This window comes from Delphinapterus leucas, chromosome X (assembly GCF_059928025.1).
Source record: "Delphinapterus leucas isolate spDelLeu-1000000601 "Yukka" chromosome X, BTC_Dleu_Yukka2, whole genome shotgun sequence".
NCBI lineage: Eukaryota > Metazoa > Chordata > Mammalia > Artiodactyla > Monodontidae > Delphinapterus > Delphinapterus leucas.
In genome coordinates, this window is record NC_143150.1 from 60659739 (window position 1) to 60948096 (window position 288358).

Here is a 288358-nt window from a genome sequence, read left to right on the forward strand (position 1 = left end):
CCAGTATTATATCTTACTTGAAATGACTTGAATATTCAATGAATTCCCAACATTTAACTTAACTTAGAAAAACTCTAAAGTTTCAAGTTACCAAAAATATGGAGAATCCATTTTAGATAGACATACCCAAAACATAATTATTCCTAAAAATTTCATCTGAAAACTCTTATCTCATTTACATTTATTTTATAACTTATGAAAATATCATTATACTGCCCTCCCCCATCCCACATGCATGTGTGTGATCAGCACAGGCAAGGGGACATGGGGAGCAGTCCAAGGTCAGCATGTGGCAGAGCTGCGGCTGCTCCTGTTGCTGAGTGGAGCAGTGAAGTGGCTGCCTTGCACTTCCCCAGACTTCCCAGGTAGGACCAGAGCAGCCACTCATGGAGCCACCAGTTAGAAGGCACAGGGAAAGAGGGACCTCCAAACTCCTCCTCAGCATCTCCTTTCTACCCCCTTTGGGCCCCTGACCTTGGAGAAAGTGGAGTGTGGTGCTCGGTTATCATTAGTTCTTCAGACAGCTTCTTGTTGCATGGATTTGGCTGCTGCCCAGTGGGGCTCTTCATTGTTGGCATCCCTCTGTGTTTGGTTTCCCACAGCACACCTCTGGCAATGATGAGGAAAAGTGTGTGGGAGACAGTGGCCCGCTGCAGACTGAGATTGGGTTATGTGCTGCAAATGCTAGTGCTACCTACCCTGGCCCTGCTCAGTGACAGTGGCACTAGCTCGGCTGCTCAAGAGACTGTGAAGGAAGGCTTTGGAGAGGAGGTTATTTGACCACTGGAAGAGTGCTAAGAGTTAACCCAGCATAAAGAGAAATCCATAGATTGGCTGGCAAGATGGTGGAGTAGGACATTACCTCAATCCTTCTTTAAAAAACATCAAAATCATAACTAACTGCTGAACAACCACAGACAAAAAAAAATGCTGAAACCTATCAAAAAGTTACCTTATGTCCAAAAACAAAGAAGCCACAACAAGACAGTAGGAAGGGCACAATCAAGATAAAATCAAATCCTATACCCACTGGGTGAGCAATCCACAAACTGGAAAATAATTATACCACAGAAGTTCTCACACTGGAGTGAAAGTCCTGAGTCCCACGTCAGGATTCCCAGCCTGGTGGTTTGGCAACAGGAGAATGAACCCCATAGAATCTGGTTTTGAAGGTCAGATGGGTTTGATCACAGGAATTCCGCAGGACTGGTGGAAACAGAAATTCCACTCTTAGAAGGCGCACACACACCAGGTCCTGTGTGCACCAGGACTCAGGGATAAAAGCAGAGGCCTCATAAGAGACTGGGCCAGATTTACCTGCTAGTATTAGAAGGTCTCCTGCTGAGGCAGGAGTGGCTGTGGCTCACTGTGGGGACAAAGACACTGGTTGTGGGAGTTCTGGTGTGTGCTCATTGGTATGAGCCCTCCTGGAGGCTGCCATTTTCTCCCCAAGACCTAGACCAACCCAACTGCCTGTAGGCTCCAGTGCTGGGACACCTCAGAACAAACAACCAACAGGGTGGGAACACAGCCCCACCCATCAGCAGACAGGCAGCTTCAAGTCTTTCTGAACACAGCTCTGCCCACCAGAGGGACAAGACCCAGCTCCACCCACCAGTGGACAGGAATCAGTCCCTCCCACCAGGAAACCTACACAATCCTCTTAGACAGCCTCATTCACCAGAGGGCAGAGAGCAGAAGCAAGAAGAACTACAATCCTTCAGCCTGAAGAACGGAAAATGCAATCACAGAAAGTTAAACAAAATGAGACAGCAGAGGAATATGTCTCAGATGAAGAAACAAGATAAAACCTAAGAAGATAAACTAAGTGAAGTGGAGATAGGAAATCTACCAGAAAAAGAACTCAGAGTAATCATAGTAAAGATGATCCAAGATTTTGGAAACAGAATGGAAGCACAGATAGAGAAGATGCAAGAAATATTTAACAAAGACCTAGAAGAATTAAGAACAAACAAACAGAGATGAACAATACAATAACTGACATGAAAAGAACACTAGAAGGAATCTATAGCAGAGTAACTGAGGCAGAACAGATAAGTGATCTGGAAGACAGAATCATGGAAATCACTGCTGTGGAACAGAATAAAGGAAAAGGAATGAAAAGAAATGAAGACAGTCTAATGGACCTCTGGGACAACATTAGACAAACCAACATTCGCATTTTAGCGATCCCAGGAGAAGAGAGAGAGAACAGACGTGAGAAAATATTTGAAGAGTTAATAGCTGAAAATTTCCCTAACATAGGAAAGGAAACAGTTACCCAGATCAGGAAGTAGAGAGTCCCCAGCAGGATAAACCCAAGGAGGAACATGCTGAGGCACATAGTAATTAAATTGACCAAAATTAAAGAAAAAGAAAAAATATTAAAAGCAACAATGGTAAAGCAACAAATAACATACAAGGGAACTCCTATAGGATTATCAGTTGATTTCTCAGCAGAAACTCTGCAGGCCAGAAGGGAGTGGCATGATATATTTAGAGTGATGAAAGGGAAAATCCTGCAACCAAGATTACACTACACAGCAAAGATCTCATTCAGATTGGCAAAAGATTTATAGATAAGCAAGAGTTAAGAGAATTCACCACTAGACCATCTTGGCAACAAGAGCTAAAGGAACTTCTCTAAGTGGAAAAGAAAAGGCCACTACTAGAAACAAACAAAAAAATTATGAATGGAAAATCTAACCAGTAAAGTAAAGATAGGAAATCATCTGCACACAAATATGATATCAAAACCAGCAGTTGTGAGAAGAGGAGAACATAAATGCAGGATATTGGAAATGAATTTGAAATGAAAAGACCAGCAACTTAAAACAATCTCATTTATATAGAGACTGCTATATCAAAACCTCATGATAACCACAACCTAAAAATCTACAATAGATACACACACAGAAAAGAAAAAGTAATCCAAGCTCAACACTACAGTTTGTCACCAAACCACAAGGGAAGACAACAAAAGAGAAAGGGAAGAATAAAGACCTACAAAAACAAATCCAAAGCAATTTAAAATATGGCAATAAGAACATACATAACAATAATTATTCTAAATGTAAATGGAGTAAATGCTTCAACCAAAGACATAGACAGGCTGACTGGATACAAAAATAAGACACATATATGTACTATCTAAAGAGACCCACATCAGATCTAGGGACACATACAGAATGAAAGTTAGGGGAGGGAAAAAGGTATTCCTTGCAAATGGAAATAAAAAGAAAGCAGATGTATCAACATTCATATCAGATAAAATAGACTTTAAAATAAATACTGTTACAAGAGATAAAGAAGGAGACTACATAATGACCAAGAGATCAATCCAAGAAGAAAATATAACAATTGTAAATATATATGCACCAAACATAGGAGCATCCCAATATATACGGCAAAACTAACAGCCATAAAAGGATAAATCAACAGTAACACAGCAATAGTGGGGGACTTTAACACCCCACTTTCATCAATGGACAGATCATCCAGACAGGAGATCAATAAGGAAACACAGGCTATAAATGACACATTAGATCAAATGGGCTTAATTGATATACATAGAGCATTCCATCCAAAAGCAGCAGAATATACGTTTTTCTCTGAGGGGAATTGGGAAGATGGTGGAAGAGTAAGACACAAAGATCACCTTCCTCCCCACAGATACACCAGAAATATATCTACACGTGGAACAACTCCTACAGAACACCTACTGAATGCTGGCAGAAGACCTCAGACCTCAGGCCTCCCAAAAGGCAAGAAACTCTCCACATACCTGGGTAGGGAAAAAGAAAAAAGAATAAACAGAGACAAAAGAATAGGGATGGGACTGCACCAGTGGGAGGGAGCTGTGAAGGAGGAAAAGTTTCCACACACTAGGAAACCCCTTCGCAGGCGGAGACTGTGGGGGGCGGGGTGAAGAAACTTTGGAGCCGTGGAGGAGAGCACAGCAACAGGGGTGCAGAGGGTAAAGTGGAGAGATTCCCGCACAGAGGATCAGTGCCAACTGGCACTCACCAGCCCAAGAGACTTGTCTGCTCACATGCTGGGACGGGTAGGGTCTGGGAGCTGAGGCTCAGGCTTCTGAGCTTAGATCCCAGGGAGAGGACAGGGGTTGGCGGTGTGAACACAGCCTGAAGGGGTTAGTGCACGATGGATAGCTGGGAGGGATCCCGGAAAAAGTCTGGAGCTGCCAAAGAGACAACAGAATATTTCTTGCCACTGTTTCCTGGTGCATGAGGAGAGGGGATTAAGAGCCCTGCTTAAAGGAGGTCCAGAGATGGGCGTGAGCCATGGCTAACAGCATGGACCCCAGAGATGGGCATGAGACACTAAGGCTGCTGCTGCTGCCACCAAGAAGCCTGTGTGTGAACACAGGTCACTATCCACACCTACCTTCCGGGGAGCCTGCGCAGCCTGCCACTGCCAGGGTCCCAGGATACAAGGACAACTTCCCCGGGAGAACTCATGGTGCTCCTCAGGCTGGTGCAACATCCCGCTGGCTTCTGCTGCTGCAGGCCCACCCTGCATCCACACCCCTCCCTCCACCCGGTCTGAGTGTGCCAGAGCCCCCGAAGCAGTTGCTCCTTTAACCCCATTTATCTGAGTGAAGAACAGATGCCCTCTGGAGACCTACATGCAGAGGCAGGGCCAAATCCAAAACTGAGCCCCTGGAGCTGTGCGAACAAAGAAGACAAAGGGAAATCTCTCCCAGGAGCCTCAGAAGCAGTGGATTAAAGCTCCAAAATCAACTTGATGTACCCTGCATCTGTGGAATACATGAATAGACAACAAATCTTCCCAAATTAAGGAGGTGGACTTAGAGAGCAAGATTTATTATTTTTCCCATTTTCTGCTTTCTGTGAGCATGTATGTGCATGCTTCTGTGTGAGAACTTGTCTGTATAGCTTTGCTTTCACCACTTGTCCTAGGGTTCTATAAGTCCGTTTTTCTTTTTTTCTTAAAAAATATTTTTCTTACTAATTATTTTTTATTTTAATAACTTTATTTTATTTTATCTTACTTTATTTTATCCTCCTTCCTCTTTCTTTCCTTTCTTTCTTTCTTTAATCCTTGCTTCCTTCCTTCCTTCTGTCCTTTCTTTCTTTCCTTCCTTCTTTCTTTCTTTCCTTCTTTCTTTCTTTCTTTCTTTCTTTCTTTCTTTCTTTCTTTCTTTCTTTCTTTCTTTCTTTCTGCTTTTTCTCCCTTTTATTCAGAGCCGTGTGGATGAAAGGCTCTTGGTGCTGCAGCCAGTAGGCAGTGCTGTGCCTCTGAGGTGGGTGAGCAAACTTCAGGACACTGGTCCACAAGAGAACTCCCAGCTCCACATAATATCAAATGGCAAAATCTCCCAGATATCTCCATCTCAACACCAGCACCCAGCTTCACTCAACGACCAGCGAGCTACAGTGCTGGACACCCTATGCCAAACAACTAGGAAGACAGGAACACAAGGCCACCCATTAGCAGAAAGGCTACCTAAAATCTTAAGTCCACAGACATCCCAAAACACACCACCAGACGTGGACCTTCCCACCAGAAAGACAAGATCCAGCCTCACCCACCAGAATACAGGCACTAGTCCCTTCAACAAGGAAGGCTACACAACACACTGATCCAATTTTAGCCACTGGGGAGAGACACCAAAAACAACAGGAACTACAAACCTGCAGCCTGCAAAAAGGAGACCCCAAACACAGAAAGATAAGCAAAATGAGAAGAGACAAAAACACACAGCAGATGAAACAGCAAGATAAAAACCCACCAGACCTAACAAATGAAGAGGAAATAGACAGTCTACCTGAAAAAGAAATCAGAATAATGATAGTAAAGATGATCCAAAATCTTGCAAATAGAATAGAGAAAATGCAGGAAACATTTAACAAGGACCTAGAAGAACTAAGGATGAAACAAGCAACGATGAACAACACAACAAATGAAATTAAAAATACTCCAGATGGGGTAAATAGCAAAAAAAACCTGAGGCATAAGAAAGGATAAGTGGGGGACCTTGAAGATGGCGGAAGAGTAAGACGCGGAGATCGCCTTCCTCCCCACGGATACACCAGAAATACATCTACACGTGGAACAACTCCTACAGAACACCTACTGAAGGCTGGCAGAAGACCTCAGACCTCCCAAAAGGCAAGAAACTCCCCACGTACCTGGGTAGGGCAAAAGAAAAAAGAGAGACAAAAGAATAAGGACGGAACCTGCACCAGTGGGAGGGAGCTGTGAAGGAGGAAAAGTTTCCACACACTAGGAAGCCCCTCCGTGGGTGGAGACTGCGGGAGGCGGAGGGGGGAGCTTCGGGACCGCGGAGTAGTGCACAGCGACGGGTGCGGAGGGCAAAGCGGGGAGATTCCCGCACAGATGATCGGTGCCGACTGGCACCCACCAGCCCGAGAGGCTTGTCTGCTCACCCGCCGGGGCGGGTGGGGCTGCGAGCTGAGGCTCGGGTTTCGGTTTAGGACGGAGCGCAGGGAGAGGACTGGGGTTGGCGGCTTGAACATAGCCTGAAGGGGTTAGTGCACCACGACTAGCCGGGAGGGAGTTCGGGGAAAAGCCTGCACCTGCCGAAGAGGCAAGAGACTTTTTCTTCCCTCTTTGTTTCCTGGTGCGCGAGGAGAGGGGTTTAAGAGCGCTGCTTAAAGGAACTCCAGAGACGGGCGCGAGCCGCGGCTAAAAGCGCGGACCCCAGAGACGGGCGCGAGCCGCGGCTAAAAGCGCGGACCACAGAGACGGGCGGGAGGAGCTAAGGCTACTGCTGCCGCCACCAAGGGGCCTATGTGCGAGCACAGGTCACTCTCCACACCCCTCTTCCGCGGAGCCTGTGCAGCCCGCCACTGCCAGGTTCCCGGGAACCAGGGACAACTTCCCCGGGAGAACGCACGGTGGGCCTCAGGCTGGTGCAACGTCACGCCGGCCTCTGCCGCAACGTCACGCCGCCTCTGACGCCGCAGGCCCACCCCGCATGCAGTGCCCCTCCTTCCCCCCCCCACCCCCGGCCTGAGTGAGCCAGAGCCCCCGAATCAGTGGCTCCTTTAACCCTGTCCTGTCTGAGCAAAAAACAGACGCCCTCCAGCGACCTACACGCAGAGGCAGGGCCAAATCCAAAGCTGAGCTCCTGTGAGCTGTGAGAACAAAGAAGAGAAAGGGAAATCTCTCCCAGCAGCCTCAGAAGCAGCGGATTAAAGCTCCACAATCAACTTGATGTACCCTGCATCTGTGGAATACCTGAATAGACAAGGAATGATCCCAAATTGAAGAGGTGGAATTTAGGAGCGAGATCTATGATTTTTTTCCCTTTTCCTCTTTTTGTGAATGTGTACGTGTATGCTTCTGTGTGAGATCTTGTCTGTATACTCTTGCTTCCACCATTTGTCCTAGGGCTCTATCGGTCCATGGTTTTTAAAAAAAATTTTTTTCTCAATAATTAATTTTAATTGTAATAACTTTATTATACTTTACCTTCGTTCCTTCTTTCTTTCCTTCCTTCCTTCCCTCCTTTAGACAAAGAATCACCCCAAACTCAGGAGGTGGTCTCTGAGAGCAAGATTTATGATTTTTCCCCCTTTACCTCTTTTTGTGAAGGTGTATGTGTATGCTTTTGTGTAAGATTTTCTCTGTATAGCTTTGCTCCCAACATTTGACCTAAGGTTCTATCCGTCCCTTTTTTTTAAAAAAATATTTTTTAATTCAATAACTATATTATACTTTATTTTATTTTTACTGTATCTTCTTTCTTTCTGTCTTTTTTCCTTCTTTCCCTCCTTCCTTCCTTCTTTCCTCCCTCCCTCCTTTCTTTCTTCTTTTCTTCTTTCTTCCTTCCTTCCTTTCCTCCTTTCCTTCTTTCTTTCCTCATACTTCTACTAATTCTCTCTACTTTTTCTCCCTTTTATTCTGAGCCGTGTGGATGAAAGGCTCTTGGTGCTCCAGCCAGGAGTCAGGGCTCTGCTTCTGAGGTAGGAGAGCCAACTTCAGGACACTGGTCAACAAGAGACCTCCCAGCTCCACATACTATTAAACGGCGGAAATCTCCCAGTGACCTCCATCTTAACACCAGCACCCAGCTTCACTCAACGACCAGCAAGCCACAATGCTAGACAACATATGCCAAACAACTAGCAAAACAGGAACACAACACCACCCATTAGCAGAGAGGCTGCCTAAAATCATAGTAAGGCCACAGACACCCCAAAACACACCACCAGACGTGAACCTGCCCACTAAAGAGACAAGATCCAGCCTCATCCACCACAACACAGGCACTAGTCCCCTCCACCAGGAAGCCTACACAACCCACTGAAACAACCTTAGCCACTGGAGACAGACATCAAAAACAACGGGAACTACAAACGTGCAGCCTGCAAAAAGGAGACCCCAAACACAGTAAGATAAGCAAAATGAGAAGACAGAAAAACACACAGCAGATGAAGGAGCAAGATAAAAATGCACCAGACCTAACAAATGAAGAGGAAATAGGCAGCCTACCAGAAAAAGAATTCAGGATAATGATAGTACGGATGATCCGAAATCTTGGAAGTAGAATGGACAAAATGCAAGAAACAGTTAACAAGGACCTAGAAGAAGTAAAGATGAAACAAGCAATGATGAACAACACAATAAATGAAATTAAAAGTACTCTAGATGGGATCAATAACAGAATAACTGAGGCAGAAGAACGAATAAGTGACCTGGAAGATAAAATAGTGGGAATAACTACTGCAGAGCAGAATACAGAAAAAAGAATGAAAAGAACTGAGGACAGTCTCAGAGACCTCTGGGACAACATTAAACGCACCAACATTCGAATTATAGGGGTTCCAGAAGAAGAAGAGAAAAAGAAAGGGACTGAGAAAATATTTGAAGAGATTATAGTTGAAAACTTCCCTAATATGGGAAAGGAAATAGTTAATCAAGTCCAGGAAGCACAGAGAGTCCCATACAGGATAAATACAAGGAGAAATACGCCAAGACACATATTAATCAAACTGTCAAAAATTAAATACAAAGAAAGCATATTAAAAGCAGCAAGGAAAAACAACAAATAACACACAAGGGAATCCCCATAAGGTTAACAGCTGATCTCTCAGCAGAAAGCCTACAAGCCAGAAGGGAGTGGCAGGACATACTGAAAGTGATGAAGGAGAAAAACCTGCAACCAAGACTACTCTACCCAGCAAGGATCTCATTCAGATTTGATGGAGAAATTAAAACCTTTACAGACAAGGAAAAGCTGAGAGAGTTCACAACCACCAAACCAGCTTTACAACAAATGCTAAAGGAACTTCTCTAGACAAGGAACACAAGAGAAGGAAAAGACCTATACTAACGAACCCAAAACAATATAGAAAATGGGAATAGGAACATACATATCGATAATTACCTTAAATGTAAATGGAATAAATGCTCCCACCAAAAGAAACAGATTGGCTGAATGGATACAAAAACAAGACCCTTATATATGCTGTCTACAAGAGACCCTCTTCAGACCTAGAGACACATACAGACTGAAAATAAGGGGATGGAAAAAGATATTCCATGCAAATGGAAACCAAAAGAAAGCTGGAGTAGCAATTCTCATATCAGACAAAATAGACTTTAAAATAAGGACTATTACAAGAGACAAAGAAGGACACTACATAATGATCAAGGGATCGATCCAAGAAGAAGATATAACAATTGTAAATATTTATGCACCCAACATAGGAGCACCTCAATACATAAGGCAAATCCTAACAGCCATAAAAGGGGAGATCGACAGTAACACATTCATAGTAGGGGACTTTAACACCCCACTTTCACCCATGGACAGATCATCCAAAATGAAAATAAATAAGGAAACACAAGCTTTAAATGATACATTAAACAAGATGGACTTAATAGATATTTATAGGACACTCCATCCAAAAACAACAGAATACACATTTTTCTCAAGTGCTCATGGAACATTCTCCAGGATAGATCATATCTTGGGTCACAAATCAAGCCTTGGTAAATTTAAGAAAATTGAAATTGTATCAAGTATGTTTTCTGACCACAACGCCATGAGACTAGATATCAATTACAGGAAAAGATCTGTAAAAAATACAAACACATGGAGGCTAAACAATACACTACTTAATAATGAAGTGATCACTGAAGAAATCAAAGAGGAAATAAAAAAATACCTAGAAACAAATGACAATGGAGACACAACGACCCAAAACCTATGGGATGCAGCAAAAGCAGTTCTAAGGGGGAAGTTTATAGCAATACAAGCCCACCTTAAGAAGCAGGAAACATCTCGAATAAACAACCTAACCTTGCACCTAAAGCAATTAGAGAAAGAAGAACAAAAAAACCCCAAAGCTAGCAGAAGGAAAGAAATCATAAAAATCAGATCAGAAATAAATGAAAAAGAAATGAAGGAAACGATAGCAAAGATCAATAAAGCTAAAATCTGGTTCTTTGAGAAGATAAACAAAATAGATAAACCACTAGCCAGACTCATCAAGAAAAAAGGGAGAAGACTCAAATCAATAGAATTAGAAATGAAAAAGGAGAAGTAACAACTGACACTGCAGAAATAAAAAAAATCATGAGAGATTGCTACAAGCAAATCTATGCCAATAAAATGGACAATCTGGAAGAAATGGACAAATTCTTAGAAATACACAACCTGCCAAGACTGAATCAGGAAGAAATAGAAAATATGAACAGACCAATCACAAGCACTGAAATTGAAACTGTGATTAAAAATCTTCCAACAAACAAAAGCCCAGGACCAGATGGCTTCACAGGTGAATTCTATCAAACATTTAGAGAAGAGCTAACACATATCCTTCTCAAACTCTTCCAAAATACAGCAGAGGGAGGAACACTCCCAAATTCCTTCTACGAGGCCACCATCACCTTGCTACCAAAACCAGACAAGGATGTCACAAAGAAAGAAAACTACAGGCCAATATCACAAATAAACATAGATGCAAAAATCCTCAACAAAATACTAGCAAACAGAATCCAACAGCACATTAAAAGGATCATACACCATGATCAAGTGGGGTTTATTCCAGGAATGCAAGGATTCTTCAATATACGCAAATCTATCAATGTGATAAACCATATTAACAAATTGAAGGAGAAAAACCATATGATCATCTCAATAGATGCAGAGAAAGCTTTCGACAAAATTCAACACCCATTTATGATAAAAACCCTGCAGAAAGTAGGCATAGAGGGACCTTTCCTCAACATAATAAAGGCCATATATGACAAGCCCACAGCAAACATCATCCTCAATGGTGAAAAACTGAAAGCATTTCCACTAAGATCAGGAACAAGACAAGGTTGCCCACTCTCACCACTCTTATTCAACATAAATTTGGCTAATTTTTAGCCACAGCAATCAGAGAAGAAAAGGAAATAAAAGGAATCCAAATTGGAAAAGAAGAAGTAAAGCTGTCACTGTTTGCAGATGACATGATACTATACATAGAGAATCCTAAAGATACTACCAGAAAACTATTAGAGCTAATCAATGAATTTGGTAAAGTAGCAGGATACAAAGTTAATGCACAGAAATCTCTGGCATTCCTATATACTAATGATGAAAAATCTGAAAGTGAAATCAAGAAAACACTCCCATTTACCATTGCAACACAAAGAATAAAATATCTAGGAATAAACCTACCTAAGGAGACGAAAGACCTGTATGCAGAAAATTATAAGACACTGATGAAAGAAATTAAAGATGATACAAATAGAGGGAGAGATATACCATGTTCTTGGATGGGAAGAATCAACATTGTGAAAATGACTCTACTACCCAAAGCAATCTACAGATTCAATGCAATCCCTATCAAACTACCACTGGCATTTTTCACAGAACTAGAACAAAAAATTTCGCAATTTGTATGGAAACACAAAAGACCCCGAATAGCCAAAGCAATCTTGAGAACGAAAAAAGGAGCTGGAGGAATCAGGCTCCCTGACTTCAGACTATACTACAAAGCTACAGTAATCAAGACAGTATGGTACTGGCACAAAAACAGAAAGATAGAGCACTGGAACAGGATAGAAAGCCCAGAGATAAACCCACGCACCTATGGACACCTTATCTTTGATAAAGGTGGCAGGAATGTACAGTGGAGAAAGGACAGCCTCTTCAATAAATGGTGCTGGGAAAACTGGACAGGTACATGTAAAAGTATGAGATTAGATCACTCCCTAACACCATACACAAAAATAAGCTCAAAATGGATTAAAGACCTAAATGTAAGGCCAGAAACTATCAAACTCTTAGAGGAAAACATAGGCAGAACACTCTATGACATAAATCACAGCAACATCCTTTCTGACCCACCTCCTAGAGTAATGGAAATAAAAACAACAATAAACAAATGGGACCTAATGAAACTTCAAAGCTTTTGCACAGCAAAGGAAACCATAATCAAGACCAAAAGACAACCCTCAGAATGGGAGAAAATATTTGCAAATGAAGCAAATGACAAAGGGTTAATCTCCAAAATTTACAAGCAGCTCATGCAGCTCAATAACAAAAAAAACAAACAACCCAATCCAAAAATGGGCAGAAGACCTAAATAGACATTTCTCCAAAGAAGATATACAGAATGCCAACAAACACATGAAAGAATGCTCAACATCATTAATCATTAGAGAAATGCAAATCAAAACTACAATGAGATATCATCTCACACCAGTCAGAATGGCCATCATCAAAAAATCTAGAAACAGTAAATGCTGGAGAGGGTGTGGAGTAAAGGGAACACTCTTGCACTGCTGGTGGGAATGTGAATTGGTTCAGCCACTATGGAGAACAGTATGGAGGTTCCTTAAAAAACTACAAATAGAATTACCATATGACCCAGCAATCCCACTACTGGGCATATACCCTGAGAAAGCCAAAATTCAAAAAGAGTCATGTACCAAAATGTTCATTGCAGCTCTATTTACAATAGCCTGGAGATGGAAACAACCTAAGCGCCCATCATTGGATGAATGGATAAAGAAGATGTGGCACATATATACAATGGAATATTACTCAGCCTTAAAAAGAAATGAAATTGAGCTATTTGTAATGAGATGGATAGACCTAGAGTCTGTCATACAGAGTGAAGTAAGTCAGAAAGAAAAAGACAAATACCGTATGCTAACACATATATATGGAATTTAAGGGGAAAAAAATGTCATGAAGAACCTAGGGGTAAGACAGGAATAAAGACGCAGACGTACTGGAGAACGGACTTGAGGATATGGGGAGGGGGAAGGGTGAGCTTTGACAGGGCAAGAGAGAGTCATGGACATATACACACTAACAAACGTAGTAAGGTATATAGCTAAGGGGAAGCAGCCGCAAGGCACAGGGATACTAGCTCGGTGCTTTGTGACAGCCTGGAGGGGTGGGATAGGGAGAGTGGGAGGGAGGGAGACGCAAGAGGGAAGACATATGGGAACATATGTATATGTATAACTGATTCACTTTGTTATAAAGCAGAAACTAACACACCATTGTAAAGCAATTATACCCCAATAAAGATGTTTAAAAAAAAAAAAAAAGAAAGGATAAGTGACCTGGAAGATAAAATTGTGGAAATAAATACTGCAGAGCAGAATAAAGAAAAAAGAATGAAAAGAATGGAGGACAGTCTCAGAGACCTCTGGGACAACATTAAATGCACCAACATTCGAATTATAGGGGTTCCAGAAGAAGAAGAGAAAAAGAAAGGGACTGAGAAAATATTTGAAGAGATTATAGTTGAAAACTTCCCTAATGTGGGAAAGGAAATAGTTAATAAAATCCAGGAAGCCATACAGGATAAATCCAAGGAGAAACACTCTAAGACACATATTAATTAAACTGTCAAAAATTAAATACAAAGAAAACATATTATAAGCAGCAAGGGAAAAAGAGCAAATAACACACAAGGGAATCCCCATAAGGTTAACAGGTGATCATTCAGCAGAAACTCTGCAAGCCAGAAGGGACTGGCAGGATATATTTAAAGTGATGAAGGAGAAAAATCTGCAACCAAGACTACTCTATCCAGCAAGGATCTAATTCAGATTTAATGAATAAATTAAAACTTTACAGACAAGCAAAAGCTGAGAGAGTTCAGCATCACCAAACCAGCTTTACAACAAATGCTAAAGGACTTTCTCTAGGCAAGAAACACAAGAGAAGGAAAACACCTATAATAATGAACCCAAAACAATTTAGAAAATGGGAATAGGAACATACATATCAATAATTACCTTAAATGTAAATGGAATAAATGCTCCCACCAAAAGACACAGATTGGCTGAATGGATACAAAAACAAGACCCATATATATGCTGTATACAAGAGACCCACTTCAGACCTAGAGATACATACAGACTGAAGGTGAGCAGATGGCAAAAGATATTCCATGCAAATGGAAACCAAAAGAAAGCTGGAGTAGCAGTTCTCATATCAGACAAAATAGACTTTAAAATAAAGACTATTAGAAGAGACAAAGAAGGACACTACAGAATGATCAAGGGATCGATCCAAGAAGATATAACACTTGTAAATATTTGTGCACCCAACATAGAAGCACCTCAAAACATAAGGCAAATACTAACAGCCATAAAATGGGTAATCGAGAGAAACACATTAATAGTAGGGGATTTAAACACCCCACTCCCACCAAAGGACACATCATCGAAAATGAAAATAAATAAGGAAACACAAGCTTTAAATGATACATTAAACAAGATGTACTTAATTGATATTTATAGGACATTCCATCCTAAAACAACTGAATACACACTTTTCTCAAGTGCTTATGGAACATTCTCCAGGATAGATCATATCTTCGGTCAGAAATCAAGCCTTGGTAAATTTAAGAAAATTGAAATTGTATCAAGTACCTTTTCCAACCACAACGCTATGAGACTAGATATCAATTACAGGAAAAGATATGAAAAAATACAAACACATGGAGGCTAAACAATACATTATTTAATAACGAAGTGATCACTGAAAAATCAAGGAGGAAATAAAAAAACACCTAGAAAAAAATGACAATGGAGACACGATGACCCAAAACCTATGGGATGCAGCAAAAGCAGTTCTAAGAGGGAAGTTTATAGCAATACAATCCTACCTTAAGAAACAGGAAACACCTCAAATAAACAACCTAACATTGCACCTAAAGCAATTAGAGAAAGAAGAACAAAAAGACAAACAAATTTAGCAGAAGGAAAGAAATCATAAACATCAGATCAGAAATAAATGAAAAAGAAATGAAGGAAACAATAGGAAATATCAATAAAAATAAAAGCTGGTTCTTTGAGAAGATAAACAAAATTGATAAACGATTAACCAGACTCATCAAGAAAAAAAGGGAGAAGGCTCAAATCAATACAATTAGAAATGAAAAAGGAGAAGCATCAACTGACACTGCAAAAATACAAAGATCATGAGAGATTACTACAGGCAACTCTATGCCAAAAAAATGGACAACCTGGAAGAAATGGACAAATTCTTAGAAATGCACAACCTGCCAAGACTGAATCAGGAAGAAATACAAAATATGAACAGACCAATCACAAGCACTGAAATTGAAACTGTGTTCCAACAAACAAAGTCCAGGACCAGATGGCTTCACAGGCGAATTCTATTAAACATTTAGAGAAGAGCTAACACCTATCCTTCTCAAACTCTTCCAAAACATATCAGAGGGAGGAGCACTCCCAAACTCATTCTACGTGGCCATCATCACCCTGATACCAAAACCAGACAAGGATGTCAAAAAGAAAGAAAACTACAGGCCAATATCACTGATTAACACAGATGCAAAAATCCTCAACAAAATACTAGCAAACAGAATCCAACAGCATATTAAAAGGATCATACACCATGATCAAGTGGGGTTTATTCCAGGAATGCAAGGATTCTTCAATATTTGCAACTCAATCAACGTAATACACTATATTAACAAAATGAAGGAGAAAAACCATATGATCAACTCAATAGATGCAGAGAAAGCTTTTGAGAATATTCCACACACATTTATGATAAAAACTGTGAAGATAGTAGGCATAGAGGGAACTTTCCTCAACATAATAAGGCCATATATGACAAGCCAACATCGTCCTCAAGGGTGAGAAACTGAAAGCATTTCCCCGAAGATCAGGAACAAGACAAGACTGCCCACTCTCACCACTCTTATTCAACATAATTTTGGAAGTTTTAGCCACAGCAATCAGAGAAGAAAAGGAAATAAAAGTAATCCAAATCGGAAAAGAAGAAGTAAAGCTGTCACTGTTTGCAGATGACATGATACTATACATAGAGAATCCTAAAGATGCTACCAGATAACTACTAGAGCTAATCAATGAATTTGGTAAAGTAACAGGATACAAAATTAATGCACAGAAATCTCTGGCATTTCTATACATTAATGATGAAAAATCTGAAAGTGAAATCAAGAAAACACTCCCATTTACCATTGCAAGAAAAAGAATAAAATATCTAGGAATAAACCTACCTAAGGAGACAAAAGACCTGTATGCAGAAAATTATAAGATGCTAATGAAGGAAATGAAAGATGATACAAATCGATTGAGCGATATACCATGTTCTTGGATTGGAAGAATCAACATTGTGAAAGTGACTGTACTACACAAAGTAATCTACAGATTAAATGGAATCCCTATCAAACTACCACTGGCATTTTTCACAGAACTAGAACAAAAAATTTCACCATTTGTATGGAAACAGAAAAGACCCCGAATAGCCAAAGCAATTTTGAGAATGAAAAACGGAGCTGGAAGAATCAGCCTCCCTGTCTTCAGACTATACTACAAAGCTACAGTAATCAAGAGAGTATGGTACTGGCACAAAAACTTAAATATAGATCAATGGAACAGGACAGAAAGCCCAGTGACAAACCCACACACATATGGTCACCTTATCTTTGATAAAAGAGGCAGAAATATACAGCGGAGAAAGGACAGCCTCTTCAATATTTGGTGCTGGGAAAACTGGAGATGTACATCTAAAAGTATGAGATCAGATCACTCCCTAACACCATACACAAAAATAAGCTCAAAATGGATTAAAGACCTAAATGTAAGGCCAGAAACTATCAAACTCTTAGAGGAAAACATAGGCAGAATACTCTATGACATAAATCACAGCCAGATCCTTTTTGACCCATTTGCCAGAGAAATGGAAATAAAAACAAAAATAAACGAATGGGACCTAATGAAACTTAAATGCTTTTGCACAGCAAAGGAAACCATAAAGAAGACCAAACGACAACCCTCAGAATGGAAGAAAATATTTGCTAATGAAGGAACTGACAAAGGATTAATCTACAAAATTTACAAGGAGCTCATGCAGCTCAATAACAAAAAAACAAACAACCCAATCCAAAAATGGGCAGAAGACCTAAATAGACATTTCCCCAAAGAAGATATACAGATTGCCAACAAACACATGAAAGTATTCTCAACATTATTAATCATTAGAGAAATTCAAATCAAAACTACAATGAGATATCATCTCACACCAGTCAGAATGGCCATCATTACAAAATCTAGAAACAATAAATGCTGGAGAGGGTGTGGAGAAAAGGGAACACTCTTGCAGTGCTGGTGGGAATGTGAATTGGTACAGTCACTATGGAGAACAGTATGGAGGTTCCTTGAAAAACTGCAAGTAGAACTACCATATGACCCAGCAATCCCCATCCTTGGTATATACCCTGAGAATACCATAATTCAAAATGAGTCATGTACCAAAATGTTCATTGCAGCTCTATTTACAATAGCCCAGAGATGGAAACAACCTAAGTGTCCATCATCGGATGAATGGATAAAGAGGATGTGGCACATATATTCAATTGGAATATTACTCAGCTGTAAAAAGAAACGAAATGGAGCTATTTGTAATGAGGTGGGTGGACCTAGAATCTGTCATACAGAGTGAAGTACGTCAGAAAGAGAAAGACAAATACCATATGCTAACACATATATATGGAATTTAAGAGAAAAAAAGTCATGAAGAACCTAGGGGTAAGACAGGAATAAAGACACAGACCTACTAGAGAATGGACTTGAGGATATGGGGAGGGGGCAGGGACAATGCAAGAGAGTGGCATGGACATATATACACTACCAAACTTAAAATAGATAGCTAGTGGGAAGCAGCTGCATAGCACAGGGTGATCAGCTCGGTGCTTCATGGCCACATAGAGGGGTGGGATAGGGAGTGTGGGAGGGAGTGAGATGCAAGAGGGAAGAGATATGGGAACATATGTATATGTATAACTGATTCACTTTGTTATAAAGCGGAAACTAACACACCATTGTAAAACAATTATACACCAAAAAGGATGTAAAAAAATAAAAGAGGGAGGAGATATATGGATATATGTATCTGTATAGCTGATTCACTTTTTTATGAAGCATAAAGTAACACACCATTGTAAAGCAATTATACTCCAATAAAGATGGTTAAAAAATATATATACATTCTTCTCAACTGCACATGGAACATTCTCCAGGATTGATCATATGCTGGGACACAAAGCAAGCCTCAGTAAATTTAAGTCAACTGAAATCATATCCAGCATCTTTTTTGATCTCAATGGTATGAGATTAGAAGTCAACTACAAAAAAATTGTAAAAAACACAATCATGTGGAGGCTAAACAATATTCTTCTAAAAAGCCAAAAGTCATTGAAAAAATCAAAGAGGAAATCAAAACATATCTAGAGACATATGAAAATGAATGCACGACAATCCAAAACCTATGGGACATAGCAAAAGCAGTTCTAAGAGGGAAGTGTATAGCAGTACAATCTTACTTCAGGAATCAAGAAAAATCACAAATAAACAATCTCACTTTACACCTAAACAACTAGAGGAAGAAGAACAAACAAAACACAATGTTAGTAGAAGGAAAGAAATCATAAAGATCAGAGCAGAAAAAATGAAATAGACATGAAGTAAACAATAGAAAAGATTAATGAAACTAAAAGCTGGTTCTTTGAAAAGATAAACAATATTGATAAACATTTAGCCAGCCTCCTCAAGAAAAAAGAGAGAACATTGAAATCAATAAAATTAGAAATGAAAAAGGAAATGTTAAAACTGACACAATAGAATTGCAAAACATCATATGAGACTACTACTAGGAACCATATTGCCAATAAAATGGAAAACGTGGAAGAAATGGAAAAATTCTTAGAAAGTTACAATCTCACAATACTGAACCAAGAAGATATAGAAAACATTAACAGAACAATCACAAGTACTGAAATTGAAACTGTGATTATAAAACTCCCAACAAACAAAAATCCAGGAGCAGATGGCTTCGTAGGTGAATGCTATCAAACATTTAGTGAAGAGTTAAAATGTATTCTTCTCAAACTATTCCAAAAATTGCAGAAGAAAGAACAATCCCAAGCTCATTCTACCAGGCCACTATCCCCCTGATACCAAAACCACACAACGATGTCACAAAAACAGAAAATTACAGGTCAATATCACTGATGAATATAGATACAAAAATCCTCAACAAAATACTAGCAATCTGAACCTAACAATACATTAAAGGATCATACACCATGATTAAGTGGGATTTATCCCAGGGATGCAAGGATTTTTCAATATCCACAAATCAATCAGTGTGATATACCACAGCAACAAATTGAAAAATTAAAACCATGTGATCATCTCAATAGATGTAGAAAAAGCTTTTGACAAACATCAGCATCCATTTATGATAAAATCTCTCCAGAAAGTGGGCATCGTGTGAATATACCTCAACATAATAAAGGCCATATACGACAAAACTACAGCTAACCTCATACCTAATGGTGAAAAGCTGAAAGCATTTCCCCTAAGATCCGGAACAAGACAAGGAGGTGCAGTCTCACTAGTTTTATTAAACATAGTTTTGGAGTCCTAATCATGACAATCAGAGAAGAAGAAGAAACAAAATGAATCCAAATTGGAAAAGAAGAAGTAAAATTGTTTCTGTTTAAAGATGACATGATACTATACATAGAAAATTCTAAAGATGTTATCAGAAACTTACTAGAACTCATCAATGAATTTTTTAAAGTTTCAGGATAAAAAATTAATACACAGAAATCTGTTGCATTTCTATACACTAACAACAAAAGATCAGACAGAGAAATTAAGGAAACAATCCCATTTAGCATCAAATTAAAAAGAATAAAATACCTAGGAATAAATCTACTTAAGGAGACAAAAGAACTGTATTCAGAAAACTATCAGATGCTGATGAAAGAAATTAAAGATGATACAAACAGATGGAGAGATATACCATGTACTTGGATTGGAAGAATAAACATTGGGAAAAAGGCTATACTACCCAAAGCAATCTACAGATTCAATGCAGTGCCTATCAAATTACCAATGGCATTTTTCAGAGAACTAGAAAAATAAACTTCACAATTTGTATGGAAACACAAAAAACCATGAATAGCCAAAGAAATTTTGAGAAAGAAAAGTGGAGCTGGAGCAATCAGGATCCCTGACTTCAGAGTATACAACAAAGTTACAGTCATCAAAATAGTATGTCACCGCCTGCAAAGCAGAAATATAGATCAATGGAACAGGAGAGAAAGCCCAGAAATAAACCCACACACCTATGGACAATCTACAACAAAGGAGGCAACACTATATACAATGGAGGATAGACCATGTCTTCACTAAATGCTGCTGGGAAAAGAGGACAGCTAAAGATTAAAAAAACTGAAATTAGAACACTTTTTAACACCATACACAAAAGTAAACTCAAAATGGATTAAAGGCCTAAATGTAAGACCGGATAATATAAAAATCTTAGAAGAAAATATAAGCAGAGCACTCTTTGACAAAAATCACAGCAATATCTTTTCTGAGTTATCTCCTAGAGTAAGGGAAATAAAAGCAAAAATAAACAAATGGGGCCTAATTAAAATAAAAACTTTTACACAGCATAGGAAACTATAAAAAAATGAAAAGAAAACCCACAGAATGGGAGAAAATATTTGCAAATGATGTGAGCAACTAGGGATTAGTCTCCAAAATTTACAGACAGCACATGTGGCTCAATATCAATAAAACATACAACCTGATCAATAAATGGGCAGAAGACCTAAATAGACATTTCTCCAAAGAAGACATACAGATGGCCAACAGGCACATGAAAAGATGCTCAACATCACAAATTTTTTTTTAACATCTTTATTAGGGTATAATTGCTTTACAATGGTGTGTTAGTTTCTGCCCCATAACAAAGTGAATCAGTTATACATATACATATGTTCCCATATGTCTTCCCTCTTGCGTCTCCCTCCCTCCCACCCTCCCTATCCCACCCCTCCAGGCTGCCACAAAGCACCGAGCCAATATCCCTGTGCCATGCGGCTGCTGCCCACTAGCTATCTACTTTATTACGTTTGTTAGTGTGTATATGTCCATGACTCTCTCTCGCCCTGTCACAGCTCCCCCTCCCCCCTCCCCATATCCTCAAGTCCGTTCTCCAGTAGGTCTGAGTCTTTATCCTTGTCTTACCCCTAGGTTCTTCATGACATTTTTTTTTCTTAAATTCCATATATATGTGTTAGCATACGGTATTTGTCTTTTTCTTTCTGACTTACTTCACTCTGTATGACAGACTCTAGGTCTATCCATCTCATTACAAATAGCTCGATTTCATTTCTTTTTAAGGCTGAGTAATATTCCATTGTATATATGTGCCACATCTTCTTTATCCATTCATCCGATGATGGGCACTTAGGTTGTTTCCATCTCCGGGCTATTGTAAATAGAGCTGCAATGAACATTTTGGTACATGACTCTTTGAATTATGGTTTTCTCAGGGTATATGCCCAGTAGTGGGATTGTTGGGTCATATGGTAATTCTATTTGTAGATTTTTAAGGAACCTCCATACTGTTCTCCATAGTGGCTGAACCAATTCACATTCCCACCAGCAGTACAAGAGTGTTCCCTTTTCTCCACACCCTCTCCAGCATTTATTGTTTCTAGATTTTTTTTTTAAATACCTTTATTGGGGTATAATTGCTTTACAATGGTGTGTTAGTTTCTGCTTTATAACAAAGTGAATCAGCTATACATATACATATGTTCCCATATGTCTTCCCTCTTGCGTCTCCCTCCCTCCCACTCTCCCTATCCCACCCCTCCAGGCTGTCACAAAGCACCGAGCTAATATCCCTGTGCCTTGCGGCTGCTTCCCCCTAGCTATCTACCTTACTACGTTTGTTAGTGTGTATATGTCCATGACTCTCTCTCGCCCTGTCAAAGCTCACCCCTCCCCCTCCCCATATCCTCAAGTCCATTCTCCAGTAGGTCTGCGTCTTTATTCCTGTCTTACCCCTAGGTTCTTCATGACATTTTTTTCCCCTTAAATTCCATATATATGTGTTAGCATACGGTATTTGTCTTTTTCTTTCTGACTTACTTCACTCTGTATGACAGACTCTAGGTCTATCCATCTCATTACAAATAGCTCAATTTCATTTCTTTTTAAGGCTGAGAAATATTCCATTGTATATATGTGCCACATCTTCTTTATCCATTCATCCAATGATGGGCGCTTAGGTTGTTTCCATCTCCAGGCTATTGTAAATAGAGCTGCAATGAACATTTTGGTACATGACTCTTTTTGAATTTTGGTTTACTCAGGGTATATGCCCAGTAGTGGGATTGCTGGGTCATATGGTAATTCTATTTGTAGTTTTTTAAGGAACCTCCATACTGTTCTCCATAGTGGCTGAACCAATTCACATTCCCACCAGCAGTGCAAGAGTGTTCCCTTTTCTCCACACCCTCTCCAGCATTTATTGTTTCTAGATTTTTTGATGATGGCCATTCTGACTGGTGTGAGATGATATCTCATTGTAGTTTTGATTTGCATTTCTCTAATGATTAATGATGTTGAGCATTCTTTCATGTGTTTGTTGGCATTCTGTATATCTTCTTTGGAGAAATGTCTATTTAGGTCTTCTGCCCATTTTTGGATTGGGTTGTTTGTTTTTTTGTTATTGAGCTGCATGAGCTGCTTGTAAATTTTGGAGATTAACCCTTTGTCATTTGCTTCATTTGCAAATATTTTCTCCCATTCTGAGGGTTGTCTTTTGGTCTTGATTATGGTTTCCTTTGCTGTGCAAAAGCTTTGAAGTTTCATTAGGTCCCATTTGTTTATTTTTGTTTTTATTTCCATTACTCTAGGAGGTGGGTCAGAAAGGATCTTGCTGTGATTTATGTCATAGAGTGTTCTGCCTATGTTTTCCTCTAAGAGTTTGATAGTTTCTGGCCTTACATTTAGGTCTTTAATCCATTTTGAGCTTATTTTTGTGTATGGTGTTAGGGAGTGATCTAATCTCATACTTTTACATGTACCTGTCCAGTTTTCCCAGCACCATTTATTGAAGAGGCTGTCCTTTCTCCACTGTACATTCCTGCCACCTTTATCAAAGATAAGGTGTCCATAGGTGCGTGGGTTTATCTCTGGGCTTTCTATCCTGTTCCAGTGATCTATCTTTCTGTTTTTGTGCCAGTACCATACTGTCTTGATTACTGTAGCTTTGTAGTATAGTCTGAAGTCAGGGAGCCTGATTCCTCCAGCTCCTTTTTTCGTTCTCAAGATTGCTTTGGCTATTCAGGGTCTTTTGTGTTTCCATACAAATTGCGAAATTTTTTGTTCTAGTTCTGTGAAAAATGCCAGTGGTAGTTTGATAGGGATTGCATTGAATCTGTAGATTGCTTTGGGTAGTAGAGTCATTTTCACAATGTTGATTCTTCCCATCCAAGAACATGGTATATCTCTCCCTCTATTTGTATCATCTTTAATTTCTTTCATCAGTGTCTTATAATTTTCTGCATACAGGTCTTTCGTCTCCTTAGGTAGGTTTATTCCTAGATATTTTATTCTTTGTGTTGCAATGGTAAATGGGAGTGTTTTCTTGATTTCACTTTCAGATTTTTCATCATTAGTATATAGGAATGCCAGAGATTTCTGTGCATTAACTTTGTATCCTGCTACTTTACCAAATTCATTGATTAGCTCTAATAGTTTTCTGGTAGTATCTTTAGGATTCTCTATGTATAGTATCATGTCATCTGCAAACAGTGACAGCTTTACTTCTTCTTTTCCAATTTGGATTCCTTTTATTTCCTTTTCTTCTCTGATTGCTGTGGCTAAAAATTAGCCAAATTTATGTTGAATAAGAGTGGTGAGAGTGGGCAACCTTGTCTTGTTCCTGATCTTAGTGGAAATGCTTTCAGTTTTTCACCATTGAGGATGATGTTTGCTGTGGGCTTGTCATATATGGCCTTTATTATGTTGAGGAAAGGTCCCTCTATGCCTACTTTCTGCAGGGTTTTTATCATAAATGGGTGTTGAATTTTGTCGAAAGCTTTCTCTGCATCTATTGAGATGATCATATGGTTTTTCTCCTTCAATTTGTTAATATGGTTTATCACATTGATAGATTTGCGTATATTGAAGAATCCTTGCATTCCTGGAATAAACCCCACTTGATCATGGCGTATGATCCTTTTAATGTGCTGTTGGATTCTGTTTGCTAGTATTTTGTTGAGGATTTTTGCATCTATGTTTATTTGTGATATTGGCCTGTAGTTTTCTTTCTTTGTGACATCCTTGTCTGGTTTTGGTAGCAAGGTGATGGTGGCCTCGTAGAAGGAATTTGGGAGTGTTCCTCCCTCTGCTGTATTTTGGAAGAGTTTGAGAAGGATATGTGTTAGCTCTTCTCTAAATGTTTGATAGAATTCACCTGTGAAGCCATCTGGTCCTGGGCTTTTGTTTGTTGGAAGATTTTTAATCACAGTTTCAATTTCAGTGCTTGTGATTGGCCTGTTCATATTTTCTATTTCTTCCTGATTCAGTCTTGGCAGGTTGTGTATTTCTAAGAATTTGTCCATTTCTTCCAGATTGTCCATTTTATTGGCATAGATTTGCTTGTAGCAATCTCTCATGATTTTTTTTATTTCTGCAGTGTCAGTTGTTACTTCTCCTTTTTCATTTCTAATTCTATTGATTTGAGTCTTCTCCCTTTTTTCTTGATGAGTCTGGCTAGTGGTTTATCTATTTTGTTTATCTTCTCAAAGAACCAGCTTTTAGCTTTATTGATCTTTGCTATCGTTTCCTTCATTTCTTTTTCATTTATTTCTGATCTGATTTTTATGATTTCTTTCCTTCTGCTAGCTTTGGGGTTTTTTGTTCTTCTTTCTCTAATTGCTTTAGGTGCAAGGTTAGGTTGTTTATTCGAGATGTTTCCTGCTTCTTAAGGTGGGCTTGTATTGCTATAAATTTCCCCCTTAGAACTGCTTTTGCTGCATCCCATAGGTTTTGGGTCGTTGTGTCTCCATTGTCATTTGTTTCCAGGTATTTTTTTATTTCCTTTTTGATTTCTTCAGAGATCACTTCATTATTAAGTAGTGTATTGTTTAGCCTCCATGTGTTTGTATTTTTTACAGATCTTTTCCTGTAATTGATATCTAGTGTCATGGCGTTGTGGTCAGAAAAGATACTTGATACAATTTCAATTTTCTTAAATTTACCAAGACTTGATTTGTGACCCAAGATATGATCTATCCTGGAGAATGTTCCATGAGCACTTGAGAAAAATGTGTATTCTGTTGTTTTTGGATGGAGTGTCCTATAAATATCAATTAAGTCCATCTTGTTTAATGTATCATTTAAAGCTTGTGTTTCCTTATTTATTTTCATTTTGGATGATCTGTCCATTGGTGAAAGTGGGGTGTTAAAGTCCCCTACTATGAATGTGTTACTGTCGATCTCCCCTTTTATGGCTGTTAGGATTTGCCTTATGTATTGAGGTGCTCCTATGTTGGGTGCATAAATATTTACAATTGTTATATCTTCTTCTTGGATCGATCCCTTGATCATTATGTAGTGTCCTTCTTTGTCTCTTGTAATAGTCCTTATTTTAAAGTCTATTTTGTCTGATATGAGAATTGCTACTCCAGCTTTCTTTTGGTTTCCATTTGCATGGAATATCTTTTTCCATCCCCTTATTTTCAGTCTGTATGTGTCTCTAGGTCTGAAGTGGGTCTCTTGTAGACAGCATATATAAGGGTCTTGTTTTTGTATCCATTCAGCCAATCTGTGTCTTTTGGTGGGAGCATTTAGTCCATTTACATTTAAGGTAATTATCAATATGTATGTTCCTATTCCCATTTTCTATATTGTTTTGGGTTCGTTAGTATAGGTCTTTTCCTTCTCTTGTGTTCCTTGTCTAGAGAAGTTCCTTTAGCATTTGTTGTAAAGCTGGTTTGGTGGTGCTGAACTCTCTCAGCTTTTGCTTGTCTGTAAAGGTTTTAATTTCTCCGTCAAATCTGAATGAGATCCTTGCTGGGTAGAGTAGTCTTGGTTGCAGGTTTTTCTCCTTCATCACTTTCAGTATGTCCTGCCACTCCCTTCTGGCTTGTAGGCTTTCTGCTGAGAGATCAGCTGTTAACCTTATGGGGATTCCCTTGTGTGTTATTTGTTGTTTTTCCCTTGCTGCTTTTAATATGCTTTCTTTGTATTTAATTTTTGACAGTTTGATTAATATGTGTCTTGGCGTATTTCTCCTTGTATTTATCCTGTATGGGACTCTCTGTGCTTCCTGGACTTGATTAACTATTTCCTTTCCCATATTAGGGAAGTTTTCAACTATAATCTCTTCAAATATTTTCTCAGTCCCTTTCTTTTTCTCTTCTTCTTCTGGAACCCCTATAATTCGAATGTTGGTGTGTTTAATGTTGTCCCAGAGGTCTCTGAGACTGTCCTCAGTTCTTTTCATTCTTTTTTCTTTATTCTGCTCTGCAGTAGTTATTCCCACTATTTTATCTTCCAGGTCACTTATCCGTTCTTCTGCCTCAGTTATTCTGTTATTGATCCCATCTAGAGTACTTTTAATTTCATTTATTGTGTTGTTCATCATTGCTTGTTTCATCTTTATTTCTTCTAGTTCCTTGTTAACTGTTTCTTGCATTTTGTCCATTCTACTTCCAAGATTTCGGATCATCCGTACTATCATTATTCTGAATTCTTTTTCAGGTAGATAGCCTATTTCCTCTTCATTTGTTAGGTCTGGTGCATTTTTATCTTGCTTCTTCATCTGCTGTGTGTTTTTCTGTCTTCTCATTTTGCTTATCTTACTGTGTTTGGGGTCTCCTTTTTGCAGGCTGCACGTTCGTAGTTCCCGTTGTTTTTGATGTCTGTCTCCAGTGGCTAAGGTTGTTTCAGTGGGTTGTGTAGGCTTCCTGGTGAAGGGGACTAGTGCCTGTGTTGTGGTGGATGAGGCTGGATCTTGTCTCTTTAGTGGGCAGGTTCACGTCTGGTGGTGTGTTTTGGGGTGTCTGTGGCCTTATTATGATTTTAGGCAGCCTCTCTGCTAATGGGTGGGGTTGTGTTCATGTTTTGCTAGTTGTTTGGCATAGGTTGTCTAGCACTGTGGCTTGCTGGTCGTTGAGTGAAGCTGGTTGCTGGTGTTATGATGGAGGTCTCTGGGAGATTTCCGCCATTTAATATTATGTGGAGCTGGGAGGTCTCTTGTTGACCAGTGTCCTGAAGTTGGCTCTCCTACCTCAGAGGCAGAGCCCTGACTCCTGGCTGGAGCACCAAGAGCCTTTTATCCACACGGCTCAGAATAAAAGGGAGAAAAAGTAGAGAGAATTAGTAGAAGTATGAGGAAAGAAAGAAGGAAAGGAGGAAAGGAAGGAAGGAAGAAAGAAGCAAAGAAGGAAAGAAAGGAGGGAGGGAGGGAGGGAGGGAGGAAGGAAGGAAGGAGGGAAAGAAGGAAAAAAGACAGAAAGAAAGAAGATACAGTAAAAATAAAATAAAGTATAATATAGTTATTGAATTAAAAAATATTTAGAAAAAAAAAAAGGGATGGATAGAACCTTAGGACAAATGTTGGAAGCAAAGCTATACAGAGAAAATCTTACACAGAAGCATACACATACACCTTCACAAAAAGAGGTAAAGGGGGAAAAATCATAAACCTTGCTCTCAGAGACCACCTCCTCAATTTGGGGTGATTCGTTGTCTAAATGAGGGAAGGAAGAAGGAAAGAAAGAAAGAAAGAACGAAGGTAAAGTATAATAAAGTTATTACAATTAAAATTAATTATTGAGAAAAAAAATTTTTTTAAAAACCATGGACAGATAGAGCCCTAGGACAAATGGTGGAAGCAAGAGTATACAGGCAAGATCTCACACAGAAGCATACACGTACCCATTCACAAAAAGAGGAAAAGGGAAAAAAATCATAGATCTCGCTCCTAAATTCCACCTCTTCAATTTGGGATCATTCCTTGTCTATTCAGGTATTCCACAGATGCAGGGTATATCAAGTTGATTGTGGAGCTTTAATCCGCTGCTTCTGAGGCTACTGGGAGAGATATCCCTTTCTCTTCTTTGTTCTCACAGCTCACAGGAGCTCAGCTTTGGATTTGGCCCTGCCTCTGCGTGTAGGTCGCTGGAGGGCGTCTGTTTTTTGCTCAGACAGGACAGGGTTAAAGGAGCCGCTGATTCGGGGGCTCTGGCTCACTCAGGCCGGGGGTGGGGGGGGAAGGAGGGGCACTGCGTGCGGGGCGGGCCCGCGGCGTCAGAGGCGGCGTGACGTTGCGGCAGATGTCGGCGTGACGTCGCACCAGCCCGAGGCCCGCCGTGCGTTCTCCCGGGGAAGCTGTCCCCGGTTCCCGGGAACCTGGCAGTGGCGGGCTGCACAGGCTCCGCGGAAGAGGGGTGTGGAGAGTGACCTGTGCTCGCACACAGGCCCCCTGGTGGCGGCAGCAGCAGCCTTAGCGTCTCCCGCCCGTCTCTGGGGTCCGCGCTTTTAGCCGCGGCTCGCGCCCGTCTCTGGAGTTCCTCCAAGCAGCGCTCTTAAACCGCTCTCCTCCTCTAGATTTTTTGATGATGGCCATTCTGACTGGTGTGAGATGATATCTCATTGTAATTTTGATTTGAATTTCTCTAATGATTAATGATGTTGAGCATTCTTTCATGCGTTTGTTGGCATTCTGTATATCTTCTTTGGCGAAATGTCTATTTAGGTCTTCTGCCCATTTTTGGATTGGGTTGTTTGTTTTTTTGTTATTCAGCTGCATGAGCTCCTTGTAAATTTTGGAGATTAATCCTTTGTCAGTTGCTTCATTTGCAAATATTTTCTCCCATTCTGAGGGTTGTCTTTTGGTCTTGTTTATGGTTTCCTTTGCTGTGCAAAAGCTTTGAAGTTTCATTAGGTCCCATTTGTTTATTGTTGTTTTTATTTCCATTACTCTAGGAGGTGGGTCAGAAAGGATGTTGCTGTGATTTATGTCATAGAGTGTTCTGCCTATGTTTTCCTCTAAGAGTTTGATAGTTTCTGGCCTTACATTTAGGTCTTTAATCCATTTTGTGCTTATTTTTGTGCATGGTGTTAGGGAGTGATCTAATCTCATACTTTTACATGCACCTGTCCAGTTTTCCCAGTACCATTTATTGAAGAGGCTGTCCTTTCTCCACTGTACATTCCTGCCACCTTTATCAAAGATAAGGTGTCCATATGTGCGTGGTTTTATCTATGGGCTTTCTATCCTGTTCCATTGATCTATCTTTCTGTTTTTGTGCCAGTACCATACTGTCTTGTTTACTGTAGCTTTGTAGTATAGTCTGAAGTCAGGGAGCCTGATTCCTCCAGCTCCTTTTTTCGTTCTCAAGATTGCTTTGGCTATTCGGGGTCTTTTGTGTTTCCACACAAATTGTGAAATTTTTTGTTCTAGTTCTGTGAAAAATGCCAGTGGTTGTTTGGTAGGGATTGCATTGAATCTGTTGATTGCTTTGGGTAGTAGAGTCATTTTCACAATGTTGATTCTTCCCATCCAAGAACATGGTATATCTCTCCATCTATTTGTATCATGTTTCATTTATTTCATCAGTGTCTTATAATTTTCTGCATACAGGTCTTTTGTCTCCTTAGGTAGGTTTATTCCTAGATATTTTATTCTTTTTGTTGCAATGGTAAATGGGAGTGTTTTCTTGATTTCACTTTCAGATTTTCATCATTAGTATATAGGAATGCCAAAGATTTCTGTGCATTGATTTTGTATCCTACTACTTTACCAAATTCATTGATTAGCTCTAGTAGTTTTCTGGTAGCATCTTTAGGATTCTCTATGTATAGTATCATGTCATCTGCAAACAGTGACAGCTTTACTTCTTCTTTTCCAATTTGGATTCCTTTTATTTCCTTTTCTTCTCTGATTGCTGTGGCTAAAAATTAGCCAAATTTATGTTGAATAAGAGTGGTGAGAGTGGGCAACCTTGTCTTGTTCCTGATCTTAGTGGAAATGCTTTCAGTTTTTCACCATTGAGGATGATATTTCCTGTGGGCTTGTCATATATGGCCTTTATTATGTTGAGGAAAGTTCCCTCTATGCCTACTTTCTGCAGAGTTTTTATCTTAAATGGGTGTTGAATTTTGTCGAAAGCTTTCTCTGCATCTATTGAGATGATCATATGGTTTTTTCCTTCAATTTGTTAATATGGTGTATCACATTGATAGATTTGTGTATATTGGAGAATCCTTGCATTCCTGGCATAAACCCCACTTGATCATGGTGTATGATCCTTTTAATGTGCTGTTGGATTCTGTTTGCTAGTATTTTGTTGAGGATGTTTGCATCTATGTTCATCACTGATATTGGCCTGTTGTTTTCTTTCTTTGTCACATCCTTGTCTGGTTTTGGTATCAAGGTGATGGTGGCCTTGTAGAAGGAATTTGGGAGTGTTCCTCCCTCTGCTATATTTTGGACGAGTTTGAGAAGGATAGGTGTTAGCTCTTCTGTAAATTTTTCATAGAATTCGCCTGTGAAGCCATCTGGTCCTGGGGTTTTGTTTGTTGGAAGATTTTTAATCACAGTTTCAATTTCAGTGCTTGTGATTGGTCTGTTCATATTTTCTATTTCTTCCTGATTCAGTCTTGGCAGGTTGTGCATTTCTAAGAATTTGTCCATTTCTTCCAGATTGTCCATTTTATTGGCATAGAGTTGCTTGTAGTAATCTCTCATGATCTTTTTTATTTCTGCAGTGTCAGTTGTTACTTCTCCTTTTTTATTTCTAATTCTTTTGATTTGAGTCTTCTCCCTTTTTTTCTTGATGAGTCTGGTTAATCGTTTATCAATTTTGTTTAACTTCTCAAAGAGCCAGCTTTTGGTTTTATTGATCTTTCCTATTGTTTCCTTCATTTCTTTTTCATTTATTTCTGATCTGATTTTTATGATTTCTTTCCTTCTGCTAGCTTTGGGGTTTTTTGTTCTTCTTTCTCTAATTGCTGTAGGTGCAAGGTTAGGTTGTTTATTCGAGATGTTTCCTGCTTCTTAAGGTGGGCTTGTATTGCTATAAACTTCCCCCTTAGAACTGCTTTTGCTGCATCCCATAGGTTTTGGGTTGTTGTGTCTCCATTGTCATTTGTTTCCAGGTATTTTTTGATTTCCTATTTGATTTCTTCAGTGATCACTTCAGTATTAAGTAGTGTATTGTTTAGCCTCCATGTGTTTGTATTTTTTACAGATCTTTTCCTGTAATTGATATCTAGTCTCATGGCGTTGTGGTCAGAAAAGATACTTGATACAATTTCAATTTTCTTAAATTTACCAAGGCTTGATTTGTGACCCAAGATATGATCTATCCTGGAGAATGTTCCATGGGCACTTGAGAAAAATGTGTATTCTGTTGTTTTTGGATGGAGTGTCCTATAAATATCAATTAAGTCCATCTTGTTTAATGTATCATTTAAAGCTTGTGTTTCCTTATTTATTTTCATTTTGGATGATCTGTCCATTGGTGAAAGTGGGGTGTTAAAGTCCCCTACTATGAATGTGTTACTGTCGATCTCCCCTTTTATGGCTGTTAGGATTTGCCTTATGTATTGAGGAGCTCCTATGTTGGGTACATAAATATTTACAATTGTTATATCTTCTTCTTGGATCGATCTCTTGATCATTATGTAGTGTCCTTCTTTGTCTCTTTTAATAGTCCTTATTTTAAAGTCTATTTTGTCTGATATGAGAATTGTTACCCCAGCTTTCTTTTGGTTTCCCTTTGCATGGAATATCTTTTTCCATCCCCTTACTTTCCGTCTGTATGTGTCTCTAGGTCTGAAGTGGGTCTCTTGTAGACAGCCTATATAAGGGTCTTGTTTTTGTATCCATTCAGCCAATCTGTTTCTTTTGGTGGGAGCATTTATTCCATTTACATTTAAGGTAATTATCGATATGTATGTTCCTATTCCCATTTTCTAAATTGTTTTGGGTTCATTATTATAGGTATTTTCCTTCTTTTGTGTTTCTTGTCTAGAGAAGTTCCCATAGCATTTGTTGTAAAGCTGGTTTGGTGGTGGTGAACTCTCTAAACTTTTGCTTGTCTGTAAAGTTTTTAATTTCTCCATCAAATCTGAATGAGATCCTTGCTGGGTAGTCTTGGTTGCAGGTTTTTCTCCTTCATCACTTTCAGTATGTCCTGCCACTCCCTTCTGGCATGTAGAGTTTCTGCTGATAGATTAGCTGTTAACCTTATGGGGATTCCCTTGTGTGTTATTTGTTGTTTTTCCTTGCTGCTTTTAGTATGCTTTCTTTGTATTTAATTTTTGACAGTTTGATTAAAATGTGTTTTGGCGTATTTCTCCTTGTATTTATCCTGTATGGGACTCTCTGTGCTTCCTGGACTTGATTAACTATTTCCTTTCCCATATTAGGGAAGTTTTCAACTATAATCTCTTCAAATATTTTCTCAGTCCCTTTTTTTTCTCTTCTTCTTCTGGAACCCCTATAATTCGAATGTTGGTGCGTTTAATGTTGTCCCAGAGGTCTCTGAGACTGTCCTCAGTTCTTTTCATTCTTTTTTCTTTATTCTGCTCTGCAGTAATTATTTCTACTATTTTATCTTCCAGGTCACTTATCCGTTCTTCTGCCTCAGTTATTCTGTTATTGATCCCATCTAGAGTACTTTTAATTTCATTTATTGCGTTGTTCATCATTGCTTGTTTCATCTTTATTTCTTCTAGGTCCTTGTTAACTGTTTCTTGCATTTTGTCCATTCTACTTCCAAGATTTCGGATCATCCTTACTATCATTATTCTGAATTCTTTTTCAGGTAGAATGCCTATTTCCTCTTCATTTGTTAGGTCTGGTGCATTTTTATCTTGCTCCTTCATCTGCTGTGTGTTTTTCTGTCTTCTCATTTTGCTTATCTTACTGTGTTTGGGGTCTCCTTTTTGCCGGCTGCAGGTTCGTTGTACCCGCTGTTTTTGATGTCTGTCTCCAGTGGCTAAGGTTGGTTCAGGGGGTTGTGTAGGCTTCCTGGTGGAGGGGAGTAGTGCCTGTGTTGTGGTGGATGAGGCTGGATCTTGTCTCTTTAGTGGGCATGTTCACGTCTGGTGGTGTGTTTTGGGGTGTCTGTGGCCTTATTATGATTTTAGGCAGCCTCTCTGCTAATGGGTGGGGTTGTGTTCATGTTTTGCTAGTTGTTTGGCATAGGTTGTCCAGCACTGTGGCTTGCTGGTCGTTGAGTGAAGCTGGGTGCTGGTGTTAAGATGGAGGTCTCTGGGAGATTTTCGCCATTTAATATTATGTGGAGCTGGGAGGTCTCTTGTTGACCAGTGTCCTGAAGTTGGCTCTCCTACCTCAGAGGCAGAGCCCTGACTCCTGGCTGGAGCACCAAGAGCCTTTTATCCACACGGCTCAGAATAAAAGGGAGAAAAAGCAGAGAGAATTAGTAGAAGTATGAGGAAAGAAAGAAGGAAAGGAGGGAAGGAAGAGAGAAGCAAAGAAGGAAAGACGGAAAGAAAGGAGGGAGGGAGGGAGGGAGGAAGGAAGGAAGGAACGAGGGAAAGAAGGAAAAAAGAAAGAAAGAAGATACAGTAAAAATAAAATAAAGTATAATAAAGTTATTGAATTAAAAATTATTTAGAAAAAATTAAGGACGGATAGGACCTTAGGACAAATGTTGGAAGCAAAGCTATACAGAGAAAATCTTACACAGAAGCGTACACATACACCCTCACAAAAAGAGGTAAAGGGGGAAAAATCATAAATATTGCTCTCAGAGACCACCTCCTCAATTTGGGGTGATTTGTTGTCTAAAGGAGGGAAGGAAGGAAAGAAAGAAAGAAAGAAAGAAAGAAAGGAGGTAAAGTATAATAAAGTAATTAAAAAACATCACTAATTAATAGAGAAATGCAAGTCAAAACTACAATGAGATATCACTTCATACCTGTCAAAACGGCTATCATCAAAAAACCTACAAACAGTAAATGCTGGAAAGGGTATGGAGAAAAGGGAACCCTTCTACACTGTTGGTGGGAATATAGATTTATGCAGCCACTATGGAGAGCAGTATGGAGGGTCCTTAAGAAACTAAAAATAGAGCTACTATATGATATAGGATTTACACTCCTGGGCTTATATCTGGAGAAAAACCTGGTTCAAACAGATACGTATACCCCAATGATCATTGCAACACAGTTTACAATAGCGAAGACATGGAGGCAACCTAAATGTTCATCAACAGAGGAATATGTAAAGAAGACATGGTACATATATTCAATGGAGTATTACTCAGTCATTAAAAAGAATAAAATAATGCCATTTGCAGCAATATGGATGGACCTGGAGATTATCATACTGAGTGAAGTAAGTCACATAGAGAAAGACAAATATTATGTATATCGCTTCTATGTGGAAGCTATAAAAAATGTTACATATGAACTTATTTACAAAGCAGAAACAGACTCACAGACTTAGAGAAGGATCTTATGGTTACCAGGGGGTAAGAGTGTGGGGGAGGATAGTTAGGGAATTTAGGATTGACATGTACACACTGTTATATTTAAAACTGATAACCAACAAGGGCCTACTGTATAGCACACGGAATGCTGCTCAATATTCTGTAATAACCTAAATGAGAAAATAATTTGAAAAGGAATAGATTCATATATATATATAATGGAATCACTTTGCTGTGCACCTGAAACAAACACAATATTGTTAAACAACTGTGCTCAAATATAAAATTAAAATATTTTAAAAATGTAAAAATAAATAAAGACAATTCCAATACACTGCAAGGAGCAATAAAACTACTATAAATGTCACACAATTTTTTTAAAGTCTAGATTTATTTTATGTTTATATTTAATTCAGATAATTTTTCTGTTTTTCTTAATTTAGATATGGAAAGTGCATATAGCTATTTAAATATAAATGCATATTTTGTTAGTTGTTACTCCTTATCTAATTAAGGTAATCTATAACATATTTGATCTTGAGTTATTATATGCTATCTATAGTTTTTGAATAATTTTCTTGTATAAATAACTTCTGGTGAAAGAGACTGGAAAAATAAGAATAGTGGTGCTGGGACTGGCAAAACTGGTTAATCTCTTAAAGCTGTTTGGAGAAACGGAGAAACAAGTTAAGAGGTTTGAGGTCTGAATTTTCTAACTCCCAGAGTATTCAAAAGTGATTTGTCAAGCTGTTCTACAGTTATTGCCTTATTTTGCCTCCCACATTGCCTGTTTCTCTTCTAAATTTGGTGTGTGTCATCTATCTAATATATTCAGCTATAGAAATAAAATAATTGAATAATAAATAAAAGATAATATCATCACACCAAGTTAATTTTTCTTGCTGACAAGCTCTGCAAGATAAATAATATGAACTTATTGACCTTCAGTAAACTTAGGTACACCAAGAGTAAGACCTGATTAGCCCAGCAAGCTTAAGTTAGCTTTAATACCAGATATTAATTTAATATTAAATATTTCCTATAGCATGTGAAACTGAAATTCATTCTGGCCCATTTCCTTTTCAGAATTATTTAATTTGTAAGTGTTTACTTTTAAGTCAATTAAATAGGGCTCTTTTACAAATTTAATTTGGATAATATTATCTGGATGTAGAGACATATCATTTGTATAATGTTGATAAATGGAATATTTATAATGGAATATTTCCTGCCACATCAGGAAACAAAGAATGTCACAGTCATCGAAAATTGCAGCCTTCCAACGTAAGCCAGTGAGCCCTGAGGTAACTCAGGGCTGAAAAGAATACCTGCCATCTAGCAGGCATCAGGCTGCAGCCACTCCGGACCCTGAGGAAACCCAGGATGTGAAAATACAGGATAGCTCCAGATAGCTGAGGTGCATATCAAAGGAATGATTTCAGTGAGCCCAGACTCTTACATCTTCCCATACATAGAAAAGTGCTAAATTCCTTAACTTGAGATATCTGGTTTTCTTTAATTAATAATAATCTTTTGACGTCCTGACTACAGGTCCTTTGTTGCAAAATTCCTATATATCCTGGCTCCTCCCCTCACGTCCTCAGAGAAGTTTCTCAGAGCTATTGGAAATGCTGTCTCCTGGGCTGCAGTCCTTATTTTGCCCCAAATAAAACTTAACTCGCAACTCTCACGTTGTGCACTTTTTTTTTTTTTTGTGGTACACGGGCCTCTCACTGTTGTGGCCTCTCCCGTTGCGGAGCACAGGCTCTGGACGTGCAGGCTCAGCAGCCATGGCTCACGGGCCCAGCTGTTCCACGGCATGTGGGATCTTCCCGTACCAGGGCACGAACCCATGTCCCCTGCATTGGCAGGCAGACTCTCAACCACTGTGCCAACAGGGAAGCCCACGTTGTGCATTTTTTTAAGTCAACAATGTACATACAGACATATAAACAGACAAAACTAGAGATCTCATAGTTTCACTTTAGCACTTAGTTATGAATCAGGTATTACAATAAAAACCTACTAGTTTATAAATAACACTTGGAATAAGTCCAATTTATTTGCACAGATGACTAAGGCTTTACTATTTGTGGAATAGATTTTTAGGATTCGTATTTGTCCTTAATAAATCCTTAAAGAAGCCATGAACTCTGTTTTGGGTTAGGGGGCCTTTCCAACAGTTTGTGTTGTAAAAGGCCCTTCTTCCAGCTTTTATCCCCTTTGGTTTCAGGTTTTACCTGATTGAGTTAATTAGGCTCAGTCGCAGGTCATTGTGGGCTGTATTTACATTTCTGATTTATAGAGATTTGCAAGATAAAGACAGATTTTTTTAAAAAAAAGATTTATTTATTATTTATTTATTATTTTTGGCTGCATCGGGTCTTAGTTGCAGCACGTGGGATCTTTGCTGAGGCATGTGGGATCTTTCATTCCAGTGTGCGGGCTTCTCTCTAGTTGTGGGGCCCAGGTTCCAGGGTGCAGGGGCTCTGTAGTTGTAGTGCATGGGTTCCAGAGTGCATGGGCTCTGTAGTTTGTGGCACACAGGCTCTCTTATTGAGGTGCGTGAGCTCAGTAGTTGTGGCATGCAGGCTTGGTTGTCCTGCAGTGTGTGGTATCTTAGTTCCCTGAACAGGGATTGAACCTGCATCCCCTGCATTGTAAGGTAAATTCTTTACCACTGGACCACCAGGGAAGTCCCAAGACAGTTTTTTTTTGTTTGTTTGTTTTTGTGGGGGGTTTTTTTGTTTGTTTTTTTGCAGTATGTGGGCCTCTCACTGCTGTGGCCTCTCCCGTTGCGGAGCACAGGCTCCAGACGCGCAGGTTCAGTGGCCATGGCTCACAGGCCCAGCCGCTCCGCAGCATGCAGGACCTTCCCAGAACAGGGCACGAACCCGCATCCCCTGCATCGGCAGGCGGGCTCTCAACCTCTGCACCACCAGGGCAGCCCAGACAGTTGTTTCTAATTCTCCAAATAGTTGTCTGTTGTCTAAATGACATTAAAAGCCCGATTTGCCCAAATATATTTTTGTTAATTTTCTTTTCTGTTTTTTGTATCAGTGAGAAGGTTTCTAACTAAACTAAAAATCAAGAGTTCTGTGTTCTAGAACTTTAGGGTTCAGTTTATCATGACTTCAAAAGTTTGCACAAGGATTTCAACAAAGACCCTCTTTCTGAGTGACAGGTTAAACCCAGAGCAAAAATCTCTATCATTATTTTTTAAGCTCTTGAATATTAGCTCCCAGTTTTTACTTTATATTGTGTAGGCTCAGGTAACTGTATTCATTTTCTTTAGTATGTTTAATTAATGTTGTCTGTGGATCTGATTCATATACCCTGTCTTATAATACCAGGTAAGCCAATTTAAATATACCAATTATTATAAACTTTTAACTCACTTCTATCAACTTTTATACTTTAAATTTTGTTTCCATTAGCACCCCATCAACAAGCCTTGGTTTTACAAAGAGTCCAGAAACGTTCTTTTTTTTTCAATTCCCTGACTATTTAATCTATTTTTGTATAAAAGGCTCTGGCGTCCCCAATGAGGGGGTTGAGCCAAGGGACTCAGACCCATTTGCCAATATTTCAACTTTTTTTTTTTTTGTGGTACGCGGGCCTCTCACTGTTGTGGCCTCTCCTGTTGAGGAGCACAGGCTCCGGACATGCAGGCTCAGCGGCCACAGCTCACGGGCCCAGCTGCTCCACAGCATGTGGGATCTTCCCGGACCAGGGCACGAACCCGTGTCCCCTGCATCGGCAGGCGTACTCTCAACCACTGCGCCACCAGGGAAGCCCTCAACTTTTAAAATATATACATTATACACACACACACACACACACAAACACACACACACATATCACATATATATATATATTAAACTAGGGTAAATAGAGCAGACGTTTTTGGGGCCCTTTAATATTGGGGCCAATAGGAGTCCCTTTGGCCCACCTAAGGTAGTGTTGTATTAAAACCTTTTCTTAAAATTCCATTAATGTCCATTTTATTTATTCCAATGCTTAATAACCATCTAAAGATTTCTTTATCCTTTTGTGATGAGTCCCTTTAAAATTTTCACCTTGTTGGGAAGAAGTCTGTAGACTCTCCCTTCAGTTTTTTCTTATTTCCCTGTTAATTGACTACTTAACATTAATTATCCTAATGTTTTTATTAGTATCTGTAAGACCCATTGAGGGGAAGCAGAAACCACAAATAAAGCTTCCCAAACCCATTTTTTTTGTTTGTTTGTTTGAAACTAAGGGAGTTTTTAAGTTAAACAATATATACATATATAGATAGATAGATAGATAGACAGATATAGATATAGATATAGATATTTTTCCATAGGTACCAATAAAACATATTTTTCCAAACATTCTAATTTGTTTTTCCAAAGGTACCAATAAAACACCTGCTTATAATGAGAGCTATCTAAAAATTTACCAATTTAGAAGCTGGCTCTGGATCTGGAGGGGTCCAGGGCCAGTGCTAGCCCACTGGTGGGTAGGCTGTGTCCTGGGGCAGGTGGCTGTGAGGCCAGGGGACCTGGGCCTGGTGCTGGCCCACTGTAGGACCAGCTCAGGTTCCCTCACAGCTAGCTGCTCAGCCTTGGTAGTTCCTGGACTAGTGCTAGCCTGCTGGTGTGTGGGTAAGCCCCTGGTACTAATAGGCTAGAAGGAGGATTCCAAAATGTTGCTTGCCAACATCAGTATCCTTGTGGTAGAATGAGCTTCCCAAAATGGCTGCTGCCATCATCCATTTCCCCAAGGGTTGTCCCAGTTGCCTCCTGCCTCCCTGGGAAGCTCTCCAAGATCAGCAAGTGGCTCAGATCCAGGCTCCTTTTAATTTATTGTCTCTCTACTGGGACTTGGAACAGGTGAGATTTTGCATGCACCCTTTAAGAGCATAGTCTCTGTTTCCTGTAGCCCTCTGGCTCTCACATATGCAAGCTCTGCTGGCCTTCAAAGCCAGACATTCTGTTGGCTTGTCTTCCTCGTGCAAGAGCTCTGGTCTAGGGAGTCCAATGTGGGGTTCAGACTCCTTACTCTTTTGGGGTAACCTCTGCAATTCCTCCCTTTTTTGTGCCACCTACCCAGGGGTGTGGGTCTTGATTATATCACATTTCTACCCCTCCTATCTGTCTTGTTATGGTTCCTTCTTTATATCTTTTCTTGTGGAAAATCTTTTATGCTAGCCTCCAGGTTATTCTCATAGATAGTTGCTCTGTAAATAGTTGTAATTTTCATGTGCCTGTGGGAAGAGGTGAGCTCAGGGTGTTTCTACTCTGCCATCTTGGCCATACCTTTGACATGACCATATATAGAGAAAACCCATAAGTATCCACCAAAAAAACTGTTAGAATGAATTCAGTAAAGTTGCAGACAATAAATCAGTTCCATTTCTATACACTAACAATGAACTATGTGACTGAGAAACTAATAAAACAGCCCCATTTACAATAACATCAATCAATAAATAAAATACTTAGTAATAAATTTAATCATGGAGATGAAAATCCTGAACAGTGAAAACTATAGGGAACTGATGAAAAAAATTGAAGAAGACATAACTAAATGGTTAGATATCCCTTGTTATTTGATTGAAAGTATTAATATTGCTAAAATGTCCATACTACCCAAAGCTATCTACAGATTCAATGCAATCCGTACTAAAATTCCAATGGCATTTTTCACAGAAATAGTGAAAATTCTAAAATTTGTGTAGAACCACAAAAGGCTATTAAATAGCTAAATGTATGTTGAGCAAGAAAAAACAAAGCTGGAGGCATCACACTTCTTGATTTTACACTATATTATAAAGCTATAGTAATCAAAACAATATGAGACTGGCATAACAAGAGACATATAGACCAGTGGAACAGACTAGAGAGTCCAGAAATAAGCCCATTCATACGCTGTCAACTAATCTTTGAAAAGAGTGCCAACAATACACAAAGGAGTAGGATAGTCCCTTTGATATATGGTGTTCGGAAAACTGCATATTCATATGCAAAAGAAGGAATTTGGACTTTTATCTTACGTCACTTACAAAAATTAATTCAAAGTGAATTAAAGACTTAAATGTAAGACTTGAAATAATAAAATTCTTAGAATTAAACATATGGATAAAGTTACTTGACATTGATTATGGCTATGGTGTTTCGGATATGACACCATAAGCCCAGGAAAGAAAAGTAAAAATAAACAATGGAACTATGTCAAAATAAAAAGCTTCTGCATAGCAAAGGCAAAAATCGACAAATGAAAAGGCAACATAAGAAATAGGAGGAAATATTTGCAAACCATAATTCTGATATGGGGTTAATTTCCAAAATATATAAAGAACACATACAACTCAATAGGAAAAAAGTAATAATAATCCAATTAAAAAGTGGACAATGGTCCTGATAAACATTTTTCAAAGATACACATATGACCAACAGGTATATGAAAAGATGTTCAACATCACTAATCATCAAGGAATACAGACCAAAACCACAATGAGATATAACCCCACACCTGTCAGAAAAGCTACTATAAAAATACAAGAGATAATAGGTGCTGGTGAGGCTGTGGAGAAAAGTGAACCCTTGTACACTGTTGACGGGAATGTCATTTGGTACAGACATTATGGGATACAATATAGAGTTTCTTTAAAAAATTAAAAATAGAGCTACCATATGATCCAACAATCCCACTTCTGGTTATATATATGAAGGAAATAAAACACTATATTGAAGAGTTACATGTACTCCTATTTTGTTTGAAGCATTATTTACAATAGCCAAGATATGGAATCAACCTGTGTCCATTGATGGATGAATGAATAAAGAAAATATATGTACATAGGGAATATTATTTAGCTATAAAAAGAAGGAAATACTGCTATTCATAACAATCTAGATGAACCTATAGGGTACTATGCTAAGTGATATTAGGCCAAGAGAGGAGGACAAATACTGTATCATCTCACTGATAAATGGAACAAAAAACAACTCAAAATTGTAGAATCAGAAAGTTCCATGGTGGTTGCCAGTGGCTGGTGGGTGTGGGAAATGGGGTGATGTTGGTCAAAGGTTACAAATTTTAGTTATAAGATAAACAAGTTCCGATGATCTAATGTACAACGTGGTGACTATAGTTAGTAATACTGTATTGTATCCTTTAAATTTGCTAAGGGAGTAGATCTTAAGCATTTTCACTAAAAATATGTATGTGAGGTGATGGTGATGGATGTGTTACTTAACTTGATTGTGGTAATCATTTCACAATGTATATACATGTCAAACTCATTACTTTGTATGCTTTAAATATATATATAGTTTTGTCAATTATACCTCAACAAAGTTGGGGGAAAACGATGCTGAAAGGGGCTTCTCTGGTGGCGCAGTGGTTGAGAGTCCACTTGCCGATGTAGGGGACTCGGGTTCGTGCCCCGGTCCAGGAAGATCGCACATGCTGCAGAGCGGCTGGGCCCGTGAGCCATGGCCGCTGAGCCTGCGCGTCCGGAGCCTGTGCTCCACAACGGGAGAGGCCACAACAGTGAGAGGCCCACGTACCACACACAAAAAAAAAAGATGCTGAAAGAAGGGGACATGCTGGAAGAGTTATATTATGTGAGGTCAGAAGATACAGCAAAGGATAATGTGCCACAGGAGGGCCCAGAGGACATCTCATTCACTAGGGCCATGAGGAATGCACTCATGAGAGAGGCACTTTGCATCATTAAAGAGTTCAGTAGTGGCTCTTTCTGCAGGCCAGTGTGGGTAAGAGAGGCCATCAAAAAATTGGATTTTATAGTATCCAAGTCAATGGTGGGGCCTCAAATAATAGAAGTCAGTTTGGGGCACTTAACTGCCAGAAGCCATGAAGTTGTAACTACTGTAATGATTAACAAAGTTGGTTAGGCACCAACGGCAGCTTAACCTTGAGTGAGCTGAGGATATGGTTAACAAAACATGGCATCCCTAGGGGCAAAATATGTACGTAGGTGATGAAAGTAAAACTTAACAGCTAAAATCAGAAGACAAGAATCTGAGGACTGTTGCTTCCATTAAAGTCATGATTCCTTGCACAATACTTGGATCTGAGCCAGTATTCAAATCCAGAACCTATTGAAGATATGGTCAAGTCCCTATGAGATAGAACCCTGCAACATTGTAAGTAATATATATATATATATATATATAATATTATATATATTATATGGAATTTTAGATACGTATGTATACATATCTATACAGTAGATATACAGTAGAGCTCCCTTCAGTTCTTTCTTAATGGGACATAGAGCCCTTTACTTGTACTGTGCTGTACACTGTGGAAATGGGAATATTCAGATACTTTGAGGACTATTGAACACAGGATCTGACTTGCCATTAATATCCAGAGGACTGAAGCGTCATCACAATATCTTTCTTAGTAAGGACTTGGAAGTGCGTAATGGGTTGAATTGTGTCCCCCTCCAAATTTAAATGTTGAAATCTTAACCCCTAGTACCTCAGAACAATACCTCATTTGGAGATAACATCTTTACAGAGGTAGTCAAGTTAAAATGAGTTGACTGGGATATATCCTAATTCACTATGACTTGTATCCTTATAAAAATAGTTAATTTGGACACAGAGACATGCATAGAGGAAGCGTAAGACAGCCGTCTATAAGCCAAGGAGAGAGTCATTCCCTCTTAGCCCTCAGAAAAAGTCAACTCTGTCAGCACCTTGATTTTGGACTTCTAGCCTCCAGAATGGTGAGAGAATGAATTTCTGTTGTTTAAGTCACACAGTTTGTGGTGGCTTAGGCATTTGTCACTTTGCTAGGCAGTCCTAGCAAACAAATACATGTGGAGGGGTAATAAACAGAGTCCTGGTTATAGTTCAGCTTACAGTGGGTCTAATGGATCTTGAAAACCTACCAGTCGAGTCATTTCCTTGACTCCTAAATGTATAGTTGCCAATTACATACTTGGCAGTTGGAGTAATGCTCTGTATGGTTCATGAATGTGGGGTAAGAGCTATTATAGTGGGGAAATCCAAGTGTAAATCTTTGAAACTTCTCCTCCCTCTAGGAAAGAAATAAGAAAAAAATCAATAAATCACCTCTGGGTCCAGTTGGCAATGATTTATACCTCTTTTAAAGATCTAAAGGATGCAGAGGTGACAGTCACACTCATATCTCTGTTTAATTTGTCAGTCTGGCCACTGAGGAAACTGGATGGATCATGGAGAGTAACTATAGACTAGCACAATGTGATCTGCTCTGCTGGACATTATATCATTGCTAGATTGGCTTAGTAAGACCTCAGGTGTACTGATTTGGGCAATGGATTATTTTCTATCCAAACAGAAAATAGAAACAGAAAGAGTTCAAATTTACATGGGACAGACAACAATATACATTTACAGTTTTGCTCAGGATTATGTTAAATCTTCCATTCTTTCTCATACTATAGTCCAAAAATTCTGGAACACCTGGACACCCCATAGAATATCACACTGATCCATCACATCAGTGACATCATGCTGATCAGGCAGGATAATCAAAAGGTAAATAGTATGCTGGAATGCTTTTTAAGACACATGTATTCCAGAGAATGGAAGATAAATCTTAAAAATATTCAGGAACATGAAACTTCAGTAAAAATTTCAGGAATCCAGTGGTTGAGGGCATGCTGAGACATTGTTCCCTTTATAGAAAAGAAAAATTGCTATGTTTTACATTTTCCACTACACAGAAGCAAACACGATGCCTGGTGGGATTCTTTGGATTCTGGAGCCACATTCCAAAATGAATCCATTCCATTTACTAGGTGACACTAAAGGCTGCCAGATTTCAATGGGGCCTGGAAACAGAAAAGAGTTTGCCAGCAAGTCCAGGTTGTGGTGTCAGTAGCCCTGCTGTTTGTGCCACATAATCAAGAAGATGCTATGGTTTTGGAGGTGTCTGTGATGGAAAAAAATGCAAGGTGAAACTTATGACAGGTGCCAGTGTGAGAATCTCAGCGCAGGCCCTTGGGATTCTAGACCAAAGCCATACCATCTATAGCAGAGAATTATATGCCCTTTGAGAGCCAGCTTCTGGCATGGTACTGGGCTATAATAGAGACAAAATGCTGTATCATAGGAAACCAAATGACCATGCATCCAGAACTTCCAGTTATACGTGAGGTTCTGGTGGATCTACAAAAAAGTCAAAAAGTCAGACAGGCCCAGCAGCTGTCCATCATAAAATGGACATGGTTATTCTGGGATCAAGCTTGAGTATGACCAGAGTGTATAAGTAAGCTGCGTGAACAGGTAACACATGTCTCTATGTCATCCATCATACTTGCACCTGTACCCTCCCTCAGCTTGCATCTATAGATATATAAAAAGGAGAGAAAGCGTGAGATTGGTTTGTAAATAGGTTGGCTCAGTATGCAGCTTCAAGCTTAAAATGAATGGCATTACAGTCACACTCAGTGGTTGCCTTGAAGGAGTATAGCATCCGACCAGGGGATTCACTTCACAGTAAAGGAGGCTCCTGACCATGAAATCCACTGGTCATATTCCCTATTGCACTATCCAGAAGCAGCTGGTTTCAGAGATAGCTTGAATGACCTACTGAAGGCATAATGAAGTGTTAGCTTAGATGCAATACTCTGCAAGATCAGGTGACATCCCTTAAGATGCAGTATATGCATTAAATCAGAGGCTTCTATATGTTGCTTTGTTTTCAATAGGAAAAACACCTATACCCAGAAACCAAGGGATATACTCAGGAGTGGCCTCACTTACCATCACTTCCAATGACTCACTGGGGGCCTATATTCTTGTTGCATCAGCTCTGTCCACTGCAGAATTATAGGTCCTGATCCCAAAAGAGGGACATTTTCTTGCCAGGGGATAAAACAACAGTAGTTATTGAAGTACAAGTTATGGCTACTGCCAGGGAACTTTTGACTCATTATGCCTAGAGGCCAGTTATTGTGAAGAAGAGTCACCATCTGGACAAGGGTAATTTTACCTGATGAGCAGGAGGAGGTAAAACTACTTTTCACAATATGAGAAGGAAGGAATATCTATAGAAGACACATGATCCACTTGGGCATCTCTGGATACTCCCTTGCCAGTTTTAACTGTGAAAGGGGTTTGAGGAGGGTATGATTACTAGGGGTTCAAATCCTTCAGGAATTAATTTAGTACCACTAGGTAAGGCATCAGAACGTATAGAAGCAGTACCTGAGGATGAGGGGAGTTTAGAATGAATAGTGTAGGAAGCCTACCCATTGTGGCCCTAAGATCAACCACAGTGATGGAGGCTATAGTTTTCCCACTATTCCTTCTCTTTTATTTATTTTGTTTTTTTATAACCATTTAAAAAGTTGAAGTATAGTTAATTTACAATGTTGTGTTAGCTTCATGTGTACAGCCAAGTGATTCAGTTATACATATATATATATTTTTCAGATTATTTTCCATTATAGGTTATTACAAGATATTAAATATAGTTCCCTGTGCTATACAGTAGGACCTCCTTATTTATTTTATATATAGTAGTGTGTATATGTTAACCCCAAATTCCTAATCTATCTCTCTCCCAACCCTTCTATCCCTTTTGATAACCATAAGTGTGTTTTCTATATCTGTGAGTACATTCCTGTTTTGTAAGTTTATTTGTATCATTTTTTTTCTTTTAGATTCCACATATAAGTGATGTCCTATGATATTTGTCTTTCTCTGTCTGACTTTTCACTTAGTATGATAATCTCTAGGTCCATCCATGTTGCTGCAAGTGTCATCATTTCAATCATTTTTTATGGCTAATATTCCACTGTGTGTGTGTGTATATATATATATATATATATATATATATACACACACATCTTTTTTATCTTTTCATCTGTCGATGAACATTTAGGTTGTTTCCATGTCTAGGCTATTGTAAATAGTGCGGCTATGAACATTGGGGTGCATGTATCTTTTTGAAATAGGGTTTTCTCCAGATATATGCCCAGGAGTGCATCTGCTGGATCATATGACAACTCTATTTTTAGTCTCTTAAGGAACCTCCATACTGTTATCCATAGTGGTTGTACGAATATACATTCCCACCAACTGTATAGGAGGGTTCCCTTTTATCCACACCCTTCCCAGAATTTATTATTTGTAGACATTTTTTTTCTTTTTGGCCATGGCTAGTGGGATCTTATTTCCCGACCAGGGATTGAACCAGTACCCTCGGTAGTGAAAGCGTGGAGTCCTAACCACTGAACTACCAGAGAATTCCCATTTGTAGACTTTTTGATGATAGCCATTATGACTGTTGTGAAGTGATACTTCATTATAGTTTTGATTTGCATTTCTCTTATAATTAGTGATATTTAGCATATTTTCACGTGTCTGTTGGCCATCTGTATGTCTTTTTTGGAGAAGAAATATTTATCCGTTCTCTTTTAAATTTCCCCTAAGGAGGAGAAGCCAGGGAAACTTTGGAGGAGTTAATATGGAAGTAGAAGTGGATCTGTGTAGTGATAGTCCTGATGTGAGGAGTGTAGTCACCTGACAGCTTCTAACTGCTGCAAATTTGAGATCCACCCGTGCGTAAACTGCAGCCACACTCTCACTAGACTGTTCTCAGCCAGTAATTGAGCACCATGGGGACACTAAGACCAGGATATTTCAACCCAACACAGACTCCCTCACTCCTCATTGGCCTGGTTGAGACTTTCTCTGAGTTACAGCAGTGTCAGGTTCTTCCTACTCACCTCTCCTTTCTTTCCTTTCTGCTTTCATAGAGGTTAGAATTTCATGATAGTCTGAAGCCACTCCCCACCTACTCCTGCTCCCTTTCTCCTTTACTCCTCATCAGTGTTTCTCTCAATAAGTCTTTTATACTTCTCATTATATTTTGGCTTTGGATTCCTGGAGAACCGCTGGGGCTTCAGGGGAGAAGGTCAGAGTGACATTTAAGGTGGAGGGTGAACAGTGTAGGTGCCACTTACCAACTGTTTTGGAAGTATTTTATCAAACCGTATGGCTCTATTCATGCATACTAGCTGAATATCAGTATAGGAACTAAACTTCATCCTTGTCCCTTATCTATTCATTTCTCCAAGCACCATTCCTCCTTTATATGTAATTACTTTTATTATTTTATTTTGTATCCTTCCAAGGTTTCTTTATGTGAAATATATATATATTCCCTCTCCCCCTTTTGGAAAAATACTATAGCTCATAGAGCACATACTCTCTTCTGCACCTTGATTTTTTTCACTTAACTTTATACTGGGTATCTTTCCATCTCTCACTACATAGGGAGCTTCCTTATTCTTTTTCACATTCACATGACATTCCACTGTGATGAAGCATTTTTATATATTCAACCAATCACTTATTGACAGATGATTGGATTGTTTCTAAACTTTTTGTATTTACAATGTTTCAATGAAAAACCTTTTATATGTCATTTAGGGCACGTGTAAATTTATCAAAAAGGCTATAAAAGTGATACCTATTTAAGAATTGGATCTGAAATCTAGTAATTTCTGAGAATAAATGGAAATCAATATTATAATAAAAAAAACCAGAAAGCAGACTAGGTGAAGCGAAGGAGATTGCCAAATTCATATCTATTTGTAATTCTATCTGTAGACCTATCATTTTTATAGATTTAATGTTTGTGTACTCTTCAAAATTCATTATGTTAAAATCCTAATGCCCAATATGATGGTATTAGTGCAGGGCCTAATCCAACAAGAGTAGGAATTTTGGGAAGTGCTTTGGGATGGTGGAGCCCTCATGAATGGGATTAACACTTTTATAAAAGAGACCCTACAGAACTCCTTAGTCCACTTCCACTATGTGAGGACACAGTGAGAGGATCCATCTATGAAGCAGAAAGTGGGCTCTCACCAGACACTGAATATTCAGTGCTTTGTCTTGGACTCCCCAGCCTCCAGAGCTTTGAGAAATAAATTTTTGTTGTTTATAAGCTACCAAGTTTATGGTATTTTTGTTATAGCAGCCTGAACAGACTATCTGTCTCTATGTATGTATCTATTTATCTATCTTTCTTTCCACATCACTTTCCTCTCTTCGGAAAGAATGTGACAAGCATATTCATGGAAATATGTAAAAGGGTTGATAAATGTGTCTTATTCTTCGAGGGTCACTTGCAGTTTATCATTAAATAAAGTAAAAAATTGAAGAAAAATATCTAAATGTAAATGATTGCATTTGGAATTATGTATATGTATGTGGCAGGTGGGGATTACTGTCTACATATAGCTCTCTATTTCTTTTAAGTGTGTGAAATATCTGGTACCTTCCATTTTCTTTATTTTTTCTAAATATAAAATAAAAGAGAAATTTAACAAAACATGGTAAGAGCATCCCAAAGAAGATTGCTAAGTTTCAACCTAAAGTCAAAAACAGCTTCCAAAGTGAAAGGGTGTAAAATGCTGCAGCATTTTGGTTTGAGTACTTCAGGCTTTTAGTAAATAAAGCACACACCTCTATAAATAACCTTTATAAATTACATGTAAAAAATTCAGCTCCTGGTACTCACAGAAGACTTGTTTTTATTTAATACAGTTTCACAGAAGTAGAAATGCTCACCTGAGAGTAGCTAGTGTTAACTGTGGTAAGGACAGTCTGTGAAATGAAGTGCTCAGTTGTTCTTTAAAGCAGCTTGTGAGTCCATTTTGCTTCAGACTGAGGAATAAAGTAGAAAAAATTAAAATAAAAAGTAAAACTTTTCAATCTACTAATTATAGAGAGTTCCCAGTGTGTTAAGGACCACAATGAAACACAAAATGTGATAGGTGGAAGGGAACTTGGATATTAGTTTTATTATTTCTTATTAAAAATGCAGGTCCCTGGACCCAACTCCAGACCTACCAAGTAAAAGTCTGAAGTGGAGTCAGCAATGTACCTGTTCAACAATTTCTACGCATGATCCTAATGTCCATTGAAAGATGTGACATACTGAATGCTAGTCCAACCACCAGCATTTGTGTAGGAACCAGGTCCTAGGCAATGTTACATTATGAATCTAAGATCTCACAACTATTTTAATGGACTAGAATTTCAAAAATTGATAACATAAAAACATAAAAATACAATTATAATACTGATAGTCTCTCCAAATTCTACCACATTAATACAAGTATTTTCACATTTGCATATTACTGTCTATCCTTTGTCCTCAAACATGCAGATTGTTCTTAGTTGCTAACCCAGTGTATTTTCCCCTATTTTTTTCTTAACATTATAGTATAAACATTTCCCTCTAATTCTCAAGGTTTCACAATTAGTATTTCAATGAATGCATACTATATTTTATATTTTAGTAAACTACAGTCCTAATTTCATACATTTAGTTTAATTCCAAAGTTTTCCTCTTACAGAGTACTGCAATCATCATCTTCATGCCCAAAGTTTTTTTTTTTTTTCCTTCTGATATTTTTACTACAATACATTTCTATTAATGAGATTACTGAGTCAAATAGTATTTTCCCATTTGTGACATTTCCTATATGGTACCATCTATGTCCAGAGGATGGTTAAACAAGTTTATGCTGTCCTTCTTTTGCCATCTTCAGGGAATTAACGTACCACTGTCCCTGAAGCATCAACAGCTCCAAAAAGATTATATATATATATATATATATATATATATATATATATATATCTCACATAAATAATACATATAAAATTTATATGTTATGTATTTATAAAATTTAGGTATATATGTGTATATATATATATGTATATATGATTGCAATATTAGATAAGAAATGATCTTGGCATTTTTCACAGAACGAGAAAAAAAATTTCACAATTTTTATGGAAACAAAAATGGCCCCAAATAACCAAAGCAATCTTGAGAAAGCAAAACGGAGCTGGAGGAATCAGGCTCCCTGACTTCAGACTATACTACAAAGCTACATTAATCAAGACAGTATGGTACTGGCACAAAAACAGAAATATAGCTCAACGAAACAGGATAGAAAACTCAGAGATAAACCCACGCATATATGGTCACCTTATTTGTGATAAAGGAGGCAAGAATATAAAATGGAGAAAAGACTGCCTCTTCAATAAGTGGTGCTGGGAAAACTCGACAGTTACATGTAAAGGAATGATATTAGAACACTTCCTACACCATACACAAAAATAAATTCAGAATGGATTAAAGACCTAAATGTAAGCCCAGGCACTATAAAACTCTTAGAGGAAAACAGACAGAACACTCTGACGACATAAATCACAGAAAGATCCTATTTGACCCACCTCCTAGAGAAATGGAAATAAAAAAAAATAAACAAATGGGACCCAATGAAACTTAAAAGCTTTTGCACAGCAAAGGAAAACATAAACAAGATGAAAAGACAACCCTCAGTATGGGAGAAAATATTTGCAAAGGAAGCAACAGACAAAGGGTTAATCTCTAAAATTTACAAGCAGTTCATGCAGCTCAATATCAAATAAACAAGAACCCAATCCAAAAATGAGCAGAAGACCTAAATAGACATTTCTCCAAAGAAGATATACAGATTGACAAAAACACATGAAAGAACGCTCAACATCACTAATCATTAGAGAAATGCAAATAAAAACTACAAAGATATATAACCTCACACCAGTCAGAATGCCCATAATAAAAAAAAAAAATCTGAAAACAGTAAATGCTGGAGAGGGTGTGGAGAAAAGGGAACCCTCTTGCACTGTTGGTGGGAATGTAAATTGATACAGCCACTATGGAGAACAGTATGGAGGTTCCTTAAAAAACTACAAGTAGAACTACCATATGACCCAGCAATCCCATTACTGGGCATACACCCTGAGAAAACCATAACTTAAAAAGAGTCATGTACCACATTATTCATTGCAGCTCTATTTACAATAACCAGGAGATGGAAGCAACATAAGTGTCCATCGACAGATGAATGGATAAGGAAGATGTGGCACATACATACAATGGATTATTACCCAGCCATAAGAAGAAACGAAATTGAGTTATTTGTAGTGAGGTGGATGGACCTAGAGTCTGTCATACAGAGTGAAGTAAGTCAGAGAGAGAAAAACAAATACCATATTCTAACACATTTTTATGGAATTAAAGAAAAAAGATTACGAAGAACCTAGGGTCAGGATGGGAATAAAGATACAGACCTACTAGAAAATGGACTTGACATGGGGAGGGGGAAGTGTAAGCTGTGACAAAGTGAGAGAGAGGCATGGACATAAATACACTACCAAATGTAACATCGATAGCTAGTGGGATGCAGCTGCATAGCACAGGGAGATCAGCTCAGTGCTTTGTGACCATTTAGATGGGTGGGATAGGGAGGGTGGGAGGGAGACACAACAGGGAGGAGATATGGGGCTATATATATATATATATATATATATATATATATAGCTGATTCACTTTGTTTTAAAGGAGAAATTAACACACAATTTTAAAGCAATTATACTCCAATAAAGATGTTAAAAAAATAAAAGAAATGATCTCCAATAGTTGCTTTGATTACTAATCATGGTTAATATTTTTACATGATTTTGTTTCTTATGCTTATTTCCTCCTGTACAAATTCTGTTCCTGTTTATTATAAGTATCTTAATTTTATTCTCAGAAATGTGTGTTAAAAATAACACTCTTGATTCAACGTTCAGTATTCTTTCCTGCATCATGATGCTGCCCAAATAATTGGGATGAAGTGTTGACTGGATCTAGTCATAAATATAGGTGGAATAACATATATATATATATATATATATATATATATATATATATATATATATATTGATTTGGGAGAGGTACTAGAAATGCCACTTTCTAAAGCATTTCACATTACTCCAAATCCAAACTTTTGAAATTCATTCAGTTTTATTTTGGCTTTAAGATCTTTAAAGACCTCAAACTATAGTTAACTGCTATGGATGGATCACTTCTATGGATTGAATGTTTGCGTCCCCATAAAAATCCATATTTTGAAGCACTAATCCCAAATGTGATGATATTCAGAGGTATGGCTTTAAGGAGATTTTTAGGTTTTGAGGAGGTCATGAGGGTGGAGCTCCCCGTGATGGGATTTGTACCATTATAAGGAAATGAAGATAACAGAGCTCTCTCTGTCATGTGAGGATACAGCAAGAAGGTAGCATTTACAAGCCAGGAAGAGGTCCTTCGTAAGTACCCAGTCATGATTGCATCCTGATCTTGGACTAACCTCCAAACCTGTGAGAATAAGTGTTGTTTAAGCCATCTAGTTTATGGTATTTGTTATAGTAGCCTGAGCTAAAACAGTAATCAAAATTAAAGTTGTAACACCTTAATGAGGAATTAGCTTGACAATTCAGGGAATAGTAGTAGAATATTTTCCTATACATAAAAGAGATTAGGAAATGTTCAGGAAATGGAACATCATCGAAGGAAGGCAGATCATGGAATTAGAGTTTATTCTTGACAGTCACAGGTCAGCAAGAATACATCAAAACTAATGGTGAGTGAGGGGAAAGGGGTAGATTACTTGCACACTTAGAGCACAGCAAAGCAGCAGTATACAAACACATTTATATAACAGGCAAAAAGAAATCTTTTTAAACTATATGATTTTTTAAAAAATCAAAGAAGTCATCATGGACTAAATCAGTACTTTGTTCATCTTCCTTCCATTTATTTTATAGTTTAGTATTTCTTAAAACGAAAACAAAACTGCTGTAGAGTTATCACAATTTTCTACTGCTGCTTTTATGTCCCTTAGAATTTCACTAGGCTTAATATGCCAGTTGCCAAGCCTGTGTCCCGCCCACCATTGAATTTGTCTGGCTTCTGGTCTGGAAATTTTGTTTGTTCCCTCAGTTAATATCATCTTTCAACGTCATACTCATATTCCATCTCATGATGCAATTTCATAGCCTGGCTATGGTATTAACGAGTTGGATATTCTTTCATAAAAACTTGCCCCGTTGTCTCTGTTTTTCAAAAACATTTCTTATATTTCATGACCCAGCTTAAATGTCTCCTTTTCATTTTTAAAATCTTTATTGGAGTATAATTGCTTTACAATTGTGTGTTAGTTTCTGCTTTATAACAAAGTGAATCAGTTATACATATACATATGTTCCCATATCTCTCCCTTGTTGCGTCTCCCTCCCTCCCACCCTAAATATCCCACACCTCTAGGTGGTCACAAAGCACCGAGCTGATCTCCTTGTGCTATGCGGCTGCTTCCCACTAGCAATCTATTTTACGTTTGGTAGTGTATATATGTCCATGCCACTCTCTCACTTTGTCACAGCTTACCATTCCCCCTCCCCATGTCCTCAAGTCCATTCTCTAGTAAGTCTATGTCTTTATTACTGTCTTAACCCCAGGTTCTTCAGGACATTTTCTTTTCTTAAATTCCATATGTATGTGTTAGCATACGGTATTTGTCTTTCTCTTTCTGACTTACTTCACTCTGTATGACAGACTCTAGGTCCATCCACCTCATTACAAATAGCTCAATTTCGTTTCCTTTTATGGCTGAGTAATATTCCATTTTATATATGTGGCACACCTTCTTTATCCATTCACCTGATGATGGAAACTTAGATTGTTTCCATCTCCTGGCTATTGTAAATAGAGCTGGAATGAACATTTTGGTACATAACTCATTTTGAATTATGGTTTTCTCAGGGTATATGGCCAGTAGTGGGATTGCTGGGTCATATGGTAGTTCTATATGTAGTTTTCTAAGGAACCTCCATACTGTTCTCCATAGTGGCTGTACCAATTCACATTCCCACCAGCAGTGCAAGAGTGTTCCCTTTTCTCCACATCCTCTCCAACATTTATTGTTTATAGATATTTTGATGATGGCCATTCTAACTGGTGTGAGATGATATCTCATTGTAGTTTTGATATGCATTTCCCTAATGATTAATGATGTTGAGCATTCTTTCATGTGTTTGCTGGCAGTCTGGATATCTTCTTTGGAGAAATGTCTATTTAGGTCTTCAGCCCATTTTTGGACTGGGTTGTTTATTTTTTTGTTATTGAGCTGCATGAGCTGCTTGTAAATTTTGGAGATTAATCCTTTGTCAGTTGCTTCATTTGCAAATATTTTCTCCCATTTTGAGGGATGTCTTTTGGTCTTGTTTATGGTTTCCTTTGCTGTGCAAAAGCTTTGCAGTTCCATTAGGTCCCATTTGTTTATTTCTGTTTTTATTTCCATTTCTCTAGGAGGTGGGTCAAAAACGATCTTGCTGTAATTTATGTCATAGAGTGTTCTGCCTATCTATTCTTCTAAGAATTTGATATTTTCTGGCCTTACATTTAGGTCTTTAATCCGTTTTGAGCTTTTTTTTGTGTATGGTATTAGGGAGTGATCTAGTATCATACTTTTACATGTACCTGTCCAGTTTTCACAGCACCACTTATTGAAGAGGCTGTCGTTCTCCACTGTACATTCCTGCCTCCTTTATCAAAGATAAGGAGAACATATGTGCGTGGGTTTATCTCTGGGCTTTCTATCCTGTTCCATTGATCTATATTTCAGTTTTTGTGCCAGTAACGTACTCTCTTGATTACTGTAGCTTTGCAGTATAGTCTGAAGTAAGGGAGCCTGATTCCTCCAGCTCCGTTATTCTTTCTCAAGATTGCATTGACTTTTCGGGATCTTTGGTGTTTCCATACAAACTGTGAAATTTTTTGTTCTACTTCTGTGAAAAATGCCCATAGTAGTTTGATAGGGATTTCATTGAATCTGTAGATTGCTTTGGGTAGTAGAGTCTTTTTCACAATGTGGATTCTTCCCATCCAAGAACATGGTATATCTCTCCATCTATTTGTATCATCTTTAATTTCTTTCCTCAGAGTCTTTTAATTTTCTGCATATAGGTCTTTTGTCTCCTTAGGTACGTTTATTCCTAGATATTTTATTCTTTTTGTTGCAATGGTAAATGGGAATGTTTTCTTGATTTCACTTTCAGATTTTTCATCATTAGTGTATAGGAATGCCAGAGATTTCTGTGCATTAGTTTTGTATCCTGCTACTTTACCAAATTCAATGATTAACTCTAGTGGTTTTCCTGTAGCATATTTAGGATTCTCTAGGTATAGTATCATGTCATCTGCAAACAGTGACAACTTTGCTTCTTCTTTTCTGATTTGGATTCCTTTTATTTACTTTTCTTCTCGGATTGCTGTGGCTAAAACTTCCAAAACTATGTTGAATAAAAGTGGTGAGAGTGGGCAACCTTGTCTTGTTCCTAATCTTAGAGGAAATGCTTTCAGTTTTTCACAACTGAGGATGATGTTGGCTGTGGGTTTGTCATATATGGCCTTTATTATGTTGAGGAAAGATCCCTCTATGCCTACTTTCTGCAGGGTTTTTATCATAAATGGCTGTTGAATTTTGTCAAAAGCTTTCTCTGCATCTATTGAGATCACCATATGGATTTTCTATTTCAATTTGTTAATATGATGTATCACATTGATTGATTTGCATATATTGAAGAATCCTTACATACCTTAAATAAACCCCACTTGATCATGGTGTATGATCCTTTTAATGTGCTGTTGGATTCTGTTTGCTAGTGTTTTGTTGAGGATTTTTGCATCTATGATCATCAGTGTTATTGGCCTGTAATTTTCTTTCTTTCTTTGTGACATCCTTGTCTGGTTTTGGTAGCAGGGTGATGGTGGCCTCGTAGAATGAGTTTGGGAGTTTTCCTCTCTCTGCTATATTTTGGAAGAGTTTGAGAAGGGTAGGTGTTAGCTCTTCTCTAAATGTTTGATAGAATTTGCCTGTGAAGCCATCTGGTCATGGGCTTTTGTTTGTTGGAAGATTTTTAAACAGAGTTTCAATTTCAGTACTTGTGATTGGTCTCTTCATATTATCTATTTCTTCCTGATTCAGTCTTGGTAGGTTGTGCATTTCTAAGAATTTGTCCATTTCTTCCAGGTTGTCCATTTTATTGGCATAGAGTTGCTTCTAGTAATCTCTCATGATCTTTTGTATTTCTGCAGTGTCAGTTGTTACTTCTCCTTTTTCATTTCTAATTCTATTGCTTTGAGTTCTCTCCCTTTTTTTCTTCATGAGTGTGGCTAATCATTTATCAATTTTGTTTATCTTCTCAAAGAAAGGCTTTTAGTTTTACTGATCTTTGCTATCGTTTCCTTCATTTCTTTTTCATTTATTTCTGATCTGATCTTTTTGATTCCTTTATTTCTGCTAACATTGTTTTTTTTGTTGTTGTTGTTCTTTCTCTAATTGCTTTAGGTGCAAGGTTAGGTTGTTTATTCGATATGTTTCCTGTTTCTTAAGGTAGGATTGTATTGGTTTAAACTTCCCTCTTAGAACTGCTTTTGCTGCATCCCATAGGATTTGGGTCGTCGTGTCTCCATTGTCATTTGTTTCCAGGTATTTTTTGATTTCCTATTTGATTTCTTCAGTGATCACTTCATTATTAAGTAGTGTATTGTTTAGCCCCCATCTGTTTTTATTTTTTACAGATCTTTTTCTGTAGTTGATATCTAGTTTCATAGCCTTGTGGGCAGAAAAGATACTTGATACAATTTCAATTTTCTTTAGCTTACCCAGGCTTAATTTGTGACCCAAGATATGATCTATCCTGGAGAATGTTCCATGAGCACTTGAGAAAAATGTGTATTCTGTTGTTTTTGGATGCAATGTCCTATAAATATCAATTAAATCCATCTTGTTTAATGTATCATTTAAAGCCTGTGTTTCCTTATTTATTTTCATTTTGGATGATATGTCTATTGGTGAAAGTGGAGTGTTAAAGTCCACTACTATGAATGTGTTACTGTCGATTTCCCCTTTTATGGCTGTTAGTATTTGCCTTATGTATTGAGGAGCTCCTATGTTGGGTACATAAATATTTACAATTGTTATATCTTCTTCTTGGATCGATCCCTTGATCATTATGTATTGTCCTTCTTTCTCTCTTCTAATAGTCTTTATTTTAAAATCTATTTTGTCTGATATGAGAATTGCTACTCCAGCTTTCTTTTGGTTTCCATTTGCATGGAATATCATTTTCCATCTCCTCACTTTCAGTCTCTATGTGTCTCTAGGTCTGAAGTGGGTCTCTTGTAGACAGCAGATATATGGGCCTTGTTTTTGTATCCATGCAGCCAGTCTGTGTATTTTGGTGGGAGCATTGAATCCATTTACATTTAAGGTAATTATCAATATGTATGTTCGTATTCCTATTTTCTTAATTGTTTTGTGTTTGTTATTGTAGGTCTTTTCCTTCTCTTGTGTTTCTTGCATAGAGAACATCCTTTCACATTTGTTGTAAAGCTGGTTTGGTGGTGCTGATCTCTCTGAGCTTTTGCCCTTCTGTAAAGGTTTTAATTTCTCCAACAAATCTGAATGAAATCCTTGCTTGGTAGCATAATATTGGAGGTAGGTTTTTCTCCTTCATCACTTTAAATTTGTCCTGCCAGTCCCTTCTGGTTTGCAGAGTTTCTGCTGAAAGATCACCTGTTAACCTTATGGGCATTCACTTGTGTGTTATTTGTTGCTTTTCCCTTGCTGCTTATAATATGTTTTCTTTGTATTTAATTTTTGACAGTTTGATTAATATGTGTCTTGGCATGTTTCTCCTTGTATTTATCCTGTATGGGACTCTCTGTGCTGCCTGGACTTTATTAACTCTTTCCTTTCCCATATTAGGGAAGTTTTCAACTATAATCTCTTCAAATATTTTCTCAAGCCCTTTCTTTTTCTCTTCTTCTTCTGGAACCCCTATAATTCAAATGTTGGTGCGTTTAATATTGTGCCAGAGGTCTCTGACACTGTCCTCAATTCTGTTCATTCTTTTTTTCTTTTTTCTGCTCTGCAGAAGTTTTTTCCAATATTCTATCTTCCAGGTCACCTATCTGTTTTTCTGCCCCAGTTATTCTCCTATTGATCCCTTCTAGAATATTTTTTGTTTCATTTATCGTTTCATTTCTTTTATTGTTCATCGTTGCTTGTTTCATCTTTAGTTCTTCTAGGTCCTTGTTAAATGTTTCTTGCATTTTCACTATTCTATTTTCAAGATTTTCGATCATCTTTTCTATCATTTGTTCTGAATTTTTTTCAGGTAGACTGTCTATTTCCTCTTCATTTACTAGGTCTGGTGGGTTTTTATCTTGCTCCTTCATCTGCTGTGTGCTTTTCTGTATTCTCATTTTGCTTATCTTACTGTGTTTGCGGTCTCCTTTTCGCAGGCTGAAGGTTTATATTTCCCTTTGTTTCTGGTGTCTGTCCCCAGTGTCTAAATTTGGTTCAGTTGGTTGTGTAGGTTTCCTGGTGGATGGGACTAGTGCCTGTGTTCTGGTGAATGAGGCTGGATCTTGTATTTCTGGTGGGAAGGTCCATGTCTGGTGGTGTGTTTTGGGGTGTCTGTGGACTTATTATGATTTTAGGCAGCCTCTCTGCTAATGGTTGTGATTGTGTTCCTGACTTGCTAGTTGTTTGGCATAGGGTGCCCAGCACTGTAGCTTGTTGGTCATTGAGTTAAGCTGGGTGTTGCTGTTGAGATGGAGATCTCTGGGAGGTTTTTGCCATTTGATATTATGCAGAGCTTGGAAGTCTCTTGTGGACCAGTGTCCTCAAGTTGGCTCTCCCACCTCAGTGGCACAACCCTGAATCCTGGCTTCATCGACACGGCTCAGAATAAAATGGAGAAAAAATTAGAATGAATGAAAAAAAGAAAGAGGATAAAATAAAATAAAGTAAGGTAAAATAAAATAATGTTATTTAAATAAAAAGATAAATATTAAGAAAAAAATTTTTAAGTAAAAGAAAAAAAAATGGACAGATAGAACCCTAGGACAAATGGTGAAAGCAAAGCTATACAGACAAACTCTCACACAGAAGCATACACATACACACTCACAAAAAGAGGAAAAGGGAAAAAAATACTAAATCTTGCTCTCAAAGTTCACCTCCTCAATTTGGGATGATTCGTTGTCTATTCAGGTATTCCACAGATGCAGGGTACATCAAGTTGATTGTGGAGATTTAATCTGCTGCTCTTGAAGCTGCTGGGAGAGATTTCCCTTTCTCTTCTTTGTTCGCACAGCTCCTGGTTTTCAGCTTTGGATTTGGCCCCGCCTCTGCATGTAGGTCGCCGGAGGGCGTCTCTTCTTCACTCAGACCGGACGGGGTTAAAGGAGCCGCTGATTCAGGGGCTCTGGCTCACTCAGGCCAGGGGGAGGGAGCGGTATGGTGTGCAGGTGAGCCTGCATCCGCAGAGACCGGTGTGACGTTGCACCAGCCTGAGGTGCACCATGCATTCTCCTGGGTAAGTTGTCCCTGGATCTCGGGACCCTGGCAGTGGCAGACTGCACAGGATCCCCAGAAGGGAGGTGTGGAGAGTGACCTGTGCTCACACACAGGCTTCTTGGTGGCGGCAGCAGCAGCCTTAGTGTCTCGTGCCCGTCTCTAGTGTCCGTGCTGTTAGCCGCGGCTGGCGCCCATCTCTGGAGCTCCTTTAAGCAGTGCTCTTAATCCCCTCTCCTCGAACACCAGGAAACAAAGAGGAGAAAATGTCTCTTGCCTCTTTGGCAGGTCCAGTCTTTTTCCCGGACTCCCTCCCTGCTAGCCATGTTGCACTAACCCCTTCAAGCTGTGTTCATGCCACCAGTCCTCTCCCTGTGCACCGACTGAAGCCCGAGTCTCAGCTCCCAGACCCCACCCACTCCGGCAGGTGAGCAGACAAGCCTCTCGGGCTGGTGAGTGCTGGTTGGCACTGATCCTCTGTGCTGGTTTCTCTCTGCCTGCCCTCCGCACGCCTGTGGCTGCACTCTCCTCCGTGGCTCCATATCTCTCCCCCTCCGCCACCCGCAGTCTTCACCCACGAGGGGGCTTCTAGTGTGTGGAAATCTTTCCTCCTTCATGGCACCCTCCCACTGGTGCAGGTCCCATCCCTATTCTTTTGTGTCTGTTTATTCTTTTTTTATTTTGCCCTATCCAGATACGTGGCGAGTTTCTTGCCTTTTGGGAGGTCTGAGGTCTTCTGCCAGCGTTCAGTAGGTGTTCTGTAGGAGTTGTTCCACGTGTAGATGTATTTCTGATGTATCTGTGGGGAGGCAGGTGATCTCCGCGTCTTACTCTTCTGCCATCTTCCCCCTCTCCTCAATATCTCTTTTTTTACCCTTGTTGAATGAATGAACGAATAAGTTAATTCATGAACTGGGCACACTAAAAATTATACTATCTAGTATCATCTGCATTCTTAAAAGTGCCCAGCTACTCTTTCATTCATTTCTTGCTAATTTCTAATAAATTACAAATTATTGACTTATTAAATAAATCTTGAGTGTCAGCCACTCTCTTGGGAATATTCGTAAAGAAACAAAGTGTCTTATCCTCGCAGAGATTACTTTTTACCACAGGATACACAAAATAAACAACAAATAAGTAAATTACACTGTGGAAAGCAGGAAATTTCATACGAAAAAAGTACATGCAGGGGTGGGGACTGTTGCTATTTTAAATAGTGTGGTTAGATTAACTTCATTGAAAAATTGATATTTGAGCAAATATTCGAAAGAGAAAATTAGCCACATGGAAATCTGAGGAAATAACATTCTAGATAGAGGAATGGACCAGTGAAAAAAGCCCTAAATAATATTCCTGGGATGTGCGGAAGGATGACAATATGGCTTCATCAGATTGATGAAGAGGAAAACATGAGATCAGAGAGAACAGCAGTTCAGATTATCTAGGAACTTGTTGGCAATAGTAAGCAGTTTGACATTAATTCTGAGTGAAATGAAGTATTAGAGTTTATTATTGTTGTTTTTTTCATGTTAGTTTCTCTTAGATTTAACTTAACTTTGTTAATTCTAAATATATTTTCAAACAACTTTATTGATTAAATGTATGTTCAATAAAATTTATCTATTTAATTTAATCCATTTTAACAACTTGCTGAGATTTGTCAGACACATACATTTGTCAAAGCACTGCCACAACCAAGATTCAGAACATTTCACTCACTCCTGAAAGGTGCTCTACAAATTTTTAAGCAGAGGAATGACATGATCTGATGTACGTTTTCTAAAGGAACACTCTATTTACAATGTTGTGGATATAGAGGAAAGGTTAAAAGCTGGAAGATCTCTTAGGAGGCTACTGTAGTACTACAAGAGAGAAAATAGTGGCTGAGAGCAGGATGGCAGCAGTGTGGTTGACAAGTGGTCAGATTTGGACATACCTTGAGTCAACAGGATCCAACAAGGATTGTGAAAGAAAAATAATTAAGATGTCTCTAACGTAACCTACTTTTATTCTTAATGAAAATGAGCCTTGATTTTAGTGTTTTCTGTAATCTTTTGATAGATAACTATTATCGAGACAAGGGAATCCTCTATTCCTTTTTTAAAAAAAATATTTAATGGAGTATAATTGCTTTACAATGGTGTGTTATTTTCTGCTTTATAACAAAGTGAATCAGTTATACATATACATATGTTCCCATATCTCTTCCCTCTTGCATCTCACTCCCTCACACCCTCCCTATCCCATCCATCTAGGTGGTCAAAAAGCACCAAGCTGATCTCCCTGTGTGATGCGGCTGCTTCCCACTAGCTATCTATTTTATGTTTGGTATTGTATATATGTCCATGCCACTCTCTCACTTTGTCACAGCTTACCCTTCCCTATCTCCATATCCTCAAGTCCATTCTCTAATAGGTCTGTGTCTTTATTCCTATTGAACCCATAGGTTCTTCATGACATATTTTTTCTTAGATTCCATATATATGTGTTAGTATACGGTATTTGTCTTTCTCTTTCTGACTTACTTCACTGTGTATGACAGACTCTAGGTCCATCCACCTCACGACAATAACTCAATTTCGTTTCTTTTAATGGCTGAGTACTATTCCATTGTATATATGTACCACATCTTCTTTATCCATTCACCCGATGATGGACACTAAGGTTGATTCCATATCCTGGCAATTGTAAATAGAGCTGCAATGAATATTTCGGTACATGACACTTTTTGAATTACGGTTTTCTAAGGGTATATGTGCATAGTGGGATTGCTGGGTCATATGGTAGTTCTTTAGCTAGTTTTTTAAGGAATCTCCATACTGTTCTCTATAGTGGCTGTACCAATTCACATTCCCACCAACACTGCAAGAGTGTTCCATTTACTCCAAACGCTCTCCAGCATTTATTGTTGCTAGATTTTTTGATGATGGCCATTCTGACTGGTGTGAGATGATATCTCATTGTAGCTTTGATTTGAATTTCTCTAATGATTAATGATGTTGAGAATTCTTTCATGTGTTTGTTGGCAGTCTGTATATCTTCTTTGGAGAAATATCTATTTAGGTCTTCTGCCCAATTTTGGATTGGGTTGTTTGTTTTTTTGTTATTCAGCTGCATGAGTTGCTTATAAATTTTGGAGATTAATCCTTTGTCAGTTACTTCACTTGCACATACTTTCTCCAATTCTGAGGGTGGTCTTTTGGTCTTGTTTATGGTTTCCTTTGCTGTGCAAAAGCTTTGAAGTTTCATTAGGTCCCATTTGTTTATTTTTGTTTTTATTTCCATTTCTCTAGGAGGTGTGTCAAAAAGGATCTTGCTGTGATTTATGTCATAGAGAGTTCTGCCTATATTTTTCTCTAAGAGTTTGATAGTTTCTCACTTTATATTTAGGTCTTTAATCCATTTTGAGTTTATTTTTGTTTATGGTGTTAGGGAATGTTCTAATCTCATACTTTTACATGTACGTGTCCAGATCTCCCAGCACCACTTATTGAAGAGGCTGTCCTTTCTCCACTGTACATTCCTGCCTCCTTTATCAAAGATAAGGGGACCATATGTGTGTGGGTTTATCTCTGGGCTTTCTATCCTGTTCCATTGATCTATATTTCTGTTTCTGTGGCAGTACCATACTGTTTTGATTACTGTAGCTTTGTAGTATAGTCTGAAATAAGGGCACCTGATTCCTCCAGCTCCATTTTTTGTTCTGAAGATTGCTTTGGCTATTCGGGGTCTTTTGTGTTTCCATAAATATTGTGAAACTTTTTATTCTAGTTCTGTGAAAGATGTCAGTGGTAATTTTGTATGGATTGCATTGAATCTGTAGACTGCTTTGGGTAGTAGAGTTATTTTTACAATGTTGATTCTTCCAATCCAAGAACATGGTATATCCCTCCAACTATTTCTATCATTTTTAATTTCTTACATCAGTGTCCTATAATTTTCTGCATAGAGGTCTTTTCTCTCCTTAGGTAGGTTTATTCTAAGATATTTTATTCTTTTTGTTACAGTGATAAATGGGAGTGTTTTCTTGATTTCAATTTCAGAATTTTCATCATTAGTGTCTACGAATGCCAGAGATTTCTGTGTATTAATTTTGTATCCTGCCACTTTACCAAATTCATTAATTAGCTCTAGTAGTTTTCTGGTAGCATCTTTAGGATTCCCTATGTAAAGTATCATGTCATCTGAAAACAGTGACAGTTTTACTTCTTCCTTTCTGATTTGGATTCCTTTTTTTTTTTTTTCTGCAGTACACGGGCCTCTCACCATTGTGGCCTCTCCCATTGTGGAGCACAGGCTCTGGACGTGCAGATCCAGTGGCCAGGGCTCCCGGGCCCAGCCGCTCCGCGGCATGTGGGATCCTCCCATACCAGGGCATGAACCCGAGTCCCCTGCATCGGTAGGCAGACTCTCAACCACTGCACCACCAGGGAAGACCTGGATTCCTTTTATTTCCTTTTCTTCTCTGATTGCTGTGACTAAAACTTCCAAAACTATGTTGAATACTAGTGGTGAAAGTGGGCAACCTTTTCTTGTTCCTGATTTTAGTGGAAATGGTTTCAGTTTTTCATCATTGAGGATGATGTTGGCTGTGGGTTTGACATATATGTCCTTTATTATATTGAGGAAAGTTCCCTCTATGCCATCTTTCTGCAGGAATTTTATCATAATGGGTGTTGAATTTTGTCGAAAGCTTTCTCTGCATCTATTGAGATGATCATATGGTTTTTCTTCAGTTTTTTTAATTTGGTGTATCACATTGATTGATTTGCATATATTGAAGAATCCTTGCCTCCTGGAATAAAACCCACTTGATCATGGTGTATAATCTTTTTAATGTGCTGTTGGAAACCGTGTGCTAGTGTTTTGTTGAGGGTTTTTGCCTCTATGTTCATCAGTGATACTGGTCTGTAGTTTTCTTTCCTTGTGACACCTTTGTCTGGTTTTGGTATCAGGGTGATGGTGGCCTCGTAGAATGAGCTTGGAAGTGTTCCTCCCTCTGCTATATTTTGGAAGAGTTTGAGAAGAGTAGGTGTTAGCTCTTCTCTAAATGTTTGATAGAATTCGCCTGTGAAGCCATCTGGTCCTGGGCTTTTGTTTGTTGGAAAATTTTTAATCACAGTTTCAATTTCAGTGCTTGTGATTGGTCTGTTCATATTTTCTGTTTCTTCCTGATTCAGTCTTGGCAGATTGTGCATTTCTAAGAATTTTTCCATTTCTTTCAGGTTGTCCATTTTATTGTCATAGAGTTGCTTTTAGTAATCTCTCATGATCTTTTGTATTTCTGCAGTGTCATTTGTTACTTCTCCTTTTTCAATTGTAATTCTATTGATTTGAGTCTTCTCCCTTTTTTGCTTGATGATTCTGTCTAATGGTTTATCAATTCTGTTTATCTTCTCAAAGAACCAGCTTTTAGTTTTATTGATCTTTGCTATTGTTTCCTTCATTTCTTTTTCATTTATTTCTGATCTGATCTTTATGATTTATTTATTTTGCTAACTTTGGGGGTTTTTCATTCTTCTTTCTCTAATTGCATTAGGTGCAAGATTATGTTGTTTATTCGAGATGTTTCCTGTTCCTTAAGGTATGATTGTATTGCTATAAACTTCCCTCTTAGAACTGCTTTTGCTGCATCCCATAGGTTTTGGGTGTCGTGTGTCCATTGCCATTTGTTTCTAGGTATTTGTTCAATTCCTCTTTGAATTCTTCAGTGATCACTTCGTTATGAAGTAGTGTATTGTTTAGCCTCCATGTATTTGTATTTTTTACAGATCTTTTCCTGTAATAGGTATCTAGTCACATAGCATTGTGGTTGGATAAGACTTCATACAATTTCAATTTTCTTAAATTTACTAAGGCTTGAGTTGTAACTGAAGATATGATCTATCCTGGAGAATATTCCATGAGCACTTGAGAAAAGTGTGTATCCTGTTGTTTTTGGATGGAATGTCTTATAAATATCAATTAAGTCCACCTTGTTTAATGTATCATTTAAAGCTTTTGATTCCTTAATTATTTTCATTTTGGTTGATCTCTCCATTGGTGAAAGTGGGGTGTAAAAGTCCCCTAGTATGAATGTGTTACTGTCTATTTCCCCTTTTATGGCTGTTAGTGTTTTCCTTATGTATTGATATGTTCCTATGTTGGGTGTATATATATTACAATTGCTATGTTTTCTTCTTGGAACGATCCCTTGATCATTATGTAGTGTCCTTCTTTGTCTCTTGTAATAGTCTTTATTTTAATGTCTATTTTGTCTGCTATGAGAATTGGTACTCCAGCTTTCTTCTGATTTCCATTTGCATGGATTATCTTTTTCCATCCCCTCACTTTCAGTCTGTATGTGTCCCTAGGTCTGTAGTGGGTCTCTTGTAGACAGCATATATATGGGTCGTGTTTCTGTATCCATTCAGCCAGTCTGTTTCTTTTGGTGGGAGCATTTAATCCATTTACATTTAAGGTAATTATCAATATGTATGTTCCTATTCCCATTTTCTTAATTGTTTTGGGTTTGTTATTGTAGGTCATTTCCCTCTCTTGTGTTTCTTGCCTAGAGAAGGTCCTTTAGCATTTGTTGTAAAGCTGGTTTGGTGGTGCTCAACTCTCTGAGCTTTTGGTTGTCTGTAATGTTTTTAATTTGTCCATCAAATCTGAATGAGATGCTTACTGGGTAGAGTAATCTTGGTTGTAGGTTTTTCTCCTTCATCACTTTAAATTTGTCCTGCCAGTCCCTTCTGGCTTGCAGAGTTTCTGCTGAACGATCACCTGTTAACGTTACAGGGATTCCCTTGTGGGTTATTTGGTTTTTTTCTCTTACTTCTTTTAATATGTTTTCTTTGTATTTAATTTTAACCGTTTTATTTATATATGTCTTGGCATGTTCTCCTTGGATTTATACTGTATGGGACTCTCTGTGCTTCCTGGACTTGATTAACTCTTTCCTTTCCGATATTAGGGAAATTTTCAACTATAATCTCTTCAAATATTTCTCAGTCCCTTTCTTTTCCTCTTCTTCTTCTGGGACCCATATAATTCGAATATTGGTGCATTTAATGTTGTCCCAGAGGTCTCTGAGACTGTCCTCAGTTCTTTACATTCATTTATCTTTATTCTGCTCTGCAGTAATTTTTTCCACTATTTTATCTTCCAGATCACTTATCCGGTCTTCTGCCTCAGTTATTCTGCTATTGATCCCTTCTAGAGTATTTTTAATTTCATTTATTGTGTTGTTCATCATTGCCTATTTCATCTTTAATTCTTCTACGTCCTTGTTAAATGTTTCTTGCATTTTCTCTATTCTATTTCCAAGATTTTGGATCATCTTTACTATCATTATTCTGAATTCTTTTTCAGGTAGACTTCCTATTTTCCCTTCATTTGTTAGGTCTGGTGTGTTTGTATGTTGCTCCTTCATCTGCTGTGTGTTTTTCTGTCTTCTCATTTTGCTTCTTACTGTGTTTGTGGTCTCCTTTTTGCAGGCTGCAAGTTCATAGTTCCCCTTGTTTTGGTGTCTGTCCCCAGTGGCTAAAGTTGGTTCAGTGGGTTGTGTAGGCTTTCTGGTGGAGGAGACTAGTGCCTGTGTTCTGGTGGATGAGGCTGGATCTTGTCTTTCTGGTGGGCAGGTCCACGTCTGGTGGTGTGTTTTGTGGTGTCTGTGGCCTTATTCTGATTTTAAGCACACTTTCTGCTAATCAGTGGTGTTTTCTTCCTGTCTTGCTAATTGTTTGGCATAGGTTGTCCAGCAGTGTATCTTGCTGGTCGTTGAGTGAAGCTGGGTGTTCGTGTTGAGATGGAGATCTCTGGGAGATATTCGCCATGTGATATTACATGGGGATGGGAGGTCTCTTGTGCTCCAGTGTCCTCAAGCTGGCTTTCCCACCTCAGAGGCACAGCACTGACTCCTTGCTGCAGCACCAAGATCCTTTCATCCACATGGCTCAGAATAAAAGAGAGAAAATGTAGAAAGAAATAAAGAGGATAAAATAACATAAAACAAGTAAAGTTATTAAAATAAAAAAATAAATAATTATTAAGAAAAAATTCTTTTTAAAAACTAAAAAAAAAGAAAAATAAATAAGGATGGGCAGAACTCTAGGACAAATGTTGAAAGCAAAGCTATATAGACAAACTCTCACACAGAAGCATACACATACACACTCACAAAAATAGCAAAAGGGGAATAAATAATAAATCTTGCTCTCAAAGTCTACTTCCTCAATTTGTGGTGATTAATTGTCCATTCAGGTATTCCACAGATGCAGGGTACATGAAGTTGATTGTTGATATTTAATCCACTGCTCCTGAGGCTGCTGCGTTTAATTTCCTTTTCTCTTCTTCTTTCATACAGCTCTGGGGCTCAGCTTTGGATATGGCCCCACCTCTGCGTGTAGGTCACCGGAGGGTGTCTGTTCTTCGCTCAGAGAAGACGGGGTTAAAGGAGCCGCTGATTCAGAGGCTCTGGCTCACTCAGGCTGGGCAGAGGGAGGGGTACGGAGTGTGGGTCGAGCCTATGGTGGCAGAGGCCAGTGAGACGTTGTACCAGTGTGAGGTGCACCGTGCGTTCTTCCAGGGAAGTTGTCCCTGAATCCCAGGACCCTGGCGGTGGCGGGCTGAACAGGCTTCCCAGAAGGGAGGTGTGGATAGTGACCTGTGCTCGCACACAGGTCTCTCGTTGGTGGCAGCAGCAGCCTTAGCGTCTCATGCCTGTCTCTGTGGTCCATGCTGTTAGATTTGTCTCTGTCCCGTCTGTGGAGCTCCTTTAAGCATCTCTCTTAATCCCCTCTCCTCGAGCACCAGGAAACAAACAGGGAAGAAAATGTCTCTTGCCTCTTTGTCAGGTCCAGAGTTTTCCCCGGATTCCTCCCAGCTAGCCGTGGTGCACAATCCCCTTCAGGCTGTGTTCATGCCACCAGTCCTCTCCCTGCGATCCAACCGAAACCCGCACCTCAGCTCCCAGCCCCCTCCCACCCCGTTGGGTGAGCAGACAAGCCTCTCGGGCTGGTGAGTGCTGGTCAGAACTGATCCTCTGTGCGGGAATCTCTCTGCATTGCCCTCCACACCACTGTTGCTGTGCTCTCCTCCACAGCTCCAAAACTTTCCCCCTCCACCACCCGCGGTCTCTGCCCACGAAGGGGCTTCCTAGTGTGTGGAAACCTTTCCGCCTTCACAGCTCCCTCCCTGAGGTGCAGGTCCCATCCCTATTCTTTTGTCTCTGTTTTTTCTTTTTTCTTTTGCTCTCCCCAGGTACGTGGGGAGTTTCTTGCCTTTTGGGAAGTCTGAGTTCTTCTGCCAGCGTTCAGTAGGTGTTCTGTAGGAGTTGTTCCACATGTAGATGTATTTCCGATGTATGTTTCGGGAGGAAGGTGATCTCCACATCTTACTCTTCCACCTTCTTCCCCCTCTCCCCCTCTATTCTTTTTTAAATTAGTGTTTTCATCTTAAATAAATGCTGAAATTTATAAAATACTTTTCTGAAGACCTACAATTCTTGTTTTCAGAATAAAGTAGATAAGGAAAGAATATACAGTTGGAATGTTTATATGATATTTTGAGTATTTCTATTCTCAGGCAAGACTAGCTTCAAGCGAGAAGACAGTGAAAGATGAGCTGCAGGCGTTTTCATTTCCTGGGGGAAGAGCTTAAGTTTTATGACAGAAAAAGGCATGTATCTGTGTATGTGCTCTGTTCAGCTCAGTGTTTGGCACAGAATATTTGCTCAAGAAATATTTGTTGACAGAGGAAACAAAGAAGTGAGAATGGATGATTCTACTGAATACCACAAATTATTCTAAATATAAACTTTCAACTTGTAAGATAACAAAACCGGAGGTTGCTCTGGCAACATCTCAAAGTTGATCAGTCATATATATGTATTAATTTTCTTCTACAAGCCAAACAGTGTTCTGGGTGCCATGGTTAATAAAAAAAAAGATTTGATTACTGCCCGTGAAGGGCTTTCAGTCTGGTTGGAAGACAATATTAGGATCAACCTGACAAATAAATAACAATGTAAGTGTCATAGTGTTTTTAGGGGAAGTTGAGCTTTGAAAAAGATACCTACAGAAAGGGAAACCAATTGTAGAAAAAAACGAGAGTAATATTAATAAAATAATAAAGGCAATAATATCACTAATAAAGTCTTACACTTGTGTAGTGATTTAACATTTACACAACCCTTTCACATCTTCTTTGTCATTGAAACTGAACAACAATTTGTTTTAATGGTAGGTTATGTACTGGTATTCTTTTTGTCAGATGACTTAGCCCAAATCACAAAATAACTGCTACTTAATTGTGGAGTTAAGTCTCAAATCCATTTTTTGTGTCTCCTCCAAGTTAGAAATTGATTGAAAAGAGGAGATAGCCTACAAGAGTATGGATGAGAAATAGTCTAGGTATATAGATTTGGAAATACCCACAGAAAAGTGGAAATTGAAGTCATAATAACAAATGAATGCTTCCAAGTACAGTGTGTAAAGTGGAAGTCCAAAAACTGAACCCCTGGAAGAAACTTTGAGTTGCATATGGGAGGAAGAAGAAGTGACAGAAATGAATATAAATAGTGGTTAGGAAGGATGAAAGAAAACAATAATAGTAGAAATTCCAAAAAGTTACAGTGGGAGACACATTTCCAATGGAAGCGAGAAGTCACTAGGTAATGAGGATGGAAACAAGGACACAGTATTTTGTAAAAGGTTATTACAGGGGACCATTAAAAGAGTGCCTTTAAGAGAAGAACTAGAGAAAGGGGACAAGAAAGGAGAATTGAAGAGAAAAGTAAGAGCACTAAGAAAAAAGTTACAAATACAATGGTTAAAGCTATAAAGGTAATTAATAAATGAACTAAAAATAGCTACAATCATACTAGAAAAAGAGAAAATGAATAACAGCTTCATCCATTTTGGAAGAAAACCAACAAAAAATGTATAAAATTGAGAAGAAACCATATAAATATGTCATTTAGAGATATGGAAGTAATCAGCAAACAAAAACAGAAACACATTAATATGTGCCTATGTCTTTCTGTATGTATGGGGGATTAAATTATACTGATACATCTATATCCCGTCATCAAATAGAGTGAGATGACCTCAAATTAATGGTAGCTTTGGATAAAAAGATCAGATTAGATAATTATAGTGAGATTGGAATTGACATAGATACACTAATATGTATAAAATAGATAACTAATAAGAAAATGATATACAAAAAAATAAAATAAAATTCAAAAAATGATAATTATAGTGTCAGAAAAAAATGACTTCCTAAGTCATGACTGTATATTGTACATACATTTTTTTAACATCTTTATTGCTGTATAATTTATAAATAATTGATTTTCTGCTTTATAACAAAGTTAATCAGCTTTACATATACATATATCCCCATATCTCTCCCCTCTTGCATCCTCCTCCATCCCACCCTCCCTATCCCACCCCTCTAGGTGGTCACAAAGCACAAAGCTGATTTCCCTATGCTATGGGGCTGCTTCCCACTAGCTACTGATTTTATATTTGGTGTATATATGTCCATGTCACTGTCTCACTTTGTTCCAGCTTACCATTCCTCCCCCCCTTGCCCTCAAGTCTATTCTCTAGAAGGTCTGCATCTATATTCCCATCCTGACCCTAGGTTCTTCATAATCTTTTTTTTTAGATTCCATAAAAATGCGTTAGAATATGATATTTGTTTTTCTCTCTCTCACTTACTTCACTCTGTATGACAGACTCTATATCCATCCACTTCAGTACAAATAATTCAATTTCACTGCTTTTTATAACTGAGTAATATTCCATTGTATATATGTGCCACAACTTCTTTATCCATTCATCTGTTGATGGACACTTAGGTTGCTTCCATGTCCTGGTATTGTAAATGGAGCTGCAATACACATTGTGGTACATGACTCTTCTTGAATTATGGTTTTCTAAGGGTATATGTCCAGTAGTGGGATTGCTGGGTCGTATGGTAGTTTTATTTTTAGTTTTATAAGGAGCCTCCATATTGTTCTCCATAGTGGCTGTATCAATTTACATTCCTACCAACAGTGCAGAAGGCTTCTGTTTTCTCCACACCCTTTCAGCATTTATTGTTTGTAGATTTTTTTGATGATGGACATTCTGACTAGTGTGAGGTGATACATCATTGTAGTGTGTTTTTTTGTTTTTTGTTTTTTTGTTTTTTTTTGTGGTATGCAGACCTCTTACTGTTGTGGCCTCTCCCGTTGCAGAGCACAGGCTCCAGATGTGCAGGCTCAGCAGCCATGGCTCTCAGGCCCAGCCACTCCATGGCAAGTGGGATCTTCCCAGACTGGGGCAAGAACCCGTGACCCCTGCATTGGCAGATGGACTCTCAACCACTGTGCCACCAGGGAACCCCCATCATTATAGTTTTTATTTGCATTTCTCTAATGATTAGTGATGTTGAGCATTCTTTCATGTGTTATTGGCAATCTGTATATCTTCTTTGAAGAAATGTCTATTTAGGTCTTCTGCCCATTTTTGGATTGGGTTGTTTGTTTCTTTGATATTGAGCTGCATGAGCTGCTTATAAATTTTGGAGATTAATCCTTTGTCAGTTGCTTCCTTTGCAAATATTTTCTCCCATTCTGAGGGTTGTCTTTTCATCTTGTTTATGGCTTCCTTTGCTGTGCGAAAGCTTTTAAGTTTCATTAAGTCTCATCTGTTTATTTTTGTTTTTATTTCAATTTCTCTAGAAGGTGGGTCAAAAAGGATCTTAGTGTGATTTATGTCATAGAGTGTTCTGCCTCTGTTTTCCTCTAAGAGTTTAATAGTGTCTGGTCTTACATTTAGGTCTTTAATCCATTTAGAATTTATGTTTGTGTATGGTGTTAGGGAGTGTTCTAATTTCATACTTTTACATTTACCTGTCCAGTTTTCCCAGCACCATTTATTAAAGAGGTTCTCCTTTCTCCACTGTATATTCTTGCCTCCTTTATCAAAGATAAGGTGTTCATAAGTGCGTGGGTTTATCTATGGGCTTTCTGTACTGTTCCATTGATCTATATTTCTATTTTTGTGCCAGTACCATAGTGTCTTCATTACTGTAGCTTTGCGGTATAATCTGAGTTCAGGGAGCCTAACACCTCCAGCTCCATTTTTGTTTCTCAAGATTGCTTTGGGTATTCAGGGCCTTTTATGTTTCCATACAAATTGAGAAAAATTTTGTCCTAGTTCTGTGAAAAATACCTTTGATATTTTGATAGGCATTGCATTGAATCTGTAGATTCCTTTCGATACTATAGTCTTTTTTACAATATTGATTCTTTCAATCCAAGAACATGGTATATCTCTCCATCTGTTTGTATCAATATTAATTTCTTTCATCAGTGTATTAGAGCTTTCTGCATACAGGTCTTTTGTCTCCTGCATACAGGTCTTTTGTATTCCTAGGTATTTTATTCTTTTTGTTGCCATGGTAAATGGGAGTGTTTCCTTAATTTCTCTTTCAGATTTTTCATCATTAGTCTATAGGAATGCAAGAGATTTCTGTGCATTAATTTTGTATACTGCTACTTTACAAAATTCATTGATTAGTGCTATTAGTTTTCTGGTAGCATGTTTAGGATTCTCTATTTGTAGTATCATGTCATTGGCAAACAGTGACAATTTTACTTCTTATTTCCTGATTTGGATTCATTTTCTTTATTTTTTCTTCTCTGATTGCTATGGCTAAAACTTCCAAAACTATGTTGAATAATAGCAGTCAGAGTGGGCAACCTTATCTTGTTCCTGATCTTAGTGGAAATGGTTTCACTTTTTCACCATTGAGGTTGAGGTTGGCTGTGGGTTTGTCATATATGGCCTTTATTATGTTGAGGAAAGTTCACTCTATGCCTTCTTTCTGCAGGGTTTTTATCATAAATGGGTGTTGAAATTTGTCAAAAGCTTTCTGTGCATCCATTGAGATGATCATATGGTTTTTCTCCTTCAATTTCTTAATATGGTGTATCACGTTGATTGATTTGCTTATGTTGAAGAATCTTTGCATTCCTGGAATAAACCACACTTGATCATGGTGTATGATCCTTTTAATGTGCAGTTGGATTCTGTTTGCTAGTATTTTGGTGAGGATTTTTGCATCTATGTTCATCAGTGATATTGGCCTGTAGTTTTCTTTCTTTTTGACATCTTTGTCTGGTTTTGGTATCAGGATGATGGTGGCCTCGTAAAATGAGTTTGGGAGTGTTCCTCCCTCTGCTATATTTTGGAAGAATTTGAGAAGGATAGGTGTTAGCTCTTCTCTAAGTTTTTGATAGAATTTGCCTGTGAAGCCTTCTGGTCCTGGTCTTTTTCTGTTGCAAGATTTTTAATCACAGTTTCAATTTCAGTGTTTGTGATTGGTCTGTTCATATTTTCTATTTCTTCCTGGTCCAGTCTTGGCATGTTTTGCATTTCTAAGAATTTGTCCATTTTTTCCAGGCTGTCCATTTCATTGGCATAGAGTTGCCTGTAGAATATTGGTGTGTTTAACTTTTTCCAGAGGTCTCTGAGACTGTCCTCAATTCTTTTCATTCTCTTTTCTTTATTCTGCTCTGCAGTAGTTATTTCCACTATTTTATCTTCCAGGTTACTTATCCACTCTTCTGACTCAGTTATTCCGCCACTGGTTCCTTCTAGCAAATTTTGCATTTCACTTATTGTGTAGTTCATCATTGATTGTTTGCTCTTTAATTCTTCTAGGTCCTTCTTAAACTTTTTTGGTATTTTCTCCATTCTATTTCCAAGATTTTGGATAATTTTTACTATCATTATTCTGAATTCTTTTTCAAGTAGACTGCATATTTCCTCTTCATTTGTTTTGTCTGCTGGGTTTTTACCTTGCTCCTTCATCTGCTGTGTGTTTCTATGTCTCCTCATTTTGCTTAACTTACTCTGTTTGTGGTCGCGTTTTTGCAGGCTGCAGGTTCGTAGTTCTCTTTGTTTTGGGGGTCTTCCCTCAGTGACTAAGGTTGATTCACTGAATCGTGTAGGCTTCCTGCTGGAGGGGACTGGTGCTTGTGTTATGTTGGATGAGACTGAATCTTGTCTTTCTGGTGGTCAGGTCCACATCCAGTGATGAGTTTTGGGGTGTCTGTGACCTTATTATGATTTTAGGCAGCCACTCTGCTAATGGATGGTGCTGCATTCCTGTCTTGCTAGCTGTTTGTCATAGAGTTCCCAAACTGTAGCTTGCTGGTTGTTGAGTGGAACTGGTTTTGGCATTGTGATGGAGATCTATGGGAGGTTTACGCTGTTTAATACTACATGGAGCTGGGAGGTCTCTGGTGGACCAATGTCCTGAACACGGCTCTCCCACCTCAGAGGCACAGACCTGACACCTGGCCAGAGCACCCAGACACTGTCATCTACATGGCTGAATATAAAGGGGGGGGATAAAGAAAGAAAAAAGTGTAAACAAATAAAATAAAATAATTAAAGTAAAAATAATAATTAAAAATAAAAAAATAAAATGTAATTACAAAAAGAAGGAAAGAAGAGAGCTACTAAACCAAAAAAAAAGTCCACCAATGATAACAAGTGGTAGAACGTATACTAAACAAACAAGCAAACAAACAAAAACGGACAGGCAGAACCCTAGGACAAATTGTAAAAGCAAAGCTATACAGACAAAATCACACAGAAGCATACACATACACACTCACAGAGAGACAAAAAGGAAAAAAATAATATCATTGTTCCCAAAATCCAATGCCTCAATCTGGGATGATTCGTTGTCTATTAGGATATTCCACTGGTGCAGGGTACATCAAGTTGATTGTGGAGGTTTAATCCGCTGCTCCTGAGGTTGCTGGGAGAGATTTCCCTTTCTCTTCTTTGTTTGCACAGCTCTTGGATTTCAGCTTTGGTTTTGGCCCTTCCTTTCTTTCTAAGTCATCTGAGGGCGTCTCTTCTTCACTCAGAAAGGACAAGGTTAAAGTGGCAGATGAGGGCTTCCCTGGTGGCACAGTGGTCAAGAATCTGTCTGCCAAAGCAAGGGACATGGGTTTGAGCCCTGGCCCGGGAAGATCCCACATGTCGAGGAGCAACTAAACCCATGTGCCACAACTACACTGCCTGAGCTCTAGAGACTACGAGCCACAACTACTGAGTCCATGTGCCACAGCTGCTGAAGCCTGTGTACCTAGAGCCTGTGTTCTGCAACAAGAGAAGCCATGACAATGAGAAGCCCGCACACTGCAACGAAGAGTAGCCCCGGCTCACTGCAACTAGAGAAAGCTGAACCAAAACAACGGACATCCAACACAGCCAAAAATTAAAAAATAAAATAAGAAATTAAAAATAATAAATAAAGTAGAAGCTGATTAGGGGGCTCTGGCTCACTCAGGTCAGGGGGAGGTAGGGGTGTGGAATGTGGGGCAAGCCTGTGGTGGCAGAGGCCAGTGTCACATTGCAACAGGCTGAGGTGTTCTGTGTGTTCTCTCAGGGAAGTTGTCCCTGGATCACAGGACCGTGGCAGTGACCGGCTGCACAGGATCCAGGAAGGGAGGTGTGGATAATGACCTGTGTTCACACACAGGCTTCTTGGTGGCTGCAGTAGCAGCATTAGCATCTCATGCTCATCTCTGTGGTCTGCACTGATAGCCACGGCTCAAACCCATCTCTGGAGCTCATTTAGGCAGTGCACTTGATCCCCTCTCCTCGTGCACTGTGAAACAAAGAGGTAAGAAAAACTGTCTTGCCTCATTGGCAGTTCCAGACTTTTCCCCAGACACCATCCTGGCTAGCTGTGGTACACTAACTCCCTTCAGGCTGTGTTCACACAACCAACCCCAGTCTTCTCCCTGGGATCAGACCTCTGAAGCCTGAGCATCAGCTCCCTGGCCCACCTCCCCCAGCGAGTGAGCAGAAAACCTCTCGGGATGGTTAGTGCTGGTTGGCACCGATCCTCTTTGAGGGAATCTCTCTGCTTTGCCCTCTGTGCCCCTGTTGCTTGCTTTCCTCCATGGTTCCGAAGATTCTCCTGCACCACCTGCCATCTGCACCAGTGAAGGGGCTTCTTAGTGTGTGGAAACTTCTCCTCCTTCACAGCTCCCTCCCACTGGTTCAGGTCCCATACCTATTCTTTGTCTCTGGTTTTTCTTTTCTCTTTTGCACTACCCAGGTACGTGGGGAGTCTCTTGTATTTTGGGAGGTCTGAGGTCTTCTGCCAGCGTTCAGTAGGTGTTCTGTAGGAATTGTTCCACATGTAGACGTATTTCTCTTATATTTGTAGGGAGGAAGGCGATCTCCACATTTCACTCTTCCCCCATCTTGAAGGTCTCCTCCTGTACATACATCTTTGAAATTTTCCCAAGACTCAGAATGGTCCTTAAGAATTCTTCTATCTTTTCTTAAGAAGGATTCTATGGAAGAGTCTGAGAAGTATAGGTGTTAGCTCATCTCTAAATGTTTGATAGAATTCGCCTGTGAACCCAACTGGTCCTGGGCTTTTGTTTGTTGAAAGATTTTTAATCACAGTTTCAATTTCAGTGCTTGTGATTGGTCTGTTCATATTTTCTATTTCTTCCTGATTCAGTCATGGCAGGTTGTGCATTTCTAAGAATTTGTCAATTTCTTCCAGGTTGTCCACTTTATTGTCATAGAGTTGCTTGTAGTAATCTCTCATGATCTTTTGTATTTCTGCAGTGTCAGTTGTTATTTCTCTTTTTCATTTCTACTTCTATTTATTTGAGTCTTCTCCCTTTTTTCTTGATGAGTCTGGCTAATTGTTTACCAATTTTGTTTATCTTCCCAAAGAACCAGCTTTTAGTTTTATTGATCTTTGCTATCATTTCCTTCATTTCTTTTTCATTTATTTCTGATCTGATGTTTATAATTTCTTACCTTCTGCTAATTTTGGGTTTTTTTTGTTCTTCTTTCTCTAATTGCTTTAGGTGGAAGGTTAGGTTGTTTATTCTAGATGTTTCCTCTTTCTTAAGTTAGGACTGTATTGCTATAAACTTCCCTCTTAGAACTGTTTTTGCTGAATACCATAGGTTTTGGGTCATCATCTCTCCATTGTCATTTATTTCTAGGTATTTTTTGATTTCCTATTTGATTTCTTCAGTGATCACTTGGTTATTAAGTAGTGTATTGTTTAGCCTCCAAGTGTTTGTATTTTTTACAGATCTTTTCCTGTAATTCATATCAAGTCTCATAGAATTGTGGTTTGAAAAGATACTTGATACAATTTCAATATTCTTAAATTTACAAAGGTTTGATTTGTGACCCAAGATATGATCTATCCTGGAGAATGTTCCATGAGCACTTGAGAAAAGTGTGTATTCTTTTGCTTTTGGATGGAATGTCCTATAAATATCAATTAAGTCCATCTTGTTTAATGTATCATTTGAAGTTTGTGTCTCCTTATTTATTTTCATTTTGGATGATCTGTTCAATGGTGAAAGTGGGGAGTTAAAGTTCCCTACTCTGAATGTGTTACTGTCTATTTCCCCTTTTATGTCTCTTAGTATTTGTCTTATGTATTGAGGTGTTCCTATATTGGGGGCATAAATATTTACAATTGTTAAATCTTCTTCGTGGATCAATCCCTTGATCATTCTGTAGTGTCCTTTTTGTCTCTTCTAATAGTCTTTATTTTAAAGTCTATTTTGTCTGATATGAGAATTGCTACTCCAGCTTTCGTTTGGTTTCTATTTGCATGGAATATCTTTTTCCATATCTGCACTTTCAGTCTTTATGTGTCCTTTGGTCTGAAGTGGGTCTCTTGTAGACAGCACATATATGAGTCTTGTTTTTGTATCAATTCAGCCAGTCTAGGTCTTTTGGTGGGAGCTTTTAATCCGTTTACAGTTAAGGTACTTATAGATATGTATGTTTCTATTCCCATTTTCTTAATTGTTTTGGGTTTGTTATTGTAGGTCTTTTCCTTCTCTTGTGGTTTTTGCCTAGAGAAGTTCCTTTAGCATTTGTTGGAAAGCCTGTTTGGTGATGCTGAACAGTCTCAGCTTTTTCTTATCTGTAAAGATTTTAATTTGTTCATCAAATCTGAATGAGATCCTTCCTGGATATAGTAGGAACACTCACAATCTCATTCTACGAGGCCACCCTCACCCTGATACCAAAATCAGACAAGGACATCACAAAGAAAGAAAACTAGAGGCCAATACCACTGATGAATATAGATGCTAGAATCCTCAACCAAATGCTAGCAAAAAGAATCTGACAGCACATTAAGAGGCTCATCTCACATGATCAAGTGGGGTTTATTCCAGGAATGCAAGCATTCTTCAATATACGCAAATCAATCAACGTGATACACCATATTAACAAACTGATGGAAAGAAACCATATGATCATCTCAGTAGACCCAGAGAAGGCTTTTGGCAAAATTCAACACCCATTTATAATAAAAACACTGCAGAAAGTAGGCATAGAGAGAACTTTCCTCAACATAATAAAGGCCATATATGACAAAGTCACAGCCAACATTGTCCTCAATGGTGAAAAACTGAAACCATTTCCACTAAGATCAGGAACAATGCAAGGTTGCGCACAATCACCAGTCTTATTCAATATAGTTTTGGAAGTTTTAGCCACAGCAATCAGAGAAGAAAAGGAAATATACCACATCGAAATCAGAAAAGAAAAAGTAAATCTGTCACTGTTTGCAAAACACATGATACTATACATAGGAAATCCTAAAGATGCTACCAGAAATCTACTAGAGCTAATCAATGAATCTGGTAAAGTACCAGGATACAACATTAATGAACAGAAATATCTGGCATTCCTATACAGTAATGATGATAAATCTGAATGTGAAATTAAGAAAACATTCCCATTTACCACTGCAACAAAAAGAATAAAATATATAGGAATAAGCCTCCCAAAGGATACAAAAGACCTGTATGCAGAAAATTATAAGACACTGATGAAAGAAATGAAATATGATACAAATAGATGGAGAGATATACCATGTTCTTGGATTCGAAGAATCAACATTGTGAAAATGACTCTACTACCCAAAGCAATCTACAGATTCAATGCAATCCCTATCAAACTACCCCTGGCATTTTTCACAGAACTAGAACAAAAATTTCACAATTTGCATGGAAATACAAAAGACCCAGAATAGCCAAATCAATCTTGAGAACGAAAAACAGAGTTGGAGGAATCAGGCTCCCTTACTTCAGACTATACTACAAAGCTACAGTAATCAAGACAGTATGGTACTGGAACAGAAACAGAAATATAGATCAATGGAACAGGATAGAAAGCCCAGAGATAAACCCATGCACATATGGTCACCTTACCTTTGATAAAAGAGGCAGGAATGCACAGTGCAGATAGGACAGCCTCTTCAATAAGTGGTGCTGGAAAAACTGGCAGGTACATGTAAATGTGTGAGGTTAGATCACTCCCTAACACCATAAACAAAAATAAGCTCAAAATGGATTAAAGACCTAAGTGTAAGGCTGGAAACTATCAAACTCTTAGAGGAAAATATAGGCAGAACAATGTATGACATAAATTACAGCAAGATCCTTTTGGACCCACCACCTAGAGAAATGGAACTAAAAACAAAAATAAACAAATGTGACCTAATGAAACTTCAAAGCTTTTGCACAGCAAAGGAAACCATAAACAAGACCAAAAGACAACCCTCAGAATGGGAGAAAATATTTGCAAATGAAGCAACTGACCAAGGATTAATCTCCAAAATTTACAAGCAGCTCATGCAGCTCAATAACAACAAAACAAACAACCCATTCCAAAAATGGGCAGAAGAGCTAAGTAGACTTTTCTCCAAAGAAGATATACAGATTGCCAACAAACACTTAAAAGAATGTTCAACATCATTAATCATTAGAGAAATGCAAATCAAAACTACAGTGAGATATCATCTCTCAGCAGTCAGGATGGCCATCATCAAAAAAGCTAGAAACAAAAATGCTGGAGAAGGTGTGGAGAAAAGGGAACACTCTTACAGTGCTGGTGGGAATGTGAATTGGTACAGCCACTATGGAGAACAGTTTGGAGATTCCTTAGAAAAGTACAAATAGAACTATCATACAACCCAGCAATCCCACTACTGGACATATACCCTGAGAAAGCCATAATTTAAAAAGAGTCATGTACCAAAATGTTCACTGCAGCTCTATTTACAATTGCCAGGATATGGAAGCAACCTAAGTGTACATCATTGCATGAATGGATAAAGAATATTTGGCATATATACACAATGGAATATTACTCAGTCATAAAAAGAAACGAAATTGAGTTATTTGAATTGAGGTGGATGGACCTAGAATCTGTCATACAGAGTGAAGTAAGTCAGAAAAAGAAAGACAAATACTGTATAGTAACACATATATATGAAATCTAAGAAAAAAAATTTCATGAAGAACCTATGGGTAAGACGGGAATGAAGACACAGGCCTACTAGAGAATGGACTTGAGGATATTGGGAGTGGGAATGGTAAGCTCTGTCAAAATGAGAGAGTGGCATGGACATATATACACTAACAAACTTAAAATAGATAGCTAGTGGGAAGCAGCCACATAGCACAGGGAGATCAGCTCAGTGCTTTGTGACCACCTAGACGTGTAGGATAGGGAGGGTTAGAGGGAGAGAGACACAAGGTGGAAGAGATTTGGGAATATATGCATATGTATAACTGATTCACTTTGTTATAAAGCAGAAACTAACACACCATTGTCAAGCAATTATACTCCAATAAAGATGTAAAAAGAAAAATAAGGATTATATGAGGTAATTATGTTCATTCAATGTCACCATCATTTCTTGAGTTCTAGTAGTTCAGTTACCTCTGCTACCTCATTAGGGTTATTCCATTCCTATTCTAACCCAATTATGGGCAGATATATTGCTTTTTTCCGCCACCATTAGAGAACACTAAACACTTCCTTCTGTGCTGTCTACACCAGTGTCAATTTATAGTTCATGTAGTTTGATTCCTCATTTTGCAGATGAGACAACAGGCCCAGAATAGGGAAGAGGTTCACTTGCCTTATTTTATCATGTTGCAACATGTGTTTTAGGAAAAAATATATATATGTAACCTAGCCCCACAGTTACTATCTGTTTAACTTCAATTTTTTTTTGGCTGATTTCACGTAGAATAAATACTTTGAAGTGCATTCCAGCTTTATACAAATAATACCTACTTTCCTTGAATAACAACAATGAATCATCTTGTAACCTCCTTTTTTGGGGTGTTTTCTGATTATTTGGTTGACCTTCTTTGGCCCTTAATTAATTCTAGAATTTGACAAGATGAGCTATTTAATCAAATGCTTAGTATTGAGTATAATGGCATGTTAACCTCTGTGTGCTCAGTAAATGAAAATACCTGTTGGAAAATGAAATAAGCTATCAATTATCTGATTTTATTAAGCAGAGGGTGACAGCTAAAATATTGATTGGTTTGTTTATTAACTTAAACATTTTGTACTAAATGTGTTTGGTTTTTCTTTTTTTTTTTTACCTTGTGTTCATATAGCCTGGATGAAATTAAAATCTACATGTGTCATTATTTGAGGAATCTTGATAAGACTGGGACTCCTTCAATATGCATAATACAATATCAGATACTATACTAGGTATTTTATATGGTTCTTTTCCCTGTAGAATGTCCTGTTAATGTCCCATTTTGCATTGAGGAAAATGATGCTCCAAATGATTAAGAAAGTTCCTCAAAAGTATCCTGCTACTAAGTGGTAGAGTAAGGATTCAAATCAAATCTGTCTTACTCCAAAGCTGTAGTAGCAGCCATTATATTATACAACATGTATGACACTTCCTATTTTCAAACTGCTTTAGTTCTTTGGGGAGAGATTAGGAAATCTCCTTTGTTTACACATTTCAGTATAGTAAAACTTCATTTATTGCAATGCTCAGAGTTTTGGAGTTGTTGACAGTTTATTATTTACTGAGGACTAGTTTTTAATTTTTTAACCCCTGTTGAAAACTACCTTATGGATAAGATAATTTCCACCAATATAGAAATCCAAGAATAAATAAAAGAAATTACAGATACATTTGATTATATAAAAATTAAAAAAAATTGCACAGCAAAATAAACCATAAAAATATTAATAGACATGTGAGAATTGTGGACAATCCAACAAAGAAGACAGATAAAGAATTAACTTCCAAGTATACAAAGGGTCTTTCATAAATTGACAAAAAAATTATAAATAACTGATGAGAAAAATGAACAAAGAATACAAAGAAATGATTCTTAAATGATTAAACCCAAGGTGACACAACACATTCAAAGGATGTTCAAACTCAATTGTTGTCAGGGAAATGCAAATAAAAGTATCAATGATATAATTCTGTATCCATTGGAGTGTCAAAAGGAAGAACTATTGCTGACTGGGATGCAGAAAAGTATATAATATTATTTATTGCCTTTAAATAAAACAATAACAAAACATCACTCTCTCTCATGTTTTCTACACCACTCCTCCCATCCTCCAATCCCCTTCACCCCATGTGTGTGTGTTTGTGTGTGTGTGTGTGTGTTTGAAGGTTTGATACAGTACAGTGACTCTTAGAGAAATGTATGGAATGATACATAGTAGACTGTTGATAAATGTCATTTAGGGAGGAGATAAAAAGTAATGGATGGGAGTAGAAATGGGGAGTGGGGAGAAAGCAAAATTAAAGGACTGAAGTAAAACAAATCTGGAATGTATAATATCCCATCATGTAAAATTATGTGTGTGTTGGAAATAAAAACAAGAGTGTTAGATATATGCCTACTGACTTTTAAGGATGACCAGGGTATCATCAAGTGATAAAGTAACTTATAAAGTACTGCATATGCGTGATTTTATTTCAGTCAAAACAATTTATCTATCTGCTTACTTATGCTCGTAAGTAGAAGATGATGTAAATGAAAAAAGGACACGAGGTTGCTAACACTGGTTACCACAAGAGGATAGAAATATAGGGACGTTTGGAGTGGAGGAGTGGGCATGAGGATATAAATGATTTTCTTTATATATTTTGTATTACTCTGGTTGTTATAATAAATATGTATTAATTTTGTTACTAAAAATACCTATAAAGGAAAGTTAACCATACAGAAAGAAAATCAGTAAGAAAACATTGGCTTTAAATGACACATTAGACAAGATGAACTTTATACTGAGCATTTCATGCAAAAGTAATGAAATACACATCATTCTCAAGCGCACATGGAACGTTCTCAAGTATAGATCATGTTAGGCCACAAAGCAAGCCTTAATAAGTCTAAGAAGAAGGAATTTATATAAAACATATTTACCCACCACAGTGGCATGAAAATAGAAATAAATTACAAGAAGAAAACTAGAAAAAATGACAGATATGTGGAGCTTAAACAACATGCTACTGAAAAATGAATGTTTCAAAGAAGAAATAAAAATATGCCTTAAGGCAAATGAAAATGGAATTACAAGTTATCAAGTCATATGGAATGCAGCTAAAGAAGTCTTAAGGAGGAAGTTCATAATGATAAATGCTTGCCTCAAGAAACAAGAAAAAATTTAAATAAGCAAACTAACTTTACACCTCAAGGAACTAGAAAAAGAAAAACAAACTAAGCCCAAAGTTAGAAGAGAGAAGGTAGTAAGAAAGATTAGAGCAGAAATAATAAATGAAATAAAGCCTAAAAGGCCAATAGAAGAGATCAGTGAAACTAAGAGTTGGTTCTCTAAAAAATTAAAAAGATAAACAAATCTTTAGTAAAATCACCAAGAAGAAAAGGGAGACGATTCATACAAATAAAATTAGACAAGTAAGAGGAGACATTACAACAGATAGAACAGAAATACAAATGATCATGAGACTACTATAAACAATTATACACCAACAAATTGTACAACTTAGAAGAAATAGATAAACCCAAAACCATATGACATACCAAGACTGAATCATGAAGAAATAGAAAATCTGAACAGACAGATTACTAGTAAGCAGATTGAACCAGTAATTTAAAATTTCCCAAAAAACGAAAGCCCAAGACCAGATGGCTTCACTGGTGACTTCAACCAAATATTTAAAGGATAATTAATACAAATCCTTCTCAAACTCTTCCAAAAATTAGAAGAGGAATTAACACTGCCAAACTCATTTATGAGGCCAGCATTACTCTGATACTGAAACCACACAAAAACACTGCAAGAAAAAAAAAAAAAGGATCAATATCCCTGAGGAACATAGATGCAAAAATCTTCCATAAAATATTAGCAAACTGAATTCAACAATACATTTAAAGGATCATACACAATGATTAAGTGACATTTATTCCAGGGATGGATGGATGGTTCAATATCTGCAAATCAATATGTTATATCACATTCATAAAATGAAGCATAAAAACATATGACCATCTCAATAGATGTAGAAAAATCATTTGCAAGATTCAACATTTATTTATAACAAAAACTCTCAAAATGTTACATAAGGAATGTACATCAGCATAATAAAGGTCATATATGAAAAACCCACAGCTAACATCATATTCAATGATATAAAACTGAAAGCTATTTCTATGAGATCAGGAACAAGAAAAGGATGCCCACTCCACCACTTATATTCAATGTAGCATTGGATATCCTAACCAGAGAAGTTAGGCAAGAAGAGGAAATAAAAAACATCCAAGTCAGAAAAGAAAAGAAACTGTAACTATTTGGAGATGACTTGATACTACATATGGAAAAACTTAAAGACTCCACCCAAAATGGTGAGAACTAACAAATACATTCAGTAAAGCTGCAGGATATAAAATCAATAAACAAAAATCTGATGTGTTTTTCTACACTAACAATGAACTAACAGAAAGAGAAATTAAGAAAACAATTCCATTTATACTTGCATCAAAAAGAATGAAGTACCTAGAAACAAACTTAACCAGGAGATGAAAGGCCTGTTCACTGAAAACCACAAGTCATTGATAAAAGAAATTGAAAAAGACACAAATAAATGGAGAGCTATTCCATGTTTATGTATTGAAAGAATTAATATTGTTGAAATGTCTGCACTCCCCAAAGCAATCTACAGATACAAATCAATATCAAATTTCCAATGGCATTTTTAACAGAATAAAACTAAAAATCCTAAAATTTGTATGGAACCATAAAAGACACCAAGTAGCCAAAGTAGTCTTGAGGAAGAACAAAGCTGGAGGCACCATATTCCTTGATTTAAAATGATATTACAAAACTATAGCAATCAAAACAGTATAGTTTTGGCATAAAAGCAGACACTTAGATCAATGGAACAGAATAGAGAACCCAGAAATAAACCCACCCAGATACAGTCCATTTATTTACAACAAATGAGCCAAGAATATACAATGAGGAAATGACAGCCTTCAATAAATTGTGTTGAGAAAAGGGAAGAGCCAAATGCAAAATAATGAAAGTGTACTATATTTTATACCATACACAAAAATTTACTCAAGACAAATCAATGATTTGAACGTAAGACCTGAAATCATAAGATTCCTAGAAGTGAATACAGGCAGTAAGATTCTTGATATAAGTCAGTGATAATTTTTTGGATTTGACACGAACAGCAAAGGCAACAAAAACAAAACTAAGCATGTGGGACTAGATCAAACTAAAAAGCTTTTGCATAGAAAAAAAAAACTATTAACAAAATGAAAAGACAAACCTACAGAATGGGAGAAAATATTTGTAAATTGTATATCTAATAAGTGGTTAATATTCAAAATATGTAAATAACACATAAAACTCAAAAGGAAAATAAACAATTCAATTAAAACATGGGCAGAGGATCTGAATAGTCGTTTTCCCAAAGAAGGCATATTGATGACCAACAGGTACATGAAAATGTGCTCAATATCACTAATCATCAGGGAATTGCAAATCAAAACCATAATGAAATATTGCCTCACATCTATTAGAATGGTTATTATCAACAAGACAAGAAAAAATTGTTGATGAGAACTGGAGAAAAGGGAAACCTTGTGCACTATCGGTAGGAATGTAAATTAGTGTAGTCACTAGGGAAAACTGAGGTTTTTCAAAAAGTTAAAAATAGAACTACCATATAATCCAGCGATCCCACTTCTGTTTAATCAGAAGAAAATGAAAACACTAACTCAAAAACATATTTGCACCCTCATGTTTATTGCAGTATTATTTACAATAGGAAAGATATGAAAACAACATGAGTATCTATCAATGGATGAATAAAGAAGTTGCAGAATATATATTCATACCTATATATGTATGTGTGTGTGTGTGTGTGTGTGTGTATACAATGTAAAAGTATTCAGCCATAAAAAAGAAGGAATTTGGGAGACATTCAAGATGGCAGAGGAGTAAGATGTGGAGATCAACTTCCTCCCCACAAATACATCAAAAATACATCTACATGTGGAGCAAATCCTACAGAACACATACTCAATGTTAGCAAAACACCTCAGACTTCCCAAAAGGCAAGAAAATCCCTATGTACCTGGGTAGGGCAAAAGAAAAAATAGAGACAAAAGGATAGGGATGGGACCTGCAACTCTGGGAGGAAGTTATAAAAGAAGAAAAGTTTCCACACACTAGGAAAACCCTTCACTCGCTGAAATGGGGGCTGGGTGGGAGGGAAGCTTCAGAGCCACGGAGGAGTGCTCAGCAACAGTGGTGCAGAGAGCAAGGAGGAGAGATTCCCACACAGAGGATTGGTGCTGACCAGCACTCACCAGCCTGAGAGGCTTGTCTTCTCACCCACGGGTGTGGGTGGGGACTTGGAGCTGAGGCTCGAGCTTTGGAGGTCAGATCCCAGGGAGAGGACTAGGGTTGGCTATGTGAACACAGCCTGGAGGAGGCTAATGCACAACAGGTAGCTGGGCGGGAGTCCGGGAAAAACTCTGGACCTGGCTAAGAGGCAAGAGACCATTGTTTCGGGGTGCACGAGGAGAGGAGACTCCTTCCCTGTCTGCCCACAGAAGGCAGAGCACCGCCTAAATGAGCTCCAGAGATGGGAGCAAGCTGCGGCTATCTGATCAGACCACAGAGACAGGCATAAAAAGCTAACACTGCAGCTGCAGCCACCAAGAATCCTGTGTACAAGCACAGGTCACTATCCATAACATCCCCTGAGAGTCTGTGCAGCACACAACTGCGAGGGCAGTGTGATCCAGGGACACTTTTCCAGGAGAAAAAATAGAGTGACTCAGACTGTTGAAATGTCTTGCGGGCCTCTACCATAACTACAGTACCTTTCCCTCCCCCTGGCCTGAGTGAGCCAGAGTCCTAATCAGTTGCTGCTTTAACCACTTCCTGTCTGGGCAGGAACAGATACCTGAGGGTGACCTACACACAGGGGTGTGGCCAAAACCAAAGCTGAACTCCAGAAGCTGTGAGAACAAAGAAGAGAAATAGAAATTTCTCCATGCAGCCTCAGGAGCAGCAGATTAAATCCCCACAATCAGCTTGATGTACACTGAATCTGGGGAATACATGAATAGACAAAGAATCACCCCAAAATTGAGGAGGTGGACTTTGGGAGCAACTGTAGACTTGGGGTTGCTGTCTGCAAATGATGTGTTTCTGATTTTTACATTTATCTTAGTATAGTTTTGAGCGCTTGTTACCATTGGTGTATTTGTTTATTGGTTTGGTTGCTCTGGTTTTTAAATTATTATTTTCTTAAATTTGAATTATTATTTTTATTATTATTTATTTTCTTTGCCTTTTTTCTCCCTTGTCTTCTGAGCTGTCTGGCTGACAGGGTCCTTGTGTTCTGCCCTGGTGTCAGGCCTAACCTTCTGAAGTGTGAGAGGCAAGTTCAGGACATTGGAACACCAGAGACCTTCCAGAGCACATACTATCAATCAGTGAGAACTCTCCCAGAGATATCCATCTCAACGTTAAGACCCAGCTAAACCAAATGGCCAGGAGAGTCCAGTGCTGGATGTCCAATGCCAAACAACCTGCAAGGCAGGAACACAACCCCACCCATTACCAGAGAGACAGCCTAAAATCACACTAAGTTCACAGACAGCCCAAAACACACCACTGGACGTGGTACTGCCCACTAGAAAGAAAAGATCCAGTCCCACCCAACAGAACACAGGCACAAGTCCCCTCCATCAGGAAACTGACAAAAGCCATTGAATCAACCTCACCCACTGGGGGGAAAACACCAAAAATAATGGGAACTACAAACCTGAAGCCTGCTAAAAGGAGACCATAAACACAGTAAATTAAGCAAAATGAGAATAGAGAGAAACACACAGCAGATGAAGGAGCAAGGTAAAAACCCAGAAGACCAAACAAATGAAGAGAAAATAGGCAGTCTACCTGAAAAAGAATTCAGAGTGATGATCGTAAAGACGATCCATGATCTTGGAAATAGAATGGAGAATATACAAGAAACATGTAACAAGAACACAGAAGAACAAAAGAGCAAACAAACAATGAAGAACAACACGATAAATGAAATTAAAAATTCTCTAGAAGGAATCAATAGCAGAATAACTGTGGTAAAAAACATATAAGTAACATGGAAGATAAAATAAGGGAAATAACTGCTGCAGAGCAGATTAAAGAAAAAAGAATGAAAAGAATTAGGAACTGTCTCAGTGACCACAGGGACAACATTAAAGGCTCAAACATTTGAATTATAGGGGTCCCAGGAGAAGAAGAGGAAAAGAAAGTGTTCAGAAAATATTTGAAGAGATTATAGTTGAAAACTTCTCTAACATGGGAAAGGAAATAATCAATCAAGTCCAGGAAGTGCAGAAAGTCCCATACCGGATAAATCCAAGGAGAAACATGCCAAGACATATCATTCAAACTATCAAAAATTAAATAAAAAGAAAAAATATTAAAAGCAACAGGGGAAAAGCAACAAATAACATACAAGGAATCCCCATAAGGTTAACAGCTGAAGCTTCAGCAGAAACTCTGCAAGCCAGAAGGGAGTGGCAAGACACATTTAAAGTGATGAAAGGGAAAAACTTACAACCAAGATTACCCTAGCCAGCAAGGATATAATTCAGATTCATTGGAGAAATTAAAACGTTAACAGAGAAGCAAATTTAAGAGAATTCAGCACTAACAAATCAGCTCTACAACAAATACAAAAGGAACTTCTCTAGGCAGGAAACACAAGAGAAGGAAGAGACCTACAAAAACAAACCCAAAACAATTAAGAAAATGGTAATAGAAACATACATATTGATAATTACCTTAAATTTAAATGGATTAAATGTTACAACCGAAAGACACAGGCTTGCTGAATGTTTACAAAAACAAGACCCATACACGCTGTCTACAAGAGACACACTTCAGACCTTGGGACACATACAGACTGAAACTGAGGAGATGGAAAAAGTTATTCCATGCAAATGGAAACCAAAAGAAAGCTGAAGTGGCAATTCTCATATTAGACACAATAGACTTTAAAATAAAGCCTATTAGAAGAGTCAAGGTATGACACTACAAAATTATCAGGGGATCAATCCAAGAAGAAGACAATGATTGTAAATATTTATGCACCCAAAATAGGAACACATCAATACATAAGGCAAATGCAAACAGCCATAAAAGGGGAAATCAACATTAACACAGAAATAGTAGGGGACTTTGAACCCCACTTTTAACACTGAACAGATCATCCACACTGAAAATAAATAAGGAAACACAAGCTTTAAATGACACATTAAACAAGATGGACTTAATTGACATTTATAGAACATTCCATCCAAAAATAACAGAATACACTTTCGTCTCACGTGCTCATGGAACATACTCCAGAATAGATCATATCTTGGGTGACAAATCAAGCCTTGGTAAATTTAAGAAAATTGAAATCATATCAAGTATCTTTTCCAACTACAATGCTATGAGACTAGATATCAATTACAGGAAAAAATCTGTAAAAAATATAAACACATGGAGGCTAAACAATACACTACTTAATAACCAAGAGAACACTGAAGAAATCAAAGAAGAAATAAAAAATACATAGAAAAAAAGACAAAGAAAACATGACAACCCAAAACCTATGAGATGCAGCAAAGCTGTTCTAAGAGGGAAGATTATAGCAATACCATCCTACTTCAAGAAACAAAAAACATCTCAAATAAACAACCTAACCTTACACCTAAAACAATTAGGGAAAGAAGAGCAAAAATCCCCAAAGTTAGCAGAAGGAAAGAAATCATAAACATCAGATGAGGAATAAATGAAAAAGAAATGAAACAATAGCAAACATCAATAAAACTAAAAGCTGGATTTTAGAGAAGGTAAACAAAATAGATAAACCATTAGCCAGACTCATCAAGAAAAAAAGGGAGAACACTCAAATAAATAGAAATGAAAAAGAAGAAGTAACAACTGACACTTCAGAAATACAAAGGATCAGGAGAGATTACTACAAGCAACTATATGCCAATAAAATGGACAACTTGGAAGAAATGGACAAATTCTTAGTAAAGCACAAACTTCTGAGACTGAACCAGGAAGAAATAGGACATATAAACAGACAAAACCCAAGCACTGAAATTGAAACTGTGCTTAAAAATCTTCCAACAAACAAAAGCCCAGGAAAAGGTGGCTTCACATGCGAATTCTATCAAACATTTAGAGAAGAGCTAACACCTATACTTCTCAAACTCTTGCACAATATAACAGAGAGGGGAACACTCCCAAACACATTCTACAATGCGACTATCACCCTGATGAGAAAACCAGAAAATGATGTCACAGAGAAAGAAAATTCCAGTCCAATATCACTAATGAACTTAGATGCAAAAATCCTCAACAAAATTCTAGCAAAAAAATCCAACAGCACATTAAAAGGATCATACACCATGATCAAGTAGGGTTTATCCCAGGAATGCAATGATTCTTCTGTATATGCAAATCAATTAATATGAAACACTATATTAACAAACTGAAGAATAAAAACCATATGATCATCTCAATAGATGCAGAAAAAGCTTTGACAAAATTCAACACCCATATATGATTAAAAAAACCTCTCCAGAAAGTAGGCAGAAAGGGAACTAATCTCAGCGTAATAAAGGCCATACATGACAAACACACAGCCAACATCGTCCTCAATGGTGCAAAACTGAAACCACTTTCACTAAGATCAGGAACAAGACAAGGTTGCCCATCCTCACCACTATTATTCAAAATTGTTTTGGAAGTATTAGCCACAGCAATCAGAGAGAAAAAGAAATAAAGGTAATCCAAATCAGAAAAGAAGTAAAGCTGTCACTGTTTTCAGATGCCATGATATTTTACATGCAGAATCCTAAGGATGCTACCAGAAAACTCCTGTAGCTAATCAATAAATTTGGTAAAGTAGCAGGATACAAAATTAATGCACAGAAATCTCTGACATTCCTATACACTAATGATGAAAAATCTGAAAAGAATTTAAGGAAATGCTCACATTTACTATTGCAACAAAAAGAATAAAATACCTAGGAATAAACATATCTAAGGAGACAAAAGACCTGTAGGCAGAAAAGTATAAGACAGTGATGAAAGAAATTAAAGATGATACAAACAGATGGAGAGATATACCATGTTTTTGGGTTGGAAGAATCAACATTGTGAAAATGACTCTACTACACAAAGCAATCTACAGATTCAATGCAATCCCTATGAAACTACCACTGGCATTTTTCACAGACCTAGAAAAAATCTTTCACTATTTGTATGGAAACACAAAAGACCCTGATTAGCCAAAGCAATCTTGAGAAAAATGGAGCTGGAGGAATCAGGCTCCCTGACTTCAGACTATACTACAAAGTTACTGTAATCACGTCAGTATGGTACTGGCAGAAGAAACTGAAATATAGATCAATGGATCAGGATAGAAAGCCCAAAGATAAACTCACACACATATGGTCACCTTATTTTTGATAAAGGAGTCAAGAATTTACAGTGTAAAAATGAAAGCCTCTCCAGTAATTGGTGCTGGGTAAACTGGACATCTATATATAAAAGAATGAAATTAGAACACTCCCTAACACCATACACAAAAATAAACTCAAAATGGATTAAAGACCTAAATGTAAGGCCAGACACCATCAAACTCTTAGAGGAAAACATAGGCAGAACACTTTATGACATAAATCTCAGCAAGATCCTTTTTGACCCACCTCCTAGAGAAATGGAAATAAAAACAAAAATAAACAGATGGGATCTAATGAAACTTAAAGGGTTTGCACAGCAAAGGAAACCATGAAGAAGACCAAAAGACAACCCTCAGAATGGGAGAAAATATTTGCAAATGAAGCAACTGAAAAAGGATTAATCTCCAGAATTTACAAGTAGCTCATGCAGCTCAGTATCAAAAAACCCCAAAAACCCAATCCAGAAATGTACAGAAGACCTAAATAGACATTTCTCCAAAGAAGATACACAGATTGCCAACAAACACATGAAAGGATGCTCAACATCACTAATCATTAGAGAAATGCAAATCAAAGCTACAATGAGGTATCACCTCACACCAGTCAGAATGGTCATCATCAAAAATCTACTAACAGGAAATGCTGGAGAGTGTGTGGAAGAAACAGAACCCTCCTACACTGTTGGTGGAATGTAAATTCATACAAACATTATGGAGAACACTATGGAAGTTCCTTAAGAAACTAAATATAGAACTATCATATGATCCAGCAATCGTACTCCTAGGCATATACCTAAGGAAAACCCTAATTCGAAAAGATACATGCACTCCAATGTTCATTGCAGCACTATTTACAATAGCCAAGACATGGAAGCAACTGAAATATCCATCAATAGAGGAATGTATTAAGAATATGTGGTACATATATACTATGGATATATCTCAGCAATTAAAAAGAACAAAATAATGCAATTTGCAGCAAGATGGATGGACCTAGAGGTTTTCATACTGAGTGAAGTCAGAAAGAGGACAAGTATATGATATCATTTATCTGTGGAATCTACAAAAATGGTACAAATGAATTCATTTACCAAACAGAAATAGAGTTACAGATGTAAAAAAGAAACTTTTGGTTACCAGGGGGGAAAGTGGGGAGAGGGATAAATTGGGAAATTGCGATTGACATATACACACTACTATATATAAAATAGATAGCTAATAAGGACCTACTGTATAGCACAGGGCACTCTACTCAATACTCTGTAATGACCTATATGGGAAAAGAATCTAAAAGAGTGGATATTTGTATATGTATAACTGATTCACTTTGCTGTACACCTGAAACTTACACAACATTGTAAATAAACTATACTCTAAGAAAAATTATTAAAAAAGGAAAAAGACAAATACTGTATGATCTCAGTTATATGCAGGAATTTTTTTTAAAAAAATGAAAAAAAAAACTGAATTACAGAAAATGGATTGGTTTTTGTCAGATGTGGAAAGGCTAGGGAGTGGACAAAATGGGTCAAAATGGTTAAAAAGTACAAACTTCCAGTTATGAAATGAATAAGTCATGGAGATACAATGTACAGCAGGGTCACTGTAGTCAATAATACTGTATGTATATTTGACAATGCTAAGAGAGTACATTTTAAAAGTTTTCATCACACAAAAATATATTTTGTAACTATTCATGGTGATGGAGGTTAAATAGACTTGTTGTGGTAAATTTCTACAACTATACAAATATCGAATCATTATGTTGTATATCTGAAACTAATATAGTGGTGCATGTCAATTATATCTAAATAAAATTAGAAAGAAAAAAAGTAGAATGGAAAACAAAACACTCTAAATTAAGACTAGTTTTCTACTCCAGTAAGTGTAATATAAAGAATTCTTCATTCATAGTTGAGGAGCATGTCAAGTTTTACAAACATAATTCAAATATGAATTATTTTAATCCAGAAATATAAACAGAGCTGGCCCTGAAACAAAGCACTAGCCTTACTTTTGTGTTGCTGTGAAAATCAGTAGGACTCCAGTCAGAGGAATAAGGGCATGGTTTTTCAAACTTATACTAAAAAAGACCTAAGATGCATTAACACAGTATGGTCATAAATATCTCACTCAAAAGTGAGAAGGATACATATATTTTCTTTTCAGACATCAATTAGAATGTAACTTGCACTATTGTGATTTCTCCCCTTCCAAAATGCCTGTTGTTTATTCATTTTAGTCTAATATTGCTAGAGTAGGAATGCCTGGAAAAATGGATGTCAGAAAGTCCACTAGTGTGATAGGATCTGCAGCTCTTTTAGAGAGATCAAATTCTTAACCAATCGAATGCAGTCCAGGTGCTGCTTTTGAACTGTGGATACAGAAATGAAAATACAGATCAGGCTCACTGTTGCATGGAGCCTAAATTCTAATGGTGAATATAACTAATAAACACATGAATAAATATAGAATTTTATATAAAGATACATTCTATGAAGAAATATAAGGTAGGATTCAGGTTAGAAGAGTGACTAGACAGTTGTTGTGGGAGGGGATAACATAGGATATAGTAATCAGGAAAGCCTTCTCTAAAGAGATAATATTTATGCTGAAAAACTAAATGATGAGAAGGAGTAGTTATACAAAGATCTGGGGAGAAGCATTCCAAGCAGAGGGAACAGCATATGCAAAATCTTGGCAAGGAAACAATCTTGGTGTGTATGAGAAACAAAAAGAATGTGGTTTGGCTAGATCATAAAATAAAATGGAAAATTGGTTCAAGATGAGGGTGGAAAATAGGCAGGAGCTGGATAATATATGCAGTGAAAGGCAGGGTAAGTAGCCTTGGTTTATTCTGAATATAATGGGAAACCACGAGAGTGTTTTAAGCAGTGGAGAGTAGAAGTAGCAAGGCTAGCTAGGAACTCTTGCAGTATTCCAGCAAAGATTATGATGATGATTGGGACCATTTAGGTGGTAGTGATTGAGAAGGTAGGAGTGGACTGATTCAGGATACATTTTGGAGATAAGGTAGACAAGTCTTACTGATTGATTACATGTGGGGGATGAGGAAAAGAGCAGAATCATACATGATATCCAGATTTTATAAGATTAAATGGGTGGATCACAGTGACATTTATTAAGATGGAGAATACTGGGGAGGAATAGGTTTTGGGATGGGTTAAGAGTATTATTGAGATATATTAAGTCTGAGATGTCTAGTAGGCTCTACACTGAAATTTTCAAGTAGGCAATTAGATATAAGGATTTGGAACTGTTTGGAAAGACCAAAGTTGGATATATTAATTTTGGAGTTATCAATACATAGATGATATTTAAAACTGTTGAATGAGATGAACTCATGAAAGGAGAATTTTAGATAGAGAAGTTCCAGGACCAAGTCTTAGATCATTCCGACGTTAAAGGCGAGGAAGAGTAGGATACAATAAAAGTGGCGAAAAGCTACCAGTAAGTAGAAAGAAGAACAGGAGAGCATAGAGTCAAGTAAAGTGTTTTTAGAAAGAAGAAGTAGTGGGTTTAAATGCTGCTGGACTATAGAATAACATGAGGAGAGAAGAGAGACCAGTATATGTGAATACAAGAAGGTATTTGGTAATTCTGAAAAGAGCAGTTTTAGTGAAATGGTAGGTATGGAAAAGCATAAATAGATGGTAGCTATGCACATGGAAGTTTATTAAAGAGACTTGGTGTGAATATATACAAGGCCGGAACATACCCTGAAAGTTCTTTTTTACAGTTAAAATTAATCATCGGTCCAAAGAATTTTGTTGTATTGTTTTCTTGTATTTTACTTATTTTTCATAAAAACTGCTTTTGGAAAAGAATTCAGCTTTTTGAGTGTCACTTTTTCTCATTTATCTTAAAAATTATCCACCAACATATTTTCATTCCTTATAAATCTTGCTCTTGTGACTATCCACCCATTGACTTAACCTCTAAGACTGAACTCTAAATAATGGAGTCATTACTCAGCTTTGAGTGTCAAAGCTGACATTTTGAGTCCACCAGGAGAAAAATGGACTTAAAAGCCAGGCTTTCTGAGAGAGATAAAAGGAATTTATAAATCCCTCCCACAAATGGAAAATATATGAAGAGCAAATGGAGGTCAATATATAAGGTTTTATTATAAACAAAGGATAGAAAAAACTTGGAATACAAGGTAAAGGGAGATTCTCACTAATCTAGAAGAGAAAATAGAAGCTCTCTGAGAGGGAAAAACAAAAATAGGGGGACAGGGAGGAAGAGGAAAAAGGGCGGGAAAAAATTAATTAAGTATAAAGTTCAAGGTCGAGACCCAGCCATATCTACAGATGTTCTGAATTTAGCAGCACAGAGAACATCAGACCTACCATGCTGAGAACAGACAATTAACACTGTGCAAAAGTAGAGGAAACACAGACTTATTCCCAGAAACCATGCAAATGAATTACACTTCAACCAAAGATCAGAGACCCAAAAAGGGAGGACAACAATGGGAAGAGCAGCCCTTCCATCCAAAATGAGATGTCTAACTAAGCTTCCCCTTACAGCCAGGTTTTGAAGGAAGGGGGTTTGAAAGCGAGATCTTCTAAAGGAGAGAAATAGAAATTTTAAATTTACAGAGTATTTACCTCCAAAGTGATTGGATTAACCTTGAAGAGACTGCTATAAACCAGAGAAAATCTAGTTACTTCCAGCAAGTTAACTTTTCCCCCCTAATTATCAGTAAGAAAGACCGCTCATAAAGATATGGATTAAATAATTAAATATTGTTTTTGCATATCTGAATCCTAGTATACTATATTTCTATCTTGCTGTGTCTGAATTTGGTTGAGTTTTTACTATATGCGGCAACTGCCTAGGAAATGTCTTTATTTCTCATTAAAATCTGTCCTTTAGAATTTTTAGTCATTTTCCTTTTGGTTCTTTCATAAGTATAGAACAGTTAATCACTTTTGTAGTATGACTCTTTTTAAAAATAATTATAAATATTTTCTTAAATCACAAGCCAGTTCTCTCTGCTCCAGTCTAAATATTATTTTTAACTTTTTGACATTTGTTTTGCAAATCTATTGAGTCCTTTTGAAGTACTTTTCATCTTTCTCATCTGTGAGCCCCAAACTTGTCAGTATTCCAGGAAAATGGAACTATTCTTCAGAGAACATATAAACTCAAAAATTAAAACTATCTTTCATTTTTAATCCAATTTTCTCTAAAAATAAAACAGGAGTAATCATACCTAAGGAGCATATCTTGGCTTTGGAGGTGGAGGAGGATTCTGGCACCCACAGAGACGTTTGGCCCTAGGTGATGGCAGTAAAGTCTCACAAGGAAGTAGTGGTGGTCTTTCTCTTGATGGAGGATCTCTACCTGTACCTACTTTTTTCCCTTTTTCTTTGAATGTAGTCCTTTTGGATGGCATTTTGAAATTTCTCTTTGGTTCCAGTGCTTCCTTCTTTGAATCTGTAGATGTGGCATCTGATTCATCAACTATCCTTTTAGGCCTAAGTTTATATAGTGACTCTTCAGATTCAGCATCTGAACTTTTCAATGTTTCAGGCTTCTTTAGGTTTTTCTTGGAAGACACATCAGATTCAGCATCACTAGACTCTAGGTCCTTCTTTGCATCCTTCTTGCTTGCATCTTTTTTGAATCTTTCTTAACCTTCTTTTAATCCTCTTGTCCTTCTTTGATTCCCAATCAGACTTGGTTTCAATAGACTCTTCAGACTTCATTGTAGACTTCCTTTTGTCATCTTTCTTTGAATCTTTTTACCCATTTTTGTATCCCCTTCAGATTCAGAATCAGCATCAGTAGACACAACATCCTTCTTGGCATCCTTTTCCTTGTCATCTTTCTTTGAATTTTTCTTTGCATCTTTTGAATCTACAGATTCTTCTGCATCCTTCTGGCCATCTTTTTTGTCATCTTTCTTTGAATCTTTCTTACCTTTCTTTGAATCTTTCTTTGCATCCTTTGAGTTTCCAGATTCTGCATCAGTAGACTCTGCGTCCTTCTTTGTACCCTTCTTGCTGTCTTTCGTTGTACTTTTCTTATCTTTCTTCTCATCTTTCTTTGCATCTTTTGAATCTCCAGATTCAGCATCAGAGCCCTTCCCCTTTGTATCCTTTTTTGCATCCTTCTTTGGAAGCTTTTTAAAATTATTCTGTGAGTAGTTATTTAACCACATATCAAATTCCATGGGTTCAGCACCAGACTCCTCTAAATACATCATTAAATCCATATTTGAATTACTTTTTGAGCAAATCTCTGATTTGGCATCACGATTGTTCTTTGAGCTCCTATAATACTTCTTTGTACATATGGATTCAAAATCCATCTCCCTGGAATCCTTTGAATATCTCTTATCTTTTTTTTTATCCTTTATTGAGACTGACTTAGAACCTTTGGATTCTGGGTTTGTTTCTGAATTGGACTTTGACTTCTTAGATAGTTGACTTTCATGTGATGATTTTGATGGAGTTTTATCTGCTTTATTTCCTCTTTTAGGTTTCTCATTATTTACTGTTTTCTTGGATTCTAAAGTTGTTTTGTGTGGGCCTATAGCTTTCTTGGAAACTTTCTTCAAAGTTGTTCCTTTTTTGTCATCTTTGGACTTTTTAGATTCTGCCTTTTTAGAATGAGTGATAAGAGTATAAGAATGTCTGAATGAAGCCTGTCTCCTGATAGTTAAATTAATAGACGACCTTTGAAATGTTTTTCTTAACGAATGTGTTATCCATATATGAGCTGGCTTCTGAGCTTCATCTAAATTTCTTTTGTCATGTCTATGAAAAAAATTTGGTTAGAATAATGATGTGTTTTTTGAATTAGTTATATCTTGTTATATTGAAACATAAAAATAGTCTAGCTTTTAAATAACCATCTATTTAAATAGTTTTTTTTTCCTTTTCAACATTCTGTGTGTGTTTGTGTGTGTATGTGAGACAACTCCACTTTGGAAATAAAATAAATTTAGGAGGAACCTTCGAATTTCCTCAGTGATTAATATTAGGATCAGAGCAGGCCCACATGATCCATGACATTTCAGGTCCTGTCCTCATAACTGATAATATGTTCCATTTGGACTCCTACAGGGGAGAGATCTTTTGGAACATTTAATGTACCCCTCAGCCACAAGTCAGATCAGAAATAAGCTGATGCCCTTGAAGGTTTTTATGATAATTCTTATGATAGGCTACAATTTTATAGGCTTCAGGCCTAGCTTGATTTCTACACCTACTTTCAAGGTCTCTGAACAGATTGAAAGCCTAAGATCCCTGCTGTGAAATACTGCCAAAAACAAAGACATAAAATAAAACAAATATTATATACACATTTCTTAGTGTAACAATAGTGTATATTTTTTACTCCAACCCAAACATTTCTCAAATCTGGTTGTCATAGTGGCCACATAGACTAATTTACATTTACTTCTTATACTCCTTCAGCTATCCATTAGGGATATCACCAGTCAGTTAAATTGTTATATGGAATTAAAAGAGGACAATGAAGAGAAGCATGAAACTTTGATCTCTACAGATGTAAAAATGACCATTGAATAAATGCATTGACTGTGACCCTGCTTTGGGAGATACTTTTAAAATATATTTTGATATCTGGGTGACCTCGGTAGGTTACCTTTTCTTTTTGTTAGTTGATAGAATAACTTCACTTTATAAAAGCAGTAGAAAACGTGAATCTCCAAGTATCTAGTATTTGAATGCCAGATTAAAGAAAATGGAAAGGCCCTGAAACCTCATCAAGATGTGCTCCTCAAGTAGTGAAATTGAGACTGTGATTAAGAATCTTCCAACAAACAAAAGCCCAGGAACAGATGGCTTCAGAGGCGAATTCTATCAAACATTTAGAGAAGAGCAAACATCTATCCTTCTCAAAATCTTCCATAATATAGCAGAGGGAGGAACACTCCTAAACTCATTATACAAGGCCACAATAACCCTGATATGAAAACCAGACAAAGATGTCACAAAGAAAGAAAACTACAGGCCAATATCACTGATGAACATTGACGGAAATATGCTCAACAAAATACTAGCAAAGAGAATCCAACATCACGTTAAAAGGATCATACACCATGATCAAGTGAGGTTTATTCCAGGAATGCAAGGATTTTTCAATATATGCAAATCAATCAATGTAATACACCATATTAACAAATTGAAAGAGAAAAAACATATGATCATCTCAATAGATGCAAAAAAGCACTTGACAAAATTCAAAAAACATTTATGATAAAAAACTTCCAGAAAGTAGGCATAAAAGGAACTTACCTCAACATAATAAAGGTCATATATGAAAAATCCACAGCCAACATAATTCTCAATGGTGAAAAACTGAAAACATTTTCACTAAGATCTGGAACAAGGCAAGATTTTCCTCTCTCAACACTATTATTCAACATAGTTTTGGAAGGTTTAGCCACAGTGATCAGACAAGAAAAAGAAATAAAAGGAATCCAAACTGGAAAAGAAGAAGTAAAGCTGTCACTGTTTGCAGATGACATGATACTAAACATAGAGAATCCTATAGATGCAACCAGGAAACTACTAGAGCTAATCAATGAATTTGGTAAAACAGCAGGATATAAAATTATGCACAGAACTCTCTTGCATTCCTATACACTAATATTGAAAAATCTGAAAGAGAAATTAAGGAAACACTCATATTTATCATTGTAACAAAAAGAAGAAAAAACCTAGGAATAAACCTACCTAGGGAGAGAAAAGACCTGTATGCAGAAAACTATAAGACATTGATGAAAGAAATTAAAGGTAATACAAACAGATGAAGACATACACCATGATCTTGGATTGGAAGTATCAACATGTGAAAGTGACTATACTATCGAAAGTAATCTACAGATTCAACACAACCATTATCAAACTACCAATGGCAGTTTTCACAGAACCAAAACAAAATATTTCACAATTTTATGGAAACACAAAAGACCCTGAATAGCCAAAGCAATCTTGAGAGAGAAAAATGGAGTTGGAAGAATCAGGCTCCCTGACTTCAGATTATACTGCAAAGCTACAATAATCAACACAGTATGGTACTGGCACAGAAACAGAAATATAGATCAATGGAACAGGAGAGAAAAGCAAGAGTTAAACCCATGCACATATGGTCACCTTATTTTTGATAAAGGAGGCAAGAATATGCAGTGGAGAAAAGACAGCATCTTCAATAAGTGGTGCTGGGAATACAGGACAGCTGCATGTAAAGAATGAAATTAGAATACTCCCTAACACCATACACAAAAATAAACTCAAAATGGATTAAAGACCTAAATTTAAGGCCAGACACTAATCAAACTCTTAGACAAAAACATAGGCAGAACACTCTATGGCATAAATCACAGCAAGATCCTTTTTGACCCACGTCCTAGAAAAGTGGAAATAAAAACAAAAATTAACAAATGGGACCTAATGAAATTTAAAAGCTTTTGCATATCAAAGGAAAACATAAACAAGACAGAAAGACAACCCTCAGAATGGGAGAAAATATTTGCAAGGAAGCAAGTGAGAAAGGATTAAGCTCCAAAATTTACAAGCAGCTCATGTAGCTGAATATAAAAAAAACAAACAACTCAATGCCAAATGGGCAGAAGACCTAAATAGACATTTCTCCAAAGAAGATATACAGATTGCCAACAAACACATGAAAGAATGCTCAACATCATAATCATTAGAGAAATGAAAATCAACACTACAATGAGATATCACCTCACAGTGTTCAGAATGGCCATCATCAAAAAATCTACAAACAATAAATGCTGCTGAGGTTGTGGAGAAAAGGGAACCCTCTTGCACTGTTGTTGGGAACGAAAATTGATATAGCCACTATGTAGAACAGTGTGGAAGTTCCTTAAAAAGTTAAAAATAGAGCTACCATACAACCCAGCAATCCCACTACTGGACATATACTCTGAAAAAAACATAATTCAAGAAGCATCATGTACCACAATGTTCACTGCAGCACTATTTACAATAGGACATGGAGCAACCTACATGTCCATCGACAGATGAATCAATAAAGAAGATGTGGAACATATATATAATGGAATATTACTCAGACATAAAAAGAAACGAAATTGAGTTATTTGTAGTGATGTGGATGCACCTAGAGTCTGTCATACAGAGTGAAGTAAGCCAGAAAGAGAAAAACAAATACCATATGCTAACATATATACATGGAATCTAAAAAAAAAGAAAAATGGCTCTGCAAAACCTAGGTGCAGGACAGGAATAAAGGCACAGACCTGGATAATGGACTTGAGGATACAGGGAGGGGGAAGAGTAAGCTGGGGTAAAGTGAGAGAGTGGCATTGACATATATACACTACCAATTGTAAAAATAGATAGCTAGTGGGAAGCAGCTGCATATCACAGGGAGATCAGCTCGGTGCTTTGTGACCACCTAGAGGGGTGGGTTATGGAGGGTGGGAGGGAGATGCAAGAGGGAGGAAGTATAAGGATATATGTATATGTATAGCCGATTCACTTTGTTATAAAGCAGAAACTAACACAGCATTGTAAAGCAATTATGCTCCAATAAAGATGTTTAGAAAAAATTGTCTCCTCTTCTAAGACTCAAATTTTATATGTTGTTTTGTGGCCGGTTAAATTTTCCTGATAGATCCCTCCAGTTGCAACATTAGATTCTCCAGCTTACCTAGCCTATGAGGTATATAATGCCTTTGAAATTGAGAACCACGTATAAATAAAGTTTAATCTGAAGTAGTTGGAGGCAATCTACTATACAGGGAGTTATAAATTTAGAAATATCTGCTTCCAATTGGTAGTAAAATTCAAATTATATATATATATAATTTATATTTATATATTGTCTCATCTTAAATTTCGTAATAAATGACCTTAATATTTACAAGAACTGCAGTTTGTGTTTCTGAAGTTCTTAATCTCTTTTTACTACCTGGCTGTGGTGGTTTGGGAAATGTAAAGTGAAGTATTGTTGATTCCATAATTTTCTGCTTGATTCCCTGACTGAAATAAGAGGGAATAATAAACAATTTGCAGTTAATAGCCAGACTTTCATCAGCCCTGAACTATTCTTGAGCAATAAATATATTAAGTTGTCACTCAAAATATAGCTTTCCCCCCTGGAGTTTGTAGCTTATTTGCATATTAGTTAGGAAAGATAAAAACTGATTTCTCCATTTAGCACCAAAGTAACTTTAAAATGACATTTGTAATTTTATTTTCTAGATGAAATCAATTTTCAGTTACTTAAATCATAATAATTACAATAATACAATCAAACTGTAAGAAGGGAAAATAGAGAAAAATTCACTGTTTCCATCAAAACATCTCCATCAACTCAACTGTGTTGTTTTTTTTCTTTATGTCATTTTGGTTGGATTGCAACAAATATAACGTCTTTTTTTATAATCCCAATAATAGCTAGCACAATCCCGAGAATAGTCAGTAAAACTCTCGATTCCTTAAACCTAAGTGCATCTTTTAGTTCTCCTCTGACCCCAATGACCTCCCAAGTCACAGAAATTACGGCCATAAACCCAAATGCTACATGAAGGTCTGAAACCCTTATTTAAAGAAAGGGCGTGAAGCTTGTCTTTTTGCCTTGTTTATGGTTTCCTTTACTGTGCAGAAGCTTTTACGTTTCATTAGGTCCCATTTGTTTATTTTTGTTTTTATTTCCATTTCTCTAGAAGGTGGCTCAAAAAGGACCTTGCTGTGATTTATGTCATACAGTGTTCTGCTTATGTTTTCCTCTAAGAGTTTGATAGTGTCTGGCCTTACGTTGAGGTCTTTAATCCATTTTGAGTTTATTTTTGTGTATGGTGTTAGGGAGTGTTCGAATTTCATTCTTTTACATGTAGCTGTCCAGTTTTCCCAGCACCACTTATTGAAGAGGCTGCCTTTTCTCCACTGTATATTCTTGCCACCTTTATCAAAGATAAGGTGACCATATGTTTGTGGGTTTATCTCTGGGCTTTCTATCCTGTTCCATTGATCTATATTTCTGCTTTTGTGCCAGTACCATACTGTCTTGATTACTGTAGCTTTGTAGTATAGTCTGAAGTCAGGGAGCCTGATTCCCCCAGCTCCATTTTTCTTTCTCAAGATTGTTTTGGCTATTCGGGGTCATTTGTGTTTCCATACAAATTGTGAAAATTTTTTTCTAGTTCTGTGTAAAAAGCCAGTGATACTTTGATAGGGATTGCATTGAATCTGTAGATTGACTTGGAGAAAATATTTACAAATGAAGCAACTGACAAAGGATTAATCTGCAAAATTTACAAGCAGCTCATGAAGCTCAATATCAAAAAAACAAAGAACCCAATCCAAAAATGGGCAGAAGACCTAAATAGACATTTCTTCAAAGAAGATATACAGATTGCCAACAAACATATGAAAGAATGCTCAACATCGTTAATCATTAGAGAAATGTAAATCAAAACTACAATGAGATATCATCTCACACTGGTCAGTATGGCCATCATCAAAAAATCTAGAAACAATAAATGCTGGTGAGGGTGTGGAGAAAAGGGAACCCTTTGTTGGTGGGAATGTAAATTGATACAGCCACTATGGAGAACAATATGGAGTTTCCTTATAAAACTAAAAAGAGAACTACCATCTGACCCAGAAATCCCACTACTGGGCATATATCCTGAGAAAACCATAATTGCAAAAGAGTCATGTACCACAATGTTCTTTGCAGCTCTATTTACAGTAACCAGGGCATGGAAACAACCTAAGTGTCCATCGACAGATGAATGGATAAAGAAGATGTGGCACATATATACAATGGAATATTACTCAGCCATAGAAAGGAACAAAACTCAGTTATTTGTAGTGAGGTGGATGGACCTAAAGTCTGTCATGCAGAGTGAAGTAAGTCAGAAGGAGAAAATCTAATACCGTATGGTAACATATATATGGAATCAAACAAAAAGTTTATGAAGAACCTAGGGGCAAGATGAGAATAAAGGCACAGACCTATTAGAGAATTGACTTGAGGACATGGGGAGGGGGAAGAGTAAGCTGGGACAAAGTGAGAGAGTGGTAATGTATATATGGACATATATACACTACCAAATATAAAATTGATAACTAGTGGGAAGCAATTGCATAGCACAGGGAGATCAGCTCGGTGCTTTGTGACCAGCCAGAAGTGTTGGATAGGGAGGGTGGGCAGCAGGGAGACGCAAGAGGGAAGAGATATGGGGATATATACATATGTATAACTGATTCACCTTGTTATAAAGCAGAAACAAACACACCATTGTAAAGCAATTATACTCAGAAAGGGCATGTACACATTTGAGGGCACCCAGAATAGAGTGATTAGGGGATCAAACTATCTGGGAACTATCAAAAGAGGAGGTATTGAGATAATTCAGATACTTCTCCTGGAGATGAGGAGGTTAATGAGAGATGCGATCATTATACTCAAACATTTAAAGAGCTGGTATATACAAGAATGGTAGCAAAAGTAATAATAGGATAGCTGCAACTGCTAACACTTATACAGTGTTTACTATATGCTAGACTATGTTTTAAGCACTTTACATATATCAACTTATTAATCATCACAACCCTTTGAATTAGGTAATATAATTTATAATTGCCTCCATTTTACAGATATAGAAAAATAGAGCACTGAGAGAGGTTAAATTACTTGCCCCCAAATCATAAAGTAAGTAGAAGAGTTAAGATTCAAACACAGATAGTTTGGCTCCAGAATACATGCTCTTAATTACAATGTTAGAGATTTCACCTACATGTTTCATGAGGGAATAACTAGACCAATGGTTAAAAGTTGTAGCAGTGCAGGTGGATTTCAGCTCAATATATTAAGGAGAACTCTTCTATAGTTGTAGCTTTTCAACACCTGGAATATCCACTTTCATCTTTCTGACTATATTTTCCTTCTCTACTTTGAGTTTTGTAATGGTGAATTTTAAAAACAAGAAAACCTTTTGCAAATAAGTTTGATTTTTATAATTAGGAAGAACTAAATATTTCCTTTTAAAATAGCTAGTAGAAACCCACATCAAGGCCAGAAATACTTTAAACGCACACACACACACACACACACCAATATACATGATTCTCTTAAACTTTAGCAAAAATTCAGGGCATTTAAGCTTTATCACATTGAATGGAAGAGACTAGTCATTTTCCCTAAAATTATTTTCAAATATAATCTAAATAATATTGAGCTCCAAAGACTAAATCCTTACTTGGTAAGGAATTATCATATGTTCTGATGTTTACTTCTCGTCTGTTAAAAAAAAGAAAATGTTTAATTGAATTTGTATTATGGCTAATAATAATAATGACTATTATTACTAAGATGCCTTTAATAGTAATGCTTTGAGAAATCTTGGAAAGTACTCATTTATTCTGGTAATAATTGTACTGCCCATCGAGGATACACACGGTATAATTTATTTTTATTGTTTAATTTTTATGGGCTATTTTTAAATTTTTTACGTTTTTAAAAAAATTATTTTATTTATTTTTAAATATTACTTCCTTATTAGTTAAGAGGAACAGTAGATTGTGACCACTGTTAATTCTGAGATTGTACTTATATACACAAATACTTTAGAGCATGATTTTTTGACTGACCTAAGCCATCAAGTTTGTAAAAACAAACAAAAATAGGTCAAAATCAAATATATTTATATATGAGTCAAATTTATTTTCATTTCCTAAGTACAGCTTTGGTACCAGCACAAAGCCTGGTCCATATTCATCATTAAATAACTACTGACTTACTTAGAAAGATTTTGGAGACACTGAGTAATAAAAATATCTAGTCCAGTGGTTCTCAACTAGAGGTAAATATGATAATTAACTTGGACATTTTTAAAATGTAAACATGTCTGAGAACTGCTCCTGGACCCATGAAGCAGAACATCTGTGTGTGGCTTTATCAAGCCTGTATTGAAAAACTCTCCAAGTTATTTGGAAACTCAGTTGAAGTTAAGAATCACTGCTTTCAATTGTCTTGAAACAGGAAACTTCATAGATTTCTGAAATAGCCAAAGCTTGTTGTTTTGCTTTTACAAAATATAGATCAATTGTCTATTAGTTTGTGTTGAAACCATATTCATTCTATAGAGTAGCTAGAAGATTATATGGCCTGGGAGTTTGGAAATTTAACAGTTTGGAAGTCTGACATGCTGGCTGGATCACTGCTTTCATATCCTGGGAAAAATACTTTGCACCTGCATTGATTTTGACTTATTTCCTACAGTCTAAAGTAATTTTTTTCAAACTTTCTTTTGAGCACAGCTCAATAATTGTGATGTGTGTATAATTCATATTCTACTGTAATAATATACCTTATAAATTATATATTAAGATAGAAAAATTTGATATGAAATAAAATATGTAAATTAAAATTCTCATATCCTGCCCCTACAATCCAATGGATTGTCCTGCACATGCACCTCACTTTGGAAAACACTAGAAAGGGCAATCAAGGAACAGTGAGAAATGGGAAAATTCTGTCAACATGCCTGCCTGATATAGATGTGGGCTTAGTCTCAAATTATTGGAAATTCAAATATAGTTAAACCTCTGAAAAGTTTTATTCATTTCAAAATATACTTTTTTAGTGCTATAAATGATTATGTGTATATTACTTTGGTACATAGGTGATCCGATTCTGTATCCTGACATAAAGGGAAAAATTAGTAATAGAAGCCAGAAGAGAATGGAAGGGTATATTTAAAATTCTAAAAAAAAAAAAACCCTGCAAATTTAAGATTCTTAACCCAGCAACATTATTCTTCAAAAATGAACATAAGTTCTTTATCCATTCAACCGATGATAGACATTTAGGTTGCTTCCATCTCCTGGCTATTGGGAATAGAGCTGCAATGAACATTTTGGTACATGACTCGTTTTGAATTATGGTTTTCTCAGGGTATATGCCCAATAGTGGGATTGCTGGGTTGTATGGTAGTTCTATTTGTAGTATTTTAAGGAACCTCCATATTGTTCTCCATAGTGGCTGTATCAATTTACATTCCCACCAGCAGTGCAAGAGTGTTCCCTTTTCTCCACACCCTCTCCATCATTTATTGTTTCTAGATTTTTTGATGATGGCCATTCTGACTGGTGTGAGATGAAATCTCATTGTAGCTTTGATTTGCATTTCTCTAATGATTAATGATGTTGAGCATTCTTTCATGTGTTTGTTGGCAATCTGTATATCTTCTTTGGAGAAATGTCTATTTACGTCTTCTGCCCATTTTTGGATTGGGTTGTTTGTTTTTTTGTTATTGAGCTGCATGAGCTGCTTGTAAATTTTGCAGATTAATCCTTTGTCAGTTGCTTCATTTGAAAATATTTTCTCCCATTCTGAGGGTTGTCTTTCTGTCTTGTTTATGGTTTCCTTTGCTGTGCAAAAGCTTTGCAGTTCCATTAGGTCCCATTTGTTTATTTCTGTTTTTATTTCCATTTCTCTAGGAGATGGGTCAAAAAGGATCTTGCTGTGATTTATGTCATACAGTGTTCTGCCTATGATTTCCTCTAAGAGTTTGATAGTGTCTGGCCTTACATTTAGGACTTTAATCCATTTGGAGCTTATTTTTGTGTATGGTGTTAGGGAGTGTTCTAATCTTATAGATTAGAATCTCATTTTAAATCTCGTTAAAAAAATCTCATTTTACATGTACTTGTCCAGTTTTCCCAGCACCACTTTTCTCCACTGTATATTCTTGCCTCCTTTATCAAAGATAAGGTGACCATATATGCATGGATTTATCCCTGGGCTTTCTATCTTGTTCCATTGTTGTACATTTCTGTTTTTGTGCCAGTATCATACTGTCTTGATTACTGTAGCTTTGTAGTATAGTCTGATGTCAGGGAGCCTGGTTCCTCCAGCTCCATTTTTAGTTCTCAAGATTGCTCTGGCTATTCGGGATCTTTTGTGTTTCCATACAAATTGTGAATTTTTTTGTTCTAGTTCTGTGAAAAATGTCAGTGGTAGTTTGATAGGCATTGCATTGAATGTGTAGATTGCTTTGGGTAGTACAGTCATTTTCACAATGTTGATTCTTCCAATCTAAGAACATGGTATATCTCTCCATCTATTTATATCATCTTTAATTTCTTTCATCAGTGTCTTATAATTTTCTGCATACAGGTAAAATAGAATATTGCTCAGCTGTTAAAGGAAACGAAATTGAGTTATTTGTAGTGAGGTGGATGGACCTAGAGTTTGTCCTACAGAGTGAAGTAAGTCAGAAAGAGAAAAACAAATACCATATGCTAACACATATATATGGAATCTAAGAAAAAAAATAAGGTCATGAAGAACCTAGGGGTAAGAAGGGAATAAAGACACAGACCTACTACAGAGTGGACTTGAGGATATGGGGAGGGGGAACAGTAAGCTCTGACAAAGTGAGAGATTGGCATGGACATATATACACTACCAAATGTAAAATAGATACCTAGTGGGAAGCAGCCGCACAGCACAGGGAGATCAGCTATGTGGTTTGTGACCACCTAGAAGAGTGGGGTAGGGAGGGTGGGAGGGGGGGAGATGAAGAGGGAAGAGATATGGGAACATATGTATATGCATAACTGATTCACTTTGTTATAAAGCAGAAGCTAACACATTCTTGTAAAGCAGATATACTCCAATAAAGATGTTAAGAAAAAAAAGAAGAAGCTTGCATTTTCTGGGGAATGGTAAAAATACTAATTTGTGGTAAACATCAATAAATCAAAGGATTATGCTTTCATTTTTAAGCTAACTGCAAAAGAATAATGAAAGGCATTTGCATAAAATAATAGAGAAGTAAATGTAAATAAAATGTTTTATTAGCACAAAGGAAAGCAATAAAGGAGAATTAAAGAACAAAAAATATGGGACAAATAATAAACAAAAAATTAAATATTATATTTAAATCCAAACATAAAGTAACTACATTAAAAGCAAATGGAGTAAGATTAATAAGTTATAGAAATATTCTGTATAACATTGTGCCTATAGTTAACAATACAGTGTTTTACACACAAAAATTTGTAAGAGGATTGTTCTCATGTTAAGAAAAGTATATGGACTAAGTACACCACTTAAAACATGAAAATGTCACAGGGGATTATAGGAGATACACCAAGAATATAAGGACACATAATGGTTAATTTTTTTTTTAATGGAGAAGGGATACACTGTGCACACCAATGGATAATAACCTCCAAATGTAAAATAGATAGCTAGTGGGAAACAGTCACATGGCACAGGGAGATCAGCTTGGTGCTTTGTGACCAGCTAGAAGGGTGGGATAGGGAGGGTGAGAGGGAGGGAGACACAAGAGGGAAGAGATATGGGGATATATGTATATGTATAACTGATTCTCTTTGTTATAAAGCAGAAACTAACACACCATTGTAAAGCAATTATACTCCAATAAAAATGTTAAGAAAAAGAGCTCATGGAGCTAAACTAATTTAACTAAGTTAACTTTAAGATAAATAAAAATAAATGGAGACATTTTGTAATGGTACAAAGCTCAATCCAATAGAAAGATGTAGTAATTCAAGATTTGTATGTACCCACTGACATAGTTTTAAAAAATATAAAGCCAAAATTTTAAAAGGAAAAGTCATAATGTGCAAACTGACAATTATAGTTGGAGACTTTGGCATACTCATTTTAATAACTAATAGACCAAGAAGACAAAAATGTATCAGTAGAGATATAGAAAAGTTGAATAATATAATTAATACAACTTGACATAGTATAAAGACTTTACAGCAAACAACTGCACAATATACATTTTCTTCAAGTTCACATGGAACAGTTAACAAAAGTGACAATAGACTAGGCAATAAGCAAGTCTCAATAAATATCAAAGTACTGAAATCATATGGTATATGTTTTCTGATCACAGTTGAATAAATCTAGAAATCAGTGACAAAAAAAATACTAAAAAATACCTAACAATTGGAAATTAATAATACAAACTATGAATTAAAGAATAACAAGGGAAACTAAAAAATATTTTGAACATTATTTTGAATAGCATAAAGAAAATATATAATAGTTAAATACCTGTGGCATATAAAAACCTATTTAAATCTTTATAACTTTAAATTTGTATATTAAAAAAGAAGATAGGCTGAAAAATCAATGACTTAAATATCCATTTCATGAAACTAGACACAAAACATCAGATTGAAGCCAATATATTTAAGAGGAAAAAAAATAATAAAGACACCAACAGAAAAAAATGAAAGAAAGCAAAAACTTTATGCCAATATAGTTGAAAATTTAGACAAAATAAACAAGTTCCTTAAGAAAGAACACATGTGAAATCTGAAATAAGGGGTAATGGAAAATATGAATTATTGTATGTATATTAAAGACATTGCCTTTATAATTAAAAATGTACTGACATAGAGAATTCCAGGTGTGGATGTCTTCATTGATTAATTTTCCCAAACACCTAAGGAAGAGGTAGTAACAACTATTCAAAAACTCTTCCAAATAATAGAATAGTGGACTCACTTATCAATTTGTTCTATGAGAAGAGCATAACCTTGATATCAAAATCTGACGGGGTCATTAATAGGAAAAATATTTACAGACCTATATCTCTCATAAACATGCCTGAATAGATGCCTGAATCCTTAAACATTTAAACGAATTAAATACATAGAAAGGATATTCTATCACAATCAAATGCGATTTATTTCAGGTTAGTTTAACATTTGAAATTCACCACATGAACACATTAAAACAAAGACGGGAAATTTATATAAACATTTCAATATGCAGATAAAATCTAAGACATTCATGGTAAATTTTTTAGCAAACAAGGAATAGAAGAAAACTTCCTTAGCCTGATAAACAAGATGTACAGAAAACTAGAAAAAAATGTTAATACCCAATGGTGAAGTATTAGAAACATTCCCCTTAAGCTCAGGAACAAGAAAAGGATATCTGTTAGTACAACTTCAATGTAACATTTTACTGGGGGGTCCCAGCTAGTGTAATAAGGCAAGAAAAATATAAATAACAATTCTAAGAATAGAAAAAAAAGAAATAAAAAAGTTAGTATTTACTGGCAGCATGTTTACATAGAAAATCAATAATATCTACAGACACACAATTATAATTACTAAAAGAATTTAACTAAATTGCTAGATATGAAGATTAAATGTAAAAATCAATTATATTTTTATATACAACAAAACAATTAAAATCATTGTATTAATAACATTTATATATAACGTAAATACCAAATACTTAGATATAAATCTAAAAATAAGTTATAATTATAATGCCTCTACACTGAAGGGTACAAATCAATATTAAGATAAATTAAAGAGAACATAAGTAAATGGAGGTATATACCATGTTCAGGGTATGGAAGATTCAATATTGTTCGTTTAGCAATTCTTACCAAATTGATACATTGATTCAATGCAATCCCAGTAAAATTTGTTTTGACTTTTTTTGATAACTGACTAGATAATTCTAAATTTTATATGGAAATAAAAGAGGCAAGAATATATAAGACAATTTGAAAGAAAAGCAATAAATGTGAAAGATATATATTACCAAACATCAATATATATACTTATTATAAAGTGACAGCAATTAAGATAATCTAGTATTGGCATGAAAACAAATAACCAACAGAACAGACTAAGGAGTTCAAAAAAAAGTGACCTATATAGATATGGTCATATGAATTATCCCAAAGTTGTTATGCATCACAGAAAAATGTTATTTTCAATAAACAGTACTAGTCATTTGGATATCTTCAAGGGAAAAAATATGATTCTTAACCTGATCTCACATTATACACCCAAGTCAATCCTAGCTATATTGTAGACCTAAAGTTGAAAGGTAAAATAATAAAGTTTCCAGGAGGTAACATAGGAGACTATCTTAATGATAGTGGAATAAACGTTTCTTTAACAGGACACATAATTCCATAACCATAAGGGAATAGAATGACATATTTGGCTTCTGTTATCCGATTGTTATAAACTGTACTACTCTTCCCTTTTGCAGTAATGGAAATGTAAAAAAAAAAAGATGAATAGAAGAAAAGACACAGTTCTTTCAATATTTTTTGTGAGAAATGGCATAGTCATGACAATAGTAATAACAATAAATAATATGCTTTTTATGTTTTCATAGTGTTTTGCTGTTTAAAACGTACTTTCAAATATACTATATCATTTAATATAATTGTATAATTTTTATTTGCTTGAATTTTTCTGAAGTGAAATCTTGCTCTCAAAATTCTTTATTTCTTCTCAGTTTATGTATCTCTTACTTTAAATCTACCTTTTATAAAATGCTTTCCTTCTTGTCCTATTGTTTTTGCTCCACTTTTATTTCACTCATTACTTTTCTTGAAATTGTATTCCCTGGTAATTGACTGAGTTAATCCTTCAAATTTGAATAAGAAATTATTATGTGGTTTTCATTAATTTATTCACTCAGCTAATAAATATTGAGCACTGTGAAAAGCTGATAAATGACCCTCAAAATATTCATATCCAAATCATTGGAACCTGTGAATGTTGCCTTATATGGAAAAAAGGGACTTTGCATATCTGATTAATTTAAAACCTTGAGATCAGGAAATTATTCTAGATTATCGAGGAAGGCACTCGATGTAATCACCAGAGTTCTTTTACAGAGGGTAACAACAGGGTTAGAGGAGAAGAAGGCAGTCTGGTGATAAAATCAGAGATTGGAATGATGCACTTCAAAGAAAGAGGGAGGAGACACAAGCCAAAGAATTCAGGTAGTCTTTAGAAGCTAAAAACAGACAAGGAAATGGGTTATCTCCTAAGAGCCTCTAGAAGAAACCAGTCCTGTTAACACCTTGATTTTAGGGTAGTAAAACTGATTTCAGATTTCTGACCTCTAGAACTGTAGGAAAATAAATTTGCAGTTTAATCTACTGATTTTGTGGTAATTTTTCACAGTAATAATAGAAAATTAATACAAATCTTGGTGTCAGTAGTGAGTGCTGCTGTAACAAATACCTAAAAATGTGGATGTGACTTTGTTTTTATTTAAATTTTATTTATTTAATTTTTGGCTGAGCTGCTTAGCATGTGGGATCTTGGTTCCCCAACCAGGGATCAAACCCATGTCCCCCTGCATTGGAAGCACAGACTGTTGACCACTGGACCACCAGGGAAGTCCTCTGGATGTGATTTTGGAACTGGGCAGTAGGCAGAGGCTGGAAGGGTTTAGAGAATCTAGGTTTTTTTCAAGCCTAGATTTGCCTTGAAAAAACTGTTTGTAGATATATGAATGTTAAAGACTCTGCTGATGAGGACTATAGAAAAAGTAAGGAGCATGATAGAAAAAGCCTATATCACCTTAGAGAATATATAAATTGTTAAATACAGAGTATTGGTTAAACATGGATGTTAAAGGTATTGATGATGAAGGTTCTGAAGGAAGTAAGGAGCACAGTAAAGAAAGCTTATATCATCTTAGAGAATACTTATATTGTCATAAACAGAATTTTGGTTGAAATGTGAACATTAAAAGTATGGCAGGTGAATATTCAGCAGGAAGTGAAAAACATGTTATTGGAGACTGAAGGAAAGGAGGTACTTTATATAATTGTTAGAACTTAGGTGAATTGTGTTCTATGGTTATGTGGAAAGCCAGAATTGTAAGTGACAAGCTTGAATTTTTAGCTGGGAAGATTTTCAAGTAAAGTATTGAAGGTACAACGTGGTTTCTTCTTGCTGTTTATAGTAATATGTGAAAGGCGAGATATAAGATTGAGGGAATAATTATTAAGAAAAAAGAACCAGGACTTGATAATTGGGAAATTCTCAGCTTATCCAGATTTAAATAGATGCTGAAATTAAGAGGTTCACTGGCAGGAAAGTGTGCTCTGGAGAGAAAACTAAGAGTGTGGCTGGACAAATTTTCCTAGTAAAGAAGAGATTAGGCACCTGACTCATGTGTCTACTTAGCCATCTTAGCAAAATACAGAAATAGAGATGAGATTGTACATGAAAGATATGTGGAGAAGCCTCTTGTCTAATGGCATAAATCCTCATGATATACACAAGAGACCTACAAGTTTTTTGAGAATGTTATAAAAGCAGAAACACTTCCATCTTGACCCAAAAGGGACAGAAATACAAAAAAATAAATAAAAGGCCATTAAACTGCCAAAATTCTATAGGCAGGAAACAGGCTGACAAAACTATTTAGTTGCAAACATGTACTATCCTTCAAGAAAAAAGCAGAGCTGAAGGCCCAGAGGATGTAGCCTGAAGCCACAGTGGATTATTCCCAGGTATTAAACCTAATGCAATTTGCCCAATTAGATTTAGAAACTTCTTAAGGCTGGTGACTCCTTTCTTCCATTCATCTTCGCCCTTTTGGAATGGGAGTGTCTATGACTGTTATCCTATCTTGTCCAACCATTGTATTTTGGGACCAGAAAATGTGTTTCTAATTTTTCAGCTCAATAGATGGAAAGAAATTTTGCTCCAGGATAGATCATACATAGTATTTCACTTACAGCTGATTGTGATGATTTAGAATATGGGATCTTGGAGTTTTCAGCTGGTAAAATTTAGATAAGTTTATGGACTTAAATTAATACTGGAATGGGCTGATACTTTTGGGGATGTTGTGTTGAGAGCAATGTATTTTGCTTATGGGAAGGACATGCATCTTTGGGGTCCAGGGAAGACTGTGGTAAGTTGAATAATAAACCCCAAAGATATCCATTTCCTAATCTCTAGAATTTGTGATTGCTACTTTATATAGCAAAAGGGAAGTTGTAGGTATGATAGTTAAGTATCTTGAGTTGGAGAGATCATCATGGATTATCCAGGTGGATCCTAAGTGTAATCACAATAGTTTTTTTAAAGAGAGACTCTGAGGGAGATTTGACTGAAGAAATAGAGGAGACAATATGACAACAGTCACACATTCAAGAAATGCTGGTAGCCACCAAAACTGGAGGAGACACCAAATGGGTTATCCCCTAAAGATTCCAGGAGGACTCAGCCCTGCCAACACCTTGATTTTAGCTCAAAACAACTCATTGTGAACTTCTGCTCTCCAGAGCTATAAGATAATGAACTTATGTCATTTTAATACATTTAGCTTATGGTAATTTGCACATTGGCCATTGGAGACTAATACACAAGGTAAGAGGATTTTACAACAATCTAGATATGAGATCAAGATGATTTAGATTTTGGTGGCACAATTGGTGATGATAAATGACTGAATTCTAGGTACATTTTTTAAATGGTCTCTATAGGATTTGCTGATATACTGGATTTTAGCTGCTAGATAAAGAGAACAGTCAAGGATGACACCAAAAATGTGTTGGTGTGTGTGTGTGTGTGTGTGTCTGTGTGTATTTGAACAACCAAATGAATAGTGGTGCCAGTTTTTGAGATGAATAATATTTGTTGATGACCGTGTTTAGAATGAAGCAATAATTTTGTTTTCATATTGAGTTTGAGATATTAGATATTCCTGTGGAGATGTCAATAAGGCAGTTATATATATATATATATATATATATATATATATATATATATGGCAGTTATATATATATATATATATAAATTATAGAAGAGATCTGGCTGGAATAGAGAACTAGAATTCATGAACATATAGATGATATATAAAACCATGGGACTGGTGATATTGTATATTAAACAGTTATAGATAAGAAGTCCAAGGCCTGAGTTTTTGGGTTTCCCAACATTTAAAGATTGGAGAGAAGAAAGAACAGCAATAGAGTCTGAAAAGGAATAACTAGTATGATGGAAGTGATAACAAAAGAGGATAGTAATACAATAACCAAGAGAAAAATAATATTAAAAGGAGGATCAACTGTATCAAATGTTGCTAGTGGATTTTAAAATGTAAAGGTCATTGTTTCCATGGAGTCTAGGGTAGTTTGAGAGAAAGTCTAGGGTAAGTTTGAGTGAAAAGGGAAACTAGTAATAGTGAGTGGACTGGGGATTCGGGTATGAGGGTTGGAGACCTAGTATGGGAAAGTAAATTTTTATGACTTGTCTTTTTTTTCTTTTAAAATTTTCTACCATATATATGTATTAACCATTTTCATTAAAATCTAGTTAAAATAAAGATTGTTTATGGGAGAAAAAGAAGTGGAGATAACTAATACGGATCATTACTTCAAAAATTTTGCTATATAAAGGTGATAGAAAATGGGGTGGTAACTGAAAGAGGCTGTGTGGTCAAGGGAATATTTTTTAATGCTAGGAACTCATTCTGCTTTTTTTTTTTTTGATAAGCTGATGGGAATAATCCTATTGAGAATTAAGAAAAATATGATAGAGTCATGTCAGCAACATGGCTGAATAAGACATCCCTCACTCATACCACATGCTCACCCCCCCACAACAATAACAATTTATCCATCCACAGACAAAAGTGCCTTTGTAGGAGCTGTGGGATCCAGTACAACATGCCAAGGGACCAAGGAATAATCTTGCTCACCTGTGTGTTAGATAACAGTCCTTGGTCCCAGCTGTGGACTCTGCAGTGACCCAAAAACTATCCTTGGCCACTCTCAACTATGGTCCAGGATTCCCTGGAGAACGTTGTCTTAGACAATCACCCACAGGTGAGAAAGCACTTGTGGAAGTCCAGGTTTCCAGGGGAGAGGTTCCAGGCCACATGAGAGCAAAAAAAATACAAATTTGGGTGTTTGGAAAGGGTAAGATCAATAGTTGACTTTACAAGCATCACCCCTCGCCTAGAGCAGCACAGTTCAGGGCCAAAAGAAACCTCCTTGTCCTGTGATTTCTCCCATGGGGAACAGTGAGGTTGTGTGAGTGAGCACCCAGCTTCCTCAGCTGTGTAGAATGCTGCCAAAGAGGATCATTTCTCTCTCACCATATACAGAGTACTGATTTATGAGCAGCATGGGTGGAAAGAGGCTGAGAGAAGAGCAGATATGACCCTCAGAGGGAATTAAAGGGAAGTAAATCCTACTGTGTTGCAAATTACATCAAGAAGCCTACGCACAAGCTGCTGGGATGACTTGCTCATGGATCCCCCCAACTGGCCCACAGGCACCCCAAAATTCCATGTGCCTCACCCATATATACTCCCACCCTGTGGCTGGCCCCCTGTGCATGCCTTTAATGGTGGTGAGAGTGAGCTTTGAAAGATGAATAGTGAGCATGCACAGAAAACTGGCATGAATCTGTGAGCCAAGGAGAGACCACGAACATAAGCTTCGGTTCTACCCCAGGAAAGTAAAAGGGAGACTGTCAGCAGTTGGCCTGATGTACTACAAGATTGAGAGATGGTACACAAGCTTAAGAATTCTGCAACAAAATGGATCAAGAAGTGTGGAGCAGGAATAGCCATAGAGGGTCTGAGAAAGCCTCAGAATCACTAGCAGCGCAGATGGAAGGTATTTATCTCCCAAAGAATGGAGAAAGTCACTGCAACTTCAAATGTGAAGACAGCAACGCAAAACTTCATGAAAAATGAAAAATCAAGGAAACATGATACCACAAAAGGATCACAATTATCTTCCAGTAACTAATCACAAAGATATAGAGACTTTTAATTTACCTAATAAAGAATTCAAAATAGCTGTTTTGAGGAAGTACAAGAAAACAGAAAGACAATTCATTGAAGTCAGGAAAACAATACACAAACAAATTGATCAGTTTAACAAAGAGGTAGAAATCATAAAGAAATAAACAGAAATTCTCAAGCTGAAGAACATGGTGAATTAAAAAAATGCAATAGAGAGCACCAACCAGAATAGATCAAACAGAAGAAAATAATCTACGAATTAGAAGACAAGACCTTTGAAATTATTGAGTAAGAATAGAACAAAGGAAAGAAATGAAAAAGACTTAAGAAAGCCTGTGCAATCTATGAGATACCATCAAAAGAACAATTTGTTTCTGACTTCAATAGTCAGAAATCTCACAAGCCAGGAGAGAGTGAGATGGTATATTCAAAGTGATGAAAGCAAAAAACAAAAAAAAAACCCAAAAAAACTGCCAACCAAGAATGCTTTACCCAGCAAAATTTTCCTTCAGAAATAGAGGAGAGAAAAAATTCCCCAGACCAACAAAATCTGACAGAGTCATTACCACTAGAACTTTCTTACAAGAAATATTGAAAGGAGTTCTTCAAGATGAAATTAAAGGACAATAATTAGTAACATGAAAACATATGCATATATTTAACACATTTGGAAAAGTAGTATATAGTCAAATTCAGAATACTCTAATATTGTAATATGATGATATATTAACCACTACTTAATTGAAGTTGAGTATTTATCAGTGTAAAATAGAATATTACATCAATGACATTTTTTGTAAGACTGATGGTAACCACAAAACAAAAAACTATAATAGATACACAAAAGATAGAGGAAGTAGAGAATCAAAATATATTACTATGGATAATAATCAGTTCACAAAGGAAGGCAGCAAGAGAGGAAGAAAGAAACAAGGGAACTATGAAACAGCCAGAAGGCAATTAATAAGATGATATTAGTAAGTCCTTATTTATCAATAATTACTTTAAATGTAAATGGATTAAGTTCTCCAAACAAAAGACATAGAGTGGTTGAACGAATACAAAAACAAGACATAACTATATGACACTTACAAGAGACTCACTTCAGCTTTAAGAACACACATGGCTCAAAATGAAGTGATGGAAAAATATATTCCATACAAGTAGAAATCAAAGGAAAGCAGAGGGAGCTATGCTTACATCCGACAAAATAGACTTTAAGTCAAAAACTGTAATAAGAGAAAAAGAAGAGAAGTAGAATTATAAAGGGATCAATTCATCAAGAGAACGTAACAATGGAAAATATATATTCAGCAAAGATTAGAGTACCTAAATATATTAAGCAGATACTAACATGTTTGAAGGCAGAAATAGACACAAATACAATAATAGTAGGGGACTTCGGTAGCCACTTGCACCAATAGATAGATTCTCCAGACATAAAATCTATAAGGAACCATTAGATTCGAAATATATTTTATACCAAATGGGCCTAACTGATACATATATAATATTCCATCCAATAGCAGCAGGATACATATTCCTCTCAAGAGCACACAAGAGCAGTCTCCAGGAAAGATAATATAATATGCCACAGAATAAGTCTTAGACACTTTAAGAAGATTGAAACCATACCAAATATCTTTTCCAGCCACAATGGTATTAACATGATTATACACTGTGATAAAAAAATCAGTAAATGTGATACTCCATATTAATAGAATAAAAGATAAAAATCTTATAATTATCTCAGTAGATACAGAAAAAGCACTGACAAAATGCAGCATTCTTCCATATAGAAACAAACTCTCAATAAATTGGCTATAGAAGAAATGTACCTCAATGTAATAAAGGCCATCAATGACAAACCCTCATCTTAAATTACTCTGAATGGTGAAATGCTGAAATCTTTTCCTCTCTGATCAGGAACAAGTGTGACCACTCTTGCCACGCTTATTCAACATAGACAGGAAATCCTGGCCAGATCAATTAGGCAAGAAAATAAATACAAGGCATCCAAATCAGGAAGAAGTCAAATTATTTCTGTTTGCAGATATATGATCTTGAATATAGAAAATCCTAAAGAGTATACCAAAAACTGTTAGAACTAATCAGCAAATTCAGTAAAGTTGTAGGATACAAAACATAGAAATTTCTTTTACTTCAATACACTAAAACTAAAATATCTGAAAAATACAGAAAACTATTTTATTTACAATAGTTAAAAATAACAAAATACTTATAAATATATTTAACCAAGGAAGTTAAATATCTGCACACTAAAAACTATGACTTTGATGAAAGAAAATATAGAAGACATGAATAAATGGAAAGACATCCCAAGTTCATGAATCAGAAGAATAATATTGTTAAAATGTCCATACTACCAATCAAAAGCCATATATATATTAAATAGATTAAATGCTATCCTTATGAAAATTTCAATCGCATTTTCCACAAAAATAGAAAACACAATTCTAAAATTTGTACAAAACAACAAAAGACTATGGATAGGCAAAGCATTCTTGAGAGAGAAGAATAATGTTGAAGACATCAGAGTTACTGATTGAAAACTATACTACAAACCTATAGTAATCAAAACAATATGGTACTGGCATAGGAAACAGAATCATAGACCAATGGAACAGAATCAAGAACTCAGAAATAAACCCCTGCATATATGGTCACAAAATTATTTATGAGAGCACCAAGATAACAAAATGGGGAAAAGAGAGCCTCTTAAATGCTTCTGGGAAAACAGGATATCCACATGCAAATGAATAAAAGTGGACCCCTATCTTACACAACTCAAAAAAAAATTGAAATGGATTAATGACTTAAACATAAAAATTGAAAATGTTCAGCTCCTAGAAGAAAACAGGGGAAAATCTCTTTGATATTCTCTTGCAATTGATTTTTTGGATATGACACCAAAAGTAGACAACAAAAGCAAAAATAAACAAGTGGGACTACATCAAGCTTAACAGCTTCTGTACAGCAAAATAACAACCAATAAAATTTAAAAAGCAACACATATAATGGGAGAAAATATTTGCAAACCAATTATCTGATAAGGGGTTAACATCCAAATTATTTAAGGAACCCATACAACTCAGTAGTAAAATAGTAAACAGATTAAGAAATGGACAAAGGAAGTGAATATTTTTCAAAAAAGACATACAAAAGGTCAACAGGTATATGAAAATATGTACCAAATGTACAAACAACAAAAGAGAAATAAACAAGTGGAACGACATCAAGCTGAAAACTCCTGCACAGCAGAAGAAACAATATAAAAATGAAAAAGCAGACTACAAAATGAGACAAAATATTTTCAAACCATCTATCCATTAAAGGGTTAATATCTAAAATATATGAGACACTCATACAACTCAACAGCAAAAATAATCCAAACAATCTGAAGTTTTTTTAAAATGTGCAAAGGAACTGAAGAGACACTTTCCCAAAGTATGTATACAAATGGCCAACAGGTTTATGAAAATATGCTCAACATACTTAATAATCAGAGTAATCCATATCAAAACCAGAGTGTGATATCGCTTCATACCTGTTAGAATGGTTCTTACCAAAAAGAGAAGAGACAAGTATTGCTGAGGCTGTGGAGAAAAGGGAACTTTGGCACTCTTGGTGCAGATGTTAATTGGTACAGCCACTGTGGGCAACAAGAGGGAGGTTCTTTAACAATTAAAAACAGAACTACTATATGATACAGCAACCACACTTCTGGGCATATATCTAAAGAAAATGAAATCATTCTATTGAAGAGATGTGAGGTGTGTCTATCATCCATCTATCTATCATCTATCTATCTATCTATCTATCATTTATTTAATTTAGCCATGATAAAGAAGGAAATCCTGCCATTTATGACAACATGAATGGACCTTGAGGGTATTATGATAAGTGAAGTAAGTCAGAGAAAGACATACTGTACAATCTCACTTAAAATTAAGTTAAAATGAGGTCATTCTGGATTAAGGTGGGGTCTAATACAATGACTGGTGTCATTATGAGAAGAGGGAAATTTGGAACACACACAGGTAGAGTGAACCTTGTGATAATGGAAGCAGAGATTGAAGTGATGCAGCTATAAGCCAAAGAATGTCAATGATTGCCAGCAACTGCTATAAGCTAGGACAGAGGCATAGGAGCTCCGTCAGAGCCTCCAGAAGGAGCCAAATCTGCTGACATCTTGATTTTGGACTTTCAGCTTCCGGAAGTGTGAGACAACTAAGCCACCTGATTTGTGGAGATTTGTTTTGGTTTCCCTAGGAAATTAACCCACCTCAAGTTATACTCAGGTATGAGCAAGAAGAGGGCATCTGCTCTAACAGGAGGGAAGGCAGAAAATAGGGTTGTAAAGATACATGTAGATTAGTATATTCAGTTGTGATAATGGTAAATTTTTCCCCTAGTTGTCTCTATTAGCTGAGAGTAGGATAGAGTGAAGGTATTGTAGATTTTAGAAGAGAAGAAAAGGTGAGAAACATTCATCTTCAAGAGTAGGAGAGCTGTGAACAGATGATAGAAGTTTAATATTATTGCCAGGTAACATTAACTGTGTACTTGCAGTTTGTCATCATAAATCTAAATTTAAGCCAGTTTTCATGGTTACATGTCTTTCCTCAACCACATTCAGTTGCAAAGCTACTATCATGGAGTAATAGGAGAGTTGGATTTATCTAAAATTTGGGGTTTTGTCAGCAGAGGTGTCAAAAGGAGAGTGGGGAAATGGAATTGAGGATGTATGCAGGGAATTATTTGTGCTGATTCACCATGAGCCTATAAGAATTTAAGATAGGTAAGAATCTATAATGGGTAAGAACATAAGTAAAGCCACAGGGAGGGGATTGATGAGTGATATTTCAAAGGTGGTAAATCAATGTTAGGTTTTAGAGGGGCAGAATAATCATTGGAGTGGGGCTATTAAAGTTACCTGAGGCAATCTTTGGAGAGTGAAATCTTTGAAAATGAGATTTTGGAGTGATATGTATGGACTTGAGCCACTGAAATAAGATGAAAGACAAGCTAGTTGGAGAAGATAAAGTCAAAGAATTGAGATGTTAGGGTATGAGAACGTCTACATAGAAAAATCACTAGGAATTAAGACAAGAGTACAGATAGTGGAATGGCAGTAGGCCAGACAAAAAAAAAGTCATGGGAAAATGAAGGGGAGTAACCTGGAAGTCAGTAGATGAATATAGAAAGGAAAGGTAGCAGGTGATATAATCTGATGACATAAGATTCAAAGCTGACTCTTTTTAGGGAGTAGAGAAGGAGAATGACTTGGAAATACCACTGAGGAAACAAGCAGACACCTACTGCACCTCTGAGCCCTGTAGTATGAGGGAATATGGGGAGGGAAATATGTCTCACTAGAGAGGGTTTTGCTTATAACATTGTGTTTCAAAGAGATAATGCCCTTTAGTGACATAATTCTAAGCCCTTTGTGAGGTAAGAGGTAAGATCAGATGTAGGCAACATCAAAGTAGAAGTACATTTATGAAAGCACTAGGGAACTCAATTTTAATTTCTAGATCAAATCATTCATTTTCTTTCAAACTGTATTGACTTTTCTGATTCTAAAAGTAATACATACTCATTGAAAAAATCCAAAGATTACAGAAATGTATCATTTAAAAAGGAACAAATCCCTATAATTTTTTAGAATTTGAATTTCTGAGTCAAAGATTTTCTAAACATTCATTTCATTATTGAGGTTGTGTAGCTTTTCATATTTTTACTGGTCTTTGAGGTTCCCTTTTCTATAAATTACTTCTTCATATCCTCCAACTATGTCTATGCCACCTTAACTGTATCTTTTTTTTTTACTTCTTTATTGGAGTATAATTGCTTTAAAAGTTGTGTTGGTTTCTGCTGTATAACAAAGTGAATCAGCTATATGTATACATATATCCCCATATCTCCTCTCTCTTGCATCTCCCTCCCATCCTCCCTATCCCACTTCTCTAGGTGGTCACAAAGGACCGAGCTGATCTCCCTGTGCTATATGGCTGCTTTCCACTAGCTATCTATTTTACATTTGGTAGTGTATGTATGTCCATGTCACTCTCTCACTTTGTCCCAGCTTACCCTTCCCACTCCCGTGTCCTCAAGTCCATTCCCGACATCTTCATCTTTATTCCTGTCCTGTCCCTAGGTTCTTCAGAACAATTTATTTTATTCCATATATATGTGTTAGCATACGGTATTTGTTTTTCTCTTTCTGACTTACTTCACTCTGTATGACAGACTCTATGTCCATCCACCTCACTACAAATAACTCAATTTCGTTTCTTTTCATGGCTGAATAATATTCCATTGTATATACGTTCCACATCTTCTTTATCCATTCATCTGTCTATGGACACTTAGGTTGCTTCCATGTTCTGGCTATTGTAAATAGAGCTGCAATGAACTTTGTGGTACATGACTCTTCTTGAACTATGGTTTTCTCTGGTTATATGCCCAGTAGTGAGATTGCTGGGTCATATGGTAATTCTATTTTTAGTTTTTTGAGGAACCTCAGTACTGTTCTCCATAGTGACTATTAATTTGCAATCCCACTAGCTTTTAAAATTAGATTGTATCATAAGAAATTTCCATTTTTGTAGGTCAAAAAGTGGTTGAATATTGATCATCTCATATGGTTAAACTTAATACACATGGATATTAGCTGTTAGCGCTAAGTCAATGTGGCCTACATTATCATAATTTTTGTATTACTCTCATCAATATTCTTTTAAAGGAGATTGACCTTTAAAATAAAGACAAACACTGAAAGATGTAGCCACTAAATCCTGAAGAAATACATTTAATTCCTATGAATAATATTTTATCATCCACTTAATGATGACTTTAAAAAAATCAACTCACTATAATTTTCTCAATTGGAAATAATACAAAGTCTTCATTTTTATCAGAAAAACAGAATGGCCTAATTTTCTTAATATATAAAATTAAGTATACCAATGTACTATAATAAAGTCTTACTATGTTGTAATCTGCTTTACTTTTTAAAGTGCCTTCACATACATTGTTTCCCTTCTCTCTAAAATAAGATGTGGTTAAAAGTACACATACACACACACTCAGAGAGATAAAATCATCAAGGCCATGCAGCTATTTGGTGAAAGAGCCTGAAATAGCTAAATCCCAAAGTAAAACACCCAAGATATTAATGGAAATTTTATACCTCTCTTTATAATACAACTTTTAATCTATACATAAAGTTACCATGAGAGAAACATTATTTACATTAAAATATAAATATGCAACTTAATTGAGCATATTAACCATTAAAAACAATAAAAAATATTGGAAAGTTGACTTACAGTCTTGGAAGAGGCATTTCTCCTGCCCATCTGTTGCCAAGACTTTAGCACTGTAAGTTCAAACTGGTAATGTTGAGTGATGACATTATAAAAAGACTGAAAAACAAGAAGTTAAAGGGAAAAGACAGAGTAATTACGTTTCACAGTGCATAGGTGCTTTTGAAGTCTATTCAATAATCATAGCTATGTTCACACACAGTGCTTCACAGCTTGAAATGAGAGAATCAGTTTTTCACTGATTGAATCTGATTGTTCAATAACCATCTAATTGTTTGATATCTGCCTATTTTAACACAAGTTTTGGACATGCATGTGTCCACACAGTTGTATACATATGTGTATGAGTGTGTGTGTGAAAGAGCTATATAAGCTGAAAGGAAAATACAAGAATATAATCATTCCTATATAAAGAGCAACTGTAATTGGGTACATTTTCTTCACATTCAGGCTTTGTTTTAGCCAAGACTATGTATATGTTCACAGTGATTTTTTCTTCAGAATAACTTGAATATAGTTTATTCTTAGGAATGTATTTTAAGCAAAGATAAAATGTCTATTAAAATAGTAACAAGAAGTCTGAAATGTGGTTTTTTTCTCCCCAAACTTGAACACAAATATTCGTTATGTATAGAGTTATGTTAGAAAAAGTTATCAAATTCTACTTGGTAGGAAATTTGCGAATGTGAACTTTTCATTATATGAAATGGAAACTTGTTCAGTAGGTTAGGATGTGTACAGAGATGAATGTCTTTTATGTGTCCTAGATAACGGAAAGTGAGCATCGTTTTGGTCCTGGGAGGAAGAGTTATTCATTAGTTATTCTCAGTTTGTTTAAACCACTTTCTTTGACATTGGATTAATTTTATTTATGTAAATTTATATTTCTTATATAAAACTGACCCATTTTAGTTTAGAAAATGGAAGGAAGTGTGATTCAAGACATCAAGTTAGTTTCTATTTGAGCAGTGCTATGCAGTATATCGCAGAACCATTTTATTGGCCAAGCTAAGTTCAAAAATCTGTCAAATAGTATTGCCTTCTAAAGGAAAGTAATGCAGTCCATTCAATTTTTAAGTAAAAAATGGACCACAATCATATAAAGGAATAAAAGGAATACCAACTATGTGTGAAGAGCCTTGAAAAATGTTCCTGCCCTGAGGTCCAGTAATTCCACTCCTAGGGATGCATCCTAAGTAACATTATTTCCACACAAAGCCTTTCATTTTAGTTTTACATACAATTTTAAAATTTGGAAACACGCTAAAAGTCCCAGATTAGGGAGTGGTTTCAGTAAATCACTAGATTAAAATTCCACGAGGACAGGAATCTTGTCGGTTTTGCTCATCACCGTAGCCCTAGCATTCACATGAAAAAAACAGGAACGTAAAACTGTAAGTATAGTTTGATATTTCTTACAGGAAACAAACATATTTATGGTGAAAAGAAAGGAAGAAAATACATCAAAATGCTAATAGCAGGATTATGGGTAATTTTATTTTCTGCATACAATGTTTTGCATTTAAAAATTCCTACAAAGTATGTCCATATTAAGAAGTAAAAAATGTAGTGATAGAAATATATGTAAAGAATTGCAAATGAAAATAGAAATGATATTTGGAACATTTATATTCTTGGATTATTGTTGCTGATAAGAAAATAAGCGTTACTTTCAAAAAACTGTTGAGGTAAAGCCAATTAAAAAATAATCGTGATGAATGACTACTTTGTTTTTTAGACATACTTGTTAAATCAATGAAAATAGTCAAATATATAAAAATAAGGCTTTAATGGGCAAAAAATAGTGTCAAAATTTCCAAGGCTTAGTTAAGAAATATTAACTAACTAATACCTATGAAAATATAAAGCTGTAAATGGCTTATTCTAACTCTTGTTAAGAGTATGCTCAAACTTTTGAATTTCCATTTGTACTTATACTTATTAATTTGGAGTTTGAAGCAGTGGGAAGAATGAGTGAAGCGATGAACCAGAGAAGAGCCTTGTAGTAAATGCTAGAAAAGATCTGGGGCTCAAGCACATGCCCTATAAACCCCATCAACAAGGCAGTATTGAGGCATAACTGAAGCTGACTGTGTCTTCTTCTCTTTCTCTTTTGTGACAGCTGTTTCCCTTTATTTCCCACCTCAAGTCTTTCCCAGACTCATTTAAATGAGATTTTACTTGGATATAAAGCAGGAAAGAGTAAAAGGATATACACATACTGTATACAATGAGTTTTGGCCTGGGCCCTGGGCTTCTCCAAAGATGACATCGAGCCATTTTTTTTTAAACATCTTTATTGGAGTATAATTGCTTTACATTGTTCTGTCAGTTTCTGCTGTATAACAAAGTGATCAACTATACGTATACATATATATCCCCATATTCCCCTCACTCTTGTGTCTCCCTCACACCATACCTATCCCACACCTCTAGGTGGTCACACAGCACCACGTTGATCTCCCTGTGCTATGGAGCTTTTCCCCACTAGCTATCTATTTTACATTTGGTAGTGTGAATACGTCAATGCCACTTTCTCACTTCGTCCCAGCCTACGCTTGCCCCTCCCCGTGTGCTCAAGTCCATTCTCTATGTCTGCGTCTTTACACCTATCCTGCCCCTAGGTTCTTCAGAACCAATGCTTTTTGTTTTTTTTGCGTTTTTAAATTCCATGTATATGTGTTATCATATGGTATTTGTTTTTCTCTTTATGACTTACTTCACTCTGTATAACAGACACTAAGTCCATCCACCTCAGTACAAATAACTCAATTTCGTTTCTTTTTACTCAGAACATTTTATTTTATTTTACATTTTTACATCTATATTGGAGTATAATTGCTTTACAATGGTGTGTTAGTTTCTGCTTTATAACAAAGTGAATCAGTTATACATATACATATGTTCCCATATCTCTTCCCTCTTGCGTCTCCCTCCCTCCCACCCTCCCTATCCCACCTCTCCAGGCAGTCACAAAGCACCGAGCTGATCTCCCTGTGCTATGCGGCTGCTTCCCACTAGCTATCTACCTTACGTTTGGTAGTGTATATATGTCCATGACTCTCTCTCGCCCTGTCACAGCTCACACTTCTCCCTCGCAGTATCCTCAAGACCATTCTCTAGTAGGTCTGTGTCTTTATTCCTTTCTTACCACTATGTCCTTCATGACATTTTTTTCCCTTAAATTCCATATATGTGTTAGCATACGGTATTTGGCTTTCTCCTTCTGACTTACTTCACTTTGTATGACAGACACTAGGTCCATCCACCTCATTACAAATGGCTCAATTTCGTTTCCTTTTATGGCTGAGTAATATTCCATTGTATATATGTGCCACATCTTCTTTATCCATTCATCCGATGATGGACATTTAGGTTGTTTCCATGTCCTGGCTATTGTAAATAGAGCTGCAATGAACATTTTGGTACATGACTCTTTTTGAATTTTGGTTTTCACAGGGGATATGCCCAGTAGTGGGATTGCTGGGTCATATGGTAATTCTATTTTTAGTTTTTTGAGGAACCTCCATACTGTTCTCCATAGTGGCTGTACAAATGCACATTCCAACTACCAGTGCAAGAGTTTTCCCTTTTCTCCAGACGTGCTCCACGATTTATTGTTTCTAGATTTTCTGATGATAGCCATTCTGACTGGTGTGAGATGATATCTCATTGTAGTTCTGATTTGCATTTCTCTAATGATTAATGATGTTGAGCATTCTTTCATGTGTTTGCTGGCAGTCTGTTTATCTTTTAGATAAATGTCTATTTAGGTTTTCTGCCCATTTTTGGATTGGGTTGTTTATTTTTCTCTTATTCAGGTGCATGAACTGCTTATAAATTTTGGTGACTAATCCTTTGTCAGTTGCTTCATTTGCAAATATTTTATCCCATTCTGAGGGTTGTCTTTTGGTCTTGATTATGGTTTCCTTTGCTGTGCAAAAGCTTTCAAGTTTCATTAGATCCCATTTGTTTATTTTTGTTTTAATTTCCATGTCTCTGGGAGGTGGGTCAAAAAGGATCTTGCTGTGTTTATATCATAGAGTGTTCTGCCTATGATTACCTCTAAGAGTTTGATAGTTTCTGGCCTTACATTTAGGTCTTTAATCCATTTTGAGCTTATTTTTGTGTATGGTATTAGGGAGTTATCTAATCTCATATTTTTACATGTAGCTGTCCAGTTTTCCCAGCACCACTTATTGAAGAGGCTGTCCTTTCTCCACTGTACATTCCTGCCTCCTTTATCAAAGATAAGGTGACCATATGTGTGTGGGTGTTCTCTGGGCTTTCTATCCTGTTCCATTGATCTATCTTTCTGTTTTTGTGCCAGTACTATACTGCCTTGATTACTGTAGCTTTGTAGTATAGTGTGAAGTCAGGGAGCCTGATTCCTCCAGCTCCGTTTTTCATTCTCAAGATTGCTTTGGCTATTCGGGGTCTGCTGTGTTTCCATACAAATTGTGAAATTTTTTGTTCTATTTCTGGGAAAAATGCCAGTGGTAGTTTGATAGGGATTGCATTGAATCGGTGGATTGCTTTGGGTAGTAGACTAATTTTCACAATGTTGATACTCCAATCCAAGAACATGGTATATCTCTCCCTTTATTTGTATCATCTTTAATTTCTTTCATCAGTGTCTTATAATTTTATGCATAGAGGTCTTTTGTCTCCTTAAGTAGGTTTATTCCTAGATATTTTAGTCTTTTTTTTGCAATGGTAAATGAGAGTGTTTTCTTGATTTCACTTTCAGATTTTTCATCATTAGTGTATAGGAATGCCAGAGATTTCTGTGCATTAATTTTGTATCCTGCTACTTCAACAAATTCATTGATTAGCTCTAGTAGTTTTCCGGTAGCATCGTTAGAATTCTCTATGTATAATATCATGTAATCTGCAAACAGTGACAGCATTACATCTTCTTTTCCAATTTGGAATCCTTTTATTTCCTTTTCTTCTCTGATTGCTGTGGCTAAAACTTCCAAATCTATGTTGAATAAGAGTGGTGAGAGCGGGCAGACTTGTCTTTATCCTGATCTTAGCGGAAATGCTTTCAGTTTTTCACCATTGACAACGATGCTGGCTGTGGGTTTATCATATATGGCCTTTATTATGTTGAGGAAAGTTCCCTCTATGCCTACTTTCCGGAGGGTTTTTATCAAAAATGGGTGTTGAATTGTGTCGAAAGCTTTCTCTGCATCTATTGGGATGATCATTTGTTTTTTCTCCTTCAATTTGTTAATATAGAGTGTCACGTTGATTGATTGGCATATATTGAAGAATCCTTGCCTCCTGGAATAAAACCCACTTGATCATGGTGTATGATCCTTTGAATGTGCCCTTGGATTCTGTTAGCTAGTATTTTGTTGAGGATTTTTGCCTCTATGTTCATCAGTGATATTGGCCTGTCTTTTTCTTTCTTCCTGACATCCTTGTCTGATTTTGGTATCAGGGTGATGGTAGCCTTGTAGAATGAGTTTGGGACTGTTCCTCCGCTGCTATATTTTGGAAGAGTTTGAGAAGTATAGGTGTTAGCTCTTCTCTAAATGTTTGATAGAATTCGCCTGTGAAGCCATCTGGTCCTGGGCTTTGGTTTTTTGGAAGATTTTTAATCACAGTTTCAAATTCAGTGCTTGTGATTGGTCTGTTCATATTTTCTATTTCTTCCTGGTTCAGTCTTGGAAGGTTGTGCATTTCTAAGGATTTGTCCATTTCTTCCAGGTTGTCCATTTTATTGGCATAGTGTTCATTGTAGTAATCTCTCATGATCTTTTGTATTTCTGCAGTGTCCGTTGTTACTTCTTCTTTTTAATTTCTAACTCTACTGATTTGAGTCTTCTCCCTTTTTTTCTTGATGAGTCTGGCTAATGGTTGATCAATTTTGTTTATCTTCTCAAAGAACCAGCTTTTAGTTTTATTGTTCTTTGCCATCCTTTCCTTCATTTCTTTTTCATTTATTTCTGATCTGATTTTTATGATATCTTTCCTCTTGCTAACTTTGGGGCTTTTTTGTTCTTCTTTCTCTAATTGCTTTAGTTCCAAGGTTAGGTTGTTTATTCGAGATGCTTCCTTTTCCTTAAGGTAGGACTGCATTGCTATAAACTTCCCTCTTAGAACTGCTTTTGCTGCATCCCATATGCTTTGTGTTGTCATGTCTCCATTTTCATTTGTTTCTAGGTATTTTTTGATTTCCTCTATGATTTCTTAAGTGATCACTTCGTTATTAAGTAGTGTATTGTTTAGCGTCCATGTGTTTGTATTTTTTACAGATCTTTTCCTGTAATTGATATCTAGTCTCATAGCATTGTGGTCCAAAAAGATACTTGATAAAATTTCAATATTCATAAATGTACCAAGGTTTGATTTGTGACCCAAGGTATGATCTATCCTGGAAAATGTTCCATGAGCACTTGAGAAAAATGTGTATTCTGTTGTTTTTGGATAGAATGTTGTATAAATATCAATTAAGTCCATCTTGTTTAATGTATCATTTAAAGCTTGTGTTTCCTTATTTATTTTATTTTTGAATGATCTGTCCATTGGTGAAACTGGGGTGTTAAAGTCCCCTACTATGAATGTGTTACTGTTGATTTCCCCTTTTATGGCTGTTAGTATTTGCCTTATGTATTGAGGTGCTCCTATGTTGGGTGCATAAATATTTACAATTGTTATATCTTCTTCGTGGATCAATCCCTTGATCATTATGTGTTGTCCTTTTTGTCTCTTCTAATAGTCTTTATTTTAAAGTCTATTTTGTCTGATATGAGAATTGCTACTCCAGCTTTCTTTTGGTTTCCATTTGCATGGAATATCTTCTTTCATCTGCTTACTTTCAGTCTGTATGTGTCTCTAGGTCTGAAGTGGGTCTCTTATAGACAGCATATATATGGGTCTTGTTTTTGTGTCCATTCAGCCAGGCTGTGTCTTTTGGTGGGAGCATTTATTCCATTTACATTTAAGGTAATTATCGATATATATGTTCCTATTCCCATTTTCTTAATTGTTTTGGGTTCGTTATTGTAGATCTTTTCCTTCTCTTGTGTTTCTTGCCTAGAGAAGTTCCTTTAGCATTTGTTGTAAAGCTAGTTTGGTGGTGCTGAACTCTCTCAGCATTTGCTTGTGTGTAATGGTTTTAATTTCTCCATTGAATCTGAATGAGATCCTTGCTGGTTAGAGTAATGTTGGTTGCAGGTTTTTCTCCTTCATCATTTTAAACATGTCCTGCCAGTCCTTTCTGCCTTGCAGAGTTTCTGCTGAAAGATCAGCTGTTAATCTTATGGCGATACACTTGTGTGTTATTTTTCCTTTGCTTCTTTTAATATGTTTTCTTTGTATTTAAGTTTTGATAATTTGATTAATATATGCCTTGGAATATTTATCCTTGGATTTATCCTGTATGGGACTCTCTCTGTTTCCTGGACTTGATTAACTCTTTTCTTTCCCATATTAAGGAAGTTTCCAACAATAATCTCTTCAAATATTTTCTCAGTCCCTTTCTTTTTCTCTTCTTCTTCTGGAAACCCTATAATTCGAATGTTGGTGCATTTAATGTTGTCCCAGATGTCTCTGCGACTGTCTTCAGTTGTTTTCATTCTTTTCTCTTTATTCTTCTCTGCAGTAGTTATTTTCACTATTTTATCTACCAGGTCACATATCTGTTTTTCTGCCTCAGTTTTTCTGCTATTGATCCTATCTAGAGTATTTTTAATTTCATTTATTGTGCTGTTCATTGTTGCTTGTTTCAGATTTAGTGTTTCTAGGTCTTTGTTAAATGTTTCTTGCATTTTGTATAGTCTATTTCCAAGATTTTGGATCATCTATACTATCATTATTCTGAATTATTTTTCAGGTAGGCTGCCTATTTCCTCTCCATTTGTTAGGTCTGGTGGGTTTTTATCTTGCTTCTTCACCTGCTGTGTGTTTTTCTGTCTTCTCATTTTGCTTATCTTACTGTGTTTGTGGTCTCCTTTTTGCAGGCTGCTGGTTCGTAGATCCTCTTGTTTTTGGTGTCTGTCCCCAGTGGCTAATGTTGGTGCACTAGGCTGTGTAGGCTTCCTAGTGGAGGGGACAAGTGCCTGTGTTCTGGAGGATGAGGCTGAATCTTGTGTTTCTGGTGGGCAGGTCCATATCTGGTGGTGTGATTTTGGGTGTCTGTGGAATTATTATGATTTTAGGCAGCCTCTCTGCTAATGGGTGGTGTTGTGTTCCTGTCTTGCTAGTTGTTTGGCATAGGGTGACCAGCACTGTTGCTTGCTGGTGGTTTAGTGAAGCTGGGTGCTGGAGTTGAGATGGAGGTCTCTGGGAGATTTTCACCATTTGATATTATGTGGAGCTGGGACGTCTCTTGTGGACCAGTGTCCTGAAGTTTGCTCTCCCAACTCAGAGGCGCAACACTGCCTCCTGGTTGCAGCACCAAGAGCCTTTCATCCACACGGCTCAGAATAAAAGGGAGAAAATTGAGAAAGAAGGAGAGAAAGAAAGAAGGAAAGAAATAAAGAAAGAAAGGCAGGAAGAAAGAAAGAAGGAAGGAAAGAAAGAAACAAAGAAACAAAGAAAAAAGAAAGAAAGGAGTGAGGGAGGGAGGGAGGAGTGAATGAAGGAAGGAAGGAAGGAGGGAAGGAAGGAAAGAAAGAAAGAACGAAATAAGATAAAATAAGATAAAATAAAATAAAGTTATTAAAATAAAAAATAATTATTAAGAAAAAAATTTTTTAAGGAAAAAACAAAAACGGACGGATAGAACCACAGGACAAATGGTGGAAGCAAAGCTATTCAGATGAAATCTCACACAGAAGCATACACATACACACTCAAAAAAAAAGGAAAAGGGGAAAAAAATCATAAATCTTGCTCTCAAAGTCCACCTCCTCAATTTGGGATGATTCGTTGTCTATTCATGTGTTCCACAGATGCAGGGTACATCAAATTGATTGTGGAGATTTAATCCGCTGCTTCTGAGGCTGCTGGGAGAATTTTCCCTTTCTCTTCTTTATTCTCACAGCTCCGAGGGCTCAGCTTTGGATTTGGCCCTGCCTCTGTGTGTAGGTCTCGGGAGGGCATCTGTTCTTTGCTCAGACAGGACTGGGTCAAATGAGCAGCTGCTTCGGGGAGTCTGGCTCACTCAGTCTGTGGGTATGGATGGGTACCTTGGGCGGGGTGAGCCTGCGGCAGCAGAGGCCAGCATGACGTTGCACCAACCTGAGACACTCCGTGTGTTCTCCTGGGGAAGCTGTCCCTGGATCCCGGGACCCTGGCAGTGGCGGGCTCCACAGGCTCCCTAGAAGAGGGTGAGGATAGTGACCTGTGTTCGCACACAGACTTCTTGGTGGTGGCAGCAGCAACCTTAGCGTCTCACGCCCATTTCTGGGGTCCACGCTGTTAGCTGCAGCTCATGCCCATCTCTGGAGCTCCTTTAAGCAGGGCTCTTTAACCCCTCTCCTCACGCACCAGGAAACAAAGAGGGAAGAAAAAGTATCTTGCCTCTTCGGCAGGTCCAGACGTTTCCCCGGACTCCCTCCTGGCTAGCCATGTTGCACTAACCCCTGCAGGCTGTATTCATGCCGCCAACCTCAGTCCTCTCCCTGCGCTCTGACTGAAACCTGAGCCTCAGCTCCCAGCTCCCGCTACCCCAGCAGGTGAACAGACAAGCCTCTCTGGCTGGTGAGTGCTGGTTGGCACCAATCCTCTGTGCGGGAATCTCTCCTATTTGCCCTCTGCACCCCTGTGGCTGTGCTCTACTATGTGGCTCTGTAGCTCCCCACTCCACCACCCATCGTCTCTGCCTGCGAAGGGGCTTCCTAGTGTGTGGAAACCTTTCCCCCTTCACAGCTCCCTCCCACTGTTGCAGGTCCCGTCCCTATCCTTTTGTCTCTGTTTATTCTTTTTTCATTTGCCCTACCCAGGTACGTGGGGAGTTTCTTGCCTTTTGGGAGGTCTGAGGCCTTCTGCCAGCGTTCAGTAGGTGTTCTGTAGGAGTTGTTCCATGTGTCCATGTATTTCTGGTGTATCGGTGGGGAGGAAGGTGATCTCCATGTCTTACTCTTCCCCTCGTCCAATTTCGTTTCTTTTTATGGCTGAGTAATATTCCATTGTATATATGTGCCACATCTTCTTTAGCCATTCATCTGTCAATGGACACTTAGATTGCTTCCATGTCGTGGCTATTGTAAATATTGCTGCAATGAACATTGTGGTACATGACTCTTTCTGAATTATGGTTTTCTCAGGGGATATGCCAGGTAGTGGGATTGCTGAGTTGTATGGTAGCTCTGTTTCTAGTTTAGTTTTTTTTTTTAACATCTTTATTGGGGTATAATGGCTTTACAATGGTGTGTTAGTTTCTGCTTTATAACAAAGTGAATCAGTTATACATATACATATGTTTCCATATCTCTTCCCTCTTGAATCTCCTTCCCTCCCACCCTCCTTATCCCACCCCTCCAGGCAGTCACAAAGCACCGAGCTGATCTCCCTGTGCTCTGCAGCTGCTTCCCACTAGCTATCTACTTTACGTTTGGTAGTGTATATCTGTCCATGCCTCTCTCTCGCTTTGTCACAGCTTACCCTTCTCCCTCCCCATATCCTCAAGTCCATTCTCTAGTAGGTCTGTGTCTTTATTCCTGTCTTACCCCTAGGTTCTTCATGACATTTTTTTTTTAATTTCATTTATATATTTTAGCATACGGTATTTGTCTTTCTCTTTCTGACTTACTTCTCTCTGTATGACAGACTCTAGGTCTATCCACCTCATTACAAATAGCTCACTTTCGTTTCTTTTTATGGCTGAGTAATATTCCATTGTATATATGTGCCACATCTTCTTTATCCATTCATCCAATGATGGGCACTTAGGTTGTTTCCATCTCTGGGCTATTGTAAATAGAGCTACAATGAACATTGCGGTACATGACTCTCTGAATTATGGTTTTCTCAGGGTATATGCCCAGTAGTGGGATTGCTGGGTTGTATGGTAGCTCTGGTTTTAGTTTTTAAAGGAACCTCTATACCGTTCTCCATTGTGGCTGTACCAATTTACATTCCCACTAGCAGTGTAGTAGGTTTCCCTTTACTCCACACCCTCTCAACCATTTATTGTTTGCAGGTTTTTTGATGATGGCCATTTTGACAGGTGTGAGGTGATACCTCATTGTAGTTATGATTTGAATTTCTCTAACAATTAGTGATGTTGAGCATCTTTTCATGTGTTTGCTGTCTATCCATATGTCTTCTTTGGAGAAATGTCTATTTAGATCTTCTGCCCATTTTTTGATAGGGTTTTTTTTGTCATTGTTATTGAGCTGCATGAGCTATTTGTATATTTTGGAGATTAACCCCTTGTCAGTTGCTTCATTTGCAAATACTTTCCCCCATTCTGAGGGTTGTCTTGATGTCTTGTTTATGGTTTCCTTTTCTGTGCAAAGCTCTAAAGTTTAATTATGTCCCATTTATTTATTTTTGTTTTTATTTTCATTTCTCTAGGAGGTGGATCACAAAAGATCTTGCTGCAATTTATGTCAGAGAGTGTTCTGCCTATGTCTTCCTCTAGGAGGTTTATTGCATCCAGCCTTACACTTAGGTCTTTCATCCATTTTGAGTTAATTTTTCTGTGTGGTGTTAAGGAGTGTTTTAATTTCATTCTTTTATATGTAGCTCTCCAGTTTTCCCAGGACCACTTTTTTTTTTTTTTTTTTTGCATTACGCAGGCCTCTCACTGTTGTGGCCTCTTCCGTTGCGGAGCACAGGCTCCGGATGTGCAGGCTCAGCAGCCATGGCTCACGGGCCTAGCCGCTCTATGGCATGTGGGATCTTCCCAGACCATGGCACAAACCCATGTCCCCTGCAGCGGCAGGCGGACTCTCAACCACTGTGCCACCAGCAAAGTCCCCCAGCACCACTTTTTGAAGAGACTGTCTTTTCTCAATTGTATATTCTTGCCTCCTTTGTCATAGACTAGTTGACCATAGGTGCATGGGTTTACCTCTGGGCTTTCTATCCTGTTCCATTGATCTATATTTCTGTTTTTGTGCCAGTATTATACTCTTTTGATGACTGTAGTCTTGTAGTATATTCTTAAGTCAGGAAGCCTGATTTCTCAAGCTTTGTTTTAGTTTCTCAAGATTGTTTTGACTATTTGGTGTCTTTTGGTCCTGGATTCCATACACATTGTAAGATTTTTCTTCTTATTCTGTTGAAAATGTCATTGGTAATTTGATAGAGATTGCATTGAATCTCTAGATTGTTTTGGGTAGTATAGTAATTTTGATAATATTAATTCTTCCGATCCAAGGACATGGTATATCTCTCCATCTTTTTGTGTTGTCTTTGAGTTTTTTCATTAGTAGCTTATAATTTTCTGAGTATGGGTTTTCTGCCTTTTTATGTAGTTTTATTCCTAGGTATTTCATTCATTTTAATGAGATGGTAATGAAATTGCTTCTTTAATTTTTGTTTCTGATTTTTTGTTTTTAGTGTACAGGAATGTAAGAAATTTCTGCATATTAATTTTGTATCCTGCAATTTTCCTAATTCCTTGATAAGTTCTAATAGTTTTCTGGTAGCATCTTTAGAATTTTCTATGTATAATATCATGTCATCTGCAAACAGTTACAGTTTTACTTCTTCTTTTCCAATTAAGGTTCCTTTTCTTATCTGATTGCCATAGCTAGGACTTCCAGAACTATGTTGAAAAAAAGTGGTGAGAATAGACATCCTTGTCTTGTTCCTAATCTTAGAGGAAATGTGTTTAGATTTTCACTATTGAGAATTATGTTTGCTGTGTTTTTGTCATATATAGCTTCTTTTGTTGAGGTATGTTCAGTCTATGCCCACTTTCTGGAGAGTTTTTATCATAAACCAGTTTTGAATTTTGTCAAAAGGTTTTTGTGTATCTCTTGAGATTTTTATATAGCTTTTATTCTTCAATTTGTTAAAGTGGGTTATCACACTGACTGGCTTAGGTATTTTGAAGAATCCTTGCATCCCTGGGATAAATCCCATTTGATTGGGTATGATCATTTTAATGTGTTGCTTGATTCTGTTTGCTAGTATTATGTTGAGGATTTTTGTGTGTATGTTCATCAGTGATATTGGCCTGTAGTTTTACTTTCTTGTGATATCTTTGTATGGTTTTTGTATCAAGGTGATGGTGGCCTTGTAGAATATTCTTTCCTCCACAATTTTTTTTGGAATAGTTTGAGTAGGATAGCTGTTAACTCTTCTCTAAATGTTTGATAGACCATGCCTGCAATTGGTCCTGGTTTCTCTCAGGTGCTGTTTTCACTAGACCACCAGCACAGATTCACTGAAGTCAGGTCCCAGGATTGCAGTAATTATGGATCTGTACTCACTGTGGGTGCTATGGGAGCAGCTCAGACTGTAGACCCACCCCCATTTGTACATTCCCACAAAATCTACAGCTGCTAAAGCTAGACCCATCTTGGCTGCCGAAGCAGTCATTGTCCTTTCAGAAGTTCTGCAGATGCTGAGTTTGCAAAGCCATTTGCAGGGATGTCAATCCATGGTTTGTGCAGCTGTGAGGAGAGATTTCAGCTTTTCTTCCTTAGGTGCACGGCCCCTGGGGCTCAGCTGTTGTTTTAGCCCCACCTCTGCCTGTGGCCCACCCACAGGGTTCTGTTCCCGATGCTGCCCTGGAGCACACGAATCTGCCTCAGTGAGGAGGAGACATGGAGCTGGTGGAGGCTGGGGTCACGGGAGCGCCTGCCATGGTGGGGACAGGACACGGAGGAGGGGACAGCAAATGCCAGTGTTGTGGGAGTGCCGATTCTGGCAGGAGACCTCCCAAGTGCCCACTGAGGCAGGGGCCAGTGCCCAGGGAGAGAGGCTGCAATGGCGGCCCTGCCCCCTATGCATCACTCCACAATGGCACTTGGCTTCTATGGTGTTCCGGGTTTCCTCCATAAGCATTCTTAGTTGCCGATTTCCTAACTCCCATCCCCTCAGGCTGTCTCCCTGCAGCCAACAGCAGTCCTCTCCCTGAGTCTATTCTCCAAACCCCATGTTCCAACATCCAGCCCCCATCTGCAACAGTGGACACACCTCTCAGGGTGGGGTGTGCAGGGCTGTGGTAAGTACCATCTGTGTAGGCCTCATTCTGTCCTGCCTGCCGCAGACTGGATGTTGTGCTGTCCTCCAATAGCCCCCTGAAGCTCCCCTCCTGTTCCAACAGATCTCCTTGCTGGTGAGGGGAAGCTCTCTTTTCCTTCAGCTCCCCCCTAGGGGTACAGGTCCTGTCCCACTTCCTCTCCTCTTCCTTTTCCCTTCCTTTTTCTTTCATCCTACCCAGTTATGTAGGGATCTTTCTTGTCCTTTTAGATGTCTGAAGTCCTCTGCTAGCATTCAGCAGGTTCTCTATGCAAATTGTTCCATTTGTAGATGTATCCTTGATGCCTTTGTGGGGAGAGATAAAGTCCACATCCTGCTATTCCTTCACTGTCTTGACTCTCTCCATTTAGATTTATTAATTAAAAACTGTCAATCTCAGAATAACTAGGTTGCCACTTAATAACACATAAATAGACCACAAACATTTTTTTGCTGATTATTTTTAGAGCAAAGATTTTACTACTGACCCATTTTCTTTAGGGCATGTACTTTTTTCAGTAACAGTGGCAAGTTTTGATCTCGGGTGGCCTCGGCCTGCAGTGGCTTGAAGCAGGGTTTCGGTTCCCAGCCAGAGATTGAGGTCAGGTCACAGCAGTGAGAACGCCAAATACTAGCCACTACACAATTGGTCAGTGACAAGGCCCTGGCCCTTTGGCTTTGCCGAAAAGTATTCCCACAAAGATGGAAAGTAGTGAAACAAGTGAAGTGTTTATTAGGAGGAAAAGAGTACAGTACATATGGATAGACACACGGGCGGACTCAGAGAGAGAGTCTCGCCCTCGTGGTAGTTTAAATCACTTATATGGGGTATTTCTTCTGGGTTTCCTTTGGCCAATCATTTTGATTTGCCTGGTTCTGAGTCTGTATTTGGTTTATCTCAGGGTCCTCCCATGTGTGCGTGCACATCTCTCAGCCAAGATGGATTCCAGTGAAGAGGCCTATGGGTAGCCTTGCATCACTCCCCTTTTGACCTCCAAGTAATTTCTAGTCAGAAAGGTCTCCTTGACTTCAGTAATGAGAAATATGGAGTCTCTTATCCTTTTATCTGGGCAGGGCCCAGCCTCCTCTCTTGATTGTCCTGCTATTGACATTTTGGGATTTCTGTCTACAAGGAACGAACTCCAGTTGCTCACCCTGGTGGAGCCCATCTACTTCCTGCCTCAGTTTGATTTAATATCATCCCAGTTCCTTTGTAACTGTCTGAAAGATAGCTGGCCAGTATTAAAGATATTGTCTGTGATCATGATATATAAGATGACTAATGTGGAAAGAGAGCCTTGGACTTTGGCTTTATGTGTGTTGAGTTCTAATCACTAAGCTAACTTGCTACTAATTTTGTATTCCATTTACTATTCTGAGAATAGTAAATGTATGTTACAAAACTAATATTTTTTTACATTCATGGCTTTTTCATCTTCATTTTATCTCTATGCCTTTTTAGCTCTTCTAACCCATGACAAGTGTCATTAACTTTATGCAAAAAATTGTCATTTTCAAAAATCCTTGCAATGCCAGTTTGATATTTTCACATAAAAATTAGGCTACACATGCAAAACACCAGTTTTAATTTAGAGGGTTATATCCACCCAGACATAATAATAGTGTACCACTTTTTCTGACAGATGAATTTAAGTTTGGGGTTTTCATTTCTTGTGTTAATTCCAAGGTCAAGACCACTGTCTATAAATTAACTTAATCTACTTGGTAATGAGTACTATTTGAGATTTCTAGTACCTTTAATACTCATAAGCCAAGAATTTAAAGGTCATATGGATATTTCCAAATTCATAAAGCTTACACTTGCATTCGGGAACTTGGATAAAGGAAACATCTGAAAGAAAGGAAAATATCCAACATACCAGAACAGAGTAGGTCAAGGCAGTAACTAACAAATAGCCTATATAGAAAAGAAAATATAGGGAATAACTTTTTGATATTGTTGTCAAATCCAACTTTGTGTGCCAGACTCACAATGAAGCCAAACAAACTGAAATGTCAGAGCTTGGAGAAGAAAAATGTTTATTGCAGGGCAAAGAAAGGAGTACAGGTGGCTCAGCTCTAATGATGCAAATTTTCAGGGAATTGTTTTTAAAGGAGACATTTGAGGTAACATTGTCTCTCTCCACATGACTGTCTTCTGATGGGTTGGTGCTGAGGTAACAGAATGGTGTTTCAGGATTCTCAATCATCAACCTTCTGGTTCCAACCAGTTGGGGGTCTCAGCATGTAGTTACCCTTCCCCACCTGGGTAGGGGCCTTAGTTCTTGGAAAACAACTCAAATATATTGTCACCTACAAATTGGCACTTGTCATCTACCTCTACAAGCATTAAATTATGAGCTGCTGCAGCTGCTGACCTTCAACACCTCCTGAAAGGAGTTCAGGGTGGAGATTAGAAATCAGGCACTCTGTTCCCTGGAAAAAAACTAGCAGGACAGGTCGTCAGATAGTTAGATATTTTCAGGAGATGATTTTATGAGCCCAATTCTTGCATCTCCTCATATCTAGAAAAGCACTAAAATCCTTCATTGTGATGTCTGCACCTCGTGACTAGCAATAACCTTCAAGAGACTAGCAGAAACCTTCTGAAAAAATGTGTGCTTGAGGGACTTCCCTGGTGGCACACTGGTAAAGAATCCTCCTGCCAATGCAAGGGACATGGGTTTGATCCATGGCCCAGGAAGATCCCACATGCTGTGGAGCAACTAAGCCCGTGCACCTCAACTACTGAGTCTGTGCTCTAGAGCCTGTGCACTGCAACTACTGAAGTCCACGCACCTAGAGTCCATGCTCCGCAACAAGAGAAACCACTGCAATGAGAAGCCTGTGCACCGCAATGAAGAGTGGCCCACGCTCACCGCAACTAGAGAAAGCTCACGTGCAACAACAAAGACCCAACATAGCCAAAAAAAAAAAAGTTTGATTGTGTGTACTCCCCCTTCACCAAAATCACATATATACTGACCTTCCCCCCCTACCTCTTTGGAGCAGTTTCTCAGAGCTATCTGAAATGCTGTCTCCAAGGCTATAGTCCTCATTTTGCCCCAAATAAAACTTAACTCACAACTCTCACATTGTGCATTATTTTTAGGCAGCAATATGCATCAGATTGTTATGTATATCCCTGAGGAGGAACAGGAACTCTGTTTTATCATTGAACTACAGTTTCTTGACTGCTTTTCATTTCTGCATTCTTTCACTTTCCTACATAGTAACTGAATTTTCTCTTTGGAACCAAAGGAAGGCCTAGGACACTAAAGCCCTTTTTGTTTTTGTTTTTTTTTTTTTACAATTGAGAAACAGGAGACACAGAGGGGCTTTTATCCCCTGGAGGGTCCTGAGGGGTCCTGCTCAGTTTCAACAATGGTCTTGACAATAAATTTTTTGATATGTCACTGTCAGGGAGGAAGAAATTTTCCTCTATCCTTCTAGGTTCTTCCAGTTGGTCTAAGAATTAAATTGACATGAGACAGATTAACAGGAGAAAAATCAAACAAAAGTTTAATAACATATATGCATGAAACCTGACTAACTCACCAAATTCCATCCTCTGCTAAAGACAAAAGAAGATGTTGGGGGTGAGGAGAGTTAGTTATGGAAGGTTACCAGGAAAAACACAGTAAACAGGTGACTGTGGTACAGATTTAAATCATTGCCTTCTCCATTGGGAAGAGTTTCTAGAGATTTGGTCATCCTCCTCTTCCAGCTACAGGGAGGGAGAAACCCTTACAAATGGAGATTTCCCTTACAAATGTAAATGTTTCTTACGAAAGGGCAACTTCTTGGTTTTCAGAGCCCTTCCTATGTCTTCTGTTTCTCAGAAAAAAAAACAAAAACGAAAACTTAAAACAATATGTCAAAGAGACATACAGTAAGTTCCCTACATATGAACAAGTTCCATTCCAAGAATGTATTCATAAGTCCAATATAGTTAGCTTGGGTACCCAACTAACACAATTGTCTATATAGTACTGTACTGTAATAGGTTTATAATTCTTTTCACACATATAATAAATACATAAAAAACAAACACAAAAAATAAAGAAAATGTTTTTAATCTTACAGTGGTACAGTACAGCTGACATACAGGGGCTGGCATCGAATGAACAGGCAAGAAGAGTTACTGACTGGAGGAGGGAGAGGAGGTGGGAGATGGTAGAGCTGAAGGATCATTAGTAATAGGAGACAGAGTGCAAGCTGCAATTTCGCTCATGCCTAACATTGATGGCACAGGTTCTGGTTCCTTTCTGGATTCAATTCTATATACCCTCTTGAAAATATGATCCAGTGATGTCTGCATAGTAGCTCTTTTTTTCTCATCATAGATGACATTGTAGCACTGGTTTGCATTCTGAATGGCTGTTACAACCTTCCTGTACTGTTGAACATTCAGGTCCTGTGCCTCAAAAACTAACAGTGCCTCTTCAAATAAAGAAAATGTCCTTGCCACTTCCTGCATTGTGAATCTCTTCAGGCCTTCAGTTACTTCTTCCTCTTGTCTCTCTTCGTCCTTTCTCTGGGCCTCTAATTCTATCAGGTCTTCATTAGTAAGCTCCTCATGTTGCAGAGCAAGGAGTTCAATGAAGCTGTCTTCTTGCAGATCTAGCTCCAGCTTCTCGCTGAGGGTCACTGAGTTGCTGAAGACCTCTTTGGACTCTTCATCCACCTTCTCAAATCCTTGGAAATCATGAGCAAACTGCGGGGAAATATTCTTTCAAACACCAATCACAGTGATGGACTTAACCTCACACCAAGCAAAGTCAATGATTTTACAGCCTTGTATACGTTATAGTCCTTCCAAAATTGTCCCAAGGTTGTTCTCCTTTACTGCCTGATGAAAAGTGTAATGTAAATAATGTCTCTTGGAAGTTGCTGTAACTTCCTGGTCCATGGATTTGATGGGCAATGTAATATTCTGTGGCAGATGCACTACTATGATGTTGGGATGAAAGTCGTCCATGAATGGGAGGTGGTCCAGAGCATTGTCGAGCAGCAAAAGAATGTTGAATGGGATGTCCTTCTCCAAGCACTATTTCTCTACCTCTGGGATAAAGTGGTGGAATGGTGGAATGTTAAATGGCCTGTGTAACCCAGGTTTTGGGGTTACTCTTCCACACAACAGGAAGAGAGGCCTTGGCTGTTTTTAAGGGCTCTTGGGTTCTCTGAATGATAAACTAAGAGAGGCTTCAACTTCATATCACAGGAAGAATTGCCCCAAACAACAGAGTTAGCCTATCCTTTGTTGCTTTATAGCCTGTCATCAACTTTTCCTCCATACTGAGGTAACTTCAGTCAGGCATCCTCTTCCAGTACAGTCCTGTCTCATCCACATTAAAAACCTGTTCAGGTAAATACACACCTTCATCAATAATTTCTCAAAGTGTTTCAGGAAATTCCTGGGCAGCTACTGTATCTGCATTCGCTGCCTCACCATTTACTTTTACGTTGTGAAGGATGGCTCTAGTCTTGAACTGATGAAACCAGCGATGGCTGGCATTAAAAGATGTGACATATGATTCCTTGCCATGTTTCTTCTTCAAGTCTTCATAAAGGTGGTTAGCTTTCTCTTGAATCAGCATTAAGCAGAGCAGGACTTGACACTGATGCAGATCCTGCATCCACACACTGAGAAGTTCTCCACCTCCTCCATCACTTTTCCACACTTCTTCAATATTATTGTCAACATCATAGGCACAGCAGACTTCACATGTTCCATGATCTTGCTCTTGTCCTTTAGAATTGTGCCAATGGTTGAACGATTCATGTTATAAGAATGAGTGATGTCTACCATATTTTTGCCTCACTCCACTCTCTCAATTATTTTCACTTTTGTTTCCATCATTATAGCTTGATGCTCCTTAGAAGTACCAGCTACATCACTGCTGCTTTTATGATTGCTTCTGGACATCCTGGGCTTGAAATAAAGATACTGTACTACTGTACTCTACAATACTGTACAGTAAATTACACAGAAGCACAACCACTTGTAGAGGATGCATGGACGTGACAATGTACACTAGACATGTGAACTAACTTACATGACTGGACATGCAAATGTACGTTTACATCTTTGAAAGTTCACAACTTGAAAGTTTGTATGTAGGGGACTTACTGTTATCTTGAAGTGCTGTTAACTTGGGTTCATATATATTTACAATTGTTACATCTTCTTGGATTGATACCTTGATCATTATGTAGTGTCCTTCTTTGTCTCTTGTAACAGTCTTTATCTTAAACTGTATTTTTTGTAATATGAGTATTGATACTCTAGCTTTCTTTTGATTTCCATTTTCATGAAAATCCTTTTTCCATCCTCTCACTTTCAGTCTATATGTGTCCCTCAATCTGAAGTGGGTCTCTTGTAGACAGCATATATATGGGTCTTGTTTTAGTATCCTTTCAGCCAGTCTATATCTTTTGGTTGGAGAATTTAATCTGTTTACATTTAAGGTAGTTATCCATATGTATTTTCTTATTGTCATTTTGTTAATTGTTTTGGGCTGTTTTTTTGTAGGTCATTTTTCTCCCCTTCCTCTTTTGTTCTCTTCTCTTGTGATTTGATTACTAACTTCAGTGTTGTGTTTGGATTCCTTTTTCTTTTTTTGTGTGTGTATCTATTGTAGATTTTTGTTTTGTGGTTACCATGAGGTTTTGATATAACAGTCTCTATATAAACAAGATTGTTTTAAGTTGCTGGCCTTTTCATTTCAAATGCATTTCCAATATCCTGCGTTTGTGCTCTCCTCTTCTCACAGTCACTGGTTTTGATATCATATTTGTGTGCAGGTGATTTCCTATATTTACTGTATTTTGACCTTTACTGGTGAGCTTTCCCATTCATAATTTTCTTGTTTCTAGTTGTGGCCTTTTTTGTTTTTTTTTCTGCCTAGGGAAGATCCTTTAGCATTTGTTTCAAAGTTGGTCTGTTGGTCCTGAATTGTCTTAGGTTTTTCTTGTCTGTTAAGCTTTTGATTTCTCCATTGAATCTGAATGAGAACCTTGCTGGGTATAGTATTCTTGGTTGTAGGTTATCCCCTTTCATCACTTTCAATATATTGTGCCACTCCCTTCTGGCCTGCAGTTTCTGCTGACAAATCAGCTGATAACCTTATGGGAGTTCCCTTATATGTTATTTGTTGCTTTTCCCTTGTCACTTTTAATATATTTCCTTTGTCTTTAATTTTTGTCAGTTTGATTACTATGTGTTTCAGCATGTTTCTCCATGGGTTTATCCTGCCTGGGACTCTCTGTGCTTCCTGGACTTGGGTGAATGTTTTCTTGTCCATGTTAGGGAAGTTTCCAGCTATTATTTATTCAAATATTTTCTCATGTGCTTTCTCTTTCTCTTCTCCTTCTTGGAACCCTATAATGCACATGTTGGTGCATTTAATGTTGTCCCAGAGGTCTCTTATACTGTCCTTATTTCTTTTCATCCTTTTTTCTTTATTCTTTTCTGTGGCAGTGATTTCCACCATTCTGTCTTCCAGGTCACTTATCAATTCTTCTGCTTCATTTATTCTGCTATTGATTCCATCTAGTGTATTTTTCATTTCAGTTATTTTATTGTTCATCTCTGTTTGCTTTCTCTTTAGTTCTTCTATGTCTTTGTTAAATATTTCTTGTATCTTCTTGATCTGTGCTTCCATTCTTTTTCCTAGATCTTGTATCATCTTTACTATTATTACTCTGAAAGCTTTTTCAGGTAGATTGCCTATCTCCACTTCTTTTAGTTGTTATTCTGGGGTTTTATCTTGTTCTTTCCTCTGGGACATATTCCTCAGCTGTCTCATTTGTCTAACTTTCTGTTATTGCAGTTTCCATTCCACAGGCTGCAGGCTTGTAGTTCTTTCTTGTGCTGTCTGTGCACTGGTGGATGAGGCTATCTAAGAGGCTTGTACAGGCTTCCTGGTGGGAGGGAGTGGTACATGTCCAATGGTGGGTGGTGCTTGTTCTTGTCCCTCTGGTGGGCAGGGCTGTGCCATGGATATGTTTATTGGGCACCTCTTTATTCAGTAAGACTTGAAGCAGCCTGTCTGCTGATGGGTGTATCTGTGTTCCTGTCCTGTTGGTTGCTTTGCCTGAGGCATCCCAGCTCTGGAGCCTACAGGCTTTTGGGTGGGGCCAGGTCTTGGTGAGAAAATGGCAGCCTCCAAGAGGGCTCACACCAATGAGTATTCACCAGAACTGCCACCTCCAGTGTCCTTGTCCCTGTAGTGAGACAAATTTGCCCCTCTCCTCCACAGGCAACCCTCCAATACTAGCAGGTAAGTCTGACACTGTCTCTTATGAGGTTGCTACTTTTTTCCCTGTGTCCTTGTGTGCATGAGAGCCTGTGTGCACCCTCCAAAGGTGGAGTTTCTGTTTCCCCCAGACCTGTGGAATTACTAAATCAAACCTCACTGGCCATCAAAGCCAGTTTCTGTGGGGGTTTCTCCTCCCCTTGCCACACCCCCAGGGTGGGGAGCCTGATGTGGGGCTCAGAATTTTCACTCCTGTGGGAGAACTTCTTTGGTATAATTGTTTTCCAGTCTATGGGTTACCCATCCAGGGTGTATGGAATGTGATTTTATCACATTAGCGCCCTTCTTACCATCTTGTTGTGGTTTCTTCTTTGTCTTTGGATGTAGGGTATCTGTTTTGATAGGTTCCAGCATTAGTTTATTAGTTGTTTTTCAATAGTTAGTTGTGATGTTGGTGTTTCCATAAGAAGGTGTGAACTCATATCCTTCTAATCTGCCATCTTGCCTCACTCCTCTGGAATCAATTTTCTTGATGAGAAACCCTATCATAGAAGCTGAGGAGTTAAACAAGTAAGTCAGAATTTATTCTCTATCCATCAGTACTCCTTTATATCTCTTTTCTGTCTTGTCAGTGTTCTAAGCCTTGATCACACAGAGTATGTACAGTTCATAAAGCTTCAGGAGGATTCCTACTATGAATTTATGATAGTTAACTCTTTTGGATCACAAAACATATATTTAGGTTGTCTCTGATTATGTCTCTAATTATAAGTCAGCCTTCTGTAGTAGCTATTTGGTTGGCCAAACTGTTCTTTCATTTATTTATTTTATTTTATTTTATTGTTTTCTGTAAGATGCCTCTAGTATCACTTAGTTGTCTTTAACTTCATTCAAAACAATTTTGTTATATTGTATGTGACTTCTGTCATATCAGTGTGCATTTAAAAAAAGGACTTCAAAATTGGTAAATTTTTGTGTAGCCATTTTAATATTGAAGATGGAAGAAAAAAAGCAACATTTTTGGCATATCATGCTTTATTATTTCAAGAAAGGTAAAAATGCAACTGAAATACAAAAACAGACTTGTGCAGTGTATGGAGAAGATGCTGTGACTGATTGAATGGGTCAAAAGTGGTTTGTGAAGTTTCATGCTAGAGATTTCTCGCTTCATGGTTGGGTAGACCAGTTGAAGTAGATAGCGATCAAATTGAGACATTAATTGAGAATGATCAATGTTATACCACAAGGGAGATAACCGACATACTCAAAATATCCAAATCAAGTGTTGAAAATCATTTGCACCATCTTGGTTATGTTCATCGCTTTGATCTTTGGGTTCCACACAAATTAAGCAAAAAAAACCTTTCTTAACCATATTTCTGCATGCAATTCTCTACTTAAACGTAATGAAAATGTTCTGTTTTTAAAACAGATTGTGATGGGCGATGAAAAGTGGATACTGTAAAATAATGTGGAATGGAAGAGATCATGGGGCAAGTGAAATGAACCACCACTAACCACACCAAAGACTGGTCTTCATCCAAAGAACGTGATGTTGTGTATATGGTGGGATTGGAAGGGAGTCCTCTATTATAAGCTCCTTCCAGAAAGCCAAACAATTAATTCCAAGTACTGCTGCCAATTAGACCAACTGAAAGCAGCATTTGATGAAAAACATCCAGAATTAGTCAACAGAAAACACATAATCTTCCATTAAGAAATGCAAGACTGCATGTTTCTTTGATGACCTGGCTAAAACTGTTACAGCTTGCCTGGGAAGTTATGATTCATCTTCTGTATTCACCAGATATTGCACCTTTGGATTTCCATTTATTTAGGTCTTTACAAAATTCTCTTAATGAAACCAATTTCAATTCCCTGGAAGAATGTAAAAGACACAGTTCTTTGCTCAAACAGATAAAAAAGTTTTGGGAAGATTGAATTATGAAGTTGTCTGAAAAATGGCAAAGGTAGTGGAACAAAAAAGTGAATATGGAGGGTAGTGGTGTGATGAACTGGGAGATTGGGATTGACATATATACACTAATATGTATAAAATGGATAACTAATAAGAACCTACTGTATAAAACATAAATAAAATAAAATTCAAAAAAAAAGTGAATGTGTTGTTCAATAAAGTTCTTGGTGAAAATAAAAATGTGTCTTTGATTTTTACTTAAAAACCGAAGGCACTTTTTGGCCAACACAATACATTAATTCTGCTGGCTGGGCATGAAAAAATCCTATGGTGATAGAAAGCTAGTGTGACTTCTAAGATGTTGTCTGCATGTTAGAGGAATCTGACTCCCTTAGAATTGAATGAAGGAAGCAATGGCTGGGTAGTTCCAAAATTATGAACCAGATACTTTTCTGAAGTACATTTGTGATCCACGAGTACATGAGATTGTGTACATTTGCAATGAAAAATAGAATAAAAAAGACAATGTAGTTCCAATGCTAATAATAAAACAGAAAAATATAAGAAATGTAAAGTATTTTATTAGTACTTTATTTATATATAAATGCTGGTTGTTTCAAAAGGAAAAGTTGGTTATTACAGGAGAATAAAGGAATCTAGGAATATATATATTTTTCAGATTCTGAAGCATCTTCTGGGTACTTATGTTTCTGGAATTTAATGTTGCTGGTTTTTTATTGTTAATTTCAGTTCAAAACTCAATGCTTTCTTTTTCCTAGAGATGGGAGTGTAATTTTAACCATCCTTGTCATTTGTAATCACAATTAGGGTCCTTTTTGAATCATAAATAGTAATAGTTGCATTTATCAAATATATAACATTTGTCAAAACACTGTGCTAAGCACTTTTATATTAATTGTCTCCTTTAATCCTGACGATGATCCAATAAGTGGAGTGTTAGTTTACTAATTTTGCATATGAGGAAACTGAAGCTCAGAAAAAGAATAAACAACTTGTCCAAGGGTACTGAATCTTAAAAAGTAGAGCTAGGAGTTGGAGTTATAACCTAAATCATCTGACTCCAAATCCCGTGTTCCAACCTCTGCATTAAACTGTCTCACAAATAGAATGAAAATAAGAAAAAGGACAACTTTAGACAGAAAAGAATTTTTAAAATCTATCTACTTATGTGATAGTTAGAACTTGCCTGAGATAGAATAACTGACTGAGCAAAAGCCTGATGTCTGTGTGTGTGTGTGTGTGTGTGTGTGTGTGTTTGTGTGTGTGTGTGTGTTTGTGTGTGTGTGTGTGTGTGTAGTATTGCAGACACAAGCATACCTCAGAGATACTGCAAGTTCATTTCCAGACCACTGCGATAAAGCAGATATTGCAATAAAGTCAGTCACACATTTTTTTTTGTTTTCCAGTGCATATAAAAGTTATATTTACACTATACTGTAGTCAATTAAGTGTGCAATAGCATTATGTCTAAAACAACCAAGGTAGATACCTTAATAAAAACTACTTTATTGCAAGAAAATGCTAACTATCATCTGACAATTCAGGGTTACAACAAACCATCAATTTGTAAAAAAACGTAATATCTGTGAAGCACAATAGAAACAAAGTATGCCTGTATTTCTGAATTTGGTTCAAGTGGCCTCAAGGATGTGGGAATAAGGATGGGGTGGAATATGAGAGAGAGAGCAATGTATAACTATTCATAACTTGATGAGGAGCAGTTCACTATTGCTTTTAATTTGAATGCAGTATTCATTTAGAAAAAAGTAACTTTCTACTTACTGATGGAAATGATGATCCTGTTGCTCTTAACTCAGCATGGTGTCTGAGTATAGCATTTTCTAGATATTTTTTCTCAAAGAACTCAGTGCGTCCTGCAGCCATTTCCTATTTAATATCTGTGAGATTAATGGGAAACAAAGGAGGAGGTGCAAATAGAATTATGCACGTTTTACAAATGTAGAACTTGAAATACAAGATAACAAGCTGTTTAGGGTCATAAGACATGTTGTTCCCATAGTCAAGAATAGTCTAAATCAGAATCTGGAATTTTTGTTGTTGTTAGAAAGAAAAAGAGAGCTCTCCGTGTGGGTTTGATAGGAAATTCCTTTGATGTGCTTTCTAACAGGAAATAATTACAATGAACAAATATTGCTTATAATTATTCTATTTCCTTTTAGTCATTCTTTCTCCTATTCAACAACCCTATGTGGACAGGGATCAAGTCTAACTCTATATTCAAAGAATCTAATAATATTGTACCTTATACGTATTCAGTGTACTTTATACTCATGAACTACCTGTGTGTCAATGATTGCCAGCAGTAGCTGATAGTGAAAGACATCATTCATTAGTTCATCTTTCATCAAATCAAAAAGACTGACTTTCTACTGTGTATCTAGTACTATAAGAAGCACTGATGAAGAGATAAGGGTATGAGATTATGGCCCCTCCTCTCAACAGCTTCCTTCCTATTGAGTGAAGGTAAAGAATATGTTGCATCTATCCATTCACTCATCTCTTAGACATAACTAGAAAAGAAATTCCTAGAAAAGTGACACAACTTAGAAACAAAGGGGTAGGATATTATCTAGTTTAAAAATATGTATATTAATTGGTGTTAATGCACAAAGATCCTTATCTGAATAAAATTAACTAGAGGTGGCAGTGACCTCTGCCCTGTCTAATCCCACAGATGGTTCTGAAATTTGTAATTATTTTATCTGTTTCAGGGATAGGCTGTGGATGTCTGCCAAGTGATAAAAAAAATTCTTTATACTTACGTATTTTACAATTTTCAAAGCAATTTCAATCCATTATTTAATTTAATCCAATCCTCACAATGATGCTATGAAATAGGTAGAACATATATCACAGTGCACTGAAGGCCCTGAGGCACTGCCACACAGCAAACTCACGGGGGTGCCATGGGATAATTTTAATGTTCAGGAAAAAAAGTGATCTTCAACACTGAGGTAGTTCAGTGTCAACATTCAATATCAACACATTCCTTTTGATGATATCATATTAGAAGTTGGGTTTATGGTAGTTGGTGTGATAAAAAAGCAAGTACTGTATGAAATTCATTACGTATGAACAGGTAATGAGAGTGGTGGTGTGCAATCTAATTACTGAATTTGAGAAGTTGTACAGCGTCCAATACACACACTCATTCCATTAGTAAGTAATTCTGGTTATATAAGAATAAAATAAAAATGTTTTTCTTTCTATTCATGCATATAGTTTTTTCAAACAGTTAACTAGGCTGTTAGGGCATATATACTTATTAAGTTGTTTGGACATTATTACTTGACAAACAGAGGTGTCAGGTATTTCTTTGGCCTAAGGGTACCATGAAAAAATTACTGAGACACAAAGGTGATATGTAATGAGGAAATCTGGGGATCTCTCCATTATCCCAATCTCCAAAGAGATTTAAAAACTCAGAGAACATAAGGGACTTTTTTCATGAGGATAGAGATGAAACTAGGACCTCGTTATGACTTTATTAAAGTGGAGCACAATGTGCCAGATGGTGAGATGAGGTTCAACAACAGACAAGAGAATTTGACATAGAGAAATTTGTTACTCAAAGTCTTGGAGGAATTACATGGCACACCCAAAGGGAACACACGAGGAGGTCAATGCAGACTGCAGACAGAGAAAAGGGCAGGACCTGTGTACATGCCTTATTAGAGTCCTTGAGTGGAGTTCATTGAGGTTCCTGGGCTAGGCCTGGTTTTGTCAATCTAACCAAAAGATCAGGGTTTTGGTAAGCCTCATGGGTGTGTTATCTAAGGTTCACATAAGGCATACAGGCTCTGGGAGGCAGGGGAGACTGTCAATCACAGTGGCTGTTGAGGAAATCATATCAGGAACTTGCATTTGTTTGTGACACTGCAGGCTGCTATATACGACATGCACTTGCATGAGAGGATTAGTGTTGGTTTAAAGTCCTTATAGGCTGCTTGGCCAAACAAAATGGTTGCCAAGGCAGCAAGACTGTGGGGTAATTTAATTAAACTCTTGACAGACCTTATATTCTGATTCCACTCTAATATTCTTGTCTTCATACTACATTGCTTCCTCTTTATTTATACATGATGGCATCTTGCTTTTATTCGATTGTCCATCATTTACTAATACGTCAGGTGTCTGCTTTTGCAGATTTCATTAATGTTTTCAGAGACTAATAAGATAGAGACTTTCCATAAATGATGCATAGGTAAGAAATAGATATATTGCATGTGTATTTGTACTGTATTGCTTAGTGTTTTAAAACTAGAATAAGTAATAGAATAAGTACAGAGCACAAAGTTTCAATAAGTTTCCTATATTTTAATGACAAAACTTGAGGACAGTTTCAGGAGTGGTGTTAGGAACACAAATAGTGCTAGAATCAGTTGCACACAGGTTTCAAGAACTTGACGAAATAGTACTATGGGTGTTTTTAAAAAGCATTTAATTGAATTAAATAATATAATTGCAGCAAAGAGATATTCAATAGAACATGTTTTGCTCTCTTGCAGGGATGTCTTCCTCTTAACTGAAGAGGCAGGATGGTGAATCTCATTATGATTCAGTCTACAGAGCACACAAAAATATATCTAGTTGATTTTTTTTCAGAACAAGTATTAATGAAATGATAAATGAAATGAGTTATGTATTATTGTTTAGACCAAATTAATATATTGACTGAAGCTTTCTCTTTTCAACTGATTTTGGCATCTGTAGGCACAGACTCTGTAGTTTGATTGAGGCTATCAATATATTTCAATGAAATGTATTCTTTGAGATAGAGTTACTTTAATAAATTTTAATCTAAAATATAATTCAAAGAAGCTGACCAATCACTTTATGGGACAACATGACATAAAATTTAAAAAGTAATATAAGAAAAAAACTACTATTAGCTATTTTAACTTGGGCTTTCACAGGTTTCTTCATTGCATTTTCAATTTTTAAAAATCCAACAATTAAAGCATCAGTTTAGTTGACATATATATTTGTCACCCAGGTAGGTTCTTTTTCTGATCTCTAACCTGAGCCATACAGAACAAAACAAAACTCCAAATAATCTTAAGGAGCATTACAAAGTTAGTTTCAAAGGTGATATGTAATGAGAAAATCTGGGGAACTCTCTATTATCCAAATCTCTAAAGAGATTTTAAAAATCCCTCTGGATTCCTTTAGTTTCCACCAGTCTATAATAGAGAGTGGACTAATGTGATATGTGTATTGATACTGTGATCATAACTAGATGAATATATTTTTAAATGGTGGCCATTAACACACCTGAAATATTTAAATTCTATCTTGCACAAATCCACAACCATCATTTTTTTCCACTAAAAGTGAAGAATCCAATATCAGGGCAGTAGACTAGTTGCATTATGTTTCTCTCCCCATAGCACAAACTACCATGACTAGCTGATTGGCAAAGCCTATGAGTAATCTCTTTTATGTAACTTTCATAAATGCACAAATACACTGTATCTTAGGATTTTCTGAATGTTTAAGTACAAAGTTTTATAGGCACCACCAAGCCACAAAAAGAAACTCCAGTAATTTGGCAAAAGAGTTGTTGGAAGCAAAGAAAATTCTCAGTGAAATGGATACTAATCTATGGTATATTTTTTGCCTTATTCTTTCTTTATTGGAGTATAGTTGCTTTACTAATCTATAGTAAATTTTTTATAGATCTTTACTGGAGTATAATTGCTTCACAATACTGTGTTAGTTGCTGTTGTACAACAAAGTGAATCAGCCATATGCATACATATACCCCACATCCCCTCCCTTTTAAGCTTCCCTTCCACCCTCCCTACCCCACCCCTCCAGGTCAGTGCAAAGCACTGCGATGATCTCCCTGTGCTATGTGGCTGCTTCCCATCAGTTAACTATATTATACTTGGTAGTGTATATATGTCATTTCTACTCTCACTTCGCCCAAGGTTCCCCCTCCCCTCACGTGTTCTCAAGTCCATTCTCTATGTCTACATCTTTATTTATACCCTGCCACTAGGATCATAAGTACCATTATTTTTTAGATTCCATATATATGCGTTAGCATATGATATTTGTTTTCCTCTTTCTGACTTACTTCACTCTGAATGACAGACTCTAGGTCCATCCACCTCACTACAAATAACTCAATTTCATTTCTTTTTATGGCTGAGTAATATTCCATTGTATATATGTGCCACATCTTCTTTATCCATTCCTCTGTTGATGGACATTTAGGTGGCTTCCATGTCCTGGCTATTTTAAATAGTGCTGCAATGAACACTGTGGTACATGTCTCTTCTTGAATTATGGTTTTCTCAGAGTATATGCCAAGTAGTAGGTTTGCTGGGTCATATGGTAGTTCTATTTTTAGTTTTTTAAGGAACCTTCATACTGTTCCCCGTAGTGGTTGTATCAATTTGCATTCCCATCAACAGTGCAGGGAGGTTCCCTTTTCACTGAACACTTTCCAGAATTCATTTTATCTAGATATTTTGATAATGACCTTTCTGACTGGTGTGAGGTGATACCTCATTGTAATTTTGATTTACATTTCTGTAATAATTAGTAATGTTGAGCAACTTTTCATGTGACTCTTGGCCATCTGTATGTCTTCTTTGGTAAAATGTCTATTTAGGTCATCCAGCAATATTTTAACTGGATTGTTTGTTTTTTTGATACTGAGCTCTATAAGCTGTTTTTATATTTTGAGTTTAATCCTTTGTCTGTTGTTTCATTTGCAAAAAGATTTCTCCCATTCTGAGGGGTGTCTTTTCATCTTGCTTATGGTTTGCTTTGCTGGGCAAAAGCTTTTAAGTTTAGTTAGGTCCCATTTGTTCATTTTTGTTTTTATTGTCATTACTCTAGGAAGAGGGTAAAAAAAAATATCTTGCTGTGGTTTATGTCAAAGAGTATTTTTCCTGTTTTCCTCTAAGAGATTTATAGTGCCAGACCTTATATTTAGGTCTTTAATCTATTTGGAGTTTATTTTTGGGTAGGGTGTTAGGTAGTGTTCTAATTTCATTCTTTGACATGTAGCTGTCAAGTTTTCCCAGGTCCACATTTTCGATTTCTTTTCCAAATCTGAACATCTGATTTCTTTTTTTTTAAGATCTTTATTGGAGTATAATTGCTTTACTATGGTGTGTTAGTTTTGCTTTATAACAAAGTGAATCAGTTATACATATACATATGTTCCCATATCTCTTCCCTCTTGCATCTCCCTCCCTCCTACCCTCCCTATTCCCCCCCTCCAGGAGGTCACAAAGCACCAAGCTGATCTCCCTGTGCTCTGTGGCTGCTTCCCACTTGGTAGTGTATATATGTCCATGCCACTCTCTCACTTTGTCACAGTTTACCCTACCCCCTCCCCATATCCTCAAGTCCATTCTCTAGTAGGTCTGTGTGTTTATTCGCATCTTACCCCTAGGTTCTTCATGACCTTTTTTTTTTCTTAAATTCCATATATATGTGTTAGTTATGGTGTTTGTATTTCTCCTTCTGTCTTACTTCACTCTGTAAAACAGACTCTAGGTCCATCCACCTCACTACAAATATCTCAATTTCATTTCTTTTTATGGCTGAGTAATATTCCATTGTATATATGTGCCACATCTTCTTTATCCATTCATCCAATGATGGACACTTAGGTTGCTTCCATGTCCTGGCTATTGTAAATAGAGCTGCAATGAACATTTTGGTACATGACTCTTTTTGAATTTTGGTTATCTCAGGGCATATGCCCAGTAGTGGGATTGCTGGGTGGTATGGTAATTCTATTTTTAGTTTTTTAAGGAACCTCCATACTGTTCTCCAAAGTGACTGTATCAATTTACATTCCTACCAACAGTGAAAAGTGTTCCCTTTTCTCCACACCCTCTCCAGCATTTATTATTTCTAGATTTTTTGATGATGGCCATTCTGACCAGTGTGAACACTCCCTTACACCATACAAAAAAATAAACTCAAAATGGATTAAAGACCTAAATGTAAGGAAAGACATTATCAAACTCTTAGGGGAAAACATAGGCAGAACACTCTATGACGTAAACCACAGAATGATCCTATTTGACCCACCTCCTAGAGAAATGGAAATAAAAACAAAAATAAACAAATGGGACCTAATGAAACTTCAAAGCTTTTGCACAGTAAGGGAAACCATAAACAAGACCAAAAGAGACAACACTCAGAATGGGATAAAATATTTGCAAATGAAGCAACTGACAAAGGATTAATCTCCAAGATTTACAAGCAGCTCATGCAGCTCAATAACAAAAAAACAAACAACCCATTCCAGAAATGGGCAGAAGACTTAAATAGATATTTCTTCAAAGAAGATATACAGGTTACCAAGAAACACATGAAAGAATGCTCAACATCATTAATCATTAGAGAAATGCAAATCAAAACTACAATGAGATATCATCTCACACCAGTCAGAATGGCCATCATCAAAATATCTAGAAACAGAGCCACTTACTGAAGAGGCTGTCTTTTATCCTCTGTATGTTCTTGGCTCTCTTGTCATAAATTATATGACAAATATATGTGCATGGGTCTCTCTCTGGGCTTTCTATCCTGTACCATTTATCTATATATCTGTTTTTGTGCCAATAACATACTCTCTTGAATACTGTATCTTTGTAGTATAGTTTGAAGTCAGGGAGCCTGATTCCTCCAGCTCCAGTTTTCTTTCTCAAGACTACTTTGGCTATTCGGGGTCTTTTTTGTTTCTATATGAACTGTAAAATTTTTTGTTCTAATTCTATAAAGAATGCCATTGGTAATTTGATAGGGATTGCATTGAATCTGTAGATTGCTTTGGGTAGTATAGTCATTTTCACAATATTGATTCTTCCAATGAAAGAACATGGTATATTTCTTCATCTGTTTATGTCATCTTTGATTTCTTTCATCAGTGTTTTACAGTTTTCTGAGTACAAGTCTTTAACCTCCTTAGATAGTTTTATTCTGAGGTATTTTATTCTTTATGTTGCGATGGTAAATGAAATTGTTTCCTTAATTTCTCCTTCTGATTTTTCACTGTTAGTGTATAGAAATGCCGGAGATTTCTGTGAATTAATTTTGTATCCTGCAACCTTACCAAATTCATTGATTAGTTCTAGTAGCTTTCTCGTGGCCCCTTTAGGATTTTCTATGTATAATATCATGTCAGCTGCAAACAGTGATAGTTTCACTTCTTCCTTTCCAATTTTGACTCTTTTTATTTCTTTTTCTTCTCTGATTGCTGGTGTAGGACTTCCAAAGCTATGTTGAATAAGAGTGGTGAGAGTGAGCAACATTGTCTTGTTCCTGATCTTAGAGGAAATTATTTTAGTTTTTCACCATTGAGAACAATGTTAGCTGTGGGTTTGTCATATATGGCCTTTATTATGTTGAGGTAGGTTAACTCTATGCCCATATTCTGGAGAGTTTTTCTCATAACTGGGTGTTAAATTTTGTCAAAAGTTTTTTCTGCATCAATTGAGTTGATTATATGGGTTTTATTCCTTAATATATTAATATGGTGTATCACATTGATTGATTTGCATATATTGAAGAATCCTTGCATCCCTGGGATAAATCCCACTTGATCATGGTCTATGATCCTTTTAATATGTTGTTGGATTCTGTTTGCTAATATTTTGTTCAGGATTCTTGCTTCTATGTTCATCAGCGATATTGGTCTATAATTTTCCTTTTTGTGATACCTTTTTCTGGTTTTGGTATCAGGGTGATGGTGGCTTTGTAGAATGAATTTGGGGGTGTTCCTCTGCCATTTTTTGGAAGAGTTTGAGAAGGATTGGTGCTAGATCTTCTTTAAATGTTTGGTAGAATTCATCTGTGAAGCCATCTGGTCCTGGATTTTGTTGGAAAATTTTTAATTCCAGTTTCAATTTCATTACTTGTGATAGGTCTGTTTATATTTTCTAATTCTTCCTGGTTCAGTCTTGGAAAATTGTACCTTTCCAAGAATTTGTCCATTTCTTCATTGTTGTCAAATTTATTGGCATATAGTTGTTTGTAGTAGTCTCTTATAATCCTTTGTATTTCTGTAGTGTCAGTGTGATTTCTCCTTTATCATTTCTAACTTTATTGATTTGTGTGCTCTCCCAATTTTTCTTCATGAGTTTGGCTAAGGGTTTATCAATTTTGTTTATCTTCTCAAAGAACCAGCTTTTAGTTTTATTGAGCTTTGCTATTGTTTTCTTTGTTTCTATTTAATTTATTTCTGCTCTGATGTTTATGATTTCTTTCCTTCTACTGACTTTGGGTTTTCTTTGTTGCTTCTCTAGTTGCTTTAGGTGCAGGGTTAGATTGTTTATTTGAGAGTTTTATTGTTTCATGAGGTGAGATTGAATTGCTATCAACTGCCCTCTTAGAACTGCTTTTGTTGCATCCCATACGTATTGGGTCATCATGCTTACATTGTCATTTGTTTCTATGTATTTTTTAATTTCTTCTTTGATTTCTTCAGTGATTTCTTGGTTATTTGGTAGTGCATTGTTTAGCTTCCATGTATTTGTGGGTTTTTTCAGTTTTTTTTTTACTCTAATTGATTTCCAATCTCATAGCTCTGTGGTCAGAAAAGATGCTTGATATGATTTCAATTTTCTTCAACTTTTGAGGTTTGATTTGTGACCCAAGATGTGATCTATCCTGGAGAAGTTCCATGCACATTTGAGAAGAAAGAGTATTCTGCCACTTTCGGGTGGAATGTTCTATAAATATCAATTAAATCTAGCTGGTTTATTGTGTCATTTAAAGTCATGCTTCTTTATTTATTGACTGTTTGTGTGATCTGTCCATTGGTGTAAATGGGGTGTCAAAGTTCCCTACTATAATTGTTTTACTGTCGATTTCCCCTTTCATGGTTATTAATATATGACTTATGTATGAAGTTGCTCCTATGTTGGGTGCATAATCATTTATAATTGCTATATTTTCTTCTTGGATTGATCCCTTGATCATTATGTAGTGTCCTTCCTTATCTCTTGTAACAGACTTTATTTTAAAATCTATTTTATCTGATACGAGTATTGCTACTCCAGCTTTTGATTTCCTCTTGCATGGAATATCTTTTTCTGTCCCTTCCCTTTCAGTCTGTATGTGTCCCTAGGTCTGACCTGTGCCTCTTGTAGACAGCATATATATGGGTCTTATTTTTGTATCCATTCAGCCAGTCTGTGTCTTTTGTTTGGAGCATTTAATCCATTTACATTAAAGGTTATTATTGATTTGTATGTTCCTATTACCATTTCCTTAATTGTTTTTGTGGGTCTTTTCCTTCTCTTGTGTTTCCCGCCTAGAGAAGTTTCTTTAGCATTTGTTGTAAAGCCGGTGTGGTGGTGCTGAATTGTCTTAGCTTTTGCGTGTCTGTAAAGCTTTTGATTTCTCTGTCAAATCTGAATGAGATCATTGCTGGGTACAGTAATCTTCATTGTAGGTTTTTCTCTTTCAGCACCTTAAGTATATCTTGACACTCCCTTCTTGTCTGCAGAGGTTCTGCTGAAAAATCAGCTGATGACCTTATGGGGATTCCTTTGTATGCTATTTTTAGTTTTTCCCTTGCTGCTTGTAATATTTTTTTTGAATTTAATTTTGTTAGTTTGATTAATGTATGCCTTGTGTTTCTCCTAGGGTTTATCCTGTATGGGACTCTCTGTGCTTCCTGGACTTGGGTGAGTATTTCTGTTCCCATATTAGGAAAGTTTTCCACTCTAATCTTTTCAAATATTTTCTCAGACCCTTTCTTTTTCTCTTCTTCTTCTGGGACCCCTATAATTCGCATGTTGTTGAGTTTAGTGTTGCCCCAGAAGTCTTGGAGATTGTCTTCATTTCTTTTCATTCTTTTTTCTTTATTCTGCTCCTTGGCATTTATTTTCACCATTTTGTCTTCCAGCTCACTTATTCGTTCTTCTGCCTCAGTTATTCTGTTATTGGTTCCTTCTAGTGTATTTTTCATTTCAGTTATTGTGTTGTTCCTTTCCGTTTGTTTGTTCTTTAGTTCTTCCAGATCTTTGTTAAACATTTATTGTATTTTCTCAATCTGTGCCTCCATTCTATTTCCGAGATTCTGGATCATGTTTACTGTCATTACTCTGAATTCTTTTTCAGGTAGATTTCCTATTTCATTTTCATTTATTTGGTCTTGTAGGATTTTACCTTGCTCCTTTGTCTGTGACATATTTTTTCTGTCTCATTGTTTTTAACTTAGTGTTTTTAAATGCGTACAGTTCTTCATGTGGATTGATTGTTCATTTAACTAATCCCTTCAGTTTTTGTTGGGGATTTAAGCACATTAGGAATTTTTAAAAGCAAAATATGCAAAGTGAAATTTACAATTCTTCATTGTGTTTTCTTTTATACTTAGATTATTTTTCTACCCTGTGCTGAAATAGGTCTTTGAAAAGGCAAAGGGAAAGCATGATTCAAAATAAATGAGTTTTACTTCATATCGAGTTTTTCAGAAATGACTAACGTGACATAGTGATGCTAAACCACATTGGCTTTTGTCATTGCTCATGCCATAAATAGTACTAGTCACAATAAATAGATCTTATTTTGTTGTGTAAAATATAATTTGGATGCTAAATACACAGCTTTTGCATTGTTGGCAAAATACTTAGATTTAGCTCTTCTTTGGGAACCAACAGGCTTCAGAAAGTGGAGACTGATTTTAATGGTTGATTTTGGAGGTAATTCACCAATAATGGAATCTAGCTCTAGGAAAGGGGTACTAAACTTATTACTATTTTTTAATTTTATGGATGTAGTCACCAAAACCTCATTTCTTTCCAAGACCAATATTATGCATAAAATTAACCACTGGGAATGAAATCAATAATAGTAATATCCAGCAAATCTTTATGCTTGAGATTACATTAAAAGGTGTGTCTAGGTCAGTGTGTTTCTCTCTTTCTTATGGTGGTTCTGATCATGACACTAGAATTTTAACATTTATAAGCATACTGCTTCTAAGGAAAAAAAATTCACAATGTAGCTCACCTGTCTAATCAACACTTGATGTTAGTTTATTTTCACTCAATGGGAAATGTAAGTTCCCAAATTTTAATCCACATAAAGGAATTTCTCTTAAGACAGACTCAAAAATAAATATTCTAAGAGAACCTAAGCATGGCTGTGTTGGGTCATGACATTGGATTTTCCAACTACAGCTTTATCTCTGTCAGATACACCAGAGATATTCTGTGAGAAAGTACAGTAGTTACTTTCCATGATCCACAGAATAGGAATGTTCCTTAAAAATCTTTAATATCTTTTAGAAAATCCCTTATGGTCTATCATCCATTAATTTATCTAAGCTCTTCCTAAAACTTCTTAAACTTTCTATGGATTTAATAGAATCCCAGTGATTAAATAGACTGTAGACTTCATTCAATATTATTTATTACTTTCACATTTAGCAGGAAACAGACAAACAAACAAACATAAACCTTAAGCCTCAGAGAGAAGAAACGATTTGCTCACGGACACAAAACAAAATGATAAAAATACTAAGAGTCCTAGGCCAGGAATTCTGACACACAATCCCATATAGATAGATAGATAGATAGATAGATAGATGATAGATAGATATAGAGATAGATGTTTTCCTTCTTAATGCTTTATATTTTCTGCTCATACCACCTTTTAGCATTAATAAGTCCCATGTGAATCAGGGGACTAAAACATGTAATGATTTTTTTAAAATTATACATTTGTTTTCAAACTTATTCTTTCATATGTTTTAAAAAACAACATTTTTGCCAATATTTTTAGAGATATATTCAGGGATTTAAATTAAGTGAATTGGTTGTGAGCCTTTTATTTTTGTTATGAAGTTTTGTTTTGTATTTTGACCAGTCTGCTGTTATAAAAACTTTATTGAAAGTTTATATAAAGGGCAGAAAAACAAATGTAAAAATGTTGTTGGAAATTGTTCAATTAGGCAGACTAGCCCTACCCACAGAAAAGCTTCCCTGAAATATTGCAGACAGAAATATTCTCTTATACTGAAGGAGAGTGTACTAGAGACATCTTCCTTTTAATTGGCTCTGCGATTGGTTAAATTCCTACAGTATAGTTATGTACAATATGTGAATGGGATTAGGGTGAGAAAATAAGACATATTTATGTGTTTGAAGCACTTAACTTTTTTTCACAGATTCAAACAAATAAAAAATGATAAGAGCATAAAACAAAAAAATTGAATCCTTGACACTTCACAAAACCTATCATCTATCTACCTATCTATTTATCTATCTTCATCATCATCAACATAATCATAATCATCATCGTCTATCACAAAATCTATCTAAAAATGGATATTTAGAGCTTGTAGGGAACTTATATTAAGATCATCTAGTTCAACCTGAGACCTACGTTCTTTCTATCTGTAGAATTCTATCACAAACTTGGCATCAAATCCAGAAAATAACTAGGAAATCTTGACTTTGTCATCTCCTTTCAAAGTTTGATAGTTAAAAATTTTGAAAAAAATATTTGCTACTTTCTAAGATGGAAAGAATTTTTTAAGTCTTTAAGTTTTTAGTTTAGAACATTAAAATTTTTCAAATATACTGGGGAAATGCTAAGAATTTTGTTTTTATTCTCTGATCTTTGTCTTGGAACTGAATTATAATATGGAATATGTCATACATGCTGTATCATTTATTTCCTGTGGAACAGTTACTTTTTCATGAATTTTGGGAGTTGGTTCTTCTTCAAGAGTTTCCAATGCATCAAAAAATTCCTCCTCATCACCACTATCTTCCTCAGTTTTCTGTTTCCTCAGATTCAGTACTTATATATGATCTTGTATTAAAATAGTCATCTTCCAATGTAGAAAAAGCAGAACATTAAATAATTGTTTAGATTTTCAAAATCTCACTAAAGCTTCCAACTCATTAGTGTTGTAGGCTTTGTAAGGATCTTTCTCTTAAAAGTGAGTCCTGTGTGGCTATTTTTTAAGACTTCCTCTTAGAAATTTTCATATTGGAACTCTATGTATAATTGTAGAAACCACAAGGTCTTTACTCTTAGATTTTACATTTAATTTTGAATTATCCATGTGTTCCATTTTCTTGAACAGTTTCCTTGAGTGCAGTGATTCACATTACCTGTTTTGAAAATAAATGTTATTATTGGATATGAAAAGCATTATTATATCACAAAACAATGTACAAAACCATGTAATTGTAATCTTAACTCCTTTTCCCCTTCTCCTTTTAATATGATTGTTTGGTTTGTCACTATCTTTACCTACTTTCCTCCACCTCTCTCAATTCATCCCATCGTGGCTACAGAGAGTGAATAAGAGATCTCACAGATTCCTTTTTACGGATAGGGAAGAAAGTTGTATTAAGTTGGGCCCAAGGTAACTCCTGTGGTGATATTCATATAAGTATATTTGTATTCTTTCCCTTTCAATTTACTGAAGCCTCTGAATGATTGCTGATTCTGGAGGCATCATATAATATTTATTGGACACATAGTATACGTAAGATATAGTGGACTACATCCTGAAAATACAATGATCTAAAGCATGGTCCCTATTCTGAGGTAGCTTACAGACAGGACACACAAATATGGCAAACTAAATAATAACTTAGGTTGACTTCATACCCATATCAGTCTTTTAAAACACTGAGCTCATGTTCTCTGTAGATATTATTCATAAATATAAATTAGATACATTATAACTCATGAATAAAATGTTTAGTATTTTGTTTTCATACCCAATGTATTTTTTCTTTCATATGATATGCTTGGAAGGATATTGTTCTAGGGATAGTGGAAAAGTAGTTGTGGTTTAGGAGTCCTGAAGAGGGCAGGCTTTTAAGAGAAATTAAAGAACCTACAGTCATTTCCCCCTTCCCAAATTATTGCTATTTATATATTTTTTGAATTATTTACACATATAGTTTATAAATTATATATATATATTTACCCCAGACACAATTTCATGCAATTTTCTTTATTTTACAGATAAAAAAGTAAGTTACAGATCAACAAAATAACTTAACAAGGTCACACAGTGAGCTAATGATAATATTCATATAATTATTTAAGCTTAGAAAGCATTTTCACTTTATTTCATTTGCCTTTAATCAAAATCTTTAGAATTATTGACCTTACTTTAGAGGAAACTGAGGTGTGAAGACTTGAAAACCACTAAGCTAAAGTGTGTTTAAATTCTTAAACCCACATCTGTTCATTCCAAAGCCATTCTCTTTCCACTTTATCAAAGCTGTCAATACCACTCAAGCTCACCCCTACCTAAAATCTCAAATAGGCTCTACAGAAAATAGAACTTAGTACTTCTCACTCATAGTCCAGTGCTCTTCCCCAGTATCCCACCCTACCCACCTCAGTTAGCTTTTATTGAGTAAGAGAAATTTGATACCAATGCAGAATGAAAAATCCTGCTTCCATGATCCACAGTTTTGGGCAAACTGACGATCACAGGGATTACAACATCAAGAAGTTAAATAGTGTGTCACTCCAGCTACCCATACTAACTCTGCCAGACATGGAGCAACACAAGCTTGTGCACCAGAAAAGGAGGATGGGACCAGAGATACCATGATGACCCAAGGCTGGATCATTTGTCACCCCTGAGGTTCCCACACCAAAAGGGCACAGAAATTATTGCTAAGTTAGCTGAGTCAGGAGGGGACAGAAACATTTCAGTAATATATAGGAAACCCATGAGCTGGTGCTCTCCTTGAGTGAAAGTCTGGCAGCAAGATTGTTAGTCTAGAGGTTGGGTAACACACGGGAAGAGGAGGGGTCCCTACCTTTTAAATGCAATTATTTTTTATATGGAATATTAATAAATGTCAGCACAAAAATCAGCATCATATTTCAGAAAATTTGTTATTAACTTAAGAAAAACTAACATATCCTATTAAACCTGGTGAGGATTATTTCAATTATGTCTGCTCTCATATCTTTCTCCAGTTATACGTTTATTGTTTTAGCTTCTTTAATGTTCACTTAATAATTTTCTGGGCTCTTCTCTTCCAAGGCACATTTTCCTCATTTCCCTTTAAAGAAACATTGATATATATATATATATATATATATATATATATATATATATATATATATATATATAATGCAGTTTCAATGACTCCCCATATTTCAGGGTTGACAAGACATGAAGTATTCAAAAGGGGGGAATCTCAGTCAGCACAAACATTCAGGCTTATTGAAAGCTAGACCTTCAGGCAGAGCTTTCATTTCTCTTCCTTCCTTTCTTCCTTTTTCTTTCTTTCTTTCTTTCTTTCTTTCTTTCTTTCTTTCTTTCTTTCTTTCTTTCTTTCTTTCTTTCTTTCTTCTCTCTTTCTTTCTTTCTTTCTTTCTTCTCTCTTTCTTTATTTTTTATTGGAGTATACTTGCTTTACACAATTGTGTTAGTTTGTGTTGTACAGCAAAGTGAATCAGCCATACATACACATATATCCTCTCTTTTGGATTTCCTTCCCATTTAGGTCACCACAGAGCACCAAGCAGTTTCCTGTGCTATACATAGGTTCTCATTAGTTATCTATTTTATACATAGTAGTGTATATATATGTATCAATCCCAATCTTTCAATTTATCCCAACCCTAATTACCCTCTTGGTATCCATATACGTTTTTTCTCTACATCTGTGTCTCTATTTCTGCTTTGCAAATAAGTTCATCTATACTACTTTTCTAGATTTCACATATATGCATTAATATACAATATTTGTTTTTCTCTATCTGAATTACTTCACTCTGTATGACAGTCTCTATGTCCATTCAAGTTTCTGCAAATGACACACTTTCATTCCTTATTATGGCTGAGTAATATTCCATTTTGTATATGTACCACATCTTCTTTATCCATTCCTCTGTTGATGGACATTTAGGCTGCTTCCATGTCCTGGTTATTATAAATAGTGCTGCAATGAACACTGGGATGCATGTGTCTTTTTGAATTATGGTTTCTCTGGGTATATGCCCAGGAGTGGGATTGCTGGGTGATATAGTAGTTCTATTTTTAGTTTTTTTTGTTGTTGTTACAGAAAGTTCTTTTATTTATTTATTTTTTAACATCTTTATTGGAGTATAATTGCTTTACAATGGTGTGTTAGTTTCTGCTTTATAACAAAGTGAATCAGTTATACATATACCCATGTTCCCATATCTCTTCCCTCTTGCATCTCCCTTCCTCCCACCCTCCCTATCCCACCCCCTAGGTGGTCACAAAGCACCGAGCTGATCTCCCTGTGCTATGCGGCTGCTTCCTACTAGCTATCTATTCTATGTTTGGTAGTGTATATATGTCCATGCCACTCTCTCACTTTGTCACAGCCTACCCTTCCCCCTCCCCACATCCTCAAGTCCATTCTCTAGTAGGTCTGTGTCTTTATTACTTTCTTATCCCTAAGTTCTTCATGACGATTTTTTTGTCTTAGATTCCATATATATGTGTTAGCATATGGTATTTGTTTTTCTCATTCTGAATTACTTCATTCTGTATGACAGACTCTCAGTTTTAAGGAAGATTCATAATGTTCTCCATAGTGGGCTCTATCAAATTACGTTCCCACCAACAGTGTAAGAGGGTTCCCTTTACTCCACACCCTCTCCAGCATTTATTGTTTGTAGATTTTTTGATGACAGCCATTCTGACCAGTGTGAGATGATACTGCATTGTAGTTTAGATTTGCATTTCTCTAGTAATTAGTGATGTTGAGCATCTTTTCATTTGTTTCTTGGTCATCTGCATGCTTTTTGACTGGGTTGTTTGTTTTTTGATATTGAGCTGCATGAGCTGTTCATATATTTTGGAGATTAGTCCCTTGTCAGTTCCTTTCATTGCAAATACTTTCTTTCCTTCTGAGGGTTGTGTTTTTGTATCTATGGTTTCCTTTGCTGTGCTAAAGCTTTTACGTTTCATTAGGTTCCATTTCTTGATTTTTTTTTATTTTCATTAAACTGGGAGGTGGGTCAAAAATGATCTTGCTGCAATTTATGTCAGAGTGTTCTGCCTATGTTTTCCTGTAAGAGTTTTATAGTATCCGGCCTTACATTTAGGTCTTTAATCCATTTTGAGTTTATTTTTGTATATGGTGTTAGGGAGTGTTCTAATTTCATCTTTTACATGTAGCAGTCCAGTTTTCCCTGCACCATTTATTGAAGAGACTCTCTTTTCTCCATTGTATATTCTTGCCTCCTCCTTTGTAATAGATTAGGTGACCATAGGTGCGTTGGTTTATTTCTGAAATTTCTATCCTGTTCCATTGATCTATATTTCTGTTTGTGTGCCAGTACCATACTATCTTGATGACCTTAGCTTTGTAGTATATTCTGAAGTCAGGGAGCCTGATTTTTCCCTTCCATTTTTGTTTCTCAAGATTGGTTTTGCTATTCAGGGTATTTTGTGTTACCATACAAATTGTAAAATTTTTCGTCTAATTCTGTGAAAAATGCCATTGGTAATTGGATACGGATTGCATTGAATCTGTGATTGCTGAGCATAGTGTAGTCATTTTCACAATATTGATTTTTCCAACCCAAGAACAAGGTATATCTCTCCATCTGTTTGTGTCATCTTTGATTTCTTTCATCAGTATCTTATAGTTTTCTGGTCTTTCACCTCCCGACATAGGTTTATTCCTAGGAATTTTATTCCTTTTTTGCAGTGGTAAAGGAGGTTGTTTCCTTAATTTCTCTTTCTTATCCTTCATTGTTAGTGTATAGGAATGCAGGAGATTACTGTGTATTAATATCCTGCAAATTTACTAAACTCATTGATTAGTTCTAGAAATTTTCTGGTGACATGTTTAGGATTTTCTATGTATAATATCATGTCATCTGCAAATAGTGACAGTTTTACTTCTTTTCTGATTTGTATTCCTTTTATTTCTTTTTCTTCTCTGATTGCCATGGTTATGACTTCCAAAGCTATGTTGAATAACAGTGGCCAGGGTGGACATCCTTGTCTTCTTCCTGATATTAGAGGAAATGTTTTCAGTTTTTCACCATTGAGAATGATGGTAGCTATGTGTTTGTGGATATGGTCTTTATTATGTTGAGGTAGATTTCCTTTATGCCCACATTCTGGAGAGTTTTTATCATAAATGGGTGTTGAATTTTATCAAAAGCTTTCTCTGTATCTATTGAGATGATCATATAGTTTTTATTCTTCAATTTGTTAAGATGGTGTATCACATTGATTGATTTGCATATGTTGAAGAATACTTGCATCCCTGGGATAAATCCCACATGATTATGGTGTATGATCCTTTTAATGTGTTGTTTGATTCAGTTTGCTAATATTTTGTTGAGGATTTTTGCGTCTATGTTCATCAGTGATATTGGCCTGTAATTTTCTTTTTTGTGATATATTTTTCTGGTTTTGGTATCAGGGTGATGGTGGCTTTGTAGAATGAATTTGGGAGTGCTCCTCTCTCTGCCATTTTTTGGAAGATTTTGAGGATAGGTGTTAGCTCTTCTCTAAGTGTTTGATGGAATTCGCCTGTGAAGCCATCTGGTCTTGGACTTTTGTATGTTGCAAGAATTTTAGTCACAGTTTTTATTTCAGTACTTGTGATTGGTCTGTTCATATTTTCTATTTCTTCCTGGTTCAGTCTTGGAAGGTTGTGCATTTCTAAGAATTTGTCCATTTCCTCCAGGTTTTCAATTTTATTGGCATACAGTTTCTTGTAGTCATCTCTTATGATCCTTTGTATTTCTGTGGTGTCAGTTGTAACTTCTCCTTTTTAATTTCTAATTCTATTGATTTGAGTCCTCTCCCTTTTTTTCTTGAAGAGTTTGGCTAGAGTTTTATCAATTTTTTCCTTCTCAAAGAACGAGCTTTTAGTTTCATTGATCTTTGCTATTTTTTCTTTGTTTCTAGTTCATTTATTTCTGCTCTGTTTTTTGTAATTTCTTTCCTTCTACTAACTTTGGGTTTTGTTTGTTCTTCTTTCTCTAGTTTCTTTAGATGGAAGGTTAGGTTGTTTATTTGAGATTTTTCTTGTTTCTTGAGGGAGGATATTATTGCTATAAATTTCCATCTTAGAACTCTTTTTGTTGCATCCCATAAGTTTTGGGTCAGTGTGTTTTCATTGTGATTTCCTTCTAGGTATTTTTTGATTTACCCTTTGATTTACCCAGTGATCCACTGGTTATTTAGTAATCTCCATGTGCTTTTGTTTTTTACAGTATATTTTTCCTGTAATTGATTTCTTGTCTCATATTGTTGTGGTCAAAAGAGATGTTTGATACAATCCTCATTTTCTTAAATTTACCGAGGCTTAATTTTTGACTCAAGATATGATCTATCCCAGAGAATGTTCTGGGTGCACTTGAGAGGAAAGATTATTCTGCTACTTTCAGGTGGAATGTCCTATAAATATCAATTAAGTCTGTCTCAACTAATGTGTCATTTAAGACTTTTGCTTTCTTATTAATTTTCTGTCTGGATGATCTATCTTTTAGTGTAAGTGGAGTGTTAAAGTCCCACACAATTATTGTGTTACTGTCAATTTCCTCTTTTATGGCTGTTAGCTTTTGCTTTATGTATTGAGGTGCTTTTATGTTGGGTGCATAAATATTTACAATTTTTATATCTTCTTCTTGAATTGATCCCTTGATCATTATGTAGTGCTCTTGTCTCTTGTAATGGTCTTTAATTTAAAGTCTATTTTGTCTAATATGTGTATTGCTACTCCAGCTTTCTTTTGATTTCCATTTGCATGGAATGTCTTTTTCCATCCCCTCACTTTCAGTCTGTATGCATCCCCAGGTCTGAAGTGGGTCTCTTGTAGACAGCATATATATGGGTGTTGTTTCTGTGTCCATTTAGCCAGTCTGTGTCTTTTGGTTGGAGCATTAAATCCATTTATATTTAAGATAATTATCAATATGTATGTTCCTATTACCATTTTCTTAATTGTTTACTGTTTGTTTTTGTAGATCTTTTTCTTCTTTTGAGTTTCCCTCCTAGAGAAGTTCCTTTAGCATTTGCTTTAGAGCTGGTTTGCTTGTGCTGAATTCTCTTACCTTTTGATTGTCTGTAAAGCTTTTGATTTCTCCATCAATTCCAAATGAGAGCCTTGTTGTGTAGGGTAATCTTTGATGTAGGTTTTTCCATTTCATCAGTTTTTTTTTTTTGTGTGTGTGGTATGTGGGCCTCTCACTCTTGTGGCCTCTCCCATTGTGGAGCACAGGCTCTGGACGCATAGGCTCAGCGGTCATGGCTCATTGGCCCAGCCGCTCTACGGCATGTGGGATCTTCCCAGGCCAGGGCACGAACCCTTGTCCCCTCCATTGGCAGGCGGATTCTCAACCACTGCACCACCAGGGAAGCCCCCATTTCATCACTTTAAATATATCCTGACACTCCTTTTTGGCCTGTAGAGTTTCTGCTGTAGAATCAGCTGATATCTTTATGAAGATTCCCTTGTATTTTATTTGTTACTTTTCCCTTGCTGGTCTTAATATTTTTTCTTTGTATTTAATTTTTGATTGTTTAATTAATATGTGTCTCAGGATATTTCTCCTTGGGTTTATCCTGTATGGGACTCTGCACTTCCTGGCTTTGATTGACTATTTCTTTTCCCATGTTAGGGAAGTTTTCGACCATAATCTCTTCAAATGTTTTTTTTAGATCCTTTTCCTTTTTCTTCTTCTCGGACCTCTTTAATTTGAATGTTGGTGCATTTAATTTTGTCCCAGAGGTCTCTGAGACTGTCCTGAATTAATTCCTTTTTCTTTATTCTGTTCCATGGCAGTTATTTCCTCCATTCTATCTTCCTGCTCACTTATCTGTTCTTTTGCCTCAGTTATTCTGCTATTGATTCCTTCTTGTGTCTTTTTAATTTCAGTTATTGTGTTTTTCATCACTGTTTGTTCATTCTTAATTCTTCTAAGTCTGTTAAATATTTTTTTGTATCTTCTCAATCAGTTCCTCTGTATTTTTTCCAAGGTGTTGGATCACCTTTAATATCATTACTCTAAATTCTTTTTCAAGTAGATTGCCTATTTCTTCTTCATTTATTTGGTCCTGTGGGTTTTACCTTGCTCCTTCATCTACAACATATTTCTCTGTCATCTCATTTTTTTCTAACTTACTGTGTTTGTGGTCTCTTTTCCACAGGCTGCAGGGTCGTACTTCCTCTTGCTTCTGTTCTCTGTCCCTTGGTGGGTGAGGTTAGTGCATGTTCTTGTGCAGGCCTCCTGGTTGAAGGGACTGGTGTCTGGCTTCTGGTGGGTGGTGCTGTGTCTTTTCCCTCTGATAGGCAGAGCTGCATCAAGTCAAGTGTTTTGGGGTGTCTGTGAGCTTAGTATTACTTTAAGCAGCCTGTCTGCTGAAGAGTGGGGCTCTGTTCTTGTCTTGCTGGTTATTTGGCATGAGGTGTCCAGCACTGGCAGGCAGTTTGGTGGAGCTAGGTCTTGGTGTTGAGATGGATACATTATAATTCAACAACCTTCAATATCAGACTTTCCATCTGATTTTCACCTAAATTAGTCTTGAGGGAGTCTTGTCTTGGGCTGAGGCAAGATGAGTAGATCTCCACACACATCCCCCAGAAACTTAAATATTCTTATATGGGTTAAGTCATGTTTTCAGTTCAGATGTTTTCAACACCACCTTACTCTCTCAAGGCTGCATCCCTGAAACAACTCTGGTTCTGGAATGTTTCAGTTATGCTACTTTTTGTCATGGTTCTTAATCTCTCAGTGCTTCAGTTTCCACCTGCTTTGATGTGAGCCTTTGTTCCTTCACCTAGGAGATTTTTGAACCAGTTTTTAGATTTCTTTCATAGCAAGTTGTTCCACATGTAGCTGTAGATTTGGTGTGTCTGTGGGAGGAGAGTCGGGGTCCTCTTCCATGCAGGCAGAGCTTTTAAAATATGTAATTATATGTAGCCCTATGGGACCACAAGTGTAAGCTCTGTTGGCCACCATAGCCAGGTGACCTGGAGTTGTTCCCTGGGTGGCAGTAATGAAAATAGTGGCTCCAGATGAGCATACAATCTCCTTTCTGGGAGACAGCAGTGAGCTATAGCAAAGCACAGAGAGAGAGAGTTCAAAGACAACATTCATAAGTCTATGTTTCCAGAGAGAACCTGTGTAGTCTCTAGATATATGCTAGACCTGAAACCTGCCTCAGAGGTTGAAGCTCCAAGACAAACAAAAGGGGATCTTTCATAGATAGACTGGGGTTGTATTTCAGTCTGCTGTCTGTACAGGGCCCTAGATGTGGTAGCCTCCCAGGAATGGTCTCTATAATTATTACAGTCCCATGGGATCCAGGTACACAAGCCCCTCTGGCCTCCAGAACCAGGTGATCAAGGAATGTCCCCTGAGTTCCAGTTACAAAAATTGAGACACCAGATGTAAATACCAGAGCACCAGATGTAAAAGCTCCTCTCTAGGAGATATTGACACTCTATGGTGTGGTAGAGGGTGAGTACACCTGCTGACTGGAGGGAGGTAGAAGAATACTGCAAAGATAGTGGCCACCAATCAGCATGTCCCTAGATGTGTATTAAATTAGATGACTGCTCCTCAGGCCTACACTTTAAAATTAGAAAATGAGCCATTCTCACATAAAATCTGGGCACCTCTCAATCATCTGTTTCTGTGGGTGAGTCCGTGCATGAACCCTTTAAGAGCTGCTTCTCAGTCTGTTATACCTTGTGGGCCTCAAAGACATGAACCTGATATGTTTTCAAAGCTAGATGTTTAGGGAGCTTATTTCTCAGGATCAGGTCTTATAAGTTGGTGTTCCCAATGTAGGGGTCAAATTCTTTTCTCCTCAGGGAGTAGCTACAGGTTTTGAGCTCTCTCTCAATTGTGAATTGCTGCTCTGGGGATGGAGATTATAGTGAGATTGTGTCCCAGCTTTCCTACCAGCTTCAGTGTGGCCTCTTTCTCATTTGCCCAAAATATAGGAGTCACTCAGAGAGTTTTAATGTTTTTTTTTTCAGAGGAAATTGTTACATATGTAGTTGCAGATCTGGTGTGTCCATGGGATGAGGTAAGTTCAGGATCCTCCTATGTCATCATCTTGAACCAGAACCATGATGTATTTTTTACAGTTTATTTTCTTCCTTTCATGACATTCCCCTGAGCTTTTACTTTTATTTTATACGTAGGACTTGGACTCTGTACACATTTCTTACATGTGCTGTTTCTTATTGTAGCATACTGTTTAATAGTTATTAGAATATCATGCTTTATCAAACCATGAAGTATGCTCTACCCCTTCTAATATGTAACCACAAACGTTGCTACTAATATCATTCTTAATGTAATTTGTCTTAATTTTATGGCTTGAGTTTCTTTATAATTTTAATAAAAGCTCCTTTTGGCAAGACAGAAAATATTTCATCAATTTAAATTCAATTTAATGGGCATTTTCTGAGTGTCTCTTATGTACTAAATACTGTAGAAGGATACACAGATGAGCAAAAAAATCATCTCTGCCCTCAAGTAGAAGTGGCAAAGTGTACACAAAATATGTACAAATAATTACAACACAAAGCAGAGTGTAATAATGTAAGAGTGGTCTAAAAGTATTTTTGTATCAATTAGGAAATTATTGTTTAAATCAAATCCAGAAGAATAAGTGGGATTTCAACAAGCTGAGAGGAAAAGATTTCAGGAGAAAAGAATATCATGAACAAATGCAACTTCAGGGAAGCTGGAGAAGAGTAGTTGCAACATGGCAAATTATTTGATTTGACTAAAATGTAAGGTAAGAATGCAATAGGTAATAATGCTGAGAGGATAAGATGTTTGGGCCCAATCATTGATACCTTGATTTTTATGTGAAGGACTTTAGACTTAATTCTGTGGTCAATGGGGAGATATTGCATAGTTTCAAATAATTTGGTGACATTATCAAAGAAAACGTTTTAGGGAGATCACTCTGCTCACAATGAATAAGTTGTATTAGAATCATAGACCCATTGAGGAGACATAAAAAATCAGGTCAGAAGAAATTAAGATTGGATGGAGTGGGATAGATGACAGAGAGAATAAAGAATAAGGGATAGAAATAAGGGATATGTTTCATATGCCCATCAATCATTCAATGCATTTCACATTCAAGAGTATTATCTCCAAAAAATAAAGAGTATTATCTCCAGCATTGACCCTGAAAACCAGAATATGTCACATTATGTACTTCTTTCAATGGAAGACAGAAAATTATAAAGTAAGAGAGGTGCATGACAAGTTATGTAGCTACAAAGAAAGCAACACCATTCTGCCCCCCAGAAGATATAAAGATGGAAGAAAGGTTGTATTTATCTTTGGCTACATAATCTACTTTGACAGTGTCTCAGAGAGTATCACTAATCATAGACTCAGAGACTCTTTAGATTTGTTAAGGACCTTGCAGATATTTTAAGCAAATCACTTTATTTTGTTTGTCAAAAAATATTATTAAAGAAGAATGGTGGTTACCAGGGGCTGAAGAGATGGAGAAATAGAGAGTTGCTGTACAATGAATATAGTGGTTCAGGCATGCAAGTTTCTAGAGATCTTCTGTGCAAGAATCAATGTGCATATACTTAACAATACTCTTCTGTACACTTAAACTTTTTAATAGGGTAAATTTCTTTTTTTACATACCACACACTCAGAAAGAAAATTGAATGTCTATTATCTGCTTAACCCTGTCCTAGGTAAAGTAGAGAATATAAAAGTATTTTAAGACATGCTCATTCCTATCATCAAGTTATAGTGTGATTAAGAAAACAAAATATGTGTACTTGACTCAAAAGCAAACAATACAATAAATAGATGATAGCATAAGGTGAGCTGGTACTCTCTGGGGGGAGTTTTTGAAGTGTATGGAACTTGACACAGCATGTGAGGACTTGGTAAGATGTAGGTAGGTTGACCTTCAAAACTACACGTGAATAGTATTCTTATATATTTTTCAAAATGCTTCACATCCTCTTATTCAAACATTGTGTAAGGTAAGTTGTACAGGCATTATGATGCCCCTTTGATGATGAAATAAATATACATATGAAGAAGTAAGGTGTTTTCTCAAAGTCCCTTACCTAACTTAAAATGAAGAATCTTAATTGAAGAGTTAAGTCCAGAATGGAGAAAATGTCTTTGTGGTGACTAAATGGCTACTTTAGACTTTAAGACTTCAATCTGGGTTTTCACCTCAGTCAGTAACATCCTACATCTGAAAAATCTACAGGTCAAATAACTCCTTGATTATCATAGAATATGAAATGTACACCTTTGAGTTAACATAATTGTAGTGATCTATGAACTCTTCTTAGGAGTAAAACTTTTCACATTTGTCAACAACTGCTTCTCAGATCTTTCATCTATGCACATTTTAGTTTTGTTAATCTGTCATTCACTCAAAAATCTGAACAAACAAGGTATAAAGTACAAAGTATAGTATACTTGTTAGAGGTTTGGGGAATTCATTAATTTGGATTAACTATGAAATTGAACTCTGCAATATGCCTATTTAACCATCAGTTTTTCCTTTCTTAACATACACACTTCTTAAAAGTATTTTCTCACCTTTACATAGTTATGATTCATTCATCTTTGAAGGGTTTTTTGATGATAAAAAGTGTGATATTTGAAGATCTACATTTTGTGGTAGAAGGAGCCTGAATCACAGAGGTGCTAATTGACTGGCTCAGAGTCAAATAAAATAGTAATTTATAATGTAGAAAACTATTCATCAAGAATTGTAATAACACAAACACCTCGAGGGCAAAGTAGATTTTTACCGTTTTATTTTTACATTACTTTATGAACCATAACTCTTATATTGGATGTGTTTAGCTCTCTTTTATCTCATCCATCTCACCCTATACTACTATGCATATTCTATTCAAATATTGAGGTTTTTTGCATATGCATAAAAAATTAATTTTTTAAACTCCATTTAAAAAAGTTGTGTCCTAAGTCAGTTCAGCAAAACAAGGACTTAATTATTATCTAGAATATTCAGAAAATATTCTAAACTTTGAAAGCATTAAATACTTAAAATTGAATGCATCCCCTACCTCCTTAACTAAGGACTCAGCCATTACCTAAGAAACATCAAAATCAATAAGGAAAAATTGAAATTATATTTCAGATTAGAATTGGATCAAAATGAGTCAGTTAAATTCAGGTTTTGTTTGGACCAATTTCCAGTGGACTTGTATCATTGTATCATTTCAATTGTTTTACAGAATACACAAGCTTACTACGAATTTTAACCAGTTCAAATTTTTTTTAGGTTGCATTTTTCTTAAATAATATGTCATTTGGAGTTCAGCAAGTAGGTTTATTGTAAGGTTTATTTAATTATTTGCTTTATTTTTGGTATAAAATTCTGCTTGTTCAACTACTGAGGTATAAGTTTATTTTAAAATACTGAGCCCTGAACTAGACTTCTTATTTAGAAGGACTGTGAATGTGGTCAATCATCTGGGCATAGACTTATTTAATTGCTTTTCTGATTGGATTTGGTCCACCAAGGCAATGAAAGTATAGTTCCCAAAACTGGCATGTCTATGAATGATTTAGGAAATCCATCCCACTATTTGTGTATTCTGTCAAAGTTTAATTTTCCATAGTTTAGTTTTGGATTTTCCATGGTGAATTTACAATCAGTATGAACCCCAAAATATCATAAAATAAATATTTTTTTTAAAACGTGAGGGCTGTATAAAGATATGTTTATAACAACAGTTTCAATTGTATCAGCAGATTAAGGTGTTCTGTACTTTAGATAATAAGATATTAAACATTGTGCAGTCCCTATGAAGGGAATCAGTTGTAATTATTAGTGAATTAGTGTTTTATTAAAAATTTCTGCTCTTGTAGGAATCTGCCTTATCTACAAAGTACAGTTAAAATTACATTTTAAAATATGAAAAGTGTTTTCACAAGAGAAAATAATTACCAAAATATTGATTTTATAAGCTGCTCTTTGGAGTTGATAAAGGATGTCCAAATGTTTCTGGATTCTAATGAAAATCTTAAAGATTTTTATTTCCTGTTTTTAAAGATAATCTTGGCCAATATAATAGAAGATTAGAGCTAACCTCATGCTCAATGGTGAAAACTGAAATCTTTTCCTCTAAGATCAAGATTAAGACAATAGTGCTCACTTTCACCACTTTTATTCAGAATAGTACAGGGGCCCTAGTCAGAGAAATTAGGCAAGGAAAAGAAAGAAATTGTAACAAATCAGAAAGTAAGAAATAAAATTGTCTCTGTTTGGCTACTGTAAATAGAGCTGGAATGAACATTTTGGTACATGACTCTTTTTGAATTATGGTTTTCTCTGGGTATATGCCCAGTAGTGGGATTGCCGGGTCATATGGTGGTTCTATTTTTAGTTTTATGAGGAACCTCCATACTTTTCTACATAGTGGCTGTATCAATTTACATTCCCTAAGTGTCCATAAACAGATGAATGGATAAAGAAAATGTGGCACATATATACAATGGAGTATTACTCAGCCATAAAAAGAAATGAAATTGAGTTATTTGTAGTGAGGTGGATGGACCCAGAGTCTATCATACACAGTGAAGTAAGTCAGAAAGAGAAAAACAAATACTGTATGTTAACACATATATATGGAATCTAAAAAAAAAAAAAAAACAGGTCATGAAGAACCTAAGGGCAAGACAGGAATAAAGACACAGACCTACTAGAGAATGGACTTGAGGATACTGGGAGGGGGAAGGGTAAGCTGTGACAAAGTGAGAGAGTGGCATGGACATATATACACTACCAAATGTAAAATAGATAGCAAGTGGGAAGCAGCTGCATAGCACAGGGAGATCAGGTTGGTGCTTTGTGACCACCTAGAGGGGTGGGATAGGGAAGGTGGGAGGGAGGGAGACACAAGAGGGAAAAGATATGGGGACATATGTATATATATAACTTATTCACTTTGTTATAAAGCAGAAAATAACACACCATTGTAAAGCAATTATACTACAATAAAGATGTTTATAAAAATTGTCTCTGCATATGACATGACATTTTATATAGAAAACTAAACACTTCACAAAAAAACTGGTAGAAACTAACAAAAAAATCAGTAAACCTGCAGGGTACAAAATCAACAGAAAAATTTAGTTGCATGTTTACACACTAACAACACACTATCTGAAAGAGAAATTAAGAAAGAAATCCCATAGAGAGTAGTATCAAAAAGAATAAAATACTTAAGAATACATTAACTCAAGGAAGTTAAAAATCTGTACACTGAAAACTATAATACACTCATGAAAGAAATTTAAGGGGAAACAAATAAACGCAAAGATATCCCATGTTTATGGATTGGAAACTTAAATTGTAAAATGTGCATACTACCTTAGGCAATCTACAGATTTAATGAAATTTCCTTAAAAATTTCAATGGCATTTTTCAGAGAAATAGAAAAATAATCATAAAATTTTTATGGAACCGTAAAATGATTATAAATATCCAAAGCAGTTTGAATAGCTATCAATGTACACAGGTACTTTTACAAGAGCTAAATATTCCAAATGAGAAATTATAGCATGTGGTGGAGCCCAGATTAAGAGAAAACAGATTGAAGAGAGTAGAAAAGACAGTTTCCTTCTACTTCCATCACCCCTCCTCCAAATCTGAGTATACCAGTATGGAGAGACACAACCTCTCCATGGAAGATGGAGTTAAGTGAGCACCCAACTTAAACCATGAACCCCATCACCAGTCTAGTACGAGTGTCAGACCAGCACTGTGGTCTCAGCACCACAGGCAAGCTCCCATAGCCCCAAGTTCCCTTCCCCCTCAGCTCCAAACTAGGCTGGGCAGGCCAATCTCCAAACCATCACTTGTGAACTCGATATTTCCAGACCACCCAAGTACATGACCAGCCACTGTTTACCCAACTGCCAAACCTGTACCTGGAACCCCAGCCTCTAGGATAACCCCAGCACCAAGCTGTCCCCACCAACACAGGCTCCAAGTTGTCTCCCATGGACCAACACTCCCTGCCCACCTCAACACCAGGTTGAGTCCTGTGGCCCAGTCTTCATTCTTGCCCCAGTTTCAAGAAAACCTCCATGAACCTAAGCTGTAGGCTATCTCCCACACTCAGGCTCCAGCCACGTCTCAGTGTTGGGTTAACTACTGCAGACTCAGCCTCCATGGTGGAACCCATGGACCCAGACACCAGGACTACTTTCACAATTCCACTTATCAGGCCCATCCTAGTGGTCCCCAATGAGCTGAGGACCCAGGATCCAGGTCTACCATGTGGACTCAGGTCCTAGGCCAATCACTGCAGACTCAGGAAATAGGCCCACTCTGTGAACCCAAATGAGAGTCCTGCCCCAGTAGACTAGGCTCCAGTCTCACTGCTGTGGACTGAGGCATTAGGCAAGACCACCTGCTAACCCAGGCACCAGATCTGCACATCCAAGGACTTCAGCAGCAAAATCATCTGTGGATACAACCCAATTGCACACCTATAATCAGCTGATTGGTGAAGAATCACCTGCTGAAGCAAGTTTGTAAAGACTAAAAGAGGGGTCTATTTCTTCAAACGTGTAGACACCAATTTAAAGACCACAGATGTCAAAAATAATCAAGAAAACATTATGTAACAGAGGAAACTAGTAAAGTTCCAATAAGTTAACCTAAAGAAATGGAGATCTATCAACTTCCTAACAAAAAATTCAGAATAATCCTCTTTAAAAAATTTGGTGAATGACAAGAAAACACAGATAGAAAACAAAATTAGAAAATCAGTGCATGAACAAAATGAGATGTTCAACACAGAAATAGAAACCATTAAAAAGTCAGAGTTTTTAACAAAGACGGTGGAGTAGAAAGATCGTGAGTTCACCTTCTCTCACAGACACACCAAAATCACAACTATCTGAAGAATAACCATTGATGAAAAAGACCAGAACCTGCCAAAAAAGACCTTCTACAACTAAAGACATAAAGAAGAAACCACAACAAGGTGAAGCAGAAACAGTAATCTGAGAGGCGCCTGGTTCAGACTTACCTGTTAATCTTGGATAGTCTCCTAGAGACACAGGAGGTGACTACAGCTCACCCTGGGAACATAAATGCTGGCAGCAACCATTTTGGGGAGCTCCTTCTACCATTGGGACAATGGTGCTTACAGCAATTTTGTGGAATCCCACCTGTAGCTCATTAATGCCAATACCTGGTCCCACCCAAAAGCCTGTAGGCACCAATGCTTGGGCACCTCAGACCAAACAACCAACTGGGAAGGGACACACTCCCACCCATCAGCAGACAGGCTGTCTTAAGAACCCCTGAGCCCACAGCCTCCTCTGGACACAGCACTAACCAACAGAGAGTCCAGGACTTAGCTTCACCAAACAGTGGGCATGCACCAGTCCCAGAATTCCATTGGCCTTGGCCCTGCTCTTCAGGGAACATTCTCTAACCTCTGGACCAGTCTTGCCCTGCAGGGGGGAGACACCAGACTTGAGAAAACCACAACAACACAGCTTGTGGAAACAGCCTGTCCACCAGCAGGCTAAAACCTGCCCAGGACCAGTTGAACCCCAACCCTACCCACTAGCAGACCAAAACAAGCTTCAGGACACCCTAGAACACATACCCAACTGTGTCAGAAACCGTCCCACACCCAGTGATCCCACCCCAACTCTGGGGCCTCTGGGGTCTGTAACCAGACTACAGGACCCAGCTCTGCCTTCCAGGTGGCTGGCACTAACCTGAGGACCTGGCTTCACCCACCAGTGGGAGGGCGACAGCTGCAAAATCATCTGGATCCTGACTACACCCACCAGGGAGCCAGCATAAGCCCTGGGAGTCCTTGGTTTCTGCAGTCAACTGCTTTGTGTTTCAGCCCCACCAACCAGCAGATGGCAGCCTCTGCACAAGGCAAGTCCTGGCAACCAACCAGACCAGGGACCAAAAAATACTACCAGAGCACCCAAATAGTCAGCCTACCAAAACAAAAGGACCCATGTGGCCCTCATGGGGGAACTTCTAGAGAATACAGCTTAAGTGAAAAGACGGGAGTGTGCAGCTGGGGGTACATTGGATGTCTCCTACAAAAGGACCCTTCTCCAAGGTCAGAAAACATAACCAACTAACCAGATAAAGAAAAATACAAACGGAAACTTAGGCAAAATGAGGCAATGGAAGAACATGTTCCAGACAAAGGAACAAGATAAAACCCCAGAAGAAGAACTAAGTGAAGTGGAGATAAGCAATCTACTTGAGAAGTTCAAGATAGTAACCATAAAGAGGACTAAAGAACCTGGGAAAAAAATGGATGCATGGGCTTCCCTGGTGGTGCAGTGGTTGAGAGTCCGCCTGCCGATGCGGGGGTCACGGGGTCGTGCCCTGGTCCGGGAGGATCCCACATGTTGCGGAACGGCTGGGCCCGTGAGCCATGACCGCTGAGCCTGCGTGTCCTGAGCCTGTGCTCTGCAGCAGGAGAGGCCACGACAGTGAGAGGCCCGTGTATCGCAAAAAAAAAAAAAAAAAAATGGATGCACTGAGTGAGAATTTAGAAGTTTTTTAACAAAGAGTTAGAAAACATAAAGAACAACCAAACAGAGGTGAGCAATACAATAACTGAAAAGAAAAATACACTAGAAGGAATCAACAGTATACTAAATGATACAGAGGAATGAATCAGTGATCTGGAAGACAGAGTTGTGGAAATCACTGATGCTGAACAGGAAAAAGAAAAAAATAATGAAAATAAATAAGGAAAGTTTAAGAGACTTCTGGGACAACAACAAGGTCGGTAATACAGAAAGAAAAGAGAGAAAGGAGTTGAGGAATATTTGAAGACATAATACCTGAAAACTTACCTAACCTAGGAGAGGAAACAGACAGCAAAGCCCAAGAAACGCACAGTCCCATAAAGAATTAACTCAAAGAGGAACACTACAAGATATGTTGTAATTAAAATGGCAAAAATTAAAGATAAAGAGAGAATTTTAGAGACAACAAAGGAAAAGCAACGAATAAAATACAACGGAAACCTCATAAAATGATCGTTTGATGTTTCAGCAGAAATTCCACAGATCAGATGGAATGGCATGATATATTTAAAGTGATGAAAGGGAAAAACCTACACCCAAGAACACTCTACTCAGAAACGCTCTCATTCAGATTTGATGGAAAGATCAAAAGCTTTACAGACAAGCAAAATCTATGAGGTCAGCTCTACCAAACCAGCTTTACAAGAAAATATTAAAGAAATTTCTCTAAGTGAAAAATGAAAGGCTACAATTAGAAACATGAAAATTAATTTTAAAAAAGTTCATTGGTGAAGGTAAACATACAGTAAAAGTAGGAAATCATCCACACACAAAGCTAGGAGGAAGGTTAAAAGAAAACAAAATAGTAAAATCATCTATATGTACAATAAGCAGTTAACAGATACACAAAATAAATAGATGCAAGCATTCTTTCATGTGTTTGTTGGCAATGTGTATATCTTCTTTGGAAAAATGCCTATTTAGGTCATCTGCCCATTTTTGGATAGGGATGTTTGTTTTTTTGATATTGAGCTGCATGGGCAGCTTGTAAATTTTGGAGATTAATCCTTTGTCAGTTGCTTCATTGGTAAATAATTTTTCCCATACTGAGGGATGTCTTTTTGTCTTGTTATTTTTTTTATTTTTTATTAAATTTTTACATCTTTATTTGAGTATAATTGCTTTATAATGGTGTGTTAGTTTCTGCTTTATAACAAAGTGAATCAGTTTTACATATACATATGTTCCCATATCTCTTCGCTCTTGCATCTCCCTCCCTCCCACACTTCCTATCCCACCCCTCTAGGTGGGCACAAAGCATCGAGCTGATCTCCCTGTGCTATGTGGCTGCTTCAAACTAGCTATCTATTTTACGTTTGGTAGTGTATATATGTCCATGCCACACTCTCAGTTTCTCACATCTTACCCTTCCCCCTCCCCATAACCTCAAGTCTTTTCTCTAGTAGGTCTGTGTATTTATTCCTGCCTGACCCCTAGGTTCTTCATGACATTTTTTTCTTAGATTCCATATATACTTGTTAGCATATGGTATTTGTCTTTCTCATTCTGACTTACTTCACTGTGTATGACAGTCTCTAGGTCAATCCATGTCACTTCAAATAACTCAATTTCGTTTCTTTTTATAGCTGAGTAATATTCCATTGTATATATGTGCCATATCTTCTTTATCCATTCATCCGATTATGGACACTTAGGTTGATTCCATCTCCTGGCTATTGTAAATAGAGCTGCAATGAACATTTTGGTACATGGCTCTTTTTGAATTATGGTTTTCTCAGAGTATATAACCAGTAGTGGGATATCTGGGTCATATAGTAGTTCTATTTGTAGTGTTTTAAGGAGCCTCCATACTGTTCTCCATAGTGGCTGTACCAACTCACATTCCCACCAGCAGTGCAAAAGTGTTCCCTTCAATCCACACCCTCTCCAGCATTTCCTGTTTCTAGATTTTTTGATCATGGCCATTCTGACAGGTGTGAGATGATATCTCATTGTAGTGTTGATTTGCAATTCTCTAACAATTAATGATGTTGAGCATTCTTTCATGTGTTTGCTGGCACTCTGTATATCTTCTTTGGAGAAATGTCTATTTAGGTCTTCTGCCCATTTTTGGATTGGGTTGTTTGTTTTTCTGTTATTGAGCTGCATGAGCTGCTTGTAAATTTTGGAGATTAATCCTTTGTCAGTTGCTTCATTTGCAAATATTTTCTCCCATTCTGAGGGTTGTCTTTTGGTCTTAATTATGGTTTCCTTTACTGTGCAAAGGCTTTGAAGTTTCATTAGGTCCCATTTGTTTATGTTTGTTTTTATTTCCATTTCTCTAGGAGGTGGGTCAAAAAGGATCTTGCTGTGATTTATGTCATAAAGTGTTCTGCCTAAGTTTTCCTCTAGAGTTTGATAGTTTCAGGTCTTACCTTTAGGTCTTTAATCCATTTTGAGTTTATTTTTGTGTATGGAGTTAGGGAGTGTTCTAATCTAATACTTTTACATGTAGCTGTCCAGTTTTCCCAGCACCACTTATTGAAGAGGCTGTCCTTTCTCTGCCATAAGTTCCTGCCTCCTTTATCAAAGATAAGGTGACCATGTGTGTATGGTGTTATCTCTGGGCTTTGTATCCTGTTCCATGGATCTATATTTCTGTTTTTCTGCCAGTACCATACTATCTTGATTACTACAGCTTTGTGGTATAGTCTGAAGTCAGGGTGCTTGATTCCTCCAGCTCCGTTTTTCTTTCTCAAGATTGCTTTGGCTATTCGGGGTCTTTTGTGATTCCATACAAATTGTGAAATTTTTTTTCTAGTTCTGTGAAAAATGCCAGTGGTAGTTTGATAGGGATTGCATTGAATCTGTAGATTGCTGTGGATAGTAGAGTCATTTTCACACTGATGATTCTTCCAATCCAAGAACATGGTATATCTCTCCACCTATTTGTATCATCTTTAATTTCGTTCATCAGTGTCTTACAATTTTCTGCATACAGGTCTTTTGTCCCCTTAGGTAGGTTTGTTCCTAGATACTTTATTGTTTCTTTTGCAGTGGTAAACGGGAGTGTTTTCTTGATTTCACTTTCAGATTTTTCACCGTTAGAATATATGAATGCCAGAGATTTCTGTGCCTTAATTTTGTATGCTGCTAGTTTAACAAATTCATTGATTAGCTCTAGTAGTTTTCTGGTAGCATGTTTAGGATTCTCTTTGTATAGAATCATGTCATCTGCAAACAGTGACAGCTTTACATCTTCTCTTCTGATTTGGATTCCTTTTATTTCCTTTTCTTCTCTGATTGCTGTGGCTAAAGCTTCCAAAATTATGTTCAATAAGAGTGGTGAGAGAGGGCAACATTGTCTTCTTCCTGATCTTAGTGGAAAAGCTATCAGTTTTTCACCATTGAGGATGATGTTGGCTGTGGGTTTCTCATATATGACCTTTATTATGTTGAGGAATGTTCCCTCTATGCCTACTTTATGGAGGGTTTTTATCAAAAATCAGTGTTGAATTTTGTCGAAAGCTTTCTCTGCATCTATTGAGATGACCATATGGTTTTTCTCCTTCTATTTGTTAACATGGTGTATCACATTGTTTGATTTGCGTATATTGAAGAATCGTTGCATTCCTGGAATAAACCCCATTTGATCATGGTGTATGATCCTTTTAATGTGCTGTTGGATTCTGTTTGCTAGTATTTTGTTGAGAATTTTGCATCTATGTTCATCAGTGATATTGGCCTGTAGTTTTCTTTCTTTGTGACATCAATGTCTTGTTTTTGTATCAGGGTGATTGTGGCCTCATAGAATGAGTTTGGGAGTGCTCCTCCCTATACTATATTTTGGAAGAGTTTGAGAAAGATAGATGTTAGCTCTTCTCTAAATGTTTGATAGAATTCGCCTGTGAAGCCATCTGGTCCTGCGCTTTGGTTTGTTGGAAGATTTTTAATCACAGTTTCAATTTCAGTGCTTGTGATTGGTCTGTTCATATTTTCTATTTCTTCTGGTTCAGTCTTGGCAGGTTGTGCATTTCTAAGAATTTGTCCATTTCTTCCAGGTTGTCCATTTTTTGGCATAGAGTTTCTTGTAGGAATCTCTCATGATCTTTTGTATTTCTGCAGTGTCAGTTGCTACCTCTCCTTTTTCATTCCTAATTCTACTGATCTGAGTCTCCGCCCTTTTTTCTTAATGAGTCTGGCTAATGGTTTATCAATTTTGTATATCTTCTCAGAGCCAGCTTTAACTTTTATTGTTCTTTGCTATCGTTTCCTTCATTTCTTTTTCATTTATTTCTGATCTGATCTTTATGATTTCTTTCCTTCTGCTAACTTTGGGGTTTTTTTTTCTTTCTCTAAATGCTTTGGGTGTATGCTTAGGTTGTTTATTCGAGATGTTTCCTGTTTCTTAAGGTATCATTGTATTGCTATAAACTTCCCTCTTAGAACTGCTTTTGCTGCATCCCATAGGTTTTGAGTCATCATGTCTTCATTGTCATTTGTTTCTAGGTAATTTTTTGATTTCCTCTCTGATTTCCTCAGTGATCACTTTGTTAATAGGAAATGTATTGTTTAGCCTCCATTTGTTTGTATTTTCTACATATATTTTTCTGTAATTGATATCTAGTCTCATAGTGTTGTGGTCATAAAAGATACCTGATACAATTTCAATTTTCTTAAATTTACCAAGGCTTGATTTGTGACCCAATATATGATCTATCCTGAAGAATGTTCCATGAGCACTTGGGAAAAATGTGTATGCTGTTGTTTTTGGATGGAATGTCCTATAAATATCAATAAAGTCTATCTTGGTTAATGTATCATTTAAAGCTTTTGTTTCCTTATTTATTTTCATTTTGGGTGATCTGCCCATTGGTGAAAGTTGGCGGTTAAAGTCCCCTACTATGAATGTATTACAGTCGATTTCCCCTTTTATGGTTGTTAGTATTTGCCTTATGTATTGAGGTGCTCTTGTGTTGGGTGCATAAATATTTACAATTATCATATCTCCTTCTTGGATCGATACCTTGATCATTACATTGTGTCCTCCTTTGTCCCTTCTAATAGTCTTTATTTTAAAGTCTATTTTGTCTTATATGAGAATTGCTATTCCAGCTTTCTTTTGGTTTCCATTTGCATGGAATAACTTTTTCCATCCCCTCACTTTCAGTCTGTATGTGTCCCTAAGTCTGAAGTGGGTTTCTTGTAGACAGCATATATATGGGTGTTGTTTTTGTATCCATTCAGCCAGTCTGTGTGTTTTGGTGGGAGCATTTAATCCATGTACATTTAAGGTAATTATCGATATGTATGTTCCTATACCCATGTTCTTACTTGTTTTCAGTTTGTTATTGTAGGTCTTTTCCTTCTCTTGTGTTTCTTGCCTAGAGAAGTTCCTTTAGCATTTGTTGTAAAGCTGGTTCTGTGCTGTTGAACTCTCTCAGCTTTTGCTTGTCTGTAAAGGTTTTAATTTCTTCATCAAATCTGCATGAGATCCTTGCTGGGTAGAGTAATCTTGGTTGTAGGATTTTCTCCTTCATCACTTTAAATATGTCCTGCCACTCCCTTCTGCATTGCAGTTTATGCTGAGAGATCAGCTGTTAACCTTATGTGGATTCCCTTGTGTGTTATTTGCTGTTTTTCCCTTGCTGCTTTTTAATATGTTTTCTTTGTATTTAATTTTTGACAGTTTGATTAATATGTGTCTTGGCATATTTCTCCTTGGATTTATCCTGTATGGGACTCTCTGTGCTTCCAGGAGTTGATTAACTATTTCCTTTCCCATATTAGGGAAATTTTCAACTATAATCTCTTCAAATATTTTCTCAGTCCCTTTCTTTTTCTCTTCTTCTTCTCGGAACCCTATAATTCGAATGTTGGTGCATTTAATGTTGTCTCAGAAGTCTCTGAGACTGTCTTCAGTTCTTTTCATTCTTGTTTCTTTATTCTGCTCTGCAGTAGTAATTTCTACTATTTTATCTTCCAGGTCATTTATCCGTCCTTCTGCCTCAGTTTTCCTGCTATTGATCCTTGCTAGAGTATTTTTAATTTCATTTACTGTGTTGTTCATCATTGCTTGTTTCATTTTTAGTTCTTCTAGGTAATTGTTAAATGTTTCTTGCATTTTCTTTATTCTATTTCCAAGATTTGGGTCATCTTTACTATCATTATTCTGATTTTTTTTCAGGTAGACTGCCTATTTCCTCTTCATTTGTTAGGTCTGGTGGGTTTTTACCTTGCTCCTTCACCTGCTGTGTGTTTTTCTGTCTTCTCATTTTGCTTATCTTACAGTGTTTGGGGTCTCCTTTTTGCAGGATGCAGGTTCATACTTCCCGTTGTTTTGGTGTCTGTCCCCAGTGGCTAAAGTTGGTTCAGTGGGTTGTGTATGCTCCCTGGTTGTGGGGGCTAGTGCCTGTGTTCTGGTGGATGAGGTTGTACCTTGTCTTTCTGGTGGGCAGGTTCACGTCTGGTGGTGTGTTTTGGGGTGTCTTTGGCCTTATTATGATTTTTGGCAGACTCTCTGTGAATGGGTGGGGTTGTGTTCCTTTCTTGCTAGTTGTTTGCATTGGGTGTCCAGCACTGTAGCTTGCTGGTCGTTGAGTGAAGTTGGTGTGGTGTTAAGATGGAGATCTCTGGGAGATTTTCACTGTTTGATATCACATGGAGCTGGGAGGTCTATTGTGGACCTGTGTCCTGAAGTTGGCTCTCCCTCCTCAGAGGCACAGCACTGACTCCTGGCTGGAGCACCAAGAGCCTTTCTTCCACATGGATCAGAATAAATGGGAGAAAAATTAGAAAGAAACAAAGATATAGGATAAAAGAAAATAAAATAAAGTAAGATAAAATGAAATAAAGTTATAAAAATAATTATTAAAAAAATATTTTAATAAAAATGGACGGATAGAACATTAGGACAAATGGTGAAAGCAAAGCTATACAGACAATGTGTCACACAGAAGCATACACATACACACAAAAAGAGGAAAAGGAGAAAAAATAATATATATTGCTCTCAAAGCCCACCTCCTCAATTTGAGATGATTCATTCTCTATCCAGGTATTCCACAGATGCAGGTACATCAAGTTGATTGTGGAATTTTTTTTTTTTTTTTGGTGGTACGTGGGCCTCTCACTATTGTGGCCTCTCCCACTGCGGAGCACAGGCTCCGGACGTGCAGGCTCAGCAGCCATGGCTCATGGGCCAAGCTGCTCCGTGGCATGTGGTATCCTTCTGGACCGGGGCATGAACCCATGTCCCCTGCATTGGCCAGCAGACTCTCAACCACTGGGCCACCAGGGAAACCTGACTGTGGAGATTTAATGCGCTGCTACTGAGGCTGTTTGGAGAGTTTTCCCTTTCAATTTTTTTTGCACAACTCCAGGGGCTCAGCTTTGGATTTGGCCTTGCCTCTGCATTTAGGTCACCGGAGGGTGTCTTTTCTTCGCTCAGACAGGATGGGGTTAATGGACCCGCTGCTTCGGGGACCCTGGCTCACTCAGGCTGGGGGGAGGGAGGGGTATCGAGTTCAGGGCGAGCCTGCAGCGGCAGAGGCCAGCATGATGTTGCACCAGTCTGAGGCACACCGTGTACTCTCCCGTGGAAGTTGTCCCTGGATCACGGGACCCTGGCAGTAGTGGGCTGCACAGGCATCCAGGAGGGACAGTGTGGATAGTGACCTGTGCTCACACACAGACTTCTTCATGGTGGCAGCAGCAGTCTTAGAGTGTCATGCCCGTCTCTGGGTTCCGTGCTGTTAGCTGTGGCTCATGCCTGTCTCTGGAGCTCCTTTAAGCAGAGCTGTTAATCCACTCATCTCGTGCACCAGAAAACAAAGTGGGAATAATAAGTCTCTTGCCTCTTTGGCAGTTTCAGACTTTTCCCCGGACTCCCTCCTGTCTAGCCGTGGTGCACTAACCCCCTGCAGGCTGTGTTCACACTGCCAAAGCCAGTCCTCTCCCTACGCTCTGACCAAAACCCCAGCCTCAGCTCCCAGCCCCACCCAGCCCGGCAAGTGAGAGAGAAGCCTCTTGGGCTGGTGAGTGCCAATTGGCACCAATCCTCTGTGTGGGAATCTCTCTGCTTTGCCCTCCACACCTCTTTTGTTGTGCTCTCTTTTTCGGCTCTGAAACTTCCCCCCTCTGCCACCCACAGTCTCTGCCCGCAAAGGGGCTTCCTAGTGTGTGGAAACCTTTCCTCCTTCACTGCTCCCTCCCACTGGTGCAGGTCCTGTCCATATTCTTTTGTCTCTATTTTTTTTTCTTTTGCCCTACCCAGGTACGTGGGGAATTTCTTGGCTTTTGGGATGTCTGAGGTCTTCTGCCAGCATTCAGTATGTGTTCTGTAAGAGTTTTTCCACGTGTAGATGTATTTCTGACGTACCTGTGGGGAGGAAGGTGATCTCTGCATCTTACTCTTCCAACATCTTCCCCCTCTCTCCTCGTCTTGTTTATGATTTCCTTTGCTGTGCAAATCTTTTACGTTTCATTAGGTCCCATTTGTTTATTTTTATTTCCATTTCTCTAGGAGGTGGGTCAAAAAGAATCTTGCTGTGATTTATGTCATAGAGTTTTCTGCCTATGTTGTCCTCTAAGAGTTTGATAATTAGAGAAATGCAAATCAAAACTACAATTAGATAACATCTCACACCAGTCAGAATGGCCATCATCAAAATATCTACAAAAAACAAATGCTGGACAGGGTGTGAAGAAAAGGTAACCCTCTTGCACTGTTGGGGGGAATGTAAATTGATACAGCCACTATGGAGAAGAGTATGGGATTTCCTTAAAAAAACTAAAAATAGAACTACCATACGACCCAGCAATCCTTCTACTGAGCATATACCATGAGATAACCATAATTAAAAAAAAGTCATGTACCACAATGTTCATTGCAGCTCTAGTTTCAATAGCCAAGACATGGAAGCATGCTCTGTGTCCATCAACAGATTAATGGATAAAGAAAATGTGGCACATATATACAACGGAATATTACTCAGCCATAAAAAGAAGCGAAATTGAGTTATTTGTAGTGAGTTGGTTGGACATATAGTCTGTCATACAGAGTGAAGTAAGTCAGAAAGAGAAAAACAAATACCGTTTGCTAACACACATATATGGAATCTAAAAAAAAAAAATGGTCATGAAGAACCTAGGAGCAAGATGGGTATAAAGACACAGACCTACTAGAGAATGGACTTGAGGATATGGAGAGGGGGAAGTGTAAGCTGTGACAAAGTAAGAGAGTGGCATGGACATATATACACTGCCAAACATAAAACAGATAGCTAGTGGGAAGCAGTAGAATAGCACAGGGAGATCAGCTCAGTGCTTTGTGACCGCCTAGAGGGGTAGGGTTTGGAGGGTGTGAGGGAGGAAAGAAATATGGGGACATATGTATATGTATAACTGATTCACTTTGTTATAAACCAGAAACTAACACACCATTGTAAAGCAATTATACACCAATAAAGATGTTAGAAAAAGACAATAAAAATACAATACAATAAAATAAATAGATGTAAAATATGATATCAAAAAGTGTAATTGTGAGGGAATGATAATACAACTGCAGAGTTTTTAGAATACATTTGAAAATATGAGATCAGCAACTTGAAATAAAACAGTCATGTAGATAGATAGATAGATAGATGATAGCTATATAACAACTCCATGGTAATGACAAATTAAATGCTATAGTAGATACATCAAAACAAAAAAATGTAATATGAACAAAACACTAAAGACAGTCATCAAATCACAATAGAAAAGGACAAAAGTAGAAAGACACAAAAAACACCTATGAAAACAACCCCAACACAACAAAATGGCAATAAGAACATTCATATCAATATTTACTGTACATGTAAATGGAATAAATGCTCAAATCAAAAGACATACAATGGCTGAATGTGTACAAAAACAAGACCCATATAGATGCTGCCTACAAGAGACTCACTTCACATCTAAGGACACACACAGACTGAAGGTGAGGGGATGGGGAAAATCATTCCATACAAATGGAAGTCAAAGGAAAGAAAGATAGCAATATTTACATTAGGCAAAGTAAATTTTAAAGTAAAGACTCTAATAAGAGACAAATAAAAACATTTTGGAATGATAAAGAGATCAATAAAGAAGAAGATACCTCAATTGTAAGTATATATGCACCAAACATAAGACCACCCTAAGTACATAATGCAACTATTAACAGATATAAAGTGAGAAACTGACAGTAACAAATGTAGTGGAATTTAACATCCCACTTATGTCAATGGACAGATCATCCAGACAGAAAACAAATAAGGCAAAACTGGTCTTATGACAAATTAGAGCAGATGAAGTTAATTGATATATGTAGAACATTCCATCCAAAATCCTCAGAACACACACTCTTTTCAAGTGCACATGGAACATTCACTATGATAGATCACATGGTAGGCCACAAAGCAAGGCTTAGTAAATTTAGGAAAATTGAAATCATATCAAGCATTTTTTCCAATCACAATGCTATGAGACTAAAAGTCAACCACAAGAAAAAAACCTGCAAAATACACAGACACGTGGAGGCTAGACAATATACTAGTAAACAATCAATGGATCACTGGAGAAATCAAAGAAGAAATAAAAAAATACCTGAAGACAAATGAAAATGAAAACAAAAACAAAATAATCTGAAATCTATGGCAAGCAGCAAAAGCAGTTCTAAGAGTGAAGTTTAGAGCAGTAGACCCTTACCTCAGGAAAAAGAAAAAACTCTCAAATAAACGACCTAACTTTACACTTAAAAGAGTTAGAAATAAACAAAACCCAAAGTTAGTAGAAGGACAGAAATTATAAATCTCAGAGCAGAAGTAAGTGAAACAGAGATGAAAAAAGCAATAGAAAAGATCAATGAAACTATGATTCTTGATTCTTTGAAAAGATAAATAGAATTGATAAAACTTTAGCCAGACTCATCAAGAGAAAAAGAGAGGGCCCAAATCAATAAAATCAGAAATGACAAAGAAGTTATAACCAACACTACAGAAATACAAAATATAATGAGAGACTACTATGAACACTTATATGTGAACAAAATGGAGAATCTAGAAGAAATGGACAACTTCTTACAAATATACAATTTCCCAAGACTGAACCAGGGAGAAGTAGAAAATGTGAACAGACCAACTATCAGAAAAAAAAAAATGAATCTGTGATTTAAAACTCTCAACAAGTAAAAGTTCAGGGCCAGATATTTTCACAGTTGAATTCTACTAAATAACTGGAGAAGAGTTAACACCTATCCTTTTCAATATATTCCAAAAACTTGCAGAGGAAGGAATGTTTCTGAACTCATTCTATGAGTCCAGCATCACCCTGATGCCAAAACCAGAAAAACATACCATCAAAGAAGAAAATTACAGGCCAATATCACTGATGAGCATAGATGCAAAAATCCTCAACAAAATACTAACAAACCAAATCCAACAATACATTAAAAGGATCGTACAACATGATCAAAGTGGGATTTATCCCAGGGATTCAAGGATTTTTTAATATTCACAAATCAATCAATGTGACACAACACATTAACAAATCGAAGGATAAAAACCATATGATCATCACAATAGAGGCAGAAAAACCTTTTGACAAATTCAACATCATTTATGATAAAAACTGCAGAAAGTGGGCATAGAGGGAACATACTTCAACATAATAGAAGTCATATATGACAAACGCACAGCTAACATCATACTCAATGTTGAAAAGCTGAAAGCATTTCCTCTAAGATCAGGGACAAGATAAGGACTCCCACTCTCACCACTTTTATTCAACATAGTATTTGTACTCCTAACCAGAACAATCAGACAATAAAAGGAGTCCAAACAGGAAAAGAAGAATAAAACTGTCACTGCTTACAAATGACATAATACTATACATAGAAAATGCTAAAGACACCACCAGAAAAATACTAGAGCTCACCAATGTATTTGGTAAAGTTGCAGGATACAAAATTAATATAGAGAAATTTGTTGCATTTCTATACACTAAAAACAAACTGTCAGAAAGAGAAATTAAGGAAATAACCACATGTATCATCATATCAAAAAGAATAAGATACCTAGGAATAAACCTACTGAAGGAGGTTAAAGACCTGTACTCAGAAAACTGTAAGTCAGTGATGAAAGAAACTGAATACAACACAAACATATGGAAAGATTTACCATATTCATAGATTGGCAGACTTAATATTGCTAAAATGACCATATTACCCAAGGCAATGTACAGATTCTATGCAATATCCATCAAAATGCCTAAGGCATTTTTTCACTGAACTAGAACAAATAATTTTAAAATTTGCATGGAAACTCAAAAGAATCCAAATAGCCAAAACAATCTTGAGAAAGAAGATCAGATCTGGAGGAATCATGCTCCTTGACTTCAGACTATTCTACAAAGCTACAGTAATCAAAACAGTACAGTACTGCCACAAAAAATAGACATATAGATCAATGGAACAGGATAGAGATCCCAGAAGTAAACACTCACACTTATGGTTAATTAATATATGACAGACCGGATCAAGACGGTGAAATAGAAGGATGTGTAGCTCACCTTCTCCCACAAATTCATCAAAAATACATCTACATGTGGAAAAATTATCACAGAATACCTGCAGAACACTGGCAGATGATCACATAAAACCAAAATCACAAGAAAGATCACCATGTAATTTGGTAGGCAAAAAACGTAATCAGGACAAGACCTGTGCCCCTGGGAGGAAGCTGTGCCCCTGGGAAGAAGCTGCTCTGTCACCCTGGGAAGCACCTTTACCAGTGGGGAGATCAGCCAGGACAGAAAGAGTTTCACAGGCTCAGAAGAGAGTGCAGCACACAGTTTGTGGCAGACAAAACAGAGAGAGACCAGCAAAGAGGGTCCCTGTCACCTCACTGCATTCCCAGCCTGAAATGTTTGCATTCTGGTACAAATAGGGTGTCCTCAGGCTTCAGAGGACAGACCCATGGAGAGGACTGGGGTTGGCTGTGTGGAGACATCCTAAAGGGGCTGGAGCATGCTCCTAGCCACAACCAGTGGTGTGCACAGGAAGGAGCCCAGGTCTGCCATTGAAACCCCATTGTTAAAACATTAACAGGGAGTGAAATGTGGGGCCCACCATAGCAGCCCCACTCTTGGCATGCTCACTGTGGATGTGGCTCCACCTCTATGAGTTGCGGGAGCTCATAAGCTCCCTAGGATTGCCCACACGGGGAGGTGGGGCTGAAATCCCCAGAGGTCGTGACTTCAGCAGGGCTGGAACCTGAGTGTCTCAGGGGCTTTGTGATCCGTGGATTTATGCACCAGAGGTTGCTTTGTAAACCATGTGGGACATCTGAGTGAATTACTGGTGCTTCCGTGGCTGTGGCAGGTCCTGCTGCAGGTTCTCCAGGCATGTGCACAGAGACAGGGCCCCATGTCTGAGCTAACTCAGTATCATCCATGGCATGTCTACATGCATGATTATGGCAGTCCCAGTGCCTGACCTCAGTGGTTCCATGCCAATGAATCTGTGCTAGTCACTTTGTGAGCACAGTGCCTGAGGGACACCTGGGCCAACCTCCTGAATTCCCGTGGTTGAGGCAGGACTGAGAGCAGTCCCCCAAAACTGTATTTTGTGAGCCCTCACAATGGGTGACAAGTGACACCACAGAGCACACTTCCCAGTGGACAGCTCCTGCAGAGTTATACTCAGTGGCTCTTCTCCCAGTGGGAACACTCTTGTCCCAGCTACCTCACACTGCAGTTCAGAAACTGATCTGGGAGCATTTATTGAAGCAACTGGGGGAGCAAACTCTGCCTCTGACAGGGCTATGACAACCACAAAGCAAATAGGAGGCCCTGCTCAACATCCAGTGTAGGCTCTCATCACCACCACAACAATCATACCCCCTTTTAAGGGGATAACAGCCAGCACACACTGAGAAAAGATGTGGCAGGCATCCATTCTAAAAACAGCCCTCTCACCAAAAATATTAGACTCATGGAGGCTACACAGGGACACTCTCACATAAGAACATCCCTTCAAACCATAGTAGATAACTGTTTCTCCTAAACTCATAGTCATAAAAATATAAGTAAAATGAAGAAGCAGAGGAATCACTCCTAATTTAAAAATCAAGAGAATTTCCATGAAAGAACAAACAATGAAACAGACAGCTCCAGTCTACCAGATCCCAAGTTCAAAATGGAGGTAATAAAAATACTGAATGAGGGACTTCCCTGGCAGTCCAGTGGTTAGGACTCTGTGCTTCCACTGCAGGGGTATGGCTTTAATCCCTGGTCGGGGAACTTGGATCCTACATGCCGTGGGGTAGAGCCGAAAAAAAATTACTGAAGGAATTTTAAAGACCTATAGATAGAAATGCAGATTACTGTAACATTTAACTAGAAACTATAAAGCAGGGCTAATTAAAATGATAAAACTCATTTGCTGAGACAAAAGCTGAGCTAAAGGCAATAAATAGCAGACTGGAAAATGCAGAAGAATGAATAAGTGATCTGGAAGTTAGAATAATGGAAATCACCCAATCAGAACAACAGACAAGAAGACAAAAGAAAGCAATATACAAGACCTATGGGATAATATGAAGTGTCCCAATATATGCATAATAGGGATCCCAGAAGAAGAAGAAAGAGAAAAGGAGATCAAAAATGTATTTGAAGGAATTATGGCTGAAAACTTCCAAAACCTAGGAAGGAAACAGATATCTAGGTACAGGAAGCACAGATAGTCCCAAACAAGATGAACCAAAACAGACTTACACAAAGATATTTTAAAATTAAAATGGCAAAAGTTAAAGATAAAGAGAGGATTCTAAAGGCAGCAAGAACAAAAGAAACAGCAACAACAAAAGAAAGAGTTAAATACAAAGACCCCCTAAGGCTCTCAGCTGATTTCTCTACAGAAATGTACAGGTCAGAAGGGAGTGGCAAGATATATTTGAAGTCCTGAAAGGGAAAAGCTTGCAACTTAGGCTACTCTACCCAGCAAGATTATCATTTAGAATAGGAGAGATAGAGTTTCTCAGACAAGAAAAAGCTAAAAGAATATAGCAATATTAAACTTATCCTAAAAGACATATCTAAAGGTATTCTCTAAACAGAAAAGTAGCAAGAATTTATAGGAGAGAGAAAATCACACATGGAAAGTAAATCACTTAAATAAGCCAGTACACATTTTTAAAATTATTTACTGTGGCAAGAATATTTAACCTGAGATCTATCCTTTTAATAATTTTTTAAAGAGTGCAATATAGTACTGTTGACTATGGTTACAATGTTGTACAACAGATTTCTAAAACTAATTCATTTTGCTCAACTGAAACTTTATGCCCATTGTAGTAACTCCCCAATTCACTCTCCCCACCAGCCCCTACAAACTATATTCGACTCTTTGATTCTATTAATTTGACTATGTTAGACCCTTATATAAATGGAATTATGTGGTATTCATCATTTTGTAATTGGCTCACTTCATTTAGCATAACATCCTTAAGGTTCAGCCATGTTGTCCCATATTGCAGAATTTCCTTCTTTTAAAGGCCAGTGCACATTCTTTTTTGTGTTTGTGAAGGTGATGATAACTACAGTGAACAACAAAAGGATAAACATGAAAATGTAAAACAGGACATCAAAATCATAAAATGTGGGGGGGAGGAGAGTAAGAAAATGTAGAGTTTTTTAAAGAATGTGTTTGAACCTATATGACTAACAGTCTAAAAAAGTAGACATAGTAATGGGCTAACATACTTGAAAAACAGTGTAACCACAAGTAAAAAACATACAGGAGATTAACAAAAACCAAAAACCAGAGGACACAAGCATAATACAAAATAAAACCATCAAATCAAAAAAAAAAAAGGAAAAAGAAAAAAACAAAGAAGAAATACAAAATCAACTGGAAAACAATGTTTAAAATGGCAATAAATACATATCTGTCAATAATTACCTTAAATGTCAATGGAATAAATGTCCAATCAAAAGATATAGAGTGGCAGATTGGATTTAAAAAAAAAAGAGCCTACAATATGCTGCCTACAGGAGACCCACTTTATAGCAAAGGGCACAAATAGATTGAAAGTGAAAGGATGGAAAAATATTTCATGCAAGTGGAAATGACAAGAAAACAGTGGTAGAAATACTCATATCAGACAAAAGACTTTAAAACAAAAGCCATAATGAAACATAAAGGACACTGTGTAAAATGATCAATACAAGAAGAGGATATTACACTTGTTAAAATATATGCACACAATATAGGAGTACCTAAATACATATAACAAATGTTAATATAAATTGAGAAAATGACAGTGATACAATAACAGTAGGAGTTATTACTGTTATCCACTTAGGTCAATGGATAAATCTTCCCGACCAAAAACCTATAAGGCAAAAGAGATCCTAAATGATACAATAGAATGGTTAGATGTAATTGATATTTTCAGGGCATTGCATCCTAAAAAACCCAAAATACATATTTTTTTCAAGTGCACATGGAACATGCTCTAGGATTGGCCATATACTAGGACACAAAGCAAGCATCAACAAATGTAAGAGGATAGAAATTATTTCAAGCAGTTTGTCTGACCACAAGAGTCTGAAACTAAAAATCAACCACAGAAAGAGTAACGAGAAAAAAAAATATATATGGAGACAAAACAACATGCTACTAAAATTCAAATGAGTCAACAATGTAACAAAGAGGAAATTAAAAAAATATCTTGAGACAAATGACAATGAAACACAACCATACAAAATCTATGGAATGCAGCAAAAGCAGTCCTAAGAGGGAAGTTCATAGTGATAAAGACCTTCCTCAAAAAACTAGAAAAATCTCAAATAAACAACTTAACCTTCCACTTAAAAGAGTTATCAAAATAAGAACAAACAAAACCCAAATTCAGCACAAGGAAGGAATTTATAAAGATCAGAGGGGAAATAAATAAAATAGAGGTTAAAAAACAAGAGAAAAAAATCCATAAAACCAAGAGTGGGTTCTTTGAAAGGGTAAAAAAAAAATCTGATAAACCTCTGGCAAAGCTCACCAAGAAGAATAGAGGACCAAAATAAACAAAATAAGAAATGAAAGTGGAGAAATAACAACTGATACTACAATAATAAAAAAAAAGAGAATACTATGAACAATCATATGCCAACAAATTGGACAACCTAGAAAGAATGAATAAGTTTCTACAGCCCACCAAAACTAAATAAAGAAAAAATAGGTAATTTGAACAAACAAATCACTAGCATTAAAATGGAATTTGTATTAAAAAAAACAAGCAAACAAACAAAAACAACAACATAAACCTCCCTGCAACCAAAAGTCCTGGATTAGATGGCTTCACTGGGGAATTCTAACAAACATACAAAGAAGAACTTATACCAATCCTTCTCAAACTTTTCCAAAGAGTGAAGAGGAGGGAAGACTCCCAAAGTCATGCTTTGAAGCCACTATCACCTTGATAACAAAAGCAAAGACAACATCAAAAAAAAAAATCATGGGCCAATAACTTTGATGAATAAAGATGCAAAAAATTCTCAAGAAAATGTTAGCAATCAGAATTCAACAACACATAAAATGGATCATATACCACAATCAAGTTGGATTCACCCCAGTGTCACAAGGATGGCTCAAATTGATCAATGTGATATACACCATATCAATAAAAGACAAAAATCCCATGATTATCTCAAAAGATGCAGAGAAAATATTTGATAAAATTCAACTTCCAGGGCTTCCCTGGTGGGGCAGTGGTTGAAAGTCCACCTGCCAATGCAGGGGACGTGGGTTCATGCCCTGGTACAGGAGGATCCCACATGCCGTGGAGCTGCTGGGCCTGTGAGTTATGGCCACTGAGCCTGCATGTCCGGAGCCTGTGCTCCACAACAGGAGAGGCCATAACAGTGAGAGGCCTGCATACCACTAAAAAAATAATAATAAAAATTCAACATCCATTCATGATAAAAATTTTGCAAAAGTGGGTATAGAGGGAACATTTGTCAACATGATAAAAGCTATTTATGACAAACCTTTTCAATGGTGAAAAGCTGAAAACCTTCCCAGTAAAATATGGAACAAGACAAGGTTCCCCACCCTCACCACTTCTATTCAACATAGTATTGGAAGTCCTAGCAACAGCTATCAGACAAGGAAAAGAAATAAAACTGCTAGAACTGATAAATGAATTCAGCAAGGTAGCAGGATGCAAAATTAATTTACAGATATATGTTACATTTTTTAACACTAACAATGAAATATTAGAAAGAAATTTTTTAAAAAAATCCCTTTTAAAACTGCATCAAAAACATAAAATATTTAAGAATAAAATTGACCAAGGAGGTGAAAGGCTTATATGCTGAGAATTATAAAACATTGATAAAGGAATTTGAAGATAATTCAACAAAATGAAAAGGTATGTCATGCTCTTGGATTGGAAGAATTAATATTTTTAAATGGCCATACTATTCAAAGAAATCTGCAGGTTTAGTGTGATCCCTATCAAATTACTCATGGTAATTATCACAGAACTAGAACAAATAATCTTAAAATTAATATGGAATGATAGAAGACCCAACATTGCCAAAGCAATCCTGAGGAAAAAGAACAAAGCTGGAGGCATAACCATCCCAAAGTTCAGGCAATACCACAAAGCTATAATAATTAAAACAGTGTGGTATTGGCACAAAAACAGGTGGTATTGGCATGGATCAATGGAACAGAATAGAACACTCAGAAATAAGCCCACACACCTATGGTCAATTAATCTTTGACAAAGTAGGCAAAAATATACAATGGAGAAAAGATGGTCTCTTCAGCAACTGGTGTTTGGAAAGCTGAACAGCTGTATGTAAATCAATGAAGTTAGAACACACCCTCACACTAAACACAGAAGTAAACTCAATATGGCTTAAAGACTTAAATATAAGACAAGACACTATAAAACTCCTAGAAGAGAACATAGGCAAAACATTCTCTGACATAAATCATACCAAAGTTTTCTTAGGTCAGTCTCCCAAGGCAATAGAAATAAAAGCAAAAATACACAAGTAAGATCTAATCAAACTTATAAGCTTTGGCACAGCAAAGGAAACCATAAACAAAATGAAAAGACAACATATAGACTAGAAGAAAATATTTGCAAATGATGCTATTGACAAGGGCTTAAATTCTAAAAACCACAAAAAGCTCATGCAACACAATAATAAAAAAATCCAATTAAAAATTGGGCAGAAGACCTATCTAGACATTCCTCCAAAGAAGACAAACAGATGGCCAACAGACACATGAAAAAATGCTCAAAATTGTTAATTATTAGAGAAATGCAAATCAAAACCACAGTGAGGTACCACCTCACACCAATCAGAATGACCATCATTAAAAAGTCTATAAATAGGGCTTCCCTGGTGGCACAGTGGTTGAGAGTCCGCCTGCCGATGAAGGGGACCTGTGTTCGTGCCCCAGTCTGGGAAGATCACACATGCCGTAGAGCAGCTGGGCCCGTGAACCATGGCCACTGAGCCTGCACGTCCGGAGCCTGTGCTCCACAACAGGAGAGGCCACAACAGTGAGAGGCCCGTGTAACGCAAATAAAAAAAAAAAAAGTCTATAAATAACAAATGCTGGAGACAGTGTGGAGCAAAGGCCTCCCTCCTACACTGCTGGTGGGAACATAAGTTTGTACAGCCACTATGGAGAACATTATGGAGGTTCCTTAACACACTAAAAATAGAGTTGCCATATGATCTTGCAATCTCACTCCTGGGCATATATCCAGAGAAAACTATAATTTGAAAAGATATATGTGCCCCAATGTTCATAGCAGCACAATTTACAATAGTCAAGACATGGAAGCAATGGAAATGTCCATCAACAGATGAATGGATAAAGAAGATGTGGTATATATATGCACAATGGAATACTACTCAGCCATAAAAATATGAAATATTGTCATTTATAGTAACATGGATGAGATCCTCCTAGAGATTATCATACTAAGTGAAGTAAGTCAGAAACAGGAAGACAAATATTATATGATATCATTTATATGTGGAATCTAAAATATAACACAAATGAACTCATTTACAAAACAGAAACAGACTAACAGATATAGACAATAAACATGTTTACCAAAGGATAAGGGGTTGGGGAGGGATAAATTAGGAGTTTGGGGTTAGCAGATACAAACTACTATGCATAAAATAGATAAACAATAAGGTCCTACTGTATAGCACAAGGAACTATGTTCAATATCCTGTGATAAATCATAATGGAAAAGAATATGAAGAAGAATATTACATATTTGTATAACTGAAACCTTTTTCTGTACATCAGAAACTAACACAACATCATAAATCAATTACAATAAAAAAATCTATGACAAATGAGGCAAGAATATAAAATGGAGGAAAGACATTATCTTCTATAAGTGGTACTGGGAAGTCTGGACCCCTACATGTAGAAGAATGAAATTAAAACATTTTCTCACACCATATACAAAAGTAAATATAAAATGCATTAAAGGCCTAAAATTAAGACTGAAAATGATGAAACTCCTAGAGGAAAACATAGACTGAACACTTTTTGACATAAATTGTAGCAATATTTTTTTTGATCTGTCTCCTAAAGTAAAGGAAATAAAAGAAAAGAAATATTAAATGGGACCTAATTAGAACTAAAAGCTTTTGCAAAGCAAAAGGAACCATCAACAAAATGAAAAGACAACCAGTGAATGGGAGAAACTATTTCCTTATGATATGACCAATAAAGGGTTAATATCCAAAATATTATATATAAAAAGCTCATACAACTCTATTTAACAGCAAACAACCTAATTAGAAAATGAGCCAAAGATTTGAATAGACACTTTTCCAAAGAAAACATACAGATAGCAAACTGGAATATGAAATGATCTCATCATCGTTAATCTTCAGAGAAATGCAAATTAAAATCACAGTGACATATCACTTCAATATTGTCAGAATGGCTATCATCAAAAAGGCGACAATGAATAAATGTTGGCAAGGATGTGGAGAAAAGGGAACCCTCGCACATTGTTTGTAGGAATGTAAATTGGTGGAAAAGAGTATGGTGGTTTCTCAATAAGCTAAAAATAGAACTACCATATGAACCAGCATTTCCACCCTTGGGTATATACCCCTCCCCTCAAAAAAACCCACTAATTTGAAAATATTCATGCACCCCAATGTTCATAGTAGCATTATTTACAATTCCCAAGATATGGAAGCAATCTAAGCAATCTACAGTGGAATACTACTCAGCCATGAAAAAGAATGAAAATTTGCAATTTCCAACAACATAGATAGACTTGGAGGGTATTATGCTAAGTGAAATAAGTCAGATAGATATAAATACTGTATGTTATCACTTATATGTGGTATCTTAAAAATAAAACAAACTAGTGAATATAACAAAAAGAAAACAAGCTCAGAGATATAAGAACAATCTAGTGGTTAACAGTGAGGAGTGAAAATAGGAGGAGCAAGACAGGGGAAGAGGATTAACAGGCACAAACTCTTATGTATAAAACAAATAACCTACAAGGATACATTGTACAATGCTGGGAATATAGCTAATATTTTAATAACTGTAAATGGAGAATAACTTAAAAAATTGTGAATCACTATTTTGTACATCTGTAACTTATATATTATTTTACATCAGCTATATCTCAATACAAAAGAACACAAAAGTCAAACAGAAATCCTAGAGTATAAGAAATGACAAAACTGAAGATTTCAACACACCACTTCAACTGTAGACCCACCAAGCAGAAGAAGGAGTCAGTATCTTGAGTACAAGACATTTGAAACAATCTAGTCAATGAAGAAAAAAGAAAATAAAATACAAGAGTAAAAAGCCTACATGAATTATGGGATACCATTAAGAGATACAATCTACACATTATTGCTATTCCAGAAGGAGAAGAGAGGGAGAAAGGGGCAGAAACCTTAATTATAAAAATATTGTCTGTGGGTTTCCCTGGTGGCGCAGTGGTTGAGAGTCTGCCTGCCAATGCAGGGGACACAGGTTTGTGCCCCGGTCTGGGAAGATCCCACATGCTGCGAGCGGCTGGGCCCGTGAGCCATGGCCACTGAGCCTGCGCGTCCGGAGCCTGTGCTCTGCAGCAGGAGAGGCCACAACAGTGAGAGGCCCGTGTACCGCAAACAAACAAACAAACAAACAAAAATATTGTCTGAAAACGTCACAGATCTAGGAAGAGATTTGGATATCCAAGTGCATGAGCTCCTAGACTTCTCCCCCAAATTTTGTCCCTCAAAATTTCTCCAAAACACATCATAATAAAAGTGTATAAACACCAAAAATAAAGAAATTTAAAAGTAGCAAGAGAAAAAAAGTCTTACACAAAAGGTGACCCAAAAGTCTATCATTGAACTTTTAGCAGAAACTTTCAGGGTGTGAAGGAGTAGGATGACAATAGTGCTAAAATAATAAAAGGACCAACCAAGAATTCCCAGCTAACTTGTCCTTCAAAAGTGAAAGAAAGTTAAACACTCTCCCAGTCAAAGAAAAGCTGTTGGAGTTTATCACAACTAGACCTGCCTTTCAAGAAATGAAAAAGAGAGGTCTTCAAGTTGAAAGGAAAGGACACAAACATTAAAATATGTGAAAGTACAAAAATAACTACAAGGTGAGACTTTTCAGAATACTCGAATACTATATTGTGATACATTAATTACTTCTCACAATGAGATAAAAGCTCAGTGAAAGTTGTCTTAACTATAGCTACAATAATGAGTTCATGGATACACCATATATAAAAGATGTAAACTGTGATATCAGTAATGTAATATGTGAGAGGAAAAGTAATTCACATGCAGAGTTTTTGTATGCTATAGAAGTTCTGTTGCTATCAACTTAAATATTATATTATATCTATAACATATTTTATGTAAGCCTATTTGTAACCAAAAATAAAAATCCTGGAATAGACACATGAAAGATTAAAAAAAGGAAATCAAAGTATACCACTACAAAACATTATCAAATCACAAAAGAAGATAGCAAGAGAGGAAGAAACCAACAAAAAACTCCTACAAAACAGTCAGAAAACAATGAACAAAATATCAAGAGCAAATCCTTACCTATTGATAACTAATTTAAATGTAAATGGATTAAAGTCTCCAATCAAAAGACATAGTGTCTGAATGGATAAATCAACAAGATCTAACAATATGCTGCCTACATAAGACTCTCTTTAGCTTTAAGGACATGCTTAAGCTTAAAGTGAAGGAATAGAAAAGGATATTCCACTCAAATAGTAAGCAAATGATAGCAGAGGTGTCTATGCTTGTATCAGACAGAACAGACTTTAAGTCAAAAACAGTAATGAGACAAATAAAGTCATTATATAGTGATAAAAGAGTCAATTATTGAGTATATAACAATTCTAAATACATATGCACCCAATATCAGAGCACCTAAATATATCAAGTAAATACTAACAGAACAAAAGGGAGAAAAAAACCATGCAATACAATAATAATAGAGAACTTCAATACCCCACTTACAACATCCAGACAGAAAATCAATAAGGACATAGTGGACTTGAACAATATTATAGGCAACATGATCCTAATTCAGTTCAATTCAAATGCACCCGAATAAACATTCTTCTCAAAGACATGAAACTGTCTCCAGGATAAATAACGTGTAAGTTCACAAAATAATTTATAACAAATTTAAGAATATTGAAATTATGTCATATATGTTTTCTGACCATAATGGTCTGAAATTAGAAATCAATAGCAGTAAATAACTTATACAATTGTAAATATGTGGAAATAAAACAATATAACTCTGAACAATAAATAGGTCAAAAAAATGCAAAGGAAAATTAAAAAAATAGATTGAGATGAATGAAAATGGAAACACAACATACTAAAACTTATAGGAAGCAGCAGAATTAGTTCTTAGAGGCAAGAAATCCCTACAAAAGAAAAAAGAAATACCTCAAACAAGCAACATAACTTCACACCTCATTGAACTGGAAAAAAGAACAAATGATATGTATTGACCAATATGTCAGAAGATTGAGTCACTAATCAAAAACCTCCCAACAAATAAACCCAGAACCAAATGGCTTCATTGGTAAAATCTTCCAAATATTTAAAGAAGTATTAATAACAAGCTTTCACAAGCTCTTCAAGTAAATTAAAGTGGAGGAAACACTTTTAATCCTTTTTATGGGTTCAGTATCACCATGATACCAAAGCCAGACAATAACACTATAAAATAAAGAAAATTACAGGACAATACCTTTGACAAATCTAGATACAAAAATCCTCAACAAAATGTTAACCAACCAAATTCAACAGCATATTAAAAATATATTCAACATGATCAAATGGTATTTATCCCTGGGATGCAAGGATGATCCAACACACAAATCAAAGAATGTGACACACTATGTTAAGAGAATGAAGGAAAAATCATATGATAATCTCAAAAGAAGCATTTGAAACAATTCAACACACTTACATAATAAAAACTCTCAACAGATATGTACCTCAACATAATAAAGTCCATATATGACAAAACCACAGGTAACATCAAACTCGATGGATGAAAAGCTGAAAATTTTTCACGAACAAGACAAGGACACTGTTGCCACTCCTATTCAACATAGTACTGGAAGTCCTAGTCAGAGGAATGAGGCAAGAATAAAAGGCATTCAGATCAGGAAGAAGGAAATAAAACAGTTTCTGTTTGCAGATGACATTATATTATATATAGAAAACCCAACAGACTCCACAATAAAACTGAGAATTAATGAAGAAATTTAGTTAAGATGCAGGATTCAAAACCAACATACAAAAATCAGTTGCATTTCTATGCACTAACAATGAGCTCTCTGAAAAAGAATTTAAGAAAACAATCCCATTTACAATAGCAACAAAAAGTACTTAGAAATGAATTTAACGAAGAGGGTAAAAGATTTGTACACTGAAAACCATAAGATCCCAATGAAAGAAACTGAACAGGACACAAATAAATTGAGAGATATCTCCTGTTGATATACTGGAAGAATTATTATTGTTAAAAGATCCATACTACCCAAAGTGATCTCCAGATTCAATGCAATCCCTATTAAAATTCAAAGCAATTTTTCACATTAATAAGCTTTGGCACATCTAAGGAAACTATCAACAGAGTAAAGAGACAACCTATGGAATGGGAGAAAATTTTTGCAAACCATAATCTAAGTGATTAGTATTCAAAACATATTAAAAACACAAACAACTCAATGGCAAGAAAATAACAACCTAATTTAAAAATAGGCAAAGAACATGAATAAACATTTTTTTAAAAAGGCATACAAATTGCTAATAGATATATGAAAAAGTATTCAACATCACTAATTATCAGAAAAATGTCAATCAAAACCACAATGAGAGACCACCTCACACCTGTTAAAATGACTATTATTTTAAAAAAAAGATAGCAAATATTGGTGAGGACGTGCAAAATAAGGAACATTTTTACACTGTTGGTGGGAATGTAAATTGGTGCAGTCATTACGGAAAACAGTATGGAGGTTCCTCAAAAATAGAAAAATACAAGTGCCACATAATCCAGCAGTCCCACTTCTGGGCATATATCTAAAGTAAACAGAATAAGTATCTCAAAATGATATCTGCACTCCCATGTATATTGAAGCATTTTCACAGGAGGAAAGATGGAAACAATTTCAGTGTCCATCAATGAGTGGATGAATGGATAATGATGATGTGAGATATATATATATATATATATTATTCAGCCATGAGAAAGAAGGAATTCCTGACATTTGCGACAACAAGGATGGAAATAGAGGATATTACCCTAAGTGTAATAACCAGATAGGGGAAGACAAATACCTATATATGAAATCTAAATTTAAAATAAAACAAGGCAAGCTCATAGAAACAGAGAATATAATGGTGGCCATCAGGGGCCAGGAGGTGAGGGAAATGGAGAGATGTTGGTCAACAGGTACACAATTTCAATTATGTAGGATGAATAAGTTTGGGGATCTAATGTACCCATATGATTACTATACTTAATAATACTATATTGAACACTGGTAATATGCTCAGGTAATAGATTTCAGCTGTACTCATAAAAAAAGGTAAATATGTGAGATGATATATTAATTAGTTAACATTATGAAAAGCAGTATACAGGTTCCTCAAAAATTAAAAATAGTACTATCATATGATCCAGCAATCCCATTATGGGTATATACCTAAAGGAAATGAATCAGTATCTCAAAGAGATATCTGTATCCCCATATTCATTGTAGAATTATTCACAATAACCAAGATATGGAAACAACTTAAGTGTCCACTGACAGATGAATGGATAAAGAAAATATGGTTTATATATACAATGGAATATTATTCAGCCATAAAAAGAGAGAAACATTGCCTTTTGCTATAACATAGATAAAACTGATGGACATTATGTTAAGGGAAATGTCAGACAAATACTGTACAATATCATTTTAATATAAAATATTAAAAAGTCAAACTCATAGAGGAAGTGAGTAGAACGATGGTTGTCAGGGGATAGGAGGTGGGGAAAATAGAGAGATACTGTTTAAAGTGTACAAACTTTCACTTATAAGATGAATACATTCTGGGATATAATTTACAGTGTGGTAGCTATAATTAATAATACTGTATTATTGACTTGATATTTGGTGAAAGATAATATCTTAAGTATTCTCAAAAGTATGGCAACTATGTGAGGTGATGGATGTGTTAACTTGATGGTTGTAATCATTCACCATAATTACCTATATTATATAATCACACTATGCTCCTTAAATATATACAATTTTTATTTGTCAATAATACCTCAACAAAGCTGGAAAAAAAAGAGTGATCAGTATGCAGTCAACAAGGTTGTGGACCAGGAGAATCCATGCCCCTTTTCCCCCATGTAAACTCAAGTAAACAACTACAGACTGACTCAAATAGCTTTGGGAATGATCTGGAAACCAATCATGGATAAGCAGCAACCAAGCAAAATCCAACCAAGAAAAAAGCCACACACAAAATGGTAGGAAATTTCAGGGTGTTTTTATTCACTCTTGCTTCACCTCCTCCCCAGAAAAGCATGGCACAGTTGGGAAGAAGTGGCCCAATTCCTTGTTCCCTGCCTCAGGATGAAAGAAGTGAATGAACTTGTTTGCAGCATCCTGACTTGCTTGTTAGCAGCCTAAAGAACTGATTTCTGTATTGCCTCACTTTGAGCACAAACAGGAATAACAGCATAGTTTCAATCTTATGTTGGAAATTGCAGGAGGCAATGTCAGGCACTGCAGTTTGTGAAAACTACTGGGGGACAACAGACCCATGAATGACTGAGGGAAAGCGATGACAGGCAGAGGAATAACACAGAAAATCTAAGAACCAGAGAAGACGTAGAATATATTAGGGAAATTAAGATATTTTAAAGTAGCTGAAATGATATCAGCCTCATGCTGGCATAAAATGTTCCTCTTTTTTATCCCTAATATTTTAAGCAACAAATTAGACATTCATCCACAGACAAAAGTGCTTTTGTGGGTGTTGTGGGATCTAGTAACACATGCGAAGGGAACCAGGAGGAGTCTCAATTACCTGTGTATCTGTTAATAGGCAGAAATAACTTGGTGTAGGCTGCATAAAGAGCAGATCAATAAACTTGCACAGACCCTTCTTATTTGGGGAAAACAAAATCTGGAGACTGCTGATCTGAACATATATCCACACACCAAAGAAAAATTTCAGCCATCTAAACTTCTTGAGGGGAGATTCCCACACACGATTGGACTTCCTCCAAATATAAGTTTTGTCACAGTGGAGAGGAAAATAAGAGAAACTATTCTAGCACTGCCCCCCACTCCCAAGGATATTGCATCGGGATGGTCTATCTGGCTAGAGCACCCTCTCCTATGAGGAAAAAGGAGATTGGTGAGTGAGTATCTCACCTCAGCTGTGCAGGATGTGGCTGAAAAAATCCTATCTCTGTTCTTCAGCACCTAGAGTACTAAATTGAGACCTCTGTGACTGGGGTGAGGGAAGAGATTAAGAAAGGAACAGATAAAAATTTCCAAGGGAATTAAGGGATTGCACTCAGCAGTAAGTCTACCCACATGCCTGGGGAATACCACAAACAGGGATCTCCTTATCAGATCTGTGGACATCTCTCATGCCTTGAGTGTTAAGCCATACCTCTTCCCATGCTGTGGCTGCTTCCTTGTTCATGCCTCTGTGCAGCAGCATGAGAGATCTAGGGTAGACAGGGAGTGCTCTCAGAAAACAGGGCACAGTCTATGAGCAGGGGAGAAAAATGCGAAATTGAGTTATAATGCAACTTTCTAGGAAAGAAAAAAGAGACTTTTAGTAGGAAGTCTGGTGATTTGTAAGAACGAGAGAAGACATAAAAGCTTAAGAATTCTGCCACAAGAGGGAGAAAGAAGAGTGGAGTCGTGTACCCATACGAAGACCAAGAAAATCCTGTAGATAATATCAACAATGGACAGAGTTTGCCATCTGAAGGCAACTAGCAAATATTTAAGAAAGTGTCTGCTACTTCAAATATGAAAGCAGCAATGCAAAACCACGGGAAACATGAGAAATCAAGGAAACATGCCGTCACAAAAATAAAATATTCATTTTCCAATAACTGAGCTCCAAGGCATGGAATTTTTTGATCTAGCTAATAATGAATTAAAGATAGCTGTTTTGAAGAAACTCAATGAGTTACAAAAAAATTCCAAAAGACAATTCAAGAAAATCTCTAATTATATATGATAAAAATGACAGTTTTACCAATGAGATAGAAATAAAATAGTAAAGGAGATTGGAATGAAAAAGAAACAAACAGAAAATCTGGAGTTGAAGAACTCAATGAACAAAATGAAAAATGCAGTAGAGAGCATCTGCAGTAGTGTAGAGCAAATAAAAAATTAAATAATTGAGTTAGAGGATAGAAATTTTGAAATAACTCAGCAAAAAGCAAAACCATATGAAAAGAGCAAAGAAAGCCTGTGTGATATACTATTCCATCAAAAGAACAAATATTAGAATAATTGGAATATCAAAAGGAGAAGGGTAGGAGAAAAGAGCAAAAAAAAATCTATTTAAAAAAACATAGGTGAGAACTTCCCAAACCTGTGGAAAGACTCGGATATTCAAGTTCACAAATCATAGATCAATCTATTATCTCAATGCAAAAAGACCTTCTCTAAGACACATTATACTAACACTGAGGTGGTTTGGGAGGTAATTAAGTCATAAGGGTTGAGCCCTCATGAATGGGATTAGTACTCTTATAAAAGAGACCACAGAAATTTATCTCACCCCCTTCTGCTTTGTGAGGGCACAGTAAGAAGTTGGTAGTCCTTAGCCAGGAAGTGGGATCTCACCAGACACCAAATCTGCAAGCAACTTACTCTTAGAATTTCAGTCTTCACAAGTGTGAGAAACAAATTTCTGTTGTTTATGAGCCATCCAATTTATGGTACTCTGCTATGGCCTGAGTTGAATAAGACAATATATACCCTTTTCTGATTGTAATGGAATGAGACTAGAAATCAATAGTAAAAGGTAACCTGAAAAATTATATACATGTGGAAATTAAACAACACACTCATAATCAATGAGTCAAGGAATAAATCATAAGGTTAATTAGAAAATATTTTGAAATAAATGAAAATGAAAAATCAACATAGCAAAACTTATGAGATAATTTAGCACTGCAAAAGCAGTGCTAAGAGGGAAATGTATAGCTGTAAATTCTTATATTATATAAAAAAAAGATTTCACATCAAAAACCTAATGTTCCAACTTAAGGAACCAAAAAGAACAAACTCAACTCACAGCTGGCAGAAGAAGGGAACTAATAAATATTTCAATAGAGATAAACAAAATAGATAATAGAGAAACAATTGAGAAAATTAAGAAAATCAAAAGTTGGTTTTTCAAAAAGGTCAACAACATTGACAAACCTTTAGCTAGATTGACTAGGGAAAACAAGAGAAGACTCAAATAAAATCAGAAGTGAAAATGGGGACATAACTACCAATTTTATATAAATAAAAAGGATTATTAGAGAGTGCTATGAACAATTAAACCCTACAAGTTGTATAACCTAGATGAAATGGACAAATTCTTAAAAACACATAACCTGCCAACACTGAATCATGAAGAAATAGAAAACCTGAACAGCAAGGAGATTGAATCAGCATTCAGAAATCTCCCTATAAGAAAAGTTAAGAGCAAATGCCTTCCCTGGTGAATTCTATCATTTAAAGAATAATTAATACCAATTATTTTCAAACTATTCCAAAGAATTATAGAGGGGAGGATACTTCCAAAAATATTTGATGAGGCCAGCATTGCTGTGATACCAAAGCCAGGTGAAAACACTACAGGAAAAGACTATAAAGGTCAGTATCCCTTATAAATATTGATGCAAATATCCTCAACAATATACTGCCAAACAGAATTAAAACAGTATATGGAAAAGATTATCCACCATAACCAAGTGGATTTATTTCTGGAATGCAAGGATGTTTCAAGATAAAAAAGTAATCATTGTAATACACCACATTAACAGAGCAACTGGAAAAAAAAGAAACAAGTTATCTCAATTGATGGCCACAGTATTTAAGAAAACTAAACACATTTTATGAGACAAACACACAAAAAGGAGAAATAGAAGGAAACTACCTACATAATAAAAGCCATATATGAAAATTCTTAAAAGCTAATATCTTAAAAGATTAAAGCCTTACTTCTATAATCAGAAGAAAAGACAATCATGACCACTTTTGACACTTCTGTTTAACATAGTGCTTGAAGTTCTAGCCAGAGCAATTAGGCAAGAAAGAAATAAAAGTCATCCAAATTGGAAAGAAAGAGCAAAACTATCTATAAATGACATAATATTGAAGATCTCAAAGAATATACAAAAATCTACTAGAATTAATAAAAAAAAATTAGCCAAGTTGTACGTTACAGGCTCAACACACAAAAATCACTTGTGCTTCAACATATCAGCAATGAAACAGGTAAAATGGAAATTAAGAAAACAATTTCAATTACAATAGCCTCAAAAATACTGAGGAATAAATTTAACAAAGAAAATGAAAAATTGTGCACCAAAAACTCTGAAACATTGCTGAAAGTAATTATAGAAAACCTAAATAAATAGAAAAAGCATCCTGTGTTCATGAATGGGAAAACTTAATATTGTTACAATGTTAATACTCCCCAAAGAAACCTACAGACTCAATGCAATCCGCTAATATTCCAGTGGCATTTTTTGGAAGAAAAGCTGATCATCAAATCATATGGAATTGCTAGGGGACTCAAATAGTCAAAAACATCTTGAAAAACAAGAACAAATTTAGAGGATTCACACTTACTGACTTCAAAACTTACTACAAAGCTACAGTAATCAAAACAGTATGTTACTGGCAAAGGATAGGCATATATACCAATGAAATAGAAGTTAAAATTCAGAAATAAACCCATACATTTATGTCCAATTGATTGTAGGCAAGGATGCCAAGACTATTCAATGAATGAATAGCCCCTTTAACAAATGCTGCTAGTACAACAGGATATCCGCATGCAAAAGAATAAAGTCAGACTGCTACCTCACAAAATGTTTTAAAAAAAGGACACAAAATATTGAGCTGCCCAAAAAGTTCATAAACACACTAATGTCCTAAATATGAGAGGTGTCACTGTAAAACTCTTAGAAGATAATAGGTATAAATCTTCTTGACTTTGATTTGGCAATTTCATGACATCAAAAGCAGAAGCAACAGAAGGAAAAAAATTGGACATCATCAAAAAAAATTGTTGTGGATCAAAGGACGGTAACAATGGAGTGAAAAGGCAAGCCACAAAATGGGAGAAAATATTTGTAAATCTGATAAGGATCTAGTATCCAGAATATATAGAGAACAGTTACAACTCAACATTAAAAAGACAAACAACCCAACTTAAAAAAGGACAAAGAACTTGAATAATATTTCTCCAGAGAAGATATGCAAATGGCCACTGAAACATGAAACAATGTTCAACATCATTAGTCATTAGCAAATCAAAACTACAATGAATTACTACTTCACACCCAATAAGATGGCTATAACAATTGTTAAAACCCAGAAAATAAAAAGTGTTGGAAATGATGTGGTGAAATTGGAATCTTTGTACTTTGCAGGTAGGAATGCAAAACAATTAAAAGTGTTGCAAACATTGTGGCAGTTCTTCAAAAATTTCAACATGGCGTTACCACATGATTCCACATTCCATTTCTAGGTATATACCTAAAGGAATTAACAACAGGTACTCAAAGAAATGCATATACGTGCATACTCATAGAAGCACTGTTCAGAATAGCCCAGAATAGTCAACAAGTGGAAATAACCCAAATATCCATCAATAGATAAATGGATAACAAATTGTGGTGTATATATATATACATACATATATATTTATGTATATATGAAATACTTTTCGGTCATAAAATTAAACACTGATAAATGCTACAATGTGGACGAAGCTCAAAGCATTATGCTAAGTGAAAGAAACCAGGCACAGATAATCACATACTGTTTTATTTCATTTATATAAAATATCCAGAGGCAGAATACAAATGGGAGATTTCCAAGCCATAGGGGATGTGGGAGTAGGGGAAAAATACTTAATGGATAAGCAGTTTTATTTTGGAGTGATGGAAATACTTCTGAATTGATAGAGGGGTGGTTGAAAAACACTGTGAATGTAATAAGTGCTACTGAATTGTTCACTTTAAGATAATAATTTTGTTATATGAATTTAATTTAAATAAATTATTTTTTAAACAATGCACAAATTATTCCAACCTACCCATCTGATAATAATAGCTCTTTGAGTAATGTATTCATTTTCTATTGCTTCTGTAAAAAAATTATCAGAGACTCAGTAGCTTAAAACAACACAAATTTATTACCCTACAGTTCAGCAGGTAAGAAGTACAAAATCTTACTGGGCTAAAATAATTTTCCAGAGTTTGTAGTAGAGAGTGATTCCTTGACTTTTTCAGCTTTTAGAAGCTGCCCATATTATTCGGCTTCTGCCTCCTTCCTCCATTTTCAGAGCCAGAAATTTTGCACGTCTCTGAACATTCTTCCATAGTCACATCTCCTTCTGAGTGACTAAAACTGTGAAAGATTTTCAGCTTTTAAGGATTTATGTAATTAGATTAAATCCAGAATAAACTCTTTATAGCTCAGGGCCTTTAATTGCATCTTCAAAATCCCCCTTTCCTTTTGACATGTAAGGTGACATATTCAAAGGTTTCAAGAATTAGAATGTACAAAAGTAGACGGATGATACCATTGTAAATTTATAGTCATGGAGCTCAACTGGGCCACAAATAGCTGCTGGCTATCATACACTATGTTTTTGTTTATCCTTTTTTTAACACCTTTATTGGAGTATAATTGCTTTACAATGGTGTGTTAGTTTCTGCTGTATAACAAAGTGAATCAGCTATATGTATACATATATCCTCATATACCCTCCCTCTTGTGTCTCCCTCCCACCCTCCCTATTCCACCCCTCTAGGTGGTCACAAAGCATCGAGCTGATCTCCCTGTGCTATGCAGCTGCTTCCCACTAGGTATTTATTTTACATTTGGTAGTGTATATACATCAGTGCTACTCTCTCACTTCATCCCAGCTTATACTTCCCGCTCCCCATGTCCTCAAGTCCATTCACTATGTCTGCGTCTTTATTCCTGTCCTGCCCCTAGGTTCATCAGAACCATTTTTTTTTTAGATTCCATATATTTATGTTAGCATATGGTATTTGTTTTTCTCTTTCTGACTTAACTTCACTCTTTATGACAGACTCTAGGTCCATCCACCTCACTACAGATAACTCAATATCGTTTCTTTTTATGGCTGAGTAATATTCCATTGTTTATATGTGCCACATCTTCTTTATCTATTCATCTGTCAGTGGACACTTAGGTTGCTTCCATGTCCTGGTTATTGTAGATAGAGCTGCAAAGAACATTGTGGTACATGACTCTTTTTGAATTATGGTTTTCTCTGGGTATATGCCCAGTAGTGTGATTGCTGGGTCATAAGGTAGTTCTAATTTTAGTTTTTTAAGGACCCTCCATAGTGTTCTCCACTGTGGCTGGATCAAATTACATTCCCACCAACAGTGCAAGAGGGTTCCCTTTTCTCCACACCCTCTCCAGCATTTATTGTTTGTAGATTTTTTTGAGACTTAATCTGCTTTATTCACTGTTTTATCCCCATCACTTTGAAGAGGGTCTAGTACAAAGTAGTTCCTCAATAAATTCATTTGTAAATGAATTAATGTCCTTAAACTAGGTACCAATTTCTCATCAGTAACATTAGGTAACAATATCAGCTTTGGAGGTTATCAAAAATAAACAGTTTGTGAAAGTATGTCACACAACTAGCAGACTAGGTACATAGTAGTGGTTAAAATTATTCTGAACTCCATACCCCAGGAAGAATATGAAAAACCTGGAAGACAAACAGGATTTAGAGGAGAACCAAGACTGTATATTTGAGAAAATACTGAAGGGAAGAGACAGCATTTTGTCTGGAGCAAATTCGGAGGAAGCATGGTCCTTGCCATCCTAAATTTGAAGATTTTTTTGAGCAAGAGAGATTCTCTATATACTTTGTGGCACAAAGACATGTAGAACTAGGATCACTGGGTAAATACTGCAAGGAAATTGATGTCTTCTTATTGAAGGCATGCACTGCCTATTCACCCCTGGGGGGCAGAAGCCACATTTATTTTCTTTACTGATGTACCTTTATGTCTAGCAGGAGGTCTTAAGGTGTGCAACCAGTCCTAATTGAATGAATGATTGGGAATGAAAAGTGAGTAATCTAATCTTCAGAGCTGACCAAAGCTGGAACAGGCTCCCTCAATTTGTGGCTTGGAAGGTTTAAGAAGGAACTTTTCAACCACTGGCTAGGGTACAGCAAAGGTGACACTTTACATACAACTATGATACCTTTGTCACCACTAAAGAACTGATGTCAGTGCATTACTATGAACTACACACACTTCGTTCAAATTCCACTGGTTTTTCCACTAGTGTCCTTTTTCTGTCCCACGATCCCATAAAATATACTAGACAACATTTAGTTGTCGTGTCTTCATAGGTGCCTCCTGACTGTAACAGTTTCTCAGACATCCCTTGTTTTTAATGACCTTGACAATTTTGAGGTATATTGAAAATTGTCCATTTGAATTTGTTTATTTTCTTCATGATTAGACTAGGTTACAGGTTCGGGAAATAAAGAACACAAAGGTAGTGTCATTTTGAGTCACATTACACTAAGGGTACATTTATTTATTTTTTCAACAAATATTTGCTTATTTTATTTTTTAACATCTTTATTGGAGTATAATTGCTTTACAATGGTGTGTTAGTTTCTGCTTTATAACAAAGTGAATCAGTTATACATATACATATATTCCCATATACCCTCCCTCTTTTGCCTCCCTCCCACCCTCCCTATCCCACCCCTCTAGGTGGTCATAAAGTACCGAGTTGATCTTCCTGTGCTATGCAGCTGCTTCCCACTAGCTATCTGTTTTACATTTTGTAGTGTATATATGTCACTGTTACTCTCTCACTTTGTCCCAGCTTACCCTACCCCTCCCCATGTCCTCAAGTCCATTCTCTATGTCTGCATCTTTATTCCTGTCCTGCCCCTAGGTTCATCAGAACCATTTTTCTTTTTCTTTTTTTTAGATTCCATATATATGTGTTAGCATATGGTATTTGTTTTTCTCTTTCTGACTTACTTCACTCTGTATGGCAGACTCATCTGTCATCCACCTCATCTCTTTTGTATATTAAATTCTTTTTTAAAAAGAATTAAGAAGTACACATCTTTGGAAGGGCATTATTCTCCCTAACAGCAGAAATTTTGTTTGACTATGGACTAACCTAGAACCCCATCCATGTTAGAATGAATAAAGATTCCAGTAATATAGGGTAAATAGGGAAACAGATACCTCCAGCTTTCCCCTGACATGTGAGTACTCCCAATTCTCAGTAATATCTGTCTGGGCCATTGGTCAACTTTTCAAGTTCATAATTCGGTTTTCAAATTCACTCGACAACATTTTTCTCCATTTGTGCTACCCTCCAGCAACCATTCTATCTGGAACTCTATTGCCCAGTATAATGAGGTTTTTAGCAGTGTACCTTTTGTGTCCAAAAGCCCTTGTTTAAAATATTGATTTTCTTAACATCTTTATTGGAGTATAATTGCTTAACAGTGGTGTGTTATTTTCTGCTTTATAACAAACTGAATCAGTTATACATATACATATATTCCCATATCTCTTCCCTCTTGCATCTCCCTCCCTCCCACCCTCCTTATCCAACCCCTCTAGGTGGTCACAACACACCGAGCTGATCTCCCTGTGCTATGAGGCTGCTTCCCACTAGCTATCGGTTTTACATTTGGTAGTATATATATATATATATATATATATATATATATATATATATATATATATATGTCTATGCCACTCTCTCACTTTTTTGCCATTTACTATCTGAAGTAACTTGGGCAAGTTACTTCATTTCTATGTACATCAGTTTTCTCATCTGTAAAATGTAGATATAATAGAATCTATCTCACAGAGCTGTTATGAGAATTACATAAGAATATGTGTGTAATTTATTAAGCACAGTAAATGGAACATAGAAAATATTCAATAAATGTTAGCTGTCACTTTTATCAATCTGACTTGTCTCTTCAAGCAGGGAGAAAGCATCTGATAAACTCATACTTACTAAGGCATTAGAAAAAATTGTATGATGTTTTTCAAATTTATTTTCAAAGGAAACATGAATATGACCAGATTTAATTTCAAGAGATCAATCTCTAATTGTAGAACCAAAAATATTATGGGACTTGAAAGGGGGAGCTATTTTTAGTTGGGAGTTTCTGAAACACCACAGGTAATGGTCACTTCTAATAACTCTTTCTCTTCCACTTACCATTCAAGAATTCCCTATAGGCATTCAAGTGCTCAAAATTCCTTCTTACTTTTCAGGAAGGATACATTTTTCTTTCATACTTCCACAAGTACTAAGGCAACATTCTTAAAATTAGTAAATTATTTGTGGAATTAGTCTGTATCCATTAAGTACATTCCTTACTTTTCATTTATAATGCCATCATCTGAGATTAGGAATTAATTCCCCCTCCTGTGGATCACTGCATTAGACTCCAAATTTCATGAAATGGTCTCCCCTTCTACAATCTGTCCTTAACAGCAACAAAATATTCTTTGTACAATACAGCCTCGACTTCAAAAGTCTTTACTTGGTTCCCATCTCCTACTGAATTCAGTCTAAATTTCTTCCCTGTCATTAAAAAAAAATCCATATAGGGCCTAAATCTACCTTTCCCAGACTTCTCTCTTTTCTTCCACATGTTTTCTTTAGTAATTTCCTAAAGGACATATTACATTTTTCTATCACCACACCTGTGGCCAGAATGCTCCTTCTCATTTTTTCTTAAAGACCAGGTAAAGTATCACTTTTGTGATCCTTACTTCTAAGACATCATCCATATTCTCTGAACAACATTAACATTCAGCTTGTATCCTTTAAGCGATATCTAACATGTATCCTTACATTGTAATTATGTATTTATATATTTTATGCCATTTAATTGAGTTTGAACTTCTTGACAGGTGGTACATTAGAGTCAGTATTATAACACAACATGGATCTGGTATACCATAACTCTGGTCTTAACTGCATAAGTTAGATAAATGTAAAATCCAAATAATCACAAGTGTATGGAGGAGAGGGCTTAAGATGGTGGAGTAGGAAAATGTGGAGCTTACTTCCCCCAAACAAAAACATCAAAAGATACATCTTCATATGGAACAATTCTCACAGAAAACTAAGTGGAAACTGGAAGAATCACTCCTATACCGTGAAAGCTGCAAGAATGATCTCCGCTTAACAGGGTAGGATGGGACAAAAAGACATCAGGTCAGGACCTGGGCCCCTGGGAGAGATCCGTAAGGATAAGAAAATACACACAGGTGGCCCCCTCAAACTGGGGAGTCAGTAGGTTGACGCACAATCTAGGGATCCCAGTCTTGGGACCCTGCAGGGAGGAGACAAGAACCCTTGCCTGCTGGGGAGTCTGCTGAGACAGATAGGATGGCTGGAGAATCCTAGACTCTACTCGTGAGGAGTGCATGCATGCTGGCTTGCTAAAAATAAGGGCCGAGAACCTTGCACTGGTGGCTGCTGCCTTGTTACACTTCCCAATCCAAAGAGATGAACACCACGTCCTGCTCAGCCCACACTACAGCTTTTGTGTGATCAGGGCAAAGATTCTGTTTAGTTACACAGACAGACCAGGAGCCTGGGTTGTGATCTGGGTGGAGCCAGTGGAGAACATTGTCAGCACACCCACGGAGTGGCATAACAAGAATGCTCAGAGGCTAAGGGCTGAATCTAGTGTAGACAGGTACTGGGGGAGGACTCAATCCAGCTATGCAGAAACAGCCTGAAGGGCCTAGGGTGTGATCTGGGTGAAGCTGCAGAGCCCATTGTCAATGCATGCACAGTGCTACAAGTAAAGCCACTGTGGCAACTGTCAGGGCAAACACTGGGTGGTGTGACAAAAATGCACAGTGGCTAAGTACTGAATCTCTGGCAGATAAGTACTGGGCTAGAGTACACAGCAGTTTGTTTCCCAGTGAGAGAGCCCAGGCTCTTCCCACTCCACTCACAGCTTAGTTCTAGATCTGGGGCAGATAAGTCCTGGGTGAAGTCTGTCACAGAGGCAGTCCAGACCTCAAGAGACAACACAGCCACCTTAATTCCTGCAGCCACAATGCCCAACACCCAGCCCTAGCCTACTCCACACCACATCCTTGCACTCAATCTGGCACAGGCTCCAGCTCCTCCATCACCAGCTACACCTATTACCAAGCTGCTAGCATATCCTGGGGAAAGACGTGAATGGAGTTTATATCAAAACCAGCCCTCCCACCAAAAGAATAGGGCAAACACAGTCTACATAGGGATGCTCACATATAAAAACACCCTTTCAAGACCATAATAGGTAACTATCTCCTGCTTTAATTTTTATTTTATATTGGACTATAGTTGATTTACAGTGTTGTGTTAGTTTCAGGTGTACAGTGAAGTGATTCAGTTTTTTATATATATATATATATATATATATATATACATGTATATATATATTCTTTTTCAAATTCTTTTCCCATTTAGGTTATTACAGAATATTAGAGTTTCTTGTGCTATATGATAGGTCCTTGTTGGTTACCTATTTCAAATATAATACAGTGTGTAAATGTCAAACCCAAACTCACAATTTATTTCTATCCCCAGCCCTTACCCCCCTGTAACCATAAGTTTGTTTTCTATGTCTGTCAGTCTGTTTCTGTTTTGTAAATAAGTTCAGTTATATAATTTTAAAAAATTAGATTCCACCTATGAGTGACATCATATGATATTTGTGTTTGTCTGACTTACTTCACTAGGTATAATAATCTGTAGGTCCATCCATGTTGCTGCAAATGGCATTATTTCATTCTTTTCAATGGTGGAGAAATATTCCATTGTATATATGTACGACATCTTTATCATTCATCTCTCAATGGGCATTTAGTTTGCTTCCATGTCTTGACTATTGCAAGAGTGAACATTAGGGTGAATGTATCCTTTTGAACTGAGGTTTTCTCCAGATATATGCCCAGAATTGCTGGATCATATGGTAGTTCTATTTTTAGTTTTTTCAAGAAACTTCCATATAGTTCTTCATAGTGGCTATATCAATTACGTTCCTGCCACAGTGTAGAAGGGTTCCATTTTATCCACACCCTCTCCAGGTTTTATTGTTTGTAGACTATTTGTTGATGGTCCTTCGGACTGGTGTGAGATGATATCTAATTGTAGTTTTGATTTGCATTTCTCCAATAATAAGCAATTCTCAGCATATTTTCATGTGCCTGTTGGCCATCTGTATGTCTTTTTAAATTTTTTTTAACATCTTTATTGGAGTATAATTGCTTTACAATGGTGTGCTATTTTCTGCTTTATAACAAAGCAAATCAGTTATACATATACATATGTTCCCATATCTCTTCCCTCTTGCATCTCCCTCCCTCCCACCCTCCCTATCCAACCCCTCTAGGTGGTCACAAAGCACTGAGCTGATCTCCCTGTGCTATGCAGCTGCTTCCCACTAGCTATCTATTTTATGTTCGGTAGTGTATATATGTCCATGCCATTCTCCCACATTGTCACAGCTTACGCTTCCCCCTCCCCATATCCACAAGTCCATCCTCCAGTAGGTCTGTGTCTTTATTCCCGTCTTACACATAGGTTCTTCATGGATTATATTTTATCCTTAGATTCCATATATATATGTTAGCATACTGTATTTGTTTTTCTCTTTCTGACTTACTTCACTCTGTACGACAGACTCTAGGTCCATCCACTTCACTACAAATAACTCAATTTCGTTTATGGCAGAGTAATATTCCATTGTATATATGTCCCACATCTTCTTTATCCATTCATCCAATGATGGACACTTAGGTTGCTTCAATATCCTGGCTATTATAAATACAGCTGAAATGAACATTTTTGTACATGACCCTTTTTAGATTATGGTTTTCCCAGGGTATATGCCCAGTAGTGGGATTGCTGGGTAGTATGGTAGTTCTATTTTTAGTTTCTTAAGGAACCTCCATACTGTTCTCCATAGTGGCTGTATCAATTTACATTCCCATGAATAGTGCAAGAGGGTTCCCTTTTCTCCACACCCTGTCCAGCATTTATTGTTTCTAGATTTTTTGACGATGGCCATTCTGACCGGTGTAAGATGATATATCATTGTAGATTTGATTTGCATTTCTCTAATGATTAATGATGTTGAGCATTCTTTCATGTGTTTGCTGGCAATCCGTATATCTTCTTTGAAGAAAATGTCTATTTAGGTCGTCTGCCCATTTTTTATTGGGTTGTTTGTTTTTTTGATATTGAGCTGCATGAGCTGCTTGTAAACTTTAGAGATTAATCCTTGGTAAGTTGCTTCATTTGCAAATGTTTTCTCCCATTCTGAAGGTTGTCTTTTGGTCTTGTTTATGGTTTCCTTAACTCTACAAAAGCTTTTCAGTTTCTTTAGGTCCCAGTTGTTTATTTTTGTTTTTATTTCCATTTCTCAAGGAGGTGGGTCCAAAACTATCTTGCTGTGATTTATCTCAGAGAGTATTCTGCCAGTTTTCCTCTACGAGTTTGATAGTGTCGGGCCTTACATTCAGGTCTTTAATCTATTTTGTGCTTATTTTTGTGTTTGGTGTTAGGGAGTGTTCTAATTTCATACTTTTACATGTACTTGTCCATTTTTCCCAGCACCACTTACTGAAAAGGCTGTCCTTTCTCCACTGTATATTCTTGACTACTTTATCAAAGATAAGGTGACCATATGTGCATAAGTATATCTCTGGGATTTCTATCCTGTCCCATTATCAATATTTCTGTTTTTATGCCAGTACCATACTGTCTTGATTACTGTAGCTTTGAAGTATAGTCTAAAGTCAGGAAGCCTGATTTTTCAAGCTCCATTTTTAGTTCTCATGATTGCTTTGGCTATTCGGGGTCTTCTGTGTTTCCATACATATTGTGAATTTTTTTGTTCTAGTTCTGTGAAAAATGCCAGTGGGAGTTTGATAGGGTTTGCATTGAATCTATAGATTGCTTTGGGTAGTACAGTCATTTTCAAAATGTTGATTCTTCCAATCCAAGAACATGGTATATCTCTCCAACTATTTGTATCATTTTTAATTTCTTTCATCAATGTCTTATAATTGTCTGCATACACGTCTTTATTCTCCTTAGGTAGGTTTACACCTAGATATTTTATTGTTTTTGTTGCAACGGTAAATGGGAGTGTTTTCTGAATTTCACTTTCAGATTTTTCATCATTAGTGTATGGGAATGCCAGAGATTTCTGTGCAATAATTTTGTATCCTGCTACTTTACCAAATTCATTGATGAGCTCTAGCAGTTTTTTGGTAGCATCTTTAGGATTCTTTATGTATAGAATCATGTCATCTGTAAACAGTGACAGCTTTACCTCTTCTTTTCCGATTTGGATTCCTTTTATTTCCTTTTCTTCTCTGATTGCTGTGGCTAAAACTCCCAAAATTATGTTGAATGAGTGGTGAGAGTGGGCAAACTTGTCTTGCTCCTGATCGTGGGGGAAACGGTTTCAGTTTTTCACCATTGAGGATGATGTTGGTGTGGGTTTGTTATATATGTCCTTTATTATGTTGAGGAAAGTTCCCTCTATGCCAACTTTCTGCAGGGTTTTTATCATAAATGGGTGTTCAATTTTGTCGAAAGCTTTCTCTGCATCTATTGTGATGTTCATATGTTTTTTCTCCTTCAATTTGTTAATATGATGTAACACATTGATTGATTTGCATATATAGAAGAATCCTTGCATTCCTGGAATAAACCCCACTTCATCATCGTGTATGATATTTTTAATGTGCTGTTGGATTCTGTTGCTAGTATTTTGTTGAAGAATTTTGCATCTATGTTCATCAGTGATATTGGCCTGTAGTTTTCTTTCTTTGTGACATCCTTGTCTGGTTTTGGTGTCAGGGTGATGGTGGCCTTGTAGAATGAGTTGGGGAGTGTTCCTCCATCTGCTATACTTTGGAAGAGTTTGAGAAGAATAGGTGTTAGCTCTTCTCTAAATGTTTGATATAATTCACCTGTAAAGCCATCTCATCCTGGGCTTTTGTTGTTTGGAAGATTTTTAATCACATTTTCAGTTTCAATGCTTCTGGTTGTTCTGTTCATATTTTATAATTTCTTCCTGTTTCAATCTCAGAAGGTTGTTCATTTCTATGAATTTGTCCATTCCTTCCAAGTTGCCCATTTTATTTGCATATAGTTCCCTGTAGTAATCTCTCATTATCCTTTTTATTTCTCCAGTGTCAGTTGTTACTTCTCCTTTTTCATTTCTACTTCTATTGATTTGGGTCTTTTCCCTTGTTTACTTGATGAGTCTTGCTAATAGTTAATCAATTTTGTTTATCTTCTCAAAGAACCAGCTTTTAGTTTTATTGATCTTTGCTATCATTTCCTTCATTTCTTTTTCATTTATTTCTGATCTCATCTTTATTTCTTTCCCTCTGCTAACTTTGGGATTTTTTGTTCTTCTTTCTCTAATTGCAAGTTTAGGTTGTTTATTAGAGTTGTTTCCTGTTTCTTAAGGTAGGATTGTATTGCTATAACTTCTCTCTTAGAACTGCTTTTGCTGCATCCCATAGGTTTTGAGTCATTGTGTCTCCATTGTCATTTCTTTCTAGGTATTTTTTGATTTCCTCTGATTTCTTAAGTGATCACTTCGTTATTAATTGGTGAATTGTTTAGCCTCCATGTGTTTGTATTTTTTACAGATTGTTTCCTGTAGTTGATATCTAGTCTCATAGCGTTGTGGTCGGAAAAGGTACTTGATATGATTTCAATTTTCTTAAATTTACCAAGGCTTGATTTGTGACTGAAGATATGATCTATCCTGGAGAATGTTCCATGAGCACTTGAGGTAAATGTGTATTTTGTTGTTTTGGGGTGGATTGTCCTATAAATATTAATTAAATCAATCTTGTTTAATGTATCATTTAAAGCTTGTGTTTCCTTATTTATTTTCATCTTGGATGATCTGTTCATTTATTCAGCTCTGCAGTAGTTATTTCTAATATTTTATCTTCCACGTCACTTATCCATTCTTCTGCCTCAGTTATTCTACTATTGATCCCTTCTAGAGTGTTTTTAATTTCATTTATTGTGTTGTTAATCATTGCTTCTTTCCTCTTTAGTTCTTCTAGGTCTTTGTTAAATGTTTCTTGCGTTTTCTCTATTCTATTTCCAAGATTTTGGATAATCTTTACTATCATTATTCTGAATTCTTTTTCATGTAGACTGCCTATTTCCTCTTCATTTCTTAGGCCTGGTGTGGTTTTACCTTGCTCCTTCATCTGCTGTGTTTTTCTCTCTTCTCATTTTGCTTATCTTACTGTGTTTGGCATCTCCTTTTTGCAGGCTGCAGGTTCGCAGTACCCGTTGTTTTTGGTGTCTCTTCCCAGTGGCTAAGGATGGTTCATTGAGTTGTGTAGGCTTCCTGGTGGAGGGGACTGGGGCCTGTGTTGTAGTGGCTGAGGCTGGATCTTGTCTTTCTGGTGGGCAGGTCCATGTCTGGTGGTGTGTTTTGGGGTGTCTGTGGCCTTATTATAATTTTAGGCAGCCTTTCTGCTAATTTATGGGGCTGTGTTCCTGCCTAGCTAGTTGTTTGACATAGAGTGTCCAGCACTGTAGCCTGCTGGTTGTTGAGTGAAGCTGGGTCTTGGTGTTGAGATGGAGATCTCTGGGAGATTTTCACCATTTGGTGTTACTTGGTGCTGGTAGGTCTCTTGTGGGCCAGTGTCCTGAGGATGGGTCTCCCACCTCAGAGGCACAGCCCTGATGCCTGTCTGGAGCACCAAGAGCTTTCATCCACACAGCTCAGAATAAAAGGGAGAAAAAGTAGAAAGAAAAAATGACAGAGGATAAAATAAAATAAAATAACAGATAAAAGAAAATAGAGTTATTAAAATAAAAAATAATTATTAAGAAAAAAAATTTTAAAGTAGAAACAAAAAAAGGAAAAAAAATGGCTGGACAAAACCCTAGGACAAATGGTGTAAGCAAAGCTATACAGACAAAATCTCACACAGAAGCATACACATACATACTCAAGAAAAGAGGAAAAGGGGTTAAAATAATATATATTGCTACCAAGGTCCACCTCCTAAATTTGGGGTGAGTCTTTGTCTATTCAAGTATTCCACAGATGCAGGGTACATCAAGTTGATTGTGGAGCTTTAATCCGCTACTTCTGAGGCTGCTGGGAGAAATTTCCCTTTGTATTCTTTGTTCACACAGCTCCCGCATTTAAGCTTTGGATTTGGCCCCACCTCTGTGTGTAGGTCACTGGAGGCCTTCTGTTCTTTGCTCAGACAGGACGGGGTTAAAGGAGCAGCTGATTTGCTGGCTCTGGCTTATCAGGACTGGCGGTAGGGAGAGGTACGGATGTGGGACGAGCCTCTGGCGGCAGAGGCCGGTGTGACGTTGCACCAGCCTGATGCACACTGTGCACTCTCCCAGGGAATTTGTGCCTGGATCCTGAAACCCTGTCAGAGGCAGGCTGCACAGGCTCCCGGGAGGGGAGGTGTGGATAGTGACCTGTGTTCGCACACAGGCTTCTTGGTGGCTGCAGCAGCAGCCTTAGCGTCTCATACCCGTCTCTGGGGTCTGCGCTTATAACCGCAGCTCACGCCCCTCTCTGGAGCTCCTTTAAGCAGCACTCTTTTATTTTTTTAAAGGTAAACACACAAAATTTTATAAATTTAACCTAAGGGAAAACAAATTATATTGAGAATAATATTTTCATTTCATCATTAACTTTTTTTTGTACATCTTTATTGGAGTATAATTGCTCCACAATGGTGTGTTAGTTTCCTCTCTACAACAAAGTGAATCAGCCAAAATGAATCAGCCACACATACACACATGCTCCCATATCAAAGCCTCTTGCATCACCCTCCCTCCCACCCTCCCTATCTCACCTCTCCAAGTGGTCACAAAGCACCGAGGTGATCTCCCTGTGCTATGCAGCTGCTTCCCACTAGCTATCTATTTTACATTTGGTAGTGTATATATGTCCATGCCTCTCTCTCACTTTGTCACAGCTTACCATTCCCCCTCCCCATATCCTCAAGTCCATTCTCTAGTCGGTCTGTGTCTTTATTCCTGTATTACCCATAAGTTCTTCATGACGTTTTTTCATAGATTCCACATATATGTGTTAGCATACAGTATTTGATTTTCTCTTTCTGACTTACTTCACTCTGTATGATAGACTCTAGGTCCATCCACCTCACTACAAATAATTCAATTTCATTTCTTGATATGGCTGAGTAACATTCCATTACATATATGAGCCACATCTTCTTTATCCATTCATCTGTTGATGGACTCTTAGGTTGCTTCCATCTCCTGGCTATTGTTAGTAGAGCTGCAGTGAACAATTTGGTACATGACTCTTTTTGAATTATAGTTTTCTCAGGGTATATGCCCAGTAGTGGGATTGCTGGGTCATATGGTCATTCTATTTGTAGTTTCTTAAGGAACCTCCATACTGTTCTCCATAGTGGCTGAACGAATTCACCTTCCCACCAGCAGTGCAAGTGCTCTTAATCCCCTCTCCTCATGCACCAGGAAACAAAGAGGGAAGAAAAAGTCTCTTGCCTCTTTGGCAGGTCCAGATATTTTCCCAGACTCCCTCCTTGCTAGCCGTGGTGCACTAGCCCCGTTCAGGCTGTGTTCATGGCACCAACCTGAGTCCTCTCCCTGTGATCCATCCAAAGCCCGATCCTTAGCTCCCAGCCCCCACCCTTCCTGGAAGGTGAGCAGAAAAGCCTCTTGGGCTGGTGAGTGCTGGTCGGCACCACTGGTCTGTGTGGGAATCTCTCTGCTTTACCCTCTGCACCCCTGTTGCTGCACACTCCTCATGGCTCCAAAGCTTCCCCCCTCCGCCACCCACAGTCTCTGCCACGAAGTGGCTTCATAGTGTGTGGAAACCTTTCCTCCTTCACAGCTCCCTCACACTGATGCAGATCCTGCCCCTATTCCTTTGTCTCTGTTTTTTCTTTTTTCTTTTGCCCTATACTGGTATGTGGGGAGTTTCTTGCCTATTGGGAGGTCTGAGGTCTTCTGCCAGCATTCAGTGTCTGTTCTATAGGAACAGTTCGACATGTATATATATTTCTGATGTATCTGTGTGGAGGAAGGTGATCACCACGTCTTACACTTCTGCCATCTTCTCTCCCTGTATGTCTTTTTGTAGTAATGTCTATTTAGGTCTTTTGTCCATTTTTGATTGGGTTGTTTGTTTTTTTGATATTGAGCTACATGAGCTGTTTGTAAATTTGTAAATTAATCCCTTATCAGTCACATCAATTGCAAATATTTTTTCCCATTCTCTGGGTTCTCATGTTGTTTGATTTCCTTTGCTGTGCAGAAGCTTTTGAGTTTAATTAAATCCCATTTGTTTATTTTTCTTTTTATTTTCATTATTCTAAGGAGGTGGATCAAAAAAATCTTGCTGTGACTAATGTCAAAGAGTGTTCTGCCTAAGTTTTCCTCTATGACTTTTATAGTATCCTGTCTTACATTTAGGTGTTTAATTCATTGTGAGTTTATTTTTGTGCATGTTGTAAGTGATTGTTCTAATTTCATTCTTTTAAATGTAGCTGTCCAGTTTTCCAACACCATTTATTCTCTTCATTTACTGAGGAGACTGTGTTTTCTCCATTGTAAATGGTAACTATTTCACCTAAATTCATAGAGACAGAGAATTACGTAAAATGAAAAAAGACAGAGGAATTATTCACAATTAAATGAAAAAGAGAAATCCCCTGAAAAACAAATGATGAAACAGACCTCAACAATCTACTAAAACCTGAGTTCAAAAAGGAGGTAATAAAAATGCCACAGAAATTAAGAAAATTTCTCAGTAGAAATGCAGATCACTTTAACAAGAAACTAGAAACTATTATGATGGACCAATCAAAAATACACACTCAATTTCCGAGATAAAAACCAATCTAGAAACAACAAACAGCGGGCTAAACAGCACAGAATAAGAATTAAGTGATAAGTTGATAGAATAATGGAAATCACCCAACCAGAACAGCAGACAGAAAGACAAAAAAACAAAAAAAATTAAAGCAACATTGGAAATCTATGGGGTAATATAAAGTGTGCCAACTTATGCATAAAAGGGACTCCAGAAGTAGAATATAGAGAGGAGATCAAGAATGCCTCTGAATGAATTATGGCTGAAAATTTCCCCAAACTAAAGAAGGAAACAGATATCCACCTACAGGAAGGGCAGAGGGTCCCAAACAAGAATAATTCAAACAGACACACACCAAGACACATCATAATACAAAAGGCAAATCTTTATAAAGAGAAGATTCTAAAGACAGCAAGAGAAAACTGTCACTTACAAGGGTCCCCATAAGGTATATCAGCTGATTTACTGGCAGTAACTTCTCAGGTCAGAAGGAAATGCCATGATATATTCAAAGTCCTGAGAGAGAAAAACTGCACCCTAGGATACTCTACCCAGCAATATTATAATTTAGAATAAAAGGAGAGATAAAGAATTTCTTAAACAAGCAAAAACTAAAAGAATACAACAATACTAAAGCTACCCTAAAATAAATATTGAAGGGTTTTCCTTAAATATAAAAGAAGCAACAATCTATAGAAAAGGGAAAATTACAGTAGGAAATTTATAAAAGGATTGAAGGTCACCTAAATAAACAAGTATATAGATTTTAAAATAGTAAAAAGATTTTAAAAGTGATTACAACTGCAATTAACAGTAAAATGATAAACATGAAGATAAAAATAGGACAAGAAAATTACAAATTCTCAATGGACTAGATGTTCTCATCAAAAGACATAGGATGGCACGTTAGATTAAAAAAAAACAAGAACCTATAATATGCTACCTACATTAGACTCACTTCAGGGTGAAAGACATACACAGACTGAAAGTGACGGAATGGAGAAAGATATTTCATGCAAATGGAAATGACCAGAAAGTGGAGGTAGAAAAACTCATATCACACAAAATAGACTTGAAAACAAAGGCTAGAAAGAAACGCAAAGAAAGACATTATGTAATGAAAAAGAGATCAATATAAGAAGAGGATATTACCCTCATTAATATATGTGCACTCAATAGAGGAGCTCCTAAGTATATAAAACAAGTATTAACAGATATAAAGGGAGAAATGGACAATAATACAATAGAATTAGGAGACTTTAAAACCTTACTGAAATCAAAGGGCAGATCACCTGGACAGAAAATCAGTAAGGCAACAGAGGTCCTAAATGGAACAATAGACCAGTTGGACTTAATTGATGTCTACAGGACACTACATCCCCCCCCCAAAACAGAGTACACATTCTTTTCAAGCATGCATGGAATGTTCTCTAGGATAGACCACACACTAGGTCACAAAACAAGCCTCAACAAATTTAAGAGGATAGAAATTATTTCAATCATCTTTTCTGACCACAACAGAATGAAATTAGAAATCAAGCACAGAAAGAAAAAATGGGAAAAATACAAACACATGGAGACTAGGCAATGTGCTATTGAAAAATCAATGGGTCAAAGTTGAGATCAAACAAGAAATCAGAAAATACCTGAACAGAAATGAAAGTAAAAACACAACCTAACAAAATCCATGGGATAAAGCAAAATCAGTTCTAAGATGGAAGTTCATAGCAATAAGGCCTTCCTCAAGAAACAAAAAAACAAATAAACAACCTGACCTACTATCTAAAATAAACAGAGAAAAAACAAAACAAAAAGTCAGCAGAAGGAATGAAATAACAAAGATCAGAGAGAAAATAAATCAAGCAGAGATAAAAGATAATAAAAATCATCAATAAAACCAAAAGCTGGTTTTCGAAAAGATAAACAAAATCAGCAAACCTCTAACAAGCTCACCAAGAAGAAAAGAGAGAAGACTCAAAGAAAATAAAAAATTAAAAAGGAGAAATAAAAACTGATACTACATAAGTAAAAAAAAATATCATAAGAGAATACCATGAACAGTTATATGCCAACAAATTGGATAACCTAGAAGAAATGGACAAGTTTGAAGAAATACACAGCCTGGAAAAACTGAGTCAAGAAGAAACAGATTATTTAAATAGATCAATCACCAGGAGTGAAACAGAATCTGTAATAATAATAATAATAATAATATAACTCCCTGCAAACAAAAGTACAGTACCAGAGAGCTTCACTGGAGAATTATAGCAAACATGCAAAGAAGAACTTATACCCATCCTTCTTAAATTATTCTGAAAAATTAAAGAGGAGAAAATTCAATATTCATTTTATGAAGCCACCACCATGCTGATAACAAAACCAGACAAAGAGACTGCAAAAAAAGAAAATTACAGGTCATTCTTTGATGAATATAGATCCAAAATTCCTCAACAAAGTATTAGCAAAGTGAATCCAAAAATACATAAAAAGGATAATACACCATGATCCATGATCAAGTCAGATTCATCCTGGATTTGCAAGAATGGTTCAATATATGCAAATTAATCAATGTGATACATCACATTAATGAAAAGAGAAACAAAAACCACATGATCATCTCAATAGGCACAGAAAAGGCATTTGACAAAATTAAACATTCATTCATGATAAAAAGTCGCACCAGTGTGGGTATAGAGGGAACATATCTCAACATAATAAAAGCCATTTACAACAAACCCACAAATAATAAATAGCGCTGAAAAGCCAAAGCCTTCCCACTAAATTCAGGAACAAGACAAGGAGACCAACTCTCATGACTTCTATTCAACATAGCATTGGATGTCCTAGCCAAAGCAATCAGAAAGGAAAAAGAAATAAAATGTATCCAAATTTGAAGGAAAGAGCTAAAACTTGTGTTTTTAGAGGACATGATACTCTATATAGAGAGCCCTAAAGCCTCCAAACAAAAGCTATTAGAACGAATAAATGAATTAAGTAAGGTAGCAGGACACATGATATATATGTCGGTGGCATTTTTTTACACGAATAATGAAATATCAGAATGTAAAAAAAAAATCACAGTTAAAATCACCTCAAAAATATAAAAAAGGTATCACATGCTCTTGGGTTGGAAGAATTAATGTTAAAATGGCCATACTACCCAAAGCAAACACAGGTTCATTGCAATCCCATCAAAATGTCCAGGAAATTTTTCACAGAACTAGAACAAATAATCCTAAAATTTATATGGAACAACAAAGTACCCAGAATTGCCAAAGCAATCCGGAAGGGGGAGAAGCAAAACAAAACAAAAACAAAGCTGGAGTCATAACTCTTCCAGACTTCTGAATATACTACAAAGCTATAGTAATCAAAACAATGTGGTATTGACAGAAAAACAGACATATAGATCAATAGAACAGAATAGAGACACAAGAAATAAACACACACTCCTACATTCAATTAATCTACTGCAATGGAGGCAAGAATATACAATGGAGAAAAGAGACTCTTCAACAAGTGGTGTTGTGAGAGCTGGATAGCTACATGTAAATTAATGAAATTAGAACAATCTCTCACACCATATACAAAAATAAACTCAAAATGGTTTAAAGACTTAAATATAAGACATGACACCATAAAACTCCTAGAAGAAGGCTTCCCTGGTGGCACAGTGGTTGAGAGTCCGCCTGCCGATGCAGGGGACACGGCTTCGTGCCCCAGTCTGGGAAGATCCCACATGCCGCGGAGCGGCTGGGCCCGTGAGCCATGGCTACGGAGCCTGCGGCCTGCACGTCTGGAGCCTGTGCTCTGCAATGGGAGAGGCCACAACAGTGAGAGGCCTGTGTATTGAAAAAAAAAAATAAACCTCCTAGAAGAGAACATAGGCAAAACGTTCTCTGACATTAATTATATCAATATTTTCTTATGTCAGTCTCCCAAGGCAAAAGAAATAAAAGATAAAAATAAACCACTGGGGCCTAAACAATCTTAAAAGCCTTTGTACATCAAAGCAAACTATAAAGAAAATGAAATGATACCTATACAATGGGAGAAAATATTTGCAAATGATGTGACCAGCAAGGGGTTAATATCCAAATATACAAACAGCTCACACAACTCAATATTGAATAAACAAACACCCAACCAAAATTGGGCAGAAGACCTAAATAGACATTTCTCCAAAGAAAATATACAGATGGCCAACAGGTACATAAAAAGATGCTCAGCACTGCTAATTATTAGAGAAATGACAATCAAAACCAAAATGAGTTATCACCTCACACCATTCAGAATGGCTATCATCAAAAAGTCTACAAACAATAAATGCTAGAAAGAGTGTGGAGGAAAAGATTCCCTCCTACACTGTTGGTGGGAACATAAATTGGTACAGCCACTATGGAGAACAGTATGGAGGTTCCTTAAGAAACTAAAAATAGAGCTACAATATGATCCAGCTATCACACTCCTGGGCATATATCTCATAAGAAGGAAAACTCTTATTCAAAAATATATGTGCATCCCAATGTTCACAGCTGCACTACTTACAATAACCAAAACATGGAAACAACCCAAGTGCCCATCAACAGACAACTGGTTTAAGAAGATGTGAGGCATATATATATATATATATATATATATATATATATATATATATATATAAAATTCATCCATAAAATGAATAAAATATTGCCTTTGCAGCAATATGGATGGGCCTAGAGAATATTATATTTAGTGATGTAATTCAGACAATGACAAATACTATATGATATCACTTATATGTGAAATCTAAAGAATAATACAAATGAATCTATATACAAAATAGAAACAAAGTCACAGACATAGAAAACAAAACTTATGGTTACCAAAGGGGAGGGAGAGGGAAGGTGGTACAAATTAGCAGTATGGGATTAACAGATACAAACTACTATACATAAAATAGATAAACAACAAGAATTTACTGTATAGGACAGGGAATTACGTTAAGTACCTTGTAATAACCTATAATGGAATACAATCTGAAAAATATATAGCTGAATTACTTTGCTATATACTTGAAACTAACACAGTATTATAAGTCAACTATACTTCCGTCTTTTTAAAAAGTGTATGAAAAGTCTAGAGCTTGTTAAGCTGGCAAATGCAGTAACCTAGATCTGAGCAGGCCGTATTGGGAGAGATCAAAAAAAGAAAGAAAAAACACAGCAGAAAAGCAGAAGGGAATTTATACATGCATAAGTTCACAGGGTGTCAGAGTTAAAAATGACCTTTACAAGTAGTCTAGTCTCATGTGCATATCATGGTGAGTCCTCTTGGTCACATCTCCTCAAACTGCCTTCCACAATTTTATATCTTGTACAGGATATATGCCTGTATGTTGAATGTTGAATAAATGATTGAAATTTATACATACTTACCATCCATAAGATGAGAGTTGAAAAACATTTTATATTTCGTATTTTTATAATAAAATCATATAAAGCTAAAAACTAGGTTTCCTTTTCAGAATTTAACTCTATGGCGAGTATTATTTGTTAGTTTTTTTTTTAGCAAGTATACTTTAACCTTAAGTAGCTCTTTCTTCTAGCAAACCATTGTATCATTTAATGCACCTCAATTGCTCCATCAGACCAACACTATCATTTGGTGCACTGAAACATAAATTTTAATAGTGATTTTATGTTGTCCCAAGAGGGAAGTAAAGTGTTATTAGGGAAAGAAATTTTGATTGAGAATTCTGCAACTGAATCTGCTACTGACCAGCAGTATGATCTGAAGTAACTTAACATCTCCAGGCCTTAATTGTCTTTTCTTTAAAATTGAGATAATAAAACCTTGTGTCCTTGAGGGAAGGATTCAGAATGAAGTTACCTTTTGTGGTTTCTTTCATTCTGAAAAGTAATGATTCTAAATAATTCTTGGTAATGGGACATTGATACCACACTCTGAAGAATATTGTTAACATATCAATTTAACAATAATCTCCATTAAGAAAGGAATGTAAGGAACGTAACCTCATGAATTTAACCACTAGCAGGAAGAATCTCATAACAACTCTGATCATCTTGTTGGCTTCAAATTGGAAAGAATGTGTTTTGGGGAAAAATAATATAGAGACCATAATAAAATAATTGAAACCACATATTTATGTATCACACTAGATTACACAAAAGAAACAGAGAGTCTTGTTTAAATAACATTGATAAGAAAACCCACCCAGTCTCCCTATCTAATCATTGACTTAATTGAATTCAATGTATATTTATTGAATCCCTATTATGTGAGGCACTATATAACCTACAGAAAGGAATGTTTCATTAACTCTTCCATCTAGGGGTTTATGGTTTAGTGGAAGGAGACAGACACTTAACATATAAAGAATAAAAAGCAGACTAGAATGAGTGCAGGTCAGTATTAAAAAGTGTGATGTCACCAAGATGGCAAAGTAGGAGACCTCAGCCTGTATTCCACTGCAAAGATCAACAATTAGACAGCTATCCATGAACAAAACCAGCTCTATGAGAGCACGGGGGTCCATTTAAGAAACCTCAGCAGCACAGTGGAACAAAAAAAAACTGAGAATAAATGCACAAAAGGGGAAGATGGAACGGATTCATTTTGCCTGCATCACTTCATCTCCCCGGCCAGCATGTCTCAGCAGCTACCTCAGCTAGAAAGAATTACCCTCACTGAGAAAAGGAGAGTGGGGTGAGTGTCTAGCTTTGCTCACCTTTTAGAGCACAGCACGAAGGACCCACTTTGGTTTCACCTCCCCCAGAGAATGGCAAATCTGTGACTTACAGAGACATATATGAACAAGGAAGAATAGCAGAGACTACTAGTAGTAGCTGTGCAGTGGGAGCAAGCACAGTTCCAGGTGGCTTGTTCTGCAGAAGACTCCAGCAATTGTCACCACTGAAGTAAGCAAAGACCAGCACAGCCACCATGGATCCACTGCAGATTTTATTGTTTTGTTTGTTTGTTTGTTTTTATTCAAGAACTACTCCTTACCACAGACACCAGCATCCTGAGTCCCTCCCCACTCCCTTTCCCTTTCACCCCTTCTGGAGCACATGATCCATGCAGGCAGCATCTGAAGATGCATGAGTGCAAATCACCAGCCTAGTCCACCCTCGACTGACCCTTACAAACAAGAGTTCACTTGGGGATAAACCCTCCAGCTGTGCACATACATGTTGCTCTCCTAACTCTCATCATCAGCCTCCACTGCCATGTGCTATGCCAGTGTGAGACCCTATAACTATGGAAGTGCATGCTGACAGCCAAGATACTTACCAGCAGCTTCTGGGCCTGGATTTGGCCTATCTCTTGTCACTCGCCAATACCACTGGGTGCATCAACAGATATCGCCCCCAACTGTTCACGTTAGACTCACAATAACTCCCTCATGCAAATTCATTCCCTAGATAGCAACCACAGAATCACAAGCAAATTTAAGTTTCTGATATGACTTCCCCAACAGCCCTTGTGATCAACAGTCTTCCCTGCTTCCTAGGGCCTGTATGCCTTATATGCTTCTTAAATAGGACCCCTATGGAGCTTATCAAACTCCTCTCTTTTGGCTTTTATTGACCATCTCAGCCTAGCTGGGAAACCACAATGTACTCCACCTATGGAACTTAATAAACATATGAGGCCCAGGTCCCATATTTCTCTGTCTACATTCTGCCTTGACTTTCTTATGTAGTCCAACAAGGCATGCTATGTATTTCCACCAGGACCTGTAAGTAACAAATTTCTCTATTTCCATTTTTTTGTAGGCTATTGTTGAACCATGGCTCACTGTTCAACATTCTGTGCTCTACTGAACAAATATTATTTTAACAAAGTCATGACACACACACAGCTGTGAGTCTGAACACCACTGGTCTCAGCCACCAATGCTGCATGCATTGGTGCCTTGCCATTGGACCAGGAGGTGATGCTGAGGACACCAACAGCCCTAGTCACCATTACAGAACCCTATAGAACTTGCCAAGACCCACACAGTTGGAAATGTTATGGACTCCAGTGGCCTTGCAGATGAGACATTATGTTGCCTCCCAGACCTATAGCCACCATATGCCCGTACACTTGGCTCCATTTACTACTAGACATGTGGTCATAGGGTGCTCCAGCATACCTCCATCAACTTCTTTCCTACTGAAGTCTGTCCATAAAGTCTGGAAGACGTGATTGCTGCTTCATATATGCAGATATCTACACAAAGCCACTGGGGTCACAAAGTATCCAAAAAAAAAATGACATCACCAGGAACCAAAGTAAACATCCAGTAACTGACTCCAAAGAAATGGAACTACAGGTGTTGTGCAACAAATAATTCAAAATAATTATTCTAAAGAGGTTCAAGCACCTATAACAGAACACAGATAAACACTTTAACAAAATTATGAAAACAGTAGAAGAATACAAGTAGAAGCCCAACAGAAAGATAGAAAACAAAAAAATAAACTTAGAACCGAAGAATATAATGATTGAGCTGAAGAGTTTAACAAAGAGATTAAATAGCAGCCTGTAACATCAGAAGAAAGAATCAGTGAGCACAATGACAGACCATTTGAAGTTATAGAGACAAAGGAAAAACAACAACAACAAAAGAGTGAAAAAGAATGAATAAAGCCTATGGCTTACTTTAAGAGAAAAATCTACATATTATTGGAATCCCAGAAGAAGAAGAAAGGATAAAGGGACAAAAATATTTAAGGAAAAGGGACTGAGAATTTCCCAAAGTGGGGAGTAATTTGGGCATCTGAGTTCATGAAGCTAAGAGGTCACAATATAATTTCAATCCAAAACAATATTCTCCAAGACACACTATAATAAAAATGTCTAATATCAAAGACAAAGGTAAAATTTCAAAGACAGCATGAGAAAAAAGAGTTGTCTTATACAAGGGAATTACCATAAGTCTATAAGTGGATTTCTCAACAAAAACGTTGCAGGTCAGGAGAAAGTGGGGTGTTATAGTGAAAGGTTGAAAGAAAAAATCCCTGCCAATCAAGGACACTTTGCCCACCAAAGTTTTCCTTCAGATATGAGATAAAGACTTCCCCAAAGAAAAGCCACGGGAGTTCATCACCATTATATTTGCCTCACAAGAAATGCTGAAAGGAGATATTTTATAAAACCTTAAAATACTTCACATAGTCAGAGCACTCGTGAGAAAGAAGGACAAAGCTGGAGGTACCACAATCCTTGATTTCAAATTAGAGTAATCAAAATAGTATGGTATTGGAATAAAAACAGACACATAGGTCAATGCAACATAATAGAGACCCTGGAAATAAATCCATCCATATTGGATCAATTAATTTACAACAAAGGAGCCAACAGTACATGATGGGGACAAGGCAGTCTCTTCAATAAATGGTGATGGGAGAAATGGATAACCACCCGCAAAAGAATGAAATTGGACCACTATCTTACACCTTACACAAAAACTAACTGAAAAAAGATTGAAGCTTTGAACATAAGACCTGAAACCTTAAAAAAGTATCTTAGAAGAAAACATCAGTGGTAAGCTCCTTCACATCCATATTGGCAATGATTTTTAGATTTGACACCAAACGCAAAAATTAGCAACTGGGACTACATCAAACTAAAATCCTTCTGCACCAAAAAGGAAAGCATCAACAAAATGAAAAGCTAAATCAACAGAATGGGAGAGGTAGGCAAAGACTGCAGTTGGCAGAGGGGGGAAGCTTTGGAGCCGTGGAGGAGACCGCAGCAACAGGGGTGCGGAGGGCAAAGCTGAGAGAGTCCCGCACAGAGGATCCGTGCCGAACGTCACTCACCAGAACGAGAGGCTTGTGTACTCAGACACCAGGGCGGGCGGGTGCTGGGACCTGAGGCTCGGGATTCAGTCAGATCGCAGGGAGTGGAATGGCAGCGTGAAAACAGCCTGAAGGGGTTAGTGCACCATGGTTAGCCGGGAGGGAGTCCGGGAAAAAGTCTGGACCTGCTGATGAGGCAAGAGACTTTTTCTTCCCTCTTTGTTTCTTGGTGCTCAAAGAGAGGGGATTAAGAGCACTGCGTAAAGGAGCTCTACAGATGGGCGCTAGCTGCGGCTATCAGAGTGGACCTCAGAGATGGGCATGAGACACTAAGGCTGCTGCTGCCACCACCAAGAAGTCTGTGTGCGAGCACAGGTCACTATCCGCACCTCCCTCCCAGGAGCCTGTGCAGCCCACCACTGCCAGAGTCCCATGACCCAGGGACAACTTCCCCGGGAGAATGTACAGTGTGCCTCAGGCTGGTGCAATGTCACACCAGGCTCTGCCACCGAAGGTTCATCCCGTAGACCTCCATTCCCCCAGCATGAGTGAACCAGATCCCCAAATCAGTGGCTCCTTTAACCCCATCCTGTCTGAGTGAAGAACAGATGCCCTCAGGTGACCTACAGGCAGAGGTGGGGCCAAATCCAAAGCTGAACACTGAGAGCTGTGTGAAAAAGGAAGACAAAGGAAAATTTCTCCCAGCAGCCTCAGGACCAGAGGATTAAATCTCCACAATCAACTTGATGTACCTGCATCTGCGGAATACCTGAATAGACAAAGAATCAATCCAAAATTGAGGAGGTGGACTTTGAGTACAAAATATATTACTTTTTCCCATTTTCTTTTTGGAATTGTGCTTGTGTATGCTTCTGTGTGAAATTTTGTCTGTATAGCTTTGCTTTCACCATTTGTCCTGGGGTTCGGTCGGTCCAATACTACTTTTTTTTTTTTACTTTAAAAATTATTTTGTTCTTAATAATTGTTTTTTATTTCATTAATTTATCTTATTTTATCTTTATTTTATTTTATCCTCTTTCTTTCTTTCTAATTTTTCTCCCTTTTATTCTGAGCCATGTGGATGAAAGGCTTTTAATGGTCCACCCAGGAGTCAATACTATGCCTCTGAGGTGGGGGAATGAAGCTCAGAACACTGGTCCACAAGAGACCTCCCAGCTCCGTGTAATATCAAACGGTGAAAATGTCCCACAGATCTCCATCTCAATGACGAGACCCAGCTTCACGCAACGAGCAACAAGCAAGAGTGCTGGACACCCTATGCCAAACAACTAGCAAGACAGGAACACAACCCCACTCATTAGCAAAGAGGATACGTAAAATCAAAATAAGGCCACAGACACCCCAAAACCAGACGTGGAACTACCAACCAGAAAGACAAGATCCAGCCTCATCCATCAGAAAACAGGCACTAGTCCCCTCCACCAGGAAGCCTACACAACCGACTGAACCAACTTTAGTCACTGGAGACAGACACCAAAACAGTGGGAACTACGAACCTGCAGACTGCAAAAAGGAGACCCCAAACACAGTTAGATAAGCAAAATGAGAAGGCAGACAAACACACAGCAGATAAAGGAGCAAGGAATAAACACACCAGGCCTAAGAAATGAAGAGGAAATAGGCATCTACCTGAAAAAGAATTCAGAATAATGATAGTAAATATGCTCCAAAATCTTGGAAATAGAATAGAGAAAATGCAAGAAACATTTAACAAGGACCTAGAAGAACTAAAGAGGAAACTAGCAGCAATGAACAACAAAATAATTGAAATTAAAAATACGCTAGAAGAGATCAATAGCAGAAAAACTGAGGCAGAAGAACGGATAAGTGACCTGGAAGATATAATAGTGGAAATAACTACTGCAGAGCAGAATAAAGAAAAAAGAATGAAAAGAACTGAGGACTGTCTCAGAGACCTCTGGGACAACACTGAATACACCAACATTCGAATTATAGTAGTCCCAGAAGAAGAGAAAATGAAAGGGACTGAGAAAATATTTGAAGAGATTGTAGATGAATACTCCCCTAATATGGGAAAGAAAATATTTAATCAAGTTCAGGAAACACAGAGAGTCCCATACAGGATAAATCCAAGGAGAAACACAACAAGACACATATTAATCAAACTGTCAAAAATTAAATATAAAATATTAAAAGCAGCAAGGGGAAAACAACAAATAATACACAAGGAATCCCATTACATTAAGAGATGATATTTCAGCAGAAACTCTGCAAGCCAGAAGGGAGTTGCAGGAAATATTTAAAGTGAAGAAGGAGAAAAACCTACAACCAAGATTACTCTACCCAGCAAGGATCTCATTCAGATTTGATGGAGAAATTAAACATTTAAAGACAAGGGAAAGCTGAGAGAGTTCAGCACCACCAAACTAGCTTTACAGCAAATGCTAAAGGAACTTATCTAGGCAAGAAAGAGAAAAGAAGGAAAAGACTTACAATAACAAACCCAAAACAATTAAGAAAATGGGAATAGGAACATACATATAGATAATTATCTTAAATGTAAATGGATTAAATGTCCCCACCAAAAAACACAGAGTGGCTGAATGTATAAAAAAACAATACCCATATATATGTGGTCTACAAGAAACCCACTTCATACCTAGGGAAACATACAGACTGAAAGTGAGCAGATGGAAAAAGTTATTCCATGAAAATAGAAATCAAAAGAAAGATGAAGTAGCTATTCCCATGTCAGAAAAAATAGACGTTACACTAAAGACTATTACAAGAGACAAAGAAGGACACTACATAATGATGAAGGGATCGATCCAGGAAGAAGATATAACAATTGTAAATATTTATGTACCCAACATAGGAGCACTTCAATGCATAATGCAAATACTAACAGCCATAAAAGGGGAAATTGACAGTAACACATTCATAGAAGGGGACTTTAACACCCCACTTTCACCAATGGACAGATCATCCAACATGAAAATAAATAAGGAAACACAAGCTTTAAATGATACATTAAACAAGATGGACTTAATTGATACTTATAGGACATTCCATCCAAAAACAACAGAATACACATTTTTCTCAAGTGCTCATGGAACATTCTCCAGGATAGATCATATCTTGGGTCACAAATCAAGCCTTGGTAAATTTAAGAAAATTGAAATCATATCAAGTATCTTTTCCGACCACAATGCTATGACACTACATATTAATTACAGGAAAAGATCTGTAAAAAATACAAACACATGGAGACTAAAGAATACACTATTTAATAATGAAGTGATCACTGAAGAAATCAGAGAGGAAATCAAAAAATACCTAGAATCAAATGACAATGAAGACATGACGACCTAGAACCTATAGGAGATAGCAAAAGCAGTTCTAGGAAGGAAGTTTATCGCAATACAATCCTACCTTAAGAAACAGGAATCAGCTCATATAAAGAACCTAATCTTGACCATAAAGCAATTAGAAAAAGAATAACAAAAAAAACATGTTTAGTAAATGGAAAGAAATGATAAAGATCAGATCAGATATAAATGAAAAAGAAATGAAGGAAATGATAGCAAAGATCAATAAAACGAACAGCTGGTTTTTGAGAAGATAAACAAAATTGATACACCCTTAACCAGATGCATCAAGAAAAGAAGGGAGAAGACTCAAATCAATAGAATTAGAAAAGAAAAAGGAGAAGTAACAACTGACACTGCAGAAATACAAAGGATCATGAGAGATTACTGCAAGCAACTCTATGCCAATATGGAAGAAATGTACAAATTCTTAGAAATGCACAATGTGCCAAGGCAGAATCTGGAAGAAACAGAAAATATGAACAGAAAAATCACAAGCACTGAAATTGAGACTCTGATTAAAAATTTTCTAATAAACAGAAGCCGAGGACCCGATGGCTTCACAGGCCAATTCTATCAAACATTTAGAGAACAGCTAACACCTATCTTTCTCAAACTCTTCCAAAATATAGCAGAGGGAGGAACACTCCCAAACTCATTTTACATGGCCACCATCACCCTGATACCAAAACCAGACAAGGATGTCACAAAGAAATAAAACTACAAGCTAATACCACTGATGAACATAGATGCAAAACTCCTCAACAAAACACTAGCAAACAGAATCCAACAGCACATTAAAAGGATCATACACCATGATCAAGTGGAGTTTATTCCAGGAAGGCAAGGATTCTTCAATATATGCAAATCAATCAATGTGAAACACCATATTAACAAATTGAGGGAGAAAAACCATATGATCATCTCAATAGATGCAGAGAAATCACTTGGAAAAGTTCAAAACCCTTTTATGTTAATAACCCTGCAGAAAGTAAGCATAGAAGGAACTTTCCTCAACATAATAAAGGCCATATATGACAAATCGACAGCCGATATCATCCTCAATGGTGAAAAACAGAAAGCATTTCCACTAAGATCAGGAAAAAGACAAGGTTGCCCACTCTCACCACTCTTATTCAACATAGTTTTGGAAGTTTTAGCCACAGCAATCAGAGAAGAAAAAGAAATAAAGAATCCAAAAGTAAAAGAAGAAGTAATGCTGTAACAGTTTGCAGATGACATGATACTATACATAGAGAGTCCTAAAGATGCTACCAGAAAACTACTAGAGCTAATCAATGAATTTGGTAAAGTAGCAGGATACAAAATTAATGCACAGAAATCTCTGGCATTCCTATACACTAATGATGAAAAATCTGCAATTGAAATTAATAAAACACTACCATTTACCATTACAACATAAGGAATAAAATATCTAGGAATAAACCTACCTAAGGACACAAAAGACCTGTATGTAGCAAATTCTGAGACGCTGATGGAAGAAATTAAAGATGATACAAATAAATGGAGAGATATACCATGTTCTTGGATTTGAAGAATCAACATTGTGAAAATGACTGTACTACCCAAAGCAATCTACAGATTCAATGCAATCCCTAGCAAACTACCACTGGCATTTTTCAAAAAACTAGAAAATAAAATTACACAAATTTTATGAAACACATAAGACCCCAAATAGCCAAACAATCTTGAGAAAGAAAAATGGAGCTAGAGTAATTAGGCTTCCTGACTTCAAATTATACTACAAAGCTACAGTAATGAAGACAGTGTGGTACTGGCAAAAATGAGAAATATAGATCAACAGAACAGGATACAAATTCCAGAGAAAATCCCATGCACATATGGCCACCTTATCTTTGATTAGGGAGGCAAGAATATACGATGTAGAAAAGAAAGCCTCTTCAATAAGTGGTGCTGGGAAAACTGGACAAGTACATGTAAAAGTATGAGCTTAGAACACTCCCTAACTCCATACACACAAATAAACTGAAAATGGATTAAAGACCTAAATGTAAGGCCAGAAACTATCAAACTCTTAGAGGAATACATAGGCAGAACACACTATGACATAAATCACAGCAAGATCCTTTTTGACCCACCTCCTTGAGAAATGAAAATAAAAACAAAATAAACAAATGGGACCTAATGAAACTTCAAAGCTTTTGCACAGCAAAGGAAACCATAAACAAGACCAAAAGAAAGCCCTCAGAGTGGGAGAAAATATTTGCAACTGAAGCAACTGACAAAGGATTAACCTCCAAAATTTACAAGCAGCTCATGCAGCTCAATAACAAAAAAACAAACAACCCAATCCAAAAATGGGCAGAATACCTAAATAGACATTTCTCCAAAGAAGATATACAGATTGACAGCAAACACATGAAAGAATGCTCAACATCATTAATCATTAGAGAAATACAAATCAAAACTACAATGAGATTTTATCTCACACCTGTCAGAATGGTCATCCTTAAAAAATCTAGAAACAATAAATGCTGGAGAGGGTGTGTAGAAAAGGGAACACTCTTGCACTGCTGGTTGGAATATAAATTGATACAGCCACTGTGGAGAACAGTATGGAACTTCCTTAAAAAACTACAAGTAGAATGACCATACAACCCAGCAATCCCACTTCTGGTCATATACACTGAGAAAACCATAATTCAAAAAGAGTCATGTGGGCTTCCCTGGTGACGCAGTGGTTGAGTCCACCTGCCAATGCAGGGGACATGGGTTTGTGCCTCGGTCCGGGAAGTTCCCACATGCCGCATAGCCGGTGGACCATGGTCACTGAGCCTGTGCATCTGGAGCTTGTGCTCTGCAACGAAAGAGGTGACAACAGTGAGAGGCCCATGTACCGCTACAAAAAAAAAAAAGGGTCATATACCAAAATGTTCATTGCAGCTCTATTTACAATAGCCAGGAGATGGATGCAACTTATTTGTCCATCATCGGATGAATGAATAAAGAAGACGTAGCACATATATACAATGGAATATTACTCAGCCATAAAAAGAAACGAAATTGAGTTATTTGTAGTGAGGTGGATGGACCTAGAGTCTGTCATACAGAATGAAGTAAGTCAGAAAGAGAAAGACAAATACCGTATGCTAACACATATATATGGAATTTAAGGGAAAAAATGTCATGAAGAACCTACAGGTAAGACAGGAATAAAGGCACAGACCTACTAGAGAATGGACTTGAGGATATGGGGAGGGGGAAGCTTAAGCTGTGACAAAGTGAGAGAGTGGCACAGACATATATACACTACCAAATGTAAAATAGATTGCTAGTGGGAAGCAGCTGCATAGCACAGGGAGATCAGCTCGGTGGTTTGTGACCAACTAGGTGGGTGGTATAGGGAGTGTGGGAGGGAGGGAGACACAAGAGGGAAGAGATATGGGAACATATGTATATGTATAACTGATTCACTCTGTTATAAAGCAGAAACTAACACACCATTGTAAAGCAATTATACTCCAATTAAGATTAAAAAAAACCAGAATGGGAGAAAATATTTGCAAATCGTATATTTGATAAGTGGTTAATATCCAAAACATATGTCAGTCATAAATCTCAACAGACAAAAACAAAACAATTCTATTAAAATATGGGCAGAGAATCAGAATAGACATTTTTTTAAAGAAAACATATAGATGTCCAACAGGTACATAAAAAGATGTTCAGCATCAATAATCATAGGGCCATGTAAATTGGAACCACAATGAGATATCACTTTACACCTGTTAGAGTGGCTATCATCAAAAAGACAAGAGATACAAAGGTTTGGAGGGATGTGGAGAAAAGGGAACACTTGTGAGCTGTTGGTAGGAAAGTAAATTGGTGCTTCCACTATGGAAAACAGTTCCTCACAAAATTAAATACAGAACTACAATATGATCCAGCAATTCCATTTCTGTGTGTTTATGTAAAGAAATGAAAAAGTTAACTTGAAAAGATATGTGTGCCCTCATGTTCATTGCAGCATCATTGACAGTAGCAACTATAATGGAAACAGTGTAAATGTCCACTGATGGATGGGTGGATAAAGAAAATTATGTATGTATATGCATATATATATATATATATATATATACTGAAATATTATTCATCTATAAAAACGAAATTTTGTCATTCACAACAACATAGTTAGATCTGAATGGACCTTATAGGCATTATGCTAAGTTAAATAAGTCAGCCAGAGAAAGACAAATTCCATATGATCTCACTTACATGTAAAATTAAACAAAACAAAACAACCAAGCTCATAGATGCAGAAACAGGTTGGGATGGCCATAGACGGAGCATTCAGCTGGGCTAAATCAGTAAAAGGATTTAAAAAATACAAACTTCCAGTTATAAAATAAATAAATCATGGGTGTGTAATATACAGCATGGTGACCACCGTTAATAATACTGTATTGTATATTTGAAAGTTACCAAGAGAGTAAATCTTGAAAATTCATATTACAAGAAAAAAATCTATAACTAGGTATGATAATGGATGTTAACTAGACTTATTGTGATGATCATTTGCAATATATAAAAATATCAAATCATTATGTTGTACACCTAAGCCTAATATATAATTTTAAAAATGCTGAGAAAAGTCATTCAAGTTGAAACAAAAGGATACTAACTAGTAACATGAAGACATATATGAAAGTATACAACACACTTATAAAAGTAAGAATATAGTCAGATTCAAAATATTTTAATACCATAATAAGAGGACATGTTAACCACTTAACTCTAATTTAAAGGTTAAGGGACAAAAATTATGAAAAATATCTACAGATACAGTAATTTGTTAACAGATACACAACTAAAAAGTGGCAAATTGCAACATCAAAAGTATACAAAAGGGAATAAGTGGGTAGAGTTTTAGTATGTGATCAAAATTAACTTACACATTTAAAAAAGAATGTTGTATTTATAAAGTTTCAAGTAAACCTCTAGGTAATTACAAAACAAAGTGGTCAAATTTATAAATAACTTTATACAGTGTACTATAAATAAACTTGCAGTTATAAGATAAATAAGTACTAAGGGTGTAATGTACACAGGATTAGTATAATTAACACTGCTGAACGTTTTATATATGTATAAGTTGTTAAGATAGTAAATCTTAAGAGTTCTTATCACAAGGAAAAAATATTTTTTTTAGTTTAAATTTACATGAGATGATGGATATTCACTAAACTTATAATGGCAATCATTTCATGACATATGTATGTCAAATCATGTTGTACACTTTAAACTTATGCAGTGCTGTACATCAATTATATCTCAATAAAACTGGAAGAAAAAACAAACCAAAACAAAAATCAAAACAAAAACTTATAGTAGATACACAAAAGATAAAGAGAAGACAATCAAAATATACAACTATGGAAAATCATCATTCACAAAGGAGGATAGCAAGAGAGAAAGAAAGGAAAAAAGGAACTACAACAGAGCCAAAAATCAATTAACAACACAGCAATACCTATTAATAATTACTTTAAATATAAATTGATTAAATTCTCAAGTTGAAAGGCACAGATTGGCTAAATAGATAAAAATGAGACCCAACTATGCACTGCCTGTAAGACACTCACTTCAGATTCAAGGACACTTTTAGGATGAAAATGAAAGGATGGAAAGAGATATTCCATACAAATGTACATCAAAAGAAAACAGGGATAAAAATATTTATATCAGAAAAAAATAGCTGTAATGAGAAACATAGAAGATCATTATATAATAATAAAGGATTCAATTAATCAAAAGGATATAAAAATCATAAGTATATGTACACTCAACATCAGGGTAATTATATATAGTAGGCACATACTAACAGATCAAAGGGAGAAATAGAGAAAAGTATAATAAATGTAGGGACAATCAATATTCCATTTTCAACAATGCAAAGATGATCCAGACAGAAAATCAATAGGAAAACATTGGATTTGAATTATACTTTAGACCAAACAGTCCTGAAAAACATATACAAGTCAGTTCATCCAATAGCAGCATAATAGACATTCTTCTCAAGTTCACATGGATCCTTCTTCAGGATAGATTATGTGTTAGGCCACAAAATGGTACTAGCGAAATTTACAAGATTGAAGTTATACCAAGTATCTTTTCCAACCATAGTGGTATGAAACTAGAAACCTAAAACAGGAAAAAAAAGGGAAAAATTCACAGATATATGGAAAAATTCAAAAATATATGGCAATTAAACACACTCCTGAACAACCAATGTGTCAAAGAAGATGTCCAAAGGGAAATCCAAAAATATATTAATAAAATGAAAATGGAAGCAACATAGCAAAAAATGGGATTCTGCAAAAGCAGGACAAAGAAGTTTTATCACAATAAACAACTACATTAAGAAAAAGAGATATTTCAAGTAAACAATCTAACTTTACATCTCAAGGAACTAGAAAAATAAAAACAAACTAAGCCCAAGTTTAAAGGAGGAACTATAAGAAAAAGAATAGAAATAAATAAAATAAAGACCACAAAAACAATAGAAAATATGAATAAAACTAAGACCTGCTTTTTTTTAATTGACAAACTTTTACCTAGACTAACTGAGAAAAAAGAGGAAAGACTCAAATAAATAAAATTATAAATGAAAAAGGAGACATTACAAACATTACTACAGAAATACAAGACCATAAAAGGTTACTATGAACAATTATATGCCAAAAAATTGTAAAACCTAGAAGAATAGAATAAACTCCTGGAAACTTACAACTGACCAAGATTGATTCATGAAAAAATAAAAAATCTGAACTGACCAATAATATGTAAGGAGATTGATTCAGTAATTTAAAATCTCCCAATAAAGAAATATCCAGTATCATTTGGCTTCCCTAGTGAATTCTACCAAACACTTAAAGGAGAACTAATGTTAATTTTTCTCAAACAATTCCAAAAAGTCAAAGAAGAGATAACATTAACAATCTCATTTTAAGAAGTCAGCATTACCCTGATACCAAAGCCATAAAAGAACACTGTAAGGAAAGAAAATTCTGGCCAATATCCCTGATGAATGTTATGGCAAAACCTTCAACAAAATATTAGCAAACTAAATTATTGCACATTAAAAGGATTATATACCATGATCAAGTGAGATTCATCCCTGGGATGCAAGAATGCCTCAACATATGCAAATTAGTAAATGTGATACACATTAGAAGAATGAAGGAAAAAATTAATAATTATCTCAATAGATACATAAAAATCTTCTGTCAAAATACAATATTCTTTCATGATAAAAACTCTGGACAAGTTGACTATAGAAAAATCATATCTCAAAGTAGTAAAGGCCATCTATGACAAGCCCACAGCTTACATTATACTCAATGGTGAAATGTTGAAAGATTTTCCTGTATGATTAGGAACATAGTACTGGAAGCTCTGGCCAGAGTAATTAGGCAAGATAGGAAGTAAAAAATGCATATAAATAGAAAGGAGGATGTACAATTATGGTTTTTTGCAGATGATATAACCTTATATGTAGCAAATCCTAAACTCTCCACCAAAAACTGTTAGAACTAATCAGTGAATTCAGTAAACTTGCAAGATACAAAGTCAACATACAAAAATCAATTGTGTTTCTGCACACCAAAAAATGTCTGAAAAGAAAGAAAAAGATAGATAGAAAGAAAGAAAGAAAGAAACAATCAATCAAACAAACAAAGAAACAAAGAAAGAAAGAAAAAAGAAAGAAAATCTCATTCACAAAAGTATAAAAATAATAAAATACTTATGAATATATTTAAGCAAGGAAGTTAAATACCTGTACACTCTAAGATTTTGAGGAAAGAATATGAAGATGATACAAACAGATGGAAAGATATCCCATGTTTATGGATCATAAGAATTAATATTGTTAAAATATCTGTACTTCCAACAGCCAATTATATAGATTAAATGCAATCCTGAGCAAAATACCAATGTTATTTTTCACAGAAATTGAAAACACAATTCTAAAATTCGTAAGGAACCACAAAAGACTATGAATAGCCAAATTATTCCTGAGAAAGAAGAATAAATCTAGGGACATCAGACTTCCTGATTGCAGATTAATCTACAGAGCTATACTATTCAAAACAGTATGGTACTAGCATAAAAACAAAAACATAGAGCAAATTAATAAAATTAAGAATCCACAAATAAACCCATGAATATTTGGTTCACTAATCCCAAGAACACCAAGAACACAAAATGGGGAAAGGATAATCACTTCCATAAGAGAAAACTGGATATCCGCACACAAAAGTATAAATGTGGATCCCTATGTTACACAACTCTTGAAATAGATTAGACTTGAACATAAGAACCGAAACTGTACAACTCCTAGAAGAAAACATAGGGGAAAAGCTCCTTGATATACTCTTACATTGATTTTTGGGTATGACATCAAAAGCAGAGGCAACAAAAGAAAATATAAACATGTGGGACTACACATAACAAGTTCTGCACAGCAAAGAAACATTCAATAGAATGAAAAAGCAGTATATGGAATGGGAGAAAATTTGCAAACCAATTATTTGGTTAGGCACTAACATCCAAAATATTTAAGGAACTCATACAACTCAATAGTAAAGTAGAATCCTGATTTAAAATGGGTAAAGACCTTAAGATATATTTTCAAAGGATAGGTACAAGTGGCAAACAGTTATATGAAAGTTACACCAAACGTGCCACCATCACCAATAACAAAAATAAACAAGGGGAACTATATCAGACCGAAAAACTTCTGTACAGCAAAAAAACAATCATCAAAATATAAGGGCAGCCTAGGGAATGGGATAAAATATTTGCAAACCATCTGTCTGATAAGGGGTTAATATCCCAAATAAAATAGGATCTCATTCAACTCGATAGCAAAAAGAAAAAAAACACAAAAAAACTGATATTAAAATGTGAAAATCGATAAAATAGACACTTTTCCAAAGACAACCTACAAAATGTCAACAGGTACAAGAAAAAATGCTTGACATCTATAATCATCAGGGAAATCCATATCAAAACCAGAATGAGATATCACCTCAGACCTGCTAGGATGGCTCTTACCCAAAAGAGAACATACAACAAGTTTTAGCGAGACTATGAAAGAAAGGGAACCCTTGTGTTCCCTTGGTGCAAATGTAAATTGGTACATCCACTATGGACAACAGGATGGAGGTTTTTCTAAAGTTAAAAATAGAACTACGATATGATTCCACAATCCCAATTCTGGATATATATCCAAAGGAAATGAAATCATTCTATCAAAGAGATATTGGCTCTAGTCCTATGAAAAATGCCATTGGTAATTGAGAGGAATTGCATTGAATATGTAATTGACTTGGGTAATATAGTTATTTTGACAATATTGGTTGTTCCACTCTAATTTTGCCATCTCTGATAACTTTGTGTCATCTCCAGTTACTTTCATCAATGTCTTATAGTTTTCAGGGTAGAGGACTTTTGTCTCCTTACTTCAGTTTATTCCTAGGTATGCTATTCTTTTTGATGAGACAGGAAATGGGATTGTTTCTATCAATTTTCTTTCTGATATTTTGTTGTTAGTGTATAGGAATGCAAGAGATTTCTGTGCATTAAAATTTTATCCTGCAACTTTACTGAATTCACTGATGAGTCTAGTTATTTTGTGGTAGCATCTTTAGAATTTTCTATATATAGTATCATATCATCTGCAAACAGTGACAGTTTTCCTTCTTCTATTCCAATTTGGATTCATTTTATTTCTTTTTCTTCTCTGATTGCCATGGTTAGGACTTCCAAAACTACAGTGAATAAAAGTGGTGACAATGGACATCCTTGCCTTGTTCCTGATCGTAGAGGGAATGATTTCAGCTTTTCATCATTGAGAATGATGCTAACTGTGGGATTGACATATATGGCCATTATTATATTGAGATATGTTCCCTCTATTCCAGCATTGGTAAGAGCTTTTTATCACAAATGGATGCTGAATTTTGTCAAAAACTATTACTGCATCTATTGAGCTGATCATATAGATTTTATTCTTCAGTTTGTTAATGTGGTATATCACACTGATTGATTTGCAGATATTGAAGAACACTTGCATCCCTGGGATGAATCCCAATTGATCATGGTGTATGATACTTTTAATGTATTGCTGGACTTGGTTTTCTAGTATCTTGTTGAGTATTTTAGCATCTGTATTCATCAGTGCTACTGGCATGGGATTTTCTTTTTCTTTTTTTATTTAACATCTTTATTGGAGTATAATTGCTTTACAATGTTGTGTTAGTTTCTGCTGTATAACAAAGTGAATCAGTGAAAATCTATACATATATCGCCATATACCCTCCCTCTTACATCTCCCTCCCAAACTCCCTGTCCCACCCCTCTATGTGGTTGCAAAACACCAAGCTGATCTCCCTGGGCTATGCAGCTACTTCCAACTAGCTATCTATTTTACATTTGGTAGTGTTTATATGTCAATGCTACTCTCTCACTTCGTCCCAGGTTACCCTTCCCCCTCCCCATGTCCTCAAGTCCATTCTCTACATTTGCATCTTGTTTTTTTTTGGTTTGTTTGTTTCTTTTGGAGTTTAGGGTATACTATTTACTTAGCACTTAAATTTATAGAACAAAATCTTGTCCTCAATGAAAATTATATAATCCACTGAAGTGAAAAAAGTTGCTCATCATTTTAAGAATTACCATTTCTATAAATTCTTTTAACATGGTGAGAAATATTCTAAATCAGCCTTAAATTTTTTTAACATCTTTAATGGAGTATAATTGCTTTACAATGTTGTGTTAGTTTCTGTTGTATAAAAAAGTGAATCAGCTATATGTATACATATATCCCCATATCCTCTGTCTCTTACATCCCCTCCTACCCTCCCTTTCCCACCCCTCTAGGTGGTCACAAAGCACCAAGCTGATCTCCCTGTGCTATGTAGCTTCTTCCCACAAGCTATCTATTTTACATTTAGTAGTGTATATATGTAAATGCTACACTCTCACTTCATCCCAGCTTACACTTCCCACTACCCATGTCCTCAAATCCATTCTCTACTTCTGTCTTTATTCCTGTCCTGCCCCTAGGTTCATCAGAAACAATTTTTTAAATTCCATATATATGTATATATATATATATATGTTAGCATACCGTATTTGTTTTACTCTTTCTGAAATACTTCACTCTGTTTGAGAGACCCAAGATCCATTCACCTAAGAACAAAAACCTCAATTTTATTTCATTCTATGGCTAAGTAATATTCCACTGTATATATGTGACACATTTTCTTTATCCATTCATCTGTCAATGGACACTTAAGATGCTTCCATGTCCTGGCTATTGTAAATAGAGCTGCAATGGACATTGCGGTACATGAGGCTTTCTGAATTATGGTTTTCTCAGGGTATATGCCCAGTAGTGGGATAGCTGGGTCATATGGTTTTTCTATTTTTAGTTTTCTAAGGAAGCTCTATACTGATCACGATAGTGGCTGTATTAATTTACATTCCCACCATCGGTGCAAAAGGGTTCCCTTTTCTCCACACCCTCTCCAGCATTTAATATTTGTAGATATTATGATGATGGTTATTCTGACCAGTGCGAGGTGATACCTCATTGTAATTGTGATTACTTTTTCCCTAATGATTAATGATGCTGAGCACCCTTTCATGTGTTTGTTGGCAATTTGTATATCTTCATTGGAGAAATGTCTCTTTAGGTCTTCTGCCCATTTCTGGATTGGGTTGTTGGTTTTTTTGATATTGAGCTGCATGATCTGCTTGTATATTTCGGATATTAATATTTTGTCACTTGCTTCTTTTGCAAACTTTTTCTCGCATTCTAAGTGTTGTCTTTTGGTCTTGTTTATAGTTTCCCTTGCAGTGCAAAAGCTTTGAAGATTCATTAGGTCCCATTTGTTTATTTTGTTTTTATTTCCATTTCTCTAGGAGGTGGGTCAAAAAGGATCTTGCTGTGATTTATGTCATAGAGTGTTCTGCCTATGTTTTCCTCTAAGAATTTTATAGTGTCTGGTATTACATTTAGGTCTTTAATCCATTTTGAGTTTATTTTTGTGTATGGTGTTAGGGAGTGTTCTAATTTAATACTTTTACATGCACCTGTCCAGTTTTCCCAGCACCACTTATTGAAGAGGCTGTCTTATCTCCATTGTATATTCTTGCCTCCTTTATCAAAGATAAGGTGACCATAGGTGCGTGGGTTTATATCTGGGCTTTCTATCCTGTTTCATTTATCTGTATTTCTGTTTTTGTACCAGTACCACACTGTCTTGATTACTGTAGCTATGTAGTATAGTCTGAAGTCAGGGAGCCTGATTCCTCCAGCTCCATTTTTAGTTCTCAAGATTGCTTTGGCTATTCAGGGTGTTTTGTGTTTCCATATAAATTGTGAAATTTTTTGTTCTACTTCTGTGAAAAATGCCAGTGGTAGTTTGTTAAGGATTGCATTGAATCTGTAGATTGCTTTGGGTAGTAGAGTCATTTTCACAATGTTGATTCTTCTAATTCAAAAACATGGTATATCTCTCCATCTGATTGTATTATCTTTAGTTTCTTTCACCATAATTGTCATAATTTTCTGCATAAAGTTTTTTATCTCCTTAGATAGGTTTATTCCTATGTATTTTATTTTTTGCAAAGGTAAATGGAAGTGTTTCCTTAATTTCTCTTTCAGATTTTTCATCATTAGTGTATAGGAATGCAACAGATTTCTGTGCATTAATTTTGTATCCTTCTACTTTACCAAATTCATTGATTAGTTCTTGTAGTTTTCTGGTAGCATCTTTAGGATTCTTTATATATAGTATCATGTCATCCACAAACAGTGAAAGTTTTATTTCTTCTTCTCGGATTTGGATCTCTTTTATTTGTTTTTCTTCTCTGATTGCTTTGGCTAAAACTTCAAAACTATGTTAAATAATAGTGGAGAAAGTGGGCAACATTGTCTTGTTCCTGATGTTAGAGGAAATTGTTTCAAATTTTCACCATTGACCAAGATATAGGCTGTGTGTTTTTCATATATGGCGTTTATTTTGTTGAGGTAGGTTCCCTCTGTGCCTACTTTCTTGAGAATTTTTATTATAAATTGTTGTTTAATTTTGTTGAAAGCTTTGTCTGCATCTACTGAGGTGATCTTACAGTTTTTATCCTTCAATTTGTTAATATCATGTATCACATTGATTGGTTTGCATATACCGAAGGATCCTTGCATTCCTGGGATAAACCCCACTTGATCATGGTGTACGTTCCTTTTTATGTGTTGTTGGATTCTGTTTGCTAGTATTTTGTTAAGGATTTTTGCATCTATATTCATCAGTGATATTGTCCTGTAGGTTTATTTTTTTGTGACATCTTTGGTGGTTTTAGTATCAGGGTGATGGTGGCCATGTAGAATGAGTTTGGGAATGTTCCTCCCTCTGCTTTACCTTGGATAAATTTGAGAAGGATAGGTGTTAGCTCTTCTCTAAATGTTTGATAGAATTTGCCTGTGAAGCCGTCTGGTCCTGAGCTTTTGTTTGTTGCAGATTTTTAATCACGTTTTCAATTTCAGTGATTGTGATTGGTCTGTTCATATTTTCACTTTCATCCTGGTTCAGTCACAGAAGGTTGTACTTTTCTAAGACTTTGTCCTTTCCTTCTAGGTTGTCCATTTCATTGGCATATAGTTGCTTGTAGTAATCTCTATGATCCTTTGTATTTCTGCAGTGTCAGATATTACTTCTTTTTCATTTCTAATTCTGTTGATTTGAGCCTTCTCCCTTTTTTTCTTGATGAGTCTGGCTAATGGTTTATGAGCTTTGTTTACCTTCTGAAAGCTTTTAGTTTTATTGGTCTTTGCAATTATTTCCTTCATTTCTTTTTCATTTATTTCTGATATGACCTTTATGATTACTTTTCTTCTTCTACCTTTTGGATATTTAATATTTGTTTTTCTCTCATTGCTTTAGGTGAAAGGTTAGGCTGTTTATTTGAGATTTTGCTTCTTTTTTGTGGTAGGATTTTATTGATGTAAACATCCCTGTTAGAACTGCTTTTGCTCCATTCCACAGGTTTAGTGTCATCCTGTTTTCATTGTCATTTGTTTGTAGGCATTTTTTTAAACATCTTTATTGGAGTATAATTGCTTTACAATGGTGTGTTAGCTTCTGCTTTATAACAAAGTGACTCAGTTATACATATACATATATCCCCATATATCTTCCCTCTTGAGTCTCCATCACTCCCACCCTCCCTATACCACCCCTCTAGGTGGGCACAAACACCGAGAAGATCTCCTGTGCTATGTGGCTCCTGCCCACTAGCTATTTATTTTACGTTTGGTAGTGTATACACATGCATGCCAGTCTAACTTTGTCCCAGCTTATGCTTCTCCTTCCCTGTGTCTTCAAGTCCATTCTCTAGTAAGTCTGCTTCTTTATTCCTGTCCTAACCCTAGGTTCCTCATGAACTTTTTTTTTTTAGATTTCATATATATGTGTTAGCATACAATACTTTTTTTTCACTTTCTGACTTACTTCACTCTGTAGGACAGAATCTAGGTCCATCCACCTCACTAAAAATAACTCAGTTTAGTTTATGGCTGAGTAATATTCCATTGTATGTATGTGCCACATCTTCTTTATCCATTCATCTGTCGATGGACACTTAGGTTGCTTCCATGTCCTGGCTATTGTAAATAGAGCTGCAGTGAACATTGTGGGACATGACTTTTTGAATTATAGTTTTCTCAGGGTATATGCCCAGTAGTGGGGTTGCTGGGTCATATGGTAGTTCCATTTTTGTTTCTTAAGGACCCTCCATATTGTTCTCCATAGTGGCTCTATCAATTTACATTCCCACCAGCAGTGCAAGAGGGTCCTTAAGAAACAAAAATGGAACTACCACACCCACTCAGGCATTTATTTTTTGTAGATTTTTGATGATGGCCATTCCGACAGTTGTGAGGTGATACTTCATTGTATTTTTGATTTGCATTTCTCTAATGATTAGTTATGTTGAGCATCCTTTCATGTGTTTGTTGGCAATCTGTATATCTTCTATGGAGAAATCTCTATTTAGGTCTTCTGCCTAGTTTCGGATTAGGTTGTTTCTTTTATTGATATTGAGCTGCATGTGTTGTCTGTATATTTTGGATATTAATCCTTTGTCAGTTGCATCGTTTGCAAATATTGTCGCCCATACTGAGGGTTGTCTTTTTGTCTTGTTTATGGTTTATTTTGCTGTAAAATACTTTGAAGTTTCATTAGGTCCAATTTGTTTATTTTTGTTTTTATTTCCATTTCTCTAGGAGATGGATCAAAAAGGATCTTGCTGTCACTATTGTCATAGAGTTTTCTGCCTGTTTTCTTGTAAGCTTTTTTTCGTGTCTGTCCTTACATTTAGATTTTAATGCATTTTGAGTTTATTTTTGTGTATGGAGTTAGGGAGTGCTCTAATTTCATTCTTTTACATGTAGCTGTCTAGTTTTCCCAGCACTACTTATTGAAGAGGCTGTCTTTTCTCCATTGTTATTCTTGACTCCTTTATCAAAAATAAGGTGACCATACGTGCATGGGTTTATCTCTGGGCTTTCTGTCCTGTTCCATTCATGATATTTCTCTTTTTGTGTCAGTACCATAGTGTCTTCATTAGTGTAGCTTTGTAGTATAGCCTGAAGTCAGGGAGTCTGATTCCTCTAGCTCCGTTTTTCTTTCTCAAGATTGCTTTGCCAATTCAGGGTCTTTTGTGTTTCCATACAAATTGTGAACTTTTTTGTTCTAGTTCTATTAAAAATGCCACTGGTAGTTTGATAGGGATCACATTGAATCTGTCAATTACTTTGCATAGTATAGTCATTTTCACAATGTTGATTCTTGCAATCCAAGAACATGGTATATCTCTCCATCAGTTTGTATCATCTGCAATGTCTTTCTTCAGTGTTTCATAGTTTTCTACATAAAGTTCTTTTGTCTCCTTAGGTAGTTTTATTCCTAGGTATTTTATTCTTTTTGTTGCAGTGGTACATGGTAGTGTTTCCTTAAATTTTTTTTCAGATTTTTCATCATTAGTGTATAGGAATGCAAGAGATTTCTGTGCCTTAATTTTGTACCCTGCTACTTTACCAAATTCATTGATTACCTCTAGTAATTTTCTGGTAGCATCTTTAGGATTCTCTATGTAGAATATCATGTCTTCTGCACACAGTGACAGTTTTACTTCTTTTCATATTTGGATTCCTTTTATTTCTTTTTGTTCTCTGATTGCTGTGGCTAAAGCTTCCTAAACAATGTTGAATTATAGTTGTGAGAGTGGGCAACCTTGTCTTGTTCCTGTTAGTGGAAATGGTTTCAATTTTTCATCATTGAGGACAATGTTGGCTGTGAGTTTGTCATATATGGTCTTTATTATGATGAGATAAGTTCCCTCTATGCCTACTTTCTGGAGGGTTTTTATGATAAATAGGTGTTGAATTTTAGCAAATGTTTGTCTGCATCTATTGAGATCATCACATGGTTTTATTTGTCAATGTGTTAATATGGTGTATCACATTGATTGATTTGCTTATATTGAAGAATCCTTGCATTCCTGGGATAAATCCCACTTGATCATGGTGTATGATCCTTTAAATGTGCTGTTGGATTCTGTTTGCTCATTTTTGTTGAGGAATTTTGCATCTATGTTCATCAGTGGTATTGGCCTGTAGTTTTCTTTCTTTATTTCTTATTTGTCTGGTTTTGCTATCAGGGTGATAGTGGCCTCGTAGAATGAGTTTGTGAGTGTTCCTCCCTCTGCTATATTTAGGTAGAGTTTGAGAAGGATAGGTGTTAGGTCTTCTCTAAATATTTGATAGAATTCACCTGTGAAGCCTTCTTGTCCTGGGCTTTTGTTTATTGGAAGATTTTTAATCACAGTTTCAATTTCAGTGCTTGTGATTGGCCTGTTTATATTTTCTATTTCTTCCTGATTCAGTCTTAGTTGGTTGTGCTTTTCTAAGAGTTTGTTCATTGCTTCCATTTTGTCCAAGTTAACGTCATATAAATGTTTGTAGTAATCTCTCTTGATGCTTTGTATTTCTGCAGTGTCATTTGTTACTTGTCCTTTTTCATTTCTAATCCTGTTGATTTGAGTCTTCTCCTTTTTTATCTTGATGAGTCTGGCTAATCATTTATCAAAATTTTTAATCTTCTCAAATAACCTGATTTGTTTTTTTTTAATTGTTTCCTTCATTTCTTTTTGATTTATTTCTGATCTGTTATGTATGATTTTATTCCTTCCACTAACTTTGGGGTTTTTTTGTTCTTCTTTCTCTAATTGCTTTACATGTAAGTTTAGGTTGTTTGTTTGAAGTTTTTCTTGTTTCATGAGGGAAGATTTTACAGATAAACTTCCCTCTTAGAACTGCTTTTTCTGCATCCCACAGGTTTTGGGTCATCATGTTTTGATTGTCTTTTGTTTATAGGTGTTCTCCAATTTCCTCTTTGATTTCTCCAGTGATCTCTTGGATATTCAGTAACGTATTGTTCGCCTACATATGTTTGTATTTTTTACAGTTTGTTTTCCTGTAATTGATATCTAGTCACATGGCGTTGTGCTCAGAATAGTTACTTGATATGATTTAATTTTCTTACATTTACTCAGGCTTGATTTATGACCCAAGAGATGATCTATCCTGGAGAATGTTCCATGAGCTCTTGAGAAGGATGTGAATTCTGCTGTTTTTGGATTGAACGTCTTATAAATATCAGTTAAGTCCATCTTGTTTAATGCGTCATTTAAACTTGTGTTTCCTTATTTATTTTCATTTTGGATGATCTGTCCATTGGTGAATGTTGGGTGTTAACCTCCCCTTCTATTATTGTGTTACTGTCAATTTCCCCTTTATGGCTGTTACCATTGGTCATATGTATGGAGGTGCTCCTTATTGGGTGCATACATATTTACAATTGTTATATCTTCTTCTTACATTGATCCCTTGATCATTGTGTAGTGTCCTTCTTTGTCTCTTGGAATAGTCTTTTTTAAGTCTATTTTTTCTGATATGAGAATTGCTACTCCAGCTCTCTTTTGATTTCCCTTTGCATGGAATATCTTTTTCCATCCCCTCACTTTCAGTCTATATGTGTCCCTAGGTCTGAAATCTTGTAGACAGCATATATGTGGTTCTTGTTTTTTTATCCATTCTGCCAGTCTATATCTTTTGGTTGGAGCAGTTAATCCATTCACATTTAAGGTAATTATCAATATGTATGTTCCTATTACCATTTTCTTGTTTTGGTTTTTTATTTTTTTTGTAGGTCTTTTCCTTCTTTTCTGTTTCCTGCCTAGAAAAGTTCACTTTGCATTTGTTGTAATGTCCTTTTGTGGTGCTGAATTCTTTGAACTTTTGCTTTCTTTAAAGGTTTTAATTTCTCCATCGAATCTGAATGAAATCCTCTTGGGTAGAGTAACCCTGATTGTAGGTTTTTTCCCTTTCATCACTTTAACTATGTCCTGCCACTTCCTTCTGGCTTGCAGAGTTTCTGCTGAAAGATCAGCTCTTAACCTTATGGGGATTCCCTTGTATGTTATTTGTTGCCTTTCCCTTGCTGCTCTTAATGTTTTTTCTTTGAATTTAATTTTTGATAGTTTGATTAATTTGTGTCTCGGCGTGTTACTCCTTGGATTTATCCTGTATGGAACTCACTGTGCTTCCTCGACTGGATTGACTATTTCCTTTCCCTTGTTAGGGAAGTTTTCAACTCTAATCTCTTCTAATATTTTCTCAGGGCTTTTCTCTTCTTCTTTGGGACCCTTATAATTCGAATGTTGTTGCATTTAAAGTTGTCCCAGAGTTATCTGAGACTGTCCTCAAATTTTTTCATTCTTTTCTCTTTATTCTGGTCTGTGGTAGTTATTCCCACTATTTTACCTTCCAGGTTACTTATCCATTCTTCTGCCTCAGTTATTCTGCTATTGATCTCTTCTCAAGAATTTTTAATTTCATTTCTTGTGTTGTTCATCATTGTTTGTTTGCTCTTTATTTCTTCCAGGTCCTTGTTAACATGTCTTGTATTTTTTCCATTCTATTTCCAAGATGTTTGATCGTCTTTACTCTCATTACACTGAATTTTTTTTCCAGTAGACTACCTATTTCTTCTTCATTGTTTATCTGGTGGGATTTTACCTTGTTCCTTCATCTGCTGCATATATCTCTGTCTTCTCATTTTAACCTACTGTGTATGTGGTCTCCTTTCCACAGGCTGCAGGTTCATAGTACCTGTTGTTTTTGGTGTCTGCCCCTTGTGGGTGATGTTGTTTCAGTGGTTTGTGTAGACTTCCTAGTGGAGGGGAATGGTGCCTGTGTTCTGGTGGATGAGGCTGTATCCTGTCTTTCTGGTGGACATGGCCACATCTGCTGGTGTGTCTATTTGTGTCTGTGAACTTAGTATTACTTTAGACAGCCTCTCCTAATGGGTGGTGTTGTGTTCCTGTCTTGCTCGTTTTTTGGTATGGGGCATCCAGTACTGGAGCTTTCTGGCCTTTGGGTGGAGCTGGGTCTTAGCATTCAGACAGAGATCTCTGGGAGAGCTCTTGCTGTTTGATATTTTGTGGGGTGGGAGTTCTCTAGTGATCCAATGTCCTGAACTTGCCTCTCCCATCTCAGAGGCTCAGACCTGACACCAGACTATAGCACCATGACCTTGTCAGCTACATGGCTCAGAAGAAAAGGGAGAAAAAAATTAATTAAAAACAAACAATAATAAAAATAAATATAACAACAAAAGCAGTAAACAATCCAGCAATGATAGCAAGTGCTAAAACTATACTAATTTAAACATATCAATCAGAAACAAATCAGTCTCAGACAGCAAAACCCAAGTCTACCGTTGCTTCCAAGGTCCACCACCTCAGTTTGTGATGATCATTGTTCTATTCAGTTATTCCACAGATGCAGGGTACCTCAAGTTGACTGTGAAGATTTATTCTGCTGCCCCTGAGGCTGCATGGAGAAATTTCCCTTTCTCTTCTTTTTTGGAACATCTCCTGGAGTTCAGCTTTGGTTTTGGCCCCATCTCTGTGTGTATGTCGCCCTCAGGCCTCTGTTCCCTCCCAGACAGGAAGGGGTTAAACAGCGGCTGATTAGGGGGATCTTTCTTATTCAGGCCTTGTGGACGGAGGGGTACTGTAGTTATAATTGGAATGCAGGGCAAGTTTGTGGCAGCAGAAGCTAGCGTGTTGTTGCAACAGCCTGAGGTGCATCATATGTTGTCTTGGGGAACTTGTCACTGGATCATGGGGCCCTGGCAGTGGTGTGCTACACAGGCTCCCCAGGGAGTTTGTGGATAGTGGCCTGTGCTTGCACACAGGATTCTTGGTGGCTGCAGCTGCAGCGTTAGCATTTCATACCAGTCTCTGGGGTCTGAGCTGATAGTCACATTGCGTGCCTGTCTCTGGAGTTCACTTATGGTGCTCTGCCTTCTGTGGGCAGACAGGGAAGGAATCCCAGCTCCTTGTGCACCCCAAAACAATGGCGTCTTGCGTCTTAGGCAGTTCCAGACTTTTCCCTGACACCCTCCCTGCTAGCTGTGGTGACCTAGCCCCCTTCAGGCTGTGTTCATGCAGCCAACCCCAGTCCTCTCCCTGAGATCTGACTTCCAAAGCCCAAGCTTCAACTCCCAGCCCCACCTGTCCTGGTGGGTGAGCAGACAAGCCTCTCGGGCTTGTAAGTGCTGGTGGACACCAATCCTCTTTGCAGAAATCTCTCCCCTTTGCCCTCTGCACCCCTGTTGCTATGCTTTCCTCCATGGCTTCAAAGTTTCCCTCCCCCACCTACCCCCATCTCTGCCAGTGAAGGTCCATCCTAGTGTGTGGAAACTTTTCCTCCTTCACAACTCCCTCCCAGAGGTGCTGGTCCCATCCCTATTCTTTTGTCTCTGATTTTTGTTTTTGCTTTGCCTTACCCAGGCTTGTGGGGATTTTCTTGCTATTTGGGAAGTCTGAGGTCTTCTGCCGGCATTCAGTAGGTATTCTGTAGGTGTTGTTACACATGTAGATGTATTTTTGATGTGTTGGTGGGGAGGAAGATGATCTCCATGTCTTACTCCTCTGCCATTGTGAAGGTCCCCATCCTCCTTTTTTTTTTGTCTCCTTTTGCTATCAAAGTGATGGTTGACTCATAGAATGAGCTTGAGAGTGTTCTTTCATCTGAAATTTTTCAGAAGAGTTTCAGAAGGGTAGTTGCTAACTTTTCTCTAAATGTTTGATAGAATTCATCAGCGAAGAAGTCATCAGTCTTAGACTTCTGTTTGTTGGAAGTTTTAAAGCTACAGTGATCAAAACAGTATGGTACTGGCACAAAAACAGAAATATAGATCAATGGAATAGGATAGAAAACACAGAAATAAACTCACTTACCTATTGTGAATTAATCTATGACAAGGGAGACAAGAATATACAATGGAGATAAGACAGTCTCTTCAATAAGTGGTGCTGGGAAAACCTGACAGCTATACATAAAAGAATGAAATTAGAATATTTTCTAACTCTATCCAGAAAAAAAAAAAAAGAAACGAAAAAAAGAAAAAAATGTTGAAATGGATCAAGGACCTATATGTAAGGCTGGACAGTAAAACATTCTTACAGGAAAACATAATCAGAACGTTCTTTTACATAAATCATAGTAATATCTCTTTTGATCCACCTATTAGAACAATTAAAATAAAATAAAAAATATACAAATGGGACTTAATTAAACTTAAAATCTTCTGCACAGCAAAGGAAACCATCAACAAAACAAAAAGATGAAGCAACCAACAAGGGATTAATCTCCAAAATATACAAACAACCCATGCGGCTCAATAATAAAAAATACAATCAAAAAATGGGCAGAAGATATAAATAAACATTTCTTCAAAGAGGCCATACAGATGGCCATCAGGAACATGAAAACATGCTCAACATCACTAAGTATCAGACAAATGCAAACCAAAACTTCAATGAGATATCCCCTCACGCTGGTCAGAATGGCCATCAACAAAAAGTCTACAAAAAAATAAATGCTGGAGAGGGTATGGAGAAAAGGGATCACTCCTACATTGTTGTTGGTGGGAATATAAATTGGTACAACCACTATGGAGAACAGTTTGGAAGTTCCTTATAAAACTTAAAATAGAACAACCACATCATCCAGCAATCCCACTCCTGGGCATATATCCAGAAACAAACATAATCTGAAAGGATACATGCACCCCAATGTTCATTGCCGCACTATTTGCAATAGCCAGGATATGGAAGCAACCTAAATGTCTATCGACAGAGGAATTGATAAAGAAGATATGGTAGATATGTACAATGGAACATTACTTGGATGTAAAAAAGAATGAAATAATGTCATTTGCAGCCACATCAATTGACCAAGTGATTATCTTACTAAATGAAGTAAGTTAGACAAAGACAAATATCATATAATATCACTCAAATGTGGAACCGAATTTTAAAAAATATACAAATGAACTTATTTACAAAACAGAAACAGACTTACAGAAATCTAAAACCAACTTGCTACCAAAGCAGAAACATTGTGAGGGAGGGAAAAATCAGGAAATTTGGATGAACATACACACACTACTATTTATAAAATAGACAACCAACAGGAACCTACTGTATAGCACAGGGAGCTGTACTCTCTATTTTGTGGTAACCTATTTGAGAAAATAATCTAAAAAAGAATGAATATATATATATATATATATATATAACTGAATCACTTTGCTGTACAGCTGAGACTAATACAATATTGTAAATCAACTATACACCAATAAAATTAAAATATTTAAAAAAGAGAGGGCTTCCCTGGTGGCGTAGTGGTTAAGAATCTACCTGTTAATGCAGGGGACACAGGTCCGATCCCTGGCCCAGAAAGATCCCACATGCCACGGAGCAACTAAACATGTGCGTCACAGCTACTGAGCCTGCACTCTACAGCCTGTGTGCCACACCATCTGAAGCTCATGTGCCTAGAGCCTGTGTTCCACAACAATAGAAGCCACTGCAATTAGAAACCCATGCACTGCAATGAAGAGTATCCCCCACTTGCCGCAACTAGAGAAAGCCCGTGCAAAGCAACAAAGACCCAGCACAGCCAAAAATAAAAACAAATAAATAAATATATATTAAAAAGAGGGACATCTGCACTCCTATGTTAATTGAAGCATTTTTACAATAGCCAATATATTGAAGCAACGTAAATGTCTGTCTACAAATGATTGGACATCGAAAGTGTGATATACCATGGGATGTAATTCAGCCATGGTAAAAAGTAAATCCTGCCATTTGTGACCAGACTGATGAAATTTAAGGGCATTATACTAAGTGGAATAAGTTACACAGAGAAAGATAAATACTATATGATTCACTTATTTGTGACATATAAAAGAATTTGAAATCATAGAAACAGATAGTAGAATGGTAGTTGCCAGGGACTGCAGTGTGGGGGAAATGTGGAGATGTCAGTCATAAGGTACAAACTTCCAATCATAAGATGAATAAGTTCTGAGGGTCCAATAGACAGTAGTTAACAGTACCATATCATATACTTAAAAGTTGCTAAGAGAGTAGACCTGAAATATTCTCACCACAAAAAATAAATAGTGATTATACTGTGTGATGTAGGTGTTAAGTAACCCTACTGTGGTAATCATTTTGCAATATAAATGTGCAACAAATCATCAAATTGTACACCTTAAACTTACACAATGTTATATGTTAATTGTCTCCATAAAACTGGGTAATAAAAAGAAAAAATGAGGATACAGAAGAAGGGTTAATTATAGGAGCTATCCCTTAAGTAGAGAAGGCAACCCAGCACCCAGTGTTGCGAGTTGACTTGTGTCCCCTATAAGGATATATTCAAGTCCTACCATTTGGTACCTGTGAACTTGACCTTATTTGGAAATAGTGTCTTTACAGGTGTAATCAAGTTAAGACGAGGTCATTCTGGATTATGGTGGGCCCTAATACAATGATTGGTGTCCTTATGAGAAAAGGGAAATTTGGACACGTGCACACCCAGACAGGAAAAATTTGCCATGTGTTCATGGAGGCTGGATTGGGCCAAGGTCTCGGTCAGTCAGCAAGGAAACACCTCAGGCAGTAGTACAATGAACAGACAACAGAAAGTGCTGGGAACATTCAGGGTACCAAGGAGCTTCAATTGTGTGTGGGGAATTTTGGTGAGAAGCAAAGCTAAAAATGTGTAGTAAAAGGTAATTTCTCAGTACCCAGTTTACATTTGATTTTTCAAATAAATTGTTTAGTGTTTCCACTTGTTTCAAACTAAGCAAATGTGACCTGGCTCTGAGAACTGCAGAGGGCAGTCTAACACTTGCTACTGGAGATCAGAAACTGAAATGCAAATTCGTTTATTCTAAATAGCAACACTTTGTATGTATTACTGGGGCTGTGCTACAGATCACAGAAGCAACTAATACTTGTGCAAAATCAACAAAACCTCAACATCAAGTCACATTCTGAAAAATATAACTACAAATTTTCCTTAATATGCTTGGTCCTTGATCTGAGTATTCTCTGAAATTACAGAGAAAACTCTACATAAGGAAATGGCTATAGATATTTTTGTTGTTATTAATAATACGACCAATGAGGTAAATAAATAAAGATAGGATTTTAGTTATAGTTCTAGTTTATTTTGTCCCCTAATTATAATATAGAACACTTAGCATTCACCTGCAAATTATTGGAAGAAGGTGTGTCACTAGGAAAGAAAGATTGTTAAAAAGAAAGAATGATATTTTTATTGTTGGAAGTTATGATATTTGGTTTAGTAATTCAATTTTAGTACTGAAAATATTGTCCTTGTTAAGCATTTAAAAATATACTGATGATAGGAATGAATGCAGCTCAGGATGGAGTGGATACAGTTCAATTTAAATTCTCCCTCCAACAGTCTCCTTCATTCTGGGAAAGAGTCCAATTCTGACAATTTCATGTGTTCAAGGGAGTAGAATCTTTCATTTGAGAAGCATAAAAGCAGTCCTAAGGGGTTCATAAAAAAGGACAGGACCCTGGGAAGGAGACTTCAAAATGTTGGCAAGGAGACAAATAAAATATACTTCACTTTTAAATGAATGCAAAATATTGTGAAACTGTGTCTTAGAGATTATTCCCAATGTGTAATTTAAAAAAAACATTGCCTTGTGTTCACAAAGAAGGGGTTATGCTTACTCATAACCTTCAAATATAAGTATTCAAAATGTCCTTTTCATGAAGATTCTCATTCATAAATTTAGACAAACAACATTTGCATATCTTGGGAAAATGGAAAAATAAAATGTTTTCTCTTCTATTTAAGTGAAATAATTGAAATGAGTATCTTCCATTCATAATTTGAAAAATCTGTAGTTAATAGATTTTGGGGAAATGGGAGATGGGGTTCACATTTCTAAAGAAGCCCGTTTTAAACATGAATGTGTAGCTAATAGTTCAGTTTATTTTTATTCAGAGTAAAAAGTAAAGAGAAACATAAAACCTTTTCTACTGCCTTAGTTTTCCACTAGTATTTTTCCTCTCATGATGCCCATGGGATTGTTTTACATACTCAAGAATGTGCATTGGTCAAAACTCTTCCCAGTTCATCAGTAATAATATCTTATTGGTCCAGAATGAATATAGCTAGTTATAAAAAGTGCCTTGTTTCTCCTATCATTGACTTTTTACTAGATTTTTTCCCTTTGGGAGTTAGAACTGAATTTAGCAATGTTGATTTTAGCCAGATTCTCATAATTCCAAAGTTCTACAATAAATCTCTGCTTCTGAAAGTTTCTGTGGATATAATCTCATTTACATAAGTGAACTAGTGAGAGAAGGAAATATAATCCTTAAAAATAGAAGGCAGAACACGTAGTACAAAAAGAACAATGAGTGAATAAAAATAAATTCTAAGGTAAGTCCTAATTTAAAAATACTAGACATAATAGTGTGCCTGGCCTGTTGTTATTAGCTATTACTACATTAATAATATATATCTTTAGTAAGCCTCCACTCTCTTCCTCTGACGTAAGATGAGCTAATTTATTCATTTCAAAACTGAATTTGGCAGTATGTCAGCCTCCAAGAATCCACAGCAAAAAGGAAACATTAAATTACATTATTTTTAATTATATGGCCAGTTAAGACACATGTATAGGATATTAGAACGGTGAAAAATACTTTCAATTAGATTTTCAAGAGGCGAGCAAATATTCTCTAAAGGGAAGATTCTTGCAAGTGTACTTCATTAAAAAATGAAAGGGTTTCTATGAGCAGACTGAAATGAAACAATTTCAAAATACACCTCCATGTAGTTAAATGTTTTGACATGTTGAATGTAGTTAAGATTGATTACAAAAATTTTGGGTGAACACAAACCAAGTATAAAATAAGCATATATGATAGGTTGATCTTTCTATTAACTGATCAACAGTTTCAAATATACCTAAGACTGCTTCTAGTACAGAAAATACAACCTGTTATCTGTACAAGGTTATTAAGGTAAATATTAAAAAGAAAGTATGCTAGGATGCAATTGTTGTTAACACTGTTGAAGATTGAACTATTGACCTAATTTTATTATAGTCATGTTATTGTGAAAATGATTCCAATGAAAAATCTATAGTCTAAAATCTATTCTGAAGTTGTGCAATTTGATTAGACCCATATATTTTCTTTCTCTGAAAAAAGGGATGGTAATAGATGGGTCAATGTCAAACATAAACTAATTTTTAAAAAGTATTAGTGGAGCTTCCCTGGTGGTGCAGTGGTTGACAGTCCGCCTGCCAATGGAGGGGACCGTGCCCCGGTCCAGGAAGATCCCACATGCCACGGAGTGGCTGGGCTCATGACCCATGGTCGCTGAGCCTGCGTGTCTGGAGCTTGTGCTCCACAATGGGAGAGGCCACAACAGTGAGAGGTCCGCGTACTGCAAAAAAAAAAAAAAAAGTATTAGTGATTATTTATGAATGTATTATGTATCAGGATGTGTGCTAAGCATTATAAATATATTATCTAAATTAATTCCTCCATAAATCCTATGAAGTGAGAATTGCAGTATTATAATAATATCAATTTACTAATAAGTAAAGGGAAGCATAGAGAGACAGGTAAGATAAGAAGCAAATATATGTCTAGTAAGAGACAGTACCAAGACACAAACCCCGGTCTGTCTGGTACAAAAATTAATTTCTTCTGGAAAAAGCTATAACAGACATTCACCAGTTTCTTGTAGAAAATATTAGTTTGAAAAATTTAGTCTTATTTTTTGATGAAAACTGGCATGAAGTTTTTAAGTAATCCCTAAAATTCTTAATGGTTCCTAACATAAGGATAGAAGGAAAATTTTTTTTTTTATGTAGGACATCAGAGAAATGTCAGACTAGGAACACCCAGGCCTTTATTGCCACATGGAAACATTAAAAAAATACTAAAGACTAGCTAAACTAATTTTTTTTTTTTTTTTTTTTTGCGGTACGCGGGCCTCTCACCGCTGTGACCTCTCCCGCCGCGGAGCACAGGCTCCGGATGCGCAGGCCCAGCAGCCATGGCTCACGGGCCCAGCCGCTCCGCGGCATGTGGGATCCTCCCAGACCGGGGCACGAACCCGCGTCCCCTGCATCAGCAGGCAGACTCTCAACCCCTGCGCCACCAGGAAAGCCCTAGCTAAACTAATTTAATAGGAGTTCTGGAAAACAGTTAAAGTCTAGAATAATCAAGTGAATGTCTAATTAAGAAATAGCCACATTCAAAACTGTAGGAAATTGGAGGAAATTTTAATTTACCTTTGCCTCATACCTCACTGATGTAGCGTGGTCTTGGTCTGAAGAAGGCAGCAACCCAGTCCCAAATTCATTCACTCCCTCAAACATGAGGGATCAGAGCATACCTTATTTTTCAAAGTTCTCCCTAATCTTGGGGACTGCTTGGAAAACTAGTCTCTGTATTGACTAAAGAAGAGATAAGGGGATGAAAGTGGTATAACTTAGATTTCAGGTTGTGAAAAGTGGCAGAAAGCAAGTGGGCACTGCTAATACAATCTTTAAGTGGTGTAAAGACTTACAGAGGACTGTGCCAAAAGATTATTAGTAGAGACAAACAATAGAACTTCTATGCTCCCGAGGAAAAGCTGGGGTGAGACTCTGGGAAATTAAGAAATACAAAAACAGCCATGTATATAGGGGAATTGCAAGAGCCACTCTCAGGCATGCAGAAACACACACAGGTTCAGGCAACACATGTTCAGAAAAGACGCAAAATAAACTTAAGTCTTCACAACCGATTAATCTCAAAGCTTAAATAATATGTAGCTAATAATCAGAGAACTGTCCTTGCACAAAGCTGATATAACAATCCTGGAAGTGTTCATTTTTCAGGTGCCCAAAAAAAGCACAAGGCAAACAAAGAAACAGGAAAACGTGGCCCACTCAAAGGAAGAAAATAAATTGGCAAAAACAATTGCTGAGGAAGCACAGACATCAGACTTACTGAAAAGATATTTTATTATTAGTTAATTAATTTTTATTGAAGTATAGTTGATTTACAATCATATTAATTTTGGCTGTACAACATAGTGATTCAATATTTTTATAAATTGTACTCCATTTAATGTTCTTATAAAATATTGGATACGTTCCCCATGCTATACAAAATATCCTTCTAGCTTATTTATTTTATACATAATAGTTTGTACCTCATAATTCCCTATATCTATCTTGTCCCTCTTCTTTCTTTCCCCCAAATGGTAAACACTAGTTTGATCAAACACTATATATAGTGTTTGATCTCTATATTTATGAGCCTGTTTCTATTTTGTTATATTCTTTTATTTTATGTTTTAGATTTCACATATAAGTTATAACATATGGTGTTTGGCTTTCTATATCTAAGTAATTTCACTAAGCATTGTATCCTCCATGTCCACTCATCTTGTTACACATGAAAAAAATTCATTTTTTAAGGCTGAATAATATTCCATTGTATATGTATATCACTTCTTTAAGCATTCATCTGTTGAAAAGCACTTAAGTTGCATCCATATGTTAGCAATTGTATATAATGCTGCTATAAACATCAGGGTGTACTTATCTCCACTAATTAGTGTATTAGTTTTCTTTGAATATATAGCAAGGAGTGGAATTGCTGGATCATGTGTAGTTTTTTTTTTTGTTTTTTGAGGAACCTCCATACTATTGTCCACAGTGGCTACACCAATTTACTTTATGACTGATAGTGTACAAGGCTTCCCTTTTCTCCACATTCTTGTCAGCAATTTTTATTTGTGATCTTTTTGATGACAACCATTCTGACAGGTATGATGTGATATCTCATTGTGGTTTTGATCTGCATTTCTCTATTGATTAGTGATGTTGAGCATTTTTCATTTGCCTGTTGGCCATCTGTGTGTCCTTTTTGGGAAAAAAAGTCTATTCAAGACTTCTGTTCATTTTTTAATTGGGTATTTTCTTTTATATTGAGTTGATGAGTTGCTTGTATATTTTGGATATTAAAAACCATATTGGACATATCACTTAGTAATATTTTTTCCCATTCTTTAGGTTGTTGTCTCATTCTATCAATGGTTTCCCTTGCTGTGCAAAAGCTTTTCAGTTCAGTAAGGCCTAATTTATTTATGTTTGCCTTTTCTTTCCTTTGCCTTAGGAGACAGATCCAAAATAATATTGCTGCAATTTATGTCAAAGAGTGTCTGCCTATGTTTTCTCTAGGAGTTTTATGGTTTCCAATCTTACATTTAGGTCTTTAATTTTATATATATATAATATATAGTATATGGTGTGAGAAAATATTCTACTTTCATTCTCTTATATGTAGCTATCCAGTTTCCCCAGGTCCACTTATTGAAGAAGCTCTTTTTTCTATTGTATCTTCTCACTTACTTTGTCATAGATTCATTGACCATAAGTGCGTGGGTTTATTTCTGGGTTCTCAATTCTGTTCCATTGACCTATGTATCTGTTTTTGTGCCAGTACCATGTTGTTTAGATTACTATAACTTTGTTGTATAGTCTGAAGTCAGTGGGCATGATACCTCTAGCTTTATTCTTTATTTCTCAAGATTACTTTGGCTATTTGGGATATTTTGTGCTTCCAAAAAATTTTAGGATTATTTGTTCCAATTTTGTAAAAAAAATCATGAGCATTTTAGTAGGGATTACATTAAATCTGTAGATTTATGTGGGTGATATGGATATTTCAACAATAATAATTCTTCTAATCTATGAACATAGTATATTTTTTCATTTTGCTGTATAATTTCCAATTACTTTCATCAATATTTTATAGTTTCCAGAGTATAGGTCTTTCACATCCTTAGTGAAGCTTATTCCTAGATATCTTTTTCTTTCTGATTCAATTTTAAATGAGATTATTTTCATTCTTTCAGTCTGATAATGAATTATAATTGTATAGAACAGAAACAGATTTTTGTATATTAATATTGTATCCTTCAACTTTACTGAATTCATTTATTAGATCTAATAGTTTTTCATGGAGATGTCAAGGTTCTCTCTATATAGTATTATGTCATCTGCAAATGGTAACAGTTTCACTTCTTCCCTTCCAATTTGGATACATTTTATTTTTTTTTTCTTGTCTGATTGCTATGGCTAGGATTTCCAACACTATGTTAAATAGAAGTGGCAAGAGTGGACATCCCTGTCTTGCTCCTGTTCTTAAAGGAAATGTTTTCAGCTCTTCACAGTTGAGTATGATGTTAGCTGTGGGTTTGTCATATTTGAACTTTATTATGTTGAGATATGTTCCCTCGATATCAACACTGATTAGAGTTTTTATTATGAACAGGTGTTGAATTTTGTCAAATGATTTTCTGAATCTATTGAGATGAACATGTGATATTTAGCCTTCCTTTTCATAATGTGACATATCATCTTGACTGATTTGTGGATAGTGAACCATCCTGGTATCCTTGAAGTAAATTCTACTTGATTACTGTGTATGATCCTTTTGATATATTGTTGAATTTGGTTTGGTAAAGTTTTGTTGAGGATTTTTGCATCTATATTCATCAGAGATACTGGCCGGTAATTTTCTTTTTTGTAGTGTCTTTTTTTTCTAGTTTGGTGTCAGACCAGTGATGACTTCATAAAATAAGTTTGGTAGTGTTCCTTTCTCTTCAATTATTTGGAATAGTTTGAGAAGATAGGTATTAGTTCTTTATATGTTTGTTAGTATTCCCCTGTGAAGCTGTCTGGTCCTTGACTTTTGTTTCCTGGGAATATTTTTGTATTACAAAATCAATTTCACTACTAGTGATCAGTCTGTTCAGATTGTCTTTCTTCCTTATTCAATCTTGTCAGGTTGTATGTTACTTGACATTTGTCCATTTCTTCTAGTTTGTCCAATTTGTTGTCATATAACTGTTCATAGCATTCTCTTATAACTTTTTGTTTCTCTGTGGTAACAGCTGTTATTTCTCCTCTTTATTTATTATTTTGTTTAAGTCTTCTCTTCTGTTTGATGAGCCTGGATAAATTTGTTTATCAAATTTGTTTATGTTTTCAAAAAATCAGTTTTTGGTTTAATTGTTTCCATTTTCTCTATATATTTTATTTATTTTCTTTATGAATTTTATTATTTCCTTCCTTCTGCTGACTATGGGCTTTGTTTTCTCTTTTTCCACTTCCTTTTGATAGTAGGTTAGGTTGTTTATTTGAGATTTTTCTAGTTTCTTGAAGAAGGCCTGTATCACTATAAACTATTATTTTATAACTGTTTTTGTTGTTATCACATAGGTTTTGGTGTGTTGGGTTTACATTTCCATTTGTCTGGAGGTATTTTCTGATTTCCTCATTGATTTCTTCATTGAACCATTAGTTTTTTAGTAGCATGTTGTTTAGTGTCCACATGATTCTGATTTTCCCATTTTTCTTCCTGTAATTGATTCCTAATTTCATACCCTTGTGGTCAGAAAAAAATGCTTGATATAATTTCTGTTCTCCTAAATTTGTTGAGATCTGTTTTGTGGCCGAGCATGTGATCTATCCTGGAGAATGTTCCATGTGCACTTGAAAGGAATGTGTATTCTGCTGTTTTTGGATGGAATATCCTGTAGATATCTATTAAGTCCAACTGATCTATGGTGTCACTTATGGCCACTGTTTCCTTATTGATATTCTGTGTGATTATCTGTCCAGTGATGTAGGTGGGGTGTTAAAGTCCCCTACTATTACTGTAATATTGTTAATTTCTGCCTCTGCCTGTTAATATAGGTTTTATATACTTAAAGCCTGTATTGGGTGCACATATGTTAACAAGTGTAATATCTTCTCCTTGTATTGATAATTTTATCACTATATAATGCCTTTCTGGGTCTTTTGTTATAGACTTTGTTTTAAAGTCTATTTCATCTGATATGAATATTGCTAACACCAGTCTCTGGTCATTTCCATTTCACATTTAGTCTCTGTGTGTCTTTAGGTCTGAAATATGTATTTTGTAAGCAGCATATAGACAGATCTTTTTTTTTAATCCAATCACCCATCCTATGTTATTTGGTTGGAGCATTTAGTCCATTGATATATAAAGTAATTATTGACAGGTATATACTTATTGCCTTTTTGTTAATTGTTATCTGGTTGTTTTTGTAGTTCTTCTTTGTTCTTTTCTTTTTCTTTTAGTTTCTTCCTTTGTGGTTTGATGATTTTCTTTACTAGTATGCTGTGTTCCTTTCTGTCTAGTTTTTGTGTATCTATTACAGAATTTTGATTTGTGTTTATCATGAAGTTCATATATGTTGAGCTATAACTATATCTACTTTTTTAAACTGACAGTCATTCATGTTCAAACACATTCTGAAAGATCCACCTTATTTATCCCTGTATGTTTTATGTTTTTGATCTTATATTTTACATCTTCATGTTTATCTCTTTACTGTTTATTGTAGTTATAGTTGATTTTACAGTTTATTGTTTTTTAGTCTTCATAATAATTTATTTAAGTGCTTGATCTACAGCCATTACAATATATTTGTCATTACTAGTGAGATTCTTTCCTTTCCCATACATTCTTCCTTCTTCTTATATCCTTTTCTTTTCCACTTAGAGAAGTCATAGTAACACTTCTTGTAGGGTCAGTTTAGTTTTGTTGAATCTTTTAGTTTTTGCTTCTCTGAGAAGTTCTTTATGTCTTCTTCAATTCTTCATGATAACTTTACTAGGTAGAGTATTTTACATTGTAAAGTTTTTTTTTTTTCCCTTTAAGCACTTTAAATATTTCATGTCACTCCCTCTTGGTATGTGAAGGTTTTGCAGAAAAATCAACTGATAGCTTTATGGGGTTCCCTTGTATGTGAATATATGTTTTTTCTCCTAATGACTTTAAAATTCTCTATTTAACTTTGTTGTTTTAGTTATGATTTGTCTTGGAGTATGTCTTTTTAGGTTCATCTCCTTTGTAAATCTCTTTGCTTTCTGTACCTGGAAATTTGTTTGTTTCTTTAGCTCTGGGAAGTTTTCATCCATAATTTCCTCCACTTTTGACCACATTCTCTCCCTTCTCCTTCTGGGATCCCTATAATGCAGATGTTGGTATGCTTGATTTTGTCCCAGAGGTCCCTCAAATTGTCCTAATTTAGTCATTTTGTTTTTCTTTTGGCTGTTCCTATTGGGTGATATCCATTATTCTATCTTCCAGATCACTTATGCATTCCCCTGTATCACCTAGTTTGCTGTTAATTCCTTCTAGTGTGTTTTTCATTTCAGTTATTTGATTCTTTATCTCTTACTGGTTCTTTTTATATTTTTTAGTTTCTTGTTACAATTCCCACTGTGTTCATCTTTTTTGTTTTTCCTGGTTCAGTTAGTATTCTTATTACTAATGCTTGGAACCCTTTATCTGGTAAATTATTTATCTCTGTTTCATTAGATGTTTTTTCAAGAGATTTTTCTTGTTCTTTTGTTTGAAACAAATCCCATGTTTTTTTCCTTTTGTTTAATTTTCTCTGTATCTATGAAATTAGGTGTAACAGTTACCTATTCCGTTCTTGAAGGGGTGTCTTTCTGTTGGAGCATCCTTATGCAGTCTGCATTTGCCCAGTGACTTTGGTGGGATAGATGGATCTGAAGTGAGTGTGAGTCATGTCTTCCCCCAGAGTGTGCTGGCAGCTATTACCTAGGTGGGAGATGAGGCTGCAGATGGAGGGGCTAAAGCCAGAGCCAGATGTGAGCTGTGTCTTCTCCTATGCTAGGTGGCCATCACCATCCTAGTAGGCTTGAGTTGTATTCAAAGTTCTAGAGCAAAAGACCAGTGTTGGGTCTGAGTTGGTTCCATTCCTTTTAAGTGTATGCTCTCTCCCCTCTTGGTATTAGCACCTTTACCTCTATGGGGAGCAACACTGATGCAAGGGGTGCTGGATTAGGCACCCAATGCAGAATGCAGTGCATTCTGGGACAGTACCAACATGCTAGATAAAGTTTCAGACACCTCCCAATCCATCTCCCTTGTGAATACCAGCAAAGGCCACTCTTGCCCTATTCAAATGCAGGGCTGGGTTCAAGCCAGCTCTTTCCCCACCGTGTGTACACCATCCTCTGCAATTGCAGCCTCTTCCTTAGTGGGGAGCTGTGCCTGAGTAAGAGGGGCTGGGACAGTCCCAAGCAGGGGTGATCATGTGAAACTGGCCAAAGTCCCGGGAAGTTTCTACCTTCTTCCTGTGCCTTTTTCCCAGGAGTAAGCAACCACGTGTGCATGTTCTTCATGAATGGAGTCTCAGTTTCTTACATCCCTCCTGTAAATCCCACTGGTTTTCAAACTAGCTTATGGGACTCTTCCTCCTGGGGTTGGGCCGCAGGATTGGGGAGCAACAATATGTGGCTGAAACTTTATCCTACTGGTGAGTATTTCTGAGCTCATGATATCTCTATCATCTTCTGTGTTCCCTGCAAGAGGCAAAGGTCCCAATCTGATCACTTCTACTCCGTTCCTACTGAACTCCATGTGGATTTTTCTTTACAGCCTTGGTTGCTGAAGAGTATTTCTGCCACTCTCTATTTTGTTTCCAGTAAGAGTTGCTCCACATATAGATGCACTTTTTGATGCATTCATGGAGGGAAGTGAGATCAGTGTCCTCCTACTTCCACATTATTATCTCAGGTTTGCACCTATTTTGCCCCCACAGCCATCTGCACTTTGACAACCAACCTTTGGTTCTCTATACCAGTGAGTTAGTTTTCATTTTGTTTTGTTTGTTTCTTTAGCTTTTTAGATTTCATATATAAGTGAGACAATAATGTGGTGTTTGTTTTCTCTGTCTGATTTATTTCACTTAAGATAATACATACTAGATCCATCCATGTTGTGGAAAATGGCAAGATTTTTTAATGGCAGAGTAATAAGTAATATTCCATTTATATACACTGTATTATATATATCCATTTATCTGTCAATGGATACTTAGGTTTTCCATATCTTGGCTATTGTAAAAAATGTTGCAAAAACATTGGTGTACATACATAATTTTAAAATAGTGTTTTTGTTTTCTTCAGATAAATACCGAGAAATTAAATTGATGGTTCATATGGAAGTTCTATTTTTTTTTTTTGAGGAAACTCCATATTGTTTTCTGTACTGACTGCACTGATTTACAATCCTACCAACAGTGCACAATGATTCTTTTTTCTCCTCATACTTGTCAGCACTTGTAATTTGTTTTCTATTGGATGAAAGCCATCCTGTCAGGTGTGAGGTTGTACCTCATTGTGGTTTTGATTTGTATTTACCTAATGAATAATGACATTGAGAATCTTTTCATGTGTCTGTTGGTGATATGTATATCTTCTTTATTAAAATGTCTATTCAGGTCCTTTGTCCATTTTTAAACTGGATCTTGTTTCTTCATTTGTTTTGGTGTTTAGTTCTATGAATACATTGCATATTTTGATACTAAACTCTTATTGGATATATTGTTTAAAGTATCTTATCACATTTAATAGACTGCCTTTTCATTTTGTTGATAGCTTCCTTTGCTGTACAAATCTTTTTAGTTTGAGATAGTCCTATTTGTTTATTTTTGCTTTTGTTCCCCTAGTGTAAGGAGATATATTAAAAAAATATTCCTGGAACAGATGTCAGAGAACCTATATTTTCTTCTCAGAAATTTATGGATTCATATCTTACATTTAAGACTTTAATCCATTTTGAGTTTCTCTTTTTATATGGTGTGAGAAATTAATCACTTTGATTCCTTAGCTTGTAGTTATTAAGTTTTCCCAAACTAATTTAAGATGTTTCTTTTCACCATTGTATATTCTTACCTCCTTTGTCATAGATTAATTGATCATACAAGGGTGGGTTTATTTCTGGGCTCTATATTCTTTTCTATTGATTTCTGCTCCTTTTTTTGCCAGTAAAAATCTGTTCTGATTATCGTAGTTTTGTAGTATAATTTGACAGCAGGGACAGTGATGCCTCCAGCTTTGTTCTTTTCTCAAGGTTGCTTTGGCCTGGAGAACTTATTGTATGTCAGCTATTGAAAATATTCTCTTCATTGGATTGCTTATTAGTATGTCCAGATTATAAATCTTCGAAGATTAAACCCAGATGTATCTGGACCATGGTGACTTTATCAAAGCAATATTACTTTGTGTAAATTCTTGATATCCAATTGGTCACCTTATTAATATGTAAAAGTAATTAAGTTAAAAACAAAGAATAACTAGTACATTTGGTTACTAAGTGTATATTGGTAGAGAACCTAAATATATAAAGAAAATATTTACATACATAAAGGGAGATATTGAAAGCAATACAATAATAGTAGGAGACTTTAAATACTGCTTTAAGTACTGCTTGCTTTCATTTTATTTTTATTTTTGGCTGTGCCACACTACATGCAGGATCTTAGTTCCCCAACCAGGGATCGAGCCTGTGGCCCCTACAATGGAAGTGTAGAGTATTAACCACTGGACTGCCAGGGAAGTCCCAATTGGGGATTTTAATACCTCACTGACATCTTTGGATAGATCTTCAGACACAAATTTCATCAAGATGTGTGCTCACTCTCTCTTGCAAGAGCACTGGAATCACAACTAACTGATGAACAATCATCGAGAAGACAGTGAAACTCACCAAAAAAGATATCACACATACAAAGACAAAGGAGAAGCCACAATGAGACGGTAGATGTGGTGCAATTACAATAAAATCAAATCCCATAACTGCTGGGTTGGTGACGCACAAGCTGGAGAACAATTATACTATAGAAGTCCACCCACTGGAGTGAAGGTTCTGAACTCTATTTCAGGCTTCCCAACCTGGGCCTCCAGCAACGGGAGGAGGAATTCCCAGGGAATCAGACTTTGAAGGCCAGCGGGATTTGATTGCAAGATTTCCACAGGACTAGGGGAAAAAGTGACTCCACATTTGGAGGGCACACACAAAGTAGTGTGCATAGCAGGACCAAGGGGGAAGGAGCAGTGACCCCATAGGACACTGAACCAGACCTACCTGCTAGTATTGGAGGGTGTCCTGTGGGGGGTTGTTGTTGTGGATCACCGTAGGGACAAGCACACTGGCAGCAGAAGTCCTCTGAAGTACTCAGTGGTGTGAGCCATCACAGAGTCCACCATTAGACACACTAAAGAGCCTGTAGTCTCCAGTGCTGGTTGCCTCAGGCCAAACAACCAACAGGGAGGAAACTCAGCCCCACCCAACAGCATACAAGTAGATTAAAGTTTTACTGAGCTCTGCCCACCAGAGCAACAAGCAGCTCTACTCACCACCAGTCCCTCCCATCAGGAGGCTTTCACAAGTCTCTTAGATAGACTCATCCACCAAAGGGCAGACAGCAGAAGCAAGAAGAACTAAAATCCTGCAGCCTTTGGAATGAAAACCACAATAACAGAAAGACAGACAAAATGAAAAGGCAGATTCCTATGTCCTAGATGAAGGAACAAGATAAAACACCAGAAAAACAACTAAATGAAGTGGAGATAAGCAACCTTCCAGAAAAAGAATTCAGAATGAAAGTGAAGATGACCCAGGACCTCAGAAAAAGAATGGAGGCAAGGACCAAGAAGATGCAAGAAATGTTAAAGACCTAGAAGAATTAAAGAACAAACAGAGATGAACAATACAATAACTGAAATGAAAAATACACTAGAAGGAATCAATAGCAGAATAACTGAGGCAGTGAATGGATAAGTGACCTGGAAGACAGAATGGTGGAAATCACTGCCATGGAACAGATTAAAGAAAAAACAGTGAAAAGAAATGAAGACAGCCTAAGAGACCCGTGGGACAACATTAAATGCACTAACATTTGCATTATAGTGGTCCTGGAAGGAGAAGAGAGAGAGAAAGGACCTGAGAAAATATTTGAAGATATTATAGTCAAAAACATCCCTAACATGGGAAAGGAAATAGCCACCAAAGTCCAGGAAGTTCAGAGAGTCCCAGGCAGGATAAACCCAAGGAGAAATACTCTGAGACACATAGTAATCAAATTGAAAAAAAAAATAAGGCAAAGAAAAATTATTAAAAGCAACAAGGAAAAAATGGCAAATAACATACAAGGGAACCCCCATCAGGTTAACAGCAGATTTGTCAGCAGAAACTCTGCAAGCCAGAAGGGAGTGGCAGGACATATTTAAAGTGATGAAAGGGAAGAAGATGAACCAAGAATATGCTACCCAGCAAGGATTTCGTTCAGATTTTATGGTGAAATCTAAATCTTTGTAGACAAGTAAAAGCTAAGAGAATTCAGCATGATCAAACCAGCTCTACAACAAATGCTAAATGAACTTCTCTAAGTGGTAAATAAAAGAGAAGAAAAGGACCTACAAAAATAAACCCAAAACAATTATGAAAATGATAATAGGAATATACATGTCGATAATTACCTTAAATGAGAATGAATTAAATGCTCCAACCAAAAGAAACAGACTGTCTGAATGGATACAAAAACAAGATCTGTATATATGCTGTCTACAGGAGACCCACTTCAGACCTAGGGAGACATACAGACCGAAAGTGAGGGGATAGAAAAAGATATTCCATGTTAATGGAAATCAAAAGAAAGCTGGAGTAGCAATACTTATATCAGAAAAAAATAAACTTTAAAATAAAGAATATTATGAGAGACAAGGACAGACACTACGTAATGATCAAGGGATCAATCCAAGTAGAAGATATAACAATTGTAAATATCTATGCACACAATACAGGAGCACTTCAATACATAAGGAAAATGCCAACAGCTATAAAAGGGGAAATCAACAGTAACACAATAATGGTGGGGTACTTTAACACCTCACTTACGCCAATGGAAAGATCATCCAGACAGAAAATTAACAAGGAAACACAAGCTTTAAATGACACAATAGACCATATAGATTTAATTGATACTTATAGGACATTTCATCCAAAAACAGCAAATTACACTTTCTTCTAAAGTGCACATGGTACTTTCTCCAGGATATATCACACCTTGGGCCACAAATCAAGCCTCAGTAAATTTAAGAAAATTGAAAACATATCAAGTATCGTTTGTGACCACAATGCTATGAGATTAGAAATCAATTATAGGAAAAAAACTGTAAAAAACACAAACATATGGATGCTAAACAATACCATATTAAATAACCAAGAAACCACTGAAGAAAGCAAACGGGAAATCAAAAATACCTAGAGACAAATGGCAATGAAAACACTACGATCCAAAACCTATGGGATGCAGCAAAAGCATTTCTAAAAGGGAAGTTTATGCAATGCAATCCTACCTCAAGAAACAAGAAAAATCTCAAATATACAACCTAAATTTACACCTAAAGGAACTAGAGAAAGAAGAAAAACAAAACCTAGTTAATAGTAGGAAGAGAACAAACAAAACCCAAAGTTAGTAGTAGGAAGAAAATCATAAAGATTAGAGCGGAAGTAAATTAAATAGAAACAACCAAAACAATAGCAAAGACCAATAAAACAAAAAGCTGGTTCTTTGAGAAGATAAACAAAATTGATAAACTTTTAGCCAGACTCATCAAGAAAAAGAGGGAGAGGAATCAAGTCAATAAAAATAAAAATGAAAAAGAAGTTACAATGGACACCAGAGAAATACAAAGCATCATAAGAGGCTATTACAAGCAACTATATGCCAATAAAATGGACAACCTGGAAATAATGGACAAATCCTTAGAAAGGTACAAACTTCCAAGACTGAATCAGACAGAAATAGAAATAATATGACTAGAAATCAATTATTAGAATATAACCAGAAAAAACACAAATGTGTAGAGATTAAACAGCATGCTACTGAACAACCAATAGACCAATGAAGAAATCAAAAGGGAAATAAAAAAAATACCTTGAGACAAATAAAAATGGAAATACATCATTTCGAAATCCATGGGATGTAGCAGAAGCAGTTCTAAGAGGGAAGTTTATAGCGATACTGGCCTACCTCAAAAACAAGAAATGTCTTAAATAAGCAATCTAAGTTTTTATTTAAAGGAGCTAGAAAAAGAAGAACAAATGAAACCCAAAGTTAGTAGAAGGTAGAAAATAATAAAGAGCTAAGTGGAAATATATGTAACACAGACAAAAAAAAATGGAAAATAACAGTAAAACTATCACTTGGTTCTTTGAAGAGATAAACAAAATTAATAATCCTTTAGCTAGACTCACCATGAAGAAAAGAGAGAAAGCTCCTTTCAGCAATTCTTGCAATGTAGGTCTAGTGGTGATTAATTCTCTCAGCTTTGTTTCTGTAGAATTCTATTTCTCCTTCACTTTTGAAGGATAACTTTGCTATATAGAGTGTTATTGGTAGCCAATTTTTTTTTCTTTTTGCACTTTGAATATATCATCCCACTATCTTCTGATTTGTAAGGTTTCTGTTGAGAAATGCAATACTAGGCGTAATGAGGTTCCTTTGTAAGTCAAAATCTTTTCTCCTGCTGCCTTTAGGCTTATCTTTTGTCCTTGATTTTTGAAAATTTATTATAATTCTTGGAGAAGATCATTTTAGATTCAAATAATGGTATGAGCTATAAGCTTCATGAGCTGGGATGGCCAAGTCTCTCCCCAGGTTTGGGAAATTCTCAGCAATTGTTTTATTTAAATAAGCTCTTGACTGTTTATCCTTGTGTTCTTCTGCAAATCCAAACATTCTGTAATTGGCTTTTTTTCCCATCTTTATTGGACTATATTTTCTCTACAATGGTGTGTTGGTTTCTGCTGTACAACAAAGTAAATCAGGTATATGTATACATATATCCCCATATCTCCTCTCTCTTGAGCCTCCCTCCCAAATGCCCTATACCACCCATCTAGGTCATCACAGAGCATCGAGCTGATCTCACTGTGCTATGGAGCAACTTCCCACTAGCCATCCATTTTACATTTGGTAGTGTATATATGTCAATGCTACTCTCACTTTGCCCCAGCTTCCCCTTCCTCCCTGTGTCCTCAAGGCCGTGCTCTATGTCAATGTCTTTATTCTTGTTCTGCTAATATGTTCATCAGCAACTTGGTTTTTTTTAGATTCTATATATAAGCATTAGCATATGGTATTTGTTTTGCTGTTTCTGACTTACTTCACTCTATATGACAGACTCTAGGTCCAGCCACCTAACTATAAATAACTCAATTTCATTTCTTTTTATGACTGAGTAATATTCCATTGGATATATGTGCCACATCTTCTTTACTCATTCATCTGTCACTGGACATTTTGTTTCTATTCATGTCCTGGCTATTGTAAATAGTGCTGCAATGAACATTGTGGTACACGTCTCCTTTTGAATTATGGTTTTCTCAGGGTATACGCCCACTAATGGGATTGCTGAGTCATATGGTAGTTCTATTTTTAGATTTTTAAGGAACGTCCATAGTGTTCTCTTTTGTGGCTGGATCAATTTATTTTCCAACCAACACAGCAGGAGGGTTCCCTTTTCTCCACAACCTCTCCAGCATTTATTGTTTGTAGATTTTTTGATGATGGTCATTTGACCAGTGTGAGGTAATACCTCATTGCAGTTTTGATTTACATTTCTCTAATGATTAGTGATGTGAATCATCTTTTCATGTGTATGTTGGAAATCTGTATGTCTTCTTTGGGAAATGTCTATTTAGGTCTTCCACCCATTTTTGCATTGGATTTTTTGCTTCTTTGATATTGAGCTGCATGAGCTGCTTGTATATTTTGGAGATTAATCCTTTGTCAGTTGCTCCATTTGCAAGTATTTTCTCCCTTTCTGAGGGTTGTCTTTTCATCTTATGATTTCCTTTGCTGTGAAAAAGCTTTTAAGGTTCATTAGGTCTCATTTGTTTATTTTTGTTTTTATTTCCATTACTCTGGGAGGTGGGTTAAAAAGGATCTTGCTGTGATTTACTTCATAGAGTGTTCTACCTATATTTTCCTTGAAGAGTTTTATAGTATCTGGCCTTACATTTAGGTCTTTAATCCATTTTGAGTTTATTTTTGTGTATGCTAATAGGAAGTGTTCTAATTTCATTGTTTTACATGTAGCTGTCCAGTTTTCCCAGCACCACTTATTGAAGAGCCTGTGTTTTCTGCATTTTATATTATTGCCTCCTTTATCATGTTAGTTGACAATAGTTGTGTGGGTTTCTC

At 36.7% G+C, this 288358-nt stretch overlaps 1 protein-coding gene across 1 annotated transcript; it reads right to left on the reverse strand.

The window, feature by feature from the left end:
* Window positions 1–97845: 97845 nt before the first annotated feature.
* Window positions 97846–198220, reverse strand: CYLC1 (cylicin 1). Its single transcript, XM_089904918.1, is given in 6 exon segments — window positions 97846–98632; window positions 98634–98749; window positions 98752–99764; window positions 103860–103962; window positions 103965–104006; window positions 197986–198220. Coding segments are annotated over 6 exon segments (1926 nt in total). The 3' UTR covers window positions 97846–98215.
* Between the last annotated feature and the right edge of the window lie 90138 nt (window positions 198221–288358).